Raw genomic sequence first — 252,875 nt, 5'->3', positions numbered from 1 at the left:
CCTTCTGTGCTGTATAATTCTATGATGATTCTATGATTCACTCCTCGCCGGTCTCCCCAGCTTCATTATTTAAAAGATCCAGGTAATTCAGAACTCTGCCGCCTGCATAGTGACCCGAACCAAACTCCATAACCACATCTCAGCAGTTCTGGCCAGGCTCCACTGGTTCTCCATCACCGAATGGATCGACTTCAAGATCCTCACTCTTGTGTTCAAATTCCTTCACTCTCTGGCACCTTCCTCCCTCTCCGATTTCCTCACTCCCCAATGCTCCACCTGGCGCCTCCGCTCGACTGGCACCGGCCTCCTGCTTGACCCTTGCACCCTCTGCTGCACCATCGCACCATCCAAAATTATGCTTTCAGCCGCTATGCCCCGAAACTCTGGAACACTCTCCCTGAATCCCTCCAACTTGCTCCCCTCCCCTTTTTCAAGTCCCGCCTGAAAACTTTCCTGTTCAACTGTGCTTACAAGCACCTCTCCCCCCCCCCCCCGGCTCGGAGCCAGCCACTGTTAAGTGACCTGAGCTGCTACCCTGCGTGCAGGGCGCTTTATAAGTGCAAGTTGTTGTTGTAAAGTGACTTGATTGTATATTTTGTGGGTGAAACGCGACAGCCAATTGTGCACAGTAGTGTTCAAACAGTTGTGGATTGAAGTGACCAATTTTTTTTTGAAGGGATTATTAACCCCAGAAAAGCAATCCACCAATCGACTAACAACCAGATTCCTGCTTATTGCTAGGTAAACAGAGGCGTGTGGAGTAAGGAAACTTGCCCAACGTTTCACCCTGCCGGGAATTGAACCCAGATTCTCTCTCTTGCGCGGTGAGTACTATGCTCGCTAGCCTGAATCGCTTCAGAACATTCAAAAGAATGTATTGAAATCATGGTGATACATGCAACAATAATACAGACAAATTGTTGCTTTTCCTGAATAGAGTAATGGGTATTTCAACAAAGAAATGCCATAGAAACATATTCTACCTATGCTGCTAAAAGTTCTCCTTAATTACACTGTATGTATTAACATATTCTGTTTACGTAGTATTTTAATATAGGATATGCAATTTTTGCACAATGTATTTTAAAGAACAACTTTGTAATGATGTCTGGATTTATTATTAAAACTAATTTTTATCTTCACAAATGCTGTGTCCTTTCTTGGATTTAAATCTTTAAAAGACAGAACACTGGTATTTTGGGATTATTTAGTACGGGAAAACGCGCAGAATTCGGATTTGTATGCATTGTATGCTCGTCTTAAGTCGCAAGTTTCCTTACTCACACGCCTGATAATAATCCTTCNAAAAAAAATTGGTCATTTCAATCCACGACTGTTTGTGGGACATTGCTGTGCGCAATTGGCTGCTGAGTTTTGCCCACAAATATAGTCGCTTCACTTTATAGTATATTCTGTGAAGAGCTTTGAGACATCTAGAAAAGATGAAAAGCGCTATATCAAATGCAAGGATTATTATTATCATTATTATTACATCTGCCCAAGTGCCTTTGAGTTTCCTATTAAATCCACTTAAATTTATCTGCACTAGCCATATGGAAAATCACGCAACTCGTAATCCCGCTACTGAATTTACCACTACCTCACTAACCGGCTGCTGGATCAAAACTTAATTTCCTCCAACTGAACACCGCACATGAGCACCCCATCGCTCTCTGCACCTTCCTTTCCGGGGCATAACCTCAATGCCATCACGCGTGGCAGGGGGGTGGGGGGGAGGGACTGAGAGAAGAAACAGCGTCATCTTGTCATACGGAGGGGGTGAGGGATGCCTGATCATGTGGAGAGTGAAGAGGTCCTTTCACTACATGAAGACTTACTGAACTTAAAGCAGCAAACGCAACGCTCCGGTGAGACAATCACAGGGACCATGGCTTGAATGTGGGGAAGAAAAGACAGTTGAGAGTTGAACAAGACACTGAGGTTCCTGACTGGTGAGTTGTAATGTGCAACTATGGAGGTTGATGTTGCCAGAGGCTGAGGTGCAGAGGCGCTGGTGCGAACCAATCAGGAGGGCCTCAGTCTTGTTCACATTCAACTGTAGGAAATTTGCCCTCATCCAGGACTTGATGTCCGACAGACAGTCTGTCAGGACAGCAGTGGTCCTGGAGTTCAGGGTGGAGGCAGAAAGATAGGGTTGGGTGTCATCCGCATACATATGGAAGTTAACCCCATGTCTGCGGATGATGTCACCAAGGGGGAACACGTAGATATTAAAGAGGAGAGGGCCAAGGACAGAGTCCTGGGAGGCTAAATGCAAGGATTATTATTATTGTTTCCTCTTAAACATCTTCTATCTCCAGAAGACTTAGAAAAATAATAATTATAGTCCTTGCATCCTTGCTTCGCTGTTTGCAGGGCACAAAGTCCCATGCACAGTAATGTTTTAATTCTCCCTGACCGGTGCTTTCTATCATTCTTTGTTAAGTGCTTTCGGTAGAAAAGTCCATCCTATGTTGAAATCACCATGTAATTTGTGTGGTACATCTCTCAACTTTCCAATGCTTTCAAAGTTCAATTGAAGATAAATTTCACCCACAAAATATACAGTCAATTCACTTTACAGTATATTCTGTGAAGGGCTTTGTGATGTCTCAAAGACGTGATAAGGCGCTATATCAAATTCAAGGATTATTATTATGTCCCAAACTGCGTGTAATATTCCAAATACAGCCTTACCAGTGATCTATCTGAGATTAGTAATTAGTAAGATTTTGATTTGCAATCAAATGTCCTTAAGATGTAATTGATAATTTAAAAAACAAAACTGCAAGATTGTTGAAGAAATCTGTCAAATGCAATTTTGCTTTATTATTGCTAATCTGTAATAATAGGATGACTGCAAAGTAAAGTGAAATGATGTACAACAGATTTGTGCATAAATTTCATTCAAGTTTATAATTCCAGTGAATCAAACCATTTTATTTTCATAAAGAACAGACTCTTTCATACACCTTCAACATGTCAAAATGTTGTAAAGCATTTGCCAGGCAATTATTTTGATGTATTTTCTGTACGCAAATAAAGCAGCTATGTCACTTGTTACAGTGTAGGTTGTGTAGTTGCTAGCAAGGTCCTACAGAAAGCAATATGGTGAATAAGAAATCTAGAGGGTTGTTGGCTTGGACACTTTTTTTCTCATTTTGACTAGTTTATGGAGCTCTATCATTCCAACTGAACAAACAAATAATAATAATAATCCTTGCATTTCATATAACGCCTTATCAAGTCTTTGAGATGTTTCAAAGCGCTTCACAGAATATACTGTAAAGTGAATTAACTATATTTTCTGGGCGAAATACGGAAGCCAATTGTGCACAGCAGTGTCCCACAAACAGTAGTGGATTGAAGTGACCAATTTTTTTTGAAGGAATTATTACCCCTGGAAAAAAAATCCGCCAATCGACTAACAACTGTATTCCTGCTTACTGCTAGGAACCAAATCTGGCTTGAGATGTTTTGGCTCAATAAATAATTTTGCTAATAAAATACAGTCATTACAACTTACAATGGAAGGTGCAATATCAAATGCAAGGAATATTGTCAGTATTGCTTCCTCATATTAATTTTTTTTGTGCTGTATGTAATTCAAACTTAGCTCTAATTGGTTTGGAGTTAAGCCCAATCAGAAATCAGCCTGTGGAAGGTGTCGTGTTAAATGTAAGTATGTTCAGGAGGTCTTTGGAGATCTTCGTGCTGTTGAATTAGTCATTAATAACAATGACACATTGTTCATGGTGGCTGAGCTAAAGTGTGTGTCTCATTGTATATCCTGGGAGCAAGGCACATTGAAACTAAACCTACCATTCATTCCGTGTAGTATAATTTATACACTGATATAAAATATTACTATATGTGGTAAACAAGGCTGTTTGTGGAACATTGCTGTGTGTAAATTGGCTGCTGTGCTCACCTACTAATAATCATTAAAATTTGCTTTGAGACATTTTAATGAAGTGATGAGGCACTATATCAAATACAAGGATTATTATTAGAAGAATAATCCTTGCATTTAATATAATGCTTTAACTTTAGGAGGATGCCTCAAAGCACTTCAAAGGGTTCACTGTAAACCTGTGTATTTTATGGCAGACAAGGCAGCCCACTTGCACACGGCAACATCCCACATACAGGCATGAAATAAAGGACCAACTTTAGCTGGAGGATTGTTGGCCGGGAAGTGGGGAGAAACTTTCTTCTCTTTACGAGCAGTCCAGAAAATAATAATCTAATACTAATCATTGCATTTGATTCATCCTTAGAGAGTTCTCAAAGCGCTTCATAGAAAATGCTGTAAAGTGAATTAACTGTATATATTTTGTGGGTGAAATATGGCAGCCAATTGCACACAGCAGTGTCCCACGAACCATCGAGGTTTGAGTGATCACATTTTTCAAAGTGATTATTACCCCCGGAAAAGCAATCCACCAACTGACTAAAAACCGAGTTCCTACTCACTACTAGATAAACAGGCGTGTGGAGTAAAGAAACTCGCCCAAAGTTTTGCCTTGTCCAGGAATCAAACTCAGGTCTCGCTTGCAAGGCGAGTGCTCTAACCACTGAGCTACAGGACCTCATATATTCTTCAGCCCACCCCACGGCTGATCGGCCTACTCAACCTATATCATTGCTCTTGGATGTGGGCAGCTGATTTCCCAGCCTGTATTTTGTTAAAACCGCATATTGTGGTGATAAAAACCTGTTCATTACGCTTCAACATAACTCACTGTGTGAAACACTTTGGAACATTTGATGCCATAAGAGTACTACATATCATAAGGATATCAAATATAAGTAGTAATGTTATTGGCCTAGGAGGTGAAATGGAGAACTCCGTGCAGAGAAGGAACATTAAAGGCACAATAGTTGCAGCTTCACAATCGCGTGGTGAGTTAACTCATCTCAGAGGAGATTACAATTAGCTTCAGCCCATCTGCGTTATGGAAGAGAAAATCAGTCAAAGTTTCTGGCCCAGATCTCTCTCCAGAGATTCCTGTTAGAAAGTTGTGAGGATAGGTTTGGGCTCAGCTGTGATACTCCTCTGGTCGGATTACCTGCCAGCATTCACTCAAGTCGCATATTGTGAGTAATAGTCACTTGTGTGAGGTACTGATGGGTGTAATCGAATCGTGCAACAGTAGAACAAAAAAGTAAGCCAAACACGGAGAAGAGGGTAAAAAATTAGCAGCCATAAATGTTATTTTGTATAAAATGAAGTTTATTTTAACATAATAATTGCTGTGTTTGATACAGAGCCTTACCTTGTCATTACGACTCAAAGCGCTTCACAACCATTTTCCTACAATGCATAGTGACTATATATTTGGAGATAGTAATAATAATCCTTGCTGTCTCAAATCGCTTAACAGTATATACTGTAAAAGGAATTGACTGTATGTTTTGTAGGCAAAACATGGCAGCCAATTGCGCACAGCAGTGTCCCACAAACAGTTGCGGATTGAAGTGACCAATTTATTTTTATTATTTTTTTGAAGGGATTAATATGCCCGGAAAAGCAATCTGCCAATCGATTAACAACCGGGTTCCTACTTACTGCTAGGTAAACAGAGGCATGTGGAATAAGGAAACTTGCCCAATGTTTCATCCTGCCGGGAATCGAACCCAGGTCTTCTCACTTGCGAGGCGAGTGCTCTAACCACTAGGCTATCGGACTCCATAAATAAAAATAAAGATGATATAGAATTAAAAACTGTGACAAAATGCACACATTAAAAAAAACCTTGCATTTGTTACGTTGCCTTATCATGTCAGCAAAATGTCTCGAAGTGCTTCACGTAATTTACTGTGAAGTAACTATATTCATAGGCAAACTTGGCAACCAATTTGCTCACAGAAATGTCCCCTAAACAGCCATTAAGTGAATGATTTATCTTTTCGAGGGGAGGGGAGTTGATTACTTGGAGTAACTATGAGCTATTTAATCAGAGTGAAGGAGGGAGCTTTAATTTTATCAAATCTTAAAGCATAGTGAGTCATTTGGTTCATTGAGATTGATTGTCTGTATGCACCTTGGACACATAGATTCTTCTGAATTTATTTAATCTGCTGATAGAAGTTAATAACAATAGGTGAAACTTCCAAAAAATGAAACCCTGTGACATTTCTGTCTGGCTCGCTCCCAACCATTGTAGAACAAACAGCCCAGTCTCAAGAGACCAGTTAAACATTCCAGCTCCAATTATTCAGCCCTGTTTGGTTGTATTTCTCACATGTCAGTCTTACGGTGCCAACAGAAGTGGATTTACGATGTTCTGTGAAATATTCGATCACTTTTGTTCATGCTTAAAGCCTTCTGTCTCATTCATAATCACTGATCTGGCTCATAGGAAGGTTTAGATGGTAGACGGTTAATGGAATTTTCACCCACACAATATTTAGCCAATTCACTTTAGAGAGAATTGACTATATTCTGTGAAGCACTTTGAGATGTCTCAAAGTAGTGATAAGGCGCTATATCAAATGCAAGGATTATTATTATTATCATTACAGTGTCAACTTTAAACACAATAATTATTTTACAGTTATACAGTGTTTTTTGTGTTGGGAGGATATCTCACAGAAGTAACTGGGAGCATGAACTGGTGGGTGGGTGGGTGTGGGTGTGCAAGGAACTGAGGAAAGGTGAGGAAAAGTGACCAAACATGTGGTTGAAAAGAAAGGTTATAAGGTGGGCTTTAAAGGTGGAGAAGGAGAGGACGAGATGGTGGGATACCAGGATGGAGTTTGAGAGAGGGGCCAAATTAGCTGAAATCCCGGCCAACGATGTTGGGGAGAGTTGGGCGAAGATATCACAGAACGTCACAGAGGTATGGTGGAGCAAGGCCGTAGAGGTATTTGAATTTTTATTAAGAAAGATTTTCTTTTATAAGACTCTTATAAGCTCAGCCGGCTCTGGCCTGTTCCACGTCCTCCGACCTACCCGCCCCACCATTGGCAGGAGAGCCTTCAGCCACTCTGCCCCCAACCTCTGGATTCCATCCCCCAGTCACTCTGCCTCGCCCCCTCCTTAGCCTCCTTCAAGTCCCGCCTCAAAGCCCTCCTCCTCAACTATGCCATCGGTCACCCCCCTTCCCCTCCTCTCCCTTCTCCCCCCCTGACCCCAGCTCGGGTCTGAAATGCTGTACACTGTCCAGCGCCTTGGGACATCCTCCTGACATGAAAGGCGCTATACAAATGTAATCTTGTTGCTGTTGCTGTTGTTGTTGTACCACCACTCCCTGAAACTCTGGCACATTCTCCGCCTTGTACCTTCTTTCCCCATTTTCAGGTCATGCCTGAAGACCTTCCTATTCAATTGTACCTACGGTCACTTCCCCTTNCCCCCACTCGGAGTCATATTCTGCCATTGTCAAGCGAGTTGTCGTTGTTGTGTGGAAAGTTAGCAGCATCTCTCATATAGTATGTACTGTACAACAGGGCTATGCTTCTGTAAATCAGAGTATATTGTTTATCAGTGAAGCCTTCTCTTTCTGACTATAACATAGATAACCTCCTGATGTTATAAAACCGCCTCCTTCCTATCACTTGAAAGAGTTACCTTCATAGAAGACAAAATGACATAGAATGTTACAACACAGAGACAGACCATTCAACCTAATTAGTATCCGCTGATGTTTATATTCTTTGTTTGGCGCTATACAAATGTCANTTTTTTTATTATACTCCACAAGAGTCTCCACATTGCAACTCCTGATGGTAACTGACATGTGTCATGCCAACCCCTCTCCTATCTCCTACTATTTCCTTCTCCCTCACTCATGCATCAATTTTATTCTTAATTGTTGCTTTTTGCTTCAACCACAGCTTCTGACAATGAGTTCCTCATTCACATTACCCTCTGCGTAAAGAAGATTCTCTTAAACTCCCTTTTAGATCTGTTAGTGGATGTCTTATATTAATACTCCCTTGTTCTGGACTCAACAAGTGGAAAAGGCCAATGAAGTCCATCTTATAGAACCCTTTTTAAACACCTCCATCAGGTCCCCTCCCATCTCTTCTTCAGTGAGAAAATCTCCAACCTGTCCAATCTTTCCACTAGTTGTACCCACTCATCCCTAGTTAAAGAGGCAGTAGCTGGACTTCCAAGTGGTCATGGGTGTTGCAAACAGTGTTTGCTACCTGGAGTTCTGTGGCTTAGTGGTTAGAGTACTTGCCTCCCAAGCAAGAGGGCCTGGGTTCGATTCCCGGGCAGGGTGAAATGTTAGGCAAGTTTTCTTACTCCACATGTCTCTGTTTATCTAGCTGTAAGTAGGAACCTGGTTGTTAGTTGTGATTGACAGATTGCTTTTCCGGGGGTAATAATCCCTTCAAAAAAAGTTTTTAAAAAATGTGGTCACTTAATCCACGACTGTTAGTTGGCCACTGCTATGTGCAATTAGCTGCCTTGTTTTGCCCACAAAATATACAGTCAATTTGCTTTACAGTATATCTTGTGAAGCACTTGCAGATGTCACTAAGGCATGAAAAGGCACAATATCAAATGCAAGGATTATTATTTGCTTAGAATGATGCCAAGGCACAAATAGCCACTCCTGTTGGTAACCAGACATGTGTCATGTTGGCCCATGGGGACCCCTCTCCATTGTGGCCGGGTATAGATCACAGAGCACATGGCAGTGCAGGGCAGTTCAGATCACCAGTAGGAGTCTCTATGACTTGGAGTCGCTATGAGCAAATTCAGGTCGTTATCATTCCCAGGTCAATTGTGATAGTAAACTCCCATCTTGAAACCTCCATGATGCATGCATAGATAAAGGAGAAGAGAATAGAGGATAGGGAGAGGGAATAATAATAATCCTTGTATTTGATATAACACCTTATCACGTCTTTGAGACGTCTCAAAACGCTTCACAGAATATACTGTAGAATGAATTGACCGTATATTTTGTGGGTGAAACCTGAGCAGCCAATTGCGCATAGTAGTGTCCCACAAACAGTCGTGGATTAAAGTGACCAATTTATTAGTTTTTTTTAAGGCATTATTACCCCCAGAAAAGAGATCCGTCAATCAACTAACAACCGGGTTCCTACTTGCTACTAGGTAAAGGGTGTTGGAGTATGGAGACTTGCCCAACATTTCGCTCTGCTGGGAATCGAACCCAAGTCTCTTGCTTGCGAGGCGAGTGCTCTAACCACTGAGCTACAGGACTCCACAATAAGCAGCTCATGTGGAATATAAACACCAGCATGGACTATTTGAGCCAAACAGTCTGTGCCTCAGCGTTGTAAACAACAACAACTTGAAATTTATTTTGCCCCCTTCACGCGGAGTAGCGTTCCGGGCGCTTGAAATAAAGATTCCATATATTCCAATGTAAATAAAGCTTAGCTCTAAAAACTTGTGTAATGAAAACATTAATGGTATAGTGTTCGAGATGACAGTATAACTACAGAGTTCAGCTGGTGATGCCATATTTCCAGGTTCTGATGACATCTAAACTGCAAGTGTGTTCCCACCCTGTCGATGTTCACCTTCTGTTTATGAAACAGAGCACACAACAAGTCTGCAAACACTTTCCACACCCACTGTGTTGCACGTTTCATTTCTATGGCGGGATAATTGCTAACTCGCTCGTGACTCTTTACTGATGGCTTATACTGCCAGGTTCACTTACGGAAAGCAAAAAAAAGGGAACATCTGCTCCATTTCAATTTCCAGCTGGCAATGGCAATTTTACAATAAAGCAAAACAGCATACTAACAGTGCCGTGGGGGGAGGGGATTTTCCCCCTTCAGGGAATGTTACTTTGTGATTTCCAAAATGGGAACATCAGATCATTTGTTAAAAGCAAGGTTCCACCCAAAGGCTCAAGTGGTCGATAACAGTTTCCACCTACACATTGTTGAAACAGCAATTTAATGTACTTAGTTGCTGCTGAAAGCTAATTAAGCTGCGGAAATAATGTTTCCCAATATGGCTGAGGCTTTCTAGGTATGGGAGTGTATAAGGCATGGTCTGAGTGAACATTGGCTTAGGTCTGTGTACAGAGTGTTTACCTAGCAGTAAGTAGGAACACGGTTGTTAGTTGCTTAGATTGTTAGATTGATAGATTGCTTTTCCAGGGAAACAATTCCTTCAAAAAAAAATTGGTCACTCAATCTACGACTGTTTGTGGGACACTGCTGTGCACAATTTGCTGCCTGGTTTCACCCACAAAATATAGTCAATTCATTTTACAGTATGTTCTGTGAAGCATTTTGAGACATTTCGAAGACATGATAAGGTGCTGTATCAAATGTAAGGATTATTATTATTTTTGATTATTATAGACTGTGCTGAGACATTGGTGATTGTGCTGCCCAGGGTCAATCAGGTAAGTTATTTCTATGGTTCTTTGGTATTGACCTAGGTCCTTGGATTGAGTGTGGAGCCCCTAAGAACACCAATAATAATAGGCGTTGAATTGGGAAAATACTTGTAGAGAAGCACGACAAAAAGGCTTGGGAGGAAAGACCAGTCAATTGTGTTTAGAGTTTAGGGTCAGACAACGACCTCGATTGAAACACTTGGAGCCCCACAGGATGGAAAGCACGATACGAAGTGAGCATCACCAACAGCCAAGCCAGCAGCAGCAGCTGTCTCCCTACAGCACATCTGTCCGTCCCAAACCATGACTACACAGCTTACAGTTTCCCTACCAAAACTTTTCTTATGATTTCCTTTGTACATTGACTTACATCATAGTTTCCCCTTTACCAGTTAAGGTGTCAGCTTGGCTCAATCAGTAGCACTCTCGCCTCCGGGTCACAAGGTTGCGGGTTCAAGCTTCACGTTGGGACTTTGAACTCACTTAGTCTAGACTGACACTCCAATATGGTGCAGTAGGAAGGTTGCATTATCAGAGGTTCCATCCTTTGGATGAGACATTCGCCCGAGTCAGGAGATGTTGGCAAAACACAATGCAATTGCAAGCACTTCCTTCACTGTAACATCAACCGGTTTGAGCTTTTGGACCCTTGGAGCACCAACAACATAAATAATGTAATAAAATGTACATTGACGTTTATTAAATCTTGACGTCTTGTAGATTTTAGATGATCATAAAACATTAACACGTGTTTTGATGTTCCCCGTCTTCAAAAAAATTGATGAATGCGATTTTCCAGCACGGAATTCTTATTTGCCACCCACAGAAAACATCGGAGGAGCAGCACTAAATTAAGCTCCGTTAATGTTGCCAGAACAAGTCATAGCAAGGCAGGAGGATGAATGCAAGGATTATTATTATTATTGCTGTACGCAACTGGCTGCCACAAACCACACAGTCAGTATACATTACAGTATATCCTGTGAAGCGCTTTGAGAAGTCTGAACAACATGAGAAGGCAGTACATCAAATCAAGGATGATTATTATTATTTTTATTCCCAATTACAGTACACCTCTCCTTTGAACACCTTACCTGCTGCCACCAGTCTTCAGCCACTCTGGCCCCAACCTCTGGAATTCCATCCCCCAGTCACTCCGCCTCGCTCCCTCCTTAGCCTCCTTCAAGTCCTGCCTCAAGACCCTCCTCTTCGACCATGCCATCGGCCACCCCCCTTCCCCTGCCCTCCCTTACCCCCCAACCCCAGCTCAGGTCTGAAATGCTGTACACTGTCCAGGGTCTTGGGACGTCCTCCTGACGTGAAAGGCGCTGTACAAATGTAATCTTGTTGTTGTTGTTGTACACCCTACCACAGTATGCTGGAGCTCTACCCTGTGCTACCATCTCATAGGATTTTTTAATTTGCAGTTTGCTCTGGAAAGCTGGATGTCTTATCAGCTAATTTAACGAATGTCGAGTCCGATATGAGCAAATTTGTTTGATGTAGAAAAGTATTGATTCCGTGCTTCAGCACCCAGGCTTGGAGCTGATCTTTTCATACTAATTATTTATATATGTGGCTCATACAGCAAGCATGGGGGAGGTGAATGAACGGTTACAGTTTCATCCATCAACAAAAATTTGTCATCTCTTTCCCTATATCGATAATTCAGATATTCCTTTTTTTTAATAAAAATGTTAATGTTACAAGTGGTAATTACCATTTCGCCCTTCCCCATCAGTTTGTGACAAAGAATCAATCAGGTTTGGGATCGCAGTAACGTTCTTGTTCAGAACTTGATCTCCTTCCCTGGGAAGCAAGAGCGCACTTGCCTCACAAGCGAGAGGACTTGGGTTCGATTCCTGGGCAGGGTGAAACGTTAGACAAGTTTCCTTACTCCACACCCCTATGTTTACCTAGCAGTAAATTGCTAGTCGGTTGGCAGATCGCCTTTCCGGAAGTAATAATTCCTTCCAAAATAATAATAATAATCAATTGGTCACTGAATCCATTACTGTTTGTGGGACACTGCCGTGCACAATTGGCTGCTGCGTATTGCCCACAAAATATACAGTCAATTCACTTTACAGTATATTCTGTGAAGCACATTGAGATGTCTCGAAGATGTGATAAGGCTCTATATCAAATGTAAGTATTATTATTATGAAGATGATAGAGATTCCATGTTGCTAATTGAAAGTTCCAAGAATTGGGTCTGTCTCCTTTTTTCTATGGCCAACAATTCCCCAGATTAAATTGATTATTTCCTTCATGGTTGTTTGTGGGCCACAGCAAGCTTGCTGGCCCATTTGCCTGCAAATATGTAGTAACTGGTCTATACAGAAACTTTGTCAAGAGACTTGAGACATCCTTGGTGTTAATACCGAATGTCTGTCAGACATCAACTCCTGGATGAGAGCTAACCTTTTACAGTTGAATGTCAGCAAGGCCGAGGCCGAGTTTGACACTCAACTGTCCTTTCTATCCCACATCCGTACCGTGATCCGCTCTTCCTTTCCTAAACTCCGTAACATCGCCCGGCTCCTCCACTGCCTCACCTTTCAGGCCACTGAAACCCTTATACACACATTCATCATATCCAGACTCGACTATGCCAACTCCCTGCTTGTTGGCCTGCACAACTCTTCCCTCCACAAGCTGGAGACCATCCAGAACTCTGCAGCTTGTGTGATCCCATGGGACTATTTGAAAATTGAAGGGTGTTTCTCCCAGAGTCCTGGCTAACAACCCCCTCCCACCTAAAAAAAATGATCATTCACTTCATATTTGTGCTGTGTGCCAAATTGGCTGCTGCGTTTGCCTACAAAACACACAGTCACTCCAGTTCAGAGTATGTCATGTGAAGTGCCTTGGGACGTCCTCCCAATGTGAGAGGCGCTTAACCAAATTATTATTATTATTATATATCAGCTCCAGAGGTTGCTATGGTGCAATGCATGACCAGAGTTGTACATTTGTTTTGTTATTTTGTTAGCAGCTAATTACGCACAGCAATGTCCCACAAACAATAGTGGTTTGAAGTTACCAATTTTTTTTTTGTTTTAAAAATTGAAGGAATTATTAGCCCCAGAAAACCAATCTGCCAATGGACACTTAACCGGGTTCCTGCTAGGTAAACAAAGGTGTGTGGAGTAAGAAAACTCACCCAACGTTTTGCCCTGCCTGGGAATTGAACCCAGGTCCTCTCGCTTGCGAGGCAAGTTCTCTAACCACTGAGCCAGAAGACTCCAAGTTGAAGAGCAACAGTGTCCAAAAGGAAAGGGAATCATTCTAGTTTACGTTTTTGGTTAACAGTTTACTCGTGAAAGCAGGACTGGTTTATGCATCTAATTGAGCCCACTCTGCATTATTCGTTTTGAGATTCATTAGTGTACAGAAAATGATCTGTGTTCATTTGAAACCTGTTTTCCATCATCATTAATCTTTCGTGCCCATACAAAAGTCTGCTGGATTCTTCTTATTAAAAGCAAGAAATCCTACATCTCTGGGATGCATTTCCTCATTATGTTTCCTGATGACCTCTGTGATTTGCTCTTCCATTTTTTTCATTTCTTCTAGATGTCTTTCCTCCTGATGTGGAAAGCGATAACACCAAATGTAAAGAATACTATCACTTGATCTTGTGTACGTTGTAAGATGATAACCATATAATAATTCTTTGCATTTGATATAGCACCTTATCACATCTTCGAGATGATTCAAAGCGCTTCAGGGAATATCCTATAAAGTGAATTGACTATATATTTTGTCCCACAAGAATATTTGCATCTCTTTCAGGCTTCTAATGAATGCCAGATTATATGTGGTCTCTTCCTTGATGCCATTGCTAATGTGTTGCATTAAAAAACAAATCCACGTCAGCCTCATGAATTTCTCTGTCCCTTCTGAAAGATTTCTTCAATCATTCAAATTAATTGTAAAATAGACAGAAATTGGTACATTCAGTTTATCTGAATCTCTCATTTGCTCAAATAATTCTGGTTATGATTTTTCTCCCTTTCTAAACTGATTATCCATAGGCAATTTGAATTTTTTTTTACTTGCTACCACACATTTCTGCCCACCTAGACTTGTGTCTGGTGTTTACTTCTGGAAGGTATTGCAGTATAGGAGCAGGAAACCTGACTTCAATCTTTCCCTCCAAACTGCCTTCACTGTGGGACTGAAGAACCACAGAAACATAATAATAATACTTGTGTTTGATATAGCTCCTTATCACGTCATTGAGATGTTTCAAAGCACGTCACAGGATTCACAAAGTGTAGTGACTGCATTTGTAGGCAAAACTGAAGCCAATTTATGCACAGCAATGTCCCACAATGTCCCAGGAGAGACTGGCCAACTTATTAAATGGTGCCAGAGGTCTTTAACATCAACCGTTAGGTAGACATTTACAATACAGAAGGAAGAAATTAAAAATGTCTGAGCATATGGATTGTTAGGGATAGGACTTGGTGAGAAGAGCAAGGCAATGCACAAGGGCCACAATAATCTGTTAATAAAAATAATTTGGTCACTCAATCCATGATTGTTTGTGGTACACTGCTATGTGCAATTGGCTGCTGTGTTTCACCCACAAAATATACAGTCAATTCACTTTATAGCATATGCTTTGATGCGCTTTGAGGCGTCTAGAAGACGTGATAAGGCGCTATATCAAATGTAAGGATGATTATTATTATTACTTTCAGCATCAAAGGCACAGAGCTGAGTTTTCCTCAGAGAATCCTAATAATAATCTTAAAACATTTTCGCACATTCCAGCTGTTAACTGGTAGTGATCAGAAGTGAGAGTGCAGATTGATTCACCCTTCTTCCTAGTCCAGAGAAAGCCTGAGGCTGAATGTATCATGTCCCTATTACACCTGTGGCTGTGTTCTGCTCAATCAAGGCATACCTGGAAATGGGACCCGGGGCCTTCCTTTCCATCACTGTGCTGAATGGAACAGTATGTACAATGCTTCACCATAAGGCAGAAGGCTTGTGACCTGCCACTTTGCTTCTTATTTCTGATGCTTTGAAAAGAAACAGGCAATTCAGCTCAATGAAGCCAGATACAGTCAAGTTATTCCAATACTGGACTAGTTAAGTTTCACACATAAGTGAGTCATCATCTTTGAAAGACTCAAATTAATAACATTTTTATTTTGGGTGAATTTCTGAATTAACGTACTTTTGGGAGCCTCAATCCATCTTGTCGGACACACTTATGTGACTATTGACAGTTTTTCTATATTAGATTATGAATATGTGAGGTCAGCATGAAAGGATATTGGGTTCAGATTGCTTTCAATCTGTGATTTTTGCAGGATTCTTTGATGTGTCTTTGATTTTAACGATCTCCGGAAGTCAAGCACTTTTAATAATATACTTCGCTATCCGAAACATTTGCAACAATCAAAATGTTAATGTGTGTAGGCTAGTTCTCAATTGTAATCCTTCAGTTACTCAACTCTACCGTAGCATCTCTGGAGCTCCAATAAACACAAGAAAATTGGATTTAATGAAAGGCCTTAGACCAACGTTATTGAAAGGAAAGATGTGCCCACGTTCATGGCAAAACATACACAGAATAAAAAGAACTTGCAATATTTGCGCAGTTGGAAGAGAAATGGTATCCCTTGTTACTTAGGAACATAAGGAACAGGAGTAAACCATTCAGCCCTCGAGCCTGTTCCTCTATTCTATTCCTTGGATGATCTGCATCTCAACTCCAGCACTTATACACATCCTGACAGGTGACACACTGGAGGTGTAAATAGGGTTTAATTTGCGGAATGTTTTACCTATGTGCAAACACACGTGTACAGAATGTATCAAATGCAAGGATTATTATTATTATCAATGTGCAATCAACAACAACGACAACAACAACGTGCATATATATACCAACCCTTCAAGTGGGGTAGTGTACCGGAACATTTGAAACAACCAATGAACAGGATCCTAGTTGATTCTGGAATCGTTTACATTAGTTGTTGTTTACATAATTAAAAGGACCGTTAATTCTTTCCTTGCAAGTGTGTTTACACATGGTTAACACATCTGGCAAATTAGCCCCTGATGTTCAGTGGAACATAATTACAATTTCCTTGGAAACAAAATGCACTACGAGAATCTAATCTACAATTAACAGAAAGGTACAAACTCATTAAGTAAAGCGAGGGAGACGTTTAGTCCAGATGACTGATGAAGCCAATTCTACCATTTGACTGACTATCATTCTTTTCAACTTTGTACAAATTGAGAATGCAGCCATTTGTCCAGTGTCAGTCTCTACAAAAGAATCATGAAGGATTTGACAAGCCAGACAGCAATGTCCCAGGCCATGTTTGTCTGCTTGGGAATAACAGAGGGGGAAGTCAAGATCGATGCATGGAACATGAAAGCAACAAATTAATGTGTTGGTCTGATTTTTTTAACATGGCCTTTAGGGTGAAAAGTTCCTCATGTTGTTAAATACAATGAAACTGGTGATGTGCACTATTACATAGTGTTCTGCTTATGATTGCAGACATCAGCAGTATATCACTGCACTTAACTACATTTTTGGGTCCTCAGTGGCTTCATTGATACATTAGATTCCAAGGAGCACTGGAAAACAGGATAAATAGAAATGTAAACTATCCTACAAATTTTGGCAAGTAACAGGAACCGAGCAGATTAGGTGTAAAAGTACCACAAATCAAATGTGAAATGTATATGAACATTTGAGATGGTCTATGGAAATACAACAATAATAATAATCTTTGGCTTTGATGTAATGCCTTATCACGTTGAAATGTCTCAAAACGGTTCAGTTTTGTGTAAAGTGCAGTGACTGCATCTATAGATCAACGCAGCATCCAATTCACACACAGCAATGTCCCACAACAGCCACGTAGTGAATAATTATTTTTTTAACCTCGGGAGAAACACCAAGAGAGACTCTCTTCTCAGTTTCAACATCTCTTCAAAATTTAAACACTCCAAGATGCTTCCCATGCACTTATAAGGCGCTTTATAAATGCAAGTTCTTACTTTTTCCTTCCTTGGAAAAGTGCTGTGGTATCTTTAACGTCTACCTTAACAGGCAGATGGGACCTCAATTTAATGTCTCATTTGAAGGACGGCACCTCTAACAATGCAGTGCTCCTTCAGCACTGCACTGGAGTGTCATCCTAGTACAATCAAGTGCAGGGAAGTTTCTGTAAACAGATGCACACAGCGATGTCCTACACAAAGCCACAAGGCTAATCTAGATCAAGATCGCTGAGTTAGAAATTTTATTTGCTAACTTTTAGGAAGCTAACTGCAGTTCTTCTTTAGAGAACAGAAACCTTATTGTGAACTCAATTAAACACAAACAGGGTTTATGTATTCTGCAGCTAATCTGAATGTTACATAATCTACTTGTATTTGAACTATGAGAATACTCACTGTAAAAACATCTAACTATTGAGCACAACAATTTCTCTATCTCATTTCCTGGCCTGTTTAATAGATTAACTTCCCCAGCGCAATTATAGCAATTTGTTTTGTTTCTAAGCACTTTTTATTTCAACATCCTTTCTGATTTCTGTAAAGCATTAATGTTTTGCTCATCCCACAGGTCATCTCTGGCTTGTTAGCAAACTACGACATTCACATCTGACACACATCATGTACCTTGTCAATAGCCATCTCTTCCCCTCCAATCCCATTCCCCCATTGGGGATTATGTTACGTATGATCTTGTGTTTTATGCAGATCCACTATTTTTTAAAAGATAAAAATAGCATCTCTCCCCTATCGAGAGCACAGCAATTCACATCCGACTCATTGAGATGAAAATTTCTCTGCACTTCAATGAACAACCAAGCAATATCCTTTTGATTTCAATAATTGACAGTGTGAAGGCAGAAGCGAGCAAAGGCAAATGACTCACCACTTCTCCTTTACTGCGTTATTAGGAAGAAAATAGATGCAGCAATTTATTTCACACAAGGCATATTCAGTAATGATTAGAAACAAGCAGCAAAGCTTCTTAGGAAAATAAAAGCACTGAAGTACATTCCGTCCCCTGAGATTTGGACAAATAATAAATGTCTAAGATAAAGCGTTCATCCGTGTTTGGCATCGCGTTTTGTCTAGAGAAACAGTCTAAGTAAGTGGACAATGGCATCCAAGTTTATATGGATAGCTTGAAACTTTTGATACTGAGTTAACCCTTTCATCCACAACAATTTGGATGGTGGGTAATTAAAATGTGAAATATGAATGCTGAATTTTATTTTGCTCTTTTTTGGTCAGCTGGATGTCTGACACATGTAGCAACCAATTCCCATGATTATTCCTGAATATTCAAACCAAACTGAGAGTTCCAAATATCTGGAAACTTCCCTGCCCTATGCGGATCCCTGACTGTCCAGCACCTTGGGACGTCCTCCTGACGTGAAAGGCGCAATACAAATGTCATTTGTTGCTGTTGTTGTGTCTGGAATGGAATGCATTCTCTCTCCCTGGAGGGACGCATCCTACTGTCGACCTGAGTTCAATTCCAGGCAGGGCAAAACCTTGGGCAAGTTTCCTTACTCCACACGCCTAATAATAATCCCTCCAAAACCAAAAACAATAATAAATTGGTCATTTTCAACCTACGACTGTTTGTGGGACATTGTTGTGAGACATTGCTGTGCGCAATTGGCTGCCGCGTTCGCCCACAAATATACAGTCAATTCACTTTACAGTGTGTTCTGTGAAGCGCTTTAGGACGTCCTCCCAACGTGAAAAGCGCTATATCAAATGCAAGGATTATTATTATTATTATTACTTACCTAATATAATAATAATCCTTGCATTTGATATAGCGCTTTTCACGTCGGGAGGACGTCCCAAAGCGCTTTACAGAATACACTGTAAAGTGAATTGACTGTATATTTGTGGGCGAACGCGGCAGCCAATTGCGCACAGCAATGTCCCACAAACAGTCGTAGATTGAAAATGACCAATTTATTATTGTTTTGGGTTTTGGAGGGATTATTATTAGGCTCTGTGTGGACTAAGGAAACTTGCCCAAGGTTTCGCCCTCTGCCTGGAATTGAACCCAGGTCTCTCGCTTGCAAAGCGAGTGCTCTAACCACTGAGCTACAGGACTCCACGAACCACGAATATTTATATTACCTAGGCACAGATTGGTAAGAGCTAAGGCTTAGAGACCCTAATGTGGGTGTTGTGGTACTGCTGGTGGCTTGACATTGATATTGCTGTCTAGCAAGCGGCCCACTGTTTGTTCAGCTGGGACCATCCTACCCACAGCACAACTCTACTTTCTATATGGACTCTATAATATCTAAAATCTCTTGAAATACAACAAATTACAAGTACAATAAACATGCAAATTATTTGTTTCTTTCAATAATCTTGGACTCCGGGATTGGGGTCCCTGAGGAGGGGGTTTACAAAACCATATCCAGTATGAGTAACTCCTGTTGGGGAAAGAGGGGAAAAGAAACGATTGGGAGTGGAGACACCAGCAAGTCAAACTGTCATGCAAATTTATCAGTGCAGGGAATAAAGTTCCAACTTGTGCATAAATGTGCTGTAGCATCCAACATGACAGCTCCAGAACAGAGATGCAATCTGATGTTTCTAGAAGCCGACATGACTCAAATCTTCCAATATGTGGATTCCACTTGAAAGAATGATCTTATTGAGCATAAACAGTCCAGAATGACACTGTATCAGTACAAGGGATGTTCTGCCTTGGCCAAGGCCCCGTCTGTCTGTTCAAATGGACGTTAAAGATTGTGAAGACCTGTAGCTCAGTGGTTAGAGCACTCGTCTCACAAGTGAAAGGACCTGGTTCGATTCCCGGGCAGGGTGAAACCTTAGACAAGTTTTCTTACGCCATACGCCTCTGTTTACCTAGCAGTAAGTAGGAACCCAGTTGTTAATCAATTAGCGGATCACTTTCCGGGGGTAATAATCCCTTCAAAATAATAATAACGTGATCACTCAATCCACGACTGTTTATGCGACACTGCTGTGTGCAATTGACTGTAGCATTTCACCCACAAAACACACAGTCTCTATACTTTACAGTATATTCTGTGAAGTTCTTTGAGAGGTCTCGAAGACGTGATAAGACACTATATCAAATGCAAGGATTGTTATTATTATTATTATTATGGCAGTATTAGAAAAGAGAAGGGAGTTTCCCTCTCCCAGTGTCCTGGCCAACAATCCCCTAAGCAAAATTGGTCACTCACTCCATTCCATGTTTATGGGATATTGCTGTGCACAAATTGGCTGCACGTTAGCTTAAAAAATACAGTCGCGAACCTTTCCAGTGAGTAGCTGTAAAGCACTTTCTGTTATTAAAAGCATTGTATCAAAGGCAAGCATCAAAATTAATTATTATTATTCATTATTCTTCAAAGTATTAAATTCATCAGACACATTTTTGACAATTTCATACACAAAAATACAATGGCTAAACAAGCATGGATATTCAGATTTCCCAGAAGCTCGATTTATTTTGAGTTTTTTCTTGTAAAGGAGAATATAGTGAAGGCTGGACTGTTCACATATCTCACATGTCTCCTCAGATCACACCACCAACAGCAACAACTTGCATTTATATAGCGCCTTCAGCGGACAGCATCATCCCAACTTGGAGTTCAACTAATTCAACTAATGTGATGACAGTGGATTTTCACTGTAAAAGCGGATTTGTATGGAAATGGATCACCTGAGCAATGATTAAACCAGCTAGGGCTCTTCAATCTTGAGAGAATATAACTCAGAGGGTATCTCATAGAGGTGTATAAAATTTAAAAATGGGATTGAAAATGTAAACTCAGTTCAATACTTTAGAAAGCATCAAGACAGCAGAATAAGATGACACAGGTTTAGAGTTGTACAGGGCAATTTCAGGACAGATACCAGGAGGATTTTCTTTACTCAGAGTGTAAACAACAGGTTACCAGGAAGGGTGAGAGGCCAGGACATTGAACCTATTTAAAAAGCAGCTTGATGCTGTGATGAGGGATGTTAGGATGAATTTTCTGGAGGGATTAGTTGGACTGAAGGATCTTCTTCATCCAGACCGATCTTGTGATCCTGTAACCTCTTGTCTTTCAGTGAAGAAAGATTTGCAAAGGTGCAACTTTACTGTATTTGGCTTCATCTGGAAGTGGTCCTGAGCGAATCTAATCTTTATGAGCATCATTGGTAAGCTTCCTAAAGAAAGCCATGGATGACACTTTACATTTGATGGCTGAAAATCCTCTTCAGTTTTTAATAAGAATAGTAATTCTTGCATTTGATGTGGGGCCGTATCACGTTGTTGAAATATCTTAAAGTGCCTCAACAGACTTTATTGCAGGGTGTAGTGACTGTTTTGAAAGTGAACATGGCAACCGGTTGGAGGCTCCGCCAACAATGGTGGGATGGTGGAAATGATAAATGATTAGCAGATAAGAGATCATGGTAAGATTTCCCATTATAAAGGTACCAATGGACATCTGGTGAACTCCAATATGTCCACAGATTTGACCGCAATCCTGCAAGTCTTGTTTTTTCCTTCCATTCACTCCGTAAAGAAATATTGTCTCGAGTCGATTGTGCCTCTGTGGGCTTTTTGATTTTTTCACTCATTCACAAGATCACAAGAAAAAAACAATAAATTGGTCACTCAATTCATGCCTGTTTGTGGGACACTGCTGTGCGCAATTGGCTGCTGTGTCCTGCCCACAAAATATACAGTTAAATCATTTCACATTATATTCCGTTAAGCACTTTGAGATGTCTCGAATATGTGATAAAGCTCTATATCAAATGCCACGATTATTATTATTGTTATCACAAGAACCATTCACGATAAAGAAGGTCGTTCGAAAAGAATGTATTTTTTAAATGAGTCCAGCATCCTTCCTGGGTAAACTGTTCCAGGCATTAATTACTCTCTGGGTAAAGAAATACTTCCTGATGTCTGTCTTATAATTGTACTCTGTGTCCAAGCCATTCCGCTATCCTTTGTTCTTTTCTGTCCATAGTTCATTCCCTTTTGTGAGATGGTTTGTCTTGCTGCTTGACTGTGCTTTCCATACAAACCAGAACGATCTTCCAGGGAATTTCATTGCTCTTACCATATGAGACACTGCTATACCTCTGGGCCTTGGTTTGAATCCTAAATTTGTTTTGTTGTTGGCTTCCCTGCATTTTTTGATTGATTTATTTTCGCTGGCATGTTGTGCATCTGTTTTTGCTTTTACTAACACCTCGGCCCTTTGTTAACTGAGCCGTTTGATAAACTCCTTTATGTGTTATTCTGTCCTATAATTTTCTTGCTCTCTTTTCCCAGAGGTATGTTTCCCTCTTTTTATATGGCTGCCTTTGTGTCTGTGCTCAACTGATGCAATTTGCTGCTGCACACCAAGTGACCTCTCCAACAGCTGTCGGAAAAGGTCACAGGGCTTGGGAAGCAGGATTCACTCTGGGATCTTGGTTTGTATCCTATATGTTTTGGTTCCTTTTTTGGGAGAGGGGTGGTGGGGAGGGTTGGAATGACTCCCAAACATTAATTTAATATTGAAATCTCCTTCGGATGCATCCAGGCATTCCTGCTGAGGGCTATGATTCCGTTGTGTAACAAAAAACATTTTTGACTTGTTTTGTGCTTTCCCTTTAGCCAGAATGTTCAATCTTTTTTGTGGATGTGTTTGCCCAGCTGTTCTGTTGATTGCTGGCTGTGAATCATAGAATGTTACGGCACAGAAGGAGGCCATTCGGCCCATCGAGTCTGTGCCGGGAAGGTGCCTCAGCTGCAGGAGGAAGTGTTTGGCAGGTGTCTCGTGCACATCACGTTTACTGGGCTCCTGCACTACAATACAGATGACATTGATACAGTGATATTTCACGTCAGGAGGGCCTTGCAAAGTGCTTTATACTCAGACTGGGCATCTGAACTGAGGCATGGGTAGGCAGGGGAAAGATGCCCTAAAGTGTGGTCAAAAAAGTAAGTCTTGAGGTGGGTTAGGAAAGTGAGGAAGGAAGGGCAAATCGGAAGGACTCCAGGATGGACTCCAGAGAGCAGGGCAGAATGGCTGAAAGCTCACCCACCAATGGTGCAGTATATCATGAAACAGGCGAGTGTTCACTGAGGGAAGGAGTGACTAGGTTGTACCAATGTTTGTTTTGGTTTCAAGTAAAGTGACTTTCTCCTACTTTCTTTGCCTGTTGTCAACAAACTATTTTCTGTTTAATTTGTCTTAAAATCTTTTTCGCTGTATACATGATGGTACCTTGTTTTGTGGCTTGGCACAAAATTGTAATCATTTAAAATGTTTTGCCATTTGGTATAATTTGCTTGCTTTCTCTGCTATGCCCCTGCTCTTTACCTCCTTGCTGGGCTCACAGCTGTGTTTACACATGTGGTCCAAGTCATTTCTTGTGGATAAGGATAGGGGGGGTTCCTACATAAACAATAATCCTTGCTTTTGATATAGCGCGTCACGTCTTCAAGACGTCTCAAAACACTTCACAGAACATACTGCAAAGTGAATTGACTATATATCTTGTGGGAGAAATGCAGCAGTCAATTGAGCACAGCAGTGTCTCACAAACAGTCGTGGATTAAGTGACCAAATTATTATTATTATTATTTTATTTTTGAAAGGATTATTACCCCCAGAAAAGTGATCTGCCAATCAACTAACAACTGGAAATCAAAGTCAGATCCTCTCACTTGCAAGGCGAGTGCTGAAACCACTGAGCTACGGGACTCCACATACCCTTATGGCCATCATGATTCTTCAAGAGAGAGTTTGTTTCTCTCAGTGTCCTGGCTAACAATCCTCCCAATTAGCATCAGCACTGTTTGTGGGATTTCCCCACAGCTGCCGCCTTTCACATAAACAGTCACTACTCTGGAGAATAATTTCTGTGAAGCACTTTGAGACAACTCAACATGATAACACAGCACTAGCATTAGACAAGGGGACCTGGAGGTGAGTGGAACGTCTGTGATGGAATTAAAAAAGATTTGTTTCTAATTGACTACAGTCTAGCAGTAGCAATAAGTAGGAACCCAGTTGTTAGTTCATTGGCGGATCACTTTTCCGAGGGTAATAATCCCTTCNAAAAAAATTGTTCCCTCATTCCACGACTGTTTGTGGGATACTGTTATGTGCAATTTGCTGCCGCGTTTCGCCTACAAAATATACAATCAATTCACTTTACAGTATATTCCGTGAAGCACTTAAGATGTCTCAAAGATATGTTAATAAGACGCTACATCAAAATGCAAGGATTATTATGATTTAGCCATGTTCTGGAGATTTTTTTTACAATAAAGGTTATCCAGTGGTCAAGAGACAGGCTTCTTTCTCTTTGTTAAAGATGAAATTACACAAACTTGTCACTGTCATCTTTCCAGCACATAATAATAATAGAAATAATAATTACATAGCTATTTCAAGAACAAGAATGTCTGTGCTGGTTAGAAACACTAGTTATCATTCCAAACTGCCTTAATAATCACAGTGGGTTCAAGTCCCGATTATGTCTTTTATGAGGCTAAAACAAAATGACATTTCGCATTCAAACCGGGTTTGAATTTTTTGCTCCAAGACACTATCCCGCATGGAGTCCACTGTATAAGTACAAACTGTTGATGTTGTTGTTGTTTTTGAATTCTGGACTTTATGTCAGTACAACAGATATATGGCGCAACAACAGGAGAGGACTTGGTGGCCAGACCGCTCTTTTTCCTAGTCCATACTTTCTTATGAGCTTCTGTTGTTGTACCATGAGTTTTCCTAAAGGAGGTCCTATAGGGAAATAAATGATTTTTTTATGTGGTGTCGCATCTTAGTTTCAAATATGGGGTGTGGTACAAATCACAATTGTGTGTGCGCCGGGCTGTTGAAACATCGACTTTATTCAGTGGTGACTGAGCGATTGAGCAACATGATATGAATATTAATGACAGGCACTTAAATGGTTTACTGCTGCTCTATCGTGCTGACTTGATGAAATTACTTCTCTGCATGGCGTGGAGCAAACTGTCTCACATCGCACAAGAAGGTCAAATGGATCTCATTGCGCTTCTGTTGAGAGAAAGAACAATCTTTACGTTTGATATATGCCTTTCTTTCATGTCAGGAGGATGTCTCTCAAAGTGCTTCACAGAATTGACTGTGGAGTGACTGCATATTTTGTGGGTGAGTCCTCCAACAGTTGTGCAGAGAATAACTAAATGGTGTGTGTGCTCAGACCATTGGACCATTGGAAACATCATATACGCTCTCTAGTCGGTAGACTAAACTAACATGACATTGATGCATATTCATATTATTATGAGCCCAATGAGATCCAGCTCTGCCTAGTGTAAGGCAAATTCTGGTTTTGCAACTTACTGCACGTATGCATTAGTCCTAGCAGACGCATGCTTATCTGCACGGTTTCTGCTGGAAGTTATCTCACTGGCACCTGGAGTAATCTATCATGAAGCAGGTCCAGATCTCAGTTTAAACAGTCATTCATCTTTTCACTGCAGGCGTTCGATCAAACAGATAAAGCGGATGCCATTCTGCACTTATTATGATCAGTTTTTCTGTTGTGTTTATCCCCAAAGACTGTAATCACATTTTTAATTTATATTTCTTCCCTTCTCCATTCTGTACACTATTCCCTGCCTTATGTCTGGAACTGTTATGAAGCGATATGGAAGATAACATTCCTTGGGGATAAAAGTCTGACCTTGATATTACCCTAACACCCGTCTTTAACCCTCTCTCTCCCCACACCCACAAATCCCATGGTATTGCTGAGTTCAAGAACCCACAGTGTGGGGGAACACGAACAACAAGAACTTTACACAGCGCCCTTCACACGGGGTAGTATCCTGGAGCGCATGAAATCTATATCTTAACACTCTATAGCGCAGCAGGTTGGAGCATGGCATTGCTTTGTCATTGTATTCACCGTCTGTTACAACTGATTCTCAGTAGCTGAGTAAATCCTTTTTTCCCAGACTGGACACAGGGAGAAAACCGTCACGAGAAAAAAATATAATCTTGTTCATATGATTCTGTTCCTGACCAACAATCCTCCTCATAAGATTGTTCATTCGTTTCATGGTTGTTTCTAGGACATTGTTGGCCATGAAATTGACTGCCACATTCACCTACAAAATACACAATCACTACACTATACAGCAAATCCTGTGAAGTGCTTTGAGAAACTATGTCAGAACCAAAGTTAATGTTTGTTTCTGTGTATCTTAATAAGAATGCAGCTTGTAATGTAAACAGAAAAATTCTCAAATTGACCTGTAAAGATTGTAGCTTGGTAGCATGGCTTTATCCTCAAGATCAGCCTGGTTAATCTTTATCCAACAACAGCTGGTTGATAGGCATTTCTACATTCCTTTACTGCTATGTAATCACAATGATCTGGCAAAGATTCCTGTTATTGCTTATTACGAACTGAATTACTGTCTTCCTATGAATATTTCTTAGAGCTCTACCCCATCAGAATGGTTGCACACCAGTGGGTGAGGAATTCCAGCTTATCCAACATTGCTATCCCCCACCTCCCCCACTCGTCCCTTCAAACTGCAGCGTCATTGTTTAAAATCGTGGAAGCGATTTTATGTCTGTAATCTTTCATGCTGGGAGGACACCTCAAAGTGCTTGTCACTGATGTCTGGGCTTTTGGGGCCATCCGAAAGTGACCAGGCAAGTCTGTGTCAAATCAATATCTTGACTCCAGCAGCTACCAAGCTGCGATACTCAATGGCGTGACCATGAATGAAGTAGAAGTCAATCAAGAAATATGTATTTGGTTGGCTGACCAAAAAGGTTGGCCATCACTGGAATTATAATACTAATAATAATAGTAATAATAATAATAATCCTGGCAATTGATATCACGCCTTATCACGTCTTTGAGGCATTTCAAAGAGCTTCACGGAATATTTCCTATATAATGAGTTGACTGTATATTTTGTGAGTGAAACACAGCAACCAATTGCACACAGTAGTATACCACAAACAGTCATGGATTGAGTGATGACATTATTATTATTTTGGAGGGATTATTACCCCGGAAAGCAATCGCCAATTGACTAACAACCGGGTTTCTACTTACTGCTAGGTAAACAGAGGCATGTGGAGTAAGGAAACTTGCCTAATGTTTCGCCCTGCTGGGAATCAAACCCAAGTCTCTCGCTTGCGAGGCAAGTGCTCTAATTACTGAGCTACAACAACAACAACAAGATTCCATTTATAGAGTGCCTTTCACATCGGGAGGACGTCCCAAGGTGCTGGACAGTTGGGTCAGGACCCGAGCAGGGGGGAAATGGTCAGGTGAGGGGAGGGAAGGGAGGGAGTGAAGAGGGGGTAGGAGAGTCGAGAGGGGAGCTGAAGGCACGGTCAAAGAGAAAGGTCTTGAGACCGACCTTGAAGGAGGAAAGGGAGGAGGCGGCGGGGGCACTGGGGGATGGAGTTCCAGAGCCTAGGGCCTGAGTGGCTGAAGGCCCGGCCACCGATGGTAGGGTGGTTGGGGTGGGGGGTGTGGAGCAGACCGGAGCCAGAGGAACGGAGGGTACAGGCAGGTAGGTAGGGGGATAGTAGGTCGGAAAGGTAGGAGGGAGCAAGGCCGTGAATGGCCTTGTAGGTGAGGATGAGGATCTTGAATTCGATCCTCTGGGGGATGGGGAGTCAGTGGAGGCGAGCGAGGGTGGGAGTGATGTGGTCACGACAGTACACGAGCTGCAGAGTTCTGAATGACCTGCAGTGTGGAGGGAGGTGCCGGGAAGGCCGGCGAGGAGAGAGTTCCCATAGTCCAGCCTTGAGGTGATAAAGGCGTGGACCAGAGTTTCAGCAGCGTGAGGGGTGAGGTAGTGCCGTAGTCTGGCGATGTTTCGGAGGTGATGGAAGGCGGTGCCAGTTGTGCCGCGGATATGAGGGAGAAAGGACAGCTCAGGGTCGAACAGAACACCGAGGTTCCTGACTGGCTTTGAGAGGTGGAGAGTGCAGCCTTGGATGCTGATGCTGTCAGCGCCTGAGGTGCGGAGGCGCTGACGTGAGCCAATCAGGAGGGCCTCAGTTTTGCGCACGTTGAGCTGAAGAAAGTTGTCTCTCGTCCAGGACTCGATGTCGGACAGGCAGCTGTCAGGACATCGGTGGTCGTGGAGTTGAGGGTAGAGGAGGAAAGGTAGAGTTGGGTGTCATCCGCATACATGTGGAAGTTAACCCCATGTCTGCGGATGATGTCACCAAGGGGGAGCATATAGAGGGTGAAGAGGAGGGGACCGAGGACAGAGCCCTGAGGGACACCGCACGAGACAGTGCGGGGGCCGGAGGAAAAGCCGTTTGTGGAAACAAAATGAAGACGGTGGGAGAGGTACGACCTAAACCACTCAAGGACAGGGCCTTGAAGGTTGAGGTGGGAGGACAAGCGGTGGAGGAGGATAGCATGGTCGACCGTATCGAATGCTGCCGATAGGTCGAGGAGGACGAGGAGGCAGAGGGAGCCCTGGTCGCAGATGGTCAAGATGTCATTGGTGACCTTGACCAGGGCAGTTTCTGTGCTATGGGCAGCACGGAAACCCGACTGAAGGGGTTCGAATAGTGAATGGGTGGAGAGGAAAGAGCGCAGCTGGGAGGCGACAACTCTTTCAAGGACCTTGGACAGGAAGGGGAGGTTGGAGATGGCCGGTAGCTTGATAGCGGAGACGCATCAAGGGAGGGTTTTTTCAAAGTGGGAGTGATGATGGCAGTTTTTAGGGGAATGGGAACAGAGCCAGAGGAGAGGGACAGGTTGATGATGTCTGTGATAAGTGGGGCAAGGAGGTGGAGCTGAGAGATAAGGAGTGGAGTGGGGATGGGGTCAAGGGAGCAGGTGGTGGGTTTCAGGGACAGGATGAGTTTGGTGACAAAGGGTGGGAAAACGGGTTCGAAGGAGTGTAGGGGAGGATGGGTAGGAGTCGGGAGTGTGGGAGGGAAGGGGTGGGGGGTGGGTGGAAGTTGGAGGGGGAGTGACTGCGGAGCGGATTCCCTTGATTTTGGATTCAAGGATATCCAGCATCTCCTTGCAGTGAAGGTTGGAGGAGATGACCTGCGCGGGGTGGCGGGGGGGACGGAGGAGTCGGGAGCTACAGGACTCCACACTGGTGGAGTGCTGCATTGTTGGAGGAACCAGATGAAATGTTAAACCCAAGTTCTGTCTTTCTTTTCAGATGGATGGCGATGCTTTTCGAAAACAGAAGGATTTTATTTTTGTCTCTAATTCTCTAGACAAATTGACCATTCATTTCATGGCTGCTTATGGGACATTGCTATATGCATATTGGCTACAATTTCCTTCCTACAAATACACAGTTTGTGAAGTCCTTTGAGACACTTCAATGTTACAGTTCTATATCAAATGCAATGATTATTATTATTTGTATGTGGTGTAACCCACATTGAGTACTTGTGTGGGCCAAAATGTGATGATTATCTGGAAATATCTGGCTGCATTGCATCCCTGTGGTAAACTGGAAGTGAGAAATCATCTGATCCCTAGCACTGCACTGTCAGTTTGCATTTATGCCTCTTCAGTTTCCGTAAGACAGATCTGCAGCAGCATAGGCTCTGGTCTTACTTTATTTGGAGAAAAGTGTATTGTCAAAAGTGGTCAGCAATACAGTAAGAGCTATCTTGGCGCTATCTATTTTCAAGTGTCCGTGGAAACAAGTGAACCTAGGTTAGGTGCCCTACTCTGGCTGTGTTAAATTCAACTCAATGCTCAGTTTTAAGATGAAGCAATGCCTTTATTCAGGCAGAAATAAAGGAGAAGCTCATCAAGGGCATCTCAACACTTGTGAGGACAGAGGCTATCAGATAGAAAGATGCCAAACCACATTGCATATTGACTGAAGAGGGAATAATAACAATAATAATAATCCTTGCATTTGATATAGCGCCTTATTATGTCTTCGATTCGCCTCAAAGCACTTTTAACAGAATATACTGTAAAGTGAATTGATTGTATATTTTGTGGGCAGAATGGAATGGAATAATCAGGAGAACAATAGTGCTGAGATCGGCTGCTTATTTGTATTTTTTGTTCCCAAGTTTACTGCTTCATGTGTTAATTCTGCAACATTTCTTCAATGTAAATGTAAAATATATTTCTTAATCGAGAAATCTAAGTAAGGATTCTTTCCGTAAGCATCTCATACATGTCACTCCAAGTTGAAGGAACATTAAACATAGAACATAGAATTCCTGAGAATCAGAATTTCTTCATTAAGAATTTTTTAAGAAATACCACAAAATTGTTCCTATTTATAGGCTCGAAATTTCACCCAATCTTAGCTTGAGAGATCAGTTTGTCTTAGATGGTGCAGAATCGTAGGAAATTCCTAAATCAACCCTTAATTTGGAAATTTGGCTCTAATTAACAATTGAGGAAAAGTACCTTACGTTTGAAGCCAAAATTAGATTGAATTTTGAGCCTTATGTTTACATGTACCATCAGTGGCAAATGGTAGGAGTGAATTACGAAATCTCTTATATAAATTAAACCCAATTAATTCAATGCTTACTCATCTAATATTTATCTTGGTTTACATAACAACAATAACTTGCATTTACATAGTACTCTTCACGCAGCTAGTGTACTGGAACGCAATATATATAAACATACACATATATTAAGTATATATATCTATATTCATGAAAGATAGAGGGGGAGAAATGTTATCTGTGTCTAGATTTCCTGGCATTCAAAATAGTACCTCATTATGTTATTGAGACGTCTCAAAACGCATCACTTTTTTCTACAGAGAACCGGCTTCGAAATTAACACTGCATTTAATAATCTCCGCACATTCTGAAATGCTAAGAAAATAGAATAAATTTCCCGGATGGAATTTCTCTCTATTCGCCCCCCAAAAATATATTGGATGATTCCCAAAAGGAACAAGCAGCTCATTCATCTACACAATATTGTTCGACGATCTCTCTCCTATTCATTATCAATTGATCTCTTGGAACATTGCCGCAGCCTTGAGTGCTGGTAACTGATATTGCTGCATTTGCGTAATATGGTCACTTTGTCTCTTGAAGTACAGTTTCAGGAACACACTCCCAAAGCCATTGCTCTTCCTGCTGGCACTGTCTGAAATGCTTAACAGCAGCACACTGTTAAGTGCATTGTGCTCACAGTGCAGGTTTTCATGAAGGAAGGTCATTCTGAATCAAAAGCAAAACTGCATGGTGAATACTCAGCATCCATCAAACAGTAGGCAGTTGACTTGGAAACAATGCAATTAGGGAAATTTAACCATAAAAGTCAGAGATGGTTTGGCAATTGACAATTGGCAATATAATTTTTTTAAATTAATTTTTCGCTGGTATGAAATAATATGGAGACATTTGAAAGTAAAATTCAGACCTGTATAATGAAGTAAAATAATCTCTCTGCCTGCAGGCATTAAATTCTTAACTTCTCTTATGCTGGGGTCTACCCATTTGATGTATGAACTCCTTGCAGCTGATCAGTCAACATGTTAGCCCGACAGGTATTCCTGGGGTTATGTCTGAGTCCTGAGCAGTAATGTGCCTGCTGTTCTGTATCAATCAAATCCATGAGGAGTCCAGAGGTTTGCTGTGTCATTTTTGATATTGACCATTTGACAAACCCACTTCTTTGCTCGTCCATCTGGAGTCCACAGTTTATAATGGCTCATGTTAGATCAATGCCTTAGAACAATGCAGGCTGAGATGTCAACACAGTCACCCTGTCCGCTCCCACCGATCAGCAGTCCCCCGTCCGGCACACCCCACCATCAGCGGTTGGGCCTTCAGCCTCTCTGCCCCCACCCTTTGGACTCCATCCCACATTCCCTTCGCCTCGCTCCCTCCCTTGCCTCCTTCAATGCAGCTCCTGAACTTGCTCTTCGCAACTCTAAAGCTGACTCCTCTTCTCACCCGAGCTGGGGGATGGAATCAAGCGGGGTGGAGGGCGGGGAGGATGGGAGTAGGAGGGTGACCGAAGACACGGTCAAAGAGGAAGGTCTTGAGATGAGCCTTGGAGGGAAGAGAGAGGGCGAGGCGAAGGTGGGACTCTAAAGGGTGGGGGCAGAAAGGCTGAAGTCCTGACTGCCGAGGGTGTGGCGGGTAGAGCGGGGGACGTGAAGCAGGCTGGAGCGGAGGGAGTGGACAGGTTGGTATGGGTTAGCTGAGGTAGCAGGAGCAAAGCTGTGGAGGGCTTTGAAAGCGAGGACTAGGATCAGCCTCCCTTTGTAAGTGGTTCAGCCTGGATCTGCTAATAAATTGATGAAGCTGAATTTAGTGCTGAAGTGCCCACTTTTTGCTTCCATCTAATAGACGGAATGTCTAATAGAAATTAAAAACTTTGGTCTCTAAAGAGGCAGAAAGCTTTTTAAAGCTAATTTGGTAATTTTTTGTAGGACAGTAGTTGCCTGCCTGATATGTTAACAATTAAGAATTGCTGTTCTTGAGTTTAGCTATATACCTCATAGACGATAATACTGATTACTGTTTAGTAATAAAAATCCTTACCTTTTGTAGAGTGCCTTTCACATCGGGAGGATGTCTGAAAGTGCTTCACAGGATTTAGTGTAAAAAATTACTGATTGTACATTTTCTAGGTGAACGCAGCAGCCAAGTTGCACACAGCAAACAGTCGGAAGTGAATGACCAATTTAATAATGATAATAATAATTATTGCATTTGATATAGCGCCTTATCACGTCTTCAAGACGTCTCAAAGCGCTTCTCAGAATATACTGTGCAGTAAATTGACTGTATATTTTGGGCACACAACAATGTCCCACAAACGGTCATGGATTGAATGACCAATTTATTATTGTTTTGAAAGTATTATTGCCCCTGGAAAAGCAATCCATCAATCTACTAACAACCGGGTTCCTACTTACTGCTGGTAAACAGAGGTATGTGGAGTAAGTAAACTTGCCCAATGTTTCGCCCTGCCGGGAATTGAACCCAGGTCTCTCGCTTGCGAAGCGAGTGCTCTAACCACTGACCTACAGGACTCCACTTGATGTGGGGGATTAGTGACCAGGACATTGGGAGAAACTCCTTTCTCTTTTCAAATAGTGTCAAAGGAATTTTGATGACCCCGCCTGAACAGGCAGACATGACTTTGGATTAACATCTCATCTGAAGGACGGCACCTGCAACAATGCAGCGCTCCCCAGCACTGCACAGGGAGGAGGACAGGAGAGAGGATGGTTTTGTGCCTGAAACCTCTCGAGAATTTTGCGTATCTATTTCTGCCCTTTAGCATTCTGGTAATTCTCATGGGAAAATCAATATTGAGGGAGGAAAGATTTTAAAATATGTTGGAAAAGGCATTCCATTCCAGTAATAAATAGATAATAAATATAACAACAGCAGCAGATGAATCTTAAGACAGTTACACAATGATGGATATCAGATCATGTCACAAGTGACATGAGCAGAGCTGATGAGCCTCTGCCTGAGGCTTCTCTCACCGCCTTGAACTTTGGAAATTGTACTGAGCCTGGGCTCTTTTTTGTTTAGTTTTGACTCAGATAATTGCATGATCAAAAGGTTATGGAAACACTTTAAGCGCCAAGAATGGTGACATTTGTTTAAATATCGGTGGTATTTAACGTAAAGGCTTTATATACTCTTTCGAATTCAAGATCCTCATCCTCACCTACAAGGCCATTCACGGCCTCGCTCCCTCCTACCTCTCCGACCTACTATCCCCCTACCTACCTACCAATACCCTCCGTTCCTCTGTCTCCGGTCTGCACCACATCCCCCGCCCCAACGGCCCTACCATCGGTGGTCGGGCCTTCAGCCTCTCAGCCCCGAGGCTCTGGAACTCCATCCCCAGTGCCTTCGCCGCCTCCTCCCTTTCGTCCTTCAAGGCCGGTCTCAAGACCTTTTTCTTTGACCGTGCCTTCAGCTCCCCTCTCGACTCTCTACCCCCTCCTCGCTCACTCCCTTCCCTCCCCTCACCCTGACCATTTCCCCCACTGCTCGGGTCCTGACCCAACTGTCCAGCGCCTTGGGACGTCCTCCCGACATGAAAGGCGCTCTATAAATGGAATCGTGTTGTTGTTGTTGTTGCTAATGTTTAGGGTTTGGAGGTACAGTCCTTCATCCATTTAAGACTGAATTGATGTGGTCTGTATAAGGAACGGGTTTGATTGGCCACATTGTTCTTATAATGGATCGCATGACTGAGTGAATTGGCAGGTTTTTTTTTGCAGTGTACATCCAGCTTGGGGTCTGTTTAATTGTTATGGATGAAGGAATGTTAACTGCAGTGCTTGTGTTGAAAGCTTTCACTTTGTGCCAGCAATTGGTGCAGTCTGGTTGTGCTGCAATCCTACAGTATGGGGCGCTGGCTATTTATGTCAGATTGTTTCCAGTAAATACAATTGCCTTGACGAGATCTGATAAGTGTGGTTTATAAGTTAACAGGTGCATACATACGCTTTGACGACATAGCTATTTTTAGCTGCTGGAGTACTGTTTCTCAGGTGATATCCCCACTGTAGGAGTTTTTGAAATTGTGAAACTGTCTTAAGATTCTTTGTACAACCAAAATATTGCAGATGCTGGAAATCTGAAACCAAAACCGGAGTCACTGGGAACAGTCAGCAGGTCAGACAGCATCTATGGAGAAAGGAAAGTGAGGCAACGTTTCGGGCCCACGATCCTTTGTCACTTTCGTTTCTCCATAGATGCTGCCTGATCTGCTGAGTTTTCCCAGAGACTTCTTTTTTGGTTTAAAATTCTTTACTCTCTGTTGACATTTCGCACCTATGTGCGTCCATGTGCGTTCATGACACGTCTGTTAATTCGATGCGTGCAACTGGTCAATAAAAATGTTTGGTGGATCTTCAGGACATTTCAAGTACCAGAATTTACAAATGTGCTCATACAAAAATATATTTTATATGATATAAATGTAAAGTGTAGTGACTGTATATTTTGTGAGTGAAATGCGGCAGCCAATTGCACACAGCTGTATTCCACAAACAGTCATGGATTGAGTGACCAAATTATTAGTATTATTTTTTAAGGGATTATTACCCCAGGAAAGTGATACGCCGATCGACTAACAACTGGGTTCCTACTTACCGCTAGGTAAACAGAGGTGTGTGGAGTAAGCAGACTTGCCCATTGTTTTGCCCTGCTCGGAAAACCAGGTCCCCTCGCTTGCGAGGCGAGTGCTCTAACCACTAAGCTACATGAATGGGCTTAATGAACATATTGGGCGAATAAACTTGCTGTTAATATTGACGTTTTATATTGCTGCTATAGAACAGTCAGGAAAGGAGTTGAACACAAAATCCACATTTTGAAAACAAAAGGCAAAGAAAGCCGTCAGTTATCATGAATCCACGCGGCTGGAATTCTGCTCTGTTTCAGACACGATTTAAGGTGTTTCAAAGAGGAATATATATTAATGGTAATATAATAATAATCCTTGCATTTGATATAGCGTTTTTCACGTCTTCTAGACTTCTCAAAGTGCTTCACAGCATATACTTTAAAGTGAATTGACTGTATATTTGTGGACGAAACGCGGCAGCAGTGTCCCACAAACAGTCGTGGATTGAAAATGACCAATTTATTATTGTTTTTTTTATTTTGGAGGGATTATTATCAGGCATGTGGAGTAAGGAAACTTGCCCAAAGTTTCGTCCTGCCTGGAATTGAACCCCGGTGTCTCGCTTGCAAGGTGAATGCTCTAACCACTGAGCTACAGGACTCGGGAGATATTAGAAAGATCTCCCGAGCTGTTAAGTGATTTGTTAAGAATTTTTTTTCTGCCCTGTCATAAAACTAGAAAGAAGCAACAGTCATACAGCACCATAAAAAAAATTGGTCACTCAATCAACGCCTGTTTGTGGGACACTGTTATGCGCAATTGGCTGCCGCATTTCCTCACAAAATATACAACCAATTCACTTTACAGTATATTCTGTGAAGCACTTTGGGACATCTCAAAGACTTGGAAGGGTACTTTATCAAATGCAAGGATTTGGAGGAAGAAAACTCTTTCACTTATTTGATGTCATCTTTCTATTGATACTCACCTGACCGACCACTCAACCCCATTTCCACCAATAAGCTGTTCCTTAAATGTATCCAGTTTCTGTCCTCTAACAGAAGTCCTTCTTGGTAACCTGTTCCAGTCATTGATCATCTTCTGTGTAACAAAATACTTCTTGATGTTTCTTCTAAAATTGTCCTGCACAACCCTGAAACAAAACTGTGCCCTTTTTTTCTGCTACCTCAGTGTATCTAAAAATATTGTTGTGGATTAACTCTCTCACTGTTTCATATTCTGTATCCTTTTATGCCCCCACCCATTGGAGCTCCAGCCCACATTCCCTCTGCTTCGTCTCCTCCCTTGCCTTCCTCAAGGCAGGTCTCAAGACCCTCCTCTTCAAGCGCACCTTTGGCCACCCTCCTACCTTCCCTGCCTTCCACCCTTCCTGATTCCAACCCCACCCCCGGATAAGGACCAAATCCCTGATTGTCCAGTGCCTTGGGATGTCGTCCCAATGTGAAAGGTGCTTTATATATGTAATCTTGTATTGTGTTGCATAATGCTTTTTTCAAGCCTGAGGAGCCAAGTCTGATCCATTTCTTCCTCGTAGCTCCTCATATCCCATTCCTTTGACACTGGGTATCAGCCTCATTGCTTTACTCTACATTCTCTATAAGCCCACTCTAATATTATAATGACCAGAATGCTCAGATTGACAGGAAATGACTGCAGCATATTCTACACTGTTGCTGATGCCCAGAATGTACAAGCAGCTTCCAGCTGGCCCTTGTGACTGCTGGCATCAAGGAAATTAAAATTCTCATTATGAACATCAATTTTGATTAGTTGGTGACTGAACTGTCCTTCAAAATGATATGAATCTGCAATTCGCTGTGACATTCATATAAGAAGCAGAATAAAATCTTTGAAGAGAGAAACGATTCCAGCAGCATGGTGCTGTTGCAAGTTGCAGGTTCTAATGAAACCTTGACTGATATTTTAATTAGTCTGCTCTTACTGGGCAATAAAAATAAATAATAATCCTTTGTTCTAGACATCTCAAAGTGCTTCACAGAATATACCGTAAAATGAATTGACTGTACGCTTTGTGGGCGAAACAGGGCAGCCAATTACACACAGCAGTGTCCCATAAACAGTCATGACCAAATTATTATTATTATTTATTTATTCTTTATCAAAGGGATTATTAGCCCAGGAAAAGTGGTCCACCAATTGAATAACAACTGGGTCCTACTTCCTGCTAGGAAAACAGAGGTGTGTGGAGTAAGGAAACATGCCCAACGTTTCCCCTTGCCGGGATTCAAACCCAGGTCTCTTGCTTGCGAGGCGAGTGCTCTGACTATTTAGCTACAGAACTCCTCAAATGATAAATTAATTAAGAATGGAAGGTAAGGAAGTCATTGCCCATCATTTTATGAATCCATGAAAGCTCTTTATCTTTCTAATCCGATATCCACATATGTTATCTGTTGACAGGCACTGGCTTTGACATATGGTTGGTGATGTAGTCTTGTGATGTACCCTAAAGCATCCTCAGTTGTCTCTCAATCTAATTTTCTTTCCATTCCTGTAAGTATAAAACTCCCCTTGGTATCTGCCCCTGGTAGCACAGAGATCATGAAATCCCTATGCTGATAATTGTGATCATAATCAAAACCCATGTCCCACCAGTGCATGGTGCAGTGTTTCAGTAATCAGTATTAAAGACTCGGCAGCACTTTAGTTCAGTTGGTATATTTTTATTGTAAAGTGTAGTGACTGCTGATTTAGTGGGCAAAATGGCAGCCAATTTGTGCACAATGATGCCCCACAAATAGCCATGAAATGAGTGACCAATTATTATTTCGGGGAATGTTGGCCAGGATATAGGGAGAAACTCCCTGCTCTCTTCAAGTAGTATCATGGGATCTTTAACGACCACCTGCCCAATTAAGTGTCATTATTTTACCTTGAAATACCTTCTAGAAACTCCAGAGCAATCCGGTTTTCTGCTTACTGATTGATTTAAGTGCAGTGATTATTTACACGAGACATTTTATCACAAGATTGGTTAGAATGAAGAAGACCTTTTGGCTCATCCAATCTCATCCTTCCACAACAATAATAAAATAATAATAATAATCCTTGCATTTGATATAGCACCTTATCATATCTTCAAGACTTCTCAAAACGCTTCACAGGATATCTGTCAAGTGAATTCACTACATATTTTGTGCGCGAAACACGACAGCCAATTATGACATGGCAGTGTCCGACAACAGTCGCGGATTAAGTTACCAATTCATTATTTATTTATTTAATTTTTGAAGGAACTATTACCCCCAGAAAGGCAATCCACAAATCGACTAACAACCATGTTGCTATTTACTGCTAGGAAAACAGAGGGCGTGTGGAATAAGGAAACTTGCCTAACGTTTTGCCCTGCCGGGAATCAAACCCAGGTCTCTTTCTTGTGATGCGAGTGCTCTAACCACTGAACTGCAGAATCCACCTTACCATTCCCCCATCACAGTATCAAACTGCTTTTAAAATGGATCCTTATTCTCACGTGAGCCAATGTTAGGAGCATGAATTCCAATGTAGTAAAATCATACTGAGGGGTAAAGATATTGACGATGTGGGACAATAACAACAGCAAACCTGCCAATTGGTGCAATATGCTAGCTCTCAGTCTATGATCGATGACGTTCCAGGAGGTACTTTTTCTGACCTCACTGGGAAACCATTTCAGGAATGCAGTTGCGGTTGATATTAGAATGTTCATCAAGTCTGAACAGGTACTAAAGACCTTTGTCCTGTAATTTAAAAAAAAATTCCTTTGATGTGCTTGATTGCTGGAACTCTTTGCCATTGCCACGTAAGCTTCATTGCTATTTAGGGACTTTCACTGACTGTGCTGAGAGGAGTTCATTACTGGAATCTATCACGGCATTTTCAGCTCTCACACAGCAACTACTGTGAAACAGAAGCATGTGGAGTAAGGAAACTTGCCCAACACTTTGCCCTGTCCAGGAATTAAAACCAGGTCTCTCGCTTGTGAGGCGAGTGCTCTAACAACAAGACTACAAAAAACACCTTACAGTAAATCTTGTGAAGCTTATGAAATATCCTCCTGAATGCAAAAGGCAGTAATTAAATGGAAGGATTCTTCTTCTTTCCCTGCTTTCCCTGAAACAGTAGTGGTGACGATTTCTCATTAAGCCGCTACCACAAGTGACGGCAACAGATGTCTCTGTGTCTCCAACCGTTGTCTGTGTTATTTTGTGATTAGTCATTGTGTCAGCCTGGCTTAGTCAGTAGCACTCTAGTTTCTGAGTTGGGGCTTTGAATTCACATAGTCTTGGCTGACACTTCATGCAGTGCTGGGGTTGTGCTGCATTGTTGGAGGTGCCATCCTTTAGATGACATGTTAAATTAGTCTGCCTGTTTCAGATGGGCATTAAAGATCTCACGGCACTATTCAAAAATAGAAGGGAGTTTTTTCTGATGTCCTGACCAACAATCTCCCAAATAAAATTGGTCATTCATTTCATGATGGTTTGGAGGACATTATAATGCATAAATTAGCTGCCTAATTCAGCTGCAAAACACACAGTAAAAACACCTCACAGTAAATCTTGTGAAGCGTTATGAAATATCCTCCTGAATGCAATTAAATGTAAGGATTCTTCTTATTATTATTATTGCTATTATTTTATTACCTCCCTCAAAGCAGGAAAGTGGAGGAATGAATCTGTCTGATCTTCTACCACCCTTTCCCCTCCCCATCGTGAGCAAGTCCTGCAGTTCCTCGTGAAATTATGATAATAATCCTTGCATGAGATATAGCACCTCATCACGTCTTCGAGACGTCTCACCAGACTATACTGTAAAGTGAATTGACTGTATATTTTTTGGGTGAAATATCCTTGCCCCAGCTTGTGTGACTGATAGTTCTGGACCCATCCAGTTATTTTGTGTTTGAAGGCAGGTGTAATCAGAGTGCACAATAAACCATACATTCTGAACACATAGAGGTTCTTTCAGTGAAGGTCAGCTGTGGTTCTGTGACTTCCATGCACCCATGCCCCACACTTGCACTCTGACACTGCAAGATCCCATTGGCAAGAACTTAAGGGTAAATAGCAGAGGTCAGAATTCTGGGCTCAGGAGCTGGTTTCATGGAACTCGACATAGCTTGTGAAAGCTAAAAAGGATCACCTTGCACATAAAAAACTGAAAAGTAAACTTGTTTCTTTTCCTTCAGATTTAACAAATGCAAGGATTATTATTATTATTATTATTATTATTCCCCAGGAAGGTCAATTGTGCCAATTATTTTGGTCAACTGGGGTCTGCCACATGCAGAAACCCATCACCATGCTGAAGAATATCCAGCTATGCCTGCTACCTGCACATGGAAATACCCATCTTTATTTGGAATGGAATGCGCACATCCCTCTGGAGGGGTGCATCCTGCTTACCTTGTCCTGCAACTTGGCAAGAGCCAAGACTTGGGGACCTCAGAGCATGTTGGAATAAAAACCAAAGTTGCTGGGAACACTCAGCAGGTCAGACAGCATCCATGGAGAAAGAAAAGTGAGTGAAGGTTTCAGTCTGATGAACCTTTGTCAGACCTAGGGGATGTTGGAAGGGAGTAGTTTATAAGGGCAAACAAAGAAGGGGGCGAGGAAAGAAAAATAGGTGGGGGACAGAAAATGATGACATCAGAGGTGTTGATAGCACATGACAAAAGAAGGCAACAGTGAGAGATTATAATAAGTAGAGATGTGCCTGAGACCCAGAGGGTGTGTGAATGCTGGAGTCTAACCAGCTAATTAGCTTGCCATTGAAAGCACTGTCTGGCAAGCTTTCCATCTGATTTTCCAGCTGTTAGAGCTTGGGTTTGCAGGGTTAACAGGAGCTTAATGGGAAGAGTCCCCAGTGACTGATCTTACCTTCCAAGTCTTGGAGACTATGCTGTCATCAGCAGCACTCTGGAATCAGGGCACTGCTGATGCCTGGCCCAGGAAATGGACTATCGAGACCGCCACTAAGGGTGACTCAGTTCTGACATTCATTGCCAAGCATGTCATCTTGGATTCAATGTCACTGATTGTGTTAAAAATATTGTATAGTAGCAACGTTTGTGGTATTTCATGATATTAACGCATGGCTATGAATCACGCAAAAGCAATATAATAGAAAATTACATTTGTACACAACAACAACAACAACAAAATTACATTTATAGAGCACCTTTCAAATTGGGAGGATGTCCCAAAGCGCTGAACAGTCAGGTGTTGGAGCCCGAATTAGGGGGAGGGGTGGTGTAGGGGTGAGGAAAGGCAGAGAGGTGAGAGAAGGGTCTTGAGACCGGCCTTGAAGGAGGCAAGGGAGGAAGCAAGGGGAAGGGACTGTGGGATGGAGTTCCAGATTATGGGGGCAGAGAGTCTGAAAGCCCAGCCACCGATGGTCGAGCGGGTTGAGCAGAGACATGGAGCAGGCCAGATTCCGCTGAACGGAGGGAGCGGGCAGGCTGGTATGGAGTCAGCAGGTCAGAGAGGTAGGAAGGGGGAGGCCATGGATGGCCTTGAAAGTGAGGACGAGGATCTTGAACTCGATCCTCTGGGGGATTCTCTCTCTCTGGGGGATGGGGAGCCAGTGGAGTCGGGCGAGGGTGGGAGTGATGCGTGAGAGTACACGAGCTGCAGAATTTTGGATGATCTGCAGCTTGTGAAGGGAAAAGTTGGGAAGGCCGATGTGGAGGGAGTTTCCGTAATCGAGCCTTGATGTGACGAATGTGTGGGTGAGGGTTTCGGCAGCCTGAGGGGTGAGGCAGTGGCGGAGTCTCACAATGTTGCGGGGGTGGTGGTAGGCAGTGCCGGTCATGGCACGGATGTGGGGGAGAAAGGACAGTTCATGGTCACACAAGATACCCAGGTTCCTGACTGGCTTAGAACGTCTTAGTATTACCCAATGGTTTCTCCACCACTTCTCCCACCCAGGAAAAGAAGTGTTTCCAGACTCCTTTATATCAGTGTGACATGGTCCCTTTAAAAAAGGAAAATATTTTTTTAAAATTGATCAGCATGCTTTGTGCACTGCAGAGCAGGGGAGCAATGATCCCTTGGATATCAACGCCACACTCCATGGAATGTGCGTTCAGTTGCCAATTCCATTATCGGCTTATGTTCCCACACCACTAACCTCTGCTCCCTGCCCTGGGGTGGCTGCACGTGTACATGTTTACATATATTGTTCACTCATGTGTTACTCCTAGGCTATGGAAATATTCTCAACTCTCCATTCCACAGAGTAAAATTGCTTAACGAGGTATGTGTATTCTAATCATAGAATCATAGAATTATACAGCACAGAAGGAGTCCATTCAGCCCATCGTGTCTGCGCCAGCTCTTTGAAAACATCTACCCAAGTCAATCCCAGCCCACCATCTCTCCCCATAGCCCTGCAAACTTGTTCTCCCCAAATAATTAGCTACTCTCTTAAAAGTTGTTATCGAATCGGCTTCCACCACCCTTTCAGGCAATGCATTCCAGATGCAAACAACTCGCTGTGTGAAAAAATGTCTCCTTACCTCCCTTCTGTTTCTTTTAACAACTATGTTAAATTGGTGTCCTCGGGTTACCGACCCACCCGCCAGTGGAAATAGTTCCTCCTTGTTCATCTCTCCTGATAACTGAAATCCCTCATTCCTGGTACCATCCCGGTAAATCTCCTTTGCACCCTCTCCAATGCCTTGACATCCATTCTAAAGTGTGGTGCCCAGAACTGAACGCAGTCTCTCACTGAGGACTAACCAGTGTTTTATAAAGATTCATCAGAACTTCCTGACTTTTGTATTCTATGCCCCTATTTATAAAGCCTGGTACCCATATGCTTTTTTAACAGCGTTATCTACCTGTCCTGACACCTTCAAAGATTTACTTATATGAAACTCTGTTCCTTCCCCCCCTTTATGATTGTACCATCATTATATCGTCTCTCCTCATTCTTCCTCCCAAAATGCATCACTTCGCATTTCTCCACATTAAACTTCATCTGCCACGTGTCGGCCCATTTTACCAATCAATCAATGACCCCTTACAGTCTGCTACTATCCTCCTCACTGTTTATTACTTTTCCTAGCTTAGTGTCATCTGCAAACTTGGAAACTGTATTCCCTATACCTAAGTCCATGTTATTTATATAGATCAAAAACAGCAGTGGTCCCAATACTAACCCCTGGGGGACACCACTGCTCACTTCCCTCCAGTCAGAAAAACAACCGTTCACCACCACTCTCTGCTTTCTGTCTCCCAACCAGTTCTGTATCCACGTTGTCACTGTCCTTTTAATACCATGGGCTTCTATTTTACTTACAAGTCTCTTATGTGGCATTTTATCAAACGATTTTTGAAAATCCATATAAATTACGTTGCCTGCGCTACCTTCATCCACCATCTCCGTTACTTTATCAAAAAGTCAATGCGGAAATAAGAACATAAGAAATGCTACACGAAAAAACACTTCCTGCTTCCCTAGGGAACCTGTTCTACAGTTTCACTATTCATTCACTGAATTAGTGTTTATGTAGATTTGTTCTGAATTTGCCCCACTTTAATCGCAGGCTGTGACCTCTGGCTTTGCTATTCTGGACTAGTTGAAATAGCCTGTCATGATCTATGTTGTCTAGCCCCCTGAGAATCTTAAAGACAGCAATCATATCTCCGCTCAATCTTCCCTTTTCCAGCGTAAACATGCCCAATTTACTTAGTCTCTCCTCATAATCCAGTCCCTCATCCCCTCAATCATTCTGGTTGCTCTCCTCTGTATGCTCTTAATTTCTCCCACATCCTTTCCTTTTTGTACTGCGGCGACCAGACCTGTGTACAGTACTCCATGTACAGTCTCATCAAAGATTATACAGTAGCAGGATTACCCCTTTATTTCAGCTTGCTATTGATATTTTGACATGTCCCAACATCTGGTTTGCTTTACTCACTGCTTTGTTTCAGAGCTTGAATTTATTGTCAATCAGGATCCCCAGATTATTTTCATTTTCCGTACATATACATAAAAGGCGAAACCTTAGGCAAGTTTCCTTTCTCCACAAGCCTGATAATAATCTTTCAAGAAAAAAAGCAATAATAGATTCCACGACTGTTTGTGGGACACTGGTATGCATAATAGGCTACCGCCTATCGCCCAGAAATATACAGTCAATTCATTTGACGGTATATTCTATGAAACGCTTTAAGACATCTAGAAGGTATGAAAAGCGCTATATCAAATGCAAGGATTATTATTAGTAGTAGTATTGTTATTATATTATTTTCCTTCTGTTCAAATAATATCAAATATCCTTCATGGATATTTTGTCCCCATGTGACGTACTTTACATTTCTCCACATTGAATTTCATCTGCCACCGGTCTGCCCAATTCCCAGGTATGTTCAAATCCTCCTCTAATCTATCTTGTTCAGCTTCACAATCTACCACCTTGATATCATCTGCAAACTTAGCCACTGTGCTTGCGACTCCCAGTTCCAGATCATTTATAAAAATATTAAACAAAAGAGGTCCCAAAACAGACCCTTGTGTAACTCCACTGATAACATTTTCCTAGTCTGATGTCATTTCATCAACCCTGTTACTCATTATCAAATCCAAGATGTAATCTCCCTTGTTATCTGCCCTTGTTGGCTCTTTTACAAACTGAGTGATTAAACAGTCTTCCTTTAACTTTGGAAACCCCTTCCCTATTTTACCCAGTCACATTATTATCCCAGTCCTGGTAAGTTAAAATCTCCAATTACTATGGTTGGCCCCTTACTGTTCGCCTTCCTTACCTCATCCCACAGTTCCAGATTGAGGCTTTCACCCTGGCTTGGGGGTCTATAGCAACCCCCCAAAATAATTGTTTTCCCCTGTTACCATTTTTTAATTCTACCAAAAAGGTTTTTTGGGGGTAAATATATATGTATTGATAAATATATTTGGTACAACAGAAATCCAAAACAAAGACAACGTACAACATCTTCTGTTATATTTTTCCCTTTCTCCCAATACAAAAACATTCTGTTCTATACTTTACATTCCTTCACTGCACACAGGTTGTACACAATTTTTGGGGGTAAGCTCCCTTTAAAACAGTCGGGAGTTGCTTCTGTGTGCACTACATCTTGTGAGCCACTGCTGCCTGGGATGGTGATACCTCTGATGCTCTTATCCCTCCTGATGGCCTGTGCAAAGGGTTTGATGCAGCAGATAAACAGGGTGGGGAATAGGGGACAGCCATGCCTACTCCCTGATGGGGAATGGTTCAGCCTTGTACCCATTTGGTGTGACTGCGCTAGAGATGTCTTTGCAGAGCAGTCGGATCCTCGTGCGTATTCCCTCCCCGAAGCCCATTTTGGAGAGTACCTCATCCATGTAGCTGTGAGATACCCTGTCAAAGGCTCTCCCTTGATCAAGACTGATCAGACAGGCCTTCACCATCCTGTCCTGCATGTAGACAATGGTATCCCTGAGCAGCGTGAGGTCTGGTCTGGGTGTACTTCCTGCCCAAGGTCAGTCTTTATCCTCTTGGAGATCACCTTAGCCAGAATCGTACAGTCTACATTCAGTAACGAGATCGGCTGCCAGTTCTTTATCTCCTCCTTCTCCACACCCCCCCTTTTGTTTGTGCAGTGGGAAGATGCTGCCTTTCCTCATAGACGCTGGTCCCTAGTAGCACTGCTGTGCGCAATTGGCTGCCATATTTCGCCCACAAAATATACAGTCAATTCACTTTGCAGTGTATTCTGTGAAGCCCTTTGAGACATTTTGTGTGGGATTTTCAACATCTACCTGAACAGCCAGACCTCGGTTTGAGGTCTCATTCAAAGGACGGCACCTCTGACAATGCACCCCCCAACCCCAACACTGCATTGGAGTGTCTGCTTAGTCTATGTGATTCCAAGTCCCACCGTGGGGCTGGAACCCAACCTTCTGACTCAGAGGTGAGAGCTCTACCACTGCACCAGGGTGCAGAATTTTGGAAAATTAATTCACTTTACAGCTTAATCTGTGAAGCGCTTTGAGACTTCTCAAAGACATGATAAGGTGCTATATCAAATGCAAGGAATATTATTATTATCAAAGGTTTGGTGATGGGGTAAATACAGTAAATGGTGTATATTAACCCTGACATCAGTCCACTGCCATTTTTGTTCTTTTTTCGACAGTTGTAATTCAAAGAACTCAAAAAATTACAATATGAAAGAAGCCATCATTCATCCTATTGAATCTGTGCTGATGACAGCTCTTTCCTTGGAGCTATCTACTCTAATCTCAATTCCCTGCTCTTTCCCCAAAGCCTTCAATATTGCTCCTTTGACCAATTTGAAGACATGAAAAGCGCTATATCAAATGCAAGAATTATTATTTCTTCTAACTCCCATCTTGATCACAGTAGTCTTCTGTAACTGACACCAATGAGTGAAGCTGACACCCAGTGCCTTGGGACATCCTCCTGACATGAAATAAATATAAAATATAAACAGCATATAAACAAATATAATTTGTTGTTGTTGTTGACACAGAGATTGCCTAGCAGGACATCCCATCCATAGCAATAGTCAGAGGTTTTTTGTGTTACATTTAGATTATACAGCAGATACATTTAGTAGGAAGCTAGATATACATATGAGGGAGAAGGGAATACAAGCGTATCCGAGGGAGTAAGGAATTGGTCGAGACTTGTGGAGTATAATAGTGTAGACACCACCATGAACCAGCTAGGCCATATGGTCTCTTTCTGTGCTGTACAATCTACGTAAATCTATGTAAATTCAGACTGAAGTTAGTTTCTGTCCACTCTGTGTTTTCGTAAAGCAGACTGAATAAAAGGTGCATGACTGGGCAGTGCAAACCCACAGGCTGAACATTACCCCCCATATGGTACTGACGGCTGAGGCGTGTTCGTTCAGTGCCAGCCCTGGTTATTAGCACTCTATAAACTGGACAGATTGTTTGTCTGCTGTAACAGAGAAGGTGAGATCCAAGATTACCACAAGCTGAGTTGCCGATGGACAAACTGCCATTCACATGAAGATTGGTGCAGAAACAGTCCGGACCAAAATGTTACGATTTCCACTGTTCAAAGAGCTCTCCATTTCGCCCGCAAAATATACAGTTACTGCAATTTAAAGTATATCGTGTGAAGCGCTTTGAGATGTCTTGAAGACGTGATAAGGCGCTATATCAAATACAAGGATTGTTATTGTTATTGCTGCTGTGATATGTTGGTTCCAAAGAATGAAATATGAAGCTTTCTCTCTTTATTTTATTAATGTATTGTCACTTGTGTGAAACTTCTTTGAGACAAACGAAGATAGCACCACACTAAATTAATTACATAGAATTACATAGAATATGCAGCACCGAAACAGGCCATTTAGCCCAGTGGTCTATGCCGACATTTACACTCCATATGAGCCTCCTCCTGCCCTTCCTCAACTAAGCCTATCAGCATAACCTTCTATGCCTTTCTCCCTCATGTACTTATCTAGATTCCCCTGAAATGCATCGATGCTGTTCGCCTCAACTACTCCTTGTGGTAGCAGGTTCCACATTCCCACCTCTGGGTAAAGAAGTTTTTTCTGACTTCCCTATTTGATTTATTGAATAGTTTCATTTTTTTAAAAATTGTTGTAATAAATGTGTCCCATTTATTTTTGCAATTTTTTTCCAACTAGAATATGCTTCTGCTTCCTGTCTGGTGCCCTCTTGCTAGGAAATAATAATAATAATAATAATCCTTGCATTTGATATAGCGCTTTTCACGTCGGGAGGATGTCCCAAAGCGCTTCACAGAACACACTGTAAAGTGAATTGACTGTATATTTGTGGGCGAACGCGGCAGCCAATTGTGCACAGCAATGTCCCACAACAATGTCCCACAAACAGTCGTAGGTTGAAAATGACCAATTTATTATTGTTTTGGGTTTTGGAGGGATTATTATTAGGCTCTGTGTGGAGTAAGGAAACTTGCCCAAGGTTTCGCCCTCTGCCTGGAATTGAACTCAGGTCTCTCACTTGCAAAACGAGTGCTCTAACCACTGAGCTACAGGACTCCACAATGGTTCCATGCAATGTCGGGTTGCCCTACGGTACTCTTCCCAAGTGACCGCTGTTCATTTGTGAGACAAGACAGTGAGTGTTGACGGGCCACTCAACTGAAGATGGTGTCACGGCAGAGCCTAACAACACTTGGCTGCTATTAATAATAATATAATAATCCTTGCATTTGATATAGCGCCTCAACATGCCTTTGAGACGTCTCAAAGCACTTCACAGAATATACTGTCAAGTAAATTGACTGTATATTTTGTCGGCAAAACACAGCAGCCAATTGTACACAGCAGTATCCCACAAACAGTCGTGGATTGAGTGACCAAATAATTTTTTTCTTTTGAAGGAATTATTACCCCCGGAAAAGCAATCTACCAATCAACTAACAAGCGGTTTACTTACTTACTGCTCAGTAAACAGAGGCATGTGGAGTAAGGAAACTTGCCTAACGTTTCACCCTGCCGGGAATTGAACCCAGGTCTCTCGCTTGCGAGGCGAGTGCTCTAACCACTGAGCTACAGGACTCCATATGCTATTGGCATACACTACCAGGAGAGGGTGCTGTAGAGGAACCAAGAGCAGGAACTCAGTCTACTTTACCCTTCCATGTCCCAGGAAAGGACACAATTTATTTAATCTCCCAGTGCAGACCAGGCTGAGACCAGCAAATCCACAAACCAGCACAGACAAGATTGGTATCAATGGGATCCAGTCTATAAACTGCAGCTCTAACTACACCACTATTGGGCCTGATCCTAATCTCTGCATTAATTGTGCTCTGCTTCTCTTCTTAATGGTTGTTTTTGAGCTGGTGGATAAAGTAACTGCCCCTGGCAGTGTGGATGAGAATATATAAGTACTGTTTATAAGCAAAAGTGGCATTCATTTTGCACACACAAAACTGCCATGAATTGAATATCCAATTTTATCTGGGGGAATCATTGGCCAGGACAATGGTAGAAACTCCCTTCTCTTTTAAGATAGTGTTACGGGTCTTTAATGCCCTCTTGGAACAAGCAAATGGAACCTCGGTTCACCGTTTCATGCAAAGGACATCGCCACCAACAATGCAGCATGTCCCCACACTGTATTGGAGTGGTAGCATAGACTAAATGAGTTCAAAGTCCCGAGGTAGTGCTTGAATGCAAAACCTTCTGACTCAGAGGCGATAGTGCTACCAACTGATCCAGGCTGACTTCTAAAGGATTTCTAATGGGGAATGTCTGTGTCTTCAATTTTTTCAGTGCTCCCAGCAAAAAACAATAACCAGGCTCAAATTCAAGACGTCAATCCATTCCATGCCTTCTGACTGTGCTCTGTTGTTATCTCAAATATTGTGCAAAAAAGAATATTTCTTGTGACTATATTGTTTTAAAAATTTCAATATTTGCTTTGATAGAAAATAATTGAAAAACATTCAAACAACAATAAAATATATATGTGTAATTGTCATACATCGTGAGATTTATCTAGCAACAGCAGTGATTTTTACGCCACTTTTAAATGGAGTCCTGTAGCTTAGTGGTTAGAGCACACGCCACAATCAAGATGACCTGGGTTTGGTTCCAGGGAAGGGTGAAATGTTGGGCAACTTTCCTCTCTTTACCCAGCAGTAAGTATGAACCCAATTGTTAGTTGATTGGCAAATCCATTTCTGGGGGTAAGAATCCCTTCAAAAATAAATAAATAATAATAATAATATGGTCACTGAATCCACGACTGTTTGTGGGACACTGCTGTGTGCAATTGGCTGCCACGTTTCACCCACAAAATGTACAGTCAATTCACTTTACAATATATTCTGTGAAGCGCTTTGAGACATTGTGAAGACGTGATAAGACGCTATATCAAATGCAAGGATTATTATCATTATTGCCGGAAAGCGCTGCAGGAAGCTACCCTGCTTGAGGGGTGCTATACAAATGCAAGTTGTTGTTGTAGTAGTAAATGTGGGACTTGACTTAGGTTTGAAGGAAATCATTCTATTTCCAAAGGCTGCATTAAGTGAGCATTTTCCATTCGGAAGTTCTGACCAGAAATTCCCACGTGGAAGCAGATGTGGTCACAGCCAGCCAAATCCAGGTAAACACACTCCCGATCCAAACACAACTCTGATCGGAGCGCGGAATACCAATGCTGCAAAACCACTTCCCAATCACTCCTACGATACAGAATTCTTTACGCAATTATGAAACTTTTTTGACAACATCCTGATCTGAGTGTAAAACATTTTTTTCCTACTTCCGTTGGCTTTAAGGGGGAATGTTTTTGGGGAGAACAGCCCAATTGCAGAACAGCCTCACCTCAGAATGACTCAGTGCGACCTAATTTTAGTGAATGAATTATACAGGTTGTATCATTATAACTGATAAATAGTAATAATATTTACATCTGTCAGGAGGACATCTCATCAGTGCTTCATAGTATTTACTGTAAAGTGTAGTGACTGTATATTTTGTAGGCAAATGTTTCTTTATCATTTCGTTTCTTCTGACCTAACACTGCAAAAAAAGGATCTTCCAGGGCTATCAAATCACTTTGATTCTTGCGCAGTGGATATGCTCAATCACTTGGCCCCTTTTTATATAGAAACGAATAAGGATGTAAAATCTAAGAAAAATCTATTTGGACCAACAAACATTACAGTGGTTTGGAATTTCATGTTTGAACACATAAATTGTTACTACAACAACAACAACAACAAAATTACATTTATAGAGCACCTTTCATGTCAGGAGGACATCCCAAAGCACTGAATATAGGAACCATGGGAACAAGGATTCTTCCCCCTCAACTCTAGTCCTACAAGCTAGAACCCTAACAGGCCTAACATCCAACAGTACCCCAAAGCACACTCTAGTGTCCCCAAGCCTTGGCTCTTGTCAACCTGCACCTAATACTCTTGGAATTAAGTATGCATGGTGTATCCCTCCGGGGAGAGAGAGACACAGGGAAACTTCCATGTGGAGGACATGGAAGTTCCAGACACAGGGAAACTTCCATATGGAGGTGGTATATATATATATATGATTTTGATATTCTTGATTTTAAGTACAGTGATCCATGTACATCATGGCTAACCCCCAATAGATAGATTGTCTTCAACCTTGTCCTTGTCATTACTCAAATGGACTGCTCGCCAGTCTCCCCAGCTGCACTATTCAAAAGATCCAGCTCATTCAGAACTCTGCCGCCCGAACTTACCCGGACCAGTTGATTGATTGTGATGAGAATCCTGTCCGGAAAGTAAAACGGAATCAGGAAAGGAAGAGGGGAGAAAATTTGACAAGGAAAAATAGGGAGCAGTTGACTTGACAAAACATGAGGAAGTAAATGCTCTGAATAAAATCGGATTCCTGACCATCACTTTAAACATTTAAAACAACAAATTCTTCTGCATAATTCTAGGTCTTGCTGTCCAGATAACTCAGTTCAGGTCTCCTTACCTTAATCATTGTGTTTACACTGCACATTAGCCTGATGGAGACTGTATGTTGGCACTCTGCTCATTTGCAACAATGGAAGAGCACACTTGATAGCTGAGCTGAACACTCATCACTAATGCCTTTGAATGTCCTGTGGACCATGATAATAAATAATAATAATCCTTGCATTTGATACAGCGCCTTATCACATCTTCGAGACTTCTCAAAGCGCTTCACAGAATATACTGTAAAGTAAATTGACTTTGTGGGCGAAACGCGGCAGCCAATTGCACACAGCAGCGTCCCACAAACAGTCATGGATTGAGTGACCACATTATTATTATTTTTTTTTGGAGGGATTATTACCCCCAGAAAGTGATCTGCCAATCGACTAACAACCGGCTTCCTACTTACTGCTAGGTAAACAGAGGTGTGTGGAGTAAGGAAACTTGCCCAACGTTTCGCGAGTACTCTAACCATTGAGCGACAGGACTCCAGGCTATAGTGTGAAAGGGAGAAATACACACAGACAGCATCACCAGACTGGAATACTTGACATGTTGTATCAATGATATCTTAGTGAAAGGACCAGCAGGTTCCCCCAGCAGGCTAGACACAATACAAGAAAGCCAAGTAGCACGCGACAAAGTTAAGTACTTAATGGAAATACAGAATTTCAGAGAACAAGAGAGAGTGAAAAGGAGAAAGGAAGCAGTAAATAATTGATGGTACATTGCAATTATTTCATAATTGATAGAGTGAATCTTGACTCCACATCGCTTGAGGTGCCACTGATCTTAAAAGTCAATGAAAAACAGTGTTCAAGGAAACGTTAACCTTCACATCTCAGAGGGGAACTTATATAGAGTATAGGGAACTGACGAGATGCAAAATGGATGGAGAAAGTAAAAGCAGAACAATCCTTTCAGTATAGTGGCAACGGGAGAAGAAGTTCAAGATTATGAAGGTCATCAGGAAATATTGTAATGGGAAGACAGTGGGATTGGAAGTCTGAAAGAATGTGATCAAATGGGCCTTTGCAGAGAAACTATTTCCTCTGGTAGTTCACATTTCAGAACAAGGGGGCACAATGTTAAAATTAGAGCCAGGCGATTTAGAAACAAAATTAGGAGCCAGTTTGCACCCAAAGGGTAGTGGAAATCTGCACCTCTCTCCCCCCCAAGAGGTTGTGGATGCTGGATCCATTCACATCTTCAAGACTGAGGTAGATAGCCATTTGTTAGGTCAGGATTTTAAGGAATATGGGGCAAAGGCGGGTAATTGGACTTGAGTTACAAATCAGCCATGATCTTATCAGGCTGGAGGCATTGAATGGCCTACTCCTGTTTCTGTGTTTCTATGTTACTATTCAAACCTCTGTTGAAAAATTGTGATCTAAGGATGCAATTTACGAAACTTCAAAACTCTTCAATGTCACATTGAATATTATGAAATGTTGATGTTTCACCCCTTGCAGTGTACAAGCAGCTGCTGGAAACAGAAGCTATCCCTTGCCCAGCCATGTGATATCATAACTATCTCTATAAGGAAGGCTGATGGATAATTCATAAGACATGAACACATCAGTGGATTATAATAAACCTCACACATACCTCACTGCTGCCTAGAACATTTCCATGCAATCCAGCTTCCAATTGCAATTAAAGAGGCTCCCACAGTGTCCATTGGTGAACTCATCCAAGTTTTGGCTGACCTACCTTAGCTGGTGGTTCTTCCACTCTGTTAAACTCTGGTTGTTCTTCCACTCTGTCCAACCATCTGTTAAATACCACACAATATACAAAATAACATTTGTGTAGCGCCTTTCGTGTGCTAAGGCGACGTCCCAAATGATGCAGCAACATAAATGGCCAAAGGCTGCATAAGGATCTTGAATGACCTGATCCCAACTCAATATAAATGGGTCAAATGATTTTGACATTGAAGAAAATATGAAAATAAGGGTCTTGAATTGACATCTTTGAGAAGGTATCTCTCTTCTCCAGGATTTGAGCGGTTATAGCAGAAGGTATTGCACTACAGCTAACTCCAATCTCAACAGGGAAGTCTAAAATAACATCATTGGATCACAAGAGAGGTTCAGATGAAAAATTTGTGGCTGAGCTGAAGCCTCTGCTCGACTGGCTCTGGCTTTCTGCATGTCCCTCTTGCCCTCCGTTCCACCATTGATGACCGCGCTTTCAGCCAATATGCCCCCAAACTCTAGAATACTAGAATCTATCCTTCCATCATGCCCCCTCCTTCGCCATCTTCAGGTTGCACCTGAAGACCTTCCTATTTGGGAGAAAGAATGAGGAGAAGCAATATAATCTAATGGTAGAATCTTAAAGGGAGTGAAGGAACAAAGAGACCTGGGGCTTCATACAAGTAAATCTTTTAAGATGGCAGGACAGGTAGATAAAGCTGTTGAAAAAGTACACGGGATACGAGGCTTTATAAATAGGGGCATAGAATACAAAAGGCAGGAAGTTATGATGAATCTTTATAAATCACTGGTGAGGCCTCAGCTAGAGACTGTGTTCAATTCTGGGCACCACACTTCAGGAAGGATGTCAAGGCATTGGAGAGGGTGCAAAGGAGATTTACCAGGATGGTACCAGGAAGAGGGACTCCAGTTATCAGGAGAGGCTAGAGAAGCTGGGATTATTCTCCTTGGAGCAGAGAAGGAGACTTATTAGAAGTTTTCAAAATGATGAGGGGATTCGATAGGGTGAACAAGGAGAAACTATTTTCACTGGTGGGTGGGTTGGTAACCCGAGGTTACCGAAGATTTAAAATAGTTGTTAAAAGAAACAGAGGGGAGGTGAGGAGAAATTTTTTCACACAGCGAGTTGTTCTGATCTGGAATGCATTGCCTGAAAGGGTGGTGGAAACCGATTCGATAACAACTTTTAAGAGCGAAGTAGATAATTATTTGGGGAGGACAAGTTTGCAGGGCTATGGGGATAGAGTGGGGGAGTGGAATAGAATTGGATAGCTGTTTTAAAAGAGCCGGCACAGACACGATGGGCCGAATGATCTCCTTCTGTGCTGTATAATTCTATCATTCTATTCGACCATGGTCACCGCCCCCTCCCCCCAGCTCGGTGTCGTGCTCTGCCACTGTCAAGCACTCTGGATGCTACCCTGCATGAGGAGCACTATATAAATGCGAGTTGTTTTTGTTGTTGTTGAGCACCTTGGCTCGTTTAACCTGCTTTTAGCTAGTTAAACATCAGCAGTACGTGAATGCATATTCTGGGATCCCAAGCCTTGGCTCTTGCCAACCTGCGCCTAATACTCTTTGGCAATAGCAAAGGAGGATACATCCCTCCAAGGAGAGAGTGTGCTTACTATTCCAGACACAGCAACATTTCCATGCTTAGATGTCATACATAGGTATCACTCAGTCTGGTTTGGATACTCTTAAGCAGTGCCGGCCAAACTACAATCTAGTTCATCGGGCCATCAAGAAGCATTACCCAGATCATTGTGGCATAGATCAAGAAATATTCAATCAAGAACATTTATTTTGTTGGCCGACCAAAAAGATTGGCCACTATTGAGCATCGTGATGGGTTTCCATCTGTCAGACACAAGGCTGACCAAAAAAATGTCTCTTTATAAGATTTCAGCTGCCTCCTCTGATTCCACATTTTCTCAAAATGTTTGTCATCTGCATGGTGTCTCGAATCAGGCAGCCCACGCTCAGCACTGCACTGGAGTGTCAGCCGAGACATGTGATTCGGAAGTCCCAAACAGCATACTTTCTAAAATCTCACATGACTGGATTAGTGAGGCTAAATGGCTAATGATTCTATGTAATAATAATCCTTGCATTTGATATAGTGCCTTATCACATCTTCGAGACATCTCAAAGCACTTCACGGAATATACTGTAAAGTATATTTTATGAGCGAAACATGACAGCCAATTGAGCACAGCAGTGTCCCACAAACAGTCATGGATTGAGTGACCAAATTATTATAATTTTTTTTGGAAGGGATTAGTACCCCCGGAAAAGCAATCCTCCAATCGATTAACAACCGGATTCCTGCTTAGTGTTCGGCAAAACAGAGGCACGTGGAGTAAGGAAACTTGCCCAAAGCTTCGCCCTGTCAGGAATTGAACCCAGGTTCACTCACTTGCAAAATGAGTGCTCTAACCACTAAGCTATAAGACTCCACAAATTCTACCTTTGCACAGTTGCAACGCTCAGAGGCTTTTGTCAATTTGTTGGAAATCTCAGCACAAACACAAACTGAATAAGATATGGACAAAAATAGCAAGGCCTGTAAAGATTGTCAGATCCAGCACCAATAGGGGAAATACCACACTCTTACTGCTGCTGTTCTGAACATCTTGTGGATGTTCAGGCAGCAATTTTCTCAATGTAAAAAGTGAAATAAAGTACATACACAATAGTGAAACTAGTAGTACATTTCAGGGACAAGAAAGCTGAACTTTGGCTAACATCTCCACTGTACTATGTCTTTAATAATACAGTGGGCCTTTGCCTGTTTCTTTTCCTTTCTGCACGAGCACTTTCATTTAAACATACTCGTAATGTCAAATTAAATTATTTCTCTGTCAGAATCTTGCAAGCCCCATTCTCAGAGATATGAATAGCCCAATCCATTTCAATGTCGTCCCACTCAGCGCTGTGCCAGCATATTAAAGAGAGCCCATGTAATCTGTGAAAGTGCAACATTTAATTCACTTAACTGCGATTTAGCTGGGTAGTGGTGGGGAAACAGTTCACTCAGCATAATGCCTGATTTGGGAATTAATCTGTTAATGGAGTCTAATTTGCAGTCTCTAAACGTGTGTGTGCAGAAGAAATTACAGGTGCTTTTAATTATCACAACTGATGAAAAGGAGACAAGGATCACCCTGATTCTTTTTCATTCATTCCAGCCTAGGTTCTGGGCTCCAATGTGGCTGCCACATTTTGCCCACAAAACATATAGTCAATTCACTTTATAGTATATTCTGTGAAGCTCTTTGACATGTCTTGAAGATGTGATAAGGTGCTATATCAAATGCAAGGATTATTATTATTATAGTTACCTGTAATTCCCTCCTTTACACATGATCTTACATATTGTTAGCACAAACCGCAAATTAGACTTTATTGCGGTCCACTTGAAAGGATACCAGAGGTTTTGGTTTACTACCATCAGCAGCCGCACTTTCAGCCTCTCAACCCCCACTCTTTGGAACTCCACCCCACAATCCCTTCGCCTTGCTCCCTCTCTTGCCTCCTTCAAGGCATGACTCAAGACCCACCTTTTCGACCATGTCTTCAGCTGCCCTCCTACCCCCTCTGCCCTCCCTCATCTCAACCCTGCACTCCCACACTCAGGGCCTGATCCATGACTGTTCATCACCTTGGGACGTCCTCCTGATGTGAAAAGTGCTTTACAAATGTGATTTTGTTGTTGTTGTTGTTACTAACAGTTGGTAGCACACTCGCCTCTGAAGCAGAAGGTTGTGGGATTCAAGCCCCTCACCGGGACTTTGAATTCACAGGTTAATGTGGCAGTGCACTGTTGGAAGTATCGTCCTTCAGAGGAGACATTAAAAACTGTGATCCTGTCTGCCTGTTCAATTGGATGTTAAAGATCCCTTGGCGCTATTCAAAAGGAGAAGGGAGTTTCTCCTGGTGTCAGAGCCAAATAAAATAAAACTGGTCATTCACTCGATGGCTGTTTGTGGACATCCTTGTGTACAAATTGCTGCCATGTTTGCCTACAAAATACACAGTCACTACACTTTACGGTGTATCCTGTGAAACGGTTCGAGACATCTTCCCTACATGAAAGGTAGTATTGCATATACAAAGATTGTCATCGTGTTAATGTTTTAAGACGCCTCCATCCCAGGGTACGTGACGATTGAATTGTGACCTGAAAGGGGCTGAGATGGGACACTTTGAATCAGTCCCAAATAGTCAGGATTCACTCAGTCAGTCACATTCAGATAGCCAGTCCAGATTACCACCCTGCATATATGTGCTGCTATTTTGTATATCCTGTGAAAAGCATTTCATGTTGTCTGAGCGGCTATTTGACAGGAAGAGGTAGGTGTGTTGAATAATTATTTCTAAAATAAAAAACTCATGTCTGGTAGTTAGTGAGGATACTGCATCCTTCGTCTCTGGCACGTGTAGCTTGTGGGGGAGGGGAAGGGGGAGAAGGGAACTGCATTCACCTTTCCCTGTGGTTCACCACGGAAGGATGTTGTGCTTGTATACCTTGGTCACAGGATAGGTTGCACTTGTTTTACCTCAGCTTACGTTGTATTCACGGTATCCACTGCGGGGGGAAGGAGATAGGATGTGTCTCAATGTCCTGTGGTCTCATATAGGGGCAGGTCATGCTTAAACTTCCTGATAGTCTAGTTCTCAACACTGGGTTCAATAGTGGTGCAGCCGAGGCTTTGGACCTTGCAAGGATCTCAATGCTCTGCCTCTGCTCCTAAAGCCTAAATTTACACAAACCCTCGTCACCACTCCACCTCCCAATGCACACAGACCGACCAAAAAGTTCAGTAAAAGTTCAGCACCTATCAGTAATAACGAATCAGCATAAGTAAAGCAGGGCTTGTCACTTTCAAAACTATCTTACAAAATGTGCTCTACCCCACGGTGATGATTTTTCAACAATAATATTTTTTCAGAGCGACTCATCGATGAGCCTTGCTGCCATGATAATATTTACATTGGAATATTTCTCCTCCAAGGTTTCAATTTCAATTCCACTAGTAAGACACTGTGTGCTGGTCACTTGGGCTGTCCCGATAGTTCTCCGTCTGAAAGACTCATTAGAAATAAAAGACGTATAAATACTGCAAGTCTGCTAAATCTTGCATTACCACTTTTGTATTTTGTAATGAAATATTCTCCTGTTTGTGAGCATGTACATTCTACGCTGGAAGTTAAGATTTATTCAGGAAAGAAAAAAACAGGATAGTATATGAGAGACTTACAGTGGAGTCTTTAAACTTAGGTTTCAGCAAATTCATTTCAACTTTTAAAAATAATGATAATCTATACATTTAATATAGCATCTTTCACATTGGGACGATGCTTCAAAGTGCTTCACAGGATTTTACTGTAAAGTGTCATGGCTGTTTCATTTGTAGACAAATGTTCTGTTGAATTGCACATCATTTTTAAAACCTTCTCAATATATATTCACCTCTGGAATGGTGTCTCTCACTCTACTCTCTATGTATAATAATCTATAACATTTAATATTGCGGCTTTTCATGTCTTCGAGACGTCTCAAAATGCTTCACAAAATATACTGTATATACTGTAAAGCGATTTGATTGTATTTTATGGGCAAAATGCGGCAGCCAATTGCGTACAGCAGTTTTCCACAAACAGTCGTGGATTGAGTGTTATTATTATTAAATATTAAATATTATTATTATATTAGTATTTTTAATTTATTTTTAAAAACACTTTTTAAAGGGATTCTTGGGACAGCCCAGGAAAAGTGACCCGTCATTTTTCTAACAACTGGGTACCCTCTTACTGCTAGGTAAACAGGAGTGTGGAGTAAGGAAACTTGTCCAATGTTTCGCCCTGCCAGGAATCAAATCCAGGTCCTCTCGCTTGCGAGGAGAGTGATCTAACCACTGACTTACAAGACTCCACAAACCACTCTCACCACTAAGTTACTCTTGTTCATTACATTGTAAGGGTGAGAGGCAGCCAAAGAGGAGAATAATACCACGTGTATTATTCCCTCATGAACAGTAATAATATTTGTATTTAATAACATGAAAACATTTCAAAGAGCTTTACAGTAATTAATCTTACATGTGTAAGACTCTGTACTGATAGGTGCTCCCAGCTTTCAGTTTGCACACAGCAATATGTCACAAATAGCTAGGAAGTAAATGACCAATTTACTTTGCAGCGTTGTCAGCCAGTAAATGAAGAGAAACTCTCATCTCAATTTGAAATGTGTCATGCTACATTTGCCTAACGACGTTTGTCTGGCAAACACCTTTTGCTGATAGCCCCTTGATGTAGGTTTCAGGCAGCAAACTCTCGGATTAATTCTATCACCAGATATTGAGATTAGAAATCATTACAAATGTGCAGCACTTCATTTTTGATATATGATTCTATTTGGATGTTCTGTTCAGTAGATTTTATAGGAAGTGTTATTCTCTCATTTTTTTTCTTGCTTTTCTGATCTCCCAAAACTCTCACTTCACTGATACCTGCGGGTACGGCTAAACGGCAGGTGGAAACCCTACACTCTAGCCTATACCCATCTTGAGGCAGTTGTTGGAATATATAAATATATATATAATACATTTATTTGGTCAGCTGGGTGTCTGACACAGTGGAAACCCATCACCATACTTAAGATATCCAAACCAAGCTGAGATATCCATGCATCCCACCTACTTATGGTAATCCCAGAGATAGATTGTCAGAATGGAATGCATACCCTCCCCCTGGAGGGACACATCTTGCTTACCCAATTCACCTCCAATGGTGGAGCAGAGGGTGTGAGGGATGAGCATGAGGCCAGTGCCAGTTGAGCGGAGGCGCTGGGTGGTGGATTGGGGGGTGAGGAGGTCGGAGAGGTAGGGAGGTGCCAGAGAGTGAATGGATCTGAACACGAGTGTGAGGATCTTGAAGTTGATCCGTTTGATGATGGGGAGCCAGTGGAGCCTGTGCCAGAACTGGTGATATGTGGGTACGGAGTTTAGTCCGGGTCAATATGCGGGCAGCAGAGTTTTGAATGAGCTGGATCGTGTGAATTGTGCAGTTGGGGAGATCAGCGAGGAGTGCGTTGGAGTAATCCAAACACATGCACAAGGGTTTCGGCTGCATTTGGAGTAAGGTCCAGTCAGAGGCTGGCAAAGTGGTGGAGGTGGAAGAAAGCAGTCCTGGTCAGGGACCGGAAGAGCCAAGGCTTGGGGACCCCAGAGTGTATGTTGGGGTAATTGCTGGAGTCTAACCAACAAAAATCGCATAGCTTGCCACTGATTTTGCTGTCTGGCAAGCTTTCTCACTGCTTGTCCAGCTGGGACCATCCTACCAGTTGGAGCTTTGGCTTGCAAGCTTAGCAGGAGCTGAGTGGGATGACGGGATGATCTGCCCTTCCAGGTCCTGCCGATGAGCGAGTCTGGGCTTGGCTGTCATCAGCAGTGCCCTGGAATACTGCGGACAACCTGGCTCAGGAACCGGACTAGAGATCATTACAGATTTTCAGCTCGATTCTGACATTCTATTGCCAGTTCAGCTCCAAGGAGATCCCGCTGTTGGAATATGTATTGAGTGGATCTTAGTGGTTGTTCGGATCTGGAATGCACTGCCTGAAAGAGTGGTGAAAGCAGATTCAATAACAACAAGAGAGAAGTGGATAGATATTTGGGGAGGACAAATCTGCAAGTCTATGGGGAAAGAATGGGGAGTGAGATTGATATGGATAGGTCTTCCAAAGAGCTGGCACGGGCGCAATGAGCCGAATGGCCTCCTTCTGTGCTGAATAATACTATGATTCTATAGCTTAGCACTATCATTTCATAGTATCATAGTTCAATCCCTAATTATTGTATTCTTTAAATGTAGTGATGTATTTATGGAATGATAGGACTCTTATTTTGCTGGTCTCTCACTTAATTTGTATAATATTAATATTAATAATAATAATAATAATCCTTGCACTTGATACAGAGCCTCATCACCTCTTGAAATATTTTAAAACTTTTCACAGGATTCACTGTTGAGTGTAGTGTAGAATATTATGAATGTGGGGTTCTGGTGTTGTCTGGGCCCCTGAAGAGTGTAATTCATCTACAAAATAAACAGTTACTGCACTTTACAGTTCATGGCCCGCAGGGTCATCGAGAAGTGCCAGCCCCCACCACCCCCTATTCTCCCCAAAAATCGCACTAATGTAGGTAAGTCCGTGTTCAATCATTAGTGTGTTTCCATTTAAATTATTTTGTTGGCCGACCAAAAAGCTTGGTTATTATTGCTTTCCAGTCTATCCTGTGAAGCATTTTGAGATATCTTCCTCGCATAATAGGTATTATATCAAAAGAAAGGATTATTAGTAATTATTTAAGTGCATTTAACTATTACCATTTTTAAGCAAGATATGGTTCTAAAAATTAACGGTGAATTTGTGTTTCTCATCACATAAAGTAGATTGCAGCTGTGTTTGACTCTCTAGACACAAATAAATGTCAATCTCATGATCGGTGGAACTCTAACTCTTAAATGATCTCTTTAAAAATATATATATATATTTTTCATTTATGAGTAAAGTATAAACTTTACAACACCCAAATAAGACACAGGCTCAGTCCTGAGCCTGGAATCTTATAAAACCAGTGGTTAATAGCCATAAATTACCTATAAAAATAAGATATAAATCTATATTGATGACTAAAAAAAACAGGCTGCAGGAATTGCTACTTGATTAGAAGAGAGATATCAAAGGAAGAATAGACCAGAGAGCCCAGAGATAATACAAAATTATATTTGTCTAGCACCTTTCACAACAGGAGGATGTCCCAAGGCACTGGACAGTCAGGTATATGGACCCAAGCAAGGGTGAAATTGGGATCAGGGATGGTGGAGGATAGGGAAGGTAGGGGTAGGAGGATGCCTGAAGATGCGGTGAAAGAGGAGTTTCTTAAGCCGTGCCTTGAAAGAGGCAAGGGAGGGAGTGAGGCAAAGGGACTATGGGATGGAGTTCCAAAGAGTGGGGGCAAAGAGGCTGAATTCCAACCACCGATGGTGGGGTAGGCCGGGAGGGGGACGTGGAGCAGGTCAGAGCCTGCTGTACAGAGAGAGCGGACAGATTGATATGGGGTCAGCAGGTCACAGAGATAGAAAGGAGCAAAGCTGTGGAGGGCTTTGAAGGTGAGGACGAGGATTTTGAACTCTATCCTCTGGGGAATGGGTGGGGGTGATAGGGACAACGTTACAACCTCACTTAGAATAAGTTACAGGGATCAAAGATAACATATAAGACCTCCCCACCTCCACCAATGTTGACAGTAAGTTGTGATGGAGCTATAGAGAGGAGATCCTGAGATACTCAACATAGTCAGAGAGAGGCTGTGAAATCAGCTATGAGATGGTGTGAGGGCAAAAGTCCAAATGGAGAGCCTTGTTCAAATCGTAACCTCATTGAGGTTGTAAAACTGGAAGTCTGTAATGATTTCAACAACAAGAACAACAAGAACAACAAGAACTTGCCATTATATAGTGCCCTTCACCCAGGGTAGTGTCCCAGAGCGCTTGACAATAAAACATAACAATAAAACAATCTGCATTTATTTAGCACCCTTCACAAGGATCTTAAACATATATATGTATATATATATATACATAAGCAGTCTGGGACAGTACCCTGCATGAAGCCCAATAATTGAAATGATTCTAACCAGAAAACCTCAGTTAACAAATTGTCAGCAGACGCAGATGAGAATGTGAATTGGTCAGTGAGATCAAGACTGTACACCTTCAGCTTAGGTTAGCTTTGCGCTAACCACATCAATTCACCAGTGGGGTGGTGCAGCTCCATTGGTTTTGGATCTGCTGAACACATTAACCTCGCTTCTTCCCTCTCGCATTTCCTTGAGGATTCTGAGCTGTATCCTGTCTAATCCAGGCACCTCTCAGACGTTTGATTACTTGATTTTCTACAGAACATATGCTTTGCAGACCGTGTCTCTTTGCGTTATACATTCCTGAGAAAAGCCCATTGGATCCAAAATGGGGATCACAAAGCAGGAAGCAACATCAGAATCTAAGAGGAAATGATTGAGCCCTGGAGAATTGCTAAAATAATTCCAACACTTGAATAAAGATAACCTGAGAGCATTTTATGGGGAACTATCAATTCACTGAGACCACAAAGAAATATTAGCATGGATTTAGAAGGAATAAAGTATGGCTTGGATATCTCCCAACCTTCTGATGAGATGTTAAACTGAGGACCCGTTTGCAGGTTCATTTGGTTGTTAAAGATCCCATGACACTATTTGAAAAGAGAAGGGAGTTTCTCCTGATGTCCTGAATGACAATCCCCCAAATAAAATTGGTCAATTGGTCATGGCTGCTTGTGAGACATTGTTGTACACAAATTGATGACCGCATTCGCCCACAAAACGTTCAGTCACTGCACATTACAGTACTTCCTGGAATCGCTTATGGACATACTCCTGGAATGAAAGGCACTATATCAAATGTAAGGTTGCTGATTAATATTTGCAATCACATGAGAAAGTCACTACTACTAATAAAAATCCTTGCATTTGATGTAGCACTTTTCATATCAGGAGGATGTCTCCAAGTGCTTCCCAAGATTTACTGTAAAGTGTAAATGACTGCATTTTGCAGGGGAAATGGGGTTAATTGATATTATCTGTTATTTTATTAACCTATATAACTTAGGCATCGAAATTAATTGATGACCAATATCTGCTGGCAAGAACCTAATAGAATTTTCAGAACTATTTTGAACATTTTCTTTAACCAGAGGGTTGCCAGAAAGAAAGAGGTTCATGGAATGAATGATATATTCACAATTCGACAGACAATTTAACAGTTTAAAGCAGTCAATGATGAAATACTCTTAAGGAACAGCTAAAAGTGGAGTTCTGTAGATGCATGTTGCCTCCATTATTGGTAAATAATAACAAACCTTGCATTTGAGAGATGTTGTGGGTGAAAGGTGGCAATGAGCTGTACACAGCAGTGTCCACAAACAGTCGTGGATTGAAGTGACCAATTTTTTTTGATGGAATTATTATCTCCGGAAAAGCAATCCGTCAATCAACTAACAACTGGGTTCTTACCTACTGCTAGCTAAACAGAGGCATGCGGAGCAAGGAAACTTACCCAACATTTCACCCTGCTGGGAATCGAACCCAGGTCCTCTTGTTTGCGAGGCGAGTGCTCTAACCACTGAGCTACAGGACTCCACGAGGGGTGACACCAAGCTGCATGGGCAGATAAGCAATGCTGGGGAAGACTGATAACATTCGAATGGATCAGGAAAAAACAATAGTTAGTTTAAGGAATGGCAGTTTAGATTGTGGGTTGAAGTCCCATGTTGGGACTTGGAACTCATATAGTGTAAGCTGACACTCCAATGTAGTGTTAAGGGAATGCTGCATTGTTGTGGATGCCATTCTTCACATGAGACATTAAACTGAGGCCCTGTCTTTGGGACGTATTCCTGACACGAAAGGCACCATACCAAATGTAAGGATGATGATTATTAATAATAATTTAGCAAAATGTAAGATGTAGGATACACCAGTATTCAGTATCCAATAACAATGGTAAAGTATTAAACATTTGTGATGTGATCATCACAATTTCCCATTATAAATGCATATAAGGACGTAGCATAAGAACATGAGAATTGCTAGACAAAAGAAGACCAAGGTCCATCCAGTTTGACTTCCACCATTCTGTCAGTCGCATGCACATGTCATGTCCCAAACTATATAATGTATCCCACAATATTATTTCCTAAAAGCTATCTATCTAATTTGCTTTTGAAAGAATCAACAATTTCTGCTTCCACTGTCTCCGTAGGGAACCTGTTCCATACATTTACTACTGCTCACTGAAACAGTGTTTCTGCAGATTTGCTATGAAAGATATATTGTCTTATATTTTATATTTATATTAAAACTTATATTGCCGAAGTGCATTCAATTTGCCACAATAGGTAACAGCTCAATGTTGTCTTCAAACAGGCACTGAGAGAGGATGCAGGAAGATTTATCAAAATGCGTGAGCAAGAGTGAAAAAATTAAGCTTATGTTTTGTGTGTTTGTGTGGTGGGGGTGGGGGGGATAATGTGGAGATATATTGGTACACTGATTATTAAACTTAAATTGGAGTTGCAGGGTTAGAGACATAATGAAATGCAAGGATTGCAAGAGACAGCAACCTGATATGATGCCTTATATGCACTTATAGGGTGCCATTCATGCATCTTAAGAATATAAGAACAACAACAAAATCATATTAGTATAGCACCTTTCACATTGGAGTTTCTGACCCGAGGTGGGGGTCAGCGTCAGGAGGGTGGGGGGCAGTGGGGGAAGCAGAGAGATTGAAAGCACGGTCAAAGAGGAGGGTCTTGAGATGGATCTTGAAGGAGGTAAGGGAGGGGGCAAGATGGAGGGACTGTAGGATGGAGTTCCAGAGGGTGGGGGGTAGAGTGGCAGAAGGCCCGCCCACCAATAGTGGGGCGAGTGAGGCAGGAGACGTGAAGCAGCCCAGAGCCTAGCTGACCGGAGGGAACGAGCAGGATGGTAGGGGATTAGGAGGTCGAAGATGTAGGGGGCAGCAAGGGCATGCAGGGTTTTGAATGTGAGGACCAGGATCTTGAACTGTATCCTCTGTGTGATGGGAAGCCAGTGGAGTCGGGTGAGGATGGGGTGATAGGGTCACGGAGCCTAGGGCAGGAGAGGATGAAGGCTGCAGAGTTCTGGATGATCTGCAGCCTATGGAGGGAAGGAGTTGGGGAAGCCGAAAAGCAGTGAGTTTGCATAGTCTAGACTCGATCTAATGAAAGCATGTATGAGGGTTTCGGCAGCCTGTGGTGTGAGACAGTGGCGGAGTCGGGCGATATTGTGGCGGTGAGGGAAGGCAGAGCGGGTCATGGCACAGATGTGGGTAGAAAGGATAGTTGAGGGTTAAACTAGATGCCAAGGTTCCGGACTGGCTAAGCAAGGTGGAGTGTGCAACCACGGATGGTGATCCTGTCAGCGCCTGAGGTGAGGAGATGCTGATGGATGCCAATCAGTAGAGCCTCGGGCTTATTGACGTTCAACTGAAGAAAGTTAGCTCTCATCCAGGACTTGATGTCCTGGATAAGTACATAAGAAATGCCAGACGAAAACCAAGATCCATCAAGTTCGCCTGCCACCTTCCTGGCGATCGTATGCACATATGTCCAGAACTATCTATGTACTATATCCCATAATGTTATTTCCTAAAAGAAAACTGTTTAATCTGTGTTTGAAAGAATCGTTACATCCTGCTTCAACCATCTCCCTGGGGAGCCTATTCCACAGGTTGACTAATAAGTTAGAAAGGGTAAATTTAAATACAAAACAAATTTACGTTTATTTTGCAGCTTTCATATTGGGAGGACATCCTGACGTGATTAACAATCCTAGTTTGGTACCCATGCGGAGCGTGGGAGCCGAGTGGGATGGGAGGGGATAGATGACTGAAAGTGCGGTCAAATAGGTAGGTGTTGAGATGGACCTTGAAAGAGTTGAGGGAGAGAACTGTTCAAAGGATTTTGAGATGGAGTTCCAGAGAATGGAAGCAGATAGGCTGAAAGCTCAACTATCAATGGAGGAACCACAGAAATGTACAACTGTTCTATTCTACAGTTGAACGTCAACAAGACCGAGGCCCTCCTTATTGGTTCCTGTCAGCGCCTGCACACCTTAGGCAATGAAAGCATCACCATCCATTGATGCACACTCTACTTCACTGAGCCAGTCCAGAACCTTGGCGTCTTGTTTAACCCTCAACTGTCCTTTCTACCCCACATCTGTGCCATGATCCGCTCTGCCTTCCCCCACCTCTGCAACATTGCCCGACTCTGCCACTGCCTCATCCCGCAGGCCACCAAAACCCTCATCTACACATTCATTGCATCTACAACAACAACAAAATTTAATTTGTAAAGCGTCTTTCACATCAGGAGGATGTCCGAAGGCACTGATCTAGGCTTGACTACGGAAACTCCCTGCTTGTCGGCCTTCCCAACTCTTCACTCCACAAGCTGCAGATCATCCAGAACTCTGCAGTTCGTGTCCTCTCCTGCACCAGGCTCTGTGACCCCATCACCTCATCCCTCACCTGCTCAACTGGCTCCCCATCCCTCAGAGGATAGAGTTTAAAATCCTCGTCTTTGCCTTCAAGGCCCTCCCTACCTCTGCAACCTGTTGACACCATATGAACCTGTCCGCTCCCTACGCTCAGCATGCTCTGGCTTGTTCCATGTCCCCAGCCTGGCCCGATCCATCATTAGTGGCCGGATCTTCAGCCTTTCTGCCCCCACCCTATGGAATTCTAGCCTACATTTTCTTTGCCTCGCTCCCCCACCTTGCCTCCTTCAAGGCACGTATCAAAACCCACCTCTTCGACCAAACCTTTGGCCACCATCCTACCCTCCCTGCACTCCACTGTCACTGATCCTGACCCCCAGCTTGGATCCAAATCCCTGACTGTCTAGCACCTTGGGATGTCCTCCCAGTGTGAAAGGAGCCATACAAATGTAATTTTGTATTGTATTTCGCTTTCGTTTTTTTTTCCACCAAGAGGCCTTCACCATCCTAATCTAAACCCATTCTCTTTCCTAGCATTCCTCTGATAATAATAATCCTTACATTTTATAGAGTGGCTTTCACAGCAAGAGGATATCTCAAAGCACTTCATAGGATTTTCCTGTAAAGTGTAGTGGCTATGTATTTATAACCAAATATTTCTATCTAAGTGCTAAATACCTTTCATCTGTGCTTATCCAATGGATTTTTATGACTCTCCTCTAACAGTGAGCTCATTCAATACCCTAACAATCTTCCGGGAGGCAAAGTTCTTCTAAAGCTCTCTCTTACTCCCCTAGTCACAATTGTGAATTCATGTTCTCTTTATCCTCAAATGCCCAACAATTGGAAAATGTTTTTCATAATTAAATCTCTCAAGAGAGAAAAAATAGTGAAGAGAAAAGAAGAAAAACGTAATAACTTTGTGAGTATATTTTCATGTTAAATGTGGTTTCTATTTACTTTGGTGGGTTAAATAGATACAGTCGATGATGTCAGCCTTGTCTATATTCAGGTATATATATTACACAGTATATATAATGAAATCTCTCAAGAGATAATATATAATAAATAATATATAATATTTATATATGTATATATATATATACTGTGCACAATTGGCTGCCACGTTTTGCCCACAAAGTATACATTCAATTCAACACAGTTTATTCTGTGAAGCGCTTTGAGGCATCTCAAAGACGTGATCAGGTACTATATCAAATGCCAGATTTATTATTATTATACATTACACACTCAGTTAATATTATATATTATATATCAGTTGTCTATGACAATAGCACCCTGAATGAAGTCAGTAATTTCAGCCTAGTCTTCAGTATCAAACCTCTCAGCTGCACAGTGAACAGGCAGATAATCCGAGGCTAACTCTTCTGCTCCCCAGTGCAGTGACACCAAACCCAATTCCAGTACCTCGACTCCATCAGCAGGTGACATAATCAAATTCAGCACCGATCAGAGGCTGAGCCCAGGACCTCATTTCTAACCTCTATCACCTGATGTGTACCGGGACATTTGTGTTGAGCGAGGGGACGAAACTGTGATAAAATAACAGTGTGTTTTCATCCCGTCAAAAGATGCTCAAATTAGTTGACTGCATTTCAAAATGGATTGCTTAGAAAGTAATCTTGTATATTGTTTTTCAGCTCCAGAGACTGGGTTAAGTGACAGATGAGCTGGAAGGATCCTCCTTCTGACCTAGAGATCCTAATGAAATTTTTTTGGGCAGTTTTAATGTAATTGCCAGAGACACAAGTCAATAGCATAAACATGGCAATCTTTCAGTGTTAATTTAATCAGAGTAAACCCAGTTTGGGTTTCTAGTGTAGTGGTATGCTCTCTGTGATGTTGCATGAAGGGCACTACATAAATACAAATTGTGTTCTTGTCAGATGTAAAAATAACAATAATTCTTACATTTGATATAGTGTCTTATCATGTCTTTGAGACGTCTCAAAGCTCTTCACAGAATATACTATAAAGTGAATTGACTGTATATATTGTGGGCGAAATGCGACAGCCAATTGTGCACAGCAGTGTCCCATAAAGAGTCTTGGATTGAGTGACCAAATTANTTTTTTTAAGGAATTATTACCCCTGGAAAAGGGTTCCTACTTACTGCTAGGTAAACAGAGGTGTGTGGAGTAAGAAAACTTACCCAACATTTTGCCCCACCTCGGAATCAAACCCAGGTCCTTTCCCTTGTGAGGTGAGTGCTCTATCCACTGAGCCACAGGACTCTACAGATGTAGAGGGAGCAAGCTCAAAGTGTGTGTATGTGTGCAGATGGGGGGCAGAGATGGTCAAAAGCAGTTAAAAAAGTAATGCTTCAGATGGGATTTGAAAGTAGATTTACGGTGTAAGGATTGCTGCATGAAGGCAGTCTATCATTCTCTGTACTTTTGGGATGCCTGCTGTATTGTAAAGATGACAGGACCTCTATTTATTTCTGTTATGATGGATGGAAAGAGCTGCCTTTTTTCTTGGCCCATGAGTTACTCCCTAAAAGATACAAGACACAATGGATGTCTCCTATGGATGTCTGAAAGGCAGTCAGGTTCTACCCACCTCTACCCACCCTCTTCTCCCTCTTCTCTCAGCTGACTCAGAGCTACCACATGTCCCCCAACCCCTCCATTCCACCAATGATAGCCGTGCCTTCAGCCACTATGCCTCTAGAATGCCCTGCTTCAATCCCTCCACCTACCCTCTCTTCATCTATCTTTATATCGCACCTGAAGACCTACATCATCAACCATGCTTGTGGTCACCTCCCCTCCCCCTCTCTCTTGTAAGGTGTTCAACCCTACCAGTGATCCAACTCTCCGAGATGCTGTCCTGCATGAAGGGACCTATATAAATGGAAATTGTTGGTGCCTAGAAACTGGGTTATTTTAGGAATGATAAATAAACTATTGAAAGACTCTGCAACTCTCCCTGATCAGCCTGCTGAGTCAGTCAAATCTTCCTCACGCTCTTCTCTGGGAGCTCCAGCTGGCTTTGTCTGTTCTCAAACACCCACAGACTGTGGTCCACCTGTGATGTGGATATGCGGAAAAGCCCTCCACAGCCTTGCTCCTCCCTATCTCTGTGACCTCCTAACCCCCTATCAACCTGACCGCTCCCTCCGCTCAATGGGCTCCATCTTGCCTGCCCTACCATTGGCAGTCAGGCCTTCAGCCTCTCTAGCCCAACCCTCTGGATGAAGAGGAGGGTCTTGAGATAGGTCTTGAAGGAGGCAAGGGAGGGGGTGAGGCTGATGGACTGCGGGGACTCCCTCCACCCTGCCCCCTCCCTTGCCTCCTTCAAGATCTATCTCAAGACCCTCCTGTTCATTTGTGCCTTCAGTCACCCTCCTACCCTACTCTCCACCCTTCCTGATTCCAACCACCAGCTCGGGTCCAAATCCCTGACTGTCCAGTGCCTTAGGACACCCTCCTGACGTGAAAGGCGCTATACAAATGTAATTTTTGTTGTTGTTGTATTCCGGTATCTGTCTCCTCCTCAATAGGGAATGTCTGTTGTACTCTTTGTGATATTGAGGAGAGAGATACTTAAACTTGCCCTCTCCACATACAGCCTTGCCTCTGTCACCTCTCTAGCGTCTGATCTAACCTGATATACACTGATATACCTGATATACATATGAGAAATATGTGGATTATTGCTTCTTGCCCTTTGAACCAAACCATACCAAGTTTAAAGGGGCATTGTACTTTTTTTTCTTTTTGGCAAACATAAAGTTTTTTGTCAGAAATTAAAGGGAACATCGGAAAGTCCAGACCTGTTTGAGCCACCAAAACCCGATTATTCCTCCTTATATTTGCCCTTTTTATGCTCTAAGAACCCATAATAACAATAATAATCCTTGCATTTGATATAGCCCCTTATCAGGTCTTCGAGACGTCTCAAAGCGCTTCACAGAATATACTATAAAGTGAATAGACTGTATATTTTGTGGGCGAAACGCGGCAGCTAATAGCGCACAGCAGTGTCCCACAAACAGTCGAGGATTGAAGCGACCAATTTATTATTATTATTTTTTTGAAGGAATCATTACCCCCAGGTTCCTACTTACTGCTAGGTAAACAGAGGCATGTGGAGTGAGGAAACTTGCCCAACGTTTCACCCTGCCCGGGAATCGATTCTGTCGCTTGCAAGGCGAGTGCTCTAACCACTGAGCTACAAGACTCCACATGAGCAACAGGAGGACAACCTCAGACCAGGTTAATGCAGTTTACAACAACATAATTTAAGAAAATGGAGCAAGAAAAGGAAAACATAGGGTTCTGCAGCCCAACTTTAATATAGAAAACCCCCCACAGATTTTCTAGGTCTTGATATGAAATGGTTTAATATTTTTTTAAAAAAAAGCAACTATACAAACAAAACAAATGAAATATTTGAATTACTGTACTCTTACTTTAAATACATTCCTGCTCCAAGTCCACACCGTTTGAGGGGAGCTGAATAGAATAAGCCAAAATGCTGACTTGCAGATTCTTTCACCCAAACCCCCTCCCCTCCTCCCTCCACAAGAGACGTACATCAAGATCGAAATGAAAATGCATCAAGATGTTTTGCAATTTGCATATACTGGATTTCCAGCATCTGATAATCAGATGCTGATTATACTTTCATTCTGAGAAAGATATAGATAGCCTTTATACTTGACAATAAATTATTTTTTCACGCATTTTCAATTTTTTTTAAGAAAAAAAACCAACGCGAAAATAAAGGAAAAAAATTGTGAACATATATTTGTTGGGAGGTTTATCTTACATACATGAAAATAAATCCACTTAATGTCAAAAGCTGGGCTATAAATAATGAAACTACTGCAAGGATATTTACAAGACAGATCACAGAAAGGCTTGCTATCAATAATTACAGGACAAATAAAAACCACAGAATAACAAAGCAAATGTATATTACATCCTTTCAGCCCTTCCCCACCCCAGACAAAATTAAAATAAGGGAGGGGAAGCAAACAGACTTTACATTGGTACAGACATTAAGCACTTTCTAATTTGAATGCAGCCAGGCCTGGTGGTGCTCTATTGCTTTCATTGTGATGGTGTGACAGTTCTCAAGCCCTATTAATGTGGGCAGTGAAACTTCTGCCTGTCTTCCCCCCTCGATGCAAACAGCCTTTGTTATAAATATTGTATTTTTATTGGGCAAAATAGCATTTTCACTGTTAAGCTGTATGAACGATCAGAGGAATTCACCTTGAGCAACAAACATTAAGCTACAGCTGGATTTGGAAGAGCAGATTACCGTTTCCTGTACCAAAAACTAATTGCATCCTCCCTTTCCCCAAACTTTGTTCTTAATTTGAAGTCCAACGGTCATGATTCTTACAAAAATGTTGCAGATGTGTTTAATCCTGATGGGGGAGAGACTGTCCAAGCGAACACCTTTAGCAACAGCTGGTCTCCAGCATTAGCATTTTTCTCTTGAACGAATTGCAGTGTCCTAACTTAAAATTTCAGTATGATGTACCTCTGTACACGCAAGTGAGCGTGAGATACAAAGCTTGAAGAATATTGGATGCTTCTTTTTAAATTACTTTAATGTGTCGGTACTCTTGCAAAGTGTAGGGGTGCAATCAAAACCATTTTAACAACAGTGGTTGCTGCTTGAAGGCGCACATTCAAACCAGGAAGGTCACATGCATGTTGTCATGGTGGGTTAGGATCCAGCACCCGCCCTATATGCCATAGCAGTTAATCAGTTAATGCTTATTCTGATCACTTAAACCTCAGTGGGTGCTTTAGCCATGTGCAGATGAGGGACCTGAGAAAGCTCCTCACTTAAACTTTTAGCTTGTTTCACAGCAAACCAAAAAAAAACCTGATTCAGCTATTTGGCCGTACCTCTGCCATTTTCAGTTTGTTTGGCCCACGGCTACGATTTACAGATGGTTACAGATTGTGGGTGCAAGTAGTAATAACACTTGCTACAGACACTTGGTAATGTTAGCTGGGGGAGGGTATTTGTGTTGATGATGAAAGCTTTTACTTAGTTCTATGCAAAGACTTGCTAGAGAGAGCAATGATGGAGATGGTGCTGGTTTGATTGGGTCAATTTTTCATTAACCAATGCATTGTTTATAGGTTTCAGATGAAAGAAGGTCGGGAATGGCAGATTGCGACCACTTAATAACAATACCAATCCTTGCATTTGATATAGTGCCTTATCACATCTTCAAGACATCTCAAAGTGCTTCACAGGATATACTGTAAAGTGAATTGACTGAATATATTGTGGGCGAAATGCAGAAGCCAATTGCACACATTAGTGTCCCACAGTTGAAGTGTGGATTGAGTTGTGGATTGAGTAATCAAATTATTATTAGTATTTTTTATATTTTTTGAAGGATTATTAACCCCTGAAAAGTTGCTAAGCGGTGTCTCTTTGCCCATTTTTATCACTCTCTCCCTAAACTTTGGGCTGTGTCCTTCTGGCACTCTGATAAAATATGAATACATCATTACTGCCTTTGGAAAAGCCTGAGGTCGAATGCTGGCTGTATAGCCACTGGGTTAAAGCAGGGATGAAGAGGGGTGAAACTCTCTCGCTTTGAGGAACCTGCTGTGCTGTGTTCTCAAGCATTCAATAAAGAGCTTCAGAAATGCCAATGCGATTCCTAAAGGGTTTACCTTTTGCTACCGCCACACAGCTTTTGTGATTTAACATAACACGTGATGACTTTAAGAAGACAGAGCATTAAACAAAAACAACAAGCTTGAATTGACATTGCTACGAAAGAATAAAAAGCACTCTACGTTGCTGACGTACTACTTTTACAGTGAAATAGTGAACAAGCATGATTAGTATTGGTGTGTTGTAGTGTTGAATAATTAGGAAATATAATTTTCAAAGTAGCAGTTTGATATTTTGCACTGCCTTGGTTGAAATAATAAATAAACAAGCAAAACTTGTGATGGGTAAAAATGTTGTTTCTGTCTAGATGAAGGGGAACAAAACTGAAATTGTTGACTGTTATGGTAACATGAGAATAACTGGGTGTTAATGAAGTACAAGATTTAAACGAAAAAAACTAAAAAGTTTATTTGAAAGATTTTAAATATGACCGTTTTATAAACACAGGAAGATATCAGAAACGTACAGTCATTTCAATGAATGTAATGGTGAAGCCTCAAAATGAACGGCAGTTTGTTGCAGTCTTACTTACTCTGAGCGTGTGGAGAGGGTTATCGCAATGTCAAACTGCAAAGGTTTATTTAATTACTCATTCCGAAGATTAAAGCTGCAATATTCCATTTGGTTTTGCACTGCTGCTGAGGAGCTTTGCTGCAGATCAGACCAATACTAAAATATTTAACACGCTGTACCAAATAATAAGAAAATCCAAGCAGCAGTTGCAGAAATGCTCAAGCCAATAGTTCCGTTGCCACCAGTCTGCCTTCAGCCAGAATCCAGGATCTACATCTCATGGGGTGGTGGGGGGGGGGGTGGGGGGTGTGGAGGGGATGGTAGGTAGTGGATTTTCTCAACCTAATCCCTGTTTCTCACACACTCCAGCTTTAAGAACTTCACATCTCTCCACTGAATAGCAATGCTCATAACTCAGCCAAAACTCGGTTGCAGATGAAGAGCTTACCGCCCAACTCACCAAATCAAATGTATTTGGCCCTTTCACAATCCTTGCCCAGAACCCAATGTAACAAAGAGACTCAGGTTCCTTTTAAACGGGGGGGTGGGCGGGGTTGAGGTTCGATCATAATAACTTGATCCAATTCAGAGTGGATATCCGAATAGGCTGCTCATCCATTTATACACGTGCCGATTCCCTTTCAAAACGGGTTTGCTTTCAAATGCCCAGCTACACTTTGCAGGTCTAGTTAGTGAATGAACACTGGTACAAATGGAAAGTCCCAGCTCTGCTCATCCTTGTACCTGGGGACTTTACAAAGAAAACCCCCCTTTATCCCATACCGATGAGATATCATCAAAAAAGACAGGCAATGTAACTGTTGCTGAACCATGCAGATCAACAGCCTAAATGTGATGAATCTCCTTAATGTATTTATTCCCCTGGCTTTCCAGCTTGGCTTCAAACCACATTGCTGTTAATCGCTCTGAGACACCACCCATATCAAGGGAGCTATATAAATGCAAGTCGTTGTTGTTGCATTTTTTTCCTATAATAATAATCCTTGCATTTGATATAGAGCCTTATCACATTGCATCACAGAATATATTGTAACGTGAATTGACTCTATATTTTGTGGGTGAAGCGTGGCAGCCAATTGCACACAACAGTGTCCTAGCTCTTTAGGCAGCTTACAGGTAAACCTGCTCTAGTCTACCCTATTCTATGTCCCCCAATCCCCCCACCCCCAGGAACTCCCCTTCCCCAAATAAAGAGAGACTGAGATCACAAGCATTCTGCAGGCAAAGACCTTATCTTATAACAAGGTATAGGTGGCAATACTGTGTAACTGTTGTATTGACTCCTTTCTCAGCATAAAGTAACACAAAGGCACCATTGATATCTTTCTGTGTTGAAATACTGTAAAAACGCTACATATGGCACATTAGTATTCCGGACGCTATTTATACATACATATACTTTAATCTATAAAAGACTTCTACCTGCTGCAAGACTCTTGTCGCTAAAATAAAATAAAATTGTTTAATTTAAAGTAAAGTATCTGGAGTACTTCATTATATAAAATAAAGTTTTACAGGTGCATCTAAGAGTTGGTTTTAAACAGCAATCGGGTCCTGGTTAGCAATTACACTGGACAGCCTGACTTGCAACTCTTCCTGTGCTGAGTACCTATTGGCAGAGTTAGTCCTGCTATCGGTCAGCCGGTAGGCGCAGGCTGGCGATTCCACCCCCATTGCCAATGGATTCTGTATGCTCAGGAATGGTGTGTCCTCCCCTATTCGTTCATCTTCCATTTCGCTTTCAGAGCTACTGCTCTCCGAGCTGCTATTGCTCTCGCTCTCCGCCATGTGGGAAACGTGCCCATTACTGGGCTTTGTTCTTTTCCCCCTCCTGCTGGCTGCCACTTTCTTTGGCGGCTCCGGCACCGGCTCGTACTCCTGTGTTGTCTCGTACTCATCGTCCTCGGCCACCCGGAGTGGGCTGGGTGGGAGGCTGCTGCTGTCCTGGGTGTTGCTACGGTGTTGCCTGTAAGGCTGGTGCCTCTTTCCCTCCACCCGCAGCTTGGGTGGTGTGACCAGGAGCAGGGGCCGCTCCTCCTCCGTGAAAGGGCTGATGGCCACGGAAGGAATGGAGATGGTCAGGCTGGAAACGGGAGGAGAGGTGATCGAATCGGGGGACGTTGGGGACATGGGTGATCTGAAGTCCACAGGAGACATTCTGGCTGGAGTGGTCATAGCAGAGACAAACCTGTGAGGGCACAAACACAGAATAACACGTCAGAAAACAATACCCGCACAGAACACTCATCTTTACAATGAAATAAAATGCATTTGATATACCTGCTTTTTACTGTAGCTCAGTGGTTAGAGCACTCGCCTCACAAGCGAGAGACTTGGGTTCCCTACTCCACTGGCTCGTTCCCCTCCTTCGAACACCTTACCCTCTGCCATCACTTCCACCTCTCTCTGAACATTCTCTTACTTTACCGCCCCCCCAAATCCTCTCCCAACTTCATCTCTGACATCTCCACTCTCTTTGCTTCCCTCTGCCTCTGCTCCAATCACCTCATCATCCTAGGCGACTTCAACCTCCACTTTATCCCCTCCTGCTCCATCTCCTCAGACTTCTCTTCACTCCTCTCTTCTCTCAACCGCTCCCTCCACATCCACTCTGCTACATCCACATCCCACAGTCACCCGCTCGACCTGGTGATCACCCGGGGCCTCAGCGTCTCGGATGTCACCATCTCTGACCACCATTTCATCTCCCTCAACTCCCATATCCCTCTCCCCGCTGTCTCCAAACCTACCACCGTCTTCTCCTGCCCATGGAAGAAGATCTCCCCGCAATCCTTCTCCGCTGCCCTGGAGTCCTGATCTCCTCCCCCTCTGGCCCAACTCTCGCACAATCCACTCACTGTACTCACTCTTCTCCATAGCACCCTCTCCACCACACTCGACATCCTTGCCCCCCTCACCTCCCGAACTGCCTCCTATTCCCGATCCTCACCCTAGTTCACCAGCCACCTCCGCTCGCTTGGGGCCAGGTGCGGGCTGCCAAACACACTTGGCTCAAATCCGGCCTAACGGTCCACCTCCACGTCTGGCTGGACCTCATCAAAACCTACCGCTCCACTCTTGCCTCGGCCAAATTATCCTTCTATTCCAGGTTAATCCTGGAGGCGAAAGGCAATCCCAGGCTCCTGTTCTCCACCACTAACCGGCTCCTCCACCCTCCCCGACACGCTTCGCAGATACTTTCCTCTGACTCTCACTGTGAGAAAATGCTGGACTTCCTCGAGTCCAAAATCGAGGGAATCCACTCAGCTGCCACTGCCCTCCCAATGTCCAACCCCTCCCTACCCCCACCCACACAATTACCCATCCGACAATTACCCATCCCTCCTTCCACACCTTTGAACCTGTCACTCCCTCCTCATCGGCTTTTCCAACTCTTCCCTTCACAAGCTGCAGATCATCCAAAACTCTGCAGCTCGTGTACTCTCACACACCAGGCTCCGTGCCCCCATCACTCCCACCCTCGACCGACTCCACTGGCTCCCCATCCCCCAGAGGATCAAGTTCAAGATCCTCGTCCTCACCTTTAAGGCCATCCATGGCCTTGCCCCCTCCTACCTCTCTGACCTGCTGACTCCCTACCAACCTACCCGCTCCCTCCGTTCATCAGGCTCCGGCCTGCTCCATTTCTCCCGCCCGACCCGCCCTACCATCGGTGGCCGGGCTTTCAGCCTCTCTGCCCCCACATTCTGGAACTCCATTCTTTGCCTTGCCTCCTTTAAGGCCGGTCTCAAGAAACCTTCTCTTCAACTGTGCCTTTGGTCTCCGTCCCACCTCTCTGCCTTCCCTCACTCCTATACCACCCCTCCCCCATGCTCGGGCCCTGACATCTGACTGTTCAGCGCTTTGGGATGTCCTCCCAACGTGAAAGGCGCTCTATAAATGTAATTTTGTTGTTGTTGTTGTTGGGTTCCATTCTCAGGCAGGATCTGGGTTTGATTCCCGGCAGAACGAAATGTTGGGCAAGTTTACTTACTCCACACTGTTTACCTAGCAGTAGGTAGGAACCCGGTTGTTAGTTGATTGTCGGATCGCTTTTCCGGGGGTAATAAATTTTTCAAAAAATAATTACTGACTCCATGCCTGTTTGTGGGACAGTGCTGTGCACAATTGGCTGCTGTGTTTCGCCCACAAAGTACACAGTCAATCCACTTTAGAATATATTCTGTGATGCACTTTGAGACGTCTCAATGCTGTGATAAGAAGCTATGTCAAATGCAAGGATTACTATTGTTATTATCATCTAGACCCCTCTCTTGTCTTTAAGTCCTGTCTCAAATCCTACCTCTTTGAAAGTTTGTTTCACATCAGGACATTTCAAAGTGCTTCATAGGATATACATATTATTATTATTGATAATAAGGACCTGAATTAATTTGGGAGAGAATGTGCTGCAGAGAATCAGAGTAATATATAGGCTTGCCTTAGAGTATAAGAGGCAAACACCCTAAAATAAACATGTTACAAAATTGTCACTCTTTCCTTATACAGATGTTAATACTATGATCAGTTGTTAGTTGTATAAATGTTGGGAATAGTCCCATTGCCTCTATCTAGTATTTATAGCACATTGCCACTTTATTTACAGCTTTAGGTTGTGTGCTGGAGAGCAGATATTGACTGGGTGAAACTAAGACTGCAATGTCACATTATATTTTAAAGATTTTCTGACTGGGTTAGCTTCAAAGCTGCACACTGGAACCAAACGCTGTTCCTTCACACGCAACCCAACCCAACTGCTGCACTGGTATCTTCACACACAATCTACCTTTCACTGTGAGGGGAATCTCGGAGAGAATCTGGCGTTTCTCTCCAGTTCTTCATACAGATGTGCATCTCTCTGCGACTTGCTACACCATTGAGGCGACCCCGGTGATTGTTCGGGCTGATCTGTGTGCTGGTTTCTATTGACGATGTCACAAGCACAGAACGTCCATCTGAGGCGAGGCTTTCTGTTTGTCCTGTACTCCAACTGTGAGAGTAAGAGGAAGGAACTTTATGTTACAAATTGACGGTGAAGGACAAGGGCAACGACACCAAGACTGGCATTCACTGGTCAGGTCTAAATCACCCTTTCAGCTACCAAAGACAATATATACTGAAAGATAGTGACATTTGGGTTTGTCAAGTTGATAAAGCACTTTTTAGACACTGAGCTCATGCAGGTCAATGGGAGGACTGTATAATATAATAAACTTTGCATTTGATATAGTGTCTTCATGTCTTCGAGACATCTCAAAAAGCTTCACAGAATATACTGTAAACTGAATTGATTGTATATTTTGTGGGCAAAACGCAGCAGCTAATTGCGCACAGCAGTATTATCAGAGATGTCGTCCTTGCTGATGAGACAGTGAAACTGTGGTCTCATCTGCCAGGTAATGAGACTATTTGAAAAGAGAAGGGAATTTCTTCCAATGCCCTGGCCAATAATCTTCCAAATCAATAAATTAGTCATTGACTTCATGATTGTTTTGGGGAATATTGCTGTATGCAAATATAGCAATTGTCATGTTTGCCTACAAAATTCATTCACTACAATGTGCCAAACTTCTCAAGTGAGCGCTTAGAGACACTGAATATCGATTCTACAGGTCCTATATAAAATGCAAGAGTTATTAATTATAAATTATATCCAATGGCTTAACACAGATTGCATTACCTGTGGCTCGGTGTCTGAGTAACTGTCGTGGAGTGCTGGCTTGTTGATGTGTAATGACTCGTGGAGAATGAAGTTTCCGTTTCCCGTTCAATAACGTGCTCAGCGGATCCTGGGTGTTTTAATATGTACTGCTGTAAACAGAAAGCAGAATGTTAGACCTGCTCATAACACACAGCTCCTGTCCTGCCTATTACTATGTGAAATAAGCATCTTCGATAGTAAAGGCCAAACTTTTATTCTCGAATAAAAACTATGCTAAAATGTGCCAATTATGTGCCCACTGTTGCTTACAACAACAAAGAATTATACTTGCATAGAGCTTTTCATGTCAGGAGGATGTCCCAAGGCACTAGGATATAACCAGGTTTAGTACTCTGCAGCTACTAATGTACCTCAAAGAGGAGTTAGCGACAGAAAATCACTGTAGTCCATTATTCTTGTCTTATTAATATTTTAGTTTATTAACAAACATGAAAAAAAAAGCTGTGCGCTCGAGTTTCCTGTGACGATCACATTTTCTAGACCTTTCAAGTCAACAACTGATAGCAAGAATTGCACAACTTAGTACATCAAAGCTCAATCCCAGGCAAACTATATTCATCACTTGTTGATCTGACTTGTTCGTGAACTATTTGGCCGCACTTCATTTATTTTATACTCAGATGTTTAAGGTGGGTTTACTTCATCCTGGAATGGATTTGAAATGAGGAATTCACATTACTGCTAATGGTTGGCTAGAGATTCGAGATTTACAATGACTGACACTCATTATCCACTGCAATGCCAGACCTCACTAGGAAAGCTACAGCTACTAAAAAACAGGCATGAGTCAGACCAAAATGTTTAAAGCAAAATGCAATGAGATTAGTCACTTTAAATCTCAGAAATAACAATATCTTTTCTGTTGTTTGTAATTTATTTATTTATTGACTATACAAACAGCCTTGTACTTGGTTATCTCCAACAATATGGAGTGGAATGGAATACTGTACACAAAATCCCACCAGTATTTCAGAGCGATAACGGACACATCTGCACCATCTCACCCAACACAGCCTGGAAGAATGCTAGACTTGGCATTTAGTTTTGTCCTTTAATTTTCAATTTGCAGTGATAAATCTGTACAGAAATTGGTAATTGCTTAAGCAGAAATAAGATCATTGATAATTCTGCTAAGCACATGCTCCACTGCAACTAAATCTCACATGGCAGCTAGGAATCCCTCAAACCAAAAGCTGCTAGTTTTTTACATCTATTAATCATGCAAAACCCAAGCCAGTGGTTAGTTCTGCTCTGTGAATGCCAATTACAAGAACTCCTGCTAACCCCCATCCTGTTAAAATATATAAAAACTGGGAATACTGAAATCCTAAATAAAGAGAGAAAAGAGAAAATGCTGGAACTATATTCTTTCTTATTACCTTTCTTATCCAACCGTTCATCAGAACTGGTAACCTATTTTCCGCCTGTTGACGAGATTGAGCAGTTGCTACGCTCAGTAATATGTATGAATTACAGTGACTCATTGCTATAAAACCTCAATTATATCAATTAGTTGCAATGATGCAATTCAGGGAAACCTATTTCAATTCTTCCTAGTCTTAGCCCATCTTGTCTTAACGCTTAAGATCTCGCAGAACCGTGGAAAATTCTTCGATTCGATCTTCATTTGCAAGGTGCTTTCTCTGCAGTTCGTAACACTTAATTTTCAAATTAAGACTGAATTTAAGAATTGCTCACAATTATCCACAATGTTAACATTTGAAATAAAATGGTCTTGTAGGAAGTTAGACTTCAGCAGCTGCCTCTTGCTTTACACCAATGCTCATTGGAATTAGGTAATCAGGGTGCATCTCTCCAAGGAGATAGTGTTCCATTCTATACACAGGGAGATTTCCAATGTGTAGGTAACATGTCCTTGTGGGGCTCTCAGTCTAGTTTAGATATTCTTAAGCATGGTTTGACTCCCAGCTGATCAGAGTGTCCAGAATTTGAATTTCGCAAATTCTCCCAACATAGCCTCTATTTGCACAGTATCTACGCACTCCCATAACCTACGTTGGAAAGCTGGACGTTATCTGCAGGATGGTTGGCGTGATGGGGTCCGTTCACAAGGTTCACCATGTTGCTTCGTTCGGAGCGGAGGCTCTGTCTGAGACGGTCGTGCAGCTTTTTCCTCTGTTTCCTATGGTTAAAGGTCAAAACCAAAACAAGATCCATGAATTAATTTACAATAATAATCCTCACATTTGATATAGCGCCTTATCACATCTTCGAGATGTCTCACAGCGCTTCACAGGATACACTGTAAAGTGTGGTGACTGTGCATTTTGTGGGCGAAACGTGACAGCCAATTGCGCACAGCAGTGTCGCACAAACAGTTGTGGATTGAGTGACCAAACGATTATTATTTTGGAGGGATTATTACCTCCGGAAGGCAATCTGCCAATCACTAACAAGTGGGTTCCTATTTACTGCTACATAAACAGAGGCATGTGTGTGGAGTAAGGAAACTTCCCTGGGTTTTGCCCTGTCTGGGAATCGAACCCAGGTCTCTCGCTTGCAAGGCAAGTGCTCTAACCACTGAGCTACAGGACTCCACAGGCCTGAATGCAATGCTTCTCTCTTCACACCAACCCCCACTCCCCAGCCACAAAATATGAAATAAGAACAGTAACAATGAAATACTGACATGATACATCGGTTCAAAAGGATAAGCAGTGTTTAATCTAAATGTGAAATATGTCTGCGCTATGTATATATTAAAAGAGTTCTATCATCTGAATACATTTTACACATTTCATTAATGCTTAGATATCAGGTTAAGTCTCCATAATGTGTTAATCCTTTGTAGCCTGACTGTTCCAGTACATTTAATGTATATTCAATGTCATCTGCTTCAGATTACTGAGAGAGTCAGTGGGAGTATTGCCTTCAATAGAAGACGTTGGTTAAATGTTCAATATATTGAATTTAATCTATCTTTCCTCTATATCCAGCCACCAATATAGATTTATTTTATTTTTACTGAAGTCATGGAGTGTTTTCTACCAGGAAAAGAAAGATCAATATGGAAAAGAATTGAAGAAATGGAAGGTTAACTAGACTGGACAGTTTCACTGTGAGTAGGGTGTCATTTTACATACATTTTTCCAGAATGCTGACTGTGATATCTGCATTATCCAAAACCAATTTCAACCACATTGTTGAGATTCAAACATTTTGGACAAGAGCAACACATAAACTATTTCATTTGAATCTTTTTATCCCCCTTCCATCTCAAGAAGCGTCTTGCTTGATTGGTACATGCATTCAATTCTAAGTGAGAACATTCAGAGTTAGAATTGCAGTGGAAGTCTTGATCAGGATTGAATAAAGTTAAAAATGACATAAATTGAGTCAATGCTTTTCTTAACCACTAAAGTTTGGTCCGGTCTCCAGCCCCCCTCCCCCCTGTACTGCAAGCTTCACTGACCCACTGTGAGAGACTGGTCAGATAAGCTACATTCAGTGCTCAGGCTATGATAAATACTCTTTGTCTTTCTGTCAGAAAGTTATGGGTTCACCCCACATTGGAACTTGAGCTCATCTTTGGGGCAGATACTCTCCAGTACAGTAATGGGGGAGTGCTGCATTGTTGGTGGTGTGGTCTTTCAGATAAGATGTTAAACCAAGCTCCTGTCTGCCGCATTAAATTCATTGTATTCAAGATTCAATTAATGCCACCCATTGAAAGCAATAAGATTAAAGATCCCATGACACTAACCCATGAGCAAAGAGAGTTTTTCTCAGTATCCTGGCCAACAGACCTCCAGAATAGTGTGTGTCATGTGGCTTCCAAATTTACCAGCAAAAACAGTCACTGCAACTAATAGTAATTACTGATAAAATGCTTTTAGTGTAATTAGCTATTAGAGTAAACCACATCACTTCTCCATTCTTTATCTTTTGAATTTTATTACCTTTTGCCATCAGCTTTTATCAAGGAACTTCACCCAATGGGTAGAGTTCAATGTTTTAAAGCTGTTGTGCTCCTCTGGAATATTGTAGGATTGACAGGATTGATACTTGTTTTGGTGACATTCACTGCACTTTACAATAAATCCTGTGAAGCACTTTGAGACAGCCTCCCTATGTGAAAGGTGCTATATCAAATACATTGATTATTGTTATTGATAAATCGTTTACATCTCAATAAGATCCTCTCTGAGTCTTCAGCTTTCATTAGATAATATTTAGAAAATTATTAGAAAATAATATCTCAGGAAATAGTTTGGGACACGACACGTCAAGCAACTGCCGGGGTGGTGGAAGGCGAACAAGATGGACCTTGGTCTTCTTTTGCGTAGCAAATTCTTATGATCTTATGTTCTCAGCTTGTCTAACCATTACTTACATTACTCCTTCCTCTTACACTGGATCAAGATCCTTGTTCCTTTTTGCACTACTCCTAGGGTTTGGGCAGCCCCTTATGTCAGAGGGCCCTCAGAATTGTATCCAAAGTCTAGATGCACCTAACCTGACTCACAATTTGAGTATGACATCTGAAGATCTGAACTCAGCTGATTTGACAAAATAGCTGAGCTCCTGTTTGCTTTGTTTATTGTTGCCTGTTACAGATGAGTCAACGAACACCCCTAGATTTCCTTCAACCTCCTTCTGGCAATTTCTATTCAATCCATGGTGTACATATGCCTCCTATTCTTACCTCCTACCCACCCACCTTATAAAGATGGGGCAACAGCCTGCATATATTTAGCACCCCTCATGCAGGATGGTGTCTCAGAGTGCTGAGATGCTATCCTGACACAGTGCTGTAATGCAGGAGGTGTACAGGGATCTCCTGTAATTAGATACAAGAAGGAACAGAACATGGGACACAGATCAGACAGGTTCCAGCTATCATTTGAAAGGACAAAAGGTATTTGCATTTACTTGGTTTTGCAATAGGCCACCACACACATGATGCCAACCACCAGCAGGGCGATGCAGATGCCAGTTATTGTCAGTACCCGTTTCTGGTACAGCTCCTCAGCCTCTGGAGAAAGGACGAGAGAACAAAGAACATTATGGCCTCGGGCGGGTCCTGCTTCGCAGAGACGTCAGCGCGCACCGTGAAAACGGGAACATTCAGCGAGGTGGAGGAGTCTTCACTTTGGCTTGCTTTGCCACTTCTGTACGTGAAGCACCACACAAAGTGAAGACCGACATCAACAGTTGAAAAAAAAAGGCAGCTCCTTGTTTACCAAATGCTTTCGACTTCACCGTTACTTTCAATTCATGCCCTGTCTTAAGTAGAAGCTCTTTAAAATGGGCAGCAACAGATAGATGATGTTTAAGGTCATTGTCAGTTCTTACTTGTGACACCCCCATTTAATAATCATTTTGTCTAAAAAAAAATCCAGGTCAAACTAGCCAAGTATCATTACTATCACTAGTCGATTGGTGGATTGCTTTTCTGTGGGTAATATTCCTTTAAAAAATAATAATTTGGTCACTCAATCCACGATTGCTTGTGGGACTCTGCTGTGCACAATTGGCTGCCGTGTTTCACCCACAAAACATAGAGTCAATTCACTTCACAGTATATTCTGTGAAGGGCTTTGAGACGTCTAGAAGACGTGATAAGGCGCTATATCAAATGCTAGGATTATTATTATTATAGTGCTGTTCAGATCAGGAGGTCAAAGGCTCTGCTGAATTAGCTGATCTCAGCCTGGATTACAGTTGGAGTGAGTAATAAATGCCCTCAGCAAAACAACAACAACTTGCATTTATATAGCGTCCTTCATGCCGGACGGCTTATAGGAGCGCAACAGGACACAGGTCACAGCGCTCTGGGGTTAGTGAGGATGGGAGGGCTTCACTGACCCCACTACGGATATCGAGAATATCCAAAAAGGGCCGATTGCATACAGTGATGATATTACTGTCAAAGGAAAAAGGAAGCAAGTGCTTCCAGTGGTTAGGGCAGGAGTGGAGAAAATTGAAGGAAACAAAAGGAATCTATTTTGATCTGTGGCACTCTTACAAATAAGCATATTCCCCATTCATTCAAATGTGTTTGGAAACTATTTAACTCTTGCTGATCACAAACTTAAAGTGTATCGATATCCCGTCCCTGCGCATTTCTTAGACCCAAAAGAGATCTGCACCTCACTTTGCTAGCATCTTTTACTCAAGCAGAGCATGAACGGAAGTAAACTAGAAGCAAATGAAAAGCTTCTGTGTGACAGTTACTGCCTTTCTTTTAATCCCCGCAGTGCAGCTTATAACTCCTGAGAGTTATAGATGAAATATGTAACGAAAAGATATAAAAACAGTAAAACTAAATTGGTTATTACTCATTGATGTTTCCTGCACAGAGCACCAACAGGATGGGCCTTAGCAATTATATAGCCATTTAATATATTGATAGCCAATTCTGTTACTTCACCACCTTATAATGCAATCGTTTGAAAAGATAATTTCAGAGCTTTTTCTTTCCATTTTTTCACCTTCCCCTTTCAGCCGAAGGAGAAGGGCAAGCCTTGTGGAGAAGCTCTACTGTCAATGTTATTTGGTGGGACAAGTCAGCACCCAACTTGTTTTATACAGAGAAACATTCAATAGTAACAAGCCTCTTAAGCCTGGCACACAGGAGAACAATCACAACATTCACAGGATCAAATTATCTTTAAAAACATTCTGTTAAATTTGTATAGAAAGAGAAAGAGCTGCCAATGAAAGAATTACTGTGGCAGGCTGGGGGCTATGAAAATCAGGAATATGCAGTTTCTCTTAAATCAAATCATCTTTTTTTCATTCTCTTCCGAAAAGGTGCATGTGATATTTGTAGCAAGCAAAAATCCATCATCTGTATGTTAACATTGGAGACGGGCAATTGGAAAAATGATTGGGAGAGAGTGCCTTTCTTTTAAGAGAGAGGGCATCCAATTCCTTAAAGCTCCTCCCAGACTATTCGGTCTCCCAGATCAGCCAGTTCAGTTCTGGAAACTCATGTTATTTGTTAACTTTCTTCCCACTGATGCACATTTGTGAGCTTTTCAAATATATACATCTATAGAGGAACAAGACGACCAATTAATCCTTGCTAAATGTTTCAGCATTTTTAATTTAATTTAATTTGCGCCTTTGTCCTTCAAATCATATGAGAAAACTTCAAATAGTTCCTGATTTTCATTCGCAACAAAGGAGCAACAGTTTTTCAGTAAACAGCTTTCGTGTTACATCAATGATACACTTTGTCTCTGATCCTGCATAGCTATTAAACAGAAAGAACATGGGACAGTCATGACAGATGAGACAATCACTATAGAGTCTATACATCAATTCAGGAGAATTACTGTATTATGGAAATACTAGTTTCGCCAATGCAGGGAGTATTCAAACGGAACATAAAAACAAAAGGGTAGCAAGAAGATGCCAGAAGGGTAGAGATTTTGATTTAAAAAAGTAGTTTTGGGTTAAAGGAGTCAACTGTAGGCCTGGCATAGCATGCTTCTTACTGGAAAACAAGAGAGAGGAAGATTTGAAGAGGAAGCTGATTGAAGCAGAGTACGAAGGGATGTCCCATACAATATAATCACCGACTGCCTGTGCCAGCACAAAAATACACTGCCTGTACTTGGGTGCTTTGGAAATTACAAAAAAGACAAAAATTTAAAATGGGAAAGACTTCAGTCAAATTGGTAACCAGTTCTTTTTGACTTATCGGTTTGTGTTCTTCACTGACTGTTGGGCGACAAAAACGCAGATTAGGATTCCTGAGGTTTGAATTCAAATGAAGTGCCCTGCTTATCTTTCTATGTTTTTGTGAGATAAGGCTTTCAAGGGATATGGGCTAAAGGCGGTAATTGGAGTCGAGGTACAGATCAGCCATGCTCTAATAGAATGGTGGAACAGGTGGAATAGCTGAATAGCCTATTCTTGTTCCTATGTTACAAACAAAATGTTTTTTAAAATATGCACAGGAGTTAAAATATCTTTTTAGTTTGTTTTTAAATTCTATACCGTTTATTAAGAATAACATATTTTCCTTTGTTTCTCTCTCTTCTTCATGTTAAGATGTTTTAATCCAGTTTTTATTCCTTGGGTCTATTTAAATTGAAATTTCACTTTCAAATTCATATGAGGCCATGGTTTTGATTACCTCAAGGATATACTTGTCAAACCTGTTGAGTGATATATACCCTGATATAAACCTACATTAATTTGTGCCTTGAAGGTTCATCTGTAGGTCTTTTCCCCATTATATTACCACTGCCAAAAGCATAAGAGTTAAATGGTGGTACAAAAATGCCTCGATTTGAATTAGAAAAATTCAATGGATTTCCTGTGAACTGTTTTTTTTATGAGCCCAGTGAGACTGAAGGCTTCTAAGGAGAAAAGGAAGGAAGTTGTATCATATCTCACTTCTCTTCCATTGTTAGGGAATTACCAGAACTATGTCTGTTTATTGCCGTGTTCTGTACACCAACAGGTCTGACTATGTTTTGTTTAATGAAACCCACATGCCAGTTGAGAGTCAGCTCTTTCCTCGAAGGCAATTTGAGCAGTATACCAAACGTGCACTGAGTATGTCACCTCAAGCTCACAGCCATCCGAATGCTGCTTTCATTGCCTAAGAAATGAGCGCCAATACGTTTTGGATTTCAATGAGGTGTTCTAATGGTTGAGATGACTTCATTAATTTCAAAGCCACAAGTTGATGTGGCAAAGCCAAATAGCCCAAATCATTTTGAGCTGGGAGAAATTGTTTCAACTCATGTGTAAGTGACATGGAAAAAGTCCTTCGGGAATCCCTAGAGCAGTGGGTATTCAAAGAGAGGGCAAAATCCAGAGATTCTAAATCAAGTCTTGAAGCCCTGCCATTCAGAAAAGCTTTCACAAGCTGCAGCCAGAAATATCATTTACTTCTGCAACGTTATTTATTCGTCTTGTAAATTGAGTTGTTTCCTATTCATGTTTATTAGGTCATTCTCGTGGGCAGTCCAGAAGTTGGGACTCCTAGCTTTTGAACCCTTTAGAGCCCAGAGGTTTGTGTTGTTTTGAGCCTGGAGGTCTCTGAACTATCGGCCAAATTGCAAAAAGTTTGGAAATAAAATGTAAATATGACTTTAAATGTTATTACATTCAGCAAAATAATTTGGGGGCGAATTAAACAAAGAAAGAACCAATTTGATTCCAAAAGTCATGGCCTTTAAAGATAAACTTTGGGATTTGGTATGTAACATTTTGCAATATCGTTTGAAATACAATCCAATTTAATTAATGCATTAAATAAGGGTTAATTCATTATTAATTAATCATTGATAATTAGTTAGTTATTAAGTTACAATACCATGATTTTGGTTACTTTAAGAAAAAAAAGGCTTTAAACACTGAATGGTAAGAATATTTATCTTGATGCCTGTTAAGAGTTTTACTGTAGCCCAGTAGCGAGGCAGGCTTGCAGCTAGCTGTATTTTAATTGTTGGCCTTTAATTTTCTATCAATATTAAATTAGATGTTTCCACTTAATTCAATGAAAAATTGAATTCGGAAACACACCATGATGTCAGAGTCTTAAAACTGATAATCAAATGAACTCCGAACTCTTTCGAGTCTTCCAATAGAATGGAATACTGGGATTGATTTCAAACCCAATTATTTTTTTCCTCGCTAATCTTCTCCTGCCCTGAAAGCAGTTGTCTCCCTTTCTCTTTTACTAGAGGTACAATGCCATGTTGCTCTTGTCACCCTCCATTACCTTGGTATGGGTGTGGGAGTCTCAGGGTTGAATTTTGTTGGCTATTTATGCAGCGATCAGGAATGGGAGCTTAGCAAGCTTTCCTCCCTAAACCGCTGGTGTTGAAAAGAATACCAGCACCTCAACCACTGACTGGCCAAGATCTGCTAATTCAGCACAGACCAGGGGATGGGTTTAACTCTCACTGGACAAGCTTGTTGAATTGTTGAGGGTTCTGAACTGGTATTTTTGGTAAGAAAGTCTTAAGCAGACTGACAACTATGAGATGGGTGCTAATTGAAAGTCTAAGCTGTGCAACTTCACAGTCAAATGAAGATAGTTGCTGTTCGTGAGATGTCCGGGAAACACTCCCTTTCCCATTTTCTATTTGTTACCCAAGAAACATTAATTAAAATGGCAGACAGGCTATTCGGAATGGATCATCCCTTCTGAAAGCAAAAGGGAGGGGGTGGGGATGGGGTGGGTGGCGGGGAGACTGGTTAAGAATTGAAGGTAGGTCCTAGCTGTTAAGAGTTTATTCTGCAGGTTAAAAGGAATGATTGTCCATACCCATAAATTCAATTCCAAGATGCTCTGCCAATGCAGAAAGTTGACAAAAAAAAGAAAAAAAAGGGAAAAAAGTTTCAGAGAAGAGCAGATACAACATACTGGAACAAAAAGGTACACGTGAGTAACATGGTTAGCCTGTGCTCGAACACGGAAGACATGGTGAGTGGCAACATTCATGGTTAGGCAGTGCTCAGATAAGCTGCTTTGTCTGAGGTCAGAAAACCCACCAGGGAATTGGTACTTTGTTAATAAACTATGATTTGAAAATCTCCACAGCAATTAAAGCAGCTGGACATCAATGGCACGAAAAGTGCCTGGGAATATCACAAAGAATTTTAGCTGAAATATTAACTTGCTCCTCCCCCCACCCCTGTTTAACTGGAGATGAAATATGAAGTAAATATAGCCATACGTAGTTTATCTGAACTTAACTATGAATATCATAATTTCTTCAGTTGGACTCTGACACTAGTGATGGTAAAGCCAAAGTTGCCATTGCTTATGTGCAGACTAGAGATGGTGAGGGAGAAATGGAATAGGGGAGGAAATGGTAAAAGTGAGATTTGTGAAATCATCCCTTCAGAAAAAAACAGATCATAATCCATAGCACAGCTAAATGTGCCTTCCTGGGCTGTGTAAAATGGAGCTTGATTTTCAGTACGAGCTACATTCCTGCATGTTTAAATCAAAATGAGTGAAGAGTTGACAAGAGTTTCAGGCAGAGGAGAAAACTTTCAATACGATCAGGCTTTCCATGAACTGGGAGACTTCCACACTTGATATAACAGCTAGAAGCGGTAATGGGAAGACTGCGGGGTTGCTATTTTAGATGAGTGCGATCAAATCCCTACCCCTTCTGTGTTTGCTGGCTGGACACAGTCAGGCAAAACCTACTGATTGGCACTCAAGTGTCCAGAGTTTGAAGTCAATCCCCTTTCGACAAGGTACGAACGGTATCATACAACTTATTCCACTACAGTTAGAGTTATTTTATATTTAAGGTATTAGAAGGGATAGTAGCCCTTTCAATTCGAGAATCACATTGGTTACAGGAAAAAAAATACCCCCCCCATAAAAAGAATGTCTCGTTTTCAAAATATTCCCTGTACGCTCATGTTTTGCTTTCAGGAAGAAACTCGACATGATCACATTTGGGTTTCCTTGTCCAGCATTGATCACCACTGCAGTCCTATGTGAGCACTGCCAACAATACATATTAGTTCCATTGAAAAGAAAAGTAACCGCTGTTAAACACTCACAAGCTCAAACATGCATATCACTACAATTTTTAGTGGATGCTTGCACTTGAACGAACAAAGAATGTTAGTTGTAGCTACAATTACAGCACAGAAAGGCACATTCACATCAGGGTTCAAGAAAAGGCCATCAAAAGAGAGAAAAAAATAGGAGTTTCATAAGCTTCAGACTAGGGGCGTTATAAAGGGAACATGCTCACAGAACATAAAGACAATACTATCTGCATGCATCTCTCTCTTCACAGATCTCTGACTCCCACACAAATCCAAGCTACGTTATTCAACTTTATTTAAGGACACAAACAGTTAACCAGAAACTACTATATTAAGAATTCAACAAAAACAGCTACAGCTATACGTTTATCTGGTTCATGTCAGACTGCCACTTAAAATATTTCTGTGTTGTAAACTTCCTAGAGACTGGCTTTCTTATAGAAATTGAAACTCAGTTCAGTTGTAATAAGGTGCTCCGGCTGATAACAATTCGTCTGCATTCGTAATATTTCAGAGAAAAGATTACAAGTGTCAAAATATTTATTGCTACATTTTTGGAAGTTGCGTTAGTTGGTAGCGCAGGAAGAGGGCGAAGAGTGTGATTTGAATTCTGGCAGAGATAAGGGATGTGACATATTTGTTGCTGTGGGCGCATGTGGTACAAATTGGTTTCTCTTTGACCACTGTCTAAGCCCCTGTAATGGATTAGGTTGAGCTGGCAGGCAGATTTCAGTAACATTACCCTTAAATCCACACAGCGTACATATAAAGGAACTGCTGTGTGTTCTGCATCTATTTGCAAAGTTTTACACCCATCAAATGTGAACAATATGGTCTATATGTGGAGTCCTGTAGCTCAGTGGTTAGAGCACTCGCTTTGCAAGTGAGAGACCTGAGTTCAATTCCAGGCAGAGGGCGAAACCTTGGGCAAGTTTCCTTACTCCACACAGAGCCTAATAATAATTCCTCCAAAACCAAAAACAATAATAAATTGGTCATTTTCAATCTACGACTGTTTGTGGGACATTGCTGTGCACAATTGGCTGCCGCGTTCGCCCACAAATATACAGTCAATTCACTTTACAGTGTCTTCTGTGAAGCGCTTTGGGACGTCCTCCCGACGTGAAAAGCGTTATATCAAATGCAAGGATTATTATTGAGTACATTAAAACTGTGCTACGTTATTTTGGACCACATGAACAATATTGTGCGGCAGATTAATAACATGTTATATTATTTGAGGCAATAATACACATTTGTGAAATGGTCAACATTAAAGAGGATTGGATATATTTATATTCCTTGCCTGGCTCAATGGGACTGTCGTACGCCAGGTTACACATTGCATGCTAGATGGTTTAAATAAGCTCAAATCTCAAAAGAACTGCATTGGAACAATGTTGACAGCTCTAAAATCATTCTTGCATATTCTCAACATAAAGGATTGTGTCAAGATTATTAGCAACTGAAATGGGTTGTTTGAAAAAAACTAGCACATGCTTGGAGCTGTGGAATGTGCACTTTAGGAATTATCAGCCTGTACTTGGCTGGAACCCGTCGAATCTTATCATATCCTCTTTCCTTTGTTTAACAACACATTTATTAGGTACTGAAAAAATGCACGTTGGCCTCAGACTGTGTCAGTACAAAACATTCTGCCTTTTAAAGAAGACTACAGGAAGACCAATGTTACAGCATCATACTTCTGGATGGCAAGATGTCTGTGCTGTTGTTTATTTCCTTACACTATCAGAGTTTAGCACTCCTCTCACCCTTCAATACTTCCTCATGTTATTCAAGCAATGGCCAAAGTCTGCAGTGCTGACTATAATGTTATATGGCTTCTCCGTTGGCCACGGAATCTTTCATTCCAAATCTGAATTGTTCCTAAACATGGAGGATAAACTTAAAGGATCTCCTCGCTCAATCTCCAGTAACACGATCATTGATTCCCTCCATTCACAATTGTATGATTCCTGCTGATGTTTAATACTAGGAATTATACATAGTTCATAATTCGATTTAAAAGCGACTTTGCTGGCCTGGGTGACAGTTGCTGTGCTGCTTCAAAATAAATATTTCTTTTTCTCTGCATCAAACTTAGGTAGTGTAAATTAAACACAATCTGGGTGATGCACCCAACCTTGGTTGACCACTTAGCCCCATTGTAATTTGATTGAGGACCATCTATTTGTTACGGGCTGTCAGGAATATTCACTTTTATTAATTCCTAGGTAAATCTACCTGTCTCCCTCCTTTCCGAAGAAGGTGGTGCATAGATATTTTCTGAACCCCCTCCCTCCCTCACTCCCCAAACAATTAAGCGACCTTCTCCCTCCTTAGATATAGTCCGGGCCCCCATGTCTCATCTCGCTCGGGATATGTTTTGCTTAAAGTAACATTGTAGGTTTGACACATTCTGAGACGGTGCATTCTTTGTCCCTGTTTCACCACTTCATATCCTGAGATATGCTAATACTGAGATTGGAGAGTTTTCAGACAGACAGCAGCTTCCTGTCCCATTCTGCCTCCACCTCACGCTAGCATATCCACTCATTGTTCACTGCTTAACTGATTTTGACAGACTCCTGTTGATTCTGTATCATTCCCTAATTCATGTAAACTCAACCAATCTATGCTCTCTCCTACAACCCTTTACCCTCCCCCCTTGCCTCTTCTCTCTCTCCCTCATGCCAAACACACATTGAAAGCATTCCACCAAGATAATGCTGTTTAAAACTTGAGGTCCATCAACTTATCTTCTAAATTCAGTGCATTTTCCTTTATTCATTCTTCCAAGCATTGGACCTTTGGAATGGAGCAAACTGATTGAATATGGCTTGAATATTCTGGCCTAAATGATTCAGATTCACATCCTCATACTATTAATTGATATTGATGTTTGCAATCTTGTGTAATATCTGCAGTAGCTACTAGAAAAATGATTTGTGTCCATTATAATAATCCTAGATCAGCATATTCTAATTAATTTTAATCACAATTCCTTTCTGCTTATATGCCTGCCTTGGGATTTCACAATCCCTTTCTGCTAATCTAAAAAGCAAAATAAATCTCTGTAACAATTTACAATGCCAGACAGAGTATTTGGGATTTAAAAATATGGTCAAATACTCCATTGCCTCACCTCAGACTCTGGTCTCTATCATTTCTCAGTCACTGAATATCCTGCTAACAATGGCCAATCCAACAACAGCTAAAACAGATTTGTGGCCATTCATCTCACTGTCTATCTTGGGGAAAAATAAACTGATTTATCCCTGTGCTCTCGTATTACATGGCTCTGTGACAAGCATATTATTGAGTCTGACGTTATAAAGATATTTAAGCACATTGTGATACAGGAGACAGATCTTCACTCTTGTGATTTTCCACATAAATCACAATCTCCCTTCCTACAGCCTAGGATCTACATAGACATTAAAAGGAGTTGGTGCACTGAAGGTCAGAATCCATGAAAACCATTTGTTCACCTTCTCCTTCCTTCAAAACTGCAAAGAGCACTGTCTAAATGTGTCCATTCCTTTACTCTTAGAAACATAGAACCAAGAGTAGGCCATTCTGCCCCTCGAGCCTGTTGCTTACAATCTTCTTCATTGTTAGTACCTATCCCTATTTCCGTGTTATATGCAAACTTAGAAATTGTGCAACTGAGAAAGCTCAGTCCCTCAATCAAGCTTGTGTCTACCTCATTGACATGGATGCTCACAATACACTATTCTTCCTGATCCTCTGACATCAATTCCATCTAATTCCATCATTCGTCAATTGCACATCTTCATTCTTGAGGAAGGCTTCGCTTTCGTAGGTTACTGAGGACATAGCTGTTCTTCTGTTCATGCCTCTGCCTTCCCAATGTGTCACTATTGACAAGAACATTCTGGCCAGGGGAAAGGAAACATAGGTTGCAAAACTCTTCATGGCTCAGTATATCAATTGTTGGTATATCGATGGAGGTCAGAAGGAGGCACAGAAGATGGAATGTGATGGGCAGGGCTGCTTGATCTCCTCTCTTACTCCGGGTAAAGCTTCTCCAACAAACAGAGGGATTCAGAGAGAACTTAAAGCACACATCAGCTGCACAGACAGTAGTGATGATGCAATACCTTGTCCTGGAAAGCGTTGGGGCTCCAGGTTGAACTCATCAGCAACAGATTTGTACAGGAAAATTGTCGGTCTGTGTGAGCGAGTTTTCTAACCATTTTCTCCAATTTTCTTCAGTATCACTTGCCAGTATCGCAGCAGCCCGATGAGTATAGACACAATGTTTTCTCATGGGTGCAGTTGATGCTATATCTCTCGGGAACTGTACATCAGAGGCTACTATACCTAAGTGAGTGGCTTTTGCTTTAAGGGGCGAGAGGAATACATGATGTGCCACATGTCTCAATACTCAAAGGGTTAATCTACAAGGGTTGAATGGTGTTTACCTGACTCTACCATATTAGAGGCTGTATTCCTCCATTAACTCTCAGATCCAAACAATAAGGCAGAAGAATCACATCATTATTATTCTTGCGATGCCTCCTTCAGTCTATTCCCTGTGTTCTTACACTGCAAGACTCCAATCATTAATTGGAGAATGTGACAGTGACAGACGCACACTCTAAGAACACTCTCATTTCTCTTTGATTCCCTGCTCTCATGGATCCCTGCAGTTCTCCCATTTTGGGCTTCTGTTCCTTGATTTCTTCTCTCGAATGCATCCTTATGTCGTGGTGACAAAACCAACACTAAACAGAAACCTGCTGTGTTTATAATGCCACAGTTGGTGAACTTGCACTCTTCCTGCACTTGCTGTGCCTGTCCACGTAGCATTTTAGATCCTTAGCTCTACCCACCGTGTAGATGCTATAAAATCCAAGCTGTCATCATTTATCATAGACTCCCTATTTGATACAATTATCCTCTCAGCTATTTCGGGCAGTATCTCTGTATTCCATTCGGCATGCAGGTCATTAAGTGCTACTTTTCCTGACTTATTCAGCTTCATTCAGCTTCATGGAAGAGACCTATCTCCCTGTACAACTATTATTTGAAGTTGCGTTACAAAAAAATTAGAGTGTCAATATAAAATGAATGGAATTTTCAATTGTGAGGGTGGGAGCATCAGGTATTTTAATGTGAGATACATTAAATAATGAGGTGTGCAACACAGAAGGTGATAAATAAAATCCTTGTTGTCTTCAATCCGATATCCCTTTTGACTGAAAGCTTAACTCGTTTCTTTCCATCATAAAATAGATGTTATTCTACAGCTGAGACAATAACTAGAAGATGCTGTTTTTTAAGATATCTTGTATCTCGTGTTTCCAGCAATAGATTTGTTTTTAATGATGAACTCTCTGTCATCTCTCGGCTCTTCACTCTTCCTGAATCATCAATTCTTCTGAACATCCCCATCTCTCGAGGGAATGCTCTTTAATCTGTACACCCCACGTCACCTTACACCGTCTCGTCCTTGCTCCTACTTTCCTCAATCTGCATTTTTTGGGGGTTACTATCCTTGATCTCTTCCCCTACCCATCATCGCTTCATCACCTCCCAGACTGATCACAAGACTTATCATCTCTCTCTCCAACTTTTCTGACCTGCAATTCTCATTGCTGAACACCGCAATCCATCTCCCTGTCATCTGCCTCGATAGTTGCTGAGCATGGTTAGCGCTATCTCTCGGTCAACCATTTAACCATTTGCCTCCTTATTAAAGAACACAACACTAAACACAGGCCCTCGGCTTTGTGGCCAGCTACATGCTGCAAGCAGATGTGGCCTCTCTTATCTTTTTCCTCTCACTTCTAAGGGGAAGAGCTATCGTCTGACTGAAGGCTGAAATCTTAGAGGAAGATGCAGGCAGCAGGAGCAGCAACAGCAGCAGGAAGCAACAGTGTGACTAAGCAAGCTCCAATTCAGGGAGAGACAGAAGAAGAAGTGGACGTACTGTAGAAACTGGCCATTACGTAGTTTTGGCAGCGATCACCAGTAAATTCATTTGGGCACCTGACAAGACAAATAAAAATGAGAGAAAGAGAGGAGAAAGAAGATCAGTCAGGAAAGAGCAAACCTCTGCACTGAGCCTGATAACCTTGGTGTGGTCGCTGATTGTTTCACTTCACCTGCAAATTTACCCTCGATATTCACCATCTCATTGGCTTCCATTGAGAAGGAGAACATCAGGGAGAAAATATACATTTATCCCCTGCATTTTCCAGCCATGAAAATTCAACCCAATGAGCTCTGCGGCAGCACTTCTCAATCCACGCTGCAATCTGATTAAACGTTGCAGGAAGCTTGCTGTCAATTAATATACTTTCACAGTTTGTGAATATTTCTATCATTCCACTTGGGATTATTTCACAATATAAATGGATGGGAAATATCCTACTCCATAAGTGTGAAATATCATGAAAAGAACATGCGTCAGATTATAAAGGAAAGCTAAGAAGTAAAATTCAACCTGGGATAGCGTTAGATTTATTCCATTCATGTTGCATTTCAGAGTGTACAGGATTTGGATAATTTTTGAATTCAGACTTAGCTTTGAAGCCCTTATTTCTGTAGTTCTTAAAAGAATGCAGGAAAAAAAAGTTTCTAAATACCGTCCTTGAGAGTTTGCCAAATTCTGCACGCTCTTAAAATAAGAGTAAATCTAGACCCAGGTTTTCCAGGAGTCTGAGAAAGTTTGGTTTCAGTGTTTCAATGTACTTCTTGAAAATGCCAGATTTTTAAACCTTTCAAGCAGAAAGACTCATACACCGATGTCAGTTTTGCTGTCGGGATCCTTAGCCTTTGTCAATCATAAACACAGGAGGAACTGTGTCTTTGGAATTTGTTTTACAGAAACAGCATGAAACGTTACAAGATTAAGCTCTCTGTTTAGGGGGCTGGGGGAGGGGGACGAAGAGGGGGAGGAGCAGAGGGATAATTGGGGAGGATTTCAATGGCTGAAAAGACAGTTTAAGGTATTTGAACAAAATTGTTGCTATGCTATGTATTTTGTTCAAACAAAGATTAATATTAGGAATAGCAGGCTGTCGACCTGCTTACATTTTAAATTGAAACGTGTTTTTTTAAAGAAATACAAATCCCCCCTTATCAGCGACTGCACCAAGGAATCCTTTTCTGAGCTGTAGGGAGAGGAGAAAAAAAAGGCGTTATTATATCTTCACATACGTTCAGGTATAAAGACTCTCATGGGTACAGTGATCCTACATCTTTCTCCAGTGAATCCATCTTCGCACCTGGAGGGCAGAAAGGGGACATAAAACAAACAGAACAAAACACATGTGGAGATCTATTCATTTAACAGTTATCAGCACTCACTCCTTGGTGATCACAACAGACCCACCTCCTGTGAAGCTGTTTCCGAAAATCAGCTGCGTGCCCGATGGCAATATTTAATAGGCCCCTGTTATTCCCCTACCATGAATGAAATTACCATTACCTTCATCGGAGAGAGCCTGATGCTATGTATTGACAATGGACTGAAGTAGGAAACACATGGAATCTCACATGCACGTGCTTCACAGCTCCAGTCAGGGAGCAATGAATGGGAATAGTCACCAGAAATCTATTTGCTTGAGTGTGGGGTTTTTCAATGATCTATATTAATTAAAACGGCACTGGAAAGATTATTACACAGCAAAACCTCCCCTTCTATCTTCTCTTTTAAAAATCTGATAATAATAATCTTTAAAGTGATGTAGCTCCTTTTCATGCCTTCGAGACATTTCAAAGCGCTTCACGGGAACATACCTTAAAGTGAATTGACTGTATATTTTGTGGGCTTTAAAAAAGCCTGCTCACATCGCATTGCAAGCTGGACAGAGAATTTGGTATTTCTGATTACCTTTTACACAGCAATAAATCCTTTCCATAAAAGCAACAGCACCAGACCATGCAAGATGCTGCACTTAAATAGATATTCATTCTGGTAACATGATGTGGTGCATTTACACGTACAAATAACAATAGGGAGAATCTTAAAGAGAGGTATTTTGTTCCTGGATACAAAGAAAGAAAGCTTTCAATTGAGAGTTATGGGATTGTGTTACCAGGAAGATTACATAACTAATATCTCATTTAATGATTGATATCCTGCACACAGAGCTGCCATTGAGTCATTAAATCATAAAGGTACTTCATGTGCCCTATTCCAGCAGCAGCTAAATGCCTGATAGCAACCAGAGTCAGCTATTTGGTAGCGATGTTTTTGGTTAGCCTTAGAAGATTGTGCTGTGAAACCAAATGGTCAGCAGTCTAATGATCAAATTTATCACTGGTGTTAGGATTCCTTTGGGTGGTGTGGGTGGGGTGCGGGGGAGAGGAGAATGGAAAACACTCCATTTAAGAATTTAATGATTCGGTTAAGGGTGAACTACGATTTAAAGGGCAGAAATGAATGCAACAACAACAATAAGTTGCATTTACATTTCTAAGTGTCTCAGAGTGGCAGAGTTCGGTGAGGTGCAGGGTCTGAGGTGGACATTGGCATTGGCAATTGCATGAGGCATTGGTCCAATCCTTGAGGGATACAGCAGACAGCACCAGTTGGGCAAAGTCAAGGGAAGAAATAAGTTTGATGCTCGAATGGACTTTTTTCATGCTTTTTTTTAAACATAACTTCTTGAAATGAATCTATTGGTTGAGGAAATAACACTCAGATAATGGTTCACCTTTGCCATTTGAACAAGAGCCTTTTGTGATTTCTGTATTTCGTACAGTCCAGTCCGGAAAAATGTACTTCTGACCCAAGCAGTATTCTGATCCAAGCACAACATTTCTTGGTACCTTATTCACGCACTTATCAGCATCCAACTGCATTCTAAGATGCGTCAGTGTGACAGAATCATCCCAATGCACTGCGCCACTGATAAGATTATGAAATTGCTGTGTTTTCATTCGGGGAAATGGACATTTATTTTCTTTTCGAGGGAAAGGATCACACGCATCCATTAAATATGATGTGGAGCTCCTTCCTCCATTGCTCCGACGTACGTAATGGTCACATTTTAACCCCCTGTTGAATCAGTGTGGCATTTGCCGTTTGCTTAAATTCCATGATCATAGTTTCTCAGTTCGATTCTTCCACCCATAGGGAAGATAACAACAACTTGCATTTATATATTGCCCTTCACCCGAGGTGGCATCCTGGAGCGCTTGACAGTGGTGGAATCTGACCCTGAGCCAGGGGGAGAGGGAAAAGGGATGTGACCGTAAGCACGAGCAAAAAAGGAAGGACTTTAGGCAAGATTTAAAAGTGGGGAGGGAGGGGGCAAGGCGGAAGGATTGAGGGTGAGAGTTCCAGAGTTTCGAAGCGTAGTGGCTGAAGACACAGCTACCGATGGTGGAGCAGAGGGACGAGGGACAAACAGAAAGCTGGAGCCAGCCGAGTAGAAGCAGCGGGTGGTGGAGTGTGGGGTAAGCAAATCGGATAGGTAGTTAGTTGTGAGGGAATTAAGTGATTTGAAAGGATCTTGAAATCGAAGACTATCGAAACTGACGAGCCAAGATGAGTTTTGCACGCACATGAAAGAACTCTACCAAGCTCTGCATCAGCCTAATGAAGCAGCTAAAATATCTCACAGGTCAATGCATTTTGGAATTGCTTGTGAATTCTGAAACCACATCATATCACCAGCATGTTTCCGCTTAATAACAATGGGCAATTTCTAAGGCCACCCACAGTGAGATTCTGGCAGTTCATTTTGGTCCTTTGTTTAAAGACTTGCAGCATTTGCTGTGACTTATTGAATGTTTGGCTGCTGCTGTGATGCTCAGATTTGGAGAGATAACCCATAAATAGGTAGGTTAGTTAGAAGCATGAAGCTCCACTCAGTCTTAGGCTGTAAAACCATTTTATCTTAATCTCGGAACTGTGGAAAATTCTGTCTTAATTTGCTAGTTCAGCAGTTCTTCCAAACTGAGTCTTAATTTGTGTGTCAGTCTGGCTCAGTTGGTGGCACTCTCGCTTCTGAGTCAGAAGGTTGTGAGTTTATGCTCCATGCTGGGCCTGTGCTGTATTGTTGGGAGGTACCGTCTTTCAGATGAGCTCTTAAACCTGTCTGCCTGTTAAGGTGGATGTTAAAGATCCCATGGCACTATTCTAAAACGGAAGGGAATTTCTTCCAGTGACCTGCCAACAATCGCCCAAATAAAATAATTGGGGTTTCACTACATGGCTGTTTGTGGGACACTACTCAGCGCAAAAAAGTTTCTGCGTTCACTCACAAAATACACAGTGACTTCACTTTACAGCATATCCTGTGGAGCGCTTTGGGACATCCTCCTGAGGTAAAAGTGGAAATCCTCACCAAACGTAAGGATTATTTATTATTTATTAGTGTAACAATACTCCATTATTCTTTTTGATCTTAAATTTTAAAACAACAGTCTTACAGGCCAAGATAAGGTGGGAAATGTGGGCCTGCAAGTTTATCTAAACCATCCCATATGTGTTGCATTTTTTTAGATGCATTTTTGTTTCATTGCTGTTATGTAATTTGCATTAATTAAGAATAAATATGGGGAGAAATTTCACCTTTTCTTAGCATTTCAGAATATGCAGAATTTGGCAAATTGTTGAATTGAGCCTTAATTTTCCACCTGGTTAGACAAACCTACAGCAAGCCCATCTTTAAAATAAAGACTGAATTTAGGATGCTTTGAAATGCTACAAATTATTGAGTAAATCTAGATTGTATGGAACAATTAATTATAAACCATTGAGAGTTTATACTCGCATGTTATTTCTGAATATTGCTGGGTTCTTTACAAGTGTATTTGTAACTATTGTTTCATTACAACATTGTCAAGACCTTGTAATCTTTTGGGTTCATCCTCTACAAATCTATTCTTCAACTCTCGTTAGATCACAGAAAGATCAGCATCAAAACGAGTGCAGAAGGCTTATCACAGCATTGTGAGAGCAGCGAGCACACTCAGAGTATACCATGTTGACACTGGTTTTAAGTGTGCTCTCTCTATAAACACAGGTTCAGTGTGACAAATGATTGTTTCAGATTGAAAATTGGGTTACAGACCCGAAGGATATGATTTTAAATTCTACTTATTGTACGGTTTAACTGTTACACTGGGTCAAAGAGGACACAGGAGAAATGGGTTAGTGAAGGGAGAAATTAAATTATTTGATAAAGAGGGATCATTAATTGGGAGGGGAAAGAAACTCGCTGTGCAAGACCCAAAATGTAAATGTCATTCAGTCTGTTGATCAAATCTGAGCAACACTTGTCGCTTGCCAGAAGCCTCTATAGTTTGATTTAACTGTGATCATTCGCTCATTTTTAATCAAATAATAATCCAAAGTGGTCTTTTCTTCTGAACTTACAAAACAAATCACTTTGCCAGCATGGGTACACTATGTGCCGAATGTGCATATGACTGTTGGAAGTTTTGGATTGTACTTTGAGTGGAAGGTTAATGAGAAATAAAACTAGAACAAGGAAACCTGACAAGATTCAGTATGGGCATGGGAAATGGACAACAATAAAATTACATTTGTATAACACCTATCATGTCGGGAGGACGTCCCAAGGCGTTGGACAGTTAGGGATTTGTACCCGAGCTGGGGGTTAGGATGAGGCGGGGCATAGGGCAGGGAGGGTAGGAGTACAGTACAAGGATATAGTATGGACATAGGAAATGGACAAGGGACATGGGAATCTGACAAGGAGACAGTGGGAAATGGATAAAGGAAACAATGCAGATATCAAACAATTGTAAGTACATTGCTTTTGTTCATATCGTTTCAAGGACAGTTACATAAGCATGTGAACCGTCCTGGAGTCAGAAACACCGGATCTTTTAAAGGCAGTCAATATAAGCTTGCCCCAAGTTATATTATGCATACGTAAAGTACTGTACATAGATTTATAAACAATTGTATATACACACATGCAACTTAGTCGTGTAAGTCCTATTGCGTGTAAACCAATCGCAGGTTAACTTTTGAGAAAACTAGGCAGGTTAGACATAAACTCAACCACACAGCAGACCAATAGAACCAGGCTTTCCACTTAAGTGTTAGGAGTTACCTAGAAGGATTGAAGCAAATCTAGAAATGATTAATCACAGGTCAATCATGCAAGTGGCAGATTCTAGCATCTATGTAAATTGTTTTGTTAGCATCCCTTAAATATGTAATCAGCTTGTGATGAAGGTTTGCGTACTGAATTATTTCTACCCACGCTCCCCCCACCCCATCTCCCCACCGCTCCCCATCCCATGAGTGAGAGACTAAGGCATAACACAGGACATCACAGGCATCTGAACGGGAATAAGGAAGTGTCCTGAACCCATGGTGGAAATCACTCTCTCCGCAATCATGAAGTAATTGAGCTTTAGTGAAGCTCAAGCTTTTGGAAGTGAATCTTGGGATTTACAGTGTTAAGCAATAAGACAACCCACAACTTTATGTATTTAACTGTATAGATTTTCTCCCCCCAGATAATCACATTTTTAAAGAAATAACTAGTTTTATTAAATGAGACCAGAATCAAAGCATGCAACCATATGGGTAGGTGGAGGTCACAGGTGACCTTGGGTTTATCTAAGTGATTGTTGCTGCTGTGAAATTGATCTATTTTATCTATTTCAGGCACGCAGGGAGAAAAATTCTAGCCGGGTCTAGATTTACTCTATTTATAGAGCATTTTAGAGCAACCAGAGTTTGGCAAAAATGTTGAATTCAGTCTTAATTTTGATATAGTTTTTTCTCTGCAATTCTTAAATGGCTTGACATTTCAGGCTGTAGTTAACAGTTTGCCGAATTCTGGATTCTCCTGATGCTCTCTCTCTCACAGACCGTTGTCAGGAGCAAGCTGTGCAAGGTTAGGCATGGTTAGACTGAAAAATAGGTTAGGATAGAGGCAGTTCCCCAGCGGGGGAGGTGTCAGGTGCAATGTTGGGGGGTATGAGAAGCACCGAGGACCATAGTTGCAGCATAAGTCAAATGAAGCGAGTTGGTGCACTGAATAGACCCAACAAATGACTATACGATTAAGTTCTTAAAACTGAGAATGACAATTGCTCTCTTTGAATGAAGCATTGCACTACATAATTACTTCAATTTTGTACGGATAATAAATTATGTTTAACTCGGTTGCAGTTTTTTTTAAAGCACCTGCTTTACAAAATGAAACTACATTTCTTACTGGCTTATAATTATTATTATTATTATTATGGCACTTTCGTTCTGAAAGGAAGGTTAATATTTTTTTCCTTTAAACCAAATTAAAATCACATTTTCTATTCACGGACCTTAGTGTTACAATATACCATTAAATGAATAACCTTATTTTGCTTATAGAACATTGAAGAACAAGTCATAATTTTATGACTGAATGCTTTTTTAGATGCTTCGGGGCTGAAGTAATTATGCAACACTTATCAAAAGAGGAGCTATTCCTTGTGACAGGTTTGAAGATCAACCATTTAAATGCATTGCCTTCATGTTAAGCATGGAGCTGCATTTGAACATTTAGCATGGGCATAAGTGACGTGCTCTAACAGTGTTGATAACGTTCGTTAAACACAAACTCTTGACACTGAATAGAATAACATGCGCGCCCTCGAAGCCAATATGCAGAACTGAGGGGATGAATTCACTTACTTGCAGGAGATTTTATTAATACGGTCGATAATGAAACATTGTCCTCCGTTCACACAGTAGAGCTTCTCACTGTCGTTGCAAGGCCTGCCATGGCCTGACCCAGGCGTGGGGGGAGACGACCCAGGCATGGGAGGAGATTTGGTAACTGCTGGTGGGAAGAACAGCGACAATAAAGATGAGAGATTAGTATTATTAAACACATTAGTAAAACACCATTACTAACTAACAGCTTTGTCAGCAGTCTAGTGCAAGGAAAGAGCTCTTAGTATTTTTGAACCAGGGCTAAATCTTTTTTGTTGCCATTTGAAAATATCATATATCAGGATGTGTGGGGATTAATAATAATATAATAATCCTTGCATTTGATATAGCGCCTTATCACATCTTCGAGATGTCTCAAAGAGCTTCACAGAATATACTGTAAAGTGAATTGACAGTATATTTTTGTGGGTGAAACACAGCAGCAAACAGCATAGCAAACAGTCGCAGATTGAAGTGACCAATTTTTTTTGAAGGAACTATTACTCTGGAATAATTTATTACCGTAAATATTATCCTGAAAGTCAATATTCAACCACTGGAAGTAATCAGTTTTACTTTTAAATCAGTAAAAGCTAGGAGCTCTTTTTATCCCAAACACCAGGAAATAGATCTATAGGAAAATTATATAATAATAATCCTTGCATTTGATCTAACATCTTATTGTTCCTTCAAAACATCTGAAAGCATTTCACAGGATCTACAGCAGTGACTGCGTGGTTTAAGGTCACCATTGCATTCAAGCATTTTGCCCAAAAGATTTTGCACAAAATATACCCAGGATTAACCTTCACAATTCTGAGCTGCATCAGATAGCTTTCCTCTTGTTGCTAAGAACATTATGTTGGAGATAAGGGGGGGGTTACACCCATAACCACACAGATGATATCTTTCATTAATTTTCTCATATCAACAAAAAATATTTTCCATCACACAAAATCTGTTATTGTTCCTACAAACAAGGAAACATTAAATAACATTATTACTAGTTTCTCTAATTGTCAGCGAACCATTTTCAACTATCTTTCAATCCCACCTGAAAACCTATCTCTTTGGCTGTGAGTATAGTCACCTCCTACCCCTCTCCCATGACCATGGTCCAACATGTCACTATGCAGCGCTCTGAGACATTTCCTATGTGAATGGCGCTATATAAATGCAAGTTATTGTTGGATGTGTATCCTTACAGCGCTCTAACAAAAGTCTAACAGAAACTCAAGTCACATTGACTCCAACCTTCAAAATCTCTCTACACAGTAACAGTAATTCTGCACAGGGTAACCATTGGTTGCATTGCACACTGCACATGCCTGATAAAAAAAAAGCCCAATTTAATGTTTCACAGCAGTTTCACAGCTTCTGTTAGTGTAGTTCTCAACCACATAGCAGCCTGTGTTCTCCCCGACCACCAGCTGGCAAATTCGTGAAAAAAAACCCAAGCAACCGGAATTTAACTCTTTGACTGCCACTAAGGCAGAACTTCACCATGTCCATGGTCCACCTTACTAACGAGAACAAAGTTGTCCAGTCTATTGACGTTCCATAATTCACACAGAACAGCAGAGCGGACATAGCTCAGCACCAACAAAGATTGAATATAACCATCACACTGAGGTCTCTAACAACACCAACTTGCATTTATGTAGCACTCTTCATGCAGGGTAGCGTCCCAGAGCGCTTGGTGGGATGTAAAGACCATCCTCCCATTCTCCCTGCATCCCTAAATCAACAAATAAATAATAATTTGGTTACTCAATTCATGACTGTTTGTGGGACATTGCTGTGCGCAATTGGCTGCTGCATTTGGTCCACAAAACACATAGTCAATTCATTTTACAGTATATTCTGTATTATTGAGACGTCTCGAAGACTTGATAAGACGTTATTTCAAATGGAAGGATTTTTATTATTATTATCCCACTTAGTTCAAGGAACTGTATTCTGGGATGACTGGAAATGACTCCTTTAAAGGTCACTTTTTGGGTGAGGAGGGGAAGCAGATGGAAGGAAGACTAAAACAAATGCAAAGTTGCATTCCATTTCTCACAGTGCCATACACGCATTTCCTGAGGAGCAGCCCAATACCAAAGTCACATTATTCACTCTAAAAGTGATAAGTATTCCCACCAACTTGTGGCACATTCATGATTATGTTTCTTTGCACATCAGAGGGACTCCCTTTCACTCCCATGTGCTTACGCCACAGGCACATAAGGGTTAGTACGAAAAAACACCAGCTTCCGAAAACAATCACATTTTGCGATAATATAATACAGTAAACAAATATATTAATAATTATAATATATTTGATATATATAGCGCCTTAACACATTTTTGGGTGGTCTCAAAGCTTTTCACAGAATATACTGTAAAGTGAATTGACTGCATACTTTGTGGGCATTTGAATATATTGTTCCTTTCATTTCAGAAGGATGTCTGAAAATCACTAAACAATACTAGGTAGGGGGTGCAGCGGGGAAAGATGACCGATAGTGCAGTCAAAGTGTGACCCAAAAAACCATCTTGTGACAAAAAACACAGCTCAGAGTTTCGTCAATAAGAGTGAGTAAATTGGTAACTAACCTCACCAAATCAACAAGGCTTTGTTGCCCAATAAAAGCTTTCAGGGATCATGTGCAAATATCATTAAAGTGAAGGTTAAAAAGTAAATCTGAACCGAAAAAGATTCTTTGTGAACGTTTACCTCTTTTCAATCAATATTCAGCCATAACACATGCTTTTGTTGTCTTACCTGAGAGGAAGCTGTTCAAAAGCCTGGAAGCGTGAAGATGCATTGCCTGTCTGATTTCCTACCTAACACAATCACTAAGTTTACCCCTGTAAGCTCTCTGCACTGAAACTGCTTCAAGCTCACATCTGCTCCTGTGCTTCTCAATGCTCCGGGACTCTTGACTTTTCTCCCTCAAATATATTTGCTAAAGACGACATTGCACCATCAAAGAACTAATTTATCCCCGCGCCATTCGACAGGTAAGACCTCATCCCGAAACAAAGAGGCCAAAGAGGAGCAAAAACACACTCAAATGAAAATAATGTATTTGCCTGCAGATGGATCTCAGGTCACAGACAAGTACGCAAGCCACATCAAAACACACGCTCCGCCACAGTTCCCAGGAGCCACGCTGAATTAAGGAATGGAAATCAGGCTACGGAAAATGTTATCACAGTGAATCAATGCAGTCATCAAACAAAGCCTGAAATCTTCAAGTCAACCAGAGAACGCCAAGTGTGTCTCCTCATACTAATGACTCCATTTTCCACAAGTAGGGAAAAGAAATGCAATCAGTTCGGGGTCAGCCATCCGCAACCTGCCTAAGCGTACTGCGCTCCACTTGGGATATGTTCAGGTGATCGCTGTTATGCGAGCGCTTATAGTTCTGTGATGACTGTGCTTCGTGAGCCAGGCTTTCAACTTGGTTTCTTAATGCTCCTGCCTGTGCAACACACTTATCTGGAGTCCTCCAGCCATCTGGGATGAGTGTGCTTGGGTTTTAGTCCTGTGGTCTCATTTAAAGACTGGGAGAACGTCCAGCAGCACGGTCGACTTAACAACATCCTGTGTAAGCCTAGACCTTGATCCTTGGACACATCAGCACTTTTTTAAACAACCTAATAGTAAAGGAGGAGGGAACAGTTTGACCTTTCGGATTGTGCAGCTTGTATTAATGCAGCCTTTATGTTCCAGAATCCTTGTACTTTATTTGTAACAATGCAGTGAGTACAAATACATTAGTTGAACTTAACCCCTCTGCCTTTTATTATCCCTACTCCCTGTTTAATAAGGCATATTACACTATACCAATAATGACTGGCATTTGTATTGCCCCTTTCACGTAAACATATACACTTCAAATACGCTCTCACTTCTTTAGGACTCTCCACATCGCTCAGCCTCTCCCAAGTCTCGGTCAATGCCTTATTTTATGTGAGTGATAAAGAGGTGTGTGAGTGCGGTTTTGCTCTCCCCAAGGTGAGGGAACCACAGACCCACCGCACTGCACAACAAGAGGAATTGTGGAAGCCCAAAGTCACCTCTCTCACCCTAGTTGCTCCACATTCTTCTTCTTTCTGTATCACCATCACTGCATTTCTCCATTTTCTCTATCCTTTCTACATCCCTGCTGCTTTTGCCTTTAGTGTATCTTGTAATCTGCACTTTTCTCATAGATGTGAGAAAGCATGACAATAATAATCCTTTCAATTGATGCATTGCCTTATCATGTTGTCAAGACATCTCAAAGCACTTCACAGGATTTTACAATGCAGCACTCCATCTGGACTGGAGTGTTAGCCTAGAATGTGCGTTCAAGTCTCCAGCGCTGGACTATATCATGTGAAGATCATAATATAGGAACATGGGGTGAAGTAATACTAAAATATGAGGTGATGAGTACAGCTTAAAAGCTAAGAAGACCTGTGCATTGCCACCTACAACACTGCTTTTCACTTACATCACAATGTCACCATATATCTATTGTGCCATTTGCTTAAAAATAAATCAATTAAAATATATACTTGATGAGAAGACCTCTATTTTCTCTGTACTATCGCACAATTGCATCTGGTCCACATTCATCATTCTGCACCTCAATTGTGTTTAAAGCAAATGACAGGAGAATTGGTCCTTTCCTACTTGCAGTAGGAAGTGAGAGGCAAACCATACAGTAGTGGGAATATTAATATACTGTCATTGCTTTATTGTACGTTAGGTGCCACGATAACCTCTGCCTTTGTGCTGTCCATTTACTCCTAACAGCAGTACATAAGCTTCTAAGTGCATATTAGTGATGTTTTACTTAAACAACAACAACTTGCATTTAGATAGGAACCTGTCAATAACTCACATACTCAGATTTCCTTAATCACAACAGCCATGGTGCTATTTTAATGCTTTCACATTTGGATCCTGCTTAAGATAAGCAGCCTCTCAATTCTTAACAATACTTAGTTTAGGCCATTTCCTCTCCCTGGACACAATTATGTTGTGAAATCACAAAAAGAAGATTTTTGTTGAAAGATTTTGCTGAATTTTGAGCTCACCGAGGTGAGGGATGGTAGCCCTGAGGAACTGAATACTTTTCTAATTCAGGCACTTGAACTCAGGACATTACCTTATTGTTAAGTGTTGTGCCTTTGATGACATGTGGTTGCAATGATATTCGTCCACAATAAACACAGTCCAAGTCGCCACACTTCATCATAACTCCAGTCCCCATTGGTGCATCCAGGTATATCCAGTAACCACAACTCACATTTATATAGTGCCCTTCACACAGGATAACACATCTTCCAGTCCCTAAGTGACATCCAGGTATATGCATGTACATTACATGAATGTATACCTGTATTGGATGTAGAGGGAAGGACTCTACAAGAGACTCCAGCTCCCACTTTGGGAGAAATCTCCTTACTGCACTTCTAGTTTTCCCAACAGCCATTCTGGGAATTCTCAGAGTTACCAGAGACTTGGGCTGTGATTTGTGGGTCCTGGCATCCGAATCCATTTCATGGAGGATCCATACAGCCCGGCAGAGAAGAGAAACATTCATTTCATCAGTCCAGGCTGCATTCAATAGCAAGATCTCTGAGGTGAGCGAGCAGTGTTGTAAAATCCAGTGCACCACTCAATTGCTTTAGAACCACATTGAAACACTGTCATCAATGCTGTTGTGCAGAGCAAGACAACACTTTGTAGGAAAGAGCCTATTATCCCTTTTCTGGGACCAGAAACAAGAGTGCAGAGCTTGGAGTAAGCACTAATGCATCAAAAGCAAATGTAAATTACGCTTTATATCCACTGCCAAATTATGCAGCAGGATTTCAATCCGGGATTCTGCTGACACCCATAAAACTCCTGCTTGTGTTTTTGCCAGAGTAAATTACTGCCTGTATCTCACTGTGGAATATTTATTATTTCCTGTATTTTACCTCTGTACTGAATCATAACCTACTTTACAAGAATGAAGCTGCATGAATAATAGAGCAACTAGCATGCTCAGTAGTATAGGGAAGTGATTTGAGTGGAAAGGTTGTTTTAAGCTTGTTTAATATTAAACAAGTCATTTACCATCATTTGTGAATTTTAATTCGAAAGGCTTGGAAGCAAATTCAAATCAGGGATTAACATACGCCCCATTGTATGTGAATGGTTCTAGGGTTGAATCATGGTGAGTCAACTTAACCCTTCACCTGTTTGAGGAACATGCATATAATATCCTGGGACTGTTTTTACAGTGGACAAATATCATTAGCCTGTCATCAAAGGCACAACACTTAACAGTAAAATAAGGTCTTGTGTTCAAGGGAGAGATTAGGGGCAGAAGGAAAGAGGTAAGGGAAGCTTTTCTGGGAGTTCAACTGGGTTGGCAAAAAAAGGTAGGGATACAATAATTCAGGATATTCTTGTAAAGTAGGTTATGAATGGGCAGTCAGTCTAAATTATTAATGTGATTTGGAAGCCCAATCTTAATCCTGCAAGTCAAAGCCCAAGGGGGTAGGGTGGTCCTAGCTGGACACGTACTGCAAAGCCACGCTTCTTACTGGTAATTAAGCGCTTCGGGATGCTACCCAGTGTGAAGGGTGCTATATAAATGCAAGTTGTTGTTGTTGGTGGTGGTAAGCTTCAGAGATACCATAAAATATTCTCCACTGAATACAGTGGGCCCATTTTTATATCGGCAAATATTTCATGCTTTATGAGACAGTGTATATATACTTTATCACATGAATATAAATTTGCAATGTAGACCAGTCACAAGCTGAGTAAACCCAATACGTTGTTTATTCAGTGCAAGGGTTTCAGCACCAAGGACAGCTCTCCCCTTTTGTTAACAAACTCTGATCTCCTTGAGGTTCCCCTTCACTCGACTCCTGAATGATCAAGAAGCAGTGCCCGATTTCACTTTGAAACATGAAGCTGTGGTAAACTACAGATTGTTAGTTTTCCGGGCTCTATGCATGGTTGCCTTTTCCTAGTTCCGGGCTGGTTGAGGGTATCATGTATTCACCCTCAGCCCAGACTTTAGGCAGTCTGACAGCAATGACAATACTAGGAATTACCCACATTTCTCCCAAATTGCCGGGTTTCACCCCCAAAATATACATCAATTCACTTTACAGAATTTGCTGTGAAGCACTATGAGAAGTCTCGAAGACCTGAGAAGCCCTATATCAAATGCAAGGATTATTATTATAATTGGGCTGGGTGTAATGTTGATCTCTAACAAGCCAAGTGGGGGGAATTTCAAGTCATCAAAGGTAAGGTATTTCCCAATTCATGGTTTGTGGGAATCTGCCGCATTAATTACATTGAACACACACACTGACTGGACTGGTTCAAAAGTGGTGTCTGCTTTCTCTAGTGCTGTAGCAGAGATCCTGCAGATCAGATTGATAGAAGTTCATGCAGCAACCGGATTTGCACTAATAAATGGCACTGTTTGCATCCGACAGGAAAACCTTCCACGTGCTGGGATGAGCAGATGGCGAGGTTTAATTGGGAGTTAAATAAGTATCATTGAAACCGACAGATTTCTTGTTCTCTCGCTGACTTCATTCTGGCTGATATCTGAAAAGAAACAGCACCTCGCAGGAGCTGTTACTAAAATACAATAGCTAAAAAAAGGGCGAAAAACTGCGGTAAGAAATAGCTCACAGGGGAGTTAAACACTGCAGATCCTTCATTTGGGGTGACACGTTTATGAGGAAGCCATTAGAGTCTATTACACAAATGAGATACCTGTTGCGTTGAAGCAAGATTTTGGGGGAATAAAAAGAAAGTAGAGGTCAACAGACTGAAAAGTTGGACTGTGCAACGCTGCTCATGCATTCGACACTGTCGTCAAGTGATGGACAGATTTTTTATCAAAACCTTTTACTTTTCAGTCCCCAAATTGTTATTTTTTTGTCGACAATTTCCTCCTTCAAGGTCCGTCTCAAGCCCCTCTTCTTCAACAACGCCTTTGGTCACTCTCCTAACCCTACCCTCCCTGTCCTTCATTTTCTCCTAATTCGAACCCCCAACTCGGATCCATTTCCTAGTAGTGAGCTTCATGTTTTTCTATCAGTGTTGGAAAGGGGAGGGGGGAATATTTAGCAGTTAATAATAATAATCCTTGCATTTGATATAGCACCTTATCACGTAAGGAAGTAAGGAAACATGCCCAACGTTTCACCCTGCCAGGTATCGAACCCAGGTACTCTCACTTGCGAGATGAATGCTCTTAACCACTAAACTACAGGACTCCACAGTTGGATTCTGTAGGCAGAACCTTCAAGATGGCACATGGGCTGAACCCCAAAAGAGCAAAGTATGTGCTTGTGATGAGGGTGTGCAACACTGTGAAATTGCTATACCCTCCTCTATTCTACTTCACTTCCCTCCCATACTTCGCCTCCTAATTCTATGGCATTTTCTCTCCTAGAGGCCCTTTCTGCTCTCTCCTGGACACCATTGTCTGACTCAGAAGGTGATCATATCAGCAATGCATACTGCTCTCAAGCCAAACTGAGTAAAAGTTACCTGCAAATTCCCTGGCACCCTCCTAGCTACAACATAGCATTGTTGAATAATTTCAGAATGGTACCTAGATGTTTGGTTTCTAAATACCAATGTACGACTGAAACAATCTCATTCTTCAGAACGTTTCATCATTTTGACAAACTTATACAGAGGCAAAACAGTATACTGTATATCTTAGCAAGAGTTTGAGACATTGATCCTGTATCACAATATGCTGTCTGAGGATTATCTCAGTGAAGCTAACCATGGTTTGTTGAGAAGAATCACTTTCCTTAGATCATTTCCATTGTCAGAGTGTGCGAGATATTGGGAAAACTAAGCAAATACAAAGTATACCTTTCATGCTCAGTAATTCTCTGTATCCACAGTGCAGTTTTACATTTTATGCCAATCCTTCTCTCTCCCCGTTCTCCATTGCAGCTTGAGACTCTCTCCCTCTTGCAAGCCCTTGTTAGAAGTCCTGTAATTTCTCAAGGTAGGCAACATGGCTATCTATAAACTCAATAGGTTTGCTCTGAGACCTTTGCAATTCCTCAGTGGAACAAGAAGTTATTAGACACATCTAAGAGTAGAGGGCATAGGTTCAAAGTGCTTCACAGGGAAACTATTCTTTTATGATGATAATTATTTCGGCACAACAAGTTTGCAGGGCTATGGGGAGAGAGTGGAGGAGTGGGACTGATTTGGATAGCTCTTTCAAAAGAGCTGGCACAGACACGGTGGGACGAATGGTGTCCTTTTGTGCTGTATAATTCTATGCTTCTATGATGTTTCTGTCTGCACATTAGGGGGTGGGGGAGGTGGAGAAAGAGTACTCTAAGCAGAAAGTACTCACTTTGGAGCTCCATTCCCCTGTCTGTGAATCCAAACCCATTAGGAATAGATTTGAGGCTGCCCACATTCATATGTTTAACAGCAAGAAAGGCACTTCATGAAATCCAAGGGTTACTATTATTATTTTCTTCTGGTAAAAAGCGACATTGGAAGAGTGGCAAACACAAATATTTCTCAGTGCCGATAGATGATTTCCAACCATGACTCAATTCAGAGAGGAGTCAAATGAGATATTTATGGATCAACAGCCTGAGTCAACCCACTGCATAGCAGCACAGCCAATCTAAATGAAATCTATTCAAATCACATAGAAAAAGTAACCATTCTGCCTTTTTATTGTCAATATGTGAACATGCAGAACGTCATGCATTTAATAGGTTTATTGATGGATTGAGCTTTTATGAGGCAAGCTTTTTCACTAACTGAGAGATGGTCTTTGGTGATGTACGAGACATCAGATAGCTGAGAATTACTTGCACTCTGGTTGACTCATTTTAAGACTTCAGTTAGAAAAAGAAAATTGTAAGAAAAGAAAAAAAATCATACTGACAGTCACTTCTGCCTGTCACAGAATTAAAATTCAATCCAGTTTGAGCTGGATTACTCCTATGACTTTGCCTTGTCCGCCATCATATCATAAAGCTCTTATATTGCCTTGAGGCCAACACATATGATCATACATGAGAGCGAGAGCTAGTTTAGCACAAACAGCTGAATGGCCATTTGTACATAATAAAGCTGACTGCCAATTGGGCACCATATATTGGTGCCTCCTCAAGTTAATCATAATGTATGCTGAAGCACAAAAGGTTCTCCTTTGCTTCCAGCAGGCATAATGCTAAAGCTGACATGTTTAATGGAAACTGTGACTCAAGGAACTGTGCCAGTGCTTTGCAAGAATGGGTTGAAATGGCATTTACAATCAGGCACTTGAGCATTCGTCTAAAAAGTGTAACTTTTGAAACAAGTGGCCCTCATTTCTGTCTAGACAATTTCTGCACGTATATTCAGCCTCAGTGACATTAGGATCACATGGGTAATTTGCTGAGCGATATAATAACATAATCTGTGAGATAAGACAAAAGACGGTCCTCCTGATAACAGGACGTAGAGCTAGTAAGGTCACGACTGTTTCCGTTACTTCCCACCCCCACCCCCCTCCATTGCGCACATTCACACACACACAAGCACCACAGACCATGAATGATCTTGAGAACAACTTGGCTTCCAGATTTCTGACTGCACCAGAGCTATTACATTACAGCCGTTTTGCTGACACAGTTCTGTTTTTGGAATAAAGCAAATGCAGATCAATAGCTGCAGTCTAGAAAATGCATCCGGAAAGAGCAGCAAAGGCCAGGGTGACACTGCAGATCGTTTTCCGCATAAAGCCGAGACACAATCTGCACCGAATGAGCTTTGGCAGCTGAGGTTGGTCTGAGTTGGGGGAGGGAGTACAACTGCGGATAAGCACCCAACAAGGTTAGGAAGCTGAGTGCAGCTACGTTTATGCAGCTCCATCAGATTTTGTTTCAATTAAGATCATAAGAAATGTAAAACAAGCAGTAAAAACGTGGACTGAGATAAGGCCGTTACATGAAACATATTTCCCTTCTCCTCCATTACCATGGACTCTACCCCACCTAATGAATCCCTTGATTAGAAGTGTGTAAATAATAATCCTTGCATTTTACCCTTTGCTCTGCAAACGAGATGTCCGAAACTAGATACACATGGTTGGAATTTTGGGAAAAAAATCCAAATTATCCTGAAAAAATGGACAACTACTCCTACTAACAATTAGTTCATGTAATATACATTGTTGATTGTATGGCCCCTTGGGCAGAAATTCACCTGGGTCTATATTTCCTCTATTTAGTATTTCAGGATTTTGAACTCATAGACTGCGATTATATATATATATATATATAATATCATTCTAATCCAATGCTGGAGGAGTGCTGCATTGATAGAGGCGCCGTCCTTCAGTTGAGGCATTAAACTGAGGTCCCGGCTGCCAATTCAGATGACTGAAAATGATCCTATGGTACAATTTGAGAAGATGTTGGAGTTTCTCCCAGTGTTCTGGCCAACAATCCCACAAATAAAATTGATCATTTGTCATTTGTGACTGTTTGTGGCTGTTTGTGGGTATTACTGTGCGCAAAGTGGCTTCCCCAATTATACAGTCACTGCACTTTATGGTAAATCCTATGAAGCACTTTGGGACATTTCTACGACGTGATAAGATGCTATATCAAATGGAATGATTATTATTATTGTTCCAAAGCGATCAAAATTTTGCAAAATGTTAAACTCAGTCTTAACTTTGCAGTTGGTTTTCTTTAGCTCTTAAAGGAACTGTACTTACGAATATGACAAATTCTGGATACTGAAATTCTCCATAAACAGCATAAATTTAGACCCATGTAGCATTTTACCACACATGTCCATCCCAACCTATTGTAATAATTAAAACAGGAATGTGAAGCAACTAAGCAAGGAACAGTGGGAGATTATGAGCACCCTTTAAAAAATGCTTGTAGATTCGCTACTGATCGTCTCATTCTGATGGTTCCTGAGATCTGAATAAATCAAAACTCAATTCAGTGAAGGCAATGACCAAACAAAATGACCAGAGCAATAATCCCATTACACTGAATAAATGGGCTACTTCCTCTCACACTGCATCTTGTTGCACAAGATTGCGAACTCAAACTTGCAGAGCTGTGCAGTTTAAATTTTATTAGTACAGTACTTTCCACATGCTGAGCAAAGAGAAGCAGATTTTACCGCAGGCTAAGAGAGTGCCACGGATATAAAGATGAGGAATACAATAGAGACAATGGGGCTTTTAATTTCCGTAAATGTAATAAAAGCATAATTAGTCTGAGTGTATTGGCATTATTTTTCACACCATAATAGAACATCCTAGGCTTCCTGCAGGGTAAGAGGAAAATGAACAGCTTCTTCTATTATGCACTTCACATTAGGTCACATAGTATTGTTCAGGCATCAGGTGACGGCAAAGGCTGCCGATTTACATAACCCAGATAATAAATGCTACAACATAATAGGAATGCTTCTCATTACTGTGCATTAAGTCTACTTCGCTTCCAGTAAGCTGCGTTCTAACAAAACCTGCAGCAAGTCCTGTAGGTTAGTGGTTAGAGCACTCGCTCACAAGCATGAGGACCTGGGTTCAATTCCGGAGCAGGGCGAAACCCTGGCCAAGTTTCCTTACTCCACACGCTTCCGTTTACCTAGCAGTAAGTAGGTAACCCGGTTGTTATCCGGAGTAATAATCCCTTCAAAAAAAATTATTAGTTTACTCAATCCATGACTGTTTGTGGGACACTGCTGTGCACAATTGGCTGCTGTGTTTTGCCGACAAAATATACAGTCAATTCACTTTACAGTATATTCTGTGAAGCGCTTTGAGAAGTCTTGAAGATGTGAGAAGGCGCAATATCAAATGCAAGGATTATTATTAATATTTTAAGTTTATAATTGCTATATGCTCACTGTCTCTTCTACCCAGAGACTGTCTTGATGGACAAGAAGACTTCTAACCACCTGGATTTTTAGAATCATACAATTTTTCAGCACTGAAGGGAGACTGGACTCTCACTTACTCTTCCTTGCCAGCAAAACACAACCACCCAAGCATCTTTTCTATTCTTTTCTTTGACAATTTTCTTCCTCCCATTTTTCTTCCTCCTCCTCTCTTCCAGGTAGTTAGTCACCTCTGCGCAGAGTTATTTCGAACAGAAACATGCTATTTGGTCCAACTAATCCCCGCTAGCGTTTACACATGAGCCACTCCAATCCGCCCCTCCTAATCCCCTCTGCCACACCCCTTTATTTCATTTTCCCTCATCTATCTTTTTTCCTTCTATCGGCAAAAGGCTCTGAGAGAGTCAAAGTGGCCATGATTACGATTACTGAGTGGTTACAATTTATGCATGACTGTCAGCAGTGAACTTGTGTAGGTTACTCGACCCCCAAGGGGCCTGACATCCACACACACCTTACAGGAGAGGTATCTGAATCATAATAGGGGCATGAACCTTGCTGATTGTTCCTCCCTCCTAACCCAAGGTCACAGAGGTGACCTGTACAACATCGGGTGGTATCTTTACCCGTTGTGCTGTCCTGTTGGTGAGATAGATAACCACGTTTAGTTCAGAAGAATGCGTGTTAAAACGAGAATGCAGGGTAGGATTACTGTGACTTCGCAAATTGTTTTCCATCCTGATTATCCATTTTTGACGCAAGGCTTCCGTCTTCATGACAGAATGTGGGCACGATGCTACTAGCTTGTCATCTAAGTACATCCACTGTTGGAATGTGATCAAAAATATTTAGTCCTTTAACCAACTGTTCTTTTTATCAGCTCTTCGCCATGCGATTATATGGAACTGCAGTGCAGTAAACTGAAACCCTGCCCCTTCATTTCTGGACAGATTTGAAACAATCCCAGACTAATGGATTAAAGTCTTTATTCTAGCTGTCTCTCTCTCACTGTCTCTCTGGCTGGAATGATCCAAAATGAAATGTGTATGCTCATCTCATCCAATTGCTGGTTGGCACAGAGCCACAGTATAGATAATGCTTCATTCAGCACAATCCCACTCTGAGAGTTTTTATTTTACAAATGTTCTCCCCTCTCATAAGCATTCAATTTTTTTATTTCTACTAGGTTAAAGTTCCAAGGTCACTCACCTCATTCAAGTGACCATTATTCATACTCGAGCCTTAACAATGGCTGTTGATGGGGTTGAAAAGGGTCTCAATTGCGATTAGGAGCAGGGCGCCTGACTGATTTTCTCCTCCCAGACCAAGAGGCACGGAGGCCAACTGTAGCAATCCATTTGCACCCGGCTAATTCAGCAAGCACAAAGTGGGATTTGAACCTGAACATTTGTGCTTGCTGCAGACCCTGGGATTGTGTGTGCTCATCATTAGATTGATGTTGCTGGTTAAATACTAACAAGTGCCTAGCCTCAGTTGGTAGTATTCTCATTTCTAGGGACACAAGTTTGCAGGTTCAAGCCCCACATGAGGACTTTGAGCTCACATTCTACATTGACATTCCAGTGCAGCACTAGGGAGTGCAGTCCTTTTGATGAGAAATTAACCTAAGGTCCCATTTCCCTGATCAGATGAATTTTAAAGATCTCATCGTACTATTGAAAAAGAATAATAAGCCAAGGCCCTATGGGTAAGGTTACCTAGCTGGACAAGCAGCGGGAAAGCTTGCCAGACAATGTCAAGCTATGCGGTTTTAGTTGGTTGAACTCCAGCAGTTACCCTAATGCACATTCACTAAAGTGTGGCACCAAAGTTGGCTCTCGCCAATTTATGCCTGATACGCTCAGTAATTAGGAAAGCAGGATGATTCTCTCCAGGGATACAGTGCACATTCCATTCAAATAAATATCTCAAGAATTTCCATGTATAGGCGGTCAGACACATGGCTAACCAAAGAACAAAGAGAATAAGAAGCCCTCACAATAGAGGTTATTAAATTTACTGATAGCCAGAGAAGGAGCTCGGGGGTCCTCTTTCTGGTCCTCTCTGAAATATGGGCAGTCTGCGTTTTGGTCTAGGCAGTTAAAATTTAGGGAATCGTTAAAAATCAGTGAATCAGCCATCGGGTGTAATGGGGCAACATATGGACAGAACAAGAAGGACTAGGCTTGAATTCTCAGAGCTTCAAGTCATGAAAGTGGGATTTCAATTCAACGTGCAGCACATTGTCATTGTTAGTACTTTATCAGCACCACTGTCACTTCCCTCCACGTGTTGGCTAAGCAAAGGGTTGAACCTGCAAATTATCCAGGAGCAACAACAGTGAGGAGGACTGGCAGATACATCATGATTGTTCATGACTGTAATTCACCAGGCCTAAGAGCTGAGAGAAACCTGCTCTGATTAGAGTTTACCCGGTAAACAAGGGAAGAGGAAGGGAAAGGGGAGGAGGAAGACTGTGGTTGGATATATATATAAGAGCAATTTCAGGAGTACAAGAGATCAGAGTATATGATGTTGGGGAGGGGCGAATGGGCTGTGCTCACATATAAGAGTAATTTTAGGAGCACAAGAGTCTCAGTATGAAATACAAAGGTATTTCAGGGAGCTACGGTATGAACATGGTTAGAGCAAGGCTCTGTAATGTTTGCTTGCTTTCTGGCACAGTAATTACTTGAACTGTGTGAAGACATTCATAAAACTCTTGGTAAAAGGGGAATGATTTCCTGGTAAAAATAGTTTCAGTGGTGCAGATCTCAGAACCTAAGACTCAAATAGATGTCCGGAGGAACAGTTATCATTGTACTTTATTCTGTTTATTAGCTCAATTGGCAGAGCAGGGGGGGGGGGGGTAATGCTGGGGAAGAACAAAATTCTTGATCATTAGTGAAGTCAAAATGCTTTAATGGCTTGTTTGAGACAATGCTGGGACTTGGGAACTAGACTTGAGTCTGTGCGCTTAGGATGGGCAGCAAGATTTCTTTCGACCAGCACAAATGTTGCTCTGTCCGAGCAAACCCCTTGATCTCGCCCACAAAATATACAGCCAATTCACTTTACAGTATATCCTGTGAAGCATTTTGAGACGTCTCGTAGAAGTGATAAGGCACTATATCAAATGCAAGGATTATTATTATCTCAGCTTTACAGAAGGGGAGGGTCAGTGCTTGAAGATGCAACGTGTGGCAGACGCACAATCAGACTAAAACACTGGGCTTTAAAGAACAGCAAACAAACCACACATACACACACACAATGCCCACCACATCTGCACCAACCCCCTTCCTCATGCCCTTTCCCATCTCCACAGTGAGGAAGAAATGATTGATTACTCAATCACCTCGATGGTGTAATAAACGCGCAGGCCCGAGCTGGCGGTGAAACTGGTAAAAGAAGCAGGGGGAGACCAAAGAGGGGGGGGGGGGGGTGTTTGCAGTCTCAGAGACCTGGCAGAAATACGGGAGTATAACAATATAACAATACAATAACTGGTATTGCCCCCTGATGACACCGTATGAATGGGTCTCAATCTGGGACAGCCACTTTGCAATTTAAAGTGATTGTTCCACACAATTGATTTGTGACTGCAAGCCTCATGCTTTGTTACAAACCACTCTGTGATTTCTCATTTCATTTGGGGGCCCTGCTCAAAAGAAAGTGATTTTGCTGTTGTGTGAGTGACTGTGTGCTATTATAGGTGGAAAAAAATACATCTTAACCTCTCTTATTCAATAACTGCTAAACAGTAGCCGGTACACATCAGCCGGAGATGATTTGATTTCTGCAGTAGATTGCATCTTTTGCTGACTGGTTCCAATTGTGATGAAGGTCTGTGGACAACTCCTCCTTTGTGCTGTTATTTGTTGATACTCGTACTGAAGACTTTATTTAGAGGTTCACAATACCACTTTGCGCTTACATAGGGCTTTTCACATTGATGTTGAAGCATCTTACAAAGCTATTGTTGATCATTGAGCAGTGAGGGGTGGAGCCCACTTATCTCAGGTGGTCTGAGCATGCTCTGACTTTTACTGCACAATCACACATTGGACAACAACACTACCAACTTGCATTATATAGCGTCCCTCACACAGGATAGTGTCTCAGAGTGCTTGACAGTGGTGGAGCATGACTCTAAGCCGGGGGGAGGGGGAGGTGACTGTACACAAGGTCAAATAGGAAGGTCTTCAGGTACAACCTGAAAATAGGGAAGGAAGGGACAAGGCAGAGGGATAGAGGAAGTGTGTTCCAGAGTTTTGGGGCTTGGTGGCGACCATTGGTGGAACGGAGAGCACGAGTGGCATGCAGAAGCCTGGAGCCAGTCGAGCAGAGGCAGCGGGTTGTGGGTTGTTGGGGGGTACGCAAGTCGGAGAGGTAGGTAGGTGCCAAGGCACGAAGGGATGCAGGGTCTCAGTACAGTTTCCAGATAATATAGGTACCAGTACAATATCTGAAGTGTGTCAAGACCTGCCTGTCACATCCCTAACTTATGAGCACACTGCGTCTGTCACTGCTTAAGCACAAATACTACTACGAATATTAATCCTTGCATTTGATATAGCACCTCATCACACCTTAGAGACGTCTCAAAGCGCTTCACAGAACATACTGTACAGTGAATTAAATTTGTGGGCAAAATCATTTGGAGATGCCCGGGGGTGGCAGGTGGGGGGGATTATTATGTGTACCGGTACTACTCAGCTAAGACTGCACAAACTGCCCATCTATCAAACCATCAACTCCCTCAGTCTATACCATACAGTGGGACAAGTAGATGAGGTGAAATTGAAGAGTTTGAATGCCACCAAATTCCCTATTCCCAAATTTCTGCCTAATATTTCACAGGACAAGTTCTAGTGTCCTATAATAATAATAATAATCCTTGCATTTGATATAGAGCCTTATCATGTTGTTTTAAAGTACTTCACAGAATATACTGTAAAATGAATTGGCTGTATATTTTGTTAGTGAAACACGGCAGCCAATTGCGCAAGCAGCGTCCCACAAACAGTTGTGGATTGAAGTGATCATTTATTCTTATATTTTTGGAAGGGATTATTACCCCCGGAAAAGCGATCCACCGATCGACTAACAACTGGGTTCCTACTTACTGCTGGGTAAACAAAGAGGTGCAGAGTAAGGAAACTTGCCCAACATTTTGCCCTGGTGAAAATCAAACCCAGGTCTCTCGCTTGCAAGGTGAGTGCTCCAACCACTGAGCTGCAGGACTCCATGGAGAAGACGAGAGGAAACTAACGGAAAAACTTACAAAGACTGAAAAGGTAATACTTTCTGAATGTGCTATGCGGTGTGCAGAAATGACTCAGAGGCTATGTGAGAGCCCTGGACTGTTCAACAGCTTCCCTTATCAGATTAAACCCTTCCAGTAACTAGTATTTCCAGATTTGTTTGGAGCAGGTGGTGATGGGGGGTTGGAACACAATAAGAGAATTTATCCTCCCGTACTGAGAGACATCAAAGTGGTTAATCCGAAAATAATTTCAACAGAACAATTCACTTGCCTGCTGTATCTCTCAGTTTACATACACCAGCTCTGAGCTAGGATTTCAGGACAATATATCGGATTGTCATCAACAGAGAAATGCACTGAGATGGAGAAATCTTGATAATAATAATAATCCTTACATTTGATATAATGCCTTATCACGTCTTCGAGACTTCTTAAAGCGCTTCACAGAATATACTGTAAGTGAATTGACTGTATTTTGTGCGCGAAATGCAGAAACCAATTGCGCACAGCAGTGTCCCACAAACAGTCATGGATTGAGTGACCAATTTATTATTATTATTTTTTTGGAAGGAATTATTACCCCCGGAAAAACAATCTTGCCAAGGAATTTGCACAGTCTGTGTTTTGGGATATGGAGGTGGGGGGGCGCGTGGGTGGTGAGGTGGGAGAGAGAGAGCAAGCAAGGTGGAAGATAAAGAGAAGCTATCTGTTGAAGAGCTTTGAGTGAAAATGATTAACTGCACTTTGCTTTATTTCACATGAACGAAAGGCTGTACATAATCCTACAAGCTAATGCCCTGTGGATATGCAGATAACGTTACCCCTGGAGGAAGAGTGTGGGGCCTTTTTAATTAGTGCGCACACACACACACTCCGAGCTGGGCAAATTACTCAGCAGCTACTCTTCACCTGCAACGTCAGGAGACCTAGCAAAGGCAACATTTAAGCAGAGATTTCAAAAAGGCAGCTGAACCTTGCAGCATCCCCACAGTTTTGAATCCACACTTCATTTCACAAAGCAGGAGTGATGAACAGACTATTGAAACGCTTCCCGTTTTACCTTCGCAACCTCGTTTTGGGTTGTTTGTTTAGAACATAAAAATTTGCTACACGAAAGAAGACCAATGTTCTATCCAGTTCTCCTTCCACCATCCTGGCAGTCACTTGACATGTCGTGTCCCAAACTATACACTGTATCTTGAGATATTATTTCTGAACAGAAATCTATTGAATATTTCTTGAAAGGATCAATACTTTCTGCTTCCACTGTCTCTCCAGGGGAGCCTGTTCCATACATTTACTGCTCGCTCACTGAAACTGTTTCACTGAGAAATTACAGTAATTCTCGGTTTACATCCTTGTTTCACCCACAAAATATACAGTCAATTCACTTGACAGTATATTCTGTGAAGCGCTTTGAGATGTCTGAAACATGTAATAAGGCGCTATATCAAATGCAACGATTATTATTATTATTGTTCAGTGCTCCAAGAGGCTAGCCCCACATGAAAGGCGCTAAATTAAATGCAAATTGTTCTTGGTTGTTGAGAAAAAATGAAAAGGAAATTGAAACTGCTGGTCACTGATAGAAATATGATCTTAATAGATCTCAGATACTGAATTTTGTTGGTTTGTTGATCTGAACATTTATTTCACTTTCTCTTGGGCTCCAGTAAATGCTAAACATGTGGGAGGTTTGTAATTGCTCTGTAGTGTGTCATCGCAACAGGTGTCAGCCTGGCTCAGTTGATAGTACTCTTCAGGTCAGAAGGTTGTGGGTTCAAGCCCTGTGTCAGGATGTTGAGTTCATAATCTAGGTTAACACTCCATTGTCGGAAGCGCTATCTTTTGGATGAGATGTTAAGCTGAGGTCCCGGCTGCCTGTTCACGTTGATGCTAAAGATCCCGTGGCACCATTCAAAAGGAGAAGGGAGTTTCTCTCTGCCGGTGTCCTGGCCAACAATCGCCCAGCTAAACATTGGTCAGTCACTTCATGGCTCTTTATGGCACCTCGCTGCATGTAAATTGGTTGCTGTGTTAGCCTACAAATACACAGTTGCTACACTTGACAACGATTCCTTGTAAAGAGCTTTGTAATGTTTTGGACATTTTAGCAGTATTATTATTGTTATTAGATTTAACAAAATGCTGTGAGTGAATGAGTTCCTTAACCACTGCCCTGGCTGATTAATGAAAAGACAAACTATCTGCCCTGATAGCAGAGCCCATGCTGGGACCCCACACTGTGAAGCTTCACTATAGTAAGTCTACAGAACTAGTGCTGGAAGGCAACACTAACTATGGAGCTTCTTGCACTCCACTCAGAAAGAGGAGCAATTTTGGCCTGCGGTGGTCATAGCAGATGGGGCACCTAAAACCTATGGTTAAACCCATCCTGTGATATTTCCCAATAAGAGAGACTGCACAACATTAGACCTGTCAAATGCTAGCGTTTTTCATACAGAGCCTAAAATGTTGAGAAGGTCTCAGAGCACTTCACAAAGCTTGTGTGAAGTGTGGTTATTGCAATTGTGGGTGGAATTGCAGCAGATTCACAATTCTGATTGAAAGCACAACAAGAGCACAAATAATAGCTGAAGTGGGGCATGAATCTATTTGTATTCAGCCCTGATCATCAACATGCCTCCTTGGTACATTCTCCCGACGTGAAAGGCGCTATACAAATGTAATCTTGTTGTTGTTGTAGTTCGGCTGGGCTGTTCACTCTATCTTCATTGCTAAATGCAGCCTGTGCCTTGATGTTGAATGTCTGCCATACATGACTGAACTCTTGCCAATTTTATCGCTTGTCAGCTCGTTCAAAAGTATCCAGAGAAAAGCTTGTCGTGTCTGTGGGACTAATTAACGTTCACCAGGCTTTACTCTGTCCCACAGAATGGGCAAGTTGAACAAGTGAAGCAAATGATCATTAAAAAGTGCCGTGGAGACAAAAGAGACTGTGGAACTAAAACCACATCACTCAGGGCGGACATTTTCATTCATCAATTGAATTAAACATAGATCGCTAACTAGGGAATTCTGGTAATGGGGGAATAGAAGGGTAGCGTGCTTCGGAGACCTGAATTCTATTATATGCTCCAAATTGTCCATCTCGGAGAGGCCATGGGGATGGCTGGTGTGACATCCTCTACTTTAGTTACCCTTTGAAGATAACTGCTTGAGAAGGATAAACAGAGCTTTACTCTGCTTTAGTCTGCACCTAACCTTCCTGTATCCGAACTGGGTGTATGCAGTAGACTTCCACAGGGCAAATCTACCCCTCTCCTGAATGAACAGCAATGGCACGCAAACATTAGATCTTACTTAGGTTAAGCTATTGGTTGACCAATGCATAACTGATCCCCGATTACTGATTTCTTTCTAACAATAGCAGCAGAGGCGGGAAGATGAGCCTGAATATCAAGCCAAATTAGTTCCTGACTTTTTTCTCAAGAGACAAGTATGCAATTTGAAAGCAATATTTAGATTTGGCTATCGTGGTGTCAGCCTGGCCTAGTTCTTAGAGGTTTGTGGGTTTAAGCCCCATGTTTTGAACACACAGTGTGTGCTGGGATTACAATGCAACGCTGGGGGTGCGCTGTTTAGGTGCCAGCCTCTGATAAGATGCTAAACTGAGGTCCTGTCTGCCTATTCGCAACTGTGAGACTATTTGAAAAGAGGAGGAAGTGCCTCCAATTGTCACAAGTTCATAAGAGAAGTTGGGATGAACCGGGCAGTGCGTAAAATATACAGTCACTCCACTTGACAGAATATTCTGTGAATTGCTTTGAGACGTTTCAAAGACATGATAAGGCGCTATATCAAATGCAAGGATTATTATTATTATTATTGGATCTCGTCCTTCCAGAACACCCACCAAGGCTTTCGAATGATATAGATGCTGTTTCAAATATAAGGTTTATTTATTGATCCTGTTATAATGTTGTTGACTTTGCGAGGAACCAAACTGGGCTGTGATGACAATCTGTGCTGAGGATTCAGTGCCAATTCACACAGAGAAGGAATTACTTTAAATGAAGGACTGCATAGCACAGGCCTGGCAGAACATTCCCCGAAGGGACTTTTGTTGAGAGAAAGACAGAAACTGCGGAGAGTTGATCACTGCAAGTCCCCAGTCATCAGAGCTGTCAGTTACACAGCCATCGTTCATCACACTGACCTCTCCCCTAATGCCAAGATGTGAGAATTCAAACACTTTATACATACAGGGACGCAACATTCCACTGCTGAATTTTTGCCCTGTGTCCTGGCCAAGAATTTCCTGGTAAAATTAATCATTCACTTCATGCCTGTCTGCGGGTCATTACTGTGTGCAAATCGGCTGCCACATTTGCCTACAGACATTTCACTTTACATTTAATTCTACTTTATGTCCTCTGTCCTTATCTGCTGCATCATTGCCAGTTGAACTTTAAGCCATTTGATCCCTAATCTCTGAAACTCCATCAAGGAGTCCCTCCAACTCGCTCCCTCCTCATTGTCAAAGGCCTGCCTCAAGATTTCCCTCGTGAAGTGCACTTTCAGTAATCTGACCCCTCCCCACCCCATTCAACTATCACCCCCAGCTCATGCACCAAACCAACAGTGCCAGACACTTTGGGATGTCTTCCCAACGTGAAAGGTTAGATATCAAACACAAGGATTATTATTCAGATTCATCTTACAGTGATCAAATGAGTTATCTTTGGAACCTTGATTATCTGCCCTCTCACGTCTTCCTCAATCGTGGAACAGAGTTACGCAGAGCAGGAAGGGCTCAGGTTTGTCATTTCCAGTCTGATCTGCTACCTATCTCAGCCAAGGACTGTTAACTGAAGCCCCAAGCATAGTGCAAATCATTATTATGAAATGATAGATTATTGGGTCTTTCAGTCATTCTGGTGCAAGAGGAGACCGGAGGGAAGGAGGGAGGGAGGGAGGGACGGAGAGAGAGGAAAGGAGGGAGATCACAAGAAGAGCCATCACTGTTTTTTCTCTCAGCTATAACCCAGTAGTCAGTTTGAGATGGGGAGCGGGGGTTGCCCCTTCCCCTCAGCCACATCAAATGTGCTGCCTGGAAAGGCAAGGTGAGAAAATCAGATGAGAGGGGAGGGGGGTGGGGTGGTTGGTGGTGGAGGAGGATAGAAGTAGTTCTGACAATGTGGTCTGCATATAGAGTGCCCAGGGCAGCTTCACATCTGTTAAAACCCATCATCGTTCTATCAAACGGACAAAATTATAGAACACCATTGCCGAAAATTTAATTTCTCGAACAATAGCGGTTCTGAGCTGGTATATTCCAGTCAGGGCAGCCAATGAAGGAACGGACTGAGCTCAGTGTTTCTTGGCAGCTCCAGGCCTTTGGGTTTAAAGGTTTGATTTGTGATTAAGTGAGCCCATGTAGACCTTCAGGCACTTTTTAATAGTCTATTTGCTAAATATAGCCACGGTGATATGTGCACAGAAGATCTGATCCCTCCCTGCCCATTACCATACACACACACAACTCCCAGATGTTACCCAAATGCAAGATTAAATTGACCTGTGCTGGCTGGAGACTTTATTGTGATCGGGCCATTCAGCTCCACCAGCAGCTGCTGCTTTTGCAAGCCATACACTTTTGCCGATACATTTCCTGACCACTTCAATTTATTTTTAAAATAAAGGCACCTCTGACACAGTGGCCTGTCACGTGGTGGGCGAGAAGTAGAATATGGTTCAGGTGTGATAGCAGCATCTTTACAGAAACAGAGGCCGCCTCGCCTCTGTTTACCAAACAGTAAGTAGAAACCCGATTGTTAGTCAATTGGCGGATCACTCTTCCATGGGTAATAATTCCTTCAAAAAAAATAGTAAATTGGTCACTCAATTCACGACTGTTTGTGGGACACTGCTGTGGTAGAGGGTAGAAGCTTTGAAGCTGAACCAAACTGTTATTATTGTAAACCTGATGCTGTGCTGTTGAACTGCCTGTAATAGCCAGGTGCAGACGTAAAGGGGTGAAAGTGTAGAATTCATAAACTAAACTGCTCGATTCCCCACCAGATTTGTGAAGTAAAACAATCATGAAAAGCTGGTAGCCTGGGTTTTACTCTCCGACCTTTTGTGGGACTTTCCAGGCCAATCCAAGAGTAAAGTGTCAGCTGTGACCTCGATGGGGCAACTCGCAGAGCCAACTCTGCTTTGCAAATTGAAGGTTGACAATTCCCTATAGTTAGCGCATATATGAAACTATACCACTAATCCAGAGGGAAATGTACCACTAATCCTTCTGTGCATGGTAACCACAAGGAGGACACCAGAACATACTTGGGGAATGTTAAGTCTGAGCAACAGTGGGATCAGTGACCATACTCTCGGTTTACAAGTGAATTATGGTGTCAGCCTGGATAGGTTGGTAGGACTCTTGGTAGCACCATTCAGACCATTGAGCCTCTTCAACCAATTGATTCTGATAATTTTTGCCCAACAACTGATTGGGGTTTAAGCTCACAAACAAGGCTGTTGCCCCAGCCCCACCTCCTCCACTGCAATGATGGGAGAATGCTACATTGTCTGAGGTGCTGCGTTTCGGATGAAATGTTATAGGTCTTGTCTGCCTGTTCAAGTGGATGTTAAAGATCCCATTACTCAAAAAAAAGTTTCTTACGGTATCCTGGTCAATAATCCCCCAGATAAATTAATTTCATGGTTGTTTGCGGAACAAATTGTCTGCTGCTTTTGCCTACAAATAGCCAGTCATTGGTCCTTGATATTTTTCATTTCATTATAGGCTGCAGCTATATCAAATGTAATATTGGTCATTTTCTAGTTTCTAATATGTATTCATTAAACTCTGAGACTGAAAAGAAAGAAAACTTTTCTGAATAAAATGCAATTGTGGTTTGAAGGCTGGCAGTTCAATATGAATCATTTTTACAGAGTTGGCTGTTAAAAAATTAAAATGGCACGGTGTGATTTGTGATTCACACTGCATCGTAATGATCTGGGATAATAACCAGTCACTGGAAAACACACAGAAATGGTACAACTGAATGCACACATACATACATACACAGAACAAAATCCTTCAACCATTCTCTCATAGTTAAAACTCAGTAATTCTCTGGTAATGATAGACCAGATATAGCAGTGACAGGCAGTGCAATGAATTACATTTGTGGATGTGGGACAAGGCCACAGTTATTCAGACTGATATCAGATCACATATGTTAAAAGTGGTTTACTTCTGCAAAGTAACAGGGCGATGAAGGAACTTGTGTTCCAACACAGCAGGTATAATACAATAATATAATAATCCTTGCATTTGATATAGCGTGTTATCACGTCTTCGAGACGTCTCAAAGCGCTTCACAGAATATACTGTAAAGTGAATTGGCACTATATTTTGTGGGTGAAAAGCAGTAGCCAATTGCACACAGCAGTGTCCCACAAACAGTCGTGGATTGAGTGGCCAATTTATTATTATTATTAATTTTTTGCAGGTAGCAGCAAACAACCTCTGGATAGAAATTCCACCAGAGTCCAGATTTACTCTGTTCATGTAGCATTTCAGAACATCCACAATTTGTCAAATTCTTAAAGAGTACCTTTAATTTTACAGCTCTTTCTTCCTGTAAGTTTATTTGAAGACCTGTAGAAATTAGGCTTCAAAGTCAAAATTAAAACTGAATTTAACAATTTAACAGGAAGTAGCTCTTTGATAGCGCTTTTGGTCATCTTTCCATTCCCACCCACTTTGGCTTCCATCTCCAACCCAGGCAGCAGTGCTAAGTGTTTTGAGACATCTTCCCCACACAAAAGGCGCTGCATAAATGTATATTGTGTTGTTGTGATTTGCTAAATTCTGGATGCTCTGAAAAGCTATGTAAATAGAGTAAATGTAGACCTGGTGGAATGTAACCCCATACCTTTGTTAATTGGAAAAAGTCTCAAGAAACAAAGGGAACTTAAAAAGGATAGCTTGAAAGGGCTGAGCCAATAATTGATGTTAAGCTCACATTCCTACTTCCTTTTTCCCCTTCTTCCAGCCATGTACCATCTGTACTCTCGTGAAAGTAAACAGGATTCTTTTTTTAAAAAACATGCATCAACATTCTCGGCACTGCACCAAACGAGATCTCACTCATATAGGTAATGAGGGCTGATACAGGCAGCAAACAGCCATGACCCACTATCTCCATCATTGATTCCTGAACGGGGTTAAACGTTCAAAGGTTTTTATTGGAGTCTGTGCGTGCCAAGGGGAAACATGCATTCAGAAAACGCATTGCGACTGCTGTGAGCTCAGGAAATAAAGCTCTCCAAGGAATCGGAAAGTGGCTCATTTCTGGGAACCTTCTTTGTGTCGGATCTGCCATGTGCCCATTGACCTGCTTTGACCTGATCCGGGCCACCTGTGACAAGGATGGTGCTTTCAAACAGATTAAATTCTAGCAGAGTGGCTTGCTTGCGTGTGCTGGTCCTCCAGCGAGTTCTTGTTGCCTTTGGCAACACATTCCTTGAAGAATCAGATGAGGCTTTAGCTGCTGTGGATTTGTTTTGCCCTTTAGATTCTTCCTGCCCTGTAGCCTCGACATATGGAAGAATCTCCAGGCTGACGGACTTTCAGCAAGAGCCCTGGGCCACTGAAATGTGGGGTGCAAACAAACAAACATGACAAGGGGTAGGCACTCAAACCTTCTCAGCGAACGGCTTGAGTGGAACAGCTTTCCGAATATATACAAAGAAGCTCTTTCTTCAGCACTACTAGACAACATATAGTGTAACACGCAAATAAATAAAATGGACATTGACAAACGGTGGCATTGCAACAATAATAATAATAATCCTTGCATTTAATATAGCGACTTAACATGTCTTTGAGACGTCTCAAAGCACTTCACAGAATATACTGTAAAGTGAATTGACTGTATATTTTGTGGGCGAAATGCAGCAGCCAATTGCGCACAGTAGTGTCCACAAACAGTCGTGGTAGGAGTGACCAATTTTTTAAAGGATTTATTACCCCTGGAAAAGTGATCTGCCAATCGAATAACAACCGGGTTCCTACTTACTGCTATTTTTTTCAAAGGACACCAAAAGAATTCTCCAACAAAAGACTTGGCTAGTGTTTTGTTGCAGAACATAAAAAAGCAAAGCTCTGGGTTTTAATTGGATAAATGTGCTATTGTACCACCAGGCTGTGGCTCATGGCCATTAAAAGCTTCCCTTCATTGCACTTGGACTTGCACTGAAATGAGTTTAGCCATTACTGGGGGTTAAACCCCACAGTACACAATGGGGGAGGAGATTGGTGTGCAGGGAAAAGGAGAGATGGGAAGCCAGTGGAATCTGCTTGGGTGTGCAGTGGATTAAAGACAAACCTTGCAAAGCTAGGATAGGCTCACAATAATACAATACAAAATTACATTTACACAGCATCTTTCATATCGGGAGGACATCCCAAGCCGCTGGACAGTAAAGGATTTGGACGCCGGCAGGGGGTTCAGATCAGGAGAGGTAGGGGAGAGTAGGGCGAGAAGGGTGGTCGAAGGCATGGTCAAAGAGGAGGGTCTTGAGACATGCCTTGAACAAGGTGAGGGAGCGAGGTGAAGGGAATGTGGGTTGGAGTTCCAAAGGGTGGGGGCAGAGAAGCTGAAGGCCCAACCGCCGACAATGGGGCAGGCCGTGCGGGGGACTTAGAGCAGCCTGGAGCCTGCTGAGCGAAGGGAGCGGACAGGTTGATATGGGAGACAATAATCTGATAGACTTGGAGCTATGGACAGGACCTCAGCTCTGCACGTCCAAGCTTGGATATGTCTTTGCTGGATAAGTACTGTGTGGTTAGTTACCAATATTTCTCTTAGGAACATAGGAAAGTCAAATGGTTAAATCATTGTCACTTCTGTAAACCCCTGGCCTGTTGGGCCTATGTTCAGAGTAGGTGTTACAACACATTGCTGGCAGTTTTACTGTGCATAATGATGAGCTAACCCTGACCTAGAAATAACCAACATAAATGGAAAAGAGTGTTTATCAAATCTGGGCTGAACCCTCAGCCCAGATTTGATAAACACATCCATACAAAAATATAAATCCATCTGAAATAGAAAGATAGAACCATAAGATATAAAGTGACATAAAATTTAAAGCCCTGGAACATTTAATGAATGATAAGACAGGAATGATGGTAAAGCACCAACTCTCAGCCTCTCAGGTCATGGGTAAGCAGCAACCACTAACACCGTTAAAATGAGCATTCTGAGCTGTCCATTTAACAAGAACAACTTGTATTTATGTAGTACCCTTCGTGTAGGATAAAGTCTCAGAGTGCTTCAAAATTATAGCCTTGGACAACGAGCAAGAGAGCAGGGAGAGGGAGGAAAGCAGCAAATATAATAATAATAATCCTTGCATTTGATATAGCGCCTTATCACGTCTTTGAGATGTCTCAAAGCGCTTCACAGAATATACTGCAAAGTGAATTGACTGTATATTTTGTGGGTGAAACACGGCAGCCAATTGTGCACAGCAGTGACCCACAAACAGTTATGGATTGAGTGACCAATTTATTATTATTCAAAAAATTTTGAAAGAATTATTACCCCCGGAAAAGCAATCCGCCAACCGACTAACAACCGGGTTCCTACTTACTGCTGGGCAAACAGAGGCGTGTGGAGTAAGGAAACTTACTCAAACCCAAGGAATCAAACCCAGGTCTCTCACTTGTGAGGCGAGTGCTCTAACCACTGAGCTACAGGAAATGGTTCTCAGTATTACACCCAACCCAATTTACCGTTCACATCGATGAACTCCTATCTGGGGGTGGAGAGAGGAAGAGGAAATGGGGTGGAGTAAGAAATATACTAAAGCACATCGCAAAGTGGCAGCCTGGGATGGTACTTGATCTCAATGCTGAAGAAGGGAAGATGAGCTTTGGTGCATAATGCATCAAGGTGGTTGCAAGAATATGAGGGGGAGGAGGATAAATGAATGAACCAAATGAAACTGTGGTAAAGGAAACAAAAAATCCTCCTTTGTTTTTAAAAAGCAAAGCAGCAAATTTTGAACCAATTTTAGAATAATAGCAAAAAATAGCCAAAGAAATGTTCCCAGGAATGTTTCTGTCCTTGAATAAGTACTGGATAGGGCTTAGCTTGTTCTTCATTTGGGATATGACCTTGTGATGTCTCATAAGCCTTAGAGCTGCATTTTTTGTAAGCTGCGTATCATTATGGAGCTGTTCTCCCAGAAAGCTGTGACAATATTGTAATGAAACACTGTCAGCGTGTCTAATTAACTGTAAGGTCTGCCTCATTCAAAGTGAACAATGTGGTGATCTTGGGTCTCGCTCAACTAAGGGCTGTAGTGGGATTGACGGCAAGTTGTGTGTGGTGCCTTGTGTATGTGTGGTGCCTCTGTGTATGTGTGTGTCTGCATGTATCTATGTACATGCATGCGTGTGTGTGTATGTGTGAGTGTATGTGTGCAGGTTTGTGCAGGTGTGTGCACGTACATGCAGAGGATGGGGGCTTCATCAGTGAGTGCATTTGCTATCGGTTTCTCAAAACAGACATTTGCACGGTTTGCTTCATGGCGTGGTGGGGGAGGGGGGGAGCAAAGGGTTAAATGAACCCTCAGTAATCGGCAATTTGTGGCTGGCAAGCCAGGAATCCTGGGCAAAAACAGACTGTAAGCTTTGAAGTTCACCGATGACTGACGGACAGCAAGCTTTTTTGAACGAGAAACTTAAAAAAAAGCAAATCATGAGTTCTATCTATCCTGCCGTTGTGTAGGAGACAGCTTTATGCCACTGGAAAGAACTGCATCTTTCTTCAAAAAAAAGTCCGCTGGAGCGTAACTCAAAGGTGCTGCTGTAAGCACTTGCCGCTTGCATTCTCTCCATCGGGGTCACCGTGGTCCCTTTACTTCCACTCACAAGAAATCACATTCAGCAATCATTGTCACACAAGGCACGCTAATGTGCCGATCCCCCAGCCACACAACCGTACAGGGGGTATGTAATAATTGACCGTTATAGACCAGCGTTTTCTTAGACATGAAGTTGAGAGGTTTACAGCCCATGAAAAAAATCCCCACGGTAACTATCACAGAAGCAACAGATATCCGAGGACTTTTTTCCCCAATTACACCGTGTCACTAAGTATTCTCTTTAGTTAACACTGCATGCTGGCCAGCTGCTTTTTACTTAAATTTTAAGGTCCAAGAACTATTTGTTTTATGTCAAACGCAAAAATGATTATCATTATTATTAATAGGTATACTTTTCTGGGGGTAATAATCCCTTCAAAAAATAATAATAAAAAATAATAATAAATTGCTCACTCAATCCACAACTGTTTGTGGGACATTGCTGTGCGCAATTGGCTGCTACAAAATATCCCACAAAATAATACAGTCAATTCACAGTATATTCTGTGAAGCGCTTTGAGATGTCTCAATGACGTGATATGGCGCCATATCAAATGCAACGATTATTATTATTAATAATATTATTTTGGATGCATTTAGCACTCAGAACAGAGGAGCACTAAATTCCCTTTCGCTGACAACAAGACAAGTGCTCACATGATACTCCAGCTTTTTAACTATTGAACCTCAATTGATTTATTTTTTGATTTATTTACAATCCTGTTCACTTTGTCTTCTGTCAAGGAAACGTGGTAGTGTCTGTATCGTCCTGCCTAGTTCCCCGCCAGGATCGCATTCCTTCACAGTCAACTTATAACCCAGAAAGCTTCATTAGACTGGCTTTGGCAGTGGATTGAGGGAGAATGAATGAGACTAATGAAACACTTTGGGGGTAAATTGAAAACTGACCCCAAAAAGCTGAAATACCTCACTGTCCTGTTCTCTAAGTATATCTACACTGAGGTATGTGTGCATGTATGTGAGCATGTGTGTGAGTAAATGCATAGTAACTATACTGTCATCAATAAATTGCCAAGCTCTGCTGCACATACCACTAACAGCACTTTCCATTAGGAACCAACGTTGGGTAAGTGGACAGGCCAGCAGAGAACAGCCCCCACCTCTTCACCATTATGTGACACAAATTAAGCCAACGTTGTCATAGTTGATTGATAAATAGGGTCGAACCAACAAGATACTTCTTTCTAAAGAACTTCATGGCTATTTGTGGAACATTGGCTGTGCACAAATTGGCTGCTGCATTCACCTATAAAATGCACAACCTCACTTAAGCAGTATATCTTATGCTTTAAGACACAACTCCTGATGTGAAAGGCATCATATGAAAATGTAAGGATTATTATTCTAACTTCCGCCTCCTCAAACATTTACATCTGCTGGTATAAGATTTATAAATAATAATCCTTGAATTTGATATAGCACCTTATCATGTCTTCGAGATGCCTCAAAGCGGTTCACAGAATATCCTGTAAAGTGAATTGACTGTATTTTATGGGCGAAAATCAGCAGCCAGTTGCGCACAGCAGTGTCCCACAAACAGTCAGGGATTGAGTGACCAAATTATTATTATTATAATAAGCACCCAGTTCCATTCATGGAAGCACTCTTAACTCATGTCTCTTTTTTTTGCTCATTTCTACCACTTCCTCCTCCTGCATTGTTAGTAAACATTTGTTTGTGTTGTCTGGAAAAGCCAGAGGCTAATGAGGGCAGAAGGTAGGCCCGATCCATCATTCTATGACAGGACATAATCTGTCACCCAGGCCCTGCATTTATGGGGAGGACAGAATCAGTGACCCATGACCTGCAGGTGTTGGTCAGCCCATTAGGTCCCATTCAGACCTGTATGGATGCAGCCTCCGGCCTCAAATAGTGAGATTATATTGACAGCTAAGCTCTTAGGTTTCCGCTTGTTAAGAAAAAGGAATGGAAATGTGCAGACGTGAGGAGCAAATTTTGTTCCATTTGTAGTTATTTGAAAGAGGAAATCAATTGGAGTCCAGTTGATGCGTTCACGCTTATGGTTCACTGAGACAGGTTGCGTTATACCAATCGGGTATGAATGTAACAGTAATAATAATAATAATCCTTGCATTTGATATAGCGCCTTATCACATCGTCGAGAAGTCTCAAAGCGCTTCACAGGATATATTGTAAAGCGGGCTAAATTAAACTACACAAAATTGCTTCTCCCACTGTGTGGAGGACATTAATGTCATCGAACACTCAAAGCACAGAAGGAGAGCACTCGGACCAAATTATCAGTGGTGTTACCATCTCCCCCATTGAATCTGGGCCACCAACAGTGGACAAGAGTTCAAGCACTTTGTCCTCGCTGTCTGGAAATCTCTTCCCAAATCACCTCTTCCTCACGGCTTTCAAAACTCATCTCAATTTTGTTCATAAATTGTACAATCAATTCACTTTACAGTATATCCTGTGAAGCGCTTTGAGATGTCTCGAAAGACATGATAAGGTGCTATATCAAATACAAGGATTATTATCATATTATTATGAATAACCTCTTTTTTTGACCATTTAAACTGTAACAAAACATGTTCTAACCGGGGGGTGCCCTGGACTTGTCTTATATCAGGTCTGGTAGAAACTGCCACACACAAGCCTTGCACAGAGGGTTTGTGTAAGATTATTAGTGTATAGACCTTTGGAGGAGGGAGCAGAAAACGATGAAAGACGGCGGTTTGAGCCTGTTGGGCAGGCCTGCTTCTGATCTTTCCTGCACAGTATGTGGTACACCAATTTAAATTATAATGTACGTCGTTGGTTATCTCTGCACACACAGACACTGACTAACCTTAGATAGCTTGTGGCAGTGCTGCAGGAATCAAATCAAATAATTTACATGCATCATTTGCCTATTACAGAAAAAACACTGCACGCTTGTGTCAGGAGGGGAAGGAAAACAATTCCAAACATTTCAAGAGCCACATCATCCTCCAATAGAAGTATTCTTTTACAGTGTGAACAGCCAACATTCCATCAAGTAAATAGTCCACTGCTTGATACACCTGACATTGGGAACCTGCTGAACATGACCCAGGGTTTCTAACCCTTTCCATATCGTTTAACGATTGTTGATCCTCGTGGAAATAGGGCTGATATGCGCTCCGAGTCACTGTCCAGCGTGAAGGGCACTATATAAATGTGGGTTGTTGTTGTTGTTGGGTAAGAACCAAGTGCAGTTTGATCCATACATCTAAAAGTCCTTTCTCTTGCTGAACCAACTATCTCCGAAATTCCACCTCGTCTAAGTCGGTCTTGAAAGTTAAGATTGCACAGAACTGTGGAAACTTCTTGAAACAAGCATCAATCTGAAAGCCTGTTCTTCTTCAGGATTGTGGAATGCCATCTTCCAAATTATGACTACATTTAAGAGCTTTCCACAATTTTGTGCAAGCTTAACCTTTAAGGCAAATTGACCTAAATGATGGAAGAGTAAATCATGTTCCTAATAAGGGCAACAACTGGATTGTTTTGCTGGTAGGCAATTGTTATGACGATAGTGTTAAGAGTCAGAGAGAGTTAGTGATAGTACAGAGATAAAGAAAGTCATGGGGATAGAGGGATAGAGAGTGAGAGATTATCAGAGAGAGAGAGAGATGGAACAGAAGAGTAGCAGAAAGAGAAAAGCTAGCACAGTGTGGTGGTACTATCATGACTTGTATAAATAATAATAATAATAATCCTTGCATTTGATACAGAGCTTTTCACGTCTTCTAGCCATCTCAAAGCGCTTCACAGAATATACTGTAAAGTGAATAGACTATATTTGTGGGCAAAATGTGGCAGCCAATTGTGCACAGCAATGTCCCACAAACAGTCGTGGATTGAAATGACCAATTTATTATTTTTTTCTTGAGGGATTATTATCAAGCGTGTAAATTAATCTTGCTGCAAGACATTTTTGGTTAGCAGTATTCACAATTTGTGTATTGTGTGATAAACCTATTATCCACACTGTTTACTTATCCACAATGGGCCCAATCCCAATTGGAGTAAACAATCGGCTCTACTGGAATTACCATGTGTAAATGTCAATTTTAAATTAATTAATTAAATTAATTTAATAATTATGTACACATTTAATAATTCAATAATAATAAAGAATTTAATAATAATTTAAATAATTAAATGAATAATTTAATAAATATTATTATTTAATAATATTTATTATTTACACATGGAATCCTCATACTGGTTTGGATAAACTTAAGCACGGGGATGGATTTCTGAATGTGTCAGACACCCGGCTGATCCCCTGCCCCCCAAAAAAGTTATCATTCCATTATAATAATAATCCTTTAATTTCATATACCGCCTTATCACATCTTTGAGGCATCTTAAAGCGCTTCACAGAGTATACTGTAAAGTGAATTGACTGTATATTATAAGTGTTCCCCTTACTCTGTCTCCCATTTCTTGATTTTTCTTTGTGATTTGAAGCTGATGGGTACCAGTAGCCAGAGATTAACAGGTCCCCCGGATACACCGCAAGTGACTTTTGTGGGCACGACCATCACTGGGTCTTAGGAATCTCGCTGGGGACAGGGAGCAAAGCTCAAAAGAGTACAATTAATCCACATGGCTCTTAGATCTGTTTTGCTCTCAGCCTGCTTGCCTGCAGACTCCCACACACTGCTGAAGCAACACAGCCCTCCCATCACCCAATGCCTTCTCTCCAGCCACACGCAGGTCTGACTTGTTTTTGGACAGTGACCAATGACTGTGGAATGTAATTATGAGTGCTTGGTGTAAGCTTACTGTAGGAACCATCAACCCACATAATACTGCATAATGCTTTGCAGTAAGTGGAAAATCAGATCTGATGGAACAATCTATCTCAAACTGGTGTAGCTTGTGACTCATACCTGACACAGCTTTCGGAGAACGCAATGACCCAGGGGATCCGAGTGTCTCAGACAAGGGGAAATGCGCAATCCTGGAGTTAAACCTGACCCTCCACTGTTCATCTTCACTCAGTAAGCATCAACCTTCCAGTATTAATGGAACAGGCAGCATCACTTGAGCAGAAACAGATAAGCTGTGGGTTGGGGCTGCTGAAATCTATTTTTTATTAGTACAGCCTCTTGTCTCTTGGTTGCAGTGAGCCTTGAGTAGTCCTGTGGTCATGGCTGTTTTATCGCACGTGACAGTGAAGGAGTACAGAGTGATTCAGGTCAATGTCTGGCATTGGATCTGGAGAACATACTTTACTCTTCATGTGTAGCATATGTTGTGGCAAACCCTAGTCTTTGACTCAGTGACAGAGTGACTGGGATTAGAGTCCCACTGACTGGAGGTCCATTGTCCACAAAATGTACACTCAATTCACTTTACAATATATTCTGTGAATCTCTTTGAGACGTCTCAAAGATGTGATAAGACGCTATATCAAACGTAAGGATTATTATTATTATAATTGGGGTCTAGTGTCTCAGTGAATGGAGTTCAGTGTCTCAGTGAGCGGGGTCCAGTAGAATTTAGTGTTTAAGTAAAGTATAATGGGTAAGTAACAATTGGAAAGGTCTTAAACTGCATTACCAAGGAACTTGCATCCATCCCATCTCATCCAGACAAAGTATCGGGATTTAGACAGGCTGCGGTGCAATGAGGCAGACACTCCTCCTTAGACTTAACCCACGACTGGCCTGTGAAGTCTTCCAGAGATCTCAAAGCGCTTCACAGAATACACTGTAAAGTGAATTGACTGTATATTTTGTGGGCGAAACACGCAGCCAATTGCACACAGCAGCGTCCCACAAACAGTTGTGCTCTGCTATGTGAACTGACCAACATATTGAAATAAATTAATGTCTTCAGATTCACAGTAACGTGGTTACATAGAGTTACTACAGAGTTACATTGATCACTGTGATGCCAGAACAAGATGCCCGAGATGTACCTCCCAGCATGAGATTTGGCAGCTCTGCCATTCCTGCGGCTGAGAGCAATACAGTCTTTGGTGGGCTTGTTGAAAGTGCGTGGCCTGAAACCAATCACAAACATAGACAGTTCTAGCTGTTCTCCAGAATCCATAGATAAACTTTTTTTTAAATCTTCTTCGGTCTGGAAAACCAGATAGTTGCCATTCCATCTTTATTGATACATATATATATATATATTATATATATATTGATATATATATATATTCTATATTGCTTTGGGACGTCCTCCCGACGTGAAAAGCGCTATATTAAATGTAAGGATTATTATTATTATTATTATTATCAGGAGCTTGTATGACCTGCAAAATGTGGATGGTCAGTCACGCTGGCTACAACAACTGGCTATAGTGACCTTCACGTCGGAAATAACCTTCTCCAGAATAAAACAGAGACCTTGCATAAATCTAATTGAGGCATTGAGTTAAAGTATTGGCTATGCGACTAAACCTAGTGACTGTGATCCCAGTACCCACCAGCCTTCAGGTGACAAGGGCTCCAGACTGCAATATTGCACAATGAGATGCCACCAGTTCAATCGATTCATTGTTTACAGGAAACCATTTACAGTCGATCACAGGGAAGTCTTACGGTCAGGGGATATATTACAATGAGACATGTTTTAGAAGCCGGATTGCCAATTCATTTCATTTTGAATGGAATGGGAAAATCGTCATTAACATGACTGCCTTATTCAGAAAATAACTGAAAATAATAAGAGAAGGCTTTGGGCATCTTAATTTTGCATGCTATTCCAAAGACTGGATTAGAAAGAGTGTTTAATAATGTTCGCCAATCTGGATCTCCTCTGTGTAGCCAACAGCAATTGTCAAGGACAAAGAACAGATTAAAAGATGCATTGCCAACCACTTTGGAGATATTAGCTGCACAGTGCAGGGCCTTCCGCTGTACAAACTGTCCAATAAGCTTAATTGAAGTAAAAATGCAGTTTAATGCAATGCAGCTGAGCTATTGAATCTTCATTTTTATTCTCTATTCACTAAGCAAGAAGCAGTATGAAATCACTTGTCTTGGTGCTGCTTGAAGAGTTTTCCAAATCAAAGTAAATTGTGTGCTGTCTGACTTATTGACTTTGCTAAAAGGCTGAATGAAACACACTCTCTCACGATCCATTAAGTAGCTGGCCTGTATCCAGACTCAGTAAAATTCACTTCATAAAGCACGTGACTGCCAGCCACCAGTGTCAGTTCAATGCAGATTCTCCGGCCCTTGCATTTACAGCAGTTAAGGATGCTTCACATGCAGCAAAGCTCACATACTCTTCAATACAACCTTTAAAAATGATGCGTTGCAAAACCCAACATAATTATTAAACTGAGGCAACGCCATTATTAAAAACAACTTGCATTATTTAGCGCCCTTCATTCAGCGTAGTGCCGGAGATTACTGCATTAAGATAAGGCAATGTGACAGGCAATTTGCAACATCAACAACAAAATTACATTTGTATAGGCCTTTCACGCCGGGAGGAGTCCCAAGGCGCTGGACAGACAATCAGACAACATAACGCGCAATGTAATTATTAAACTGAGAGATGTAATACACAATATGAATATTGGTGGACGAGCAATGTTGTGAATTTTATTCCATTCAGGACATGAGTCGCAGCGTGCCTGATCCCCACATTGATTTACATTAATATATTCTGTTTCAGCGCTATTGTGAACATCTATTTCAAGAAATATTACGACAGTCGGTATCTCGCTTCCTTCTAATAGTCCCGACGTCTCCTGTAGGGAGCACCCGGTAGAAAACCCATTCTCACTGATATCTGCCAAAACTGCTCTTCAATTGGTTTCCAGGAAATATGGAATAGCAAGAAATCTCTCTGTGACTTCCATTGCTCTGACGATGGTGGGGGTTTGGGAGAATGTTGCCGGTCTCCACATTGACGCTTTACTGTTCAGTTAAGTAACTTCAAGTGGTCAATATCCAATCACAATTTCACATGATAACTCCGCTCAGGATATGGTGAATCAGCCATTGTTACAGCACAGGTAGAGGCACTCAGCCTATCAACAACAAGATTACATTTGTGTAGCGCCTTTTACGTTGAGAGGACGTTCCAAGGTGCTGAACATAGTACAGCATTTCAGACCCGAGCTGGGGTTGGGGGAGGAAGGGAGGGGAGGGGAAGGGGGTGGCTGATGGCATGGTCGAAGAGGAGGGTCTTGAGATGGGATTTGACGGAGACTAAGGAGGGGCGAGGCGAAGTGACTGGGGGATGGAATTCCAGAGGTTGGGGGCAGAGTGGCTGAAGGCTCTCCCGCCAATGGTGGGGCGGGTGGGTCGGGGGACGTGGAGAGGACCAGAGCCGGCTGAGCGGAGGGAGCGGGTGGGTTGGTAGGGGGTTAGGAGGTCGCACAGGTAGGGTGGGGCGAGGCCATGGAGGGCTTTGTATGTGAGGACCAGGATCTTGAACTGGATCCTCTGAAGGATAGGGAGCCAGTCAAGTCGGGCGAGAGTGGGGGAGATGGGGTCACTGTTGTTTATTTCCAAGTGAGGCACTGAGTCTAATTCCACCCTGCTGCTCGCTTCCCAGTATGCTGCAAGACTGATCCTCACGTTCATTTGATTTGTACCGGGTTTCTGCACACATTAAAATGCATATTTTCTTTTGTGAAGGAAACAATCTGGGAACTTAGTATCAGTATTTTGCAGCACTGACCCCAATCTTATGGAAGTATTGCGAGTTGCAGAAATAAGCCAGTTAATGGTCTTACCTGTGCCACATCGCCAATGATGGAATAAAATGGTCAACCTTTCCTCAGTATTAGCACCAGTCTACTGCAGAGTTGACTGGATTGGGAAATGGTGGGTGGGGAGGGGGGGGGAAGGGATGAGTGAGGGAATTTGTAGTAGTGACAGGCAATACTTTCTAGCCATCATCTCTGAATAACAATATAGAATGTAATGTGTGTTGACATTGACACGCTAATGCTCTACTCAAACAGCCAAGATGTCCTTTTCCATTTGCCTGCCTGAATACCTGTATGGGGTGAGTTAGAAGCTATTACTCATAATGCCTCCATCTCTTGAACACAATATTGAGTTGGATGAAGAAGGCCGTTTAGCCCATCATGTCTCATCCATTCAGGAAATCCACCCCAGTGTCCCCCCCGCCCCATCACAGAATCAAGCTACTTTTTAAATGCAGCTGTTGTTTGCAAAGTCTGATTTTAGTAAAGCCAAGTTCGTTAACCAATGCGGTAGTGAGTGTTCTATTCAGTGCATGGGATATTTCAACAGAACATTTTGACTGCATATGGATGATTTCAGCGTGTAGTACAGCACACAAGCTCCATTTGCACATGATCCTCGATGGAGCATGGTTATTACTGAGCAACAGGCGGCTCAATTTGCCACACGTTCAGATCTACTGCGATCATCTCGCCACCAGTTCCAGAAAATGAGCTCAGCGCTGTTTTACACTTTGTTTCCAGCGGGAAATGTCCCAAACAAAAAGTACATCACTGATTGTTCAGCACCCACAAATCCCATGTATAGTCCACGGTTTAATCAATCAATAAATGACTCAAGCACAAACCTTGTGTCAGATCTTGCTCCACTTCAGCAAAAGTACTGTTTTGTTTTTAAAATAAGGGGTGGGGGGGGAGAAAGCAAATCTAATACAATGTTCCAACACTGAGAAATAGTACATTACAAAGACCATTCCACCCCCCCCCCCCCCCCCCCACTCCCCAAACCCCTTGCTATCTGCCAAAAATGTCTCGGAATCCCTTAAGAATTTCACTGCAGCTGCTGCTCAGTCAAAACAATTTCTGATATGTTTTCAAGTTTTCTATACTTCTGCTGCTGCAATGTTTCATCTTAAGGACGAACTCATAACCCAATGCGTTTTCTTACATAATGATGATCCTTACTTTACTATAATGTCTTAGCACGTCGGCAAAATAGGATTAATCATAAAGTGGAGTGCCTGTGTATATTGTAGATGAATGTGGCAGCCAATTTGGACACCGCTCTCCACCACCCGCTGCCTTCACTTGGCTGCCTCTGGCCTTCTGCTTGTGCCTCGTCCCCTCCGCTCTACTATCCGTGGCTGTCCCTTCAACTACTATGCCCCAAAGCTCTGGAACTCTCTACCTCAATCCGTCCGCCTTGCCCCCTCCCTCGCCACCTTCAAATCCCACCTAAAAACCTTCATTTTTGATTGTGCTTACGGTCACCTCCCCTCTCCTTCTCCCCCTGGCTTGGGGTCAGACTGTCAAGCGCTCCGGAATGCTACCCCGCGTGAAGGGCGCTGTATAAATGCAGGTTGGTGCTGTTGTGGTTGCATACACAATGTCCAATAAACAACCATGGAGTAAACGACCAATTATTTTCTGGGGAATTGTTGGCCAGGACACCCGGAGAAGCTCCATTCTCTTTTCAAATAGTGCCATGAGATCTTTACAACAACAACAACTTGCATTTATATAGCGCCCTTCACGTGGGATAGCATCCTGGAGCGCTTAACATCCACCTAAAGAAGCAGATGGGACCTTGATTTAACATCTCATTAGAAGGACGGCACCTGCAACAATGCAAGGCTCCCCAGCCTGCATTGGAATGTCATTCACACTGGGTTTATTCATTGCACCTCCTCTGATAAAAGCATAACCTCAACCCTTGCTGTTGCATATTAACTTCTTCACTGTTAAGCAAGTCAGTGGTGTTTGCTATTCTGCTCTACGTACAAGCAGTGAAGATACAGCCAGAGCCATTCTTATCATGCCTCAATAGATCTTGTGGTCATCTCTGTGGACTTTGTCTCAATGACACTGGAGTTTGTAAAGTTGTGTCTTTACATCCAACTAGGAAAATAAGCTCACCTCTCACTGCTGCTCAGATGACAGAGGCATTGCCCAGTGTGAAATGGAGCCACATGAACTGGGAAAGGTTTGATCACTAGTCTGTGCAGAGTGAAATCTCAGCTGGGATCAAGATCTGTGCTCTCGATCCCTTGACAGGGGAAAGCACATGTGAATTAACAACAGCAGGGACAAAAAGTTCAGGGTTAAAAGTTGAACGTGTACTTTTGAGAAACCTGCCAGCATTCATTATCCACCAGCTCACTTGAAGAATGGCTATTCATAGAACCATAGAATTGTACAGCACAGAAGGAGGCCATTCGGCCAATCGTGTCTGTACTGGCTCTTTGCAAAGAGCTTCCAAATCAATCCCACTCCCCCGCTCTCTCCCCATAGCTCTGCAAACTTGTCCTCCACAAATAATTATCTACTTCTCTCTTAAAAGTTGTTATCGAATTGGCTTCCACCACCCTTTCAGGCAATGCATTCCAGATCCAAACAATTCGCTGCGTGAAAACTTTTCTCCTCATCTCCCCTCTGTTTCTTTTAACAATTATTTTAAATCGGTGTCCTGGGGTTACCGACCCACCCACCAGTGGGGGTGAAATACAGGAAATCCGTGGAGCCATACTACAGCTGCACTCAGTGCCTAAAAGAAGGGAGGCCATTAAATGGAAGGGTTAAGGATACCAGGCTCAGTAAAAATTAAAGTCAATGACCATTTTAAGACCACTTGAGGATATACTTAGTCTGTGTGGTTTGGAGCTTAACTGCAAACCGTGCAGCATTACATTTATTTCTAGAAACGAGCTGAATTCCCCCAAGTGCTCTAAGTTTCACCTTGTTGTTGCTGGTAGATTTTCCTTTCCTGTTCCCAGCTCTGAAGGAGCCGACCTCAACACGGGAGGGCTGTTTCTGTAAATATCTCAGTGCAGCTTCGCTGACAGATTGTGCCCCGAATGTGAACAAAAGGATTATTTCCCCCTGACTGGGGAGTGAGAGCAACTCAACATGGGACAAGGGCATGGATTGGGGTAAGTCAGCCTGTGTCTCCGCTAAATTAATCTTACACATTCTCTTAATCACCATCAGTCATAAGGACATCCCGACATGAAAGGCGCTTTACAAATTTAATTTTGTTGTTCTTGTTGTTGTTGTCATCACAAGTGGCTGGAGGTTTGACTTGATACCAAAAATATCCTTGATTGAAGGACATGGTCACTTATAGATCAATAGAGTATGGGTCAGATTAATAATAGTATGTCTCAGATCAACATTGTATGGCTCACGTCAATATAATATGGTTTAGATCGACACAGTATAGCTTAGCTCAACATGTTGCTAGCAGCAATGACTTTGAAAGGAGGACAATGACAATATTGAATTTAGAATTAATAAGACTGACATCATTGCAAATCTTGCTTTCATTTATATGAATGGGTCGGATGGTTTGTTAATTGTTCCCAGTCTCTGTTTTATGTCTCTCTGTGTGACTCTTAAGTCGAGGAGAAAGGCACACAACTTGCCCCCGAAACTTGCCTTGCCCTTTCGCCTATCCTTCTATGGGAGACAATTGAATTCTGCTTAGTATTGCCTTACAATAACAGCTACAGTCAGAGAATGTGGGTCCATGTCCCAAAATGGATGTCAAGGACCCAAAGGGTATAGAGGAGACTCATTAGCCTGATACTAGGAATGAGAGACGTCATTGATGAGGAAAGGCAAGAAAAGTTTGTCACTAGAACAGGGAAGTTGAGAGGAGACCTGAAGGAGTTCTTCAAAACTGCCTTGAGAGGGTAAATTTGGAAAGTCTATTCCACTAATTGTTGAGTTAGTAACTATCAGGCATAAATTTATGCCTGAGTTCCGACAAAAGATCATCGACCTGAAACATTAACTCACTTTCCTCTCTCCATAGATGCTACTTGACCTGCTGAGTGTTCCCAGTGACTTCTGTTTCTATTTCAAATTTCCAGCATCTGCTGTATTTTGCCTTTAGGCATAACTTTAAGATCGTTACCCCAAAAAAGTTTTATTTTTACACAGAGTGTAATTAGGACATGAAACACTGCCAGAAACAATGGTTGAAAGCAGAATTTCACAATAGCATTTTAAAGTGAATTAGAAAAAAAATTTGGAAAAGGGAAATCTAAATGGGTATGGTGAGGAGACAGGACAGTGGGACTATATGGAGAGCTCCGTCAGAGCACATGCACATTAGGCTGAATTGCCTCCTTTGGTGTTGTGAATGAATCACACAGCACTTTACATGGGAGCTCCAGCAATCTGTACCATCACTGATTTCTATTTATAGTAAAAGCCAGATGTGATGGTGAGACGCCTCTCCCCTATTCCCTTAGAAGTCCTGTAGCTCAGTAGTGAGAGCGCTTGACTCACAAGTGAGAGGATCTGGATTCGATTCTTGGGTAGGCAGGGCGAAACGTTGGGCTAGTTTCCTTACTCCACAAATTTCTGTTTACCTAGCAATAAGTAGGAACCCGGCTGTTAATCGATTGGTGGATCGCTTTTCAGGGGGTAATAATTTCTTTTTTTTAAAAAATTGGTCACTCAATCCATGACTGTTTGTGGGACACTACTTGCTGTGTGCAATTGGCTGCTGTGTTCCACCCACAAAGTATCAATACACTATACAGTATATCTGTGAAGTGCTTTGAGACGTCTTGAAGATGAGATAATATTAACCTTGCATGTGATATCGTGCTTTATCATGTCTTCGAGACGTCTCAAAGAGCTTCACAGAATATACTGTAATTAATTGTATATTTTTGTGGGTGCTATATCGAATGCAAGGATTATTATTAGACAAATTATGGATGTGCCAAAACAACAGCAAGAACTTAATACTTATACAAGACTTTCACATCGGGAGGAAGTCCCAGTGTAATCAGAGCACAATACAGAACAACACCCAAATGTGAGGCTGCTATCTGCATGTAACATTCTTTTCACGACCTTCTATGAATCACCATCAAAGTGCAACCAAACTGTTTAAGATATCAGCCTGGCTCATTTGGTAATGCTCTAGATTCTGGGTCAGAAAGTTAAAGGTTTAACCCCCATGTTCAAACTGTGGGTCACAGTCTAAATTTACACTCCAATTTTGGGTTAGGGAGTAATGCTGCCTTGACAGAGATGCTGTCCTTTGGATGAGACATGATATAGGTGATAAAGTGCTTTACTAAGTGCAGAGATTATAATTATTATTATTTAATATAAGAATCCCCTAAGCAAATTTAGTAATTCACCTTATGGCTATCTGTGGGAGATTGCTGCATGCACATTGTGCCTGTGATGCATTTGGATGTGATAGATACTATATTAATCACAAGGATTAATATTAAATAACATCTCCAACCTGTTCAGACATGCATTGTCAAATTTATAATCTTGAATTATTAAATTTCAGATTCACTTATTTATACCCAGATCGATCAGTAAAGTATTGCAGAAGGCTTTACTCTGCTGCAATTCAAGACAACGACAACAAATTACACTTGTATAGAGCCCTTCACGTTGGAAAGACGTCAAGGGTGCTGGGCAATTAGGGGGTTTTGGACACAAGTGGGCGTTGGGATCAGGAGGGGTGGAGGGCAGGAGGGGTGAGAGTGGGAGGGTGCCGAAGGCACAATCGAAGAGGAAGTTCTTTACACGGGACTTGAAAGAGGCAAGAAAAGGGTGAGGCGTTGGGATTGCAGTATAGAGTTCCAGAGTATGGGGCAGAGATGCTGAATGCCTGTCCGCCACTGTGTAGCGAAGTGTGGGGGACCTGAAGCAGCCCGGTGTCCACTGAGCGGTTGAGCGGGACAGGCTGATATGATGTTAGGAGGTCGGAGAGGTAGGGGAGAGCAAGACCATGGAGGGCTTTGAAGGTGACAACAAAGGTTTTTGTACTAGATTCTCTGAGGGATGGGTAGCCACTGAAGCCGAGCAAGAACGGGGTGATTCAGCTGAATAAAACAAGCAAGGAGTCCAAGGAGAGGGGCACAGGCTCAGTTTGAGCAGCAGCTCTGTATTTGTGGAATTTTGGAAGTAATAGTATAATTGGCAAGGAAGTGTATCAGGAACTTCGAGCCTCAGTCACAGGAGGCACATGTGATAAATAAAGAACCAGGCCATCGGTCACACATACATACACACTGACACACACACTCTGGATCTGTTTTCAAGTGCATTATTGTAAGATCTGTCTGTGCTATGATAAACAAACAAACGAAGAAAAGCCAGCAGGACTGAACAACAACATCAAAGATCGAAGAGGAAAGCCAGGCACAGAGGCAGGCTTTAGCGATGGATCAATACCCAGGGTGATTTCCCTTTGCTGCCTGCGAAGAGGAAATGAGAAATGGCAAGTAGAACTCATCTGCTACTTCTGCTCCTTCAGAACATACAAAATGACCATCCATCCAAAGACATATAACTTGTCTGTAGCTCTGGTGAAAACAGCCAGGTTAATGATCGCTCAACTCCTCAATCAAACATATTTATGAAACACTCCCTCTCCCACAGCCCTGTGATGGGAACGTTCCTTTATCAGCAACGCAAACGAAGCACATGAGAAGGACGAATACAGCTTTCATCTCTTGTCAGCAATCGCTCTCTGCAGTACTCTTCAGGACTGAGGCCTGGAAAATGCCCACTTGACACTGCCTTTCCTTTGTCATAGTTATGAACAGTGAATGTTATACTCAATTTCTCAAGTTGTGAAAGGTGCAACACTTAATGAAATACTGTGTTGGTTTGGTCCACCTTTCAATTAATCCCATTTCCTGGTCTCCCTGTCCTTGGTAATTGATGTAAATTAACTGCCTTTAAAGTCCTCTCAAGTGAAGCTGCATTAATTAATCAATTGAAATCCTGACATCTCAATTCAACCCGTTTTACATTGGTGATGATTGTCAAAATTAAAGCGACACCACTAATCACGAGATGGGGTCCTTTGCAGGACGATCATCAAATGGAGCTGTGGAATTTTTCTTTCTGATTTAAATAATAGTCCTTGCATTTGACATAACATGTTTTATCACATTGAATTAGCTTTCTAGTTTTCAATCCATGACTGTCTGTGGGGCACTGCTGAGGCAACTGGCTGCCACCGTGATTCACCAACAAAATACAGTCGATCTATTTTAAAATATCATGAAGTGTTTTGAGACGTCTCAACAACATGATAAAGCACTGTATTAAATCATTCTATTATTATGTAGAATGTAGTAATTGTGTATTTTCTAGGCAAACACAGCAACCAACTTGCACACAGCAATGTCCCCCAGCAGCCATTAAGTGAGTGACCAATTTTATTTGTTGACTAGGACATTGGGAAAAACTCCCTTCTCTTTTTGAATTGAGCCACAGGATCTTTAATATCGACCTGGACCTAATGTCTCATCCAAAAGACAGCATCTCCAACATTGCAACACACCCCAAGGATTGTGTTGGAAGCAACATCTTAGACTAAATGAGTTCCAAGTCCCGCTGTGCAGCTTGAACCCACAACTCTCTGACTCAAGAGGCGAAGGTGCTACCAACTGAGATGCTGACACACAAGTGACACATACACTTATAACCCAATTGATAATCCAACCGGAGAGTAGCAATGCTTCCACCTGAAGGTTGTTCTTCTGGCTTTCAAAGTCAAAAGGGGCAGAAATCCATTCTTCTGTATTTTTTAAACAATTGAGCCATTATTTTAATTTCTTAGACAGACTGGCATTTTGAGCTTGGGTTCCCAATCAGTATGCTAAATGTTAAAGAAATACAGAAAAGTAAGCCCGTTCAGGTGACCACCAGAGAATATGATTCACTTTCTCAGCACGGTTAGTAAATTTGCCAATGATCAGAGCAATGAGGCTTGTTTATTTTGTACTGAACTATTCCTCCCAACATAAAAGGCACTATATTAATGCAATGTGTTATTGTTGTTGAACTAGTTCATAATATCCTCCATATTTATACCCATGGCCAGATAGATTTCCTACCTGAACAACAACAAATTACATTTACGCAATGCCCTTCATGTCGGGAGGACGTCCCAAGGCATGGATAGTTGGTGATTTGGACCCGAGCTGGGGGTTGGGATCAGGAAGGGTGGAGGGCAGGTAGGGTACCTCTCAATTGCAGGTAGTTTATTAACTGGCTTTGTGGGTTAGAGTCCAATAATATCACAGCAATCCTAAAGAGAAGTCATCCTCTGTCATGTACTCTGAACGTCTCAAAGAGCTTCACAGAGATTAGAGGAAGCATCAAGCAGAGAAGAGTATGGATAATATTACACATAAATAGACAAAGTGTGGTGTTGGTGGGTTCCCAGGTTACCTACAATACAACCATGGCATTAATAACACACAATCCAGAGCTGTTCACCAGCTTCGCCCAGAAGTCAATGTCATTTTCATTACATTTTAAACTCTATCCACCAGTAAGTACTCGTAGCTTTCTATCCACTGATGCAAGCTGAGGGGAAGAGGATTCTGCATTCAAATGAGAGATTAGCTGACACACTGTGTTTAATTAAATACCCCAAATGACTGGTAGTCAATATTCATTAATATAGCTGGTACGGTTTTTTAATCTACTGTACCTCAGTACATATTAGATCTTCCTCATACTTCAGAAGCATTCAAGTAGAGAATGCTTCTGAAAGCTCATTACCAAAATAAATATGACAAGTTATCTAGGGAGCTTTATAAATGCTTTATGACTTTTCCTTGCTGCTTTATTTCTGCATCCTTGTCTTTCTCGAATTCTCATTTGATCGTCGAATGCACAATCTGTAATTCTTTATTATAGTTTTTTAATATACGTGAAATTGTTTCAGCATTTGACTCTATAAACAAACACTGTCCTTTGATGTCAAGCAATTTGTAATTGGGGCTTCAATACTATTATTGTGAGTGCAAAACCTTGACTGTCAGGGGCCTTAGGACATTCTCCATGCATGAAAGGTGTTATATAATAATAATTCTTGTATTTGATATAGCGTCTTATCACGTCTTCGAGACGTCTCAAAGTGTTTCACAGAATATATTGCAAATTGAATTGTCTGTATATTTTGTGGGCGAAACACGGCAGCCAATTGCACACAGCCAGTTGCTTTGTTGAGTCTTCTCAAAGTGCTTCACAGAAGTTTAGTGAATGCGTATTTGTAGGCATTCGTGGTTACCGATTTGGCACAACAATGTAGAGCAGGGGTGTTCACGCAGCACAGACGTATACGGTGAAGCCAGGTTGCACATTGATCATTTATGTTGCTTGTACACAAACAGATTAATAATAATCGTTGCATTTGATAGAACATCTTTCATGTCTGAATGCTGTCTCAAAGTGCTTTTATAATAATAATCCTTGCATTTGATATAGCGCTTTTCACGTCAGGAGGACGTCCCAAAGCGCTTCACAGAACACACTGTAAAGTGAATTGACTGTATATTTGTGGGCGAACGCGGCAGCCAATTGCGCACAGCAATGTCCCACAAACAGTCGTAGATTGAAAATGACCAATTTAATTATTGTTTTTGGTTTTTTGGAGGATTATTATTAGGCGTGTGGAGTAAGGAAACTTGCCCAAGGTTTCGCCCTCTGCCTGGAATTGAACTCAGGTCTCTCACTTGCAAAGCGAGTGCTCTAACCACTGAGCTACAGGACTCCACGTCTATTTACTTTTGACTATTTACTGTAAATTGTGAGGCATTGTATTAGTCAACGTTGCAGCCAAGTTGAACACATGAAAATAAACCAATGACACACACCAAGACATGGTTGTCATCGCAGTTTCCAATGAGAGAATATTCTCAATCGATTAAACATTGCATCTTTAATGTTCAGTTTAATTTGAGCGCTCTGAGATGCTCTGCGTGGAGGGTGCTATATAAGTGCAAGTTGTTTTTTTCTTGGTCCAGCTCATAACCTGTGCTGATTGGTGTCTAACACCATCTCTGCATATGAGAAGACGCTGAGCAAGGCAGCACAGTCTGTGAAAGACTAACATCACTTTGGAGTCAGAATCACCGTCCCAATTTGTCCAGACTCCAAGCCATTAGTCGTCCTAAAATGGGTAATTTCCCAGAGCTCAGCCAGACGGCAATACTTCACTGTCAGGCATGCAGCATCATAAATCAAACCAGGAAACATGCAGTCCACAGTCTCTCTGGCATTGAATTTTACAAAATAAGCACTTGATATAGCACCTGCAAGATCACTAAACATCTTACAGTTAATGGGGCTTCACAGCTAAAAGTACCAAAAGTAAAAGAAAAAGAAAAGGAAAGAAAAAGGAAAGATCTATTTTCAACGTGCTGGGATTGGGGTTGATACACAAATACTGCCAAGATCTCAAAACCTCTGCCACCTGCTTAGTCAGTGCATATTAATTAATTAAATTCCTCAAGTGGGAGGAATCCTTCATGGTGAGTCCAGGGGAGAGGGAGGTAGCTAGTTAAGTTCAAGGGAAATCGCTTCGGAATTGTGGAGATAGAGGAAACTCAGCACAAAAGCATAGAAATTCACAGCAGAACAACAGCAGCAAAAACAACCTGCATTTACATAGCACCCCTCACGCAGGGTAGCGTCCCGGAGCGCTGTATAAGACGGCCATAATGACACATTGTATCTGTGCTGCTTCTTGAAGGGCAATCCTTACAAAACCATTTACCTGTCCTTTCCCCATACCACTACATTTCCATCCCACTCTCCCAGAATGTATATCTCGAGAGCCAGTTTAACAGATTAAAAGTAACTGTGCGTGAGCTGAGAGTCAGTCACATGTGCAGCACTGTGAACCTGCTCCATTGCTCGGGCTCCAGTCAGCTTTCTATTGAACGTAAACCAACTAATTCATATATTTTTTAAAAACGTCTTTATTATTTTGCATTCTGAAAACACTTGAAGTGGTTTCCCTTTCCTCATCTCCCCACCCTCCTCGTTTTCTCCTTGATTGTAGCTAATCAATCCCCTCTAGACAAAGCACCACTAAAGCTTTCTCATTTCCTGGCTACCCTATTAGACGTCACTTTAGATTCCTCAGGTTTTTCCCTTGAGCTCAAACCTCACTAGTGAAAGGAGAATCAAATATTGATCAGACAACATAAGGGCCTGTTTGTGTGAGTATGTAAGTGTGTGTGTGTGTGCGTGCGTGCGTGCGAGAGTGTGCGTGTGTGTGTGCGTGAGAGAGAGTGTGTGTGTGTGTGCACATTTGTGTGGAGGAAGGGCGACAGTTAGGAAACAGAGTGTTAATAAAAATAGACTAATACTGGTCAAGACCATACACAGCAAAATAGAGCGGCTCTGAGCTAAATAATTTAAAATACCATTAGACAGCTGACTTTCACATCCGTTCCACCTGTATCACGTTCTGTAGTATTTTGCCAATGGATAAATAGTTTCCTTTGGATTGAAAACATCTGGATATTAGACCAGAGTAAGGGTTGAGTTTTATGTATGGTAATATGTCCTCAAATGAGCAAGCAGAGGTAGTGTGATTATTAGCCATCCCAGCACTTATTCCCCCTTTCCATCACACAATACTGTTGCTAATCCACACCCATCCACCTGATCGAGACCTCATATACTGAAGTACATAATTCACATCTAACCTGATATCTGAAATTATAATGTAATAATAGTAATTTGGCAAAGCAGCTTTCATGTCAGATGACGTTCCAAAGTGCTTCACAGAATATATTGTAAGGTGCAGTGACTGTGTGTCTTGAGGATGATTGTGACAGCAAAGTTGCACGCAGTAATGGTCCCACAAACAGCCATAAAGTGAGTGACCAATTTTATTTGGAGGGTTGTTGACCAGGACACCAGGAGTAAGAAACTGCCTTCTCTTTTTGAATAGTGTCATGGGATCTTTAACGTCCACCTGAATTGGTTTGGTGTCTTATCCAAAATAAATACCACCTCGTCTTAGCCTATAAGACCAACTTGTCTTAACATTTAGGATTGCTCAGAACTGTGGAAAAGTCTAAAATTCAATGTTAATTTGGAAACCTCTTCACCACAATTCCAAAAAAAACTGGCGTCCAAATTAAGAGTGAATTTAAGAATTTGCCACAATTCTACCCAAGCTATAATTTTAAGGCAAGAAGATCTTTCAGGCTAAGACTCTGGAATTTCAGACCTCCTTGTTTTAATGTTCCTCCTCTATGTTTTCAATGGGTTTAACAACCTCACTGAAAATTTCACAGATCACACTGTTGGTTTTCAGTAGGTAAATGTTAAAGTACTTTAGGTACAATTGCATGGCTTTGGGTTATATTTACCACTATTAATTTTTTCAGAGGATGAAATTCAATACTTTTGACACAGTACTTTAGTGTGGTGAAATGTGTCCAAGGACATCACATTAGGCAAAGTGGTGGACTGAATGTACACAACTGGGGTACCTAAATCATGCCATCAGCATCCCACAACAAGCAGAAGGAATTTACAACCTCGCACCTACATGCTTTCTGTGGTTCGGATGGAGCATTGGCATTTGGACAAATAATCTCACTGCAATTCGCTGGATATTTATCAGCTAAACTTGAGTGAGCTGCAGTGGTACTATGATTGCATATCCAAAGAGCGAGGGACAGGTCATTAAATGTGAATGGAAAACATGGCAGACTTCAGCTCTGACCATGTATAGCTTCTACTTCCAGGTGGGACTGTTCAATAGCCCCTGAGCCATCATGAACCTCCAGAACATATCAATAATTCATCAGTCTTTCAAAAGTGCATCACTGACTCCTTGAAGTTGATTTTTTGGGGGTCAGAAGTTTGACTTGCTAATTGTTTCTCAGGCCAAAGATGTCATCTATTGGGCAACTTCTTTTTGGCTGCGTAGGTCTTTTGTCTTACCTGCAGTGTAGTGGTGCACATGACAAAATCAATTCAGCATCATTATGAAGCAACATGGTTTGACTGCCAAGCAAAGACAAGACTTCTCCACTGTGCCATTAAGTAAACTTGCTGCTGGCAATTTTCATTTAGGTTGCTTAAGAACACAAAATGCACAGAAAAGTTGTTTGACCCATCGAGCCCGCTTGTTCAACAGACCACTCAAATCCACCCCACCCACTCCAGGGAAAAAGCTCTCCCAAGTTATCAACTCATTCAAGGAAAAACTCTAGAACATCCACCATACGAATTACCAGATTGGTTTGGAGGATGATGCCCCTTCGACCTTTCTGATGTCATCCTCCCATCACAGCATCAAGCTGCTTTTTAAATGAGTCCAGTGTCCCGACCTCAACCACCTTTCCTGGTAACCTATTTCAGTCTTTGCTTACCCTCTGAGTAAAGAAAAACAATGGTAGCTATCCTGAAATTATCATTTGCAACATAAACCTTTGTCCTCTTGGTCTGCTGTCTTGGTGAATTCTAAAGTATTGAATTGGGTTTACTTTTCCAATCCCATTTCAAATTTTATACCTGTTCATGAGCTCTTGTCTCTCAAGACTGAAGTGACGACACCTCATGAACATGTAGATTGCTCATAGCTCATTCCTCTAACAATGGGGATCATCCTTGTTGCTCTCCTTCATAACCTCCTTCTGTCATGATGACCAGAATAATACACCATCCGCCTGGTGCAGGCTGACCAGATCACTATAGTGCTTAAGTGTGACATCTGAGGATCTAACCTCAACTGATTTAGCCCAGCATCCTGTTTTGCCAATGGATTAATGGTTTCCTTTGAGTTGAAAACATCTGTTTAGTGTAAGAGTTGAGTTTTATGCATGGTAATGTGTCCTTAAATGGACAAGCAGAGGTGGTGTGATTATTAGCCATCACAACACTTATTCCCCCTTCCCCACTTCCATCACACAACAGGGTTGTTAATCCACACACATCCACCTGATCCAATCCGAACCTGCTGAATGAAGTACATGATTCTCAGGTCTAACCTGAGATCTGAAATAATAAGATAATAATAATCCTTATATTTGGTAAAGCACTGTGTCAGGAGGCATCCCAAAGAGCTTCACAGGATATATTATAAAATGTAGTAACTGTGTATGTTTTGTGAATGGCTATGCCTACGAATGTGTACACAGTAACGTCCCACAAACAGCCATGAAGTGAATGACCAGTTTTATTTGAAGGATTGTTGACCAGGACACCCCGGAAAGAAACTCCCTTCTCTTTTCGAACAGTGCCGTAGCATTTAATATCCACCTGAACAGGCAAACTTGGTTTATTGTCTCATCTGAAAGAAATGTGACTGAGTCTTAACCTATAAAACTAATTTGCCTTTTAGGATCGCTCAGAACTGTGGAAAATTTAAAAACTCAATGTTACAATGGGAATAGCTTACTTGAGTCATTTTGCAGGGATGCATCAGGTAATATTTTGGTGCTATTTGGAGACAGCTGTTCAGATTTATTGAGGCAAACAATTATTTCTCAGCTGCTTCCATTGCTTTCTTCCTTCCTAAACTACACTTTCGCCCACAATATCTACAGTCACAACACTTTACAGTATATTCTGTGAAGCACTTTGAGACGTCTCAATGACGTGATTAAGGCACTATATCAAATTCAAGGATTATTATTATTATTTATTACACACTTATCTGTCACACTGCAACTCTGGGCCATTCCAGCCATTGATTTTATATGCGCTACAATTTCCCTTATTCTGTTAATGGTTAACAGTGGTTATTTTAGTGGTCAACCAGAATTCAAAACAGCCATGCAAATATCAGCAGTGTCAGGAAATGTATCTTCCTCAAGCAGATCATTATATATTGTGTACTGTCTATTATGTACTGTATATGTAAAATAAACTAACTGAATATTCTTCATTACCCCTCCACCCCTATCAGGATAAGCAGGATTCCCTCAATATATCAGAATAACAAAGATACAGTTAAATAATAAGTCATTGTTTTACCGAGTGCTTCTGACTCAATGGCAAGATTGCTAACAATTGAGCCAGGCTGACACTTAACTCCCCGATTGGAGAACACTGACACATAGAAAGCGTTTCCAGTATGTTTCAGCGTGAACTTTCCAGTGGGCGCTGGACACATGGGGCTGTGCGATACAGATTAGCCAGTATATTTTGTGCATTTTGATATGTGGTTATAATGTTATTCGTCATCACCTGCCTACATTGTAATCACGTGCTGACTTACTGCCACAGCAGAACATCACCCAGCTATCTTGATGTTACATGACAAGGCGACAATTCAATTCAATGATTCTAATAAGCTGATGAACTATGAGAATGGAGCTCAGACAATTTCAGTGGCACCCTGGAATTGAATTTCTATCCAGAAATTGCTACTAGATATTGCTTCTTCCTTGTAATTTACAGCAGCTCTGTCCACACTCCAATTGCTACTGCTATCGGTTGATTTGTTACCTGTTTATAAAGATCACTAGCGCTACTGATCAACATGTCATAGATATCGTAGCGCATGGTAAAAAAGCTTTATGTTCTCCTCTTCTAATTGGAAGCTAGTGGGGATATATTGATTGCAGTAATGAGACTACGATGAGACAAGAGGTATCCAAATTTTTAGCAGGTCCAATTATTTTTTTAATTTTCACATGGTCTCGGTTTAGCCCCTTCTTGTTTTGGGGGGAGCTGGGGGGTGGGCAGGTCCATGAGCAATGACTGTCCTTTGTTACCTTGCCCAAGTGTCCACTGTGTGAGCCTTGGCAGTGAGTGTCAGGAAGCTACTTGACTGTAGAGGAAGTCACAGCTGAGTCTAACCTCTCCCCATCCAGCTGCCCCACATGTACAATCACTAGAGGATACTGTAGAGGAATTTGCTTCCATAACATTGTGTTAGGTGTCATCAATTTAGCTGCCCCCCCCCACCACCACCTTCCCACATGCAACCAGGATTGAGATCAGCAAACTCAGCATGTGAAGCTCTATGCACTGCACCATTGGGGTTGCTTCTGTACCAGGTTCTATAATAAACTTATAAGAATGTTGTTTGAAAGATATCCCCTTCAGCAAAGCAATTATCCCTGAGTACAGTAGCATGATTCACTAGTCATTCATCCCATTACTGTTTCTTGCATGTTCCTGGCACAGATCGCATCATTGTTTTGTATAATGCAAATCCACGTTTAAAAATACAGCACAATTTACCAGGAACACTTCCATAAGGAACCCATGCAAATAACCTTATATCAAATAAGCCGATTCGATAACAACTTTTATGAGAGAAGTAGATAATTATATGGGAAGAACAAGTTTGCAGGACTATGGGGAGAAAGTGGGGGTGTGGGATTGATTTGGATAGCTCTTTTCAAAGTGTTGGTACAGGCACGATGGGCTGAATGGCCTCCTTCTGTGCTGTATAATTCTATGAAATATAGCTTCTTGAAAACCCCTCATGAAAACCCCAGGCTACTCTCTCCTCCCTTGGGATTCTCCACTCTCCTCTTCTGAACTTGCTGACTCAGCCTCAAGTCAGCTTTCATGGGTGCCAGCTGAACACCAAAGAGATGGAACATAACAATGAGAAGAAGATTCAATAGTACTCCTCACAACAAACGATAACAATTAGCATTTCTCACGTTGGAAAGTGTCTCAAAGCACTTTTCAGGGATGGAGCGTGTGGTGGAGATGGGAGGGGTAGCCAGAGATGCAGTAAAAGAAGTAGGTTTTCAGATGGGTTTTGAAAACAGAGTTGGAGGCAGTGAGATTTAGGGAGAGAGGGAGAGAGAGATCCAAAGAGCAGCAGGTATCAGCCTGAAAAGTCAGACAATGAGGACATGAAGCAGACCTCGTTTGTCAGAGCAGAGGGAGTAGGACTCAAGTAGGGTGCAGCAAGAATCAGAGGGATTTGGAGGTAAGAACAAGGATCTTAAAGATGATCTGCTGTGGAACAGTAAGTCAGTCGAGCCTGCTGAGGTTGTTTTTTTTTAATGTTGGAAACAGGAACATTCATTGGAATGAGCAACTTGCTCTTCATGTAGGAGAAACTCTCATATATTCAGGTGTGAAAAAGGTGAATAATGACCACAAAGCAGCAATCCTTCTTTCACTCCCTCGTACATGAAATGTTCCACTCTTTACTCCAAAGTGTCTTACAAATGAGACCCCACTGGTATAAATCACTGTTGTTCTGCTGTAAGGGTGTCAGAGAATGAAATCATTGTTGTAATAGATTTCCAGGCTGTTTTATAGTGATATTTGCTGCACAACTCTCAACCCTCTGCGTGGAAAGGCACCCTGTATCAACAAGATTCCATTTATAGAGCGCCTTTCACGTTGGGAGGACGTCCCAAGGCGCTGGACAATTGGGTTGGGACCTGAGCAGGAGGGAAATGGTGAGGGGAGGGAAGGGAGGGAGCGAGGAGGGGTAGAGAGTCGAGAGAGGAGCTGAAGGCACGGTCAAAGAGAAAGGTCTTGAGACCGGCCTTGAAGGAGGAAAGGGAGGAGGCGGCGAAGGCACTGGGGGATGGAGTTCCAGAGCCTAGGGGCTGAGAGGCTGAAGGCCCGGCCACTGATGGTAGGGCGGGTAGGGTGGGGTGTGTGGAGCAGACCGGAGCCAGAGGAACGGAGGGTACGGGCAGGTAGTTAGGGGGATAGTAGGTCGGAGAGGTAGAAGGGAGCAAGGCCGTGAATGGCCTTGTAGGTGAGGGTGAGGATCTTGAATTCGATCCTCTGGGGGATGGGGAGCCAGTGGAGGCGAGCGAAGGTGGGAGTGATGTGGTCCCGAAGCCTGGTGCGGGACAGTACACGAGCTGCAGAGTTCTGAATGACCTGCAGCTTGCGGAGGGAGGTGCCGGGAAGGCCGACGAGGAGAGAGTTCCCATAGTCCAGCCTTGAGGTGATAAAGGCGTGGACCAGAGTTTCAGCAGCGTGAGGGGTGAGGTAGTGCCATAGCCCAGCGATGTTTCAGAGGTGATGGAAGGCGGTGCCATTTGTGGCGCAGATATGAGGAAGAAAGGACAGCTCAGGATCGAACAGAACACCGAGGTTCCTGACCGGCGTTGAGAGGTGGAGAGTGCAGCCTTGGATGCTGATGCTGTCAGCGCCTGAGGTGCGGAGGCGCTGACGTGAGCCAATCAGGAGGGCCTCAGCTTTGCGCACGTTGAGCTGAAGAAAGTTGTCTCTCGTCCAGGACTCGATGTCGGACAGGCAGACTGTCAGGACATCGGTGGTCATGGAGTTGAGGGTAGAGGAGGAAAGGTAGAGTTGGGTGTCATCCGCATACATGCGGAAGTTAACCCCACGTCTGCAGATGATGTCACCAAGGGGGAGCATATAGATCAGTATCAGTCACTGTGATAGCTTCATGTTGTAATCAATTAAGAATTATGATCCTTACATTTGGTATAGCGTCTTTCACAGTGGGAAGCTGCCCCAAAGCACTTCACAGTGGAAAGTGTAGTGATTGTGTGTTTTGTGGGCAAATTGAAGGTGAATGTCCTGAACAAAAGGAGAATTTAAGAGAGCATCTTTCACCAACATGATCTCTTTAAGTTCTTACACAAAATTGTTATTAAAATCTATTTCTGGTCTACCTCTTTCATTTTTTACCCCCATTGTCAGTCTGGCTCAGTTTGTAGTACTCTTGCTATCTGTATGTTAGTCATTATTGTATGTAAATTGACTGCTGTTTTCACCTACAGATGCCTAAGTACTACACTTTATAGTAATTAACTGTGAAGCATTTTCAGATAGGTCTCAGAGATAGGCCCTGTATCAAATGCAATGTTTTTTTATTAATGTTACAAAGTATAGTACACACCATTGGGGAAACTGATAAAGATATTGATTTCACAGAGTACATCTGGGGGTGAATTAACACCAGCACAGATAAGGCCGATCTGTTGGGGGAGAGGGATCAATGTGAGGATGATATCATATCACATATCACCCCTCATAACTGAAAATATGTATTCTGATGACATTTGGATCAGGGTACCAAACAATAATATTCCTCCAGATTAGGAAGAACACCAATTTAGGTGTCAGCCTGGCTCAGTTGTAGCACACCCCCTCTGAATCAGAAGGTTGCGGGTTCACATAGTCTAAGATGACACTCCAATGCAGTATTGGGGATGTGCTACATTGTTCGAGTGCTGTCCTTCAGATAAGAATTACGCTGCGCTCTTATTGCTTGTCCTGGCCAACAATCCCCCAAATAAAATTGGTCACTCACTCTATGGCTGTTTGTGGGAGATTGCTGTGTGCAATTGGCTGCCATGTTTTGCCCACAAAATATACAATCAAACCACTTTAGAGTATATCCTATGAAGCGCTTTGAGACATTTCGATGAAGTGATAAGGTGCTATATCAAATGCAAGGATTATCCATCAATTCAAGTTATCATTTCACACCTACTGGGAAAGCTAACTCCAGTTCTTAAGCCACTGCCACCACCTTACTTAGTTGGACGTTCTAGAGACAGAGAGAGAGAGAGAGAGAGCGTGCGCGCAAGAGAACTGCCAAGCAGGTTTCTGTAAATATAAATTAAGAGGAACACAGAGTGGGTTGAGAGGCTCTCCTGCATATAAAGTGCTGTGTAAATGCAGGATGTTGGTGTTGCTAGATGCAGGATTGTTTCATATGTAAGTTTATCTAAAACCAACATCACCAGAGCATATTGTCTTATTAAATGCATTTTCACCCAAACACCTCCAATGGTGGTGTGCTGAATGTGTTGTGGGAAGCATGAATCAATAAAGACATATGGTGGTGCATTGTCATTGCTTGAGGAACAATCCTTAAAAACTAGATGCAATTTGTTCTACTTGCCTTAAGACAAGGAATAACCTTCTGGTAACAGCTGCAATCACGTGTTTAGCTTTATGTCCCCCCAACCCCACCCACCCACCACTCCACCTTTGACCTCAACCACTGTGTATTGATTTTAGCCTAAAATTTCTGCCCACAAAAGCATGACAACCTGATGCACTGCCTGCCTTTCTCAGCGAAGCTGCCAAAACAAAAGTACCCCAGGATTGATGAACCAAACCTGTTCCCTTCAAGAGCAGTTGCGGGTAGCTGTAGAAGATCCGAGTCCAGAGACAATAAAACTATTAGAAATCTAGCACTGCCTTGCAGTGAAAAATAAGGATATGTTAAACAAGTTGGAACACTGGAATATCAAAGACATGGCAAAGAGTCAAAGATTAATAGGAAAAAAAATCCAGTAAGTCATTGAACAACTATGTAACCTCTAAGACAACATTACCAGGATTGTCTTTCCATAAGTCTTCAGAATAGACATGAATCAATTAGCCCAACAGCAGAGACTGACCTTGAAAACATCTTCAAAGTAGGCAAGGAATCACAGAGGGAAAGAAAAACGAAAAAGAAGCCGCTTTTGAAACACAGGGAAAATATTGATCTTGTTTTAAAGATGGAATAGCTTTATAGAGTAGAAAGGATAGCCCAGCTATTTTGTCTACTCGAGTAGGCAGTACCATTCAAAAATGGAATCATTTTCTTGCCTTTTTGTGATAAAACACTGTTAAAAATAGTGAATCTCACTTACGGAGGAAATAAGAGTTACAAAAACACTTTGAAACTTTGGATCAGGGGACCAAACAATAATATTCCACCATCAGCCTATTTGATCCATCAGCCTACAGGCTAAGTGTGTCAAACCCTATTAGAGCACAGCGCTTGATGATAAAATAGGAGCATCTTCTTCTAACAAGGATTTTCTGTATTTTTAAAACACAATAACAGTGCTGGCTCCAGCTTCCTAGTGTCTTTAACCAACCAGCAGAAATCCCTTTCAAAAGAGATGAATCAGAGGGCACTGCAATATACAATATTTTCTAGATCACAATTTGGTTGTTTTAATTCTTTCTTTAAAAGCAAAGGACTTCAAAAATTGCCTTTTTGGAAATTAACACCTGGAACAGGACGCAATAAGCCGTTTTGAATGAATGTAAAATACAGCTGTTTTACTCATCTCCATTATTTGGCAATTGTGATATAGAAAATCGAACACGGAACATTGCAACTGGGCAGATTATAAAGTGCAACTGGAAGAGCAAGATCGGGTGGGAGAGAAAAACAGAAAAGTAAACTTACCGATCCCCGGTGCAATAATAAGGTTTGTTTCTGTCATTTGAGGAAATGTTACCGCTGAAGTTTGCATCACTTTGTGGCCTTTGGTGCCTATGGGCTCTGAGGAGAAAGACTCGAGTATGACAGAGGGCAGGAAGGGGGGAGATGAGGTAGGACTGTGCGTTGATGGGTTACTGAAGGGAGTTGAAGTGGGCACCAGAGAGTCCACTGGCTTCTGCTCCGTGCCAGACACCGGGATGGTGGAGATAAACAGAGTTGTTGACGGCCACTCGGTCACTGTTATTTGGTCCGCGGAGATGATAGGATCCTGCCCTATGCGCTTGGGATCAAGGTGCGTGAAAGGTTCATACTCAAATATCTTGTCCACAAAAACCCACTTGAGGCCAGCGATGCAAAGGCCCAGGCTCACTAAGCAAGCCACGATGGGGACAATGCACATCTTCTCCGAGCTGAAGCAGGTCCGAACACGCTCCTCTTCCATACAGATACAGCAAGTAGCGAGGAGGCCAGTCAGACCCAGGGTTCCCGTCCCTTCTGCCTGGGTCTCCGTTGAACTATCTTCCGCTGCTGTTCCGTTGGGAGACGGGGCAGGGCAGGGAGGGGTGGAGGGGTCTGCAGAATGTCCACTAGCTTCCTCAGACATCCTCAGTGCCTTAACCTGGACACTCTGAGAAGGCCTGAGCTCTGCTTCCAAATACAGGGAGAAAGTGAGAGAGAGAAAGGAGGGGAGAGAGGCGCGTCGAGTCACCAACTGGACAGCAACAAGAAAATCATCATTAATATTCCCCCGGCGGAGCAGAAAGGGAACCGGATAGTGCTTTGCTGCTTCCGTCTCTCTCTCTCTTCTTTCAAATAAGAGCTGATAAATATCTCTTCTCTAGAAAATGTTCAAATCATCCCTGGGTTTAACAGCCCCCACCGTGCCGCTCGCAGTTGCCATTTATGGTATAACTGAGTGTCTACGGTTACGTTTTCGGATCTCTCACCTGCAGAACAGGAACAGACCAACTCCTTCATGTAAAACAAACCCAAGCCAGCACCATCCTGTTGTTGCTAGTGTGCCAGGCCACCCGGCGCAGGCAAGAGCTGGAGGCATTTACGAGCAGCAGGTGCCCATCCTCTGAGCATAGTGAGAGCAGTATCTATCGTTAGACAGTGATAGGAGAGCCAGCAAATGGGAACCAGAGAGAGAGAGAAGAGAGAGGGAGGGAGGGAGAGAGAGAGAGAGAAGGTAACTTCCTTGTTCTCTTGTTTCACGCAGACACACACCGCTCGGCAGGTCTTTCTGGAGGTAAGCGCTCCGAGATTCCGTCCGGCGTGAAGGGCGCTGTATCAGTAGCAAGTTGTTGCTTCTGCTGCTGTTGTTGTTGTTGAATCAGAACGGGAGCACCATTCAGGACTGCACAGGCTGCCGGCAACTTCCTACTTGATCCAATTAGGAGAAGAAACCATCAAATCAAAGGGAGGCAGACTGCACTGAGANTTTTTTTTCCTCCCTCTCCCTCTGTTAGGCTATAGACAAGCCAGCGATTGATTATGCTAATGTAAAGAGCTGGATTTGATGGGGTAGAGCTTGAGCTGGTGAAAATGACAGATGATGGCTCCCGGGGGGAATGGGGTTTCCTACAGCAATCTCACTGCATTCTCCTGAAGATCATATTTCATCCCACGTTAAACTGTAAAGGGGTGCGGAGACGGGGTTGGGGGAGGAGGCGAAGATGGTTTAAAATGAATAACTGGCAGGCAGCTAATAATAATAATAATTAATTCAGGCAAATTAAATATAAAGTTTGGATGTTTGCCGACTTACTTTCCAGGCAGCACCGCAGAGATAAGGTGTGTTTTCACATAAAGGGCAGGCAGCTTGGCTGCGTGCTGCCTGGCAGAAGGACGACAAATCCATGGAGAGCGCTTGGTTCTGAAGGATACACTCTTAATCCACTCTCATGTCCTAGAGGCTCCAAATCGAGTCTCCATTGAGTAATTAACCCCCTAGTGACAGCCGAACACGCAGTAATACAAAGGGAGAGAAAATGGAAAACAGAGAGAGCGAGAGATGCACACAGATAGTCAGTCCCACATACACTGACAATGCCTTGGATTAGTTTATCTTCTCTCTCATAGCTACCGTTGAGGCAAATAGGGAAGGAAGGGGGAAAGGGGAGGGGGAGAGAGAGCGAAGTAGGGGGAATGAAACAGAGAAAGTATAAGATTAGGAGACAGAACGTGCATCACAAAAATGAGTACCCAGGGACTGTCGTCTGTACATGATGACACAGGGCTAGCAAACCCATCTAATACAGTGCTATCTGTAGAGAGTCCAGGCACCAGTGCAAATACAATTCTGCCACTGTGCAGGAGAGTAAGCTGTGAAAGATGGAGCTCCTATACACAGTGGAGTCAAAACTATAAATAGTGCAGCAATTTACCACATGGATACCCTAACCAGGGTGCACAAGTCTCTGCGCAGCACTCAATTAATAAGAGAAAGCAGGTTTTCGACCTTCATAGGAGTGCTGCACGCTGCAATGAATGTTTTGCAAAGTAGGTCAGACGAAGGCAGTCGCTGTCTGCCATCCTTCGGAAGAACACTTATATAGACTGTGGCAGCCTGGTTTTACGATAGGCAACGCACACGAGGTGAAGAAAAGCTGCTGCACCTTCAAGAGTTAAACCGTAGAATCTCAGAGCAGTAAAATACAATGCAAGGCCTCTGTCACTGGGCTTCATTTCTACCTAATTTTATTTGATTAATAATAATAATAATCCTTGCGTTTGATATTGTGCCTTATCACGCCATTGTACAGCCAAAATGTGCTGTAAAGTGAATTGACTGTATATTTTGCAGTGTCCCACAAACAGTCGTGGATTGAGTGACCAAATTATTCTTTTAAAAACTATTTTTTTTTAAAAGGCATTATTACCCCTGGAAAATGATCTGCAAACCGGGTTCCTACTCGCTGCTAGGTAAACAGAGACGTGTGGAGTAAGGAAACTTGCCTAAGCGTTCTCCCTTATGTTATATTATATTATTATTTGATTAACATAAAGAATCTGGGGCACCTTTTTCAGAGTGCTCCATTCACAACTGGCTTGAATGTCACCCTCGACAGAAACAATTCATTTAAAAAAATCACAGAGGACGTTTCTCAGCATTTCAAGCCATGTAGAAATTGTGGGTGATATGTGCTCCGAGCACAAACCACGCAGCAAACCTGTTACAGTGAAATTATGTTACATCATGTTCAGCCTGCCAAATACACATACAAGTAAATAAATATACTTTAGAAACTGCTTTGCTTATAATCGTGTCTCTGTGTGCATAGTGTGTCTTCATGCATCTCTTTAAATAGGGAGCTAGACACATAAAGAGCTGTTTGAAGCAGGAGTGTATTAATGAGGGAGTCATAAACAATGTGCATCTTGCACCTGTTATCAGCAAATTCTGCTGATCTGCGTGTCATATCCCAGTCCTTCTCTCTCCAGAGGGAGGCTGGATTATAGCAAAGTGACACATATTCTCTCAGTGAGCAGGTCAACCAGCACGGAGATGTTAGGCTAACAAACAAAATCAGCAAGTTAATTTCTTCGGTTATGAGGAATTTACAGTGAAATAATTTACCCAGTCTCCAGACCAGGAAATGCATGTACCTAAGAGCTGCTTTTCTGAAAAGCAAACATTAGCGTAGTCTGTCCGTGTGTGAGAGAGAGAGAGAGAGAGAGAAGAGAGAGAGACAGAATGAAAGAGAGTCTGTATGTGTGGGAGAATATATTTATAGGTTAAAGAGCGTGCCAGTTGGAATGTGTGGGTTTGTGTGCATATATGTGTGTGAAAGAGAGAGTATGTGGGTGAGTGAGACAAAGTGTGAATAAGTGATGAGTGAAAGAGAGGAACAACAACAACAACTTACATTTATATAGCGCCCCTCACACAAGGTAGTGTCCCAGTGTGCTTGAAAGTAGGAGAGCGCGAGTGAATATGTATGTGAGACAGGAACGAGGGAGTACGTATGTTGAAAGGGGTATTTGAAAATAAACCCACTATTCAAAGGGTTTTCTGGTCCTGTGTTGAGTGAATACCCCTAGATGTGAAAGGATAACTCCCTTATTCTAAACAATTCATCATTTTTTAATAATGTTTTTGAGCGTGTATAATTGCAATAATACAAGTGTTGTATTACCAGAATTCTATACTTTATTTTTATGTGAAAAAGAAAGTTACATTGAACAGAAAATCCCCCTCCCCCATTGTTTAAGGACATTGCCAAAAAGTAGCTTGATATAGTCAAACCCCTGATATTCAGCACACACTGCCATGAATCTCGGTGTGGGGAAAGAGAAGGGAGTGGGGGGCCTGTCTATAACTCCTGCAGAATCAGAGTTGCCTCACGCCCAATGGTTGGAAATGACTGAGCTGCATTTGTATCGGGTTTTAGTGCCATTGAATCTAGTGAATCAGCTGCAGCTTTACTCACTTTTATTGCTTTGGGTGGAACTGGCAAAGGAGGCAAAAGTCAGCACAAAAATCACAGGGAATTATTTCAACCAGTGCAGACTCAAGAGTGCTGATTCTATCAGATGTTCAGCAGCTCTGAGACAGCAAGATTCAGAAATGATTCTCTTTAGCACGTCGACCCTAGGGGTGAAAGGCATGGCCCTCTTCCTGTTCCCTTTCTGGAGTCTAGCTCAGTGGTTAGAGCACTCGCCTCGCAAGCGAGAGACCTGGGTTCTATTTCCAGGCAGGGCAAAACATTGGGCAAGTTTCCTTACTTCACATGCCTCGGTTTGTTATTCGATCGGTGGATCGTTTTTCCGGGGATAATAATCCCTCAAGAAAACAATAATAATTTGGTCACTCAATCCACAACTGTCTGTGGGAAACTGCTGTGCACAATTGGCTGCCACGATTCTCCCACAAATATACAGTCAATTCATTTTACAGTATATTTTGTGAAGCGCTTTGAGATGTCTCGAAGGTGTTATATCAAATGCAAGATTTAGTATTATTATTATTTGTTTCCTCTCTTCTTTGGCCCTTCTGGTCCCCAAACCTCAGCCGCCGAATGGATGGGAGCCCAGCCTGTTCCCAGACTACCGCAAATATCCCGTCCTCTCACTAATCCGGAGTGGTTTCTTTGGGGGAGAAAAATTCTACACTGCTCTCAAATTACTCTATTAAATTGAGTAAATTGATCACACAGTCCTTGCCAGGCTGCACTGACTCCCAACCACCGAACGGATCGATTTCAAGATCCTCTCACTCGTTTTGAAATCACTTCATGTCTTCACACCTCCCTACCTCTCCGACCTGCTTACCCTCCACTCCACCATCTGCTTCTTCTGCTCGAATGGCTCCGGCCTCCTGTTTGTCCCTCATGCCCTCCGCTCCAGCATCGGTGGCCGTGCTTTCAGCCACTATGCCCCAAAACTCTGGAACTCTCTCCCTCAATCCCTCCGCCTTGTCCCTTTCCTCCCGACCTTCAAATCACGACTAAAGACCTTCCTTTTTGATCGTGCTTATGGTCACCTCCCGCCTCCCTCTCCCCCTGGCTCATTGTCAGACTCTGCCACTGTGAAGGGCTCCGGGATGCTACACCGAGTGAAGGGCACTGTATAAATTCAAGTTGTTTTTATTAATGTAACATTTTGGGATCCATAATTTATTAAATTAAGTAAATTAAGTCTTTGTCTTTTTGAAGCCTGTTTCCTCTCTGTACCTTCCTTTAAAGAACTACAGAAAAACAGCTTCAAAGTTCAGACTGAATTCATCAACTTGCCAAATTCCAGACACTCTGAACTGCTACATTAATGGAGTAAATCTGGACCCTGGGGGACTTTCTTCCCATCTGTCCATCCATCCTCCTCCCTTCCCCAACCCCCCTCCCAGCCACCACCCCTGCAGGATGTCGCTGTAGTTTTTGCTCAGCTGGACTGAAACAAAGTAAAGGGACGAGAGCAGTGGTGGATGAGTGGGGGGTGGGGGGAATCACGCCTACATTCTCTCACTCTGTTTCACTGTGGGTTCGAGCAGATGCAGAGTGCCTGCATGGGGAAAGTGCATTTTGAATGAGAACAATAGAGTGCAACAATCAAGAATAGAACAAAGAATTGTATATACATATATACACATATATATATCTTCAAAATAATAAATAATTTGGTCACTCAATCCACGATTGTTTGTGGGACACCACTGTGCGCAATTGGCTGCCGAGTTTTACCCACAAAATATACAGTCAATTCATTTCACAATATATTCTGTGAAGCGCTTTGAGATGTGATAAGGCGCTGTATCAAATGCAAGGATTATTATTATTATTTAAAGAAAGAATCGTCTCTCTCCCCACCGTTGGGTGTTTGGGTGGTCGCTTTGGTTTGTGGTTACATTATTTGGCTGCCACATCTAAGTGGCCGACAGCTGGGGCAGCCAGTCAATAGTACGACAGCAATCTGTAAAGTGTGACACTGCTTGGGCCCCCATTGTATTCCGGGAGGCGCTCGCTCAGAGTGTGTCGTGTCACTTAGTGCTTCACAGCTGTGCCAGCGTTTGACATCAGTCATTAGTCTAAGGCCTTGGAGGAGAAAACTCCTTCATATCGGCTGCCGACAACTGGGCCCGTTTCCTGCTGAGATAAAGCAATGGGGCGCCAGTCATAAATTAGCACTAGGATATTTTGGCAGAAGTTCTTCGAACAGAGTATTGGGGTGGGGGGGCTGAGGCCTGGTGTAAATAAAACATTAGGGTTCCAGTTCCCAGAAAGGGGATAATATTCATTTTGGGAAAGTTAAAATAAATAGGTGTATTATTTCCTGAGGATTTTGTATTAACACAATTACTCTATTCTCAAATTTGTCATTTTTTTTGCTGGTTTTATAAGACGATGATGTTACAGAGGGGAACTTACAAAAGAGCACTCGGTCAATTTTTATTGGTTTCTTATCTTAAGTACGGCACTATGAGAGGCCATGAGAGACTTTATCAGAATGCCTGTCAACATGATGTCCTCCTCTTACACAGCAATTACTCTTTGCCTGGTCTTCATTAATGTTATGTTTAAAGGGAACAGTCAACGAGTTAGTCAGCTAATCAACCAGCCCTCAGCCAGTCAACCAGCCCCTCAGCCAGTCAGTCAGCCAGTCAATCAGTCAGTTAGTCGGACAGTCAGCCAAAGACTTTAATGGACTAAAATAACTAGCGCGGGAAAATGCATGTAAACACAGATCCCCTGATACACTGGAATCCCTGCCTTGCTCCGTCACCTCACAGAGCATTGATTCCTCTGAGCAGTTTTGCCCTGTGCAGCCCTGTGCTCCGAGTCAATGGAGATTTGCAGTCTGTAGCTTCCCACCACAAAATAAAAGATGAAGCAGGATCCTAATCACAGACAATTACTTCTAACAGATGTTTTTAAATTGAATAGATTTGGCATAAATCACTCCTTAAAAGTATGGTTAAACGGAGCCATATGTATTATTTATCTTGATGGAAATCTATAAAATTCTGCCGGGTTTGCTGAGGGAAGCAGTGCAGGTTCCAGCGATTGGCTGAAGAAGCTTGGCCAGTCCATTAGCAGATGAGCTTTTTAAACCTACTGGCAGAACTGCTGAGCAACAAAATTTATTAGCAACAAAGCCTGAGGCCTTGGAGGCAAACTTGTATGCGATAGAGGTGAATTAGCGACAATTTCAGTCCAGTTCATGTGGAGCCCAGCGCCCGCACATACGTTTCATCTGTGACACAGTGCAATGACTCTCAGCGCAAGTGCAGTGATCAGTGACCTGTGCAGTGTGGTCAGATGCTTAATAGTGCTGTGCAACACGGGAAAAAACAAAGACAAATTCACGGAGCTCGACGAATGCACGTCTGCTCTTCTCTCTGAGACGGGAGCTCAGTCCCCTGGCCCTCCTCCTCCTCCTCCTCACCGCCATGAATGACCAGCAGTTACACAATAGGAAGAAGAAAGTGTCTGTCCATATTTGGGGCTGGAAGCAAAGCATTGGAACGTTCTTTACTAAACTCATTTTATTCCTAAAAATTCTGCAGATGACTGCACGATGCAAGAAATGTCTGGAAGCACTTTTACAGGAAAAATTGTCAAGTGTGGTGACTGTTCTTGGCAGCGGAAGAAGCAGCTATTTTAAGAACAGTTAACGTTGTCGCCAACCCCCTCCTCCCGTGCCACCTGTGTGCATTTGGCTGCCGCATTTCTCCCACAAAATACAGGGTGAAACGTTGGGCAAGTTTCCTTACTCCACACGCCTCTGTTTACCTAGCAGTAAATAGGAACTCAGTTGTTAGTCGATTGGCGGATCGCTTTTCTGCGGGCAATAATTCCTTAAAAAATAAAGTAATAATAAATTATGCGATGACAGGAGATGACATATTCCATTATTTATAGGTGTTAGAGGCTCTGGGACAGGAAAGGCAGATGTGATTCCAAAACATTTTGTTGCTGAGCACCAGAACTCACTCAAATGTACAATTCAAAATTTAATATTTTTGAATATTAACCCTAGGATTTAACCATTTCCTTCTCGCATTTGATTTCATTCTTTCCTTTTTTCTCTATACAAAATTGGGGTGGGGGGGGTGCGTGGGGAAGGAGAGAAAATCTACGTGGGCGTAGCAACAACAACAAATTAGATTTGTATAACGCCTTTCATGTCAGGAGGACGTCCCAAAAGCTAACAGCCTAAGTGTGTTTTTACAGGGCTGATTGTTATCGGTTCACAGCAGGATTGCTGGGACCAGAATATTATCACCTTGATTCAGATCGTTGCAAATCGCTATGTGTGACACTGCACCAGTTCGATTGCTGCAATTGCTGCTGCCCAGCTCGACGCTTGTTTCAGCAAAGACCAACACCCATTGAAGTGTGTTAATCCATCCTCTCCTCCTTTTCTTTGGTCTAAACAAAATCTGCATCAACCTGCATGGATTACATAGGCACCTCTTCTTCCCCAACCTCTTCCCCCCTCCCCCACCCCCAGCATTAATGCTAGATATTGTATCTCCTCGGTCAATTTGACCCAGTGGATTCCCCCCAGATTATTTTTTACAAGATTTGGTACTCCATTTTATGAACCCCAAGATTAGGGCTGCTGAAACTTAGAGCTCTTAAGTTTTGAGGAAGATCTCAGAGTACTACTGCGAATACTGTGTTCATTGGAGAAAAGATGGAATTGTGTATAGCAGGGGGGGTGGGGTGATACTTGGATGGTCCAAGTCTGTACTTTGAGATGAAAAGACAAAATAGATACAAGACAAGATTCTTGACATTGACTTAGTGGGAGAAGTGGATATGCTGAGCAGACACCATCCCTACCCACCCATCCCTACTCCACCCCCGCCCAAAGCAAAAAGCTGCTGATTCTGTGTTGATGAGTCCTTAAGAAAAAAGAATCGAAGAAGTGCCGGCTTGAGGCCAGCGCTGGAGATTGCCTGCTGTCTGAGGTGAACAAATGCAGCACTTCACAGTATACTGAATGATGCTGTGTGCTGCTGAAGATAATAATAATCCTTGCATTTGATATAGCACCTTATCACGTCTGAGAGACATCTGAAAGCTCTTCACAGAATAAATTGTAAAGTGAATTGACAGTATATTTTATGGACGAAACGTGGCAGCCAATTGCGCACAGCAGTGTCCCACAAGCAGTCGTGGATTGAATGACCCAATTATTATTCTTTTTTTGAAGGAATCGTTATCCCCAGAAAAGTGATTCATCAACTGACTAATAACTTACTGCTAAATAAACAGAGGGGTGTGGAGTAAGGAAACTTGCCCAACCCAGATCTCTTGCTTGCGAGGTGAGTAACTAACCACTGAGCTACAGTACTCCATGTTTTAATCCAACATGAATATGAATGTTGGATTAAAACATGCTGTAGCGTGTGCCCTATCTGGCTATAACCAGGAACAGAGTATGAAACCTCTCCCACTGCTATTCACATTTATTCTATGTTGCTTTACACTGTTAGCTCCAGGATTTAGCATTGCACTGATTTCAAATCTCGTTCTTGGCCAGTCTTCCTTTTCATTTCTTTTCCAGAGAAGAGTGATGGGCAAGAAAGGGGAGAGTGTCAATAATACGAGGAAAATTGTGTGTAATTGTAACACTAAATAGAATGTGCGCACTTACGTTGTAGTATAATAAAATAATCCTTGCATTTGATGTAGCACTTCACAGAATATACTGTAAAGTGAATTGACTGCAGATTTTTTGCGGGCAAAACGCGACAGCCAATTGCACGGAGCAGTGTCCCACAAACAGACGTGGATTGAGTGACCAAATTGTTATTGTTTTGTTTTCTTGAGGGATTATTCAGTACTTGAATTCTACCACTAGTAGGTGCTAGTACACGTGTGGAATTCTAGCGATCTCTATTGCAGTGGTTAAATACTGTAATTGTTCGCAGTTACATCACTTGTTCATTTCTCGACAACAACTTGCATTTCTATAATGCCCTTTACCTCAGAGTAACATTTTGAAGTACTATTTACATAGGCAACATAATAATAATAATTCTTGCGCAATAGCCCGTTGCCCAAATAGCTCAAAAGACTTCACAAGATTCACTGCAAAGTGTAGTGACTTTGTATTTGTGGGAAAACAGAGCAGCTACTTTGTACAAATTAATGTACACCCAAAGTATGAAGTGAATGATCCATTTTATCTAGAGAATTATTGGCCAGGATTATTTCCATGGGATCCAGAGAGAAATCCAGTCCTGCTACACAGCAAATATTGGACTCACCTTTAACTTCTACCAACAAGTCCACTCACGTAAGAACGTCTTTTGTTCAGAGTGAAGATTTTCACTGAAGACGGGACCTTGATTTAGCATCTCAAGATCACAAGGTTGGTTTGGATGAAGAAGACCCTTCGGCCCATCTGATCTCATCCTTCCAGAACACCCACTCTACTGCCCCCCATCATTCTATCAAGCTGCTTTTTAATGAATCTCACGTCCAAAGCTCTGTCCCTTGTCTGGTAACCTGTTCCAGTCATTGATTACTTTTTGCAAAAATACATCTATCCTCAAATTACCCTTTAGAACTCTAAACCTGTGTCCTCTTGTTCTACTGTCATAATGCATCCTAAACTATTGATCTGGGTTTACTTTTTCAACTCCGTTTATATTTTGGACACCTCTATGAAATCTCTCTCAGTCTTCTCTCAAGACTGAAGAGCTCTAGCTTGTCTCACCCGTAGGATAACACCTCTAGACAATGCAATGCTAGAGCTCGCCTTGGAGTGAAATGAAATATCTTGACAGACACTTCACCTTAGAAACATCACCTCCTTCAATGTCACTCCAAGGTACTGTGTGCAACACAGTAATGCTTAAGTGTGATCTCTGAGGTTAAGTGCATCTCTAGACTTTGGAATCAGTTCTGAGCTACAGAACCATCAGACGTGCACTAAACACCTGCCAGCCGGGATGCTTTTCTTTATTCAAACAAACAATATCACAATAACCTTTACTGCACACTGCCTCATAACAATTGCAGATGCACATCTTCAGCAATTTCCACATTTTATTTGCAATTTTCGATGCATTTGTCTTGGATCGAAACGTTGGCTTTGAGAGCAGCAGCCGACATTGGAAATGCTTATGGATTTTTTAAATGAGGCCAATGAACTAATTTGGCTCAGTCACTGAGGCACAAGCAAAAGCACAGAACAAGCAGTGCAAAATGCTACATCCAGAAGGGCAATGAATTCTGATTGTAATAAATATAATGGAAACCACATTAATTGAGATGAGCCATAATCTATCAAATGCACTCAGGCAGAAGGACATCGGCAATTTTACTCAGAGATGCAGCTTTTTTTGGAACAGATTCTGAGTGACTCAGGCAAACGTTTCATATATCTAAGCACAAATAATGATGGAGGGGAGGGGAGGGTGGAATCAGCATATGCAGGACAAAGATCTATCTTTTGGAGCTGTACTTCCTACTATTGCCCCTGTTTTTCTCTCTCCCCAATACAATACAAATTTACAATTAAAGATAGCACCTTTCATGTCGGGAGGATGTCCCAAGGCATTGAGTTCAGGAACGACCTCAAATCACACCACTGTTTCTTGCTGTACCAATCCCACTTTACACCTCAACCTACCATAAAAACATGCTTCTCAATACACTGTATCCTATTTCCCATACAACAGTTAACAATGCTCACTCTACGGTTTCTACAAAATATGTCCCTGTATTCCCATTTTGCTGGATTCAAGACTCACCCACTTCTAAAAACTGTGAAACTCATTCCCTTGCCCAATCGTCCCGTCCTCATGTCACCTACAAGCTTTGCAAACCTACTCAGCCACTTCAACTTCATTTAGATCATGTTTTCCTCTTCTCAGGTTCTGTACATTCAACAGAACCTGAGAAGAGGAAGTGTGCTTGCTTAAATTGGTAAAACTAAAAGCAGTGTCAGGCTAACCCTTTGGGTTTATCAATTTAGATAAGCACACTAACAGTTTCAGAAAGGTCAGCGCAGTGTAGTTGAAATTGCAGAGCAATTTTTCCATTGGATTTCCATGTAATAGTTAATACATGTACCTCTAACCTGTCTTTCAAAGGTCAACTCTCCGGTAAATTCACAACACTGTCTGAATGATCTGCTCCCTTTCACTCACAGGCCTATGTTCCTGAGACTAGGACTTGGAGCTGGGTTATGGGAGGGAGGAGAGAGGAGGCAAGGCTTCCATACTTGTTTGTGAGGTCATGTGTGGACAGAACAGACTCAAGACCCTTTCGCTGAATCAAACAGCCTGACAATGGTCACTGCCTGGTTTCATACATGATGAATGGACACTTCGAGTATTGGAGGATGGTTGGTATGAATCTCTATCCCACCATAAGTCCCTACTCCAAGAGTGTAGCCAAGAAAAACACAGGCAAATTAGGTCTTATTGAGACTTACAAAAAGTTAAAATAAATCATTTTGACTGGCATTAAACTAATTCCTTGAATTGCATTTAAAACCTTCAATAGCCTTGTTGGCAAGGCCCTCATGTTACCTTTACCCTTTCAATGAATGTTAGGTAATCACTCCCTTAACATTTTCCATCACCAACTTAGTCAATGGAAAGGCTACCAGTGTGTATGCATACTTCAAGTTTCCTGTACCAGATTTTCCCACACTTTCATGCACCGTTAGACCAGGAAGATATATTGTACACCAGTTCTCTTACACTATTTGCACAAAATCCCTAGTGGGGTACAGATGCTCTTCTGAATTGTATCTAATAATAATCATTGCCTTTGATATAGTGCCATCAACACTGAACCATCTCAAGTATTGTACAGTTATCACTGTTAAGTGTAGTGACTGTGTATTTGTAGTCAAACATGGCATCAATTTGTGCAGAGCAACCAATGCTGCACAAGTAGCCAGTAGGATAATGAACAATTTATCTGAAGGATTATTGGCTCAGTGACTGGGAGAAACTTTTCTCTTTGTTAATGATGCATTGAGATCTTTAATGTCCACCTGAACATGCAGATGGGGCCTTGGTGTAACATCTCATCATAAAGAAATTACCTCTGAGATACTGTTTAACACTGCACTGGAGTGTCAGCCTAGACTGTGAGCTCAGAGTCTCCCTAACATACGTCTTGAACCAACAACTATTTGATCCAGAATCAAGGATACTACCAACTTCAAGATAACACTTGAGGCCCTCCCTATTTCTGTATTCTATGCACATACCTCCCTGCTGGGCTTTGGCTTCTAGTCTGGATCATCTGTAAATCAAAGGATTCCGAATGCAAGGTCTGAGTAACTTTGAATGTTCATTACAACAGCCTCCTCACCCTTTCAATGCACTTGATCTCATGATCCAGCAGCTATCATTCATGAACAGTAACAAGGAGCCACAAAGCAACATTTGCACATACATCATGAACAATGACAAATGCTCAGGGAATGAATCACAGAGGAACATTCATCGGGGGTAAAGAAAGCATCTTAAACTGGCATTAACCTCGTAGACAACTGATGTGCATGCCGGCACCTCCACATCACATCCCTGCCTGCAGTTCACCACAGATGATAATTACAACAATTTGCATTTATATAGCACCGTTCAAACAGGAGGATAACATCTCAGAGCACTGCACAGTGGTGGGGTTAGATGCAGGGCAAGGGAGAAGTGGGAGGGGGAGATGACCATAGGCATGGTGGAAGGAGTAGTTCTTAAAGTAGGAGGAGGTAAGGCTTGACATTACTTGGTATTTTCAAAAGGCATTTGATAAAGTGCCACGTAAGAGACTTGTAAGCAAAATGAAAGGCCATGGTACTAAAGGTACAGTGGCAGCATGGATACAGAACTGGCTGGGAGACACAAAGCAGAGAGTGATGGTGAATTGTTGTTTTTCTGACTGGAGGGAAGTGAGCAGTGGTGTCCCCCAGGGGTCAGTATTGGGACCACTGCTGTTTTTGATCTATATAAATGACCTGGACTTGGGTATAGGGAAGACAATTTCCAAGTTTGCAGATGACACTAAGCTAGGAAAAGTAATAAACAGTGAGGAGGATAGTAGAAGACTGCAAATGGACACAGACAGACTGGTAAAATGAGCAGACAAGTGGCAGATGAAGTTTAATGTGGAGAAATGCAAAGTAATGCATTTTGGGAGGAAGAATGAGGAGAGGCAATATAAGCTGATGGTACAATCTTAAAGGGAGTGAAGGAACAGAGGGATCTGGGGGTTCATATAAGCAAATCTTTGAAGATGGCAGGACAGGTAGATAAAGCTGTTAAAAAAGCACACAGGATACTAGGCTTTATAAATAGGGGCACAGAATACAAATATCAGGAAGTTATGATGAACCTTTATAAAACCCTGGTGAGGCCTCAGCGAGAGACTGTGTTCAGTTCTGGGTCCCGCACTTTAGGAAGGATGTCAAGGCATTGGAGAGGGTGCAAAAGAGATTTACCAGGATGGTACCAGGAATGAGGAACTCCAGTTATCAGGAGAGGCTGGAGAAGCCAGGATTATTCTCTTTGGAGCAGAGAAGATTAAGAGGAGACTTAATAAAAGTTTTCAAAATTATGAGGGGATTCGATAGGGTGAACAAGGAGAAATTACTTACACTGGCGGGTGGGTTGGTAACCCAAGGGCACCGATTTAAAAGAAACAGAGGGGAGATGAGAATTTTTTTCACACAGCGAGTTGTTCTGATCTGGAATGCATTGGCTGAAAGGGTGGTGGAAGTCGATTCGATGACAACTTTTAAGAGAGAAGTAGATAATTATTTGGGGAGGACAAGTTTGCAGAGCTATGGGGAGTGGGAGAGTGAGATTGATTTGGAAGCTCTTTTCAAAGAGCCGGCACAGACACGATGGGCTGAATGGCCTCCTTCTGTGTTGTATAATTGTATGATTCTATGATATCTATCATCCTGCAAATCAGAACCCAAAGCTGAAAAGCAAGAGCAAAATGTGGTCATCTATTGTGGCAGCTTAGTCAACTGTTCGCCTGGGCCTTTGAGCAGAACTCTAGATTAAGTTAAACAAAAGGCAAAATACCGCAGATGCTGGAAATCTGAAATAAAAACAGAAGTCTAACGAAAGGTCATCGTCCATGAACCTTAACTCATTTTCCTCTCTCCATAGATGCTTCCTGGAGCAGCAACTTCTGTTTTTATTCTAAATTAAGTTAAGCAGCATCACGCGAAAGTGGCATTGCACGAGGTGGTTACCTATAAAAGTTAATGTGTGGATGTTCGTACCATTGTGCTCTGAGCTTTCATACCTGGAAGAAGCACACGATTTGCACAAGATACTTGTGTCAATGTGACACCGATTCGCTGTGCAGTAGTATTTTGTTATGATAAACTGCTGATAGGAGGAACAGACAAAAGTGGTACAGAATTTCAATGAGGATCCTCCGGTGAGTTGCATATTTAACAGGAGAAAAATAAGATCCACGTGACAATCTTCTCGAAGGAAGGTCAGACGCCCCTGGCAAAATGCTCACTGCTGGCCAAGACCGAGAAGAGGATTGCTATTTCCTACTGAATCCCAGATGCTTAAAGACTCATTCCACATGCTCCATGTCATTTCAATACAATATCTGATGTTTCAAAGTAAAAACTGCATGACCTAAACTCTCCTATAGTGCACATATTATTAGAACAAGAAGATAATGTTGGACTGAAACTCCATGTTATAATAAATAATAATAATCCTTGCATTTCACGACGTCTTAAAGCCCTTCACAGAATATACTGTAAAGTGAATTGAACTGTGCATTTTGTGGGTGAAACGCAGAAGTCAATTGTGCACAGCAGTGTCCCATAAACAGTCATGGATTGAGTGACTGGATATAATCAGGTTCAAATCAGAATTTCTGGAGCCACTCACATTTTATAAATATTGAGAATGAAGACAAACAGTAATAATAGTTCAATCTTATTTGACTGTCTTACAAAGCTGTGCTTCACATTGATTGTCCTAAACCAGATCAATAGGGAATGTTAAGTTTCAAAAAATATCTATCTACAGAGTGTCGGAAGAAAAACCCTATTATATCACAGTATTCATTTCTTTGCGCAGCAGGGAATTCACATTCTAAGTGTTCCCAGTCTGCTTCAGCAATGATACAGACGACAGCATATTAATGAGCAGCTTTGTGACCAGCTTATTAACTGAGTACATTACGGGTACTAATGAGCCTGACAGGACACGCAGACTGAGCAGGAAAGTGAAAATGTCATCAAAACTATTTTATTGTTGTGGTGTACCAAGCTAACTGAGCTGGGCGCAGTGGGAGACAGAAAGCTCATGTGAAATTCACTCTCCCTTGTTCAAGCCAAAGGTGCATCATGCTTTCTGAGGAAACAGCATTTGTATCATTTTCAACCTTTAAAGTTTGAGCTGGCATTAGAGACATAGAACAGTTAAATTCAGATACATTATTCTAATGTGTGGGTGACTGTTTTCTGATTCTGTTTCCTAATGCTGAGGATAGCTTTTTCTTTCTTCCTGTAAGAATGTCACTATGTTCTCTATCAGAGCTTCGAGTGGGCTGTGGGAAGACATCTCACAGGTGATGGCATTGAGGCGACAGAGTGGAACAAAATTGTTCCAACTGGCATTTGCTACCTGAAGGTTGTTGTGCTTGCAGTGAAAATAATATGACATCCAGGAGAAAAAGGTGACATTTTGCCCACAAATATACAGTTAATTCACTTTACAGTATATTCTGTGAAGTGCTTTGAGACGTCTAGAAGATGTGATAAAGAGTTTTATCAAATGCAAGGATTATTATTATTATTATCAGCTGGAAATGTTGGTTTACATTCAACTCATTCCGCAGGGCCAACACATCACAGGATATGGAGTGAGCAATGTATTCAGTTCCAGCCAAGTGACACCAAATTTGTTGAAGGAAAGTCTCATATCTCAGCATTACGTTTAAGGCAGCTGGGAGATCAGATAAGACATCAAGAAACAAGAGCTGAGATAGTGATGGATTTGATACTGTGTAGAGAAGTTGTTTCCAAAACGGCAACTTTCCCAAAAATGTTTATTTTAATAACTTCACCTATTTTTGTCTTCCCAAGGTCTTTTGGTCCCTTCACTATTGCCAATGTTGCACAGTAATTAAGCAAGTTGAGAATTTTACAGTTTCTTTTATCACCGGGTTTCTAACCTCTTACATGTGTCAAAGTGTACACTGCTCTGGTAGCATGCTCCATTGCAAGACCACCACAGAAGTTGCCTCTGATAGCTTGGCCTCAAAGAGCCATAAATTTATGGATGTGAGGAAACAAATGTTTCTACACCTAAAGGAACATGCTGCCCATTCCACCCTTTTTCCAAGCTGACATGTTCAGTCCTTCTAAAACGTGCTTTTGAACACTTGCACCAAATCTACCAATAATGAAAACTACCGGTTTAACTTCTCACAAACTAACCGGGCCGATTTCCAGAGTAAAGTTACATTGCACCATATAAAAATACACCTAACGTGGTATAAAGTTAGGTTTTGGCAAGCTAAAGCACATTTGTTTATATCAAAAACAGCCTCTGGCATTTCTTGCATTCAACAAAAAATGCACTGCTTAACTCTTAAAATACCACTATTAACTCCTCTGACATCCCAACAGAATTTTGAGCACTTTGGAACTACTTCTTCCAAGTTAGAGTAATTGCTTATAGGGGCAAACACTGAATCTATGGTTTAGTGGAGAGGCCAATTTGATTTCCAATGATTCAGTGGACGCAAGGAAAGGAAATCTATAGCGTTGATTTCCTAAACGTCAGCAAAATGACTGACCTTGGTAAACAATGGTGGGTTGGAATCATTGGGATTGGGCATATAATAACAGTAAGTATAATAATCCTTACATTTGTTATAGCGTTATGCATGTCAGGGCATCTCAAAGCTTCACAGTATTCACTATAATTTGCAGTGCCTGTGTATTTTGGCAGGCTAAATAGTTACGGTGATAAATAGTTTCAGCTGCACCTTCACACAAACCAAATCAGAGTTCTCTTAAGCCCAAACCCCAAATATTCCTTCCAAAGAATTTGAGAATCCAGCGACTCATGAGCGCTCAACAATAACAACTTGCCTTTATACAGCGCCCTTCACGTGGGGTATCATCACAGAGGGCATGGGACCCACCCAACACCATGCCTCTAAATTATCTCGTTACCCTAAGCATGTGCACCAATGGGAATAAGCAGGGCAACTCCTACAGTCTGGCAAATTGACACAAAACGTGATGCTATTAGTTGGTCGTAACTTCAAGCCAAGACATTTCTGGAACAAAGGAGGAAAACTATTTCCTCTCTCAATGGCTCAGACGTGCTTCAACACAGCTAAGCTGGTAACAATGTGATGTATCTAATTACTCCATAGTGCACAATTCATGCAAAGAAACTTTAGCCAGCAAGGGAAAAAAATACCTTGCTGTATGTATAAATACACAAAAATCAATGGAATAATGTGTAACTGCCACCTTATCTGAGAGCAGCAGATTTTCCAGATTTATGAGCCCAGGATTTAAAGGGGAGTTAAAGATATTCCATTCAGATTGGGAAATCTATGTCCACTAATTAAACTTTTCAGATCCAGTCATCAATTGTAGACATGTTAAATGCTGCATTTCTTACATCAATTGTCTCACAATATGTTCAAAATGGGCTGGATTCAGGCCATCCGCTGTGCACAAAACATATTACAACTGTGCTGCATCCAATTATAATATGCAACAAAATAATCTCCAACAAGACATTGCTTTGATGGTGTTAACAGCTTTCATGCCACAGTCATTAAAATAAATTTCACTTTGACACTTCTGAATATATACAATACATAAAAATATTTAAATACACACACACACACCCTGAAAAAAATGCATTTCCAAAACTAATTTGAAAGCCAATGCACTCTAAATATCAGCTTGTCTTTTCTTCCATCCAGGACTGCATATATTGATGAAAAGTCGATCTGAGACTCACTTAACTCACTTTCCTTTCTCCATAGATGCTGCCTGACCTGCTGAGTGTTCCCAGCGACTTCCGTTTTTATTTCAGGTTCCCAGCATCTGCAGTATTTTGCCAACTGCATATATTGGGTTCACCTGACACCAGGACATGCTCACTCCTTTCACAAATGTCACTGGATTTGTACAAGCATTGCCACAAACACAACTTATAAAGAACTATGCCTGTCACATACTTAGTGCTATGAAATGAGAACCCTTGAGTCAGATTCTTCTCGAGATTTGTAAATCTTTACACATGTAAAGCTCTTGATTTAGAAATGGTCCCCAATGGGCCAAGTAGGTTACACTGACCCACATAGACCAAACTTTTGGAGAACTGAGTCAACGGACCTCAGCAGTGCAAATGTTATGTGTGCGTGTATGTGTCCATACACGCGCATGTGTGTGTGAGTGGAAAGTACAATTTATCAGCACCATAGGTGTTGAGGAGAAAATTTCAATCACAGATTAGATTACAGCCTTAAAATCCTGCTTGCTAACTTTACTGCTCAGAGAACACACAGTTTTAGTATCAAATTGCAGGTCACACTTAGTCCTGCAGCAACAAATCCTGTTAAAAATAATACTGCACTTCGAGTCGAAACTTCTCAAAGTGCTTCAAAACAACAAGTTACACTAAAATGTAATAATAGTCGTGTAAGCAAATGTAGCAACTGGTCCTTACCAGCAAAACCCCACAAGCATCAGTGAGATAAATAATCAATTCATCTATTTTAAGGTGATTTTTAAGGTGAGTCTGGACTCGGGAGGAATCTGGATCAGGACACTGGAAGAACTTCCTTTTCTTTCTCTTCTTGCTATTATTCATAATTATCAAAGCTTAACGAAGGATCATCCAGAGACATGATGAGCTGATGCTCAGGAAAATACAGCACTTCACAATGTTTTGTCCATTTTGCTTCTTGTCTAAACAGTGATATAGTTCTTTTGTGTCATTTTGGATGGATCGGAAATGGCCTTGCTCAATCCCTGAGGTCTCTTCCTATAGTAATTAGTAAATTAAAATTCTTAAGTAATAAAATAGAAAGGGATTTATCACACAAGATTTGATTAATTCCCTAATTTTTGTTGAGAATGCTCATTCCTCGCTCCATCCCTCCCATATTTCAAGACATATCTCAAAACATAAGTCTTTACTTTGCTTTCGGTCATCTTTCCCCATCCCTCCCAATCCCACCATAGCTCATGTGTCCATCAAGCACAGTGGATGTGCTTTGGGAAATCCTCCCGACATGAAAGATACTATATAAATTTAAATTGTATTGTCTATAAAGTAATAATAATAATCCTTAAATTTGGTCAAGGATCTTTCATGTCAGATCGACATTCCAAAGTGTATCACAGAATATACTGTAAACTAGTGTGACTGTGTGTTGTGTTGGCAAATGCAGCAGCCAATTTGCACACATCAGTGTTCTACAAACAGCCATGGAGTGAATGATCAATTTTATTTCTGGGATTGTTGGCTAGGACACCAAAAGAAACTCCCTTCTCTTTTCGAATAGTACCATGAGATCTTTAACATTCAGACCAATGTCACATCCGAATAATGGCACCATCAATTCAGCAAACTCCTAGCACTGTATTGGAGTGTCAGCTTAGACTATATGAGTTCCAAGTCCTGATGCAAAGCTTAAATCCACAACCTTCTGACTCAGAGATGAGAGCACTGCAAACTGAGCCAGCCTGATACACTCAGAGTACCGAGAGTATTGCTGGCAAGTGCATTATCAACATCTGGTCCCTGTATCAAGTCTCCTCCTGCATGGTGCAGAGTGGAAAGGCAACAACAAAAAGCTGATTTTATTATCGCAAAACATTATGGCGTAGTGAAATGCAATGCCAACACAGTTTTGCTACTATGCAAAACTAGGCAGAAGTTTTACCGTGACTAATACATAATATTATGGAGTTATGCGGAAAAAAAGCTGCTTTGTTCGATGTTCTTTCACCTCTCAATTCGCCATCAGTTAAACATGCTTTTACTGCAACATAAGAAACATCAGTGTGCAAGTCATCACACCACAGGCACCAATGCTAAATGAAGATTAATTGAATTGAAACTTCTCTTTAATGCATGTCTACCCTCTACCTAATGCATTGAAAAGCAAGACAAGGACACATGCCAACAACTCACCACCACAGATAAAACACGCAGGTGGTACATCACTGGTTTTAATGTAGATCTATAGTTAGTGTAAACCTTCTTCCACAACCATATTGATCAACATGCTGCTCTTACCTGGTGTGACAGTGAGGTTGCTTTCCGAGCTGTCCTGCCCCATTCTATTGGTAGCTGTACACTTATACTGTCCAGAGTCTGATGGCTTGACTTTCCCTATCCGAAGCTCGGATGCCTTCCTGTAAAATTACAATAAGCAAGGAACAGTTTGTAAAGGAAAAGTTAAGAAAAGAATACTGGCGAAGTCAAAGCTCTGTCAGAAACAGTTACAGAATTGTTCAGAATGTTTACTATGTTGTTGTTTCAGTTGTCTGTAACAAGAAGGGGATTGCAGTGCTGAACAACCAGTTACTGAAGCCAAACCAGTCATCTCCAGAGTTACAGTCTGTCAACAGTTACAAAAATAATCATTTCACCCAGGTTTTGTTTCCATTTTGCCGACAAAATACACAGTCACTCCACTTTACAGTATATTCTGCGAAGCACTTTGAGACGTCTCGATGACGTGATAAGGTGTTATATCAAATGCAAAGATTATTATTAGTAGTAATAGGGCACTTTTAGTCTTAGCTTGCAAACAATTGCATTTTTAACATTTATTAGTTTGTGGTGTTTTCGATTCAGTTTCATAAATAATAATTAGTGCCATATCAGACCGTTGCAAGAGTACAAATTTCAAGTGTTAACGCAATTCCATTTAGGAAAGAGGTCAATCAACATGAGGGTCCCATCTGTAGAGAGAGTCAATATCTAGACCCTCTAGAATCTCAGCTTTGGAACTCATTGTATCTGTTCCATTGGACCTCTTTCGAGGCTGGGTGGAGGGAGCCTGACCTGGGAATCCTTCAAACTAGCAGGGGGTGAAAAGAGTGGCAGTGCGAACATTTCCTAAAATGTTACCTCTCATCTTCAGATAGATTCTTGGTAAGCAAGGATAATAGTAATTTTTTTTTGAGGGATTATTACCCCGGAAAACGTAAACGAATACCCTGATTTGTGGGCTACAAAACAACCAATGATTATGTAATTATCACGCCATTGAGATGTCTCAAAGTGCTTCATAAAACTTACTGTGAAGTGTGTACACTACTGTGTAGTGACTGCACATTTTGTAGGCGAACACTGCAGCTAATTCACCAACAGCAATGTCCCACAAACAGCCACGAAGTGAGTGACCAATTTTATTTGGAGGATTGTTGGCCAGGACATTGGAAGAAACTTGCTTCCATTTTGAGTAGTGCCATGGGATCTTTAAAGTCCACCTGAACAGACACATGTGATCTCGGTTTCAAGTCTCCTCCGAAGTCTGGCACCTGCGACAATGCAGCATTCCTCCAACACTGCACCAGAACGTCAGCCCAGACTGTGAGTTCAAAGTCTCAAGATGGGGCTTGAATGCACAGCCTTCTGACTCAGAGGCGAGAGTGCTATCAAATGAGCCAGACTGACACTAGATGCCAGGATACTAACAGATATGGAGAAAAGCCAGACAAACAGAATTAAAACATTTGCCAAAAATTATTGGCAAGGTGCGAAAGCAATGGGCTGAATGGCCAAGTCCTGATAGTCAAACTCTACAAACAAATACAACAAATATGAAATCTATCCTGCATATAAAGTCTCTTTGAAACAACTGTGCTTTAACAATGCCTTCTTCCTCCTCTTGGTTGATCCATTCATTGGGTTGAGTTGCCTGGTTCCTCAATGTGCATATATGTTGTGACTCATAAGTCACTGTGTTGGGAGTAGAAGATGGGATAGGATAGGTAGGTAATCAAGATTACTTGTGGTGTGAGGCGACATCCTACCAATTGGTGGCAGAAATGTATTGTGCCAGTGGGGCTGAAGGGAGGATCTTTAAACATCCTATCAGACCCAAATGCACCAGAGGTAACATCAAATATTAATTAAAAAAACTCATTGAATTATTTATGAATGACTGCACATTGAGTACTTTTGCCCACCAAATGAAATATTCTAGAATAAACTTGCTCTGAATCACACGCCACCGAGGTATACAAAGGAAAATGGGTAAGGTCTAAGAGACATTAAACAGGAAACAGGAGTAGGAAGGTTGTGGGTTCAAAATCCTTGTTGTGACTTGGAACTCACATAGTCTAAGCTGACACTCCAATGCAGTGCTGGGGGCATGCTGCATTTTTAGAGGTACTGTACTTTGTATGAGCTGTTAAACTGAGTTCCTATCTACCTGATTGGGTAGATGTTAAAGATCCCATGGCACTATTCAAAAAGGGAAGGGTGTTTTTCCTCGTGTCCAGGCCAACAATCCCCAAAATAAAAAAAACGGTTGCTCACTCCATGGGTGTTTGTGGAACCGGTTGCTGTGTTCAACCAGAAATTACACAGTCATATCACTTTACAATAACTGTGAAGTGCTCTGAGATATCTCAACAATGTAGTGGGAATCAAAGATACCATCCTAAGCGCAGGCAAGTGCAGCAATTGGTCATTTCAATTGTGCGTGCTAACTGAGCTCCCTCACATGATCGGCCCCAGAAACATTTCTGAGCCAATCTCCTTTCCACTAACCCAGCAATGATGTCATCTGCACTCAAACCTTTCCACAAAAATATTTCGAACAGATCAATGGATAAAAATTCAATTGATTTAAATGCTGAAGTTTTAGAGGTAGTCAATTTAACCAGCTAAAACCTCACAGCTTACCATTGAAAGCACCGTGGCTTGTCCAGCTAGGGCCACCCTACCCGTTACGGCTTTGGCTTGTAGGGTTATCGGGAGCTGAGTGGGAAAAATCCAGTAATTGGTTTCCCCTTCCATGTCTTGCTGATGAGCCAGGCTGGGCTGGGCTGTCATTAGTTGTGTCCAGGTATACTGTGGACCCGCCTGGCTCAAGAATTGAACTAGAGTCTGACACAGAGGGCTGGCTCGGTTCCGACAATCCATTACTAAACATCCATTACTGAATTCGCTCCAAGGAGACCCTGTTTACTTCTCCCCACTGCCACTCCAAAACCTCCCGAGGAGAAGAGTCACTAATTTTTTCAGCCCTCCGAGACTCTACCCCATGTGAAGGATGATATATTATTATTATAATATAAATGGAAGTTGTTGTAATGAATCTTTGCTTCAAATTTCTCCCATTGTCATGACTGGCAATCCACCAAATAAAATTGATCATTCACTCCATGGCTGTTTGTGGGACATTGCTATGTGCTAATTGGCTTCCAAATTTGATCACCAATCAGTTCTGTTTCAGATGCTGAATCCCACAGCAACTTCAAACAGCAAAAGGAGAGAATGGTCGGACCTCGTTATTGAAGAAAATCCCTTCTTGTTAATAACATTGGATAGTTCTCTGTGAATCTGAGACATTAATCCCAGAGATCAGACAACAAAGACAAACTATCCAAACTTTGTTCATTTCAACCTCCTCAACCAGATTACTGACTTGAACCTTTGACAAAGCACTTGGGATTTTAAAAGGGGCCTTGATGGCAAGAATCACTTTTGATCTTCTCTACATTGAGTTCCTTGAGTGGATATGGACTTATCAACCAAAAAATAATTCCCACCCCCACCTTTAAATTGACCCAAGACTTCAGGGTACCTCTAACGCTGAGGATCAGACAGTCTGTTCTGACAACCCAGCAATAAAAGGGCAGCTTTTCTATAAAGAAAATAATAAACAGCCTCTGGCCTGACTTATTGAAATACATCCAAAACACACATTTTAACGATTTCAGAGTTTGCAATGAGTACCTTATAAAATCCAAGCGCAGAAAGACACAAGTACAGAGATTGCCATGAACTAATACTGTCTTGAGACATCCTCCCGATGTGAAAGGCGCTTTACAAATGTAATTTTGTGGTTGTTCTACTATTCTACTATCCTTCTGCTACCTTTTCCTCCCTTCCCTCCAGTCTCTGGCACCTAAGCCATGACCGCCATCCCTCCTCTCCATCCCCCGCGCTGTCTCCTGTGGGCCGCAGGCTGATGCTGCCCCACTGATCACTCGCTCCCGCTCTCTGCATGTACGTTTTGGCTGCCGCCCTGAACCGGGCCCCTGAAAATATTCCTGCTCCCACCCCCTCACATTTCGTTACTCCCACTTGGTGTTTCTCTCCCATCACCCTCCTCGCCTCCTCTCTCTCTTAGACTCCACCATCACCTCTCTCTGCTCCAGCCTGGGCATCCTTCGCCAGGCTCCCATTGTTGGTTGTCCCAGAACAGCCACCCCAACTGTCCCATCGCTCACTCTCTCTGCAGCAACCGCCATTGACAGGCAAACAGCCTTTAACCCTCCCTTATCCATACCCTCTCCAACACTACTCCCTCCTCAAACTCCATGGTTACTTCTCCCCATGACCTCAAATCCTCTTTATACCACTCTCCCCATCACTGACCCCCACCAGCAAACCTATCCGTATCTCCCTCCAAAATGTCCACTCCTCTCCAACAAAGCCCTAACTATCCATGACCTCATCCTGGATGAGCACATTGATATTCTTGGGCTTACAGAAACCTGGCTCTCCCCCAGTAACCCCGTTCCTCTCGTTGATGCCTTCCATCCTGGCTGCACCTTTCGCCACACTCCTCACCCCAGGCAACATGGCGGTGGGGTGGCCCTCATCTCCCAGGCTTCCCTTGGTCTATCCCCCTATTCCTCTGGCTGTTTCTCCTCCTTTGAGTACCTCATCCTCTACCATCCCTGCTCTCTCTCCTTCAAAATCCTCCAAGTTCATTGCTCCCCCCCAAACCTCCTGGCTCCTTCCTCTCTGATGTCTCCTCTCTCTTCTCATCCCTGTCCCTCTGTACTGAACACCTGGTTATAATGGGTGATTTCAACCTCCACCTAAACTCTCCTTGCATTACCTCCTCGGATTTCACTGCCCTCCTCTCCTCTCTAAGCCTTACCCTCCACATTAACTCACAGACCCACAACCGTGGCCACCCCCTCAACCTTGACATTTCTGACCTGTTAATCACAGACAAGGCCATCTCGGACCACTTCCTCATCTCCTTCTCCTCCCGCATTCCCCTCCCCTCTTCCAAACCCTCCCTCATTTCTTTCCGCCACTGAAAAAAGCTTCCCCCTGAGTCCCTCACAAATACCCTCTCTTTGTCGGACCTCCTCTCCCTCTGGCCCTCCACCCGCAGCGATCCTGATGCAGCATCAAGCTGCTGAAAGACCGTCTCTCCACAACCTTTAATTCCTTGTCTCCCCTGAAATCCAGGGTTGTTTCCAAACCCACCCGCTCCCCCTGGTACAACAGTCATCTCCACTCACTCAAAACACAAACCCAGATGCTCAAGCATAGATGGCAGAAATCTGGCCTCATGATTCACCGCCAGCTGTGGCTCGAGCACCTCCGCACCTACCACTTCTCCCTTTCACAGGCCCAAACTGACTTTTACTTCAAAGCCACCTTGGAGGCAATAATCCAATAACGCTGTTTTCCACCATCCATCACCCCGTTCGTGCACCTCCTCAAGCCCTCTAATCTACTTTGCCCCCTCCAGTACCAACTCCGGGTCCACCGATGTTCTATCAGCTTGTCTGGCAGACCTCAAGGCCTGGATGACTGTAAACTTCCTGTAGCTGAATAGGGACAAGACGGGAGCCATACTCCTCGGCTCCTGTCAACATCTTCACTCCTGCTGATGTAAACGCCTCAACCACCCTGGGCTCTTTCTCAGATTCACCGAACCAGTGCGCCCCCAACTGTCCTTCCTCCCCCACATCCGGTCCCTGACTAGGACTGCTTTCGTGCACATCCGCCACACTGCCCGCCTCTGACTGTACCTTACCCACAAATGCAGCTGAAACCCTTGTGCATGCATTTGTCACCTCCCGCTTGGATTACTCCAACGCACATCTCGTCGGTTTCCCCAGCTCCACCATTCACAAGATCAGCTCATTCAAAACGTTGCCGCCTACATACTGACCCGGACCGAACTCCATACCCACATCTCACCAGTTCTGGCCCAGGCTCCACCTGCTCCCCATCACCAAATGGATCAACTTCAAGATCCTCACTCTCGTGTTCAAATCCATTCACTCCCTGGCACCTCTCCGACCTCCTCACTCCCCAAACCACCACCCGGTGCCTCTGCTCGACTGGCACTGGCCTCCTGCTCATCCCTCACACCCTCTGCCTCACCATCAGAGATCGTGCTTTCAGCCACTATATCCGAAAATTTTAGAACATTCTCCCTCAATCCCAATACCTCGCTCCCTCTGTCCCCTCCTTTAAATCCAACCTGAAAACTTTTTGTTCGACAGTGCTAATGGCCACCTCCAACCTGCCCTCGGCTCAGAGTCAGGCTACACCACCGTTATGGGCTCTGAGATGCTACCCTGCATGGAGGGCACTATATAAGTGCAAGTTGTTGTTGTTGTTGTATAATGCGTCTCAAACAAGTAGCGTCTTTGAGCGGTTTATAACAGTGTGATTTGACCCACCAGGAGGTGACCGAAAGCTCATGAAAGAAGAAAGAAATTCAGCAGAAACACACAGCACCTGGTGAGAACAGCCTGCTCCGAAATTGACTCTAATAGTTTTTTTGGTCTTTACACCAGAGGATACCTTAGAGCAATTTAAGGAACACAACAGAGTTAGATGAAGCAATGGTTAGACTGCAGTCATATGGTCTTAAGGGAATAGTCCATAGAGGCTCATAAAAGTTGTATTTCCCAGTGACTGCAGGAGATGAATGTACACTGGATTATTGGTGCACTGGGAGGAAAGAAAGAGTTTAGTTTTATTCGGCACCTGGTTTAATATTAAAGCTTGAGAGAAATGTGGTGCAGAGCTGTGGGGAAAGGGGAGGTGACACAGACACAGAGGATTTCAGCTTCTGTCAATCTGAAATCTAGGCTTAAATAGAGCTGTGGGACAGAAGTGGAGAGGCATGCAAATGACGCATGATTTTTTTGTTGATGGAATACATCTAACTGAGAAGTAAATTCAATGTGCGATACAGGGGAAAAGTAAGAAGGTGGGATTAATAAAAAGTTGCAGAGCACTGACACAGACATGGGTTGAAGAATTTCCTCTTTTGCAGAAAATGTTAATGAGTGTGCTAATGTTAAAGTTATTGTCTGAGTGAAGAATTTAAATCCATGCAGCAGTAATATTCATACAGCAATCTCCCAGTTCATTGCGACTCTACCATCCTTACAACACACCCTGGTTATGTATTCACTAATACCATTCTCACAACACACGGTCATTTACTCAACATAATAATAATAATCCTTGCATTTGATATAACGCCTTATCACGTCTTTGAGACGTTTCAAAGCGCTTCACAGAATATACTCTAAAGTGAACTGACCATATTTTGTGGGCAAAACGTGGCAGCCAATTGTGCACAGCAGCGTCCCACAAACAGAGTGACCAATTTCTTCTTATTATTTTTTTTGGAGGAATTATTACCCCCGGAAAAGCAATCTGTCAATCGACTAACATCTGGGTTCCTACTTACTGCTAGGTAAACAGAGGCGTGTGGAGTAGGGAAACTTGCCCAACATTTTGCCCTGTCGGGAATCAAACCCAGGTCTTTTGTTGGCGAGGCGAGCACTCTAACCACAACATAGTAATAATAATAATAATCCTTGCATTTGATATAGTGTTTTTCACGTCTTCTAGACATCTCAAAGTGCTTCATAGAATAGACTGTAAAGTGAATTGACTGTATATTTGAGGGCGAAATGCGGGTGCCAATTGCACACAGCAATGTCCCACAAACAGTCGTGGTTTGAAGTGACCAATTTATTATTGGTTTATTTTCTTGAGGGATTATTATCAGGCGTGTGGAGTAAGGAAACTTGCCCAAGATTTCACTCTCCCGGGAATCGAACCCAGGTCTCTCGTTTGCAAAGCGAGTGCTCTAACCACTGAGCTACAGGACTCCACATACACCCATGACTAATATCCCTTTCAGAAGTAAACTTACTTTCTCTTTTTCTTAATCTTGATGTTGTCAGATTCTCCATTGATCAGCTCGTCACCATCCTTAAACCACTTGAAGGTGGGATTTGGGGATCCGGAAATGGTTTCACATTTCAATACAAACTTCATGCCTTCATTCTTCACTTGATGTACTGACATCTTTTTGATTTCAGGAGCCTTACCTGTAAGACAAAGGGTTGGGCTATAGGTCAATGGTCTACTCCGTAAAACAAACAAACAAGGTAACATCAATAATAATCTTTGTTCTTGACATAGCATCTAGAACATTGAAGTTAGAATAGCACTGCACAGTACCACCATTAACTATTTACATTTACGCAGTTACATAGAATGTAATGTACAGCACGGAAATAGACAATTCATCCCAACTAATCCTTGGGATGAAGGATATGTTATGTTTATACATTATATGAACGTCCACCCCTCCTATACCCCTCTACTCCTTTTTCCTTTATGCATATATCTGGTTTATCCTTAAATACATAAGCCTTCATGTCCACCTGGAATGACAGGCCACTCCCAGCTCGGGTTCCCATCCAACACAGTTAAGCGCCTCGAGGGCTCTTCCCTTTATGAAAGCCTTATAATGTTGTTGAAATGTCTCAAAGTGCTTCACAGAATATACTGTAAAATAAATTTACTGTATATTTTGTGAGCGAAATGCGGCAGCCAATTGTGCACAGCAGCGTCCCGCAAGATGTTATATAAATGGAAACTGTACTGCATAAGTGAATGACTCCCATTAAACAGGTGATCATGACAGGCTTGACGGAAAGAAAGACAAAGTGGTTTGCAACACAAAACATGATAAGCAAAATGTCTCAATTTCAGTGCAAGTCCCTCAAATTGCAAATGGATCAGTTCTAACATCGGGACAGGTGGTTCAGAGCAATGCGCCACTGAAACATGACACAAGATCTTGTGATGAATAGGAAAAGGCCTGAATTCGCCTTAATTTGTAAGAAGTCAATATTTAGAACCTTTCAAGTAGCCAAAACAGAGCTTTCTTTAATCGCTTCAGTTACAGGGATACCTGAAAGCCATTTATACCCAGCTTCTGTATTAGTGACATCACAAGCACATCTGCCACTGCTCCCCAGAACATCTGCAGATTAATATCCCACGTGTTCTTCACTCATGAGCAGTGTCATTCCATGGCACAGAAGCTAAGTACTTTGCTCATTGAAATTAACATTGAAATCAAAATTTAAATTTAAATAATGCCTTTTTATTAATAAAAAAATTCATGTGTTCAAAACCTCGGAAGCGAAAAGTTTCATCTTGTTGGCAAACTGTTATATAACTGTTATAAATTTTCTCATGTCATTACTCACTCCCCCCCACCCCCAGCCCCTACAGAAACACTCTTAGCTATCCTCGTCCCAGTTTGCAAGGATAATAATAATTCTTGCATTTGATATAGCACTTTTCAAGTTGGGAGGACATCTCAAAGCACTTCAGAGGATTTACTGCAACATGTAGTGACTGTTTATTTTGTTGGTGAATGCCTCAGTCAATTTTACACTCATCAATGTCCCATGAATCATAGAATCATAGAATATTACAGCACAGAAGGAGGCTATTTGGCCCATCGTGCCTGTGCCAGCTCTTTGAAAGAGCTACCCAATCAGTCCCACCCCATTCTTTACCCATACCACTGTCATTTTTTCCTTTTCAAGTACCTATCTAATTCCCTTTTGAAAGTTGTTATTGAATCTGTTTTCTCCAGCCTTTCAGAGTGAGTGACAAATTTTATCTATGAGATTGTTGGCCAGGACAAACTCCCTTCTCTTTTTGAACAGTGTCATGGATTTTTTAGCATCCACCTGGATAGGCAGACGGGACCTCGGTTTAACGTCTGATCCAAAAGAAGGCATTTCTGACAACGCAGCACGCCCGTAGTACTATATGGGAGTGTCTGACGAGACTCTGAGTTCAATGTGCCAACCGCGAGCTTGAACCTACAACCTTCTGACTGAAAGATGAGAATGCTGCCAACTGAGTCAGGCTGACAGCTGTTTTTTAATGATAGGGAGAACCTCTTCTGGAGTCATTTTTCCCTGAGTTGTTCCATCCACATCATGTACTTCCTCTGACCAGGACAGCATGGTTGGGCGAGCAGGCTCTCTCTTCCAATTCTACACTCCCCTTTCTCCGTGTTGTCTCCTAGCTGATGGCAACTTGCTGTTGTGAGATCAGTGAGGAGGGTTACATGAGCCTTGCATTTATGTCTCTGTGCCACATTGCCCCCAAAGCTTTTAAGGTATACAAGGTCACTTCAGTCATTTGGTGGCAAATATTTGGTGGGTGTGAAGGACCCAGATCAGCAACTGATAGCTGTAAACACTGAGCAAATACATATTCATAAACATAGAATGTGCAGAATATTCCAAGGTAACAACAACATCAAAATTACATTTATAGAGCGCCTTTCACGTTGGGAGGACATCCCAAAGTGCTGAGTAATAATAATAATCATTTCACTGCAATATTGGTCACATGCACCAGCAATGGTGCAAGCATTTCCAGGAACCTATGACTAAAACTCCCTATTGATTTTCAGAAAGCAGTAAATCACATTTCACTCTACAGTACCTATTAGGAAAAAGCCTTACATCTTTGCACTTCATTGCAGGGAGGGGAAAGCAGGGGTTCTTGTCACAAAATAATAGGATTCAAAAGGCTAATGCCTTCCTGAAATGGTGTTTGGTAATGCCACCCTTCCCCCTCTCCCCCTCCCCCCCCCCTCCCCACCACCACCCACCCTGACCCCCACTTCTTTATTGCTTGTGCTTCAGGAAGGAAGAGACCAGTACTGGCTCAGTAACATAATGCCCGTCATTTCAAATGACACTGCATTCCTGTGGTTTGCAGACATCACTAGATGTAAATCGCTTTGGTTTTATTCCACTGCTTTAAAACTGAGGCTGCGCCAATCTTCAGATTGGCGAGAATTAAATGCCTGAAATTCCACCTCCTCTTAGCCCGTGAGACCATTTCATCTTCAAATTTGAGAATTTTAAGATGAAATTGTGACAGATTCCTAAATTCAGTCCTAATTTGGAAGTCAGTTTTCCGCATCTTTTAAAAAATAGCCAGCTTACCAAATTCATATCAAATTTGCCTCTTTAATGCCATGATTTTGTGTCTATAACCTGCCCTGATGGCTCAGTTGCTGAAGCCACTGTCTGGTCATGATTCCGATTCTGTGCCGAGTAATAATAATAATAATCCTTGCATTTGATATAGCGCCTTAACACGTCATCAAGGTGTCTCGAAGCGCTTCACAGAATATATTGTAAGGTGGTTCGACTGTTTATTTTGTTATCTCTCTCAGTCAGGCAGGGAATGGCGGGTTGCCTCAACACCTCTGGGTCCGAGAAGAAATAACAACAATAAAGCTGATTTTCTGGCCCGGATTGGTACCAGGAGCCTGGTTGGAAAGTCTATCTGTGACCTTGTTAAATAAGGACAAAGAATGGTAAAGAGCAGGATGGAATAACCCAATGATACTTGATGTCTGGGATTACATGTGAATGACCCTTTAGGTAAAGTAACGAAAGGGCTACCAAAATCTGCAGAACAAAATTGGGGAGGACAAGTTTCCAGGGCCTAGGGTGAGCGAGCGGGGGAGTGGGATTGATTTGGATAATAATAATAATAATAATCCTTGCATTTGTTATAGCGCTTTTCACGTCGGGAGGATGTCCTAAAGCGCTTCACAGAACACACTGTAAAGTGAATTGACTGTATATTCGTGGACGAACGCGGCAGCGAATTGCGCACAGCAATGTCCCACAAACAGTCGTAGATTGAAAATGACCAATTTATTATTGTTTTTAGTTTTGGAGGGATTATTATTAGGCTCTGTGTGGAGTAAGGAAACTTGCCCAAGGTTTCGCCCTCTGCCTGGAATTGAACTCAGGTCTCTCGCTTGCAAAGCGAGTGCTCTAACCACTGAGCTACAGGATGGGTTTTTTCAAAGAGCTGGCACAGATACGATGGGCCGAATGGCCTCCCTCTGTGCCCTATCATTCTATGAAAATATCATCAGTCAGGCTTTCAGGAGAAGAGAATTGGAAAACAAAGAGAAAGGAACTAGCAAATCTCTTTTCATAACCTTGACATTCAAACCTTGTGAAAGGGAGATGGAGGAGATGGAAAAAGACAGAGATAGAGGGGATGGAGGGGCAGAGGAGACTGTGTCAATATAGATCCTCAGGACATCAGCCTCTGGGAAAATCTTAAATTCAGTTTAGATTTGGAAGCCATAGTTCTTAACAAGAAACCATCTTCTAAATTAGAATTGAATTTAAAGTTCTCCACAGTTCTTAGCAGAGGACTTGGGTTTGATTCCCAGGCTGGGTGAAACATTGGGCAAGTTTTCTTTCTCCATATACATGCTTGTGTTTACCTAGCAATAAGTAGGAACCCAGTTGTTAGTTGATTAGCGGATTACTTTTCCCGGTATAATAATTCCTTCAAAATGTATAAATTTTTTAAAAAATAATAATTTGGTCACTTAATCCACAACTATTTCAGTGCAATTGATTGCCGCATTTCGCCCACAAAATATACAGTCAATTCATTCACTGTACAGTATATTCTGTGAAGCGCTTTGAGACGCCTCGAAGACGTGATAAGGTGCTATATTAAATGCAAGGATTATTATTATTATTATAAGCTTAATTAGCAAACATCATGAGATTTCAGGCCATGTGTAAGGCTGAACGAATGGGTTTGTGGATGAGTTTGTAGACTGAACCTGCAGGCACACTGGATATGTGAGGTGCACCTTAGGGAAGATGCACTGAACCGAGGGGTTAGATTTGTACACAAGGCAGTGATGCTCAGAATGTCCCAGACAAATGAAGAGGGAAGATATGAGAGTCGTGTCTGGGCGAGGGTTATTTGTGTGAAATTGCAATAGCTTCTAGGGTGACAAATGGCACATTAACATTTGCTTTCGACGTGTCATCGTTTAGCTCCAATTTAAAATTCTAATTAAAGTAATTGCTCCAAACAAAATAAATTCCCACTCGGTGTAGAAAGAGACGATCATGCCTGTAGTGTGAGAGGAAGATTAGTATTTATGACAAGCCTCTAGTCGCTTGAGGATATATAGATTGGGGAGGGAGGAAGTGGGGGGGGGGCGGTGGGGGGGGCGGAAATGAATGAACTATTCAATAAACCTGCTCTAAAAAACACTTAGAAGCTGAGGAAAACTAATTATGTTTACAAGTACTGTAGTCTATAACAAATCTAACATGGCCCAGCTTAGCTAACCCAACCAGCCCAGCAAACTCAATTTGGAAAGCTACTCTTGAAAGACTGCTGATACAGTGGCTGAAGGGTGGAGGAGAGTGGGTGGGTGGATGCTGGGTATGGGAGAGAGCGGGGAGGTCAAAAAATGAAACAAACCCAAGTTGACAGAGTGGAGGAGTGGCCGGGAGAGTTGGGTTGCAGGTGATCAGAGATGGGGTGGTTCTGGGCTGTTGAAGTACTTGGAGGTGAGGAGAGAGGATGAGGATCTCAATGTTGAGTGATTGCTTGAAAGAGAGAGAGAGTGAGAGAGAGTGGAAGCAGGCAAGGATGGTGGTGACGGAGAGTTCTGTATATTCTGGAGTTTGTGGAGGATTGAGCTTGAGCGACGACAAGCAGAGAATTTGAGATGTGAGAGAAAATATAGATAAAGCGGTCACTTTTATTGTAAACCAAATATTGCCCAACCTCAAAGTTCTCTTAAGGTTACACTTATTGGGTCGAAGCATCAGTTTGCATTAGGATTACTTCAAATTGATCACACAACATATTTAGGTGGAGAAGATTAAATTTAGTATCATTGGGTTACATGCTGGTCTGAGATTTAATAGCATTCCTAAAATGTAACTCTGATTCTGGAAACATCATCCCTAATCCAGGAATTAATTTCACTCGAATGAGCTCGGTGAAATGTAATCATAAGAACTTAAGAAGTTCTGGATGACACAAAAGCATCACAAATTCAACTGTGCTTATTACAACCAACAATCATGGCAGGATTTTCAAGAGAATTACATCTGGATTAAATTGGACCAGTTTTAAATCATCCCATAAAGAAGGACAGAAAGAAAAATCAGGCTATGACTAAAATGCATAACTCCACTGGGTTGAGGCAGAAGTGTAGGTAGCTACCACTTGACTACCAGGGAAATGGATACAGGGCCATGATGACCAACATTGGAAATGAAAAGTTAGTAAGAGTCATCATGGACAACCAACACATTCCCATACCAACAGAAATCCATCATAGACTCTAAAACACTCTCCTTTGCTGGTGATATATACCACTGGTGTGATTCATAAACTGCTTATGTAGCCCTCATCCTTAGAGACCTACAGTGTGTGCACAGTACAGTGCGCTCACACACACAACAGTGTGCGTGCACACACAAAACAATGTGCACACACATACACACAAAAATGTGTACATACACAAATCAGGATACACACACAAAACAGCATACACACACACACAACAACATGCACACATACACACAACAGGATGCGCACACACCCACACATTATAATACTAAGGACAAGAAACTGAAATGTCTATCTTCAGAGACTAAGATTACACATTCAGCAGATTCAGAGCTAACAAAACACTCACGATAATAGGAGCAGCATATTCAAGGAGGCATGCATGATTGATTGCTGGCTAAATAGTCTGGCTGACATTGCACCATTTGGGAATGAAATTTAAAATTTATACACTGCAGTGACTCTGGGTAGTGCAATGGATTCACACACTATCCTTTCCAATTGAGACTTGGGTTCATACGCTGGTTTAAACGGTCCAACATGGCATAAATGTGGCTGTCACAACCCAGTTCTTAATTGTACAGAATCTTTGGATCTCCTTCAGTCTACCACTCTGTTTCACCAACTCCTCCCTACCCCCTCCCCTTCTGTCTTTATGTTTAATCTCAAATACTCCCTCTCTGAATATGCCTATTGCCACCTTCCTCTCCCTCTTGCTCAGTCCAACCTTATCTATGTCAAGCACTACAAACATTACTCTATCTGGAGGGTGCTACAAGTTATTGTTATTCTCTGGGAAGACGCTACAACTCTAAGAGTACAATGGCATATTGGGTTCCACCGAGATAATAATAATAATAATAATAATCCTTGCATTTGATATAGGGCCTTATCACGTCTTCAAGGCGTCTCAAAGTGCTTCACAGAATATACTGAATTGACTATATTTTGTGGGCAAAACGAGGCAGCCAATTGCACACAGCAGGGTCCCAAAAAGCAGTCATGGATTGAAGTGACCAAGTTATTTTTCTTTAAGGAATTATTATTGTTGAAGGGATCATCTGCCAAACAAGTACTTTAAAAATAATAATAATAATAATCCTTGCATTTGATATAGCGCTTTTCACGTCGGGAGGACGTCCCAAAGCGCTTCACAGAACACACTGTAAAGTGAATTGACTGTATATTTGTGGGCGAACGCGGCAGCCAATTGCGCACAGCAATGTCCCACAAACAGTCGTAGATTGAAAATGACCAATTTAATTATTGTTTTTTTTTTTGGAGGGATTATTATTGGGGGAGTGGGAAAAAGTACTTTCTCACAGCAGGCTGGGTTAGCAACCATCCCATTCCATTTCAAGACAGAGACCAAACCACTGGACGAGATTCAAAACTTCCAACCAGAAAAAGAACATAATTCAGATAGTTCAAATAAAACCTGGACAGACAGCCAACAAAAACCTAGATACGCAGAAAAGGAGCCTCGTCTCTGCCTGACAAGGCAAACACTGTGGAACCCTCTCGCATTGTAAATAATCTCCAACACTTTCCATCCATTCATTCTGCTTCAGGAGGTATAGCATCTCAGCCTGTGATACATGTGTCTCTGGCCGGCCCTTGGCAGGGTTTCATCCCGTATCTAATCTAATCATTTGGTTTCAAGACCAGAGTAGACTAGAATCATAGAATCATAGAATTATACAGGGGAGGCCATTCGGCCCATCGTGGCTGTGCTAGCTTTTGAAAAGAGCTATCCAAATCAATCCCACTCCCCCAAACTTGTCTGCCCCAAATAATTATCCACCCCACTCTTACAGATGCAAACTCAAGTCACATCTCGCAAGAAAGCACACAAATTAAAAAAAACACAGCTAAATATCAAGACTCAATGAGCCATCACCGCTCAACATTTATACTGTGTCATAGACTCTTGAGTCGTTCACATGTGAGGCAAACAGGAATTGCACTGTATTGCAACATGCAGAGATGGATAATTGAACCTCTGAGTGTGTGGAGAAAGCTGTAAAAGCACAGACTTCCAGTGACATTACTGGAAGGGACAGTACCATCTTTTAAGGTTACCATTGTCTCTTTGTGGGTGTTTACAGCACTCTCCTCGCAAGCGAGTGGACCTGGGTTTGATTCCCGGACGTTCCCCAAGTGTTTGATTTGTGAATTCAAAAATTTTGGGGGTGTCAGCCAGGTTTGCAAAACATTGGGCAAGTTTCCTTACTCCACATGCCTCTGTTTACCTAGCAGTAATGAACCCGGTTGTTAGTCGATTGGCGGATTGCTTTCCGGGGACAATAATACCTCAAAATAAACAATAATAATTTGGTCACTCAATCCACAACTGTTTGTGGGACACTGCTGTGCACAATTGGCTGCCACGATTCTCCCACAAATATACAGTCAATTCACTTTACAATATATTCTGTGAAGCGTTTTGAGATGTCTCGAAGACATGATAAGACGCTATATCAAATGCAAGGAATGTTATTATTATTATTACCTGTTCTCAGCTTTCAGTGGAGTTTGTTACACACAATCAGCCCCACAGCTTTGTCTGGTGACATTGCATGCCTTGAAACTGGATAATTCTGTCTTGTAAAAGCTCAAAATCAAATCAGTTCCACTCAATGTGTGTTCTCCAAATGCAAAGTCTTGCAAGTTTGTGAATTCAAAAATTTTGGGGGTGTCAGCCAGGTTTCTAACACATGCGGAAACCGTGCCTAATAGTATACAATTCTTAGTTTTTCTTGGATACTCTTCAAACACCAACATCAAAATTACATTTGTATAATGCCTTTCAGGTCGGGAGGACTTTCCAAGGCGCTTTTAAGCATGGCGATGGGTTTCCGCACGTTTCAGACATCCGGTTGACCAAAAAAAACTTGTGAATTCGGCAAATTAACGTGAAATTAGTCAGTTTGGGTTTGCAATTTGGTTTCATCTTCATCCCGCTTTAATAGGCCCATGAAGTTTGGATGTTTTCCAAATACAATGTTGATCTTTAATGTTCACCTTCACAGGCAGATGGGACCTCTGACAATACAGATTTCTCTAATGCTGCATTGAGTCTGAAAGTAGGTTATTAAGTCTTGACTTGAACCTACAACCTCCTAACCTACAGTTACCAACTGTGCAAGCAGCTTCCATGGGGAACCCACAGTTCTGAATCTAGCATTATAATTTGATTTGATATCACTAACCAGAGTTCGACAATATATCAGAGAGGGGGTACTGTGCTGCTTATTGCAGGACAATATTAATAACTGGATATTATTGTCAGTTTGGACTGGAGCACTGGGCTCTTCAGGCACAGCAAAAATCCAACACAAATTCAGTTTTCAAACAACAATTCATCAAATACAAGGATTATTATTATTATTACCAGGAATAGAGAGCCACCTTGGTTTTTAAGCCATTGAGGTTAACAGGAAACAACCCATGCAGCATTTTACATATCACTCGTACATATCAATTAAAGTACAGTTAGTACATGCATTCAAATGAATTATTTAAATGCATTAGGCTTGCTCTTATCTCCCTTTGTGAAGCCAAAGTCATCATATGCATACTGTAATTAATAGGTGATAGGAGACCAAAGATGGGAAAAAGTGTCCAGACAAAGATAATGCCAGAATGCCACGGGTTATCATTATGGAAATACTGATACATTATTCAACAAGTTATGCTTGCCGAGTTGTTGCTTCCTGACTCACAATTAATATCTAATGTACAATGCTGCAAGGGGAGTGAGTAAATATTCACTCGAGGTTGCCTAGTTACGATTAACCATCCTCTTTTTTTGGATCTGAATGAATGAAGCACTTTGTGTAGTCTTCAGCCAGTGTGGAAAAACCGAAACGGACCCATTCAGCTGTTGACCTTCGACTTGTGGCAAGATATCATCCCGCGTGTGATAGCCTGCAGAGTTTGCCACTTCATATCCTTCTCAAGTGAGATCTGTGAAAATTACTTAATTGGATAAAGGAACACTGTTCCCTGATAAAAGGGCAAAGAGAGCGTATCTTGAGTTGTATAAATGATACTATGCAATGATTGGAGAGCGGTGAGGAACAGATTTCTGCTATCCCTAGTCCAAGGTCAATGAGTTCCATTGCAATCATAAATCATAGAATCATGCAGCACAGAAGGAGGCCATTTGGCCCATCATGTCTGTGCCGGCTCTTTGAAAAGAGCTTCCAAATCAATTCCCCCGCTTTCTCCCCATAGCCCTGCAAACTTGTCTTCCCCAAATAATTATCTACTTCTCCTTTAATAGTTGTTATTGAATCGGCTTCCACCACCCTTTCAGACAATGCATTCCAGACCCGACCAATTAGCTATGTGAAAATGTTTCTTCTGTATTCCTGTAGCTCAGTGGTTAGAGCACTCGCCTTGCAAGCGAGAGACCTGCTTCGATTCCCAGCAGGGTGAACCTTTGGACAAGTTTTCTTACTCCACACGCCTCGGTTTACCTAGCAGTAAGTAGGAACCCGGTTGTTAGTCAATTGGCGGATCGCTTTTCCAGGGGGTAATAATTTATTCAAAAAAAAATAATAATAAATTGGTCATTTCAATCCACGACTGTTTGTGTAACACAGCTGCTTGCAATTGGCTGCCCCATTTCGCCCACAAAATGTACAATCAATTCACTTAACAGTATATTGTTTGAGATGTCTTGAAGACGTGATAAGGCGCATCAAATGCAAGGATATTATTATTATTGGTCTCAGGGTTGAGAACAACTAGGTGATACCCCTCACCAACCTACAAATACCTTAAGAATCTTTACCCTCCTACACCTCTCCATCCACTGCCAATTGCTATCCCTTTGGGAGTGGATGTTTTTTGGTATGGGAAAGGGCAGAAATGAGCTCAGCTGTGATTCCCTTAGGGTTGTAACAACATGCTTTAACCTGTAAACCTGTTTCCAAATTGTGGTTGAAGTTAAGATGTGCATACAGGTGAGAAGCCAATAAAAGGATATGGGAGGGTGTAGGGAGTGGCTAGAGACTCGTGTGCAATATAAACATTGGCACGAACACATTTCCCAGGGCTCTCGAAGCAGCTGCTAAAAGGTTCACAAGACCAGCGTAAGGTGACCCACCTTCCCATTGTTCTCCAGACACCAGCTTTTACTGAGAGGTGTCTGAAGTCTTAAAGAATAAACAGAGATAAAAAATAGGGAGTCTTTTCCCCCCACAAAGCCAGCAATGAAAAGCAGGGGAGACGAGACTCAGTGAACATCAACAACAACAAAATGACATTTATATAGCACCTTTCACATCGGAAGGCCATCCCAAGGCATCGATCTAACATCCATCACAGACAGTCTTGGATATAGTACAGACCTTACAATATAGCTGTCTCATGGGGTGGCGAATTTTTAAAATAAATAAATAAATTTTCAATTTATAGATGAAAATGAGACAAATCGGTTCAATTCTTGAAGGCAATGTTCCTATAAGGTCTCGCCGCCATGGCATGTTCATTTAAGGTTTGAATTATGATGTAATCTCAGCAATCAGGGACACAAAATTCATGTGGTTTTAGACTTAAGACCATTGCCCTGAAACTTGAAATTTGCACGATTTTAGAAAAATTCTTACTCTCGTTTTTTTTCAATTCTTTTGGAAACCACTTTTCCCACAATCCTTTTCTGAGCGAGCACAGGAGTCAACTAGAGTTGGTGTTAAAACTGAGATGTACATCCAATATGAAGGATGCTCTATTGGTGCAAGTACTGGTTAAGTTGTAGTCTCACTTACAATAATACAGGGATGACTGACTGAGGATCACATGGCTTGGCACATTCCACAGCTCCCAATGGGCCCCAAATTCCTCCCAATCTTTGCCTCAATAACACAGATGCCCAAGGTGGTAAAGCTCTGCCAGGGTTGCAATTCAACCATATGGATCGGAAAATTGCAGGGCTAATTCCTTGTCTGCGCTGACCTAGTTGTTCTCAGCCCAAAGAGCGGTAGAAATATTGCAATGGATCTCAGTGACCTTGGGCTGGGGATAGTAAATATCTGTTCCCCATCGCTCTCCAGTGACCCCTAGCTGGAAAGTGATGGTATAAACATTGGATCAGGCTGAGCCTGTAATGTATCGCCTCACGTTCCCCCCTCTCTCTCCCTGCCCCCAATTTGAATGGCCTGCTATAGTCAATATCTAGTCTTGTACATGCAGCAGGGCCACTAGCACAAGATACTAGAGATCACTGCTGTCACAGTTATAACCCACCATGAGTTATTGGCTTCAGAAGAAGTGGCGGGCGGGGAAGTGGTTGGCGGGGGGGGATAAAGGGGGGAAGGGGGTAAAACAATACTTAAAAAATACTTCAGCGAGCATTCATTTTTAGATTGTAAACTGCAGGAAATCCTGAAGTTGTGTCAGTGAACAAGTCCAATGTGGTAAGCACAAAGGAGGTTAGTTTGAGGATTTGAATGGGACTTCTACAGACCCACTGAAACTCCACTGCCAACGCAATCTACAGTCACCACCTGACAACAACAACTTGCATTTATACAGCAGCCCTCACACCGGGCAGAGTTCCAGATCAGATGGCATGGATACAAGTCCAATGCCTGAACGGAGCTCCTGGCATGTACAGTACAGGGTTCCTAATTTGCAAATCACGCCCCAAAGTACAGATCAAATAAAAGATGACTAGGTACTTAATGTTCTAGTTGCAAATCTCTTCCTTCATTATGACCAAACTAGTAAGGGCAGTACAAAGTCACGCTGACTGTTATTATTGCCCAGAATTGCCTCCCATTCAGTTCTAGCCCCTCACTTGGTGGCAAGTTTGATCAAGTTTCTCTGGTGATCAAAGCGCTTTAAGATGGAATGTCTTTATGTAGTGGAGAAGGCAGCATCATTGGACTTGCCCGGTTCAAATGGCAAAACGTGACATGCCCATTTAGCCTTGCAGTTTGTTAGCTGAACACAAAGTTGAGATGATGGCAGCTGTGCATAATTCAGGTCTTAGTTTCATTCATCAACCACCAACATAGCAACACTCCCCGATCCCCTCCGAAAACTGCCTGGCAGTGAGTGGAGAGTCATGAACTTCATTAGCTCTGTAGCTAGCTAAGGACCTCAGGCTGCCTCTTGGGTAAACTGGAACAGAAGCACTGCAAGTTCTATACAGCTTGTGGTGATCAGCTAGTTATCGAGCTAATGAGGCATATGACTATCATTTGCAGGCAGGGCTGCATGTTTAATTACACCCCACCAATACAGTAAAAACATCAACAAAAATGCAATTTATTTTTATAAATCTCCATATCAGTTATGTGGACTTATAACTGACAACATTGATCATTCACTTCCTGGCAGTTTGTGAGAGATTTCTACGCCGTTGCAAATTAGCTGTGACATTCGTCTATGAGACATTTGAATAGAGTCCTTAGTGATTAGAGCACTCGCCTCGCAAACGAGAAGACAGGGTTCGATTCCCTAGCAGGGCGAAACTTTGGGTAAGTTTCCTTACTCCACATGCCTCTGTTTACCCAGCAGTAAGTAGGAACCTGGTTCTTAGTTGATTGGCAGATCGTTTTTCCAGGGTACTTCCTTCAAAAAAAATAATAATAATTTGATCACTCAATCCACAACTGTTTGTGGGACACTGCTGTGCGTAATTGGCTGCTATGTTTCGCCCACAAAAATATAGTCAATTCACTTTACAGTAAATTCTGTGAAGCAGATTGAGACATCTCAAAGAAATGATCAGGTGCTATATCAAATGCAAGGATTATTATATTATTATAATATTATTTGGACAATGTGATTAAGACACTAGGTCATTGCAATGATTAATATTATTATTGAGATTGGGATACAAACGTGGAATCTTTGCAGTGAGATTCACAGACTAACCTGCTTTTTTCACATTCACATGAGCTGATGAGTGTAATCATCCCACACAAATGGGTTGAGTTTGGGGCTTTGGAAATCACAATCCAATATTACACTGCCAAGAATGTCCCAGTGGGTAACAGCTAGACAGACATCTTCATCATTTTTGTTTAAAAAAACCACAACTTGATTGGAATCAAAATGTACATTCCTTCTGTTACCAGCAGCATGTCCTGGAACCTCATGATTTAATGGTCCCTGAATGCTAAAAACACAGACATTCAGGAACATCTAAATGACCAGCTCAGGTAAATACAGTTGAGCCAATAGCAGGGCATGGTGAGAAATAACGGGTTCGGGAGGGCAAAATATATCAGTGGGGGGGAAGAGGGGGAGAAATAACAGAGAGAGATAAAAGGTACTTTGTGATTTACAAGATCAAAAGATTGGTTTAGCCCTTTGATCTATCTGATCTCATCGCTCCAGAAAACTAAATATCCTGATGTTAACGACCCTTCCTGGTAACCTGTTAAGTATAAACTAGTAAAAACAACAACTTGGATTTATATAGCGCCCTCCACTCTAGGCGGCTTCTCAGAGCACTTCACAGTAACGGACCCTGGGGCCGAGCCAGGGGGAGGGGGAGGAAAGTGACCAAAGTGGTTCTATATATATATATGTAATATATATATACTGTACATAGCATTGAGCGTCCTTTTTATTTTTACTGAATTTGTACCGAGTATTTTTGATAATAATAACCCTTGCACTTGATATAGCGCCTTTTTACGTCTTCGAGACGTCCCAAAGCGCTTCATAGAATATACTGTAAAGTGAATTGACTGTATTTTTTTTGTGGGCCAAATGCGCCAGCCAATCGCACACAGCAGTGTCCCACAAACTGTTATGGACTGAGTGACCAATATATTATTTTTTTTTGAAGCAATTACTCCCCCCGGAAAAGCAATCCGCCAATCGACTAGCAACCGGGTTCCTACTTACTGCTGGGTAAACAGAGGCGTGTGGAGTAAAAGCAAAATCCTAGGCATGTTTCCTTACTCCACACACCTGATAATAATCACTCAAGGAAAAAAACAATAATGATTTGGTCACTCAATTCACAATTGTCTGTGGGACACTGTTGTGCACAATTGGCTGCCACGTTTCGCCCACAAATATACAGTCAATTCACTTTATAGTATATTCTGTGAAGCGCTTTGAGACATCTAGTAGACCTGAAAAGCACTATATCAAATGCAAGGATTATTATTATTATTATTGTCCAACATTTCGCCCTGCCCAGGATTCGAACTTAGGTCTCTCGCTTGCGAGGCGAGTGCTCTAATCACTGAGCTACAGGATTCTACAATTATTTGGTTCAAGAACAATATTGAGACAATATAGAGGCTGGTGCGGACTGAGATGAGCAAACTCTCCATGGGAAGCAATGGTTTCTGTGCTACAGTAACAGGGTTGAGAGAAAGAGATTTGTCTGAGAAAAGAAAGAGGTCAGAGCTGAACAGTGAATTTGGTTGAATATTCTGGAAGGTTTTGTTTGGTCTCAGGGGAAAGATTTATCAATTTCTCTCCAAGGAGATTGAGCGGACACAGTGAAGTCATAGCAGGTTATAGTGTGGCACTGAGGATGGAACGGACTTAATGGGCCAAATGACCTTATTTTTCCTCCCAGTCATTTTTCTGTAAGGTTTAAAGCTGCAGCGAGACATTATTAAATGCTTCCCATGTATGAAGTAGGAGCCAAAAATTTGAAAAATGTTGTTCCACATGTGCTCCATTTTAAAGTTATTACATTTTGTTTCCCCATCAGGAAGGAATGCTGGAACCTCTAGGGCTGCCCTTTGCCCTTTACCTCATCACTGAATCCCACAACAAGCCAACTGGGAAATCAATGCTTAAAGATACACCGTGTCCCGAAGCAACTTTTTCTTGGCCGTCTTGAAAAGGACCTTTGGTGAATATTGTAAAAAGTAAAGGCAAGGCACGTACAGTCCTTAGAACTATAGACAACAACGACAGAGAAGAAGCCACTCGGCCCACCAAGTCTGTACTGAATCTTTTAAAGAGCAATCCTTTCAATCCCATTTACCTGCCTTTTCTTTCCCAATATCCCCACTTACTTTTAAGCAATTTGTGTTTAAGGGCACAGGGAACACAGGCATACCATGAAAGCACTGATATCATCCCAATGCTAGCACTTTAATCATAGAATCATAGAATTATACAGCACAGAAAGAGACCATTCAGCCCATTTTGCCTGTGCCAGCTCTTTGAAAGAGCTACCAACTAGTCCCGTTCCGCCACTCTCTCCTTGTAAATTTGTCCTCCCCAAATATATATCCACTTCTCTCTTGAAAGTTGTTATCGAATCTGCTTCGACCACCCTTTCAGGCAGTGCATTCCAGATCTGAACAACTTGCTGTGTGAAAAATTTCTCCTCATCTCCCTTCTGGTTCTTTTGACAGCTATCTTCAATCGGGGTCCTGTGGTTACCGACCCACCCGCCGGTGGAAACAGTTTCTCCCTGTTCACCCTATCGAATCCCCTCATAATTTTGAACACCTCTATTAAGTCTCCCCTTAACCTTCTCTGCTTCCCTAGACTTTAGTTACTCTGGTGAGCAAGTACACGATTAACATATATTCACCCCTACATCAATGTTTTGGTGGAAGGTAAGTACAAGGACTCACCTGGAGCCATAATCTAACCTACTTTCCTGTCGGATTAACATGGGACAGCAGTATATCCTCTCAACAGCATGAGAACACAGTGATGGTGGTCAGTTCACTGAATGGTCTTCGATAATGCCACCACCCAGCCCTCTCCCAGGAGCTTGAGATTACCGGATTTAACTGTATGAATAACTAGCCTTACTGTTCCCCTTAAGGCACTGACTCCTGTTGGAGTCATGTTACATGGGCTCTCGATGTCCTTTTGGCCAAGACAATGAGTGTCAGCATGTGGCTGACCAGGAGGGGGCGCTCTGACTAACAATCGGGAGTGGAAATTTTGGCTTATTCTCCAAGACTATAGAATATTACAGTACAGAAGGTGGCCATTCGGCCCATTATGCCTGTGCCGGCTGTTTCGAAGAGTTACCAACTAGTCCCACTGCCCTGCTCTTTCCCCATTATCCACTACACCGTCTGTCTCAGGCTGACTCAGTTGGTGGCACTCTGGCCTCGGAGTCAGAAGGTTGTGAGTTCAAGTCTAATATTGGGACTTGCAACTAGCTCTGGAACTCCATCCCCCAGTGCCTTTGCCTTGCCTCCTCCCTTTCCTCCTTCAAGGCCAGTCTCAAGACCTTTCTCTTTGACTGTGCCTTCAGCTCCCCTCTCAACTCTCTACCCCCTCCTCGCCCCCTCCCTTCACTCCCCTCACCCTGACCATTTACCCCCTCCTCGCTCCCTCCCTTCCCTCCCCTCACCCTGACCATTTCCCCCCCTGCTCGGGTCCTGACCCAACTGTCCAGCGCCTTGGGACGTCCTCCCGACGTGAAAGGCGCTCTATAAATGGAATCTTGTTGTTGTTGTTGCAACTCATAGAGTCTAAGATGGCCCTCCAATGCAGTGCTGTGAAATGTGCTGCATTGTTGGAGGTGCCATCCTTCAGATGAGACGTTATGAGACATCCTTCAGATGGCCCCGTCTACCTGTTCAGGTGGAAGTTAAAGACACCGTGGCACTATTTGAAAAGAGAAGGGAGTTTCTCCTGGTGCCCTGGCTATAAAATTGGCCATTCAATTCTTGCTGTTTTGGGATATTGCTGTGGTGCAAATTGGCTCCCGGGTTTACTTACAAACATAGTCACTAAACTTTACAGTTTAGTAAAACCGTGAAGTGCTTTGAGACATTCTTGGGACTTGAAAGACACTGTACCAAATGTATGGANTTTTTTTACACAACAAAAGTGCTTAGACACTTACTAATAGTTAATAAAAAGGCTTAATCACAATAACACTTTGTATGTAATTTTCAATAAAGGCAAGGCTACTCGATTTAAATATTAAATTCACACCAAATGATCCATTCCATAAAATAGAGTTCTTTGATAATAATAATAATCCTTGCATTTGATATAGTGCCTTATCATGTTTTCGAGACGTCTCAAAGCGATTCACAGAATATACTGTAAAGTGAATTGACTGTATATTTTGTGGGCGAAACGGCCAGCCAATTGTGCAGGGCAGTGTCCCATAAACAGTCGTGGATTGAGTGACCAAACTATCACTATTTATTTTTTGAAGGGATTATTACCCTCAGAAAAGCGATCCGCCAATCAGTGAACAACTGGGTTCCTACTTACTGCTAGGTGAACAGAGGCGTGTGCAGTCACGAAACTTGCCCAACATTTTGCCCTGGCCAGGAATCGAATCCACGTCAATCTTGTTTGCAAGGAGAGTGCTCAAGATTTATTCTTAAAGATATTTGCTCTCATTTTCTCCAGCTGAATGGGTTTGTGACTTGTTGCTCACAGCCTGCTATGATACTGCTTTGAAAGTCAGCTGGTAGAAGGATTTTCTCGAAGCTTTCCTTCCTAAGAGAATCAGCCCACCCTTCACTCCATGATACACCACATTGTTATGTGTTCACTAAACCACCTTCAGAAATGACAGGGAATAAAAGGATTAAACAGATACTTCCTCACACTTTTCCAATACATTGACGAAGTTGGTTTGGTTTACAAGATACCGACATCCGAATATCCCAAAGGGGGCGATGTTTCACTTTCATCAATTGTGGAGTCTTGTAGCTTAGTGGGTAGAGCACTCGCCTTGCAAGCGGGAGGACTGGGGTTCGATTCCCAGGCAGGGTAAAACCTTAGGTAACTTTCCTTACTCCACGTGCCTTTGTTTACCTAGCAGTAGGTAGGAACCTGGTTGTTAGTTGATCGGTGGATCGCCTTTCCGGGGTTAATAATCACTTAAAAATAATTTGGTCACTCAATTCACGACTGTTTGTGGGACACAACTGCTGCATTTTGCCTACAAAATATACAGTTAATTCATTTTGCAGTATGTTCTGTGAAGCACTTTGAGACGTCTGAAAGACATGATAAGGCGCGATATCAAATGCAAGGTTATCATATAAATTTGGAGCAATCTTTTTCCAGGACTTTAGCAGACAAGCTGAACAGTGCAGTCAAGGATCCAGAACTGAAAATAAATGGCAAACGCATACTTGATGGATTTGTCTTCCAGCAGTGACTTGCTTGATACTCTGTTCCAATTAAATTCAACATACTGAAAAATATTCAGCACGTGCGGGCTTCTGCAATCAAAAGATTACTAGAGCGGTTTGGATAATGCCCATTAGGTCTCATCATTTCAGAACTCCCATCCTACCATCCTCCCATCATATCATAAAGTTCAGCATCTTTGCCTCAACTCCCTTCCTGTTGCTGTTAGTAATTACTCTCTGGATAAAAAAATACTTTCCTAGTGCCTGCTCTGAAGTTGTTCTTTAGAACTCTAAACCTGTATCTTTTTCTAGTGGCTTGGAGAATCCCATTTAAATTTTACATAAGTTCCTCTCTAGACATCTCATTAAGACTGATGAACCCTAGTTTGTCTCGTCAATGCTTATAAGTCATTCCACTAACACAGGATTTAATCATAGAATCATTGAATTATACAGCACAGAAGGAGGCCATTTGGCCCATCATGTATGTGCCGGCTCTTTGAAAAAAGCTTCCAAATCAATCCCACTCCCCCACTCTCTCCCCTAGCCCTGCAAACTTGTCCTCCTCAAATAATTATTTATTGATCTCCTCTGCAGAGGGATCATCCTCATTGATCTAATCTGCATTGAATCTTGGGCAGCCCACTCATGTTGCTGTGATGAGAACGGTATACAGTACTCTATGTGTAGGCTGACCAGAACTCTTTGCAGCTCGAGTATAAGTTCTAGTCTGAACTCAACTGATTTGACAATATAGGTTAAGGCATGTGGTTAGCCTTGTTCATTACCTCTCACTGTTTTCACACGGTGAGCAATGAGTCAACTAAAACCCCTAAAGCCAGGGTGTCAACCTGGGATTTTGAGCTCAGAGTCTAGATTGATGCTACAATGCAATGCTGGGGAGCTCTACATTATCAAAAGTGCCGTCCTTTGAAGGTCTTGTCTCCCTATTTGGCGGACCTTCAGCCTCTCTGCAACCACCCTGGGAAACTCCATCCCGCAGTCCCTCCGCCTAACCCCTCCCGTGTTTCCTTCAAGACCTGTCTCAAGACCCTCCTCTTCGACCGTGCCTTCAGTCACCCTCCTAACCCTCCCCTCCCCTCTCTGCCCTTCACTTTTCCTGATGCCAACCACCAGCTCGGGTGCGGATCCCTGACTGTTCAGCGCCTTGCAAGACCTCTTGACATGAAAGGCGCTATACAAATGCGATTTGTTGTTGTTGATAAGGTGCTACATCAAATGCAAGTATTGTTTAATCATTCAATAGATCTCTTTCAGCTTCCCCTTTGGAAGTGTTTCATCCCATCTATGGAGTACACTGCCACCTATTCTTTCCTCCAGTTTATATTGAAATGGTGTGATCATCTGATCTGTATTGCATTATGCTTTACCAATTAGTAAAGCTCATAATTATATTCTCTCTAAAAACTGTGTACAATGGTGTACAATAAACATTTTTTTCAGAAAAAGAAGGAATCTTCTGAAACACTGTCCGATATGGAATTTAATACACCACTTAAAATCGTGCTAGATTAAAACTGCTAACTTTACAGATCAGAACAGAATGAGCAAGCATCTCTTTGTTATAAAGAATCCTGTACAATGGCAAATGTAAATTATGTACAAATAGCCTTCAGATCTATCACCAGTGTTATTGTAACACAGCCAATGAAGAAAATAGGAGAAATGCTTGAGGTTTTATTATGCTATTGACACAATGCCGTCCACCACCACCCAGCTTGTTTCCAACTCAGGAATCTAAATGCATGCTATGTTTACCTTTGATAAAGGCATGTTTCCAATCACAATTAACCCCGTGAGTGCCTTTTAAACTTGCAAGACAAGCTGTCGTATTCTATGACTCGAGTGGAAAAGAATTGTCCTCAATAAATACTGTCAAATATTGTCCTCAAGAAAAGTTGCTGAAAGACAGATTTACTACCCATCAATTTTATCTTGAAATAATCCAACTATGCACTTGCATACAAGGGACAGGTTTGGCAAAATCCAAGGTCATGAAAGACTTCTGTTGCAAGCTCAGTGAAAAGCTAAAGTGTTTAAGCATTTTCTGTAAGCAGGAATCTTTGCAAAGACGCTCGATATGAAATGAGTTTTAAGCGCTCCGGGATGCTACCCCGCGTAAAGGGTTCTATATAAATATAAGTTGTTGCTGAGTTAGGACACATTAAATCCATTTCCTCACAGGCACAGTTTCACAACACACAACCACCAAAACATTCACCCAAGACAAAGTTTTTTGGTATCTTGACGGGCGCAAATCATGTCATTGCTCAAAATCCTTGTTAATGTGTCCCAGAGGGATATCAGTCTGCATTCCTGTAAAGATACATGTATTTTTGTTGCAGGTCGAAATACAATTGAGGGTGGAGTGCAGTGGTTGCCGTTGCCAAGTTACTTCACTTCTTGGAAGTGGAGTGATTTTGCCTTTTTGGCATTCACTGTTAGTATCAAGTACTCCCACATCAGGTACAATGTAGGCATCTGTAGCATAGCCTTTTATCCACAAGCCCAAAATGCCACCCAGTCTCAGACTGCAAGAATATTTGTCTTAAAATGTAACCTCTGCACCATAAATTCTTAAACTCAGTCTTGTGGAGTCCGGTAGCTCAGTGGTTATAGCACTTGCTTTACAATTGAGAGACCTGGGTTCGATCCCAGCAGGGCGAAATGTTGGGCAAGTTTTCCTTACTCCTCACACCTCTGTTTACCAAGTAGGAACTCAATCGTTAGTGCACTGGCGAATTGGTCACTCAATCCATGACTGTTTGTAGGACACTGCAATTGGCTGCCGCATTTCCCGCATAAAATATACAGTCAATTCACTTTACAGTATATTCTGTGAAGAGCTTTGAGACGTCTCAAAGATAGTGATACGGCGCTATATCAAATGCAAGGACTATTATTATTAATTCTGGTTTTCTACATCTCTTAAGAGAAGGCTTTCAAATTAATAAAAAATGATAACAATCGTTGCATTCAGTATAGCACTTGATCATGTCATTGCAAAGTTTCAAAGCGCTTCACAGGAATTACTGTAAAGTGACTGTGTATTTGGAGGTGAACATGGCATTTTGTGCATAGCAATGTCTAAAACTCTTTCAGCCTTTGGAGAGAAGAAGCCTTCACCCCATCAGTCTTAGCTAGATTTCAACCAAGATTCAGAGACCAACGATGCAATATTGAATACAGGTTCATTATTTATTTCTGGATCATCTATTTCTCAACTGAGCCATAAATTTAGGTCATGTGTATCCTGACTTATAGTCCTTTTGCGGAGTGGAGTGGAGTCCTGTAGCTCAGTGGTTAGAGCACTTGCCTTGCAGGCGAGACACCTGGGTCCAATTCCAGGCAGGGCAGAACCTTGGGCAAGTTTCCTTACTCCACACGCCTAATAATAATCCCCCCAAAAACAAAAACAAGTTGGTCATTTTCAATCCATGACTGTTTGTGGGACACTGCTGTGCGTAATTCGCTGCCGCGTTTCGCTCACAAATATACAGTCAATTCACTTTACAGCATGTTCTGTGAAGCTCTTTGAGACGTCTGGAAGACTTGAAAAGCGCTATATCAAATGCAAGGATTAATATTATTATTATATTATTATTATTATTTGCATCTAAATTTACCCCAAAACTCAAATGAATTGACTACTCAGCTCAATGTTGTTTCAGGACTTTGCTGGTACTAATTAGCTGCCAAAATTCCAACAATCATTTTTATTTGCAATTAAACTAACTCTGTAATGTGCTTTGAGACACTTTTTATTTGAATGTGTAAAGTGTTCTATAAATGTGAGTTGTATGAAATCCCAGTGCCACATTATAAATGAAAACAATTTTGCTTGGACAAACAAGATTCATGTTTTAGAAAGATCACAACTTGCTGTCTCCTGTAGTACTGGGATAGATACGATGTTGACAGTAGTTGAAGCACTCACAAGAGCTCCTGCTGTTTGGCTGTGACACTGACTTACGTGCTGTGAAATTTCCACTTTACTCAACTCACGAAATGAAGGAGCAGCAACAAATAAAACAAAACATTAACAACAAAAGCACAGCTTACTTTCAAAGGGGTTTGAAGGGAACGTGCCTTTAACCATTGGTAAATAATCCCATTAAGTGGAGGTAAACACCACATATCAACCCCGATGGGAATAAATATTTGTACATTAATTAATTGTCCAAGCAAGCATTCCCCTGTTGTGCTGGTTTGAATGGTGATCCTGAAATACATCCCACCCTTGGATGGGTATTTGTGCAGTCTTCAGACAGGCTTTGATGCTACAGCAGATTTTAATGGTTCGTTAAAAGAGGATTGTCAAAGTAACGTCTCCCTCAATGTAAACAAATAGGTCAAAGGTTCCTATGTGTGAGACCTGCCACATCCTTCAATAGAAATCAATCTGACAAGCATCAGTGGAGTCCTGTAGCTCAGTGGTTAGAGCACTCGCTTTGCAAGTGAGAGACCTGAGTTCAATTCCAGGCAGGGCGAAACCTTGGGCAAGTTTCCTTACTCCACACGCCTAATAATAATCCCTCCAAAAAAACAAAACAATAATAAATTGGTCATTTTCAATCTACGACTGTTTGTGGGACATTGCTGTGCGCAATTGGCTGCCACGTTCGCCCACAAATATACAGTCAATTCACTTTACAGTGTGTTCTGTGAAGCGCTTTGGGACGTCCTCCTGACGTGAAAAGCGCTATATCAAATGCAAGGATTATTATTATATTATTATCAGCTTCAAGCAATAGCCACATTCAGCTGAAATTCTGCTATGATTCAAATCATCTCAACATACACTAACCTACAATCTGCTGCTGTCACAGTTATAGTTACCTTTTTGTTTCCATTCTGGGGCTGTTTTTAAATGAAATGCTCTTTTTTTCTACATTTTATTCCCTTTCATCTACTTTTTCCTATAGGCATAATAATTCTTCCATTCGATATAGCATCTTTCACATCAACTGAAAAAGTGCTTCACCTGATTTCATAGAATCATAGAATTATACAGCACAGAAGGAGGCCGTTCGACCCATCGTGTCTGTGCCGGCTCATTGAAAAGAGCTTCCAATTCAATCCCACTCCCCCGATCTCTCCCCATAGCCCTCCCCAAATAATTGTCTACTTCTCTTAAAAGTTGTTATCGAATTGGCTTCCACCACCCTTTCAGGCAAAACATTCCAGATCTGAACAACTCGCTGTGTGAAAAAAATTCTCCTCACCTCCCCTTTTAGCAACTATTTTAAATTGGTTTCCTTGGGTTACCGACCCACCCACCAGTGGGAATAGTCTCCCCTTGTTCAACCTCATAAATTTGAAAACTTCTATTAAGTCTCCTCTTAACCTTCTCTGCTCCAAGGAGAATAATCCCAGCTTCTCTATCCTCTCCTGATAACTGAAGTCCCTCATTCCTGGTACCATCCTGGTAAATCTCCTTTCCACCCCCTCCAAGGCTTTGACATCCTTCCTAAAATGTGATGCTCAGAACTAAACACAGTAATCTAGCTGAGGCCAAACCAATGTTTTATAACGGTTCATCATAGCATTTGTATTTACTGTCAAATGTAGTGACTTTGTATTTTGTAGGCGAACACGACAGACAATTTGTATCTAGCAATGTTCCCCACAGACTGTCATGAAGTGAATGACCAATTGTTTCAACTTGGGGGAATGTTGGCCAATATACTGGGCATAAAGTGGAGTCCTGTAACGTAGTGGTTAGTGCATTCACCTCGCAAGCAAGAGGACCTGGGTTTGATTCCCAGGCAGGGCAAAGTGTTAGGCAAGTTTCCTTACTCCACATGCCTCTGTTTACCTAGCAGTAAGTAAGAACCTGGTTGTTAGTCGATTGGTGGATCGTGTTTCCGGGGTAAAAAACCCCTTCAAAAAAAAAAATAATAATAATAATAGTAATCATAATTTGGTCACTCAATCCATGACATAGTAGGACACTGCTATGCGCAATTTGCTGCCACATTTTACCCCGAAAATATACAGTCAATTATCATATAAAATCACCAGAACAGGCAGACAGGACCTCAGTTAAACATCTCACCTGATGCAAACGATATCCAAAAATGCAACAGATTTCCAGTCCTGCACTGGAGTGTCAGCACAGACTGTCAATCCAAGTCCCAAAGTGGGGCTTCAAACTCAGAACCTTCTGACTCTGAGGCAAGGCTGCGTCGACTGCCAACTGAGCCAGGCTGACACCAAGTTACTGATTTATACACTCCATATTTCCCATTCACTGGAAGCCTCGCTGTGGAGGGAAGGGAAGTTTCTTGCACAAAATAGACAATCAATCCACTTTACAGAAGCTTCCTCCACCAAGAAGCGCTTTGAGTCAACACAACAACGTGTTAAGGCTCTATATTAAAAACAAGGATTATTATAATATTATTATAAGGAGGGAGGGAAGAACCCTCAAGCTCAATTCAGTCCTCAACCTCTGCTTACACAAGCGCACTTTACACTAGGAGTTACTGTAAAAAACCAGAGCGGAAACCTACTAATGTTTTCTTTCTCTAACAGAAACATTAAGAAGCAAACGTGAAAACCCACACCTACTAAAAAACATTTCAGTATGACTGATTTGATTTCACACTTCACATACTTGAGACAATTTTCTAACACTGAGTAAATAGATAGTTACTTAACATTTCCAGCAAAATCATGCAGCACTTTAAAGCTATCTGTAACTGCAATATCTAAAGAAGCACTGTATTATAATATTATATATATTATATAGGCAAACTATTGTGATGAAAGTAACTTATATATCCTATCATTTACATGAAGCAATGAATGACTTCCACAGGATCATTTGCAATATTAAACGTTGTATTAGTGTTTCAACATGTCTAGGAATAGGTCATCAGATTATACTTGAGCAAAAAACTGGCCCAAGGAAGAACACAGATGTTCTTTATTAGCACCCACTGTATTATAGCTACAGGATTCCACATAAATAATGTGGAGTCCTGAAGCATAATGGTTAGGAGCACTCGCCTCACAAGCGAGAGGACCTGGGTTTGATTCCTGGGCAGGGTGAAACGTTAGGCAAGTTTCCTTACTCCACACACCACTGTTTACCTAGCTTTAAGTAGGAACCCGGTTATGAGGATCACTTTTGTCCAGGTAATAATCCTTTAAAAAAAATACTTTGGCCACTCAATCCATGATTGTTTGTGGGACATTGCTGTGCGCAATTGGTTGCTGCATTTCGCCCACAAGACATACAGTCACTACACTTTACAGTATATTCTGTGAAGTGGTTTAAGATATCTCAAAGACATGATAAGGCACTATATCAAATGTGAGGATTATTATTATTATTGTTAGCAATCGGCACTTTGATCTATTAACTCAACTGCTAACCTACTTCAGACAAATCGATGTGACTTTATTTCAAAGCGAGCCATCGACAAGCATTTAATCTAAATTGAGCTAACTATGTATTAATCATTGATTTTGATATAGCGCCTTATCACGTTATCGGGGTGTCTTAACTGCTTCACAGGATTTCACCGGAATCTGAAGTGACTGTGGATTTTGTGGGTGAACACAACAGCCAATTTGTGCACAGCAGTGTTGATATGAAGTGAATGACCAATTTTATCTGGAGGATCGTAACTATTAACCCATAACAGTACAATTGTTAACAGTTTGTTATGCAACTATTAAATGTTGCACAGTTCCCATCTGTACTACACTGACATCCACCACTTGTCTGAACATCTTTTAAAACATTTTGACATAAATTAAAAATAGAGGAAATCAGAGCGTTTTGAACACATTCCCAAATATATTGTTTAATATATGTATAATCTATATATTAAATATATATATACAAAATATATATATGTGCATTTTCAAAATGACAGTTTTTTTTCATATTTAAAAAGCCATTGATAAATTCTTTGCTAAATCATCTATTTAAGCATTTACACACGTAGATTGGCTTTTATATTAAAAAATACATTGAATTACTCCCTTTGATTTCTTCAACTACTTTAGTTGATTTCATCATTCCATTCAGCAAACCTTCTTGGTCTTCCACTGCCTAGTGTGCTTTTTAACAGGCCTCAGGAAACCAATTACGGACAGATAATTTCTCAACACAGCAAACTAGCAATTAGAGTATCGGTGTCACACTTTGTAGAATGACTGTTTAAAGACTTGCAACGGAGCTAAGAATAGAATCTCCATCTTATCTGTTTTCAATAACTGTGCTCAAAGTTGTTTTATTAAAGGATTTTGTGCCACGCCTGTCTGAAGACTCACCGGGATACACTTTTAATTGTGCTATTGTATTTTTTCCAATGACTTTGCTCGAAACGTTGTTGCATTAAGTAAGATATTATGCAACCCCGACTATCCAAATTCATCTTCATGAGTGCTATATTATAATAATAATGCTTGCATTTGATTTAGTGCCTTATCACGTCTGCTAGATGCCTCAAAGCACTTCACAGAATATACTGTGAAGTGAACTGACTGTATATTTTGTGGGTGAAAAGCAGCAGCCAATTGTGCACAGCAGTGTCCCACAAACAGTCGTGGATTGAGTGATCAAATTATTATTATTTTAAAAATTTATTTTTGTTTTGAAGGGATTATTACCCCCAGAAAAGCAACTCACAATTCGACTAACAAGCAGTTTCCTGCTTACAGCTAGGTAAACAGAGACGTGTGGAGTAAGGAAACTTGCCCAACGTTTTGTTCTGGCCAGAATTCGAACCCTGGTCCCCTCGCTTGCAAGGCGAGTGGTCTAACCACTGAGCTACAGGATTCCCCTATTGGCAATTATTCCTGCTTATTTTTCAATTATTTTCCTCAAACTTCTTTCAGTAAGGGATGTGCACTCACATGTGGAACGTATTTCGCAGACACGAAATTGGAACTGGCGAGTTCATTTCTTCATACCTCAACACGTTTGATCTCATCAAGGTATAACATTCATTTTAAAATAACGGGGTGAAAATTGTAGTATTTCAAAATTGATGGAATGTCCCATTTTTCATCCCCACATTTTTACATTTGTGTTATAAATCAGTCAGTCACAGTGCGATTTGATAAAGACTTGCTCTCAGGAGGCTGACAGAAACCTCACAGTGACTGTCCATCTACCTCTCATGGAGATGTCAAACACAGCTCACTGCATGTTGTGACATACACCTGATGTTCCAGCATGTGTGCGCAGTTTGATAATGACAATGACAGATTGAATTTATGATCAAAACAGGAGATTTCTTTTAAAACCTTCTGAACATGAATGATACAGTCCACAATGACTCATAATTATGAATACAGAACTGTGGGAAGTGATGCCATCTGATTGCATTTTCACAATCTATACCCTATGGCACTTTTGGCATCTTTTTAAAACCTGCTCCAAAGAACACTTAGGAGAACAGGAAAAAAAACTGATTCTATCTGTAACAGATCTTCCAATACATCCAATATTAAAGCCAATCCAACCAGGCAAGCGAATGCACAAAGTCCAGCTAACACAACCAACCCATCAAACACATCCAGCCCAGATAATCCAATCAACCCAGCTGTTGCAAGTAACTCAGCAAAACTAAGTTGGAAATCTAACAGCTATTCTTGAAACACTGTTGATCATTCTTCAGACACCCACATGTCCATAAGCCTAACAAGATAATAATAATCCCTGTATTTGATATAACGCCTTTAATGCCGGGAGGACGGCTCAAAGCACTTCAAGGGATTTATTGTTAAGTATTGTGATTGTGCATTTGGTTGACAAACGCGGCAGATAATTTTGCACACAGCAATGTCCCACAAACAGCCATGAAGTGAATGATCAATTCTATCTAGGGGAATTGTTGGTCAAGACATTGGGAGAAACTCGCTTCTCTTTTCGAACAGTGCCATGGGATCTTTAACGTCCTCCGTGAACAGGGACCTTGGTTTAGGGTACATCTGAAGGATGTCAATGTAGTGCTTCCCCAGCACTGCACTGGACTATCAGCCAATAATAATAATAATAATAATAATCCTTGCATTTGATATAGCGCTTTTCACGTCGGGAGGACGTCCCAAAGCGCTTCACAGAACACACTGTGAAGTGAACTGACTGTATATTTGTGGGCGAACGCGGCAGCCAATTGCGCACAGCAATGTCCCACAAACAGTCGTAGATTGAAAATGACCAATTTATTATTGTTTTTGGTTTTGGAGGATTATTATTAGGCTCTGTGTGGAGTAAGGAAACTTGCCCGAGGTTTCGCCCTCTGCCTGGAATTGAACTCAGGTCTCTCACTTGTAAAGCGAGTGCTCTAACCACTGAGCTACAGGACTCCAAGACTGAGATTACAATCCTGATGTGGGGATTAAACCCACAACTTTCTAACTCCAAGCTGAGAATGCTACCGACTGAGCTAAAATGAAATTACACATCACCCAACATGCCTTGAAGGAAGAAATATGACAGATAGCCATCATGCAACTATCATATATCAATAATTCGTAACCAATTTTTTGTTGATGAAGTAACAGTTGAAACCAATGTGCCAGGTCTCGAGGGAATATATTTATTCCTTTTATGGCTGAAAGCCATGCATTTTACAATCCAAATTTTATAATAATAATAATAATATTCCTTGTATTTAACATAGCGCCTTATCACATCTTCAACAAGTCTCAAAGCACTTCACAGAATATACTGTAAAGTGAATCGACTGCGTAGTTTGTGGGCAAAATGCAGCAGCTAATTGTGCACAGCAGTGCCCACAAACAGTCGTGGATTGAGTAACCAAATTATTATTTGTTTTTGAAGGAATTATTACCCCTGGTTCTGCCAATCGACTAACAACCGAGTTCCTAACTTACTGCTAGGTAAACAGAGGTGTGAGGAATCAGGAAACTTGCCCAATGTTTAGCCCTGCCGGGAATCAAACCCAGGTCTTTTCGCTTGCGAGAAATAGTTCAACAATCAATTGTAAATTATGATAAGGCACTGTCCATCAATCTGTGCTATGTCTTATACTTGTACTTCTAACAAACTCAACAGTAAAGTGACACTGCTGAAGAGGTTACTACAGCTTTTAACCTCTGAAGAAAAGAAAGTTATTCCTAACTTTCTGCTTGCACTCCAGCCCAGAGTCGGATCAGACTTCTTTCCAGCTTAGCTTTCAATAGGTGGGCGAGGGAAGTTCTTAAATGGCTCAGATGAGGCCGAGTCAAGTAACAAATATTGTAAATTTACACATTATGTAGAAATATATTTGTAAAGTTCTTCCTATTATCAAATTATTATTACTTAATAATAATCCCTCCAAAATAAAACAATAATAAATTGGTCATTTTCAATCCACGACTGTTTGTGGGACACTGCTGTGTGCAATTGGCTGTCACGTTTCGCCCACAAATATACGGTCAATTCACTTTACAGTCTATTCTGTGAAGCGCTTTGAGACGTTGAGAAGACATGAAAAAGCACCATATCAAATGCAAAGATTATTATTATTATTACTTACTATTAATATTGGCGATTTTCCCTCACAAAATATACAGTCAATCCACTTCACAGTATATTCTATGAAGCGCTTTGAGACGTCTCAATGGCATGATGCGGCGCTGTATCAAATGCAAGGATTATTATTATTTCTGTTGTGATTGCAGCTCATTCACTGGCAGATGGCGAGAAACAGGGAAGAGACCAGCAGAGGGCACTCTGACCACACCAAGAGGCTGGAAGTTATGAAGCGCGAAGGCTTTCACTCTCTCTTTCTCTCTCTGAGCCATCCTTACAGCAACAGTCTCACATAGTGAGCCGTGTAATGTAAGCACCGCGGTATCCATGTGAAACTGCCACTTCCAACTCACTCACTCACTCACTCCCTCTCTCTCATTCACTCACTCCCTCTCTCTCACTCTCATTCACTCTCTCACTCTCTCACTCACTCCCTCTCTCTCACTCTCATTCACTCTCTCATTCTCTCTCACTCACTCCCTCTCTCTCACTCTCATTCACTCTCTCTCACTCACTCCCTCTCTCTCACTCTCATTCACTCTCTCTCACTCTCTCTCACTCACTCCCTCTCTCTCACTCTCATTCACTCTCTCACTCTTTCTCACTCACTCACTCTTTCTCTCAATCACTCTCTCATTCACTCTCTCTCTCTCTCTCACTCCCTCTCTCTCACTCACTCCCTCCCTCTCTCTCTCTCTCACTCACTCCCTCACTCCCCGTCTCTCTCTTACTCACGCTCTCACTCACTCTCTCACTCACTCCCTCTCTCTCTCTCACACTCACTCACTCACTCTCTCTCTCTTACTCACGCTCTCACTCCCTCTCTCTCACACACTCACTCCCTCTCCCTCTCTCACACTCATTCCCTCCCTCTCTCACACTCCCTCTCTCCCTCTCTCACACTCCCTCTCTCTCTCACTCACTCCCTGGACATCAGCCCTGACCCTCTGCTTCATCAGAAATAAGTAAAACAAACTGGAAACAGAAAGTGGGTGAGGCCCCCCCCCCCCCCACCCCCCCCCCACACACACACACACAACACCGAGGGACACCCACTCCGACCCAAATGAACCCTCCGCAGAGACTGTGGTCCCACTGTCCGCACAGATACTTCGTGTAAAAAAAAGAGAAAAACCTTCGCGGATCTCAGGTGTAAAAGAGCCACTCAGAGACCGATCGCTGCAGAGCAGAGACTTACTGTGACAGCTCCAACACTCAAACAGCTCAGCAATAAGTCTCCAAAAAAAAAGTTTTAAAGAGAGAGAGAGAGAGAGAGAGAGGGAGAGAGGGGGAGAGAGGGGGAGAGGGGGAGTTTGCTGTCTGTATATCCTTAAAGTGTCCACAGTACTTCACCTGCTCTCTTCTTCTTCCCTTCACCTGTTCTCTTCTTCTTCCCCTCCTCCTTCTCTCTGTTGCGATCCTTCCTCTTGACCTTCCCCCCCTGTTTGCCCTCAGACATCTCTGCTGGGCTCTCTGCTGGGTTTGCTGGGCTCTGTGCTGGGCTCTGTGCTGGGCTCTGTGCTGGGTTTGCTGGGCTCTCTGCTGGGCTCTCTGCTGGGCTCTGTGCTGGGCTCTGTGCTGGGTTTGCTGGGCTCTCTGCTGGGCTCTGTGCTGGGTTTGCTGGGCTCTCTGCTGGGTTTGCTGGGCTCTGTGCTGGGTTTGCTGGGCTCTCTGCTGGGCTCTGTGCTGGGTTTGCTGGGCTCTCTGCTGGGTTTGCTGGGCTCTGTGCTGGGTTTGCTGGGCTCTCTGCTGGGCTCTGTGCTGGGTTTGCTGGGTTTGCTGGGTTCTCTGCTGGACTCGGGGGGTGGACGGGGCTTTCTGGGCAATCGGAAGGTTAGATCCTCAACAAACTGGAGCAGGAGGCAGGTGAGGTCTGGCAGGAGGCAGAGTTCAGCTGGTGTAGGTGCCTTGTGCTGGGCTGAGCTGTGCTGGGCTGAGCTGTGCTGGGCTGTGCTGAGTTACACTGTGCTGTGCTGTACTGAGCTGTGCTGGGCTGAGCTGAGTTAGCCTGTGCTGTGCTGTGCTGTGCTGTGCTGTGCTGTGCTGTGCTGGGCTGTGCTGTGCTGGGCTGTGCTGGGCTGTGCTGTGCTGGGCTGTGCTGGGCTGTGCTGGGGTGATCTGACCTGGTCCTGTCCCGGGGTGATCCCTGCTGGAGCCTGTGTCCTGTCTGACAGTACCCACCCCTGTGCACTGTGCTCCAGTCTCCTGCACTGGATGAGGTTCTGACTGGTGGTTTGAGAGGGTCAGGGAAGCACTTTCAGGAGTCTTCAGCCGCCCACTCATGATTCGCGATTGCTCATATGTTCCCTCCCTTAAAAGCGGATCATGGAGATACGGTAAGGAGGGGGGGGGGGGGGGGGGAGGGGGAGTTAAAGTTTTGGGTACTTTTCTGTGCTTTAAACAAATAAACACAACTCCTTTCAAATCAGTAAGTTTCTCTTCTTTCAAGTCACAGCACATCTATAGTTTTCTATTAATTATATCTATAAACTTAATCCTGGGCACCTTTTCACTGCTATTCCTATATGAACTGGGAACTACTTAAATACCCTGAAACGATCAACGCACAGGACTCTCTATGTATATAGTTGTGTGTATATATCAGCTGATGTCAGAGAGAGATACAACAGAGTTTCAGCTAACTTCCCTCCCCTGCTGTTTTTCTGGTTAATTCTATCCCCTTTAGAATAATGTTGGATTTTATCAGTTGAGCAGAACTAACTTCCTTTAGGCACTGTAATAATAATAAAAAAAACAATAATAATAATCCATGCATTTGATATAGAGCTTTCACGTATTCTAGACGTCTCAAAGCGCTTCACGGGATATACTGTAAAGTGAATTGACCGTATGTTTTGTGGGCAAAACGCGACAACTAATTGCGCACAGCAGTGTCCCACAAACAGTCGTGGATTCAGTGACCAAATTATATATTTTTTAAAGGATTATTACCCCCAAAAAAGTGATCCGCCAATTGACCACCAGGTTCCTACTTACTGCTAGGTAAACAGAAGTGTGTGGAGTAAGGAAACTTGCCCAGTGTTTTACCCTGCCGGGAATCGAACACTTGCGAGACGTGTGCTCTAACCACTGAGCTATAGGACTCCACAAGTCCTGTAATTTTGCACATCTTTCACACTTCTGGTGATTCTGAAGTTGAAAGGTAATTAATGGAAATATCCCCTTCTCTACTGCAACAATTGAAGTTAAATATACAATCTAAAACATTTTCCTGTGCCTGGTAATGCCATGTATATTATTTGAATACTGTGTTTGAAAACAGTTTTGCTTATAGCATCCTAACTGAAGTCAATATTTTTCTTTTACTATTAACAATAATGAAAAGGGGACATTAAAAACAGGAGAACAACCCAACCCAGATAAACTTCCACCCACTCACTTACATTCCTTCCTAAGAAAAACAGATCATGCCATCAGATGATCTTCCCTTAGCAATTTCCGAAGTTTTTTTTAAGGCGATCACTATCCCCACCCGCTAACCAAATGACCAGAAATCTAACAAAACAGGCACTCAGGAATGGGGTCTCGATTGGAATCCTGCCCAACCCGAATAATTGTCGTTGGTCCATTCCAGTGTTCATGCTGTGAAGAATTGTAATAACAATGATAATCGTTGCATTTGATACAGCGCCTTATCACGCCTTCGAGACATCTCAAAGCGCTTCACGGGATATACTGTGAAGTGAATTGACTGTATATTTTGGGGGCAAAAACAGCTGGGGAGGTTGGTGATTTGTTAGCTGTAATTTGGCATACTCTGGCAGCAAAGTCTGCCTCGCTGAAATAAAATCTCCCAATTACTACAGTGAACAGCTGGGCAGCCCTACCCATGGTCAACAACAACAACAAATTACATTTGTATCGCGCCTTTCACGTCAGGAGGACATCCCAAGGTGCTGGACAGTCAGGGATCCACACCCTAGCTGGTGGTTGGGATCAGGTGGGTAGAGGGTGGAAAGGGTGGGGTAGGAGGGTCTTGAGATGGGTTTTGAAGGAGGCAAAGGAGGGGACGAGGTGGAGGGACTGTGGGATGGAGTTCCAGAGGGTGAAAACAGAGAGGCTGAAGGCCCGCCATCCAATGTTGGGGCAGGCAAGGCGGGAGACATGAAGCATATTTGGTAATGCTCATCTCTCTTATCGGACAAAAGACACCTTCCTTGTCCATTGTCCCCTATCAATGGTTCATCACCTCATTGAAGTTGAGATCCCCTCTCTCGCTCTCTCACCCTCCCTCCTCTCCTCCCTCCATGTATTCAAAATCCTTAATTAAACTGTGCAAATTCCACCCCAATGTCCACGACAGATGGTACAGTGAATGTAGTGTAAGGTGTCACTCTATTTAATCTCCTTATCTGTTCCAGGATCTGTAGGTTTCAAACACCTCCTCTCAGATGCCCATCAATAGTGCCCTGGACTACTTTGTGAATCTGCCTCAAGATGATCCACAATCATTGTCGCTGACTTCATCCTGAGAACAGTCTACAAACATATTCCACCAGCAACAGAGCCAACAAGAAAATTAAAAAAGTGGATTAAAAAAGTGTGCGGAAAAGTAATAATGTTAGAGAAAAAAATATATGAATTAAAACTTTGGTTTGATAAATTACTCAATGTTCCCCTCTTAATATGGCAGTTCTGTTTATTCGTAGCATAGGTTAAGCTGGCATGCTGTGATCATCAAAACTACTTTGCTTCTATTCCCATACAGTTAGATAGTGCCACTCCACAGTGTCCCTAAATTCCTAACACCTTGTAACTGGTGTCACAACATGTAGTGTTCTTGTACTGCATTGTCTAGAATGGCCATGTCTGTCCTTCCTTCCTTATGTTCCACAATTCATTGCAATGCTGCTCTGTCATGGGAAGTTTTCAATAAAATAATCTCGCACATAAAATGCATTTCTATGGTGTCCTGCAGCTTAGTGGTTAGAGTGCTCACCTCACAAGCGAGAGGACCTGGGTTTGATTCCCAGGCAGGGTGAAACATTGGGCAAGTAAACATGCCTCTGTTTACCTAACAGTAAGTAGGAACCCAATTGTTAGTTGATTGGCGGATCGCTTTTCCAGGGCAATAATCCCTCCCCAAAGAAATAATAATTTGGTGACTGAATCCACGACTGTTTGTGGGACGCTGCTGTGCATAATTGGCTGCCATGTTTCGCCCACAAAATGTACAGTCAACTCACTTTACAATATATTATGCAAAGTGCTTTAAGACACCTCGAAGACATAATAAGGCTCTATATCAAATGCGAGGCTTATTATATTATATTTCAATTTTTGCACAGCACAGAATTTAGGTGTCCATGGGCAACACCCTCTTTCATTTCATATTAATACTTCTCATTGACAATCATTGGTCACTATTATCAATTAAAATCCAATGGTGAAACCTATCAGCCACATTGTAAGCCATTTCAGACCAGATGTGTACAATAGTATTCTCAGGTACTCTGCCTCAAAGGACAAACTCAATAGAAATGCTGCATTGTGGTCCACAAACTCAAAAGTAACTTAAATCAGCTACCTGATCACGTGATTTGTTTTGAAGAAACAAATACCCTCTGAGTATCTGATGAAGAGCTATGTTGTTTTGCAACAGAGTTTTACAAGTTAACAATTCCTGATATGAATGTCGGGATAACTCAGATTTATCCAACTTGATAGTAACTATGGAGTCACTCCTAACTTTTGCAATAACAGTGTATCGCTTTGTAAGGGCCATTCTACTAATCATCGGGAACAAGTCACTTCACAATCTACTTTGTTTTGCTCAGGTTCTTCTGGTACGTTCTCTTGGGTATTGGATTTGTTGCTGTTGACTAAGTGCTTTCCTGCTCCATTGGGCAACTTTAACAAATTTGTTCCTGTGCTACTTATGAAAAGTTGCCATGAAGTTGAAATCTGTTTCCATTTTGCATTTGTAATGCATGTTACTTACAAGTTGAAATTCCAGTCTTGAGCCCATAGCAACATATTGTCTACAAGGAGCAGAGTACCACATTATTTCTCACTAGTTTAAAAGTTCTAGGACTTTTACTCCCTCCAATCTCTTTCTTCTCCCCTCTTTCTGCTGAAGAAACAAATTCATTCTGATGCATGGATCCGCAGTAAAGCAGCATTACTCCAAAACCTTATTCAAGTGACCATACTCACTATGTTAGCCTAGTCAGTGCATTTCTCCAGGTTATTCTACAGTGGATGCGTCACAGTCATACCCAAAGCCGTCCTCTACCATGGCCGCACAAGCCTTGATAGGATTTAGAGTTCAATACAAAATATGGGCGCAAAATACAAGCTACAAGGAAATAACAAGGGATAAGGCTAATAGTGGGTAAGCTTGCATCAGCATTGTGATAGGATAAATGGCCTCCTGTGCTGTAAATGTGAACTGTCTGTCACAAAATATTTCATAGGAAGTATGTACGCTCATTCCTCAGCTTGGGACACCAATCACAGCTGAGATCAGGGGGTAAAGCTGATGCTCGCCAAGCCTATTTGGCTCACTACCTACCACTCCATGCACTGTTTTTAACCCACTGACCTTTCATTCAGGTAGCTTTTGATTAGACTGAATGGATTTTGATTTTCCAAGCACATTCAGTGCCCAAACCAAGCCATGCTCATTGTATTAGCCAGGCTGAATGAATTGTGTCAATGCATATTCTCTTTTTACTGAGTGAGTAACAGCAAAGCATTCTGTGGTGCATAGCAAAAGGTATACAACAATGACTAAACTTCATCAGATAGAGTCATGTTGTTATTTTTTCTTTTTGGGATGGATGAATGTTGAGTTGATTATGAAGGGTGTCTATGTTGAGGATTGAAATAGATGCTCTTTGGGGATCCAGTATCAACCACTCTCAGATTGTTCTTCCACAGCCCAGATGGAGACCAAGCTCTTTGACTTGACTGCAACGATACACTTTAACCACCAGTCTCAGAAGAACAGCCAATCTTCTACCTGATAATTCTGCATTATATTCCACCCTTACAGTGTCTGTAAGCAAGCTTGGCAATTGTACTGTGAATTAACACTAAATACAAACAGTATGTGCTAGGAACTCATAAGGAATTGATTCAGACTGGTTGTCTATGCTTATTTCACTTAAAATCCTTTCACTGAATGGTGAGGGGAGGCTTACATTCTATCAGTACAAACCGATGATCCAAATATTAAGTGATAGTGTTCTAACCAACTATGGCACCCAGGCTACACTACCTATTTTTTGCCAATGGCCAATAGGTAGGACAATCACTTGTTCTTAGACCTGGCTCGGGGAGATGCCTGCATTGTGTCCTTCAGATGAGATGTTAAACCATCGTTCCAATTGCCTGGATGTTAAAGATCCCATGGAAATATTCGAAAAAAGAAGGAAATTTCTTATGGTGTCCAAGGACTCTGAGACGCTACCCTGTATGAAAAGCACTACATAAATACAAGTTGTACATGACTGTGGGATATTGCTGTGTATCAATTGGCTGCCGCATTCACCCACAAAAGGCAGTCACATCACTTTACCTGTGAAGCACTTTGAGACGTGTTGATGTGAAAAACGTTATATGAAATGTAAGGAATATTGTTATTAATAATAAGACAATCTGTCACTCTAGCACATCCAATTGAAAAGTGGCATTGAGGCAAGCTTAGAAATAAGACGGAAAGTATAAGATACAACATGGGAAGATTCAGTAAAGGGTTAGAGATCATTTGGGCATCTACTGAATATTTGTATCTGAATACAAGAGGATGTCCTGTAGCTTCCTACTTTACTTTCAAACTTTACTTTTGTTCTCCACATCTAACATGGAAATCAGGTAATCCTGATCTGTGGTACAATAAAAGTGAACAGGAAGCACCTCTATTGGTATCTGTTGAATCATCAAGGTGTGAGGCATCCTTCATATGACCACAGAGTAGAGAGTCATTATGAATCCTTGTGAATGTATGGGTTAAGTAGAGAGAGCTTGGGTTAAATGCACTTTGTTATACTTCACAAATCTAATATTCACAGTTCAACCTTTACAGAAATTCACAAACGACAATAACTCTCATTAGTGAATCAGAGTCTTTCACCCCTTGAGTTTAAAGTTAGGAAATTAAACGGCGAGATTCACGTCGGCTTTCTTTCCCTAAAGTAAAAGTTTGAAGGTGCAGTGAAAATGGAATTCTATTTTAGAAATTTAGCAAATATTGTCAATCATAACATTCTGAACCTACTCAAATGAGTCAAGAGAGGAAGAACAATCGGAAAAAATTTACACACACAGGTTTCTGGAAGTTATATGTTTACAAACATCAACGAAAGCAGCTAATAATGCACATTACAGAGCATCAGCCTAGTAAACATGATGCAACATGGCGTGAATGAGCCAATTTATTTGCAAACGGCTGACGTTTTAACTGTCTGTGTATAAGGAAGCAGAGGTGACTGGATCACATTTTGGTTAGGACGTGGGTGTGCGTATGTTATGTGTTGGGAACAGTGTATGTGTGGGTGAGGGAAAACTCCAAAAGAAAAACACACTCAAAAATATAGTTAATTACATACGGAAGCTGAATCTCCCACATCCTATAGGGGGCAGTGATCAGTCACAGAAAAGAAAAAGAAGGAAACTGAATTTAGTTGCAGTTAATGGGTTTGTTTTAGTAAAGCATAAAGCATTCAGTAAAGCAGAGTGAAAAAAAGGTAAAATGACCGTTTGTGGGACACTGCTGTGCGCTATTGGCTGCCGCGCTTCACGCACAAAATATATAACCACTACACTTTACAGTGTATTCTGTGAAGCTTACATGCTTTTTGATGGTGCTTATGGTCACCTCCCCCCTCCTTCTCCCCCTGGTTAGTTGTCAGATTTCGCCACTGTGAAGGGCGCTATATAAATGCAAGTTGTTTTTGTTGAAGCGCTTTGAGACATCTCTAAGATATGATAAGGCTCTATATCAAATGCAACGATTATTATTATTCTACATCTTGCAAAAAACTTTATAATTAAATGATAGGTAGGGATCAGAAAGGGATGTACCTGGATTGCTACATTTCAAAAAAAATCACAAGCCTCTGGATTCTTTCAACCTCTCATTGTTCTACGCTTTACGTCAGAGTTGCTTACGTGACGTCAAGAGAAGCATGGACCCAGCAACTGATGTCTTTTTTTTTATTTGGGAAAATGAAGACCTGTAATTTAACGTAATTTAAACATGATAATGAACAATAGTGGTTCTTTTCTATCTTAGGGAGGAGGGAAGTTCATAGAATCATAGAATTATACAGCAAAGAAGGAGACCATTTGGCCCATCATGTCTGTGCCGGCTCCTTGAAAAGAGCTTCCAAATCAATCCCACTCTCCCCATAGCCCTGCAAACTTGTCCTCCCCAGATAATTATCTACTTCTCTCTTAAAAGTTGGTATCGAATCAGCTTCCAGCACCCTTTCAGTCAGTTCCTGCAACTGAACTGGTTCAAAGGTGACATGTTTGGCAAATGACTTGTGCGAGCTTTCTGTGTGGATCTGGGTAATAATAATAATGATAATAATCTTTGCATTTGATATAGTGCCGTCTCAAAGCGCTTCACACTATATACTGTAAAGTGAATTGACTATATATTTTGTGGGCGAAATGGGGCAAAACAAGTAGTCCTGTACCTAAGCCTGGCAGCACTGCCAGGGTGGCTCATTGGCAGATTTGAAGGTGCAACCCAGTCACCATGAGCAGTAATACTTCCCATTCAGCCCTGTTAAGCCAAAGCACTAAGGATACGATGGTCACAGCTGGACAAGCAGCGGGAAACTTGTCAGACAATACCTTTAGTGGCAAGTTATATGGTTTCAGCTGGTTGAACTCTAGCAGTACCACAACACACTCTGGGGTGCCAAAGGCCTACCTGTGCCTAGTGTGTTTCCTCTGGGGAGAGATAGCAAATTCTATTCCAGACCGGAAGCGTGCCTGTGTAGGTGGCATGCATGAAACTCCCAGTTTGGTTTGGATACTCTTAAGCATGGTGATGGGTTTCTGCATTTGTCAGTTGGCTGACCAAAGCTACTCTTTACATCTAGTGAAGTATTTTGAGACATCCTCCTGACGTAAAAGGTGCAAATATCAAACATAATGATTATTATTATTTATTATTAATATTATCCTATATCCCTGTCATTATCTGTATTGTTAGCAACGTAAACTCTAAAAAGCAGCTGCCAAACAAGATGGGTCTCTTATATTTACAGAAAGCACCATGTCTACATGCCACTGAGGTGGCTGTGAACTTCTGAAAAGGGTGTCCAGTGTGTGTGTGTGTTGATCAGCAACAGCCTTTATATTGTTCTGGTTTTGATCAATTTTTGATCAGGCTTTTGATATATCATTAGATCACAAGATTGGTTTAGATGAAGAAGGAATTATTCGCCAACAAAACACAAACAACAACAACAAGATTTCATTTATAGAGCGCCTTTCACATCAGGAGGATGTTCCAAGGCGCTGGACTGTTGGGTCAGGACCCGAGCAGGGGGGAAATGGTCAGGGTGATGGGAGGGAAGTGAGGGGGCGAGGAGGGGGTAGAGAGTCGAGAGGGGAGCTGAAGGCTCGGTCAAAGAGGAAGGTCTTGAGACCGGCCTTGAAGGAGGAAAGGGAGGAGGCGGCGAAGACACTGGGGGATGGAGTTCCAGAGCCTCGGGGCTGAGAGGCTGAAGGCCCGACCACCGATGGTAGAGCGGTTGGGGCGGGGGATGTGGAGCAGACCGGAGCCAGAGGAACGGAGGGTACGGGCAGGTAGGTAGAGCGATTGTAGAAGAGAGTTCCCATAGTCCAGCCTAGAGGTAATAAAGGCATGGACCAGAGTTTCAGCAGCGTGAGGGGTGAGGTAGTACCGTAGTCTGGCGATGTTTTGGAGGTGATGGAAGGCGGTGCCAGTTGTGGCGCAGATATGAGGGAGAAAGGACAGCTCAGGGTCGAACAGAACACTAAGGTTCCTGACCGGCTTTGAGAGGTGGAGAGTGCAGTCTTGGATGCTGATGCTGTCAGCGCCTGAGGTGCGGAGGCGCTGACGTGAGCCAATCAGGAGGGCCTCAGTTTTGCGCACATTGAGCTGAAGAAAGTTGTCTCTCGTCCAGGACTCGATGTCGGACAGGCAGACTGTCAGGACATCGGTGGTCGTGGAGTTGAGGGTAGAGGAGGAAAGGTAGAGTTGGGTGTCATCCGCATACATGTGGAAGTTAACCCCATGTCTGCGGATGATGTCACCACAGGGGGAGCATATAGAGGGTGAAGAGTAGGGGAACGAGGACAGAGCCCTGAGGGACACCACACGAGACAGTGCAGAGGCTGGAGGAAAAGCCGCTTGTGGAAACAAAATAAAGACGGTGGGAGAGGTACGACCTAAACCATTCAAAGACAGGGCCTTGAAGGTTGAGGTGGGAGGACAAGCGGTGGAGGAGGATAGCGTGGTCGACCGTATCGAATGCTGCCGATAAGTCGAGAAGGACGAGGAGGCAGAGGGAGCCCTGGTCGCAGATGGTCAAAATGTCATTGGTGACCTTGACCAGGGCAGTTTCTGTGTTATGGGCAACTCCATTACACTTAGATCCTGTAAAGCATTTTGAGACTCCCTCTTTATGTGAAAGGTGCTATACGAAATGTAAAGTTTATTATTATTATTATTTTGTTATTAAGTTTTGTTATTATTATTTTATTATTAAGTGAAGATACATTTTGGTGGCTGGAAGGATGGATCAATTGGTAAAAGAACAGGCATGTCTGTAGCAATTCAGGGTTGATTATATTTGTTATTTTGTCACATTATTTGCTTAGTCTACTCATCCCCATCTCCAGTCTCCTGTTCTCTCCACTGTGCCTCTAAATGTTTTCATGCCTCCTAATGTAGTGTCTTCTGCGCCTTTTGATAACATTTCTATGCCCACATCCATATACAAATCATTTATATACATGGAGAACAAAAACAGGTCTTAGTACAGAACTGTACTCTCTGATTTCAGTCTGGGAGAGGTAACACGTAGGTCAAAATACTATAGCATCGTATTTATAGTATAGTATTTACATCGGATTTAGAGTCGCATGTCAAAAAAGTGATTACCTTCCACTTAGGTATTAGACTGGCTCAATTGGTGGTACTCTCGCCTCTGAAACAGAAGATTGTAGGTTCAAACTCCACGTTGGGACTTTGAGCACAGTCTGGGCTGATCCCCCAGTGCAGTAATTGAGGTGCAGTATATTGTTTGTTCTCCAGCTCAGTGGTTAGAGCACTCGCCTCTCAAATGATTAGATCTGGGTTCGAGTCCCAGCAGGGAGAAATTTTAGACAAGTTTCCTTATTTCACACTCCTCTGTTTATCTAACAGTAATTAGGAACCGGTTGTTACACGATTAATGGATCACTTTCCCGGGGTAATAATTCCTTAAAAAAAAATTAGTCTCTTCAATCCTCAACTGTCTGTGGGACACTGCTGTGCGCAATTGGCTGCCACGTTTCGGCTACAAAATATACAATCAATTCACTTTACAGTATATTCTGTGAAACGCTTTGAGACATCACAAAGACGTGATAGGGCACTATATCAAATGCAAGGATTATTATTATTGGGCTACTTGTTCTCCCATTTAGCTGGACCTTAAAGATGCTAAGGCACTATTCAAAAAGAGAAATGTGTTTCTCCCTATGTCCTGACTATTATCATTACATTATTATTGTTGTGATGGTTACATAAGCAAATGCTACAACCAACATCCTACAAACACGAATGAGAAGAAAGATCAATGAGTCTATTACTTGGGAGTCATCTGGATGAGGGAGAAACTAGTCAGAATCTTGGAATAACTCCCTTTTCTTCAGGGAAAGAACAGCAAGAGTGTTACCAAATGAATTAAGCAGACACTTAAGGTTGAAACAGAAACAAACCAGATGAGGAGTAATCTGAACCTCACTTTCTTCTACATTATAGCCTGGCTCACCTCTCACCTCTCTCGCCTTTGAGTCAGCAAGTTGTGGGTTCTAGCCCCATGGAGAAACTCGGAATCTAAACCGAAACTCCAATGCAGTGCTGGTGGGGGGTGTTGCATTGTTCGAGATGCTGTCCTTTAGGTGAGATGTCCCTTCTGCCTGTTCAGGTGATGCTAAAGATCCTATCCCACATTTTGAAAAGAGATGGGAGTTTTTCCCAGTGTCCTGGCCATCAATCCCCCAAATAAAATTAGTCACTCACTCCATGGCTGTTTGTGGGACATTGCTCTGCACAACTGGTGACCATGATTCGCCCACAAAGTACACAGTCAATCCACTTTTCAGTATATCTTCATAGATTCATAGAATGTTACGGCACAGAAAGGGGCCATTTGGCCCATCGAGTCTGTGCCGGCTCTTTGACAGAGCAAGTCACTTTCACTAACCCCAATCACCAGCTTTCTCCCCATAACCCTGCAAACCCGTCTTCCCCAGATACCTATCCAGTTCTCTCTTAAAAGCTGTTATCGAATCGGACTTCACTACCCTTTCAGGCAGATCATTCCAAATTCGAACAACTCGCTGAGTGAAAAAATTTCTTCTAACCTCCCCTCTGCTTCTTTTGGTAGATATCTTAAGACTGTGACCACGAGTCACAGACACACCTACCAGCGGAAACAGCTTTTCCCTATCTCGCCTGTCGAAACCTTTCATGATCTTGAAGACCTCTATCAGGTCCCCGCGTAACCTTCTCTGCTCTAATGGGAAAAGTCCTAACTTCTCCAGCCTGTCCTCATAGCTAAGCTTCCCCATTCCTGGTATCATTCTCGTGAATCTCCTCTGCACCCTTTCCAGTGCCTTAATGTCCTTCCTGAAGTAAGGTGCCCAGAACTGGACGCAGTACTCCAGCTGAGGCCTAACCAGTGTTTTGTACAGATTAACCATAACCTCCCTACTCTTATACTCTATGCCCCTACTAATAAAGCTCAGTACACCAAATGCCTTTTTTACTGCCTTATCTACCTGCCCCACTACCTTTAATGATTCGCTTACTTGAACACCCAGATCTCTCTGTACGTTCACCCCCCTTAAGATTGAGCTACCAAGTCTATATTGCCTCCTATCATTTTTCCTACCTAAGTGTATCACCTCACACTTATCCACATTGAAATCCATCTGCCACATGTCAGCCCATTCCACCATTCTGTGTATGTCTGCTTGCAGTTGGTTACAGTCCTCCTCATTATTTACTACCCTATCTAACTTTGTGTCATCTGCCCAAGTCCAGATCATTAATATATATTAGAAAGAGCAGTGGTCCCAATGCCGATCCCTGGGGGCACCGCTACACACCTCCTTCCATTTCGAGAAACACCCATTAACCACCACCCTCTGCTTTCTGTCACTCAGCCAGTTCTTAATCCAAACTGCCACTGTCCCCTTAATACCGTGGGCCTCTAATTTTTTTATTAATCTCTTATGCGGTACTGTGTCAAAAGCCTTTTTGAAATCCATGTAAATAACGTCCACTGCATTTCCCTCATCAACCCCCGCAGTCATCTCTTCAAAAAAATTGTGAAGCACTTTGAGACGACTCAACAATGTGATAAGGTGCTATATCAAATGTGAGAATTATTATTACTATTATCATAATTATTAATTGGTGGTACAGGTAGAGGTCTGGAAGTTGATGGCATCCCAATCTACCACCAGCGTCCTCCACTCAATGGATGTGCAGCATTCATCCCATAGGAATAAGGGAGACATTAGAGCACTCGCCTCACAAGTGAGAGGACCTGGGTTTGATTCCTGGCAGGTTGAGTCATTGGGCAAGTTTCCTTACTCCACATGCCTCTGCTTACCTAGCAGTAAATAGGATCCCAGTTGTTAGTAGATTGGCAGATCGCTTTTCCAAGGGTATTAATCCCTCCAAAACAAAAAAAACATAATAATTTGGACGCTCAATCCACCACTGTGTGTGGGACGCTGCTGTGCGTAATTGGCTGTCGCGTTTCGCCCACAAAAATAAACAGTCAATTTACTTTACAATATATTCTGTGAAGACGTCTCGAAGACGTGATAAGGCGCTATATCAAATTCAAGGATTATTATTATTAGGAGATGGCAGAAATAACCGACATTAAGATGAAAGTTGGGAGGAAACAGATGCCAGACAAAACAGTCCAACCACAAAATAGCTGCAATTCAGCAAAACTGCTCCCTTTGCCATGCACGGTTGCTATTTGAACTGAAAATTGGAGGAAAAAGGAAATAAATGATTCTGAGGACAAAAGCTCCTAATTGACAAGATCGTGAGAAGAGTAACCTGTACTACAGCCTGAACAGTAATTGTTGGGAGTTTCCCCCACACTCCTTTTTGGTTTAAACAAATTGTACTGGCGCAAAGCTGCATTAAGAAGTTCTTGGTGTGTGGCAGAAATACACAGGTGTGGGTTGACCAGGTGTTCCATTTTTATGTAGTTGAAAGCCCTGATAGCACACACCTCTGACACAATCTGACTCCTGTGGCATAATGGTTAGAGCACTTGCCTCGCAAGTGAGAGAACCTGGGTTTGATTCCCAGGCAGGGTGAAAAGTTGGACAAGTTTCCTTACTCCACACGCCTCTGTTTACCCAGCAGTAAGTAGGAACCTGGTTGTGAGTCGATTGGCGGATCACTTTTCCAGGGGGTAATAATACCTTTAAAAAAATGTGTTCACTCAATCCATGACTGTTTGTGGGACACTGCTGTGTACAATTGGCTGCCACATTTCGGCCACAAATATGCAGTCGATTCACATTACAGCATATGCTGTGAAGCGCTTTGAGGTGTCTCAAAGACGCGATAAGGTGCTATATTAATAGAAGGATTATTATTTCTATTCTTATTATTATCTGGCCATCCATCTGCCAGCATTGGTTGTAAGCAATGAGGAACCTGCTGAACAGAAGACCCTACACCTGCAGCAAAGGTTCATTCATTCAACAACAACAACAACAAGATTCCATTTATAGAGCGCCTTTCACGTCAGGAGGACGTGACGGAGGATTCAAGCTGACACCCTTCATCACAATTGGTCACCACACATTTTTTCAAAGAAAAGAAATCCACAATTCATATCTCTAATTGTAATGGCCAGAGTTAATGTAGGTCATTTACCACAAACCCCAAACTTTACAAGCTTGCGCAGAGTGTGGCAGGAATGTAGAACTCATAGTCTGAGCAAAAGGCATCAAAGTGTATAAAGGAAAAAAACGAGGGAAAGAGGAACGTAGGGGCATTAGGAAAGATAGAGGCTTGTGTGGAATTTTATTCCCCAGATGAAATTGGGGTCATTGTTGTTTGTGGTTCCTTGGTGTGTGCAGATTGGCTACTGTGTTCATCTGCAAACTGCACAATCTCTACATAATATCAAATGCAAGATTATTATTATTATAATAAATTTAATATCCATCTGATGTGAAAGACGATATATCAAATACAAGAATTATTATTATGATTATTAATAGTAGTAAAAGCAACAGCACTGCAAGACACTACAAATAGCCATTAGGTGAATGACTATCTTACTTGGCAAATGGTTAGCCAAAATAGCGGGAGAAACTTCCTTCTCTTTTTGAATAGTGTGATGAGATCTTTAAGCCAAGTTGACAGGCAGCCTATAGTTGAAAGCACAATGGCGACTCTCTTTTCTAGGCTAGGGAGAGCTTTCATAAAAGATTCATGAAGTACATTAGCTGTTTGGGATGTGCCTGTTTACTCACTGCAAAGGAAGAACGAGGACCCAAGAATAAATTTAACTTATAACATTCAACATTTTACACAGAAAGGAGCAAACGTGTTTGGGCAAGCACATGAATAGATAACAATCCAGCCTCTAAAGGAAACCATGGATGAGTTTGCTACATTCTCACATGCAATGTGGGTGGTTTCTGCTACCGTGACTCCCTACAGTTCTGGATAGGGTTTCAAAGAGTTTTTTGTTTCCCCCCTTCCCTGATAAGCATCAGTTGTTCCGAGAGACATTATATTCACGCCTCTCGATACCACCACATCATGCAACCAGCATTTCACTGCATGAGGCAACACTTGATTTGGTGGAGCTGAACATATTGTCTCCTCAAAGCAGACTCATCTTATCTGAATAAATATATTCAGAGAGCCTGACATAATAAAATAAGGAGTTCAAGCCTCCAGCACTGTCTTGGATTTATGTTTCCCCACCTTTCATCTGGTCATTTCAGAGAGCTATACACACAGAGGTTTCACTAACACTAACTTTCGCTAACATCTGTACATGGTTGAAATAGAAATGCTGGAGGACAAGTTAAGGTTCCTGGCCCGATTGGTTTAAATAGAGAATAATATAATCCAGTAAACTCCTGATAACTTGTCACCCCAAGGGCAAAGAGCTCAGTGACAAATTATCCGGAGTGGTGAGTCAGGCATATGTATAGATACATAAATAAATGTGGCTGGGGTATTGACCCCGACAACAACTTGCATTTATAGAGCGCCCTTCACGTGGGGTAGTGTCTCGAAGTGCTTAACAGTGGTGAAGCCTGATGCCGAATTGGGGGAGATAACTGTAGGCATGGTCTGAAAATGGGAACATGGTGACTTAAGTGGTAGTGATAAGTTAAAACAGGGTTGAGTTATCAGGAATTTACTGTAATAATAATAATCCTTGTATTTTGACATAAGGTCTTATCAGGTCTGGAATGCACTGGCTATAAAGGGTGGTGGAAATAGATTCAATAACAACTTTCACAAGAAAATTTGATAGGTTCTTGAAAAGGAAAAATATGCAAGGATGTGGAGCAAGAGCGGGGGAGTGGTACTGATTGTGTTGCTCTTCCAAAGAGCCGGCCTCCTTCTGTGCTGTAATATTCTAAGATTCTATGATTCTATGTTGTTGAGACGTCTCAAAGTGCTTCATAGGAATTTTACTCTATTTATTTTAGAAGCTGACTATCTGCAATCCTTTTAGCATCGGACACATTTACAAACAATGAAGATCACTGTTAACAAAGTTAAATTTCTTTTTTGCTTTCTATTGCTCCGTTAATTGTTAAAGCTATCAACCAGGGAAGTCGTCTTGCTTGCTGGAGAAGGCAGTGCGAGGGAGAGAGATCAGAATGCGTAGTTTGAAAAATACAACCACTGATCTTTAACCCTGGTTTTAATGTGCCAGAATTTTACTTTTTACAACAGCAACAAAATGCTTCCCTGGTGTACAGCAAACTGCATCTCTTACAGATGTATAGTAAGGCATGGTAGCCTTCAAATACACAGCACTGTGATCAGATTCCAAAATATTCACCTATTTTCCCTCTTTCCATGCACTGTGTATGTATATTTTCTAGTTCCACTTCATAGCAGAATTCACAATTGTTCTCTTTATTTCAGAAAAATGTAAGTTTATGACACAATAGATGAATTTCTTTTATATTATTAGGGATTTGTTATAAAATATTGTCAATTGCCCCTCCCATATTTCTGAGCACCCCCCCACCCAATTATGTATGTGATGTTTTATCTCTGTGAAACATAACCTCGTTAATCAGCATTTAAACAATAATAATTATAATAATCCTTGCATTTGATTATAGTGTCTTACCTCGTCTTCAAGATGTCTTAAAGCACTTCACAGGATATGCTGTAAAGTGTAGTAACTGTGTGTTTTGTGGGTGAAACGCGGCAGCCAAATTGAATTTTTTTAAAAAATTTTAAAATTTAAAAAGTTTGTTTTCTGTAAGCAATTTTTTAAAAAATTTAGACTTAAAGTGATCTTGTCTTCATTAAAAGGTTATTTTATTCACACCGAAACGTAACACAGGATCAAATAGTCACATATTCACATAGTCTTTGAGCTCACATAGTCTAGGGTGATGCTCCAATACTGCACTAGGGGATGTACTGCATGGTTGGAGGTGTCGTCCTTTGGATGAAATGTTAAATCCAGGTCCCGTCTGCCTGTTCAGGTGCACGTTAAAGATCCCATGGCATTATTTGAAAAAAGAAGGGAGTTTAACATGGTGTCTTGGCCAACAATCCCCCAAATAAAATTGGTCACTCATTCCGTGGCTGATTATGAGACATTGTTGAGGCAAAAAGCTGTTGCATTTGCCTACAAATACACATTTACCCCGATTTCACAGTATATCCTGTGGAGTGCATTGAGTTTGAAAAGTTCTTTCTTTCGAGATCATATGCTTAATGGGTGTTTTTCTCCCTCTCTCTCCCACATTCCGGCTATTACCAAGCAAAAAGTCCTATGGAGTCCTGTAGCTTAGAGGACTCGCCTTGCAGGCGAGACACCTGGGTTCAATTCCAGGCAGGGCGAAACCTTGGGCAAGTTTCCACACACCTAATAATAATCCCTCCTAAAACAAAAACAATAATAAATTGGTCATTTTCAATCCACGACTGTTTGTGGGACACTATTGTGTGCAGTTGGTTGCCACGTTGTGCCCACAAATATACGGTCAATTCACTTTACAGTCTATTTTGTGAAGCGCTTTGAGACGTCGAGAAGACGTGAAAAGCACTAAATCAAATGCAAGGATTATTATTAATATTATTCGAAGATAATTTGGTTCAGGTTTCTCGGCAACAACAACACAACAACAAAATTACATTTGTTTTACACCTTTCATATGAGGAGGACATCCCAAGGCGCTGTACAATCAGAGTTTTGGATCTGAGCTGGGGGTTGGGATAGGGGAGGTTATAGGGTGGGGGGAAGGAGGGTGATCAAAAGCACGGTCGAAGAGGAGGGTCTTGAGACAGGTCTTGAAGGAGGCAAGGGAGGGGGCAAGACTGCAGGATGGAGTTCCAGAGCGTGGGGGCAGAGTGGCTGAAACCCCACCAGCCAATGGTGGGGTGGGTGAGGCAGGGGACTGAAGCAGGCCGGAGCCTGATGAGCGGAGGAAGACATTGATATTGATTACAACAATGCAAACCCGTTGTAGTAAACAAAAAGTTTGCCAACAGTTTAAACTGTCACCGAGTGTAATAAAGTAGTACCTGATTTAGCTTGTGTTGCCTTTCGCTGTGCCGAGTGGAGCTTGCTGAAACAGGCTAATCGTCTAACTTCCAAAATTCGCAAAACCAAATTACTTGTGCCAAATCTGACTGAACCATGTGAAATTTGCAGGTGAAGAAACGGCAAACAGCAAGCTGGAAAAGTCCATTAAAAAGATCGGCAAGCAAAACAGCAGCGGCTGTGAATTTCTCAATCCGATATCCAACCGGAAGTCACAATTAACATAAAGAATCTGCTTTGTAAAGATTGCAACTTAGATTCCAATGTGTGTTATAGAACTTGGTTCTGGCAGTGCATGAGTCTGGCTCAGAGCACTTAACAATGGCGGAGCCCAGTGCCGATCCAGGGGGAGAGGGAGGTGAGGTGGTTGAAGGGGAAGGTCTTAAGGTTGGTCACTCTCTGGTTCTGTGTCAGCTTTAGGCCCCAAGTCAGAACTTTGAACTCATGATCCAGGCTGACACTGTAACGCAGTGCTTGTTGATTCTCCAATTGCTCTATTGTTCTTACTACGCCATATTGTTAGAAACGCTTTACTTTCACTGAAAAGTTACATTGAGATTCTGTCTGTCTGTTCATATGCACGTCAAAAAATAATAACAAGCCTTGCATTTGATATCGCAACTTTCATGTCAGGAGAACAGCTCAAAGCGCTTCACAGCATTTACTATAAAGTGCAGTGACTGTGTATTTGGTAGGTGAACAAACAGCCAATTTTGGCACTTAGCAATGTCCCACAGACCAGCCATGAGGTACACAACTGATTTTCTCCAGGGGACTGGAGGCCAGGACTCTGGAGAAGAAACACCCTTCTCTAAAATCACATGGTATTGTTTGAAAAGAGAAGGGAGTTACACTGGAGTTCTGACGAAAGGTCATCGATCTGAAACGTTAACTAATTTTCCTCTCTCCTTAGATACTGCCTGACCCGCTGAGTATTCCAGGCGACTGTTGTTTTCGTATTTGTTGCCCAGGCTGACAATTCCACTGTGACTGTAGTTATTGTACTTCATTGGGAAATACTTCAAATGAATTCTCAACACCTCTGCAATTGCTGATGGCATTCTCAATGTTACTTGTTCTCCAGAGGAGCACATTCCAGGCATATGGCACACAGCTGAAGCAGATTAATAATAATAATAATAATAATAATCCTTGCATTTGATTTAGCGCTTTTCACGTCGGGAGGACGTCCCAAAGCGCGTCACAGAACACACTGTAAATGAATTGACTGTATATTTGTGGGCGAACGTGGCAGCCAATTGCGCACAGCAATGTCCCACAAACAGTCGTAAATTGAAAATGACCAATTTATTATTATTTTTGGTTTTTGGAGGGATTATTATTAGGCTCTGTGTGGAGTAAGGAAATATGCCCAAGGTTTCGCCCTCTGCCTGGAATTGAACTCAGGTCTCTCACTTGCAAAGCGAGTGCTCTAACCACTGAGCTGCAGGACTCCACGAGAGATTGGTGTGATGTAACATGTGTGTCCATCAGTGCCCCTGCACCGCTCTCAGGAAGTCCAGGGACATAGCCGTTGTCTGTCCGGGAGGTTTCAAAAGGACCTGCTTTGGGCCTAAGTAAAACCATGGCTAAAAGGCTAATGGTATACTAGATGCCTCTTCAGGTCAATCTCATTTTATAATAATAATCCTTGCATTTAATATAGCACCTTATCATGCCATTGAGACATCTCAAAGTGCTTTGCAGAATATATTTTAAAGTGAAAAACAAAAGCAGAAGTCGCTGGGAAAGTGAGTCAACGAAATGTGGACCTGAAACTTTCCTTTCTCCATAGATGCTGCCTGACCTGCTGAGTGTTCCCAGCGACTTCTGTTTTTATTTTCAGATTTCCAGCATCTGCAGTATTTTGTGTTATATTTTAAAGCGGATTGATTTTGTATTTTGTGGGCGAAAGGTGGCAGCCCAATTGCTACGGGACTCCATTTTGTTGCAGGAAATAGCCATGCAATGAGAAAATGAGATCCGGAAGGACTGCTCAGCAGAGACCAAAGTCATGCAGGATCAATATTTGAACCGTTCAGTGAGGCAGTGCTCCATTCGCTATACACAGAACTCGTATTGATTTAACATGGATAGGTACTGGCATTTATATTTCGCAGTAATGGCATGAGGAAGGATGGAACATGATTAAATCTACACAGCAGAATTAGAGGAAACAATCCTATGATGTGATTTACAACAACAACAACAAGATTACACTTGTATAGCGCCTTTCACATCGGGATGACGTCCCAAGGCTCTGGACAGTTACAACATTTCAGACCCGAGCTGTGGTCAGGGAGGGAGAAGGGAGGGGAAGGGGGATGACCGATGGCATGGTTGAAGAGGACGGTTTCGAGGCGGGACTTGAAGGAGGCGAAGGAGGGGGTGAGGCGGAGTGATTGGGGGATGGAATTCCTGAGGTTGGGGGCAGAGTGGCTGAAGACTCTCTCGCCAATGGTGGGGCGGGTGGGTCGGGGGACGAGGAGCAGGCCAGAGCCGGCTGAGCAGAGGCAGCGGGCGGGTTGGTAAGGGGTTAGGAGGTCACAGAGGTAAGGTGGAGTGAGGCCATGGAGGGCTTTGTAGGTGAGAACCAGGGTCTTGAACTGGATCCTCTGAAGGATAGGCAGCCAATGGAGTTGGGCGAGAATGAGGGAAATGGGATCACAGAGTTTGGTGCAGGAGAGGACACGGGCTGCAGAGTTCTGGATTATCTGCAGTCTGTGGAGGGAGGAATTGGGAAGGCCGACAAGCAGGACATTTGCATAGTCGAGCCTGGAGGTGATAAAGGCATGAACAAGAGTTTCAGCGGCCTGAGGGGTGAGGTAGTGGCGGAGTCGGGCGATGTTACGGAGGTGAGGGAAGGCAGAGTGCGTCATGGCTTGGATGTGGGGAAGAAAAGACAGTTGAGGGTTGAACAAGACACCTCGGTTCCTGACTGGCTTGGTGAGCTGAAGTGTGCAACCATGGAGGTTGATGCTGCCAGAGCCTGAGGTGCTGAGGCGCTGGCGCGAGCCAATCAGGAGGGCCTCAGTCTTGTTCACATTCAATTGTAGGAAAGTTGCACTCATCCAGGACCTGACAGGCAGTCTGTCAGGACAGCAGTGATCCTGGAGTTGAGGGTGGAGGCAGAAAGATACAGTTTGGTGTCTTCCGCATACACATGGAAGTTGACCCCGTGTCTGCGGATGATGTCACCAAAGGGGAGATAGGAGTCAGAGCAGCCGGAGGGTTGAGCGGGAGTAGTGGAGGGAAGGGGACGGGGTCAGGAACATCTTGGGGAAGCAGCTCAGGTCAATTGCGGCAGCCAATGTGTGCACGCTGAGACTTGGAGCAGACAGGAGTGTTCAGCGAGCCATGGTTATCCCGCTGGGCTGGGCTGGGCTGGGCTGAGCTGAACTGGGCTGGGCTTGGCTGAGCTGGGCTGAGCTGAGCTGAGCTGAGCTGAGCTGGGCTGGGCTTGGCTGAGCTGGGCTGAGCTGAGCTGAGCTGAGCTGGGCTTGACATCGGTGCAACAAAGCACCAGAGTTAAGCCAAAGTGTGGTCTCCTTTTTTTTGCAATGAATGGCATTGCACTCTGGTCGGGAACAGCAGGCGCAAGCTGAAATGGGTACAAGGAAGAGACATAGCACGTAACCAGGGATCAATGAGGTGCTACTAAACACCCTTTAATTCTTCTCAAGCAAAGGAAAGAAAGTTATTAGGAACCTTGCTGCTGGCTAAAGCAATATAAATTAATAGGGCTGTGGGGAAAACTAGCTTGGAGCCACCTGGAAGATTATTAGTATAACAGAAAGAGAGACACATTTCAGATGTTAAGCAGGGCCCACAATGAGTGAGCAGATGTGGATCGACATCAGTAGTGCAATGGGGTGGAGATACTTTATCTCTGTTGTTGGCTTATTATGCACCTGAGAATATTGTGAATGCTGATGAAATAGCAATGTATTCCAAGCTACTGCCTGAGGGAACGTTTTCTCTGGTAATTTGGCTTGTGCAAAATCTCAGAGAATTTCAGTGGTGTACTGCTGAAGATTATGGATGAGCAACAAGAGGTGAAGAGTGTGCAAGTGGTATTTTAGTCGACAACAACAACAACAACAAACAACAACAAAATTACATTTATAGAGCACCTTTCACGTCGGGAGGACGTCCCAAAGCGCTGAACAGTCAGATGTTGGGAACGAGCATGGGGGAGGGGTGGTGTAGGGGTGAGGGATGGCAGAGAGGTGGGAGGGAGACCAAAGGCACAGTCGAATAGAAGGTTCTTGAGACCGGCCTTGAAGGAGGCAAGGGAGGAAGCGAGGTGAAGGGACCATGGGATGGAGTTCAAAAGTGTTGGGGCAGAGGGGCTAAAAGCCCGGCCACCGATGATAAAGCAGGTCGAGCGGGAGACATGGAACAGGCCAGAGCCCGCTGAATGGAGGGAGCAAGCAGGTTGGTAGGGAGTCAACAGGTCAGAGAGGTAGGAAGGGACAAGGCCATAGATGGCCTTAAAGGTGAGGACGAGGATCTTGAACTCGATCCTCTGGGGGATGGGGAGCCAGTGTAGTCGGGCGAGGATAGGAGTGATGGGGTTACGGAGTCTGGTGTGTGAAAGTACACGAGCTGCAGAGTTTTGGATGATCTGCACCTTCCTCTTCCCAGGGAAGAGTTGGGAAGGCCAATCAGAAGGGAGTTCCCGTGATCAAGCTTTGAGAGGACGAATGCGTGGGTGAGTGTTTCGGCAGCCTGAGGGGTGAGGCAGTGGCGGAGTCTGGCAATGTTGCGGAGGTGGTGGTAGGCAGTGCCGGTCATGGCGCGGATGTGGGGGAGAAAAGACAGTTCAGGGTCAAACAAGATACCCAGGTATCTTGACACATGAATACTGCAGAAAACTCTGATTAACAAACAGAAACTTGTTGTCAGACCAGCTAACTCTCACCTCAGGGTCAGAAAGCTGCGAGTTCATGTCCCACATGGGGATTTTGACCTCACAGTGTTGGCTAACATTCCAGCGCAGTACAGGGGAGTGCTAAAGTGTGAAGTGTCTGAGCTGCTGTCCTTCAAATGACACTAGAAATCTGCTTGTTCAAAAAAAAAGTGTCACTTCAATCCACGATTGTTTGTGGGACACTGCTGTGTGCAATTGACTGCCGCGATTTGCCCACAAATATACAGTTAATTTCACTTTGCAGTATATTCTGTGAAGAGCTTTGAGACATCTTGAAGATGTGATAAGACGCTATATCAAGTGGAAGGATTATTATTATTTAAAAAAGGAAGAAGGTTTCTCCTGGTGTTTTGATCAACAAAACCCCAGATAATATTGGTCATACCTATTTGTGAGACATTGTTGTGTGGGCAATTGGCTGCTGTGTTCACCTAGAAATACAATCGCAGCAATTCACATGAAATCATCTGAAGGACTTTGAGAAATTTTGACCAAGTGATAAGTTGCTATATCAAATGCATTGCTTATGATGATTTCCATATCAAAAGGAAGTGTTTTCTTGTATCTCTTATAATATCTCTGAGAATAATAAAATAATAATTTCTGAGTTTGATGTAGTATATTATATCAAAATGTCTGAAGGCCCTTTGCAGAGGTTTTCTTTTCTGTAAAGTGAAGTACAAAAAAGAAGAAAAAAAAAAAAACCCTCTGCGCCCCCCCCCAGGGCTCACATCAGAGCCCACTATGGTCCTGTTGGGTTCGCTGCCCCAATCTACGGGATAATGCCATCCACCTGACCGCTCGCTCCCGGTCCCCGCGTGCGCACTATGGCTGCCGCTTTGACCCGAGCCCCCTCACCCCCTCCCTCCCTCCCCCTCCTCTCTCCCCCCAAACCCTCCCCCCTCTGCATCTCTCCCGCTCTCTCCTCCTCTCTCTCCGTCCCTCTCGTCTTCTATCCCCACTTGACCCTCCCACAACCTCCCTCTGTTCCACCCTGGGAATCCTCCGCCGGGCTCACCGCGGCACTCGGCGTTGGCTGTCCAGCAGCAGCCACACCGACTGCCCCATTCCCCACCACACTCGCCACCCACCCCGGACACAGACCCGGGGAGTCAACCTCTCCTCCCTCATCCCCATCTCCCCCACCCCTGCCTCACAACCTGGACCCCCCTCCCCTCCCACACACCCTTCTGTCAACCGCTCCCTCCACATCGGACTGCAAAATGTCCGCTCCCTCTGCAACAAGGCCCTGGTCATCAACGATCTCATCCTTGATGAGAACGTTGATATCATGGCCTTAACGGAAACCTGGCTCACCCCAGGCGACACCTTCCCCCTCACGGAGGCCACGCCACCCGGCTACACCTCCCACCACATCCCCCGCCCCAACCGCCGTGGCGGTGGTGTTGCCCTTATCTCAAGGACACCACTTGCCCTATCCCCCTACTCCACTGGCTCTTTCCCCTCCTTTGA

At 42.2% G+C, this 252,875-nt stretch overlaps 1 protein-coding gene and 1 non-coding gene across 2 annotated transcripts; one reads left to right on the top strand and one right to left on the bottom strand.

Moving 5' to 3' along the window:
• The first annotated feature begins 8,161 nt into the window (after positions 1-8,161).
• Positions 8,162-8,235, top strand: trnag-ccc. The gene has a single exon. It is a non-coding gene; the product is annotated as a tRNA-Gly (tRNA).
• Positions 8,236-76,095: 67,860 nt separating this feature from the next.
• Positions 76,096-227,947, bottom strand: nrg1 (neuregulin 1). The gene is made up of 11 exons (XM_042336801.1): positions 227,799-227,947; positions 195,529-195,706; positions 187,647-187,765; positions 105,910-106,057; positions 98,221-98,279; positions 91,012-91,035; positions 85,647-85,749; positions 82,770-82,896; positions 80,712-80,842; positions 79,818-80,021; positions 76,096-77,219 (listed from the first exon to the last, which is right to left on the bottom strand). Exons 1-11 carry the CDS (start codon positions 227,902-227,904, stop codon positions 76,568-76,570), a joined length of 1,851 nt encoding a protein of 616 aa, XP_042192735.1. The 5' UTR covers positions 227,905-227,947; the 3' UTR covers positions 76,096-76,567.
• Positions 227,948-252,875: the final 24,928 nt, after the last annotated feature.

The sequence above is a fragment of the Callorhinchus milii genome, unplaced genomic scaffold, assembly GCF_018977255.1.
Source record: "Callorhinchus milii isolate IMCB2004 unplaced genomic scaffold, IMCB_Cmil_1.0 Scaffold1, whole genome shotgun sequence".
In the NCBI taxonomy this organism is placed as follows: domain Eukaryota; kingdom Metazoa; phylum Chordata; class Chondrichthyes; order Chimaeriformes; family Callorhinchidae; genus Callorhinchus; species Callorhinchus milii.
The sequence above is the reverse complement of the archived record's forward strand: the minus strand, read 5'-3'. Positions and strand labels throughout refer to the sequence as shown.

Coding starts and splice junctions, on each gene's coding strand:
- nrg1 (XM_042336801.1), bottom strand. CDS start 227,904: ATGTCTGAGGGCAAACAGGGGGGGAAGGTCAAGAGGAAGGATCGCAAC. Junction 85,750..91,011: donor TCTTGGAATTGAATTTATGG/GTATGGACAATC, acceptor TCCTTTCTCCAG/AGGCTGAGGAGCTGTACCAG. Junction 77,220..79,817: donor GATTCCCCTCACAGTGAAAG/GTAGATTGTGTG, acceptor GTGCCCTCACAG/GTTTGTCTCTGCTATGACCA.